Genomic DNA, 288,358 nt, shown 5'->3' with positions numbered 1-288,358 from the left:
CGGACCAAAACAAGATATAAATTGTCTTTTCGAGGCCATGTTTAAATGATTCCTATTTGTTTTGGTTAATTCTATCACCTCTGAAAATATGGAAAACCAAAAGCTTTCAGTAGGTTTGTTTCACAGCATCAAAGATAAATAATTGCTCTTGGTATTTTGTTTAGATATAGATTTTAGAGCCAACACATACTAGACATTTTGCTTCGAATGATCATTCGTGTCATATCTCTGAAAGTTGATCATTCGCCCTGAGACCCCCTTTATGTGAGTGTGCGCAATGTTTCCCTTACTATTGGCATTCCGCGAATCACGAACTTCTTCCCATACAGCTGCACCTTTGCTTCTTGACATGGGAAGAAAAAAAGCGTTCCCGTGAAAGATTTCTGCGCTGAATTACGCTTAACAAAAGGGACCCGTACGTCACTACCCGAATGATGTGACTACTGCAGGACGTTCCTTGAATGAAATCAAAGAATTGTCTCCATGAAATTAGTTCAGATATAATGATGAAATACGAGTTTCTTCGCTGTCTTGCAGATGCTTAGCTGTCATTCACAAGCACACTAGAGCCTCCAGGACACGCCACCACCTTTAGCATTGATAATAGACTCTGCTCGGTGGCGGCAAGAGCGCACACGTTCCATCAGATAAATTCCCTAACGAGTAATAGGAAGACGTTTTTGGTCTTACATTTCACTTGATACTTATAATGCAATGAAATGCTGTAGCACACTGTACCCCAAGAAATTACATTTGAATAGAGTTGCTAGCGAATAAAGCGAATAAAGGTTACAAACTGGACTTGCTCGAAGAATTAGAGATTTTCAAGCATCTGTCTCTACAAGATGGTTTTGTTCTTAATGAACAGGTGCAGCTTAGAAACAAAAATTTTTTAGACAGTTTCAAACTCCTCCTTGCCTTAATGTAATATAGTCTGGCTGACTAGAAGTTATTCTTGCTTGTTGATGCCAGTGAAATGCGCTTTTCCTATCTCGTTGGGATTTTACGTATTTTTGATGTTTGTTGTTCGTGATTTTCGATGTGTGTGTGTGTGGTTAATTGATTAGTATGTTTTTATTCACAACGACAGATGGTTTCGTTTTATTATAACATTTTAGTTGTTTTCGCTAGTATGTATTTAACCACCTACGTTACGCGAGATTCTCGCGCAATACACTAGTGCCCTCTCTCGTTAGATGTTCCATAGCGCAAGCTTTATCTGTTTGACACTAGGACACAGGCAAATTGGTTCTATATTTTCTATTTTACATAAATGTTTTAAATGGTGTGATATGTTTTATTTATTAAGACTGAATGTTTGAATTAACACAACTTTTAATTATTTTTATGCGCTTTTGTATGTATTCATGGATTTTAATTTGCTCGATTGTCTGGCACATACAAATGCCCTCTCTCGGCGAAACCATCTGCCCTAGTGCTTTCACACTCTTGTCTCGATAGTTCATAGGCAAAGTAATGGTGCTAAACTATTCGCTTTGACCCTGTGCCCGAAGTCATGATGTACAGATGGAGATGATGTCTCAATTATTGACGACGCCTTTGGCACAATTGTTTTATTAATCTCCATTGCATGATGTAATTTTAGTAAGTAACTAAAGATTTTATGCCTGTATTACTCTGGTAATTTCACTGTTACTTAAGATTTTGTGTTTCTCACTTCCGATGCAAACGCTTTTATAATGAAAGTGTCTTCCTGTTCAGGATTTTTTATTTCTGATAAGGTTTATTTATATGTACCGAAACCTTGGTCAAGAATTTTAATTTTTTTTTCCTGCTATGTTTCTGGTTGTCATCTTTTATCGTGAAGAATTTCAACAGTTGCTGTTGCAGCCATGTTTAAAATCTTGAAATTTGAATATTACAACAAAATTCTTGAGGATTAGTTCCGTAAAAGAAACGTATCAAAAAAACTGAAAATTGTTATCTTCTTGAAAATTAATTGATTGTAATACTACCAGATCACATCACAAGTTGTAATATTGTGTAAGTCAGTGTGGGAGAAGTATGTTATTCTAACTGAATTAAAAGTGTTGAACCTGTACTTTCCGTATATTGTAGGCTAATTTAATCTCTCTATGTTGGCAAGGAGCTAACCTCTTTTATGTGTATGACGGCAAGTATGACGTCGTAAGCGGTCACTGTGTTTCTTACCTTAAATTTTCTTATCATTTTGCGTTTCGCGTCGCTCTTGTGAACTTTTAAAATAGTTTGTAATATTTAAGTTAAATTATATTACTTCAGTTTTATTTCAACAGACTGAATATATAGTCGAATCACGTTTATGTGACCACCAGTCAAAACCCTGAACAACTAGTTTTCGCTGCTAGGACCGCTGCGAGACGAGCACGAAGAAAGTCATTGAGGTTCAAGAAGGTACTGGCAGTCATGTCGAGACAACACTAGTCCAGTGCCGTGGCCAGCTCACCTAGGGTTCTCGGTGGTTTCTTCACAGAGGATCAAAGGCGCAATGTTTGGTGGCCAAGGGAGTATGGTAAACTCATCGTGCCGCTCTTCGAATCACGTACGGACTCTGAATTGTCGTGCTGGTAGATGCAATGGTGTCGAAGAAATAAAAACTGCATATAGGGGTGGACATAGTCCCCAAGGAGAGACACATCTTATGTTGGTTTCCTGTGACTACCACAATGATGAGATCATCCAGAGAACACCAAGAAAACATTCCCCAGATCGTAACTGTTGCAGGGTGTTTTCTGTCAGACGTTTCACGCCGTACACGGCAACGGCCATCTGTCAGATTTAGCATAAAACGTGGTTCATCTGAAAGGGCCACCGTAGCCACTCAATGGACGTCCAGTTGCCGTACTGACGTGCAAACTCCATCCTTCGTCACCGATGAATAGCAGCCAGCATGAATGCATGAACCAGTCGTCCGCTGCGGAGGCCCATGCACAGCAACCTTCGTCGAACGATCATTGAAGAGACACTGCTGGTAGCCCTTCGGTTCGTCTGGGCTGTCAGTCGCCAGTCTGTTAGTCTGTACACATCTCCCCTGTCTTCTGCGTAACAGAGAAATTCGGCAAACAGCCGTGGAGATGGAGAAGTTATTTTATTTTATTTTCCCCACCAGTTTCGGCAATTCAATATGCCATCTTCATGCTTCAGATGCACCTCTTAAATGTCATCGTTACTGGCATACTGGATTCATTATCAGGATTGGCGTATTAGGGCCATTGTTTCTAGACGTCGTGGATCCATTATCAATATTGGGGTATTGGGGCCATCTGTTTCTGGATTCGTACTGATGCTTGACATCCAAAAACTGACGGCCCAAGATTGCCAATGTTCATAATTTTTGAGACGTGCATAAGGGTCCTGATGATAGCATATTGAATTGCCGAAACTGAAGGAGAAAGTAATATTAAATAACTTCTCAATTTGCATGGCTGTTTGGAAAAATTCTGTATTAAATATTTGATAAGCCACCGTCCCATGTCCATAGTGGATTAACAGAGACTAGTCATCTATGGCCCGTGGGACACCTGAGCAAAGGTTTTGCCACGCTAGTATACTTTAACCACAGCTGCAGGTATGTAATTTGCAAACTTACCTGTTTAGGTAATGTTTCCTCCCTTTGTCCGAAAGCCAATGATCATGCGCTTTTGGATATTAGACGAACCGCTCCATTTCCTCATTACAACGAGTGCAATGCTTTCCCACGTCCCCCCAAACAAGCGTTGTACAGCCTGCACTGCTAGTGCTGCCATCTGCCGTCTGTGAGTGGTTATTGCTTGTCGACGCCGGCCCGGCCGCGGTGGCCGAGCGGTTCTAGGCGCTACAGTCTGGAACCGTGTGACCGCTACGGTCGCAGGTTCGCAGCCTGCCTCGGGCATTGGATTTTTGTGATGCCTTAGGTTAGTTAGGTTTAAGTCGTTCTAAGTTCTAGGGGACTGATGACCTCAGAAGATAAGTCCCATAGTGCTCAGAGCCATTTGAACCATTTTTTATCCACGCCTGCATGGGAAATGGTCGCATTAATGTGACAGAAGCATATAGAGATCGTGCTATCTCATTAAAGACATGTGAAGACTCACAAGTAATGCGGAATTGACCACCAGATGTCACAGGAGGCGGACCCCCAGGTATAATAGTAGGGCGAAGTGCTGTGTTGTCAGTAGACAATCGGTAACCGTAGAATGAAAGTTTGAGTGACTTCAATGGGCTAATCAGTAGCGGTCACCTGTGTAATGAACACATCATGAATAGTTCAATCCTCCTTAAGCTGCCTTAAGTCCACTGTTGGTGCAGTGAAGGTGTAGTGGAAACGGAAAGGAACAGTCGCAGCTGAACCAAGATTCGGCACACGTATTGTACTAACGGAAAGGGACCGTCTAATATTCCGGTGGATGGCTGTACAAAATTTCATGAATTTAGCTGAAGGAGTCGCTCGTGAGATGCAAAGTGCTAACAGCAGTCGAACTGGCACAGTGACTGTCGGTAGGGAGTAACAAATAATGGGGAAACTATGTTGGAGCCGCTCATCAGTCACACATTTCTTTAGTCAACACCAAGCGACTATTTACATGATACAAAGATGGACGGCACTGGACTGAGGTTGACTGGAAAAAGTTATTTAGCGTGATGAATCACCTGCGGTAATGTCCGCAGGAAGAATTTGGATTTGGCGAATTCCTAGAGAACGTTACCTGGAATGTATTGAAACTCGGACGGGGTTGCGTTACGATACGAAGGTGTTTTTCTGGTTGCGGCATGACTCTTTATTGCATTTAAGTGAATGATAAATGCCACGTAGTATGATCATATTTTATAGTATGGTGCACTGCCTGGATAGAAGAAGTGTTCGGGGTCGGTAATTATAGCTTCATGACAATACACCCAGTTATTAAGCAGCGTCTGTCACGCAATGGTTTGGGGACGATAACATTCCTGCAATGGACAGGCCTACCCACAGACGCGACCGGAACCTTTGGAATGAGTTACTGGTTCCCAACTTTTCATAGACTATTACCCCTGAGTACAGTCACACATCAGCCCATCCCCCGCCTGTCGTCCCCCCCCCCCCTTCCCCCACATTATCGCCAACTTTAGCACCTAACTAAGATGTATAATGAATCATAATCGTCGATAAAAATGAGGCTTAAATGTCACGGACGAAAATTTAATTATAAGATCTATAAGATCACCTGAGGTACAGGACTTCCCCTTATGTCCAACGCTGGGGTGTAAGTCCAGTGCTGGAGAGCCCCGGCAGTAGTGACGATTTAGGGGGAAAATAACCTGAAGATATTTATTGAAGTTTGAGTTTGAGGGGGTGAGGGGTGGGGGGAGGCACTGAATTGGGTTGACCGTGCAGCAACGTTAACCGTTGTGCTGCGGTGGTGTAATGGTCAGTGTTCAGCATAGTAAGCAAGGGGAATATGGGCTCGAGTCCTGGCAGTGGCACAAGTTTTAATTCATTTCTTCAGCTTCCATCATTATTGTAGATAAAGGTGAGACTTACATGATTCGGGGTAAATTTAATTATAAGATTTAGAATGAAAGACGTTGCTAGGAACACTTTTAATTTTAAAATAATGGAAGATCAGTTGTGTGTGTGTGTGTGTGTGTGTGTGTGTGTGTGTGTGTGTGTGTGTGTGTGTGTTGTAAGTAGACTGTTTAGGTTTTCGTATTGGCAGCGCCCCATAGCGCTCTGTATGAAAATCACTGGTTGTGCTGTATGCAGTCTGTGGCTGGTTGGCATTGTTGCAATACTCGCCATTGTAGCGTTGGGCAGTTGGCTGTTAGCGGCGCGTAGCGTTGCGCAGTTGGAGGTGAGCCGCGAGCAGTGGTGGACGTGGATTGAGAGATGGTGGAGTTTTGAAATTTGTAAGAATGGATGTCATGAACTGATATATATATTATGACTATTAAGGTAAATACATTGTTTGTTCTCTATTAAAATCTTTCATTTGCTAACTGTGCCTGTCATTAGTTAGTGACTTCCGTAGTTTGAATCTTTTATTTAGCTGGCAGTAGTGGCGCTCGCTGTATTGCAGTAGTTCGAGTAACGAAGATTTTTGGTGAGGTAAGTGATTTTTCAAAGGTATAGGTTAATGTTAGTCAGGGCCATTCTTTTGTAGGGATTATTGAAAGTCAGATTGCGCTGCGCTAAAAATATTGTGTGTCAGTTTAAGCACAATCATGTACAATTTTTCTAAGGGGACGTTTCATAGTGTGTGAGTGAGTGAGTGTATGTCAGAATCAATGACGAAGGAATTCGTGGTGTATCACAAGTGCTATCCACAACCCCTTCGATTGTGCGGCTGCTCCCGTCGGAGGTTCGAGTCCTCCCTCGGGCATGGGTGTGTGTGTTTGTCCTTAGGATAATTTAGGTTAAGTAGTGTGTAAGCTTAGGGACTGAATACCTTAGCAGTTAAGTCCCATAATATTTCGCACACACACACACACACACACACACACACAAGCCCTTTTCCCTCCATTACTCCTCTCCATTGCGGCACTTGCTTGACCTGCATACTGCCACCCCATGTAAAATGTGTGCACCATGCTTACTGTTCATAAATCACGTGACTACTGCAATTCTTACTTCTGAAGTAGACTTCCAGCTGTTAATGCTTTGTATCTGACCACAGCCGCTAATAATAATAGTATCAGCAATAATAACAATTATAATACTCTGTACCGCACTATAGGAGCCTTTTTGTAGCTGTTGCTGAATCGCGCTGTTAATTAATTCGAATATCTGTTTCGGAGTGAGTAATGAAACAATTTCTGCGCTACTGCAGGTTCTATCTACGACTTGGAGAAGACATTTTCTTGAGATATTTAACATTTGTTACGTATATGTATGATTTTTATCATCAGCAATGCACGGGACGAAGCACAAGAATGAGTGTAGTGGATGGACTACATGAGGAATCTGTAACCTCTACTGCATCGTTCCTAAAAACCGATAAAAATTAATTATTGACAACCTATATAATGAACCGCCAAAGATACTGGTATACGCATGCGTATTCAAACACAGAGACATGTTCACAGGCAGAATACGGCGCTGCGGTCACAAACGCCTGTACAAGACAGCAAGTGCCTGGCGTAGTTGTTTGATCGGCTACTGATGCTAAAATGGCAGGTTATGAAGATTTAAGTGAGTTTGAACGTGGTCTTATAGTAGGCGTACGAGCGATGAGTGTACGTGAATATCAGGAATCCCGCAAAACATCAAATCTCTCACATCGCTGCTATAAGAACGGGACCAACGACGACTCAAAAGATCCGATCAATGTGAAGGAAGTGCAACCCTTCCGCAAATTTCTGCTGATTTCAATTCTGGGCCATCAACCAGTGTCAGCTTGCGAACCATTCAACGAAACATCATCGATAGGGGCATTAGGAGCCGAAGGATCACTCGTGTACCCTTGATGAATGCACGATATAGAGCTTTACAACTCGTCTGGGCCCGTAAACACCGACTTTGGACTGTTGGTGACTAGTAACATTGTTGTCTCGTTTCAAATTTCATAGAGCGGATGGAAGTGTACCGGTAATGAGACAGTCTCATGAATCCATGGAAACTGCATGTCATCAGGGGACTGTTCAAGCTGGTGGAGGCTCGGTAGTGGTGTGGGGCGTGTGCAGTTGGAGTGATGTGGGACCGCTGATACGTCTAGATACGACTCTGACAGGTGACACGTACGTAAGCGTCCTGCCGGATGAGCTGCTTTCATTCATATCCATTGTGCATTCTGACGGACTTGGGCAGTTCCAGCAGGACAATGCGACACCCCACACGTTCAGAATTGCCACAGAGTAGCTTCAGGAACACTCTTATGAGTTTATACACTTCCGCTGACCACCGAAAACCCCAAACATGAACGTTATAGAGCAACTTGTTCAAGAGAGATCTTCACCACCTCGTACTCTAACGGATTTACGGATAGCTCTGGAGGGTCATGGTATCATCTCCCTCCAGCACTACTTCAGACATTAGTGGAGCCGATGCCACGTCGTTTTGCGGCACTACATGATATTAGGTAGGTGAAACATTTAGTTTGGCTCTTCAGTGTATAATCAATATTGTGAAAGTAGTAATGATATTTTAGAAATAAGTTACTTTCGTGACTGAAACAGCGTTTATGAATGCTGTACAAATTGCTATAATAAATGTTGCGCAATGCGATTTTTACTGTATTAGATACACTACTGGCCATTAAAATTGCCACACCACGAAGATGACGCGAAATTTAACCGACAGGAAGAAGATACTGTGATATGCAAATGATTAGCTTTTCAAAGGAATCACACAAAGTTGGCGCCGGTGGCGACATCTACAATGTGCTGACATGAGGAAAGCTTACAAGCGATTTCTCATACACAAACAGCAGTTGACCGGCGCTGCCTGGTGAAACGTTGTTGTGACGTCTCGTGTAAGGAGGAGAAATGCGTACCATGACGTTTTCGACTTTGATAACCTTCGGATTGTAGCCTATCGCTATTGTGGTTTACTGTATCGCGATAGTGCTACTCGCATTGGTCATGATCCAATGACTTTTAGCATAATATGGAATCGGTGGGTTCAGGAGGGTAATACGGAACTCCGTGCTGGAACCCAACGGCATGGTATCACTAGCAGTCGAGATGACAGGCATCTCATCTTCATGTCTGTAAGGGATCGAGCAGCCACGTCTCGATCCCTGAGTCAACAGATGGGGACGTTTGCAAGACAACAACCGTCTGCAAGAATAGATCGACGACGTTTGCAGCAGCTTGGACTATCAGCTCGGAGCCCCTGGCTACGGTTGCCCTTGACGCTGCATCACAGACAGGACTGCCTGCGATGGTGTACTCAACGACGAACCTGGGTGCACTAATGGCAAAACGTCATTTATTTCGGATGAATCCATTTTCTGTTTACAGCACCATGAGGGTCGCATCCGTGTTTGGCGACATCGCGGTGAACGCACATTGGAAGCGTGTATTCGTCATCGCCATACTGGCTTATCACCCAGCGTAATGGGAGGGGGGGGGCATTGGTTACAAGTCTCGGTCACCTCTTGTTCGCACTGACGGCACTTTGAACAGTGGACGTTATGTTTCAGATGTGTTACGATCCGTGGTTCTAACCTTCATTCGAGCCCAGCGAAACCCTACTTTCCAGCAAGATAATGCACGACCGCATGGTGCAGGTGCTGTACGGGCCTCTCTGGACACAGAAAATGTTCGACTGTTGCCCTGGCCCTTGCCCTGGCAGGTCTCTCACCAATTGAAAACGTCTGGTCAACGGTGACCGAGCAACTGGCTCGTCACAATACGCCAGTCACTACTCTTGATGAACTGTGGTACCGTGTTGAAGCTGCATGGGCAGCTGTACCTATACACACCATCCAAGCTATGTTTGACTCAATGCCCAGGCGTATCAAGGCCGTTATTACGGTCAGAGGATGTTGTTCCGGGTACTGATTTCTCCGGATCTACGCACCCAAATTACGTGAAAATGTAATCCCGTGTCAATTATAGTATAATATATTTGTCCAATGAATACCAGTTTATCATCTGCATTTCTTCTTGGTGTCGCAATTTTAATGGGGCTTGCTGCCGGATGTAGGGCGGAAAGAGCGATTGGTGGTGTGCGTGCCAGCATCCAGAGCGCGACCTCACGACTTGCATCGCCGCCCATGACCCGCAGTCTTCAGCAGCGCTTCCTCAGGCAAGAGCGCGCCCCTGGCTGCCCGCCAGCCTCCCTGCCTGCCTCGTTTTGCTCGCTTCATCTCACTCTGCTGCACCTCGGCTCGCCTCGCCTCTCGGCCTTTGCGGTCGGCCCTTCACCGCGCGGCCGTCGCCACTGACAGCCGGAGATAAAGCGGTTAACCTGCTTACTGACACACCGTGGCGGACACTCTGCCCTGTTTGTTGGCAGCGGAGGCGACAACACGCGGCGGAACGCTGCGGCGTTTGTGCCTTTCGCGGAAGGGGCCTTGAGAACAGCGCATCAAATAGTCCTTTCTTTCTCAGATCGCTTTCTCTTTGCCCGCAGAACGGAACTCCTCGACAGCTGCTAACAACACTGTCGAGATGCATAAGGGTGTCCTCGTATGAAGCTTAGTTTGACCCTCTTCCTGCCGCGTATCCCGCACTAGCAGGGTCTGATTGTTGACATATGTCAAGGGCAGCTGTTGAGTGGTACTTAAGATAGGTAAATCAATGTGAAGTGAAGTAGAAATTAGATAATAAATGAAAAACTTATTTTAGTTTAGAAGTGTTACACACTGGCAAATAGTGGGCAGAGCAGCAGAGGCAATGACAGTGAAGTCAGCAGGTTCAGGAGACGCCATCGCCCTCCCCACATAAGCAGATGCTGTCGATTCAGCCGTCAGGTCATCGCCGTCACATGTGATCAAAGGCCCTCGCCTACATTCCAAGAGCCAATGATCGACATTAAGAAGATTCTTCGAGAAGCTTTTCAACATGACAGAAAAGGCAACGACCGTGAAGTTGTTCACCTCCAGTGAACTGAGGTAAATAAATACACGAGACGCAGTGGGCCCGACAGAGTAGTTTTCAGTTCAGATTTGGTGCTGAAGACCGTGATGCAAGAAGAGAGTACATCGTACACAGAAGCACCAAGTCCACCGCTGTAATGGAATAGAAAGCAGCAGCCTGGCCCCCAGAAGACAGAAGTTACAAGGTATTTGAAGACTGATTTTTACGTACCCAGGTGACCCGTGAGGACGGCTGGAGACGGCCTCACATCAGCAGTCACCTGTGAGCTGGTGATCAAGAACTGACAGCCGAAGACCGGCAAGCTGGAGTCCGTTGTTCGAGTCCGGGACACTGGCCTTCCCCCGCCTCACCGCTCCGCTGGCCGATGCACAAAACACACGGCCGCATAGAGAAGAGACGCCACATCCAAGGTATCACCATCCGATTCGCGACTTCGTTCTCAGTAATTAAACGGGCCACCTCACGATGCGCGTCTCCAGCCAATTGGGCGAATCAGCGACATGAGATACACACCGCCATGCATAATGAGACGCTGCCGCTCACGCAGCAAGGCTTTGCAAACGACACAGCTGCCGCCCTCCCAGCCAGAACAATCTAGTAAGGAAACCATTGTACAAATCATTCAATAAAAGTTATCTTATGTAAAAATGCTGTTTCATTCTACCTCATACCCGAGACAAGGAAGAACCCACCCTGCCCACATGTTGTTAAGGGACAAAAAGTAATTTATGTAGTATTTTTTACGCTGACATAATGCTTTAGAATCAAATGCTCTTTGCAGTAATGCTCAACCTGACAACTGACTATCATCAAAAGAGGTTAACCAGTTACACAGCATAGGTGGCACTGATGAACTCCTTACTCTTCTTGATACGGTCAATAAATCGTATCTTGGGTCTACCACGAGGTCATAGGCCATTTATGTCAAGCTGTGTAGCGGTCCTTGGCACTGAGTCTGCTTTACTGCCCATGACATGACCCTAACATCTTAACCTGCATTCCAGTAGTTTGTCTGAAACGTGTGCTAATCCAACATTTAACTACAGGATTTCGAATCTCCTCTCAGCTTCAGGAATATTGGTTAGGAGAGTGATGAAACAAACACACTTTCGCAACTTCGATAGTAACCTGAATACGAGAATTAAATTTATTTAGAAGGGAGAATCATAGTTATTTTATGAGTATGAATAGTACTCCAACATAAGAGAAACTCGGTGGTCCTGTTTGTAGCTCTGGCGACGAATTATTGTACAAATGATGTTGACGTTTCAATACCACCACCAGCTGGAAATTTATGCCACACACCACGTAACCCATCGATAGTTTTCAGTTTCGTGTAAGAAATAGTGTACCTCTCTCCTAATTCACGTGAACATTCTAAAACGAATGAATCGACCACTATGAGACTGTTATATTCTCTTGTTCCACATTTTCAATAACCTCCTGGGTATCATATGGAAACATGTTAGCAGTAAACTTTTAAAAAGTATTAACAATGTAAGCTACATTTTTCCGCAGATATAGCCGGAATTTCTTATTCAGGATCGATTGAAACGAGATGTAGATACTGAAAGACAAATAAGACTCAAAAATAGAGGGCGAGCCACCAGAAACGATATGTGAATAGAAACAGCAGAGAAATGACAGCTGGAAGAAACGGTAGTGGAGCGTGAGTAAGAGTCGGACGAATATGAGGTACTGTATAGTAAGAGACGAAATTTATAAACAGACGCTAAAATCTTACACTATTAGAGCAGCTGCAATAAATGTGACAAAACACTGACACCAGAGCGACCTTGCAAAACACACTTATACGGCAGAGAGAAAGATTCACAGTTAGATGGTTCAAATGGCTCTGAGCACTATGGGACTTAACTGCTGTGGTCATCAGTCCCCTAGAACTTAGAACTACTTAAACCTAACTAACCTAAGGACATCACACACATCCATGCCCGAGGCAGGATTCGAACCTGCGACCGTAGCAGTCGCGCGGTTCCGGACTGAGCGCCTTAACCGCTAGACCACCGCGGCCGGCCACAGTTAGATGCTGAAGCGAATGAGATAAAGGGGTGGAGTCAATGAATAAAGAGAAAACTGTACTGAAGCAGGAAGATTGTATCAGGAATAATTTTTTAGAAAAACCACGTATGTTTCATCATTTAATCCGAGCAAACATTGCCAGAAAGCGACTGTACAGGAAGTAACGTAACATAGCCCCATAGCACTTTACTGACGTGTGGATAGAAACAGAAAGGGACAAGAAATACGACCGCACCAACCACTACACCACATATCAGTGACAATGAGAAATTCAGCAACAAGGACGCTGTAGTCACCAGTACAAACGCATAAGAGGACTTTAGCGTTCCTTGTTACCTTTTGATACAGTCGGACACAGTTTTCATTGTTTCTGAAAAAATTAATAATTAAAAAATGGTGAAGTATTTTGTGAAATGATTTGTGTAAAAGCTACAAATAAAATACATTTGATGTGGCTCATTTTCTGTACGGAAGTTGGGTCATCTACAGGAGCGTCAAATGTTTGTACAATCCTCATTATTTCTTACTTTTAGACAACTTATGTTTGAAAGTAGTGAAAACGTGACTCCCAAAAAGTTAAACAAGTGATTCTTTTCAGAATTGTCATAGCCAAACAAAGAGTGAGAAATGAACAAATTGGGGGTATCAAATTGACGAGGGTGAGGTATTGTTGGAAAGAAAATGTTTAATTGCTAGAAAGTATTTAGGATAGTAAACAAATGTTAAACCAGTAATTCGAGGGAAAACTGAAATATATCATGAATAGCTGTTGCTATCTATGTAAATGAAGTGACAGAAAATTCACCTCTTCAAGGCTTAGCTATTCTGCCCATAAAAAGTTACATTGGTGGAGAAGTTGACGAATTATTTCTTTCATGTTTCAAAAAAAAAAAAAAATTCGAATTGCAGCATGAACTGAAACTTCTCTACTTTCACTTGATATACGTACCCTTAATAACAATAGAGTGGCAATCTACGTTTAAATAATTTATCTTTCATGGTTTCTGAAAAAATTAATAATTGAAAAAATTGTGAAGTATTTTGTGAAATGATTTGTGTAAAAGCTACAAATAAAATACATTTGATGTGGCTCATTTTCTGTACGGGTTTTCGGTCATCTACAGGAGCGTCAAATGTTTGTACAATCCTCTTTATTTCTTACTTTTAGACAACTCATTTTACAAAAAAGATGGACGATTATCTTCTCCCAGCAGAATGCTTTGGACACTCTGAGCAAAGGGTAAACGATTATTTGAGCAGAATATGGCGATCTTCTTCTGTCTCTTTTCTTATGGTCTTCCAGCCGTATTTTCAGGAGTCTTGTTTTGCTATCTGTCACAGGTGACATCTGAACAGATCTCCACGTGTACGACGCTTATATTTAAAGCCGGAGTGCGCCTGCACTGTATGCTTCACGCTATGCGCATTTACATCTGCTGTGATGGAATACGGGGGCAAGAAATGGCAAAATAGCCCGGGAACAGACTGTGCGGAAATCCAAGTGTATTGACGCTAGGTTGGTGGCTAATGCTAGGGAAGGCCAGTCCTAGTGTCAGCTACTTTTTGATTCCAAAATCACACGGAGGCACTAATGATGAACTTCACCGTTACAAACAGCATTATGAATATTTAATTTACGTAGCTATATTACTTTATTCTTAAATAATTCTTTTCTTTTCTGTATTTATTACCCTCGGAGTTAATTTGTATATGTCGACATCAGAGCGTACAGGGTTACCTTTCTTTATTCCTGGTGAGAGAGTGGAAGAATTAAACTCTGTTTTAAGATTCATGGCATATGATGACAAAAGATCACCCCAGCTGGAAACAATGAGTCAGTTACGCTGGTGATATGGTAAGAATTCCACCGAAACTAGACTTTTAATAGTGTCATATTGCAGGTACTTGATGGTCACGCAATCCTTTCTTAAATTCGCTACGTAGTTTCCTGCTTCTGTGACGACTATTGGTTGCATGATTGCTGAAGTAAACTGCTAAAGATTTTAATTATGTTGAATACTTATTCTCCAAAAAGGTTGCCACTCAGGTGTGAGATATTTTCATTGTAAAACGTGTAGCAAAATGTGCAAGTCTCCCCGATGTGCGTGTTGTTAGCAAAATTCCCCTCCCCCCTCCCTCTTCCGAAGTTGTATATTTTATCATGTTGGTGTGTTGTAGTTGTGGTCTCCAATCTGAGCAGTGATTTGGCACAGGCAACGATGCCAGTTTATTATTCTCTATAGGCTGGTTCACCTCAGAGTACCTATTGCATCCTACATTTACTTGAACCGACTTGACTCTCCTCACCCTTCGAGATCCGTCTACACTTCCGCACCCCCTCCTCCCCCACATACACTCCGGTCTCTCTATTCATAAAGTAATTAATCGTTGATGCCTAAGGATGTGTCCTGTCAAGTGAACCTTTCTTTCAGTGAAGCTGTGCGTTTAATTTTTTTCCCCTAACTGTGTTCAGTTCCTCATTACTTCCGCGATATATTCGTTTAATCTTCAGCATTATTTGATAACATGACTGTGGTGTGCGTACTGTAAAACCTTCGGTACACACACCATCAGACTATTTGATTTGTCACTCTAACGAATTAGTCGAGTGTCAGCAATACGTCTCGTGGTCTTATTGTGGCGTGTTTATCTTCTGCCCTTAGGTCAGAAGATAGAAATGCCATTGCACGCTTAGAGTAGCAGATTGACGGTGACCAACTTAAAACAGAACTTGATTAATTTTTACGCACATTTATTAAAATAATAAAAAGCGTAGACATTACGTACCTTGATTCTGGATGCTGTTTACAATTGACAATCTGAAGTTCCTTTGGTTTTGGTACGTCAATCTTATTCTTACATTTCTCTGATACTTGCCAAAGTGTCTATACATTTCTCTTCATGGCTATGTACAGGAATATGATAATCTTATTAGTCTGAATCTTGAGTATAGGCTGGTACAGACTAATGTAGACTGGTACAGACAGAAGCAGATAAATGCAGACTAATGCAGACAGACTAGATCTGTACACTCGTTATAGTACGTCGCACATTCAGGTATCTCTGCGCGAGTGTGATCTGCGAGGAGAAAAGGTTCTACATTAGCAGCAATCTAATTGGCTGCGTTACATATTAATATGAATATATTATATTAATATTAATATTAATACGAATTTGGTCCGTCACTAAAGCAGCGCCATCTCGTAGTGCGGAGATGGACGAGCGCTGTGCCTGTGCTGTTGTGCTTAGCGGGGCGCGCTCTAGTGGGAAACTTGTGTACGCGCTGACTATGCGGAACTATGTACACAACGATGACATTCCTATGGTTTCTATTCTTTTCTTGTCTGAAGTTTAATTACCGTACAGGAACACATTATAGAAAAATACTTTCATAAAGTAATTCAAGATGTTTTGAACTGGCAGATAAATCGAGAAGCTACTTCCCTTCTTTTACATCCGTAACTCTGCCCTTGATATTTGCGCCTTTTTATGCTACGGCAGAATCATTTTTTATCCTGGTAACTTTTCCTTTCTTCCAATTTGGCAAACTAAGGACCGCGTAGAGATTAAGGCTTCTTGGCCTTTCTTTCCCGCTTCTCCCAGAATCACTTCCTCCTATCCACGTCTTTTCTTTCTCTCTTACTCAGAAATGTATGGACCTTTTTTTAAATGTTTTCTCTTCAAATGATTTTACACTATTGGCTTTACTTCTGAATTCTTCTCTGTTTTGGACTGTCTATAGTGTAATACCCGTTTCTTATGCATCTCCTTTGAACTCTTCTGCCCCTTCGATTTAGACTGTGATGTAATTAAAATTGATTTTTCCTATTCCGTTTTCACCAGTCGCTGCAAGGTTGCCAGAAGGTTTCAGCCATCGTCTCTGCACTGTGTGCGAGGTCTTTTTGGTGTAGTTGTAGGGCTCCTCGTTCTTCTTATTCCTCCAGGTCCTCGAAATTGTCTTCCGCTGTCCTAGAGTTCTCTTGACAATCTTCCTGTACTGTGAAATAAAAAGGCTGACCAAAATAAAGGCTGTTCGTTCGAAAGGACAAATCTTTGAGTAGCTGTGATATCTGAAAACCACTTCTGCCTAACATCCAACGTCGTACTGCTTCTCCTCTTGTATTGTAATGTTCTTGGTTCCTCCTTAACATGCCCTCCACAGGTTGGAACAGTCTGTTCTACTCTACATCGGTGGCCCATCTGAGATCACCCATTGTGTGAGAAGATTTTCTTTCTCGATTAATTTCAAATTCAATGTTCCCATCGTGCGCAGTCAGTTAAAAGCCAACGTGTATAACAAGGCCCTCTATTGATTCCAGCCTCCTGGTAGAAGTTCTTCAGAAGGCGCAATGTCACCCTGAAAGACAAGCCTCTCTCTCGGAAGTCGACTGTAGTGTCAGACAAACAGTTGGAACATCTCTCCCCGATACGGCAAAGTCGTCAAATTCCCTCGACAGTGATGAGAGGCTTCCGACCACCGTACGTGGCACAGTGCAAGCCAACCACTCTTACTTATAGTGAGTATGTGCAGTCATAAAACATAGGCTACACACCGACCAGCAGAGCGGTGCAAAACGGCGTCAAGAAGGCAGTGATCCGCACACCAGTGGTAAGAGCGGGCAGCGCCACAGCTCCAGGAAGACAGAGTTATGCGCCCCTGTCAAAGCTATCCATCGCTCATCGGACCCATTTCGGTCGCAGACTTAGAAAGCATCAGTACTAATAGGAAGATGGTACTTACCCTGCGTTCTGCGTGTAGAAATAGAGTATAAATGTAATAATACGTAGGAGATACATAGACACAAGAACCAACTCAAGTCAACTCCTAACATTATTTATCTATTTATTTACTTTATTTATTAACATTACAGAGTGACCCACCACCTTGGTAACTATAGTGGGTCGTTTGCTACCGCAAACAAGACAATTTTCAGGATTTTAGACCTTTCTTGCTTTTTCTTCTTTTAAATAATAAAATTGTTAATTTAAGAAGGAAAAGAAACAAAAAAACACAAGATATATAAAGTGCAATTGGGAAAAAATAACTATTTTAACAAAAAATAAGCAAAGGGAAAGATTTAGATAGCAACAGAGGCCCCTCTATTTAGCTATTTGATGTGGGAGGACTTCGGTAATCACTTACAACCTATCCCACCTGAATTACCATATTTTGTTCTACAATACGTACTACTATATTTGTAACAAGAAGTTAAGTTGTGTTTATTTCCTTTTTAGAAATAAAGAGTCCCTTAATGTGAAAGTGTTTCAACAGACCATTTTGGATTCCTGCCTTTGGCCATCGAAACTTCTCTCCTTCCTTGTTTGTGTAGGTGCTGTCTCCCACAGTAGGTACCGAGCGACGTGGCGCTGTGGTTAGACACTGGACTCGCATTCGGGAGGACAACGGCTCACGCCTGCGCCTGGGCATCCTGATTTAGGTTTTCCGTGATTTCCTTCAATCGCTCCAGGCAAATGCCGGGATAGTTCCTTTGAAAGGGCACGGCCGACTTTCTTCCCTAATCCGATGAGACCGATGACCTCTCTGTCTCCCAACCCCACAGTAGGTGACACAAATAGAGAACTTCAAACAACGTCTTCAAAAGTATTACCTGATTATGTGCCACTTTCTGCATATATTTCTGATCCAAGAAATGATTTACAACGCAGTCTCACCATATTTCAAAAATATATTTGGAAGTATATAGTGTTCACTTTGACCAATGGAAAAATTTGGAACATAATGAATACTTCAATGAATTTCACGATCGTAGTTACTTCTGGAAGGTCGATGATCTGATTAAAGAAAACCTGATAATCCACAACATAGGTAAATCATGTGCAGAGAGCATGAGTGGCTGCATCTGCTTACCTAGTACCTTTTCACTCGAAACGTGAAACATAATATTGCATAGCTACCACGTCGAACACATTGTGATAAGTAGGAAGCAGTCTCCGAGTCACCACAAGCAGAGAACTGAAAAATGTTTCTGCTGGCTGCAGTTCTTATTGTATCGTTCAGAGACTACAAAGCTACAACAAAGTCAGCAACGCAGATTGATACCACAGACGTTAGCGAGTTATCGCTGCAATCTGTAATGACGAGTGGGAAAGACTGAAGAAGACACGCTCTCGCTCTCTCAATAAAACAGTGGCGTTGCACAGAGGTCAAAATAAGGCCTAGAATGTAAGCATTCTCTCCAGTTCGTGTCCTCAACTGAGGCAGTCAACATCATCCAGCAGGGCAAAGGTTATTGAATTCAGAGATGGAAATGTGCGTAACTCGTGGTCGTGCGGTAGCGTTCTCGCTTCCCACGCCCGGGTTCCCGGGTTCGATTCCCGGCGGCTCAGGGATTTTCTCTGCCTCGTGATGGCTGGGTGTTGTGTGATGTCCTTAGGTTAGTTAGGTTTAAGTACTTCTAAGTTCTAGGAGACTGCTGACCATAGATGTTAAGTGCCATAGTGCTCAGAGCCATGGAAATCTGCTTTTCTAAATTTTGAACGTTGTGCTTCGAGAGAACAGTTTGTTGATTACTAGATCAAGTGATGCTTTAATAGTCAGTGACAGTTTTTCAGATGGCTCAAAATGGCTCTAAGCACTATGGAACTAAACATCTGAGGTCATCAGTCCCCTAGACTTAGAACTACTTAAACCTAACTAACCTAAGGACATCACACACATCCATGCCCGAGGCAGGATTAGAACCTGCGACCTTAGTAGCAGCCGCGTGGTTTCGGACTGATGCGCCTAGAACCGCTCGGCCACAGAAGCCGGCAACTATTGTAAATTATCAAACATTCCTACGGCGAAGGATTGTATCTAGTTAAGTGTATTTTTTTATTCGTTCAGGTAATAAAATGAAGTAATACTTTATATGATGTAGTACCAATGAGCCATCCCAAAGAGCAGTCAAATAGCCCACAGTTATCGTCGGACAACTGTAGTTTCGTCCAATCATAACAAACGGCGCCGAGAATTGCGGATTCACCTCCTCGTCTGTAATACCAGCGGCACGCTCTGTGAGCAAGTTTTGCACGTTTTTCTGGTTGCTGTCCTGGTTTTGTTCTCTTGTGTTAGTGTGTGTTCTACAATAATTCACCACACATGAGATGTATTCGTAGTTGTGAAAATGTACAAAAATTAGATATACAATGGTATGATGACAGTGAAAGTTTTTGCTGGATCAACACTCAAATCGAAATTTCCTTGTTGTCGCGTGCGGTCGCCCCATCATTTTGCTGTCCGAATACGACTCGCAGCCAGTGTCGTCAAACATGTTTATTTATTTCATTAACATTACGGAGTAGCCCACCTCCTTGGAAAGTAAGGTGGGTCAGATGCTTCAATATCTAACAGCAAAGCCTTCTCATTATCAAAACTTTATTGGTATGAAGTTGTTAATACTTGTTTCAATAACATAAAGAAAATAATCGAAAGAAGTTCTCTAAGGTTACAGCGAATTGAATGCTGAACAATTGTTATATTAAACATGAAAAACAGTCTTTTTCACAGAATCGAGCACACCATACAAACGCTGCATATCTACATTTTCCACTGTACCATTACAATATCAGCCCAACAGAACTGATTTGAGGCCAAGTTAAGCGATTTGGTCTAAGAAGGAACAAGACTGTTAAGCTGCCAGATGTACTGTATCTAACGCACGCAGCTTTTTCATGTCACTGCCGAACGGTGGCGAGATATAGAATGACACGTCATAAAAGAAGAGTAGAAAATGCAGTGCCTGGGTGGCTTCGTGGATTCTGTTGTTGATCGCCTCGTTATCAACGTAGCAGATGACAGTTCCACAACTGAAATGTATTTCTCGTATTCGGATGAGGAAGGAGCTAATAGATTACTAGACGACTGACTGTAATTAATACCTTCAGTGGCTCCAGTATTGAAAGGTACCATGAAATTCCTACAGTGTACCTTTGCATCACACATGGCATGCTCAGAAAAATTACGCTATGTTTAAATTAGGAATTTTCATAGTACGTTTGTGATTATAATGCTGTGTCAAGTGAGAACGAGAGCATTTTATGCTTTCCGTCTGGCATCTTAAGAAGCGCGCGCTAGTGCTCGAGTTTTGCCGAATATTATTTCATCTTCTGTAAAAATCAAATGATATTCGAATCTACACTGTTTCTTTGCTCGTCTCTTTTTACGTCTGAACTGCAGCTGCACCTATCATTGCAGGCTAGTTCAGCCACTGGTTGGCGAGTGCTGTCCAAGTTTAATGCGCACGTAAAGCTGTTGTTCCGCACATTATCACACAATCCATGTGCGTGGAACACAACACAAAACATATCCTTATGATCGTACTTGACTGTACGGGTTACAACTTGGCTTCAGCTCCACGTGAAAAGAAATCCAATGAGATTCGAGCATTAGGTTTATTCTTACGATGAACAGAGTATAGGATATCAAGGGTATACAGTTTAAGCAGAATGGGGACCAGAACTGATCCCTGAGGTAGGTAATTATTTAGAGTCCTCCATCTGCTGGCTTTTCAGCTTGTCCTGTCACGGAGGATGTGGTACACTAGACACACCGGCTTTGGCGTGGGATGACGTCAGTAAACCTCGTTATCAGCCCCTCCCTCCACACAGTCTTATAAATGCGGTAAGATCCACAAAAGCTGTATCTGATCAGAGACCTTGTTGAATTCCAGTTTCTACGAGAAACGCCAAAGTTAAGACTTGATCGCAGGAGCTACTATATTTGGTAAAACCAGGCGTGAAAAGTGTCGGTAGGCATGTCGTATTGCTTTTCTTGGAGTGCCGTTATGTGACAATGCGTGCTTGGTCTAGGCATGAATTATGCTTTCAAGCAGGGGCTGCTTCTGCATAGGTTTGCACGTTTGCGCTACTCTGAGAAATAATTTGGTTGAACTGAATTTGGTCTTTTAGCTTTCTGTACAAGTGGAGAAGTAGCGCGCCACTTACCTCTCCCAAAATGCCCAGGCTGTAGTTCTGAGCGCCGAACGCAGCCGAGTGGGATGGAAATAAGCCGACGGCCATTTGGGGTTCCACTCCGCTTGCAAACGCGGTATAGGGTGTCGCAGGGGGGATGCGGGGTGTGGAGGCAGTGCTTGACAACATTGACTCGTTGACGTGCCTCCAGTGTATAAACATCTTACCCGAGCCGCCCTGTCTGCAGGAGAAATAAGGTACGAACGTTAACTTCAGCGACTTTGAAGATTCTTTCCAGCATCTCCACAACGAATGGCACTTCTCAACGAAATAGTATGGAATGTTTGCCACGTTCAGTGCCTACTCGCTGTAATTTTCAGTCGACGGGTGTCAATTATGTTTCCGAATACAGGGAAGATATTGTCAAGTACACTAATAATATGAGCAGTGGGACAATCCGTGTAATGAAAACTTCCTACCTGCCTGTGGCTTAGTCACGGTTTTAAACGATGATAGGTTCATTTCCTAGCTCTTATTGTTCGATAAAATTACGATATACGTGGGTATTTTGACTAACCAGCTACAGAAACAGATATCGACCTAACTTGTGCACAAAGTCAGTTGACAGCTCTTGACCGTGAAATGACAATAATTATGCGAGGAGTGAATGAAAACTCAACGAGTTTGCACGAGTATCACAAAAGAAGGAAAACGGAAGATGGAGGAGCGACGTGTTGGGTGGTGAAAGAAGTATGTGATGTTGTAATTTACGAGGCGAAGGAAAGGTTCAAGTTCACTGGACACCTGGTTGCACCTTCTATTTTCTACAAGAGATCTCTCTGTTATTTATGGAAGAGAGGAGTTCAAAAGTAGATGTGGAGCTTTGAGACTACTGGATTCCATTACAAATAATAAATGGTCTTCCTAATACATTGAGCAAATTCTTGAAAGCGATAATTAAAATTACAATGACCACATTAGAAGCAGGACGTAGCTTTTCATCACTGAAACGTAACATAAAGTTCTTTGAAATGCTGTGGACCAAGAAATGCTTTCAGAGCTCGCAATGCTGTCTACTGAAGGAGACTTCCTTTTAGGAATCCTGTACTTCATAGGGTGGCTGACTAAATTACTAATGAGAAGAAAAGAAGAATGGAGTTCCTGTACAAGGAAATAGGCCCTGCTAAATAAGGTTAGTAAGGCAGTCCTATTAATTTTTGTGTACTTGTGGTTCCAGTTCCCCTTAATTTCTATTATTCTGCAAAGTTATACTTTTCTCTGACTACTCATTTTGGTGTTATTACGGATAGATGCTTCAGTGACATGAGTGAGAGATCTGTTCCTATAATGCATTACAAAAACATGAGCAGTGCCCTGATTTTCTCTCCTTTGTTAATGTATTTCTTGATGAGCAGAGTACACTACCAACTTTTTTGACCACAAGCCGACACTGTTTTCAAGGTAATATTATCGAACTGAACAGCGTACACAAGCCGCAATGTGTCGTTCACGCTCTACTGAACTGCACTGAGAATGGAGGTTTAATTTTACCTCCAATTCACAAGTGACTGTAAGTTCCAGTGGGGAGAAAAATATCCGCACTCATTTACAAACCAGTCACTGGTACAAAACATTGTTTGTGTTGCGATATCAGAGGGAAATTAAAAAACTTTAGGTTTCTTACCCTTGAGCTCATCAATAAGTTCCTAGAAGGACATTGTTCGTACGGAGTCGTCAAAGGGAAACTGAAAAGCTGCAGGATTCTTGCTCCAACCTTTAAATTCACCAACGAGCTCGTAGAGTAGTTAGTGATGTCGTAGCGACGAATGTTGTTTCGAAAGTCAGGGAACTGTCATGGTACATTCAATAGCAAGGACCTCGAACCAATTGCAACATACCTTCTCAATAATTTGCTGCCGGTCTGTGTGGCCGAGCGGTTCTAGGCGCTACAGTCTGGAACTGCGCGGCTGCTACGCTAGCAGGTTCGCATCTTGCCTCGGGCATGGATGTGTGTGATGTCCTTAGGTTAGTTAGGTTTAAGTAGTTCTAAGTTCTAGGGGACTGATGACCTCAGATGTAAAGTCCCATACTGCTCAGAGCTATTTGAATTATTTGCTGGTTGTATTCCAATCTCTGTCTTCCTCTACAGTTTTTGTCCTCTACAGTTCCCTCTAGTACCATGGAAGTCATTCCCTCGTGTCTTAAGAGATATCCTGTCCCTTCTCCTTATCAGTGATTTCCACATATACGTTTCTTCTTCGATTCGGTGCAGAACCTCCTTATTCCTTGCCTTATCAGTCCAATTAATTTTCAACATGCGTCTGCAGCACCACATCACGAATGCTTCAATTCACTTCTGTTCTGGTTTTCCCAGAAGGAATGTTTCACTACCATACAATTCTGTACTCCAGACGTACATTCTGAGAAATTTCGTCGTCAAATTTAGGCCCGCGTTTGATACTAGTAGACTTCGGTTGGCCATTAATGTCATTTTTTGCCATTACTAGTCTGGTTTTGATGTCCTCCTTGCTGCGTCCGTCATTGGTTATTTTCCTGACTAGGCAGCAGAATTTATTTACTTCATCTACTTCGTGACTATCAATTCTGATGTTAAGTTTCTCGATGTCCCCATTTCTTCTACTTCATATTACTTTCATCTTCGTTGGACTTGCTCTCAATACATATTCTGTACTCATTGTTCATTCCATTCAACAGATCATAGAATTCCTCTCCACTTTCACTCAGGATAGAAATGTCATCAGCAAATCGTATCACTGATAACCGTTCTCCTTGAATTTTAATTCTACTCCTAAACCTTTCTTTTCTTCCCATCATTGCTTCTCCGATGTACAGATTGAACAGTAGGGGCGAAAGACTACATCCCTGTCCTACACCGTTTTTATTCCAAGCACTTCGTTCTTGGTCATCCACTCTTATTATTCCCTCTTGCTTCTTGCATATGTTGCATATTACCCTTTGCTCCCTGTAGCTTGTAAACAGCCTGTTTGCATGTTTGCAGCGCTGTAGACTGTTATATCGCTGACAGCGCTCTGCGATCTAGGCAAGAGATTCTGTGGTTGTACGGACCAGCAGTTAGCGAACGGAAAGGGAAGTGTATGGACACGTTTTCTTAGTGGAGACTCTGTGTTGGTAGGACACACAATGTAATGTGAGATGAAATTTCTTTTAAGAAAATGTGCAAGGAAAGGTATTATAATGGATGTATGGTTGTTAATGTTTGGATAGTGGAATTATTGACAACTATATAATTTTTGGAACTGGATGTCACATGAATAACGTAAAATTTTCTAAATGCATTGTTTGCTCTTCAACAAAGTCTTTCTTTTGCTAACCTTATGCCTCCTAGTAGTTAGAGTCCACAGTACTTAGAATCCTTTTATTTAGCTGGCTGTAGTTGCTACTTACTGTAATTGCTGTAGTTCGTTTTATGAAGATTTTCTGTGGTAAGTGACTTATGAAAATGAATGGGGTTTACACTATCGGGATTCGTGATTGAATTGACTTTAGGCAATTAATAGAGCTGGAGATATTTCTATAATTTCTTTCTTTTTTTTGGGTTTGTATTACTGTCAGGATTTCTTGGAATTCAGGGCTATTATTTTGCGTTAGTTATTTGAAGTCATGTTGTCAATGTATATCAGTCGGACTGCGTTGGGCTTGTATATTGTGGGTAATAAATGAATAGATTAAATTGTCTTTGTTAGGAATAATTCTGTTGGTCAGTGCTTAACAAAAAAATTATTAAAGAGTAAATTTGAAGCTTTCAGTTTCGAACATCTTGCACCATTTTACATTGTCGAACGCTTTTTCCAGGTACACAAATCCTATGATGGTGTGTTGATTTTTCTTTAGTCTCGCTTCCATTACCGCCGCGCGGGATTAGCCGAGCGGTCTAAAGCGCTGCAGTCATGGACTGTGCGGCTGGTCCCGGCGGAGGTTAGAGTCCCCCCTCGGGCATGGGTGTGTGTGTTTGTCCTTAGAATAATTTAGATGAAGTAGAGTGTAAGCTTAGGGATTGATTTCACACACATTTGAACACATTTTTCTTCCATTATCAATCACCACGTCACAATTGCCTCTCTGGTGCCTTTACCTTTCCTAAAGCCAAACCGACCGTTATGTAGCCAGTTGATATAACCGTGTTTTATGTAGCCTGGTGGAAAGTAACTACCGACAGGAACCTGTCGAGCCCAGGTACTGTTGCACTTTGTGCTCTTCTAGTCTTGTAATAACATAGCGTAGCTCGGTAGCGACTGCTTCGCCTTGGGCGTTTTCCTCGACGTACACTCCGGCAGCGGAGAGCGCTGGAATTCCAGGAGGCCCCCCGCTGCGCCCGGGGGCGGCGGCTGCCGGTGTGGGAACGTCGGGGGCGGCGGCCGGTCGCCCGGGGGCAGGCTCCAGCAGCAGTGCCGCCTTCACCGCCCCGCCTCGCCGCAGCCTTTATCCGCCGATCCACTTCGTGACCGGCGGCCGCGCTCAAATCAAATTAGCCGCCATTACCAGACGCCGAATTGCCTGGCCGCGCCGCCATCGCACGCAGCTCGATTGGATATTAAGCGGCTGCGGATCGGCGCTGCGGACATCGCCCGGCCCCGGCAAAATGTTACTGTGCAGAATTATCGACGCAGGTAAAAACTCGAACCGGCCGACACCTTGCAGAGATCACACACCGACGCATCCTCTGTAATAAGACATATATTTCCGGATTTTTTCCAAGTCCACCTTAAGATATTCTATGTCTTGTATTTCCACTCATCCTGTCTGACAAGTGGTCGTGTTGCCTAACGTATAGCCTCTAGCAATCACAGGAGCAAATCAAAAGATTCCGCACACTGGTGTCAATGAACCTAAAGTCCATGCTTTTGAGGTACATTGGGTAACTGGTTGACTTCATATTTAACTATTAGAAAGTAAAAGCTTATGTCGTATACCTGATACAAGTCTAATGCTGGATCTTCTTCTGAGTAGGGACAAATTAATGCTGACGTTCCATAGGGCTCAGTTCTTGGACCGGTGAGATGAAGATCAGGAATGATATCGAAGTGTGTCAGCACATTGAACCCATGAGTGACGCCATATGGAAGTTTTACGATCATATAAATTGCATACACTCAGGCCGATTGACGAAGAGTATACTGATGTACTTTGAGAAAATCCATCCTAACAATGCATATTCTAGATGAGTTGACAAAATTGGAGAAGACCTAACCCAACTTGGCAGACCGTAGGGCATTATACAGCACAGGACCACATACAGAAGTAATATTGGGAAATGAGTGATAGATAGACAGAGAACGCAGGTGACATAAAGACGGAGATGACATGTAAGAAGAAGAAATTATCCGAAGATCAGAAATAGCAGATAAAATAGACTAGCACACGAAAAAGTACTGGCAAAAGCGAATGGAAGGTAGTCTGTTCTTGGACCACTACTGCTATCCCCTTCTCTCTCTCTCTCTCTCTCTCTCTCTCTCTCTCTCTCTCTGTTATGTGTGTGTGTGTGTGTGTGTGAGTTTGAGCGAGAGAGAATGTATAGGGAACATGGGGTAGTACGGGGTACCGGGGCAGAATGAAGATGTATTTATTTTCGTATCAAGGAGGTGCTGCTAACGATCGGCAGTAAGTAGAAATGGTTGAGAATGTTACTGCTCAACCTTGGCAGCCATGTTTGTTTGGTTTTCGTAAACGTTGGATCTTGAAGTTAGCGTTGTGCTAATTTTTGCTCTTGTCTTGTAACTTCTGGCGAACTGGAAGTAAGAAAAGGTATGCCTACTGATTTACAATACGACTATTGTTAGTAGATGCCGAAAATATGTTTAATAATCTGTTTAATGTTTGTTTTCGTATCTATAGTTGATGGCCTTACCTCCATAATCTAATCCATGTACCTGTGGCGGAATGGGGTAATCCCCCATTCTGTCCCGCTACATTTTTAACAAAGAGATCGCTTTTATTGGGCTCCTAATCTATTTTGCTTTCGATGCCAGATGGTTTGAATACATAAGAGAAAAACAAATAGGGACCCATGGCCTACTGAGGCGTGAACAATGCAGTGGATGCAGTTAATTCTGCCCATTCTCGGTATGTGTAGGCTTCAAACCAATTTGACGTTTCCCATACTGCTCTGGAAAGATACGTTAAAAAAAGAAGGGAAAACACTGACTACAAAATTGATAAAATTGCTGTAAAGTTTAAAAACGTATTTCCTGAAGAACATGAATCTGAGCTCGTTAAGTACTTTAAAAGTATGGAGGCTAGGTTGCTCGGTTTAACAATCAAAGATTTGCGTAATCTAGTTTATCAGTTGGCTGTAAGAAATGGCATTGTTCATAGATTTAAAAATGAAATTGCAGGCGAAGATTGGGCCAACGGATTCCTTAAAAGATATACTACTTTATCTGTTCGCAAACACGAAGCAGCATCTGGTGCAAGAGCCATGGGTTTTAATAAAGTAGCTGTCGATAGGTTTTTTTCGTTACCAACAAATGTAATTGACAAACTCAATCTAATGGCTTCTCAGATATTTAATTGTGATGAAACAGGCGTTTCGGTTAGCCCTAAAGACCAATCAAAGATCATAGATTGCAAGGGGAAACGTCAAATAGGATCGTTAACATTTGCAGAAAGGGGTGAAACTGTAACCTGGCTCACTTTTATGTCAGCAAGTGCAGCTTACATGCCTCCAATGCTTATTTTTCAGCGGAAGAAGAAGCAGGAAGAGTTTTTAGTTAGGACTGCTACCAGGATGTTGGCCTGAGGTCCACAGCACCGGATGGAAGACCACAGAGTCATTCTTTGTATGGTTTCGAAAATTTGTGGCGTTCTCTAAGGCATCAAAAGTCTTCCCAGTTCTTCTTATATTAGATGGCCACTCAACATATACCAAGAACATTGACGTTATAGACTACGCGAGGGAGAGTGGCGTTTTGTTGCTATGTTTACCACCACATTGCTCTCACAGACTTTAGCCGCTTAATGTTTCTTTTATGAAGCCTTTAAGTCTTCATTATAGTAATGAGCTTCGAAAATGGCTACGAAGTAACCCAGGGAAATAAGTAACTCGCTTTCAAATTTCAACATTTTTTGGTTCAGCTTTCATCAAAAGTGCAACAATTAATACTGCTTTTTAAGGTTTCGAAGCTACTAGAATATGGCCCAAGGGCCCATCCATATCCACCTATGCAGATTTCCTCCCGGCAGACACAACTGACATCAGATCTGACAGGCCATCAGATAAAGAGGTTATTATATCTGGAGCTAAACAGTTGGAAATGCCTTCACCTAGCACAACAGCTAAAAAAGACAACGCCAACGGGTTGGATGATCAAGCTGGCGAGGTTTCAGCGAATTGTAACAATGAACTGCCACCTACGAATGACACAGTTATTGAGGCTGATTGTTCTAGTCCTGGGTGCTCTTGGATGACAACTGACAACACGACCTCCTCATTTCATATTTCACCTGAAATTCGGATTTCCTTGCCAGAAGTTAAGGAAAACACGAAAAGGGCGAAATGGAAGAGGGGAAGACTTTTGTTTCACCTGATTCGCCGCAAAACAAAAGAGTTAGAACCTATTGTTAAGGAAAAAGAGGAAAACAGCTTTACCAAAGAAGAAAGGGCAAAGAAAAAGCATTTGAGAAAGAGAATAAAACTAATAAATTAAAAAAGAAAGGAAAGGGCTAGAAGATAAATGGAAAAAAAAGAAGGAGAGAGCATCCAATACCAACAAGAGTGATTATGAGGAAAGTTCTGATTGTGAATGTTTATATTGTGGTGATTTTTAATCAAAAAACAGTTGAAGGTTTGGTCACTTGTTCCATGTGCAAAAAATTGGCCCTCGATTCTTGTACAGGAATAGATAGCGAAGATGATGAGTCTCTCCTCGTGTGCGAATTTTGTAAATAGCCTTAAGAAAAGAATACAATACGGGGCAGATTTGGGTGAATGACATACCTTTCTGTATTTTAGTGAAAAAATATTGTTCTTTTATTTTTTATACGTTTCTATGATCACTTGTACTTACATCCCCAAACTGCCCCGTGCACGGGGCAGATTTGGGTGAATGACATACCTTTCTGTATTTTAGTGAAAAAATATTGTTCTTTTATTTTATGGCAATATTCTTGTATTTTTGTGATTAATACATCATAACGTGTTCATATAAAAATTGTAACTCTCTTATTTAACACTTTTGCACTTTTAATCAATGTTTTCAGCTTTATATCCCGTTCTACCCCGGGTTAGGTTTAAGTAGTTCTAAGTTCTAGGGGACTGATGACCCCAGATGTTAAGTCCCATAGTGCTCAGAGCCATTTTGTTTCCTCTGTACACCAGGTCAGGACTTGAATTGTGGACACCTAGACACTGTACTGACAGGGGTAGGCCACTCAATGGCGCAGTTACGGCCGTGCAGAATGCGTCACGTATTAAATTATGTGACATGTTTGCGCGATAACTGTTTGCCGCGGAGGAAAAAAAAACCAACGCACTGATGTATGTACATATTAACGTATCACATATAAATATAACTGCATTTATACCCGCTACAGCTATAGCAACGTAAACAGTAATAAACGAAACATTGAAGAGTATTCCAGAATGAGATTTTCACTCTGCAGCGGAGTGTGCGCTGATATGAAACTTCCTGGCAAATTAAAACTGTGTGCCCGACCGAGACTCGAACTCGGGACCTTCGCCATGAAGTTTCATATCAGCGCACACTCAGCTGCAGAGTGAAAATCTCATTCTGGAAACATCCCCCAGGCTGTGGCTAAGCCATGTCTCCACAGTATCCTTTCTTTCAGGAGTGCTAGTTCTGCATGTTTCGCAGAAGAGCTTCTGTAAAGTTTGGAAGGTAGGAGACGGATACTGGCAGAAGTAGAGCTGTGAGTACCGGCCGTGAGTCGTGTTTCAGTAGCTCAGTTGGTAGAACACTTGCCCGCGAAAGGCAAAGGTCCCGAGTTGGAGTCTCGGTCGGGCACACAGTTTTAATCTGCCAGGAAGTTTCATTGAAGAGTATTGATTATTTATCGATTACGTAGAAGAAATGCAGTCCTTTCATTTCCGTACAAGGCAAGATGAGTTATCATCAATAACAACCCAGCATGGGAGGAAATTAAAAATGTATGAAACTGATTGTTCGAAACTCATGGGTGCGTATATTAATGGGGACCTGAAGTCGAATCACATTTTGCTGATATTATCCATTGCTTGAGTTCAGGCTCACTTGCTCTAACTGTAATTTCCGATACTGACGGTGAAATCGTCAGATATTTGGATACTTGCATCCACTGATATCATATGACACAATTTTCTGGAGCAGTTCCACCTACAGACAGAATCTGTTCATTATGCGTAAATATTCAGTACGGAGCATATCTGGTGTTCATTCTGGACCATAATGTAAGCGACTGCTTAAAAAAGTAACCATACTAACAAACCTGTCACAATACACGTGTTTCCTTATGATTTCTGCTCTGGTGAATCAAGTTTCATTTGAAAATAAAGCTAATATTCAAAAAAATAACGCTAATAATAAAACATTATCTCCACTACCTACGACTTAATCACACTCTTGCACAAACGGACCAAGGTACGTGGCCTTAAAAATATTTGACCATCTCCCTCGTGAAAGAAACATGTGTCAAATAGAGAATATTTTGAAAACAAACTGAAATTGTCTCTACTTGGCCATTCTTAATCCATTTGTAGTAGATAATATGCATGTTATTTGTAAGCCTAGTGGCGCGTTTCAGGTCATGTCTAGTTGTGAATATGATCCATGGAAAATGAAAAAAAAAGAAACTAATTTAAACTAAACTTCACATAGATACATGGATACGGTTTTCCTTTTATAAGCTGTCAGCCCTTCGAGTGATTTCATGCTGGTCACTTCTTATTTGTGTCACCTCATCCAACACCATCGGCTGTGTATGAAGCAAATTCTAATCGTTTTCTATCCCAACAATGCTATTTGTACTGTGCTTTCCATCGGAAGTTAACTGTTGCCGTACTCCGAAGCGTGCGTCCCATTAAAAGGTTCCTATTTCTGCCGAGGCAGGATGACAATGCATTTCTCTCCTTCTAGTATCTTTTAGTTTTTCCTACATTCTCTCTCGATTTAGTTTCTAGCATTCCTATACGTCAGATACCAAATGTCCTTACTATCTCTCCCATATGGATGTCCAATGGTTCATATACCACTTGCATATAATGTTGTACCATATACGGATACCGGCAGAAACTTCTTTTTTCAGTGCTATACGTATCTCGCACTATATTATGGAGAAGAAAGAGAATTCTCAAATGGGCTTTAAACACTATGGGACTTAACATCTGATGTCATCAGTCACCTAGACTAACAAGTAATTAAACTTACCTAAAGAAAGGACACCACACACGTCCATGCCCGAGTCCGGAATCGAACCTGCGACCGTAGCAACAGCGCGGTTCGGCACTGAAAGACCTAGAACCTCTCGGCTACATCGGTCCGCTGAAAGTTCTCACACTGTTCCGTCGCCATTCATCTATTTCATTTGGTACTAAATGTTTGCTTTCGGTGTCAAAAAAATGTTCAAATGCGTCTGAAATCTTATGGGACTTACCTGCTAAGGTCATCAGTCCCTAAGATTACACACTACTTAATCTGAATTATCCTAAGGACAAACACACACACCCATGCCCGAGGGTGGACTGGAAGCTCCGCCGGGACCAGCCGCACAGTCCATGACTGCAGCGCCTAAGACCGTTCAGCTAATCCCGCGCGGCTCTCGGTATCAACAGCTTTATCTTTCTGCAGCAGTTGGCCAGATGATACATCAAGTACATTTAGCGTCCTGTTTTACGATGCGCTGTCTAGTTCTCACACTTGCTGGTGGACGATTCTGCTCGTTACACTGTGCATAACACCATCTTAAGACAAAGAAACAACATGCAAGAGTGATTTCTGAAAGAGAAACCTGCTGTACAGTCCGTCCTTATACTTGGTGGAGAAAGAGAACTGAATTGGAAAAAAATTATGAGAGTGGCAGAGAACTGACCCACTTTTGGGAACCAGGTTTTCGATGCAGCAATCAGTTACTGTCTTATATCTGCGCATGCGCATCTGCCGCGTGTCCCGAGTACTCCACTGTGGTTCAAATGGCTCTGAGCACTATGGGACTTAACTTCTGAGATAATCAGTCCCCTGGAACGTAGAACTTCTTAAACCTAACTAACCTAAGGACATCACACACATCCATGCCCGAGACAGGATTCGAACCTGCGACCGTAGCAGTCGCACGGTTCCGGACTGAAGCGCATAGAACCGCTTGGCCACAACGGCCGGCTTGTCCACTATGTCATCACGTCTGAGTGACAGATAGGAGCAGACCTGTTCAGTGACCGCTTGAACGCAACACAAAAGCGTGCTCACGACAAACCAACGCGTGTTCATTGTCGAGTCTTATGCGAAGCACAATTTGTGGAAGACGTAAGCAAGAGTTTGAGACGGGAAGTGTTTCGGCACAAACTCCAGTAAATGCGAAACCTAATAGTATATTGGCACAAAAATGGCTCTTTAGCGAATAAGAAACCGTAACTATACGAAAAAGAGTTTGAACAGCAAAAAGCATCACTCCAGTGAAGGAAAACCTGGAACAAAGTCCGACGAAATGTCAAGGCCGTTTATATCTGCAAATGTGAGTTACGAGATCTTTGTCTCGAAATATTATCAAAAAGATCCTCCATCCGTATCCTTACAGTTTACCGTTCGTGTAAGTTCTATCGTGTAGACAAACTTTCGCGTGTTGAGATCTGCCGGTGGTTTCTAGTAAAGCTTCACGGCTCAGAGGCCCTTTCTTTAAATGGCGTCTGGTTGAGCCTGTCAGGGTATGTGAAAACATAGACGATGCGCCATTATGCCTCACAAAATCCCAGTCAATACTTTGAAGGGCCGTCGCATAATGTCTGAATTGGTGTTCGGTGCGCACTGTTTGGTGTCCGCATTGCAACAGGATTCTTTTGCGAAACTGTAAATGCTTACCGGTATGTCCAGAAACTGCTCCATCGCTGTGTGGATCAACTCATAAAAGATGAGCGACTGTATGTCTTTTTCAGCAGTACAGCAAAATAGTACAAACGAACCTGAATGTTTCGTCATGACTGCACAAGATGGTGAGGTGAGGTCAATCACACGCAGTGCAATCTTCTGATTACCTCTACTAAGTGATTTCTTTACGTGTAAATTTCACCTGGGGTAAAGCTGAAGCGTCAGATGTACTCATGTAATCCTCACACGCTGGACAATCTAGAGCAAAACGCCGAAAGCACTATTGCTGCAGTTCCTGACGCAGAGGTGTCGCAGTTTGGTAAGCTGCGCAGTTTGATCAGAGCGCTTCACCGACGTCAACGTTGACAATTTGCAGCATGTAACATTCACTGAAGTGCCAAAGAACCTGGTATTGGCATGCGCATTCAAATACAGAGGCATGTAAACAGGCAGAAGACGGTGCTGCGGTCGGCAACGCCTATGTAAGACGACAGGTATCTGATGTAGTTTCTCAAAATTTATGCTAACTTGACCGTTGGTGTTACACTTGGCGTGCGAGCGATGCGACACAGCATGCCGAGGTAGCGATGGAGTGAGGATTTTCCAGTACGACCATTCCATAAGTGTATTGTGATTATCAGGAATCCGGTAAAACATTAAATCTTCGAAATCGCTGTGGCAGGAAAAAGATCCTGCAAGTCCTGGACCACAACAACTGAAGAGAATCGTTCAACGTGACAGAAGTGTAACCCTTCCGGAAATTGCTGTAGATTTCGATGCTGGGTCATTAAGTAGTGTCAGCGTACGAACCATTCAACGATATGGGCTTTCGGGACCCGAAGGTCCACTCATATACTCAAAGCTTTACGCCTCGACTGAGCCTGCCAACACCGAAACTGGATTGTTGATGACTGGAAACATGTTGCCTGATCGGCCGAGTCTAGTTTCAAATTGTATCTAGTGGGTGGATGTGTACAGGTATGGATAAACCTTTTGAACCCATGGAGGCTGCATGCTAGCTGAGGACTGTTCAAGCTGGTGAAGGCTCTCTAATGGTATGGGCCTTGTGCAGCTGGAGTGAAATGGGACTCGTGATACGTCTAGATACGACTCCCAGCTGACACATATGTAAGCATCCTGGGTGATCACCTGCTTCCATTCATGTCCACTGTGCATTCCGACGCACGTGTGCAATTCCAGCAAGACAATGCGACACTCCACAAGTCTAGAACTGCTACAGAAAGGCTCCAGGAACACTTTTATGAGTTTAAACACTTCCGCTGGCCACCGAACTCCCCAGACATGAACATTATTGAGCATGTATGAATGCAGAGTCTCACTGTGATAACATTGAATAAAATGTTCTCGGGTTTCAAACTGCGTCAATTGCTTAAAACTACATGAGCTTTCAGCCAAGCAGTCCTTGGCCATTGTCAAGTGATATGACTGCTAGTGGGCTGTTGATGCGCCCTTATATACGCTAGCTGCCGGCTCTGACGTCACTGGTGCCAGTGACATTGACATATATGGGCTTGTTTTGAGTCGGCGTTCGATGTGCCCTCTAGAGTTTTTGGAACACCTCAATGGCGTCAACAGTAATATCCAGTTCACCATGAAGGCGGAGAAAGATAATGCATTGCACTTCCTCGACGTCCACGTACACCGTAAACGAAATGGGTGCCTCGGCCACAGCGTCTACAGAAAACCCACCTACACAGACATGTACCTACGCGTCACCAGCCATCATCATCCAGCACAGACTGGCACAGTATTAAAATCATTGGTACATCGTGCAAGAGTAACATCAGACGACGATAACCTGCTCATGAACTGAGCCACTTACGCGAGGTTTTCAGGAATAACGGCTACAGCGCCCATCAAGTGAAAGAAGTGATTTCTGGGAAGTATCAGAATAAGACCACCGACGAACAGCAGGAAAAGAAACTTGCTTTGATGCCATTCCGTGGCTCTGTGTCGGGCAAGATAAGCTGCCTGTTGAAAAGACACATATTCAAATCAATCTTCAGGCCTCCAACGAAAATCCATAAATTACTGAGACCAGTTAAAGACGCTGTAGGTCTCGAAATACCTGGTGTTTACGAAATACCTTGTGAGTGTGGCCAGAAGTACATCGGACAAACAGTGCGCACACTGGAACAACGCAGGAAAGAACATGAGAGGTATTATCGCCTACGCTATCCAGAGAAATCTGCGTTAGCTGAGCATGCTTTAGAAAACGGTCACCACATAAATTTTGACGATACCTCTGTCGTGGCTGGCACAAACGGCTTCTGGGACAGTTTAATAAAGGAAGCAATTGAAATAAAAATTACCGCAGACACCCTGAAAAGGGAGTGGCTTGCAGCTCAGCGCTGCGTAGGATCCAGCGATCGCGCGGCTGGAGAGGGCACATCGAACGTCTAATCAAAACGTGCCCATATATGGCAATGTCACGGGCACCAGTGACGTCACATCCGGCAGCTAGCGTATATAAGGGCGCACCAACAGCCCACTGGAAATCATAACACTTGACAATGGCCAAGGAGTGCTTGGCCGAAAGCTCGTGTAGTTTTAAGCAATTGACGCGGTTGAAAACCCGGGAACATTTTATTCATTATTGAGCATATTTGGGATGCCTTACAACGTATTGTTCGGAGGAGATCTGCACCCCGTCCTACTCTTACGGATTTATGGACAGCCCTGCAGGATTCAAAGTGCCAATTCCTTCCGGCACTAATTCAGACATTAGTCGAGTCCATGTCACGTCGTTCAAATGGCTCTGAGCACTATTGGACTTCTGAGGTCATCAGTACCCTAGAACTTAGAACTACTTAAACGTAAGGACATCACGCACATCCGTGCCCGAGGCAGGACTCGAACCTGTGACCATAGCGGCCGCTCGGTTCCAGGCTGTAGCGCCTAGAACCGCTCGGCCACCCCGGCCGGCTGTCACGTCGTGTTGCGGCTCTTCTGCGTGCTCGCGGGGTTCTAAACGATATTAGGCAGGTGTACCAGTTTCATTGGCTCTTCAGTGTATAAAGAATGCGGATAGCTTACTGCTACGAGCTTCTTGCAATTACGGTGAATTCCAATAATTTGCACATCCAAGCAGCTGTCATGTGACGTTCTGTTGCATTCCGCTTTCACGATGCTGAAGTTTTAGGGAGCAACAGTGCAGACAGTTCGGTTCGCTCACAGAGAGCAGCTAGCTAGACAGCACATTGCGCGCCGCCGCCCCTGCAGGTAGACCGGCTCGCAGGCTTCATTTGAGCGCTGCGCGAGGCGCGCTCACGCACTCAGTGTCCGCCCGCGCGATTACGCTGCGTCGGCCGCGTGCTCCGACTGAAGATGGGCCGCCAACTGCCGACCCGCCCCGGCTACCTGCTCGGGCATGCGGCCGGCGTCTCTCCAGCGAGATCACGCGCGCTGCGCAGTTCCCGCTATTCATCGCCGCCAAGTGCCTCGCGCTCGTCTGAGCTGTTGCGGACGGAGTCGTGCGCAGCTGATTGCCTACTTTGTGACACTGTGCGAGGCGCGGGGCGGCTGAAAGCGCTGCGCTGCGGTATCGTAAAGTTCGTGAGCGGCCCTGTAAATGACTGCCTGGCCCTAAGATTGCACCCCGGTGCAACGCACAGGCTTCATTCTCCTTCCACTGACACAGATTCACTTCGTCCACTTGTAATGTCCCCCTTCCTAATAGCCCTACTGGACTGCGATATAACTGAGCGTGATCGCCAGCGCCTAATGAAATTTTACATTGAGTAAGGCAATCGTAACCGAATGGTAACACCAATTAGATGGAAGAAAGTGTATGTACAGCAGTGAGCCGTGCCTGGCTCGGGTGCCCACCATCATGTGTTTTTAATGTACTTCCACCTCACTACTTTAATCTTAATTACTAATGTCACTGAGTTGCCGCTTTGCCGGACCGTGAGCGGCGTCAGCAGCGCGTATCGATATATCACCTTTCGTAGTATCTTTGCTCGATTCCTCTTACTTCCCGGTCGTTGTCTGTCGTTCGGGTCGCGAGTTCTGGCGGCCAGTCACTTGTCGCTGTCCAATATGGTGTGAAGTTTTGACAGCTTAATACATATCTCATTTCGGATAATCACGTACGTAAATTTTTGTGTTTGAGTTCTAATGTACGGATTGGTGGCAAGCAAGTCGTTTTGTCGATCGGTCCGTGGCTGTCCCCTGGTTGTGTTCCGACGGATCAAGTGTAGTTGGGCTCACCACGTGTCTCACCTACGTGAACGAGGGCAGACCGACCTCCCTGGAGGCTTCTGAGTGTGGTTTTCTTTATTGTGCTTCTCACATGTGTTCAATTGTCTGTTTATAATCTATCATATCCAATGTTTTAAAAAAGTCTTCCTTTTACTGGATTTTATGTATTTTTTTAATTTTGGAAAGTCAATTGAGGGCCTTCAGCCACTTACATCCTTATTCTAAAAAAAAGTAAAGAAAAAAGAATTATTGTCTTCTGCCTTTGAAAGGTTATGATAATTTTTTTTTAAATCTTGAACATTTTATTGCGGGGCATCAGCCGTTTGTATTGCATTTTGTTTATGTTTGTCTATTCACCCTTGCCTTGAGGCTCTCAGCCTAGCCTATATGTGTGTGTGTGTGTGTGTGTGTGTGTGTGTGTGTGTGTTAAATATTTTATTTGCAATTTTAACTGTATGTCTTTTCCACTTCAGATTTATCTTGTTGCTTTAAGATTTCTTGTTTGGAGGCCTTCAGCCGTGAAATTATTGCGTTTTTGAAACACGTAGTTCTAAAGTTTCGGCTATGTGCCGTTTTGGTTTAAAGGTGTTATTAAATTTCAGTAAATTACAATTTTGAGTGAACCTGTCCGACACATTTGGCCCTTTCCACAATCCTAATCGCCTGTTCCGCCCAGCGGGTTTAGCGAGCGTTTCAAACAGACCATCCTGAAGCAAGAATCTATTCTAAATTTAATCTAAATACTGAAGATAATTTTGAAACCTCAGGGGGAAAAGAGGTACCATGTAATATTTACTACAAAAATCACTGTTAATACAAAGAAAGCACTGATTAGCTACAAAGGGGATACTATAACGGTTGCCAGCCCACTAGGGCAATGAAGCTCCAGAATCTTGAGGATGGAAATGGCAAAGAAATTAAAGCAAATAATCATTGGTGTGGCAACAGAAGATTGTCAAGCTGTAAGGCAGCACAAAAGTTAACTGGAAAATAAATGATTCAGAAAGCACAGAGTTTGCAGTTACTTATTCTGAAGTACTAAATTTTGAAAGCACCATTGAATGAAATTACTGGTGCAATAAATGACTAGCTTAACTTAAACTCTGTTATGTAAAAAAATGACTTTCAGTGACCTCAGTACAACGTAATGCAAGATCTAGAAAAAGGCAAGCATTTTACTTTTGACCATTGAAAGATTGAATTTAATTAACTGTAAACAAATGAGCAACTGATTTTACTTTTAAAATTACAGCAATAAAATGCATACCAAGCCAGCAGAACTCACTCCCTAAGCTAAATACAGAATAAATGAAACTGTGCACTCTTAATTTGTGCTGTATCTTTAGTTACTAGTTTTGCAAGAGTAATTTTACTTTAAGTAGCCTCTGTCATGCAACACAAGAGGAAACAAGTTACTGAGGCAGAAAATTTGGACTGAAACTGGTCTTTAGCAATCATACAAAAGTGGCATATTCTTACGACACTGGGTGATTGCATGGAAAGGAAAGTACCCTGCTTGTTGCTAATAATGTCTGAAGACGATGGGAACACAGGTGCCAGTTTTAGTTATTGCAGTTTGTTATTCAAGTTAGCCATTCTTTGTGAAAGAAATGTTGCTGTATAATACGTAAGTTCATAATTTTTCACTTAATTGGCTTAGGACGACGTAGCTGTGTGGACGACGAAGAATGTAGCCGACGACAATGCTGAACTGCCGTTGCTGCTGCTGCTGTTGAGAACCCCGAGTCGTCTCCAGCGCCACGGATAATTAAGGGACAGGCAACACTTGGAATTTCAGCTTCCTCCGCCTGTCTACTCTACCGTGCTCTCAATACTCGCGGGTTAACGCATTAGGCTCGTCTACACTGACGCGATCACAGCTGCACCCCGCGTCTGCGGGAGAGCCCAGCAAACACTTCCGCACTCTTTCATCACTCAAGCTGCTCTGCCTCCACTCTGCTCGCAACGCGACATAGACTCCCCTCACCCAGAGATAAACAACACAGCCACTACCATTTCGTCGTTGCTATCGATACATTTCAATAAAGTTCCCTTGGCTATTATCCACTAATTTATGATATTTACACTATAATTACAATTAATTATATACAGTAAGAAATATATACACTATTACATTGACTAATTATTAAATACAGTTTTTGTAATAAAGCTTACAGCTTCAGAATCGTAAGTACAGTACAAGTTGCCAGCACATATTAAACGGCGAAACCCTTGAATTGTGTAGTAGGTACTTTACGTGCATTTTCGGCGTTACAACCCCTGTTCCACATTTACAGGAATGTATACTGAAACCTGCAGTTGCATCTGGCATTATCATACTATCGCGGCGGGGTGAGACCGGTCTATATGCAGAAGTCTCCAGCACGTTGAAACACAGATTCTGAAGTGTTTGAGTAGTGTGGGCGGCGATGTGTGAAAGCGTATTGTCATGCAAAAGAATAACGATCGAAATCTGCGTCTATTGTGAGTTGGAGACTTCAACTTGTTTGACAGCGTGCTACTGTAACGTTCACGGCTTACAGCCGACACTTGTTCCATTTTCCATGTAATATTCAACGGTTTGGCGCTTTTTAACTCCCCTCTCCTTAAAACAAATGAAATAAAATCAAATAAAATAATGACCAGGAACGTCACCTTTCCTACGAAAGATTCGCCCTTGAATTTCATATATATGAATGAGTGACTTCTTTTCTTACTGACATGTCCAAGAACACAGACGCCACGCAGTCATCTAGAACGCGTTTGCATCAATGGGCAATGAATCCACCACCGTTGTGCCGATGCACAATTACGTTCGAGCTCCTGCAGAAATCTGAAAGCTGCGTGTATGGAGGAAATCCACGGTGATTACGGATATGTGGTGCTATGTGGAAATGTCTGTCGGTCGAGAGGCGACAAATACTGTGGCCGGATAGTGCACTTGCTAACGCGATTGCCTAGTAAGCAGGGGATCCTGGGTTAGAGTCTCGGTCTGGCACACATTTTTCACTCGGCACCACACAGTGCAGCTTACGTCAGTAGTTCTTTTTCCTTCATTTCCTTTCTGCTCCCTTTCATTTAGATAACTTGAATTTCTTTTTAACTGTCGATGTGGGTTGCTTCCATTCCATGCTCTAGAGTTCGCTCACAAAGTGATGGTGTTTCGAAGTGATGAATCCAGTAATGATTCATTTCCACTTCGTTAGCATGACTGTCCAGTACGTGCTGTCAGATTTTCACACAGTTAAGCTTGTGCCTCGCATCGACTTGCTTTTGAACCCATTTCACACAGACTTCGTGAAAGTTCAGCGTGGTAGTCATGACTCCATTTGCAGGAACATGACTAATCTGCATGTTATTTACCACATCATCAAATGTCAGTTCTCTGTCATTCTGAATCAAGTCAGGACTTGTTCAATATTGGCATCAGTTGCGGCTGTAGCGGGACGCACCGCATTTTCTTCATCCCTTACTCTCGTTCGACCACTTCTTGATAACTCGTATACGCAGTGAATGAAACTCAATGCGGCGGAAGTTCTGACGTGTTGGTCATTTAAAATCTATTAAACGAACGGCTTCGGATGTCATGCATCTTAATTTTTCCTGCAACAAGGCAACAGATAAGTTTTATGACGTTAATGCGTAAAATCAACCAGAAGGCTGTTTATAGTAGTTGTTTAAAAATTGGCTCTGAGCACTATGGAACTTAACATCTGAGGTCATCAATCCCCTAGAACTTAGAACTACTTAAATTCTAACTAACCTCGGGACATCACACACATCCATGTCCGTGGCAGGATTCGAACCTGCGACCGTATCGGTGGCGTAGTTCGAGACTGAAGCGCCTAGAACCGCTCGGCCACAGCGGCTGGCTGCATCACAGTGTTAGGAGATATCCCATGATTTTTGTCACCTCAGTGCAGAGCTGCAGCAGCATGGAAAGAGACAACACGTTGAAGTGGACACAGTGCCCACCTGTGTAAGAACCTTTCTTAATCCCTGATATTGCAGCTATGTGTACTGTAATTCGCATCCTGTATCCTCGCAATTCATCTACAGTTGGTCGGACCTGATGGTCTAGCCACGCAGCGAGTGTCTGGAAACCGTGCCTTCGTGGGATCGAATCCCAGTCAGACTACGGAATTTTTCAGTCGGTATTCAATCTAGCTTTCTCCCCTGAACCATGTGGGGAGTCTCGAAGAACGATACGTGGTTCCAATTCCGCGTCGCAGTATAGGTTGGGTAGCTGGAATAGTTGAGGGACACGTGAATCGACAAAGTAGCGTCCTATACAAAGAGCTACACCTGTCCATTGAGCCACTCAAAGCTATTGTTACGTATAGTTTATTGTTCTCAAATATTCTTCTTTCTCTACTACGCACGGTAAATTCTTTTCGGTGTTGCAATTGTAATCGCTAATACCCTACACTACTACATATACGAAAACTTCATCGTGATATTATAGAACTAAAGTTTCGCCACCTGTTGCCAGTGCCCTAGAAAAGGGGTATTGTGTCGACATGAAGTAAATACATCACCTTGATTAAGGGTGCTTGCAGTAGAGACAGAAGCGTTGAGTTTATAGCCCGCCTGACGACACACACATTCACACACACACTCACACACACACAGACACACACACACGCACACACATAGCCAGAAACGTTATACTGAAGGAGAAAGCAGCGGCTGGAGCCTGCGCTCAGATTAATCCATCTGCTGCTGAAAGGGAGGCGATGCGAGCAAACGACATGCTTACACAGCATGCCGCGTTGCAAGCACATATTACCCGCCATGCTTCCGCCAGGCTGTCAGAAAAATAATTATATGATCATCATTTCCAGATTTCACCTCTAACGTTACGTAGGACAACTAGACCTCTTAAACAACGATAATGGCACAACTCGACACCTGATGTTCGTCTAACGAACCAGACCGGTCGCGACACAATGAATGTGTAACATTATATCTTTGGTGATTCTCGTCAGTCATTAATACAGGTATCAAGTACCCGTGGAGCTCAAAATAGTCAGAATTCATTCCTCAAGAGAGATTTATGTATGACAGTATCTACAGTTCCCGTTAATAGCATTACGTCACAGCTAAGGTACTCTGACCAGTGCTTCCTATTCATGGAACACTATTCTAATTTCATTTCTACCTCCAGCATTGCAGGTAACACAGGGTTGCTCCATCAACTGAGGTATGACATAGTAGAAACGGCTTTGTACACTGCTCTGTGAATCTTAAGATAGAGATAGACGAAGAACCATATGACCTATTCGGTGGAAGTGATTGAAAGTGCAGGAACATGTTGTCAGAGGTCATCAAGCCCAGCACAGAAAACTGGACGTCAAATATGAGCGTGGCTAAAACGACAAACAGACCTGTTTCTACAACTTGAGGCAGTTGTAGCAACTGGAAAAGACAGTGTGTGTCTATCAGGAAATAGTTACGGTGCGGTGTGGTTCTTTTCTTCATTACAATGTGGTGTGGAGACATCTGGATGACTTCACATGGGGAAGAATATTCGGGAATCTGGAAGAAGGACCAAATATGACAGCCCTCATCTGGTGGTCGTGCGGTAGCGTTCTCGCTTCCCACGTCCGGGTTCCCGGGTTCGATTCCCGGCGGGGTCAGGGATTTTCTGTGTCTCTTGATAGCTGGGTGTTGTGTGATGTCCCTAGGTTAGTTAGTTTTAAGTAGTTCTAAGTTCTAGGGGACTGATGACCATAGATGTTAAGTCCCATAGTGCTCAGAGCCGTTTTTGAACCAAATATGACAAATGTGAGCCTGGAGTTTAGTATTGCTCATAACATTATTTCACTTGTATGATATCGTTCGGAACCACAGGTACTGCGACCAGCCAGCCGCTGTGGCCGAGCGGTTCTAGGTGCTTCAGTCCGAACGGCGCTGTTGCTAAGGTCGCAGGTTCGAATCCTGCCTCGGGTATGGATGTGTGTGATGTCCTTAGGTTAGTTAGGTTTATGTAGTTATAAGTTCTAGAGGACTAATGACCTCAGATGTTAAGTCCCACTTGAGGAACGGAACGCCCTACCGCCAAGAACTCCGCACGAACCTTGTCCTCTTCGTAAGAGCACATTGCAGAGCATGCACGCCGTCCGTCATGATCAGACGCTCTACTAATAACAATGTCAAGCCTTTTGTAATATCCAGAGGTCCATCATAACGGAATGACGTCTGTGAATAAACGTGTCATTTCTGTTCTTCCCATTAAGTACTTGTTTCAGTTACTTTCTGTAATATGTTGAAGCAGTTGTGGCACATCATGCAAAAATTACGTATGTCCTTACGTTTTCCAGAGGTGCACCAATATTTTCGTCTCTCGATCTCTACTTTTAAATTGCCTGAATTGAGAATGAGGAGCAATTATTCAAAATGTTGTGCCATCGTAAAGGTTTCTAGGGCGCAACTTTCGACAAAGAGCTTGTTTCGCTGCCACACCGTGAGGTTTAAAGTCAAGCTGTCTCAGAGCACTAAAGATATTAATTTGTTTCCTACTGCACGTGACAGAAATCGTCTACTCCGGTTTATCGAAATTTTGCACAGCAGAGGCTGTTAACTGATTTGTTTGACTGATGGGGCTGGTAAGTGCTATATCACCTACTGCACTCCCCTGACTTAAGCCCTCGTAAGTTCAACTCGATTTCTAAACTGAAGGAAACACTCCACGGCAGTCGCTTCAGAACTGCTACAAATTCGTCGGGCAATAGACGGCACCGTTCGAACTGTCAACACAACTGGCGGAGCTGAGAGTAACCTACGACTTCCACATCGCTCGCAACTGGTTATACACACTGCTGGTGACTATTTTGAAGGTTAGTAAAACTTTGAAACACGTATCTATTTTGTACGATCTGTAAATAAATAGTTGCCACTATTAAAGTTCCAGCCCTCCTACTTACTCGCTACGGGAAGTAATGACTTTTATTTGCAAGATGCCATACAGAAAATAATTAAGGTAAACGAATGCGCGTAATTATAAGTATGATTGAGACAGTGGATAGCAGTCACATCCAATGATTTTGCAATGCCAACTGTTAATGTATAAGCCGGCCGCGGTGGTCTCGCGGTTCTAGGCGCGCAGTCCGGAACCGTGCGACTGCTACGGTCGCAGGTTCGAATCCTGCCTCGGGCATGGATGTGTGTGATGTCCTTAGGTTAGTTAGGTTTAAGTAGTTCTAAGTTCTAGGAGACTAATGACCACAGCAGTTGAGTCCCATAGTGCTCAGAGCAATTTGAACCATGTTTTGTTAATGTATAATCAGTTTTTTACATGTTAATTGTGAGCAATTTTAATTTTCAAAGAGTCAAAATATAATTTTTTAAGTTAGTGACATTTGTTACTTACCACAAGTCAATACCAGTTCCCAGATCCATGTCGTTTTTGATTAACTTTCTTTTCTCATCAAGTTATTGTCTCAGTCATACTCTATTTAATTAAAATGTATGCGAAGCAACAGCCTTGCACAATAACTGAATCCTAACTATACAATTTAAAGTGCTAACAGAAATCCGTGCGAAGAGCGTTACCATTGCGCAGATAAAGGTAAAAAACTTTATTATTTCAGCGATGGCATTCGTTAACCACAGGGACCATTATTTTCAAATTGATCAAGTTTTGTTTTATAACCAAGGCCAATTTCCAATCAATAGCGTTGCATCAGCGAAGAGATAAAATACATGTTCACTTGGCCGGCCGGAGTGGCCGAGCGGTTCTAGGCGCTACAGTCTGGAACCGCGCTACCGCTACGGTCGCAGGTTCGAATCCTGCTTCGGGCATGGATGTGTGTGATGTCCTTCGGTTAGTTCGGTTTAAGTAGTTCTAAGTTCTAGGGGACTGATGACCTCAGAGGATAAGTCCCGTGGTGCTCAGAGCCATTTGAACGTGTTCACTTGCCAATCCAATTCTAACAGACGTGTTGTGGTCTACTGTCAGTTACGTTATTAAAAACGTACATGTCTCAATGTGAATGCATTTAAGGGAGAATATACGCTTTCTCGGCCCCTGTCGCCATTCTCCCTGACTGCTCACTTCTGCGCTCTAGTGGCAGAATTCTGAAGCACGGCTGCAGCAATAGAAAACTTTATTGAGTTTTTCTATGAGTTTCGAGTTTTGTGACAAAGTCAAATAACGCAGCTATAGCGAATTTAAGAAATAGCTTCAATCGTTTATAATTATCTTGTATATGCTGTCGCTTCTCTGAAGATTTTTGCGAAAAATATTTGCCATTATTCGTTAATTTACTTGGAATTTCTTTGATTAATATATTTTCCACAGTAAAAACCATCTTTGCTAATACTGTATACCTCACTGAATCTATCTCGAGGATTACTTTCTATCCGCGAGGATTGGGTCACCATATCACGCATTGCGCGGACCCGCCCGCCGGAGGTTCGAGTCCCCCCTCAGGCATGGGTGTCTCAGGCATGGGCGTGTGTGTTGTTCTCAGCATAAGTTAGTTTAAGCAGTATGTAAATCTAGGGATCGATGACCTGAGCAGTAAAGTCCCTTAGGAATTCACACACGTTTGAACATTTGATCACTTTGTATCCAGCCATTGTTCCATTCCCAAATCGCTGAACGTTCCGCCATTCCGAACCAGACACACACTTCACTATCAAAAGCACGTTTATTCATAAAAACGGAAGAAAACTGACCTAAAAGCCACTTATTGGCTCTCAGTAAACAGGACATTTCGGAATGGCAATACCAGTGGCAGCAGGCGACCACAAAGCTACAGTCAACAATAACGATTTATCAATGACAAAACGATCAAATATTTCCGCTCACAACTGAATACGCCGGACTGCATCTATTGTTTTCATTCGGTTGCTCCCACTTACTTGTTTCACCCAACAGAATGAATAAATAGTCAACACCACACGTAATATTACAAGCGACTGAACCGATTGTTTTCACTGAGATGTTCCCGCCAGTACACAGGGCACTCTGCGGACGCATCACGTGTTCTCCCCATGGCAGCCACATGCATGAAAAAGAAACAGGACACAATGCTTTTCTTGCAGTCACAGAAAAAGCGTATTCCTACTTTAAAACCTAATAAATGCAGAAGGTCGGCTGTTACACAAACGATAGCACAAACGATTTTATTACACTACAGTAGAACACTACTTTCGCGGTGGACAGCAATGAGCATACAATTTCGCGAAAGCCCGCTACAAGGAAGAAAACGACACTGCCTCACTGAAGATTATACGCAATGAAGAATGGATAAATCATTCTACAGACTTGTGGTGCACACAGAAGGACGAAGGTGACAGTAGAGAAAGTATGTGGAATGAAACAGTAGGTCCGATTACTTTGGAGGAGTTGCAAGAGGCTTTGAAACGCACGAATAACAGTAAAGCTTCTGGAATAGATGGAATATATGCAGAGTTAATTAAATATGGATGGTTACCGCTAGATAAAGGCGTTTTACAACTAACAATTGAATGTTAGTCGAACTGCCAAATCCCAGACCTTCGTGTACAGTACAAAAAACATCAACTTTATGACGGTTAAAACTACCGTGGCGTTAGTCTTCTAAGCGTTGGCTATAAACTACATTCAAAGATAATAACCGCATGAAGGATATCAGAGAAGCTATAATTTCTCAATGTGTTTGTAATTAAAATTATTGTAGAAAAACACAGAGCATTTAATACAGAAACCCATATGGCCTTGAGAAGGCTATTGAATGTGTGAGCCTGTAAGCCATGATGACCTAACGGAGATTATGTATGGATGTGGATATCCTTATCACCTAATAAATTGAGATCGGACCAAACGGCTAGATCATCGGTCCCATCGCATTAGGGAAGGATGGGGAAGGAAGTCGGCCGTGCCCTTTCAAAGGAACCATCGTAGAATTTGCTTGAAGCGAGTTAGGTAAATCACGGAAAACCTAAAGCACTAAATCAGGATGGCCAGGAGTGGATGCGAACCGTCATCCTACTGAATGCGAGTCCAGTGTGTTAACCACTACGCCACCTCGCTCGGTCACCTAATAGAGGCAGTGAAAAGTCTTTGTAAAACTACGCGCTTTGTAATAAACAGTGGTAGTAATTGATTAGAAGAAGTAACTATTAACCAAGGTGTTAGAAAGGGGTGTGTTGTGTCACCAATCCTTTTAAAAATTTACAGTGAATTTATTTTTAGGAAATGGTTGCCTAAATTAAACCAAGGAATTAACATAACGAATCAGGAATACCTGCATGTACTTTTGTTCGCTGATGACATCGTTATCATTCAAAAGAGTGAAGCTTACCTCCAGAGATCAGTATACTAGCTGCAAGAAATACAGCTTGAAAATTCCTAGCAACGAAACAAAAATAATGGCCATTCCAGGAAAATATCCAACAGATCAGAAACCGTTTCGGATAATTCAATTTTAGAACAAGTGTCTCAAATCACTCATTAAGTCTGTCGTATAACTTTTAATTTTGACTCTCATATTGAAAATAAAATACTCAAATTCCTAGCTGTCTACGGTACCATTAGCAGAAAACTGGGCTATAAAGTACAAAAGCAGACCATCATAGAATTCTGTGAAGTAATTACGCTTTCTGTGTTATCTTATTGAAGCGAAAGCTAGGTTTCCAAAGGAAAATGGGCTGTACGGTAATAAATATGATTATAAATGAAGGGATTAGGCCAGAATTCAATATTTTCAGCATGAATGAAATAATTCAAAAATATTGTGAAGACTGGAGACAACATGTCATGCGAATGCCATGCCAGGTCACCGAATTCCTCAGAAGATCCTGAACAACAAGCTGAATGGGACAAGAGATATTTGAAGACCTCGTGAAAGAAGGGAATGATTTTGTTTTCTTGAAAGGAAGATGATTATGACCACAGTAGAAATAGTAATGCAGAAATTTTATAGAGATATCTTAGACGTGATGTAACTGTGTTTTAACGTCACGAACTTGTGCAGAACGTAGGTATACTGCAGTCAATAATGTGAGAATGTTAGAAGTTTTCTTGTGTTATATTCTGTGCATTTAGTATGGTGTTAATTTTGAACAAGGATGCAGACTTTCGGAATCAATGTCAGTGCATCGTTGAGCAAATTCAATATGTTAATTTAACAAATATTGTTCTACTCTGCTCTCCAACGGCATTGAGAGTGATTTGAAAAACAGACACGGCGCATAGGTGAACGCCCTAGAAAGAGGCTAACCGAAGTATTGCACCTAAAGTTAATTGTGCTCGGCTCTGCAGTAAAGAAATGAAATGGACGGAGCACAACGAGAAGAAAACTAGCGGCTCATGCAGTTTATCGTTGGTATTTCTTTCCGGTACTGCCAACGTTTACGCGTAAAGAAAAAAAGGCGAAAGTAAAGCGTCCGGTTGCAGTGTGGCTCGTCCGTCCATTGAGTGATGTCACGTCTCCTGGCAGCGGTACCGTTCACGTTCCGAGGCGTGACGAATGAACTGCAAGAAAGCAACTGTGGAATTCTCCACTTGCTGGAGAAAATCGCGGCAGCTTCTGGGAAGCACTCGCCTGGGAACCAGTCCCCACTGTGGACTGAAAACGCTTTTAACCAAACAATACCTCTGTCTGCTTTCTGCTGTTGTCTTTCCTGCTGTATTCAGCTGACAGCTCTACCTCATCTACATCTACATACACTCCTGGAAATGGAGAAAAGAACACATTGACACCGGTGTGTCAGACCCACCATACTTGCTCCGGACACTGCGAGAGGGCTGTACAAGCAATGATCACACGCACGGCACAGCGGACACACCACGAACCGCGGTGTTGGCCGTCGAATGGCGCTAGCTGCGCATCATTTGTGCACCGCCGCCGTCAGTGTCAGCCAGTTTGAAGTGGCATACGGAGCTCCATCGCAGTCTTTAACACTGGTAGCATGCCGCGACAGCGTGGACGTGAACCGTATGTGCAGTTGATGGACTTTGAGCGAGGGCGTATAGTGGGCATGCGGGAGGCCGGGTGGACGTACCGCCGAATTGCTCAACACGTGGGGCGTGAGGTCTCCACAGTACATCGATGTTGTCGCCAGTGGTCGGTTGAAGGTGCACGTGCCCGTCGACCTGGGACCGGACCGCAGCGACGCACGGATGCACGCCAAGACCGTAGGATCCTACGCAGTGCCGTAGGGGACCGCACCGCCACTTCCCAGCAAATTAGGGACACTGTTGCTCCTGGGGTATCGGCGAGGACCATTCGCAACCGTCTCCATGAAGCTGGGCTACGGTCCCGCACACCGTTAGGCCGTCTTCCGCTCACGCCCCAACATCGTGCAGCCCGCCTCCAGTGGTGTCGCGACAGGTGTGAATGGAGGGACGAATGGAGACGTGTCGTCTTCAGCGATGAGAGTCGCTTCTGCCTTGGTGCCAATGATGGTCGTATGCGTGTTTGGCGCCGTGCAGGTGAGCGCTACAATCAGGACTTCATACGACCGAGGCACACAGGGCCAACACCCGGCATCATGGTGTGGGGAGCGATCTCTTACACTGGCCGTACACCTCTGGTGATCGTCGAGGGGACACTGAATAGTGCACGGTACATCCAAACCGTCATCGAACCCATCGTTCTACCATTCCTAGACCGGCAAGGGAACTTGCTGTTCCAACAAGACAATGCACGTCCGCATGTATCCGTGCCACCCAACGTGCTCTAGAAGGTGTAAGTCAACTACCCTGGCCAGTAAGATCTCCGTATCTGTCCCCCATTGAGCATGTTTGGGACTGGATGAAGCGTCGTCTCATGCGGTTTGCACGTCCAGCACGAACGCTGGTCCAACAGAGCCACCAGGTGGAAATGGCATGGCAAGCCGTTCCACAGGACTACATCCAGCTTCTCTACGATCGTCTCCATGGGAGAATAGCAGCCTGCATTGCTGCAAAAGGTGAATATACACTGTACTAGTGCCGACATTGTGCATGCTCTGTTGCCTGTGTCTATGTGCCTGTGGTTCTGTCAGTGTGATCATGTGATGTATCTGACCCCAGAAATGTGTCAATAAAGTTTCCCCTTCCTTGGACAATGAATTCACGGTGTTCTTATTCTAATTTCCAGGAGTGTAGATACTCCGGAAGCCACCGTTGGGTGCATGGCGGTAGGTATCCTCTCCCCTGTTCCACTCGCAAATAGAAAAAAATGGTTCAAATGGCTCTGAGCACTATGGGATTTAACATCTATGGTCATCATTCGCCTAGAACTTGGAACTACTTAAACCTAACTAACCTAAGGACATCACACAACACCCAGTCATCACGAGGCAGAGAAAACCCCTGACCCCGCCGGAAATCGAACCCGGGAACCCGGGCGTGGGAAGCGAGAACGCTACCGCACGACCACGAGCTCGCAAATAGAGCGGAGGAAAAAAAGGGAACATATGTGCCTCAGTATGAACCCCAATTTCTCGTATCATACTTTTCGGTCAGTATATGTTGGCGGCAGTAGAATCTTCGGCTGGCAGCTTCAAATACCGGTTTTCTAAATTGTCTCGACAGTGTTCCTCGAAAAGCACGCCGCTTTCCCTCCTGGGATTCCCATTTTAGTTCCCGAAGCATCTCCGTATCGCTTACCTGTTGTTCGAACCTACCAGTAACAAATGTAGCACCTCACCTCTGAACTTCTTCGATGCCTTTCTTCAACCAGACCTGGTACTTGTTCCAAAACACTCGAGCAGTACTCAAGAATAGGTGGTACTAGTGTCCTATACGCGGTGTCCTTTACAAGTGGATGGCAATTTCTCAAAATTCTCCTATTAAACCGAAGTCATCCACTCTTCTTTCCTACCTCTGTTCCAACATGTTCGTTTCATTTCATATCGCTTTGCAAAGGTACGCCCACATACTTAAACGACTTCACTGCGTTCAATTGGTTCAATTGGCTCTGAGCACTCTGGGACTTACTGAGGTCATCAGTCCCCTAGAACTTAGAACTACTTAAACCTAACTAACCTAAGGACATCACACACATCCATGCCCGAGGCAAGATTCGAACCTGCGACCGTAATGGTCGCGCGGTTCCAGACTGTAGAGCCTAGAACCGCATGGGCACGCCGGCCGGCTCACTGTGTTAAGCAGGACTAGTACTGCATCCGAACATTACACGTTTGATCTTCGTCCCCATCTGCATTAACTAAATTTCTCCCACAATCAGAGCTAGCTGCCATTCATGTAACCAACTAGCAATTTTCTCTAATTCGTCTTGTATCTTCCTACAGTAACTCACCTTCGACACCCTGCTTTATATCAATCAGCAAAAAATCGCACATTGCTGCTCATCCTGTACGCCCACTCACTTATATATATAGAGAACAACAGCGGTCCCATCACAGTTTCCTGGCGCACTGCTGACGATACGCTTGTCTCAGATGAACACTCGCCATCGAGGACCACATACTGGATTCTCCCACTTAAGAAGTCTTCCAGTCAGTCACATGTCTGTGAACTTACTCCATTTGCTCGTATCTTCGACAACAGCCTGCAAAGGCTCATTTCATATCACTTTGCAAAGGTACGCCCAGATACTTAAACGACTTCACTGTGTTCAATTGGTTCAATTGGCTCTGAGCACAATGGGACTTAACTTCTGAGGTCATCAGTCCCCTAGAACTTAGAACTACTTAAACCTAACTAACCTAAGGACATCATACACATCCATGCCCGAGGCAGGATTCGAACCTTCGACTGTAGCGGTCTCGCGGTTCTAGACTGTAGTGCCTAGAACCGCTCGGCCACCTCGCACAGCTCCGCGGTAAATACTTTTCTCAAATCCAGAAATGTAGAAACTGCTCGTTTCTCATCATCCATAGTTCTCAGTACATCACGGGAGAAAGGCGCAAGCACGAGTAATGTTTTCTAAAACCATGTTAATTCGTGCACATAAGCTTCTCAGTCTCAAGAAAGTTTATTATAATCGAACTTAGAATAAGTTGAAGGATTCAGTAGGAAATAGAAGTTACAGGTATCGGTCTGTAATTTTGAGGGTCCGTTCTTTTACCTTTCTTATACACTGGATTCACCTGCACTTTTTCCAGGTAGCTTGAGACTTTGCGCTGTTCGAGGGGTTCATGATAAATGCAAGTTAGGTAAGGGGCCAATGCTGTAGAGTACTCTCCGTAAAATCGAACTGGGATTCCATCCGGACCTGGTGATTTATTTTCATTTAAATTCGTCAGTTGTTTCTCTGCACCAGGGATGCTTATTACTATGTCATCCATACGGGAGTCGGTCCGATGGTCAAATGACGGTATGTTTGTACGATTCTTCTCTGTGAACGATTTCTTGGACGTGAAATTTGAAACTTCGTTTTTGTTTTGTCATCTTCAACTGCCACACCAGACTGGTCAACAAGGGAGTGAATAGAAGCCATAGACCTGCTTAGCAATTTTACATATGATCAGAATTTTTTCGTGTTCTCTGCCAGATCTTATGATACGGTGTTGTATGCTTCGCTCGTAGATCTTTTGACAGACGCACCGTCTCTACTAATCTTCGCTTGTCGTCATTTATACCTTCCCTTTTGCATCGAGACTGCAAGAGCCCCTACTTCCCCAGCAGCCGCCGAATTTAGTTATTAAACCATGGTGGGTATTTTTCATAGTTTATCCACATACTAGGCACGTTACGCTCCAGCCCACAATTTTCAATCTGCTTTAACTGATCCCATCACTCCTCTGCATTCATCTTACTGGAACTAAGTGACGTCAATTCACTGCCTAAGTGAGATGTTAATAACTGCTTAACTGTTCTGTCTAGCAGCAACACTCTCCTAGCCTTCTTGACTGATTTATTAACGTTCGTAATCATAGTTTCTGCAATGACATCATGATCTCTAATTCCCGTTTTTATAGTCAGACTGTCGATAAGATCCTGCTTATTTTAGCTACAAGATTTATAACATTTCTATTGCGTGTGGGGCGCTGAGCTAGCTGCTCAAGACAATTTTCAGGAACAGTATTAAAATGTCTTATGACTGTCTGTCTGTACCTCTCGCAATGAATCCATATAGATCCGAGTCTGTACTTGGCAGGTTAAAGTCGCTTGCATGATCTGGGTGTTAAGGCGCTATTGACCGTAGACTTTCTTTGAATGACTCTAGAACTGTCACAGCAAAATCGGGTGGCCGGTGAAAGGATCCTACAATTAACTTAGTGTCACCTACACGTGTTGCACGCAACCACCTGACATCACTATAAGACTCAACTTCGACCACAATGGAGACAATATATTTACCAACTGCAGAGAACACTGCCGCTGCTATGGCTTCTAATCTACGTATCGGACATACGTTCCACGACTCGCTAAATATCTCACAGCTTTCTACTTCCTGTAGCAGCCAGCTCCCTGTTCCAAGAATAATTCGAGCGCAAGAACTTACCCGGAGTAAATACGGGAACTTCGGGAACTTTATTACGAATATTTCTAACAGTTTACTGATAAAATTCGTTAACAGACTGCATTGGGACGTGTGAAATGCTTTTCTGAAATCCAGAAATATGAAATCAGTCAGTTGCCCTTCATCCATAGTTCGGAAAATATCATGTGAGAAAAGGACAAGCTGAGTTTCGCATTAGCGATGATTTCTAAAACCATGCTGATTCGTCCACATAAGTTCCTCAGTCTCAAAAAAGTTTAATATAGACGAACCGAGAATACATTCAGGGATTAAGCAGCTAATCCAAGTCAGGGATATTGGTCTTTAATTTTGCGAGTCGGTTATTTTATAGTTCAAATGGCTCTGAACACTATGGGACTTAACTTCTGAAGTCATCAGTCCCCTAGAACTTAGAACTACTTAAACCTAACTAACCTAAGGACATAACACACATCCATGCCCGAGGCAGGATTCGAACCTGCAACCGTAGCGATCACACGGTTCCAGACTGTAGCGCCTAGAACCGCTCGGCCACCCCGGCTGGCCAGTTCTTCTATCTTTCTTATATACAGGAGTCACCTGCGCTTTTTTCCAGTCGCTTTAAACATGTGCTTGAGTAGAGAATGACGATAAACAGAAGATAGGTAAGGGGCCAATGCCGTGGCTTCAATTTTACGGACGACAGCCACCCTGGCTAGTGCACATTCTCGATTCATCACTGAACAGATAGCTTTCCGTTTACGGCGTCTCTTGAAATACAGCTGTTTTGGTTGTGGTTTTAACACCAGCTGAAGTATGGGACGGTAATTTGGTCTGCGACCAATAGTTCAGAATGCTGCAAACAGTCTATTAATTTACCTCGATAGCTGGCGCGGGTATGAAGGAGTTACGGCGATCGCCTCTTGTGGTGTTGAGACGTGGTCGACCAGGACCTTAACCACAAGTATAGAGAAGTGCCTACAACTAGACTGTGGTGTGCGTACTGTAAGACCTTCGGTACACACATACCATCAGATTATTTGACTTGTCACTCTATGCGAGTGTCAGCAATATGTCTCGTGGTCTTATCGTGGCGTTTTTATCTTCTGCTGTTAGGTCATGCGATAGAAATGCCGCTGACACGCTTAGAGTAGCAGATTGACGGTGACCACCTTAAACAGAACTTGATTAATTATCACACACATTTATTAAAATAATAACAATCATAGATATTACGTTACTTGATTCTGGATGCTGTTTACAATTGACAATCTGAAATTCCTTTGGTGTTGGTACGTTAATCTTATTCTCACATATCTCTGATACTTGACAAACTGTCTTTACATTTCTCTTCATGGCTATGCACAGGAATATGATAATCTTATTAGGCCCAGACTGAGACTTGACTATAGACTGGTACAGACAAATGCAGACTAATGCAGAGTAACTAATCGGAGGTCTGTACACTCGTTATAATACCTCACGCGTTCAGGTATCACTGCGCGAGTGTGATCTGCGAGGAGAAAAGCTTCTACGTTAGCAGCAATCTCATTGTCTGCGTTACATATTAATACGCAGATCGGCGGAAGCAGAATTTGGTCCGTCTCTACGGCAGTGCCATCTCGTAGTACGGAGACGGAGGAGCGCTGTGCTTAGCGGGGCGCCCTCTATTGGGAAAGTTGTGTACGCGCTGACTATGTGGAACTATGTACACAACACAGACCTCCACAAATTTTTTGATTTTTTAACAAGAAAATGGAAATGAAGTGCCATGCTTCTTGACAGAGCGTAGGGGAACTACGTGGAAGACCAGCACCGCCATACTAGGCAAGGTCCTAATGGAGGTGGTTGGCCGTTGCCTTCCTCCGACCGTAATGGGTGTGAATGATGATGATGAAGACGACACAACACCCAGTCATCTCGAGGCAGGTGAAAATCCTTGACCCCACCGGGAATCGAACCCAGGACCCTGTCCTTGGGAAGCGAGAACACTACCGCGTGACCACGAGCTGAGGAGAAAAAGAAAAAAGTAAAAAAATATGTTTGCTTTATAATGTCCTGCACCATTTACATCTTACGCTTAGAAAATACAACTGAAAATCAGTATGAAAAAACTTATTATCAAGAACCTTAGAAATAGCGAGTTTGAAAAATGTTTGCCCAAATGGGACCAATTCTAAAAATTAGCAAAATGACACTGAACTGTTTTAGACGAAGGTGTTTAATTAGAGGAAACATAATTTAGTTTCAAAGTAGGCATAATATAACATCTTTCTGAGAGCTACACAATTTCTCTGTGTACCTTTGCTGAACCCAAGATCCTACTATAGGGTGTTCCTGTAGGCTTTATTATAATTCGATTTTGTGATGTTTAAGGAAACGTCTAATTCCACCAGCAGTTTAGTCTTTGAAAGTATGTTCAGTGTTATTTCTCCCTGCCAATTGTATGGTCAATTTTCACAAATCATTACGAGTCATCCCAGAGAAATAAAGTTCCATAGCAAGACGACACTAAACAAGCACTTCTTCAAGAACTTTGCGCAAAATTGCAGGTCTGCGTGGTTTGTTTTTGCTAATTCCTCTTCTGTTTCTTACTTCATGTTTGACAGTCTTATAAGTCTTGTTTTTGTAACATTAAACTCTTTGTTGGTCCTCTCTCAAACCATCTCCTGTTTCTGAACAGCATCAACAGCTTCAGTCATTTTAGAAGGACTCCATTTTCCTTTATCAACCTTCCCCATTATCCTCTTCGAATCGACAACTGAATTTCAAGAAAGAAAATGTTTATTACATTACAGGCAGACTTCAACTATGAAAAAGTAAGGGATCCGGTTTTCTGAATAGAAGATGTTCCAGTTTACTCAAATAGCGCATACATTTTGTTAACCGAGTACATTTTTAACCAAACATCTAAATGAAGCCGTCGATAATAAACATTAATATTAAAACTCTCTATTCAAGAACATATATGTGTTGAAAGGATTACCTGGAGATATTTAGGAGAAACAACGATAAATGTAGCGCAATGTACAAACTATATTCTGTTGTCAAAACATGTAATGGTGAAATTACAAATAAAAAGTGAAGTGATAGTGATTACTAAACAACAGACTCTGTTCACGCCCCTTATATATCCTACCAGGCCTGGTAACGACACTAAACACGAAATAACTAATACAGTCCTGTGTCGGTCCTGTCTGCCACAGAAAATTGCAACTCCAATAATCTATTTACCCGACGATGGTGTGCACATCTATGAAGTTACAATGGCATCCATCCATGTCTTCTAGGTTCTTCACATTTTCGTAAGGAAATGTGTATTATTTTGTTGCTTTTGTACAATCCGTTTACGAGCTTCAGTCTCATACACTGCATTGGTTTTTTTGTGTGGTTACATCTACTTTAGTTATAACCTGCATTTGACCACCAACCCCTTATTTTAAGCATTGGTGAAAACTTACACATTTTTATTTACATTTCAAAATTTCAAATAAGATAAAACACTCATGGCTCACTGCATAATACAGTTTGTAGCACATGGGACACTTTGAGAATGGGATTATGGCTCCCAAAAATGCGTTGGACTCTACCGCTTATCTAAAATATCGATAATACATCTTTTTTCTTAATTTGATGTTTCCAACGAATACTATAATACCTATGTTATAATGTTCTTTGACTCAACACATAGAACAAACATTATTGTTCGTGAATGCGTATGATTATGTCAACGGAATTAATTTGTGAATGTGGTTTTGAAAGAACGGTGTTCTTTTCTAATAGAAATATATCGAAGCATTGTACGTAAAACTGATTCATGCGCATGGAATATGAACGTAAAAACTGGAAGGAAGTCCCTTCGCAACGAAAAGCTGTAAATGGAATACAAAAAGTTGTTGAGCGAAGAAGCAAAAAAAAAATGGTTCAAATGGCTCTGAACACTATGGGACTTAACTTCTGAGGTCATCACTCCCCTAGAACCTAGAGCTACTTAAAACTAACTAACCTAAGGACATCACACATATCCATGCCCGAGGCATGATTCGAACCTGCGACGGTAGCGGTCGCGCGGTTCCCGACTTAAGCGCCTATAACCGCTCGGTCACACCGGCCGGCTGCGAAGCAGAACAAGAGATCATTCTGTCAGGGATATACAAAAGCCATCATCCAGCCAGCTAACATCCTGAGTGCTTATGAAGGGAGAATTGTACCAAGATTGCATTGATTGTGGCTCGGGTGTGTATATTAGCTATTAAATCATTCCATTTATTGGTTCGCTCGGAATCCTTAAAGTCCGACGCCAAGAAGTTATTTTACAGACCATTTTACGCAAATAGCCGTTATGTCGACTAACGTCTTTCTGCTTTTGCACAGAAGATCACAGCGGCTGCCAACTTCTAAACAACTGAAGATTAGTGTATTTAATCGCATGGACCAGTATATTGCTATATATTTAAATAATAACTGCTCCATACTTTACTTCGTGTAGAGAACAATGATTTACCAGAAATCTTTTACCTTAATAGTGCTGAAATAGCGTGTGCAATCCAAATGATGATGATGATGTTTGGTTTGTGAGTCGCTCAACTGCACGGTCATCAGCGCCCGTACAAAGTCCCAATTTTTTTATACAATTAATTCTTTACACCGTCCAGTGGAGCTGGAGCCACTGTCACGAATGATGATGATGATCATGAAATGATGAGGACAATACAAACACTCAGTCTCGGGCTAGTAATCGAACACAGGTCCCCGTGACCCAGAGGCAGCAATGCTAGTCACTATACCACGACCTGCGGAAGTGCCATTATAATGAACTACAGGATCAATACTGTAGAAAATAATTATTAACTTTCGTGGAGTGATAATTTTCTTAAGTGTTTAGTTAGCCCTTTGTATGAAATACTCCTAATGGTCAGCAATGAGAATAGTTAAAGTTCCACAAAAGAATTAGTGTTTCAAGGAAGTCTAATTACAGTACCTGATTTCCATGCTTATTAAAAGTGGCATTACAGGTCAGTGACTGAAAAAAGCAATTACACGCCATAACAGTTCAAGGGTCTACATTTTTTTTACTAGTATTACACCTTTGTATTAGAGCTTATATATATATAAGAGAGAGAGAGAGAGAGAGAGAGAGAGAGAGAGAGAGAGAGAGGATGTTTCACTAAATGTGTTTTCCGCTGTAAGTTACGAAGTAATAGGCGACGGAAATATTTATTGCTGTAGGTCACCATTAGAAACGTTACACTGTCTGCGGAGCTATGAACATCGTTTATGGTGTTATTATCCAAAGAGTTAGAGCAAAAAGATACAATTTTGTAATGGGATAATAGTTGTTTCTATAATGCACTGGAACAGTAACTCCAACTGTGTATACATCAGTTTAAATTACATTATTATCACTTTTAGTTTGAGAGCTACAACCGTTCAAAGTTTCAAGGGCAGATACCACACGCTGTACTTAATACATGGCTGTGTGGAGGGTGACGGATGTTCTGGAGGTGGGAAGTTGATTTAAATGAGATGTTCAAATGTGTCCATGCTGAAAAATGCACAATGCAATGAGCCTTCTAATGCGAGATGTAACATCGCCGGTGTCACGGAGCAACATGCGTCATCGATACGCCGTCTTAGATCATGGGGGGATGTGGGCTGAGTGACATAAACACGATCCTTTAGCTATCCCCACAAAAAGAAAACTAATGGTGTTAAATCGGGCAACCTTGCCGGCCATGAATGAGGACCATGCCGCCCCAACTACCTTCCGGCAAACCTGTTGTTTATTTCTTCCACAACAGCACTCGCAGAATGGGCTGGGTGACCATCGTGCTGCATCCACATATGGCCGGCCGCGGTGGCCATGCGGTTCTAGGCGCTTTAGTCCGGAACCGCGCGACTGCTACGGTCGCAGGTTCGAATCCTGCCTCGGGCATGGATGTGTGTGATGTCCTTAGGTTAGTTAGGTTTAAGTAGTTCTAAGTTCTAGGGGACTGATGACCTCAGCAGTTAAGTCCCATAGTGCTCAGAGCCATTTTTTTTGCATCCACATATGGACTCTCGTGTGCAGACACAAACGTTTAAGGAAACCACTCGAGCTGTCGACTATGAACGCGGGATATAACTCACCTGTCAGTGTACCTGGGAAGTAGTGTGGACCGTTGATTTCATCCCCAAGCATTCCACACCATACATTAATGGACCACCTACGCTGGCGGTCGACAGGTCGTACACACCGAGGATTGTCTGTGGCCCAGTAGTGCACATTATGGAGATTCAATGCACCATAATTTGTGAACGTGGTCTCATCAGAGAACATTACACCTTGTAAAGACTCCAGTGTGAAATTACACATGGCCCATTCGCAGAATGTAGCTCTCGCACGGAAATCGTTTCTGCGCAGCTCCTGGGTCAGTGACAGGCCGTACGGGTGAAACCTGTGGCCGTGTACGTCAGACAGATATAAGACTGGCACCTGCGACTGCAGCAACGGCTCGTAAGCTGACATGAGGATCGTGGTGTGGTGCAGATAAAACAAACACCTCCGTCTCCTCGCTTCTTGCAGTTCGTCCTGTGTTCCTACAGGGCATTACCAAGCTGCCTGTTTCCCGAAGTCTTTGTTCGGCACCTGAGAACGTAACGGTTGCCGGAGCTCTTCGCCTAGGATACCTCACGGCGTACGCCATGGTTGCTTCAGCAACGTGTCAACGAACTCGTTGTTCGTGTATGCCATCTTCATCGGATGTCAGTAACTGTGGTATAATGAGACCGGTTTGTTTGTGTGGCTCGAACGGTCGGGTATACGGCCGTGTGCGGCGACGGTCGGCAGTCTAACAGCGCATCGAGGAAGCTTCTTGCACCGTCACACCGCAGACGTTACATCTCGGCCACACATTATTTAGAAGGCGAATTGCGTTATGGGCAGCGTGTGTGGTATCTACCCCTGAAAGTTTGAACGGTTGTAGCTCCCACACTAAAAGTGATATGAATGTAATTTACATTGATGTATACACAGCTGGTGTTACTGATTCCGGTGCATGATGTTGTTGTTGCGGTCTTCAGTCCAGTGACCGGTTTGATGCAGCTCTCCATGCTACTCTATCCTGTGCAAGCTTCTTCATCTCCCAGTACCTACTGCAGCCTACATCCTTTCGAATCTGTGTAGCGTATTCATCTCTTGGTCTCCCTCTACGATATTTTTACCCTCCACGCTGACCTCCAATACTAAATTGGTGATCCCTTTCTGCCTCACAATATGCCCTACCAACCGGACCCTTCTTCTAGTCATGATATGCCACAAATTTATCTTTTCTCCTATTCCATTCAATACCTCCTCATTAGTTATGTGATCTAGCCATCTGATCTTCAGCATTCAGCTCTAGCACCACATTTTGAAAGCTTATATTCTCTTCTTGTCTAAACTGTTTATCGTCCACGTTTCACTTCCATACATGGCTGCACTCCATACAAATACTTTCTGGAACGCCTTCCTGACACTTAAATCTATACTCGATGTTAACAAATTTCTCTTCTTCAGAAACGCTTTCCTTGCCATTGCCAGTCTACATTTTATATCCTCTCTAGTTCGACCATCATCAGTTATTTTGCTCCCCAAAAGCAAAAGTTCTTTACTACCTTAAGTGTCTCATTTCCTAATCTAATCCCCGCATCATCACCCGATTTAATTCGACTACAGTCCATTATCCTCGTTTTGCTTTTGTTGATGTTCATCATATATCCTCCTTTCAAGACACTGTCCATTCCGTTCAGCTGCTCTTCCAGGCCCTTTGCTGACAGAATTACAATGTCATCGGCAATCGTCAAAGCATTTATTTCTTCTCCATGGGTTTTCATACCTACTCAGAATTTTTCCTTTGTTTCCTTGACTGCTTGCTCAATATACAGATTGAATAACATTGGGAATAGGGTACAACCCTGTCTCACTCCCTTCCCAACCACTGCTTCCCTTTCATGCCCCTCGACTTATATAACTGCCCTCTGATTTCTGTACAAATTGTAAATGGCCTTTCGCCCCCTGTATTTTACCCCTGCCACCTTCAGAATTTGAAAGAGAGTATTCCAGTCAACATTGTCAAAAGCTTTCTCTAAGTCTACAAATGCCAGAAACGTAGGTTTCCCTTTCCTTAATCTATTTTCTAACGTAAGTCGTAGAGTCTGTATTGCCTCACGTGTTCCAATATTTCTACGGAATCCAAACTGATCTTCTCCGAGCTCAGCTTCTACCAGTTTTTCCATTCGTCTGTAAAAAATGCGTGTTAGTATTTTGCAGCTGTGACTTATTAAACTGATAGTTCGGTAATTTTCACATCTGTCAACACCTGCTCTCTTTGGGATTGGAATTATTATATTCTTCTTGAAATCTGAGGGTATTCCGCCTGTCTCATACATCTTGCTCAACAGATGGTAGAGTTTTGTTAGGCCTGGCTCTCCCAAAGCTGTAAGAAGTTCTACTGGAATGATGTCTACTCCCGGGGCCTTGTTTCGAATTAGGTCTTTCAGTGCTCTGTCAAACTCTTCACGCAGCATCATGACTCCTATTTCATCTTCATCTACATTATCTTCCATTTTTATAATATCGCCCTCAGGAACATCTCCCTTGTATAGACCCTCTATATACTCCTTCCACCTTTCTGCTTTCCCTTCTTTGCTTAGAACTGGGTTTCCATCTGAGCTCATGATATTCATGCAGTTGGTTCTCATTTCTCCAAAGGTCTCTTTAATTTTCTGTAGGCAGTATCTACCTTACCTCTAGTGATATGCGCCTCTACATCCTTACATTTTTCCTCTAGCTATCCCTGCTTAGCCATTTTGCACTTCCTGTCGCTCTCATTTTCGAGACATTTGTATTCCTTTTTGCCCGCTTCATTTACTGCATTTTGATATTTTCTCCTTTCATCAATTAAATTCAATATCTCTTCTTTTACCCAAGGATTTCAATTAGCCCTCATCGTTTTACCTACTTGATCCTCTGCTACCTTATTTCATCCCTCAAAGCTACCCATTCTTCTTCTACTGTATTTCTTTCCCACATTCTTGTCAATCGTTCCCTAGTGCTCTCCCTGAAGCTCCCATCAATCTCCGGTTCTTTCAGTTTATCCAGGTCCCATCTCCTCAAATTCCAACCTTTTTGTAGTTTCTTCAATTTTAATCTACAGTTCATAACCAATAGATTGTGGTCAGAGTCCACATCTGCCCCTGGAAATGTCTTACAATTCAAATCCTGGGTCCTGAATCTCTGTCTTAGCATGATATAATCTATCTGAGACCTTCCAGTATCTCCAGGCTTCTTCCATGTATACAACCTCCTTTTATGATTCTCGAATCAAGTGTTAACTATAATTAAGTTATGCTCTGTGCCAAATTTTACCAGGCGGCTTCCTACTTCATTCCTTCCTCCCATTCCATATTCACCTAATATCTTTCCTTCTCTTCCTTTTCCTACTATCGAGTTCCAGTCACCCATGACTATTAAATTTTCGTCTCCCTTCACTATCTGAATAATTTCTTTTATCTCATCATACATTTCATCAATCTCTTCGTCATCTGCGGAGCTAGTTGGCATATAAACTTGTACTACTTGGTAGGCGTGGGCTTCGTGTCTATCTTGGCCACAATTATGCGTTCACTATGCTATTTGTACTAACTTACCTGCATTACTATTTTCATATTCATTATTAAACCTACTTCTGCATTACCCCTATTTGATTTTGTATTTATAACCCTGTAATCACCTGACCAGGAGTCTTGTTCCTCCTGCCACCGAACTTCACTAATTCCCAGTATATCTAACTTTAACCTATCCGTTTCCCTTTTTAAATTTTCTAAACTATCTGCCCAATTAAGGGAACTGATATTTCACTCTCCGATCCGTAGAACGCTAATTTTCTTTCTCCTGATAACAAAGTGCATGATAGAAACAACTATTGTTCCACTTCAATAATTGTATCTTTTTGCTGTAACAATTGGATAATACAACAATAAACTATGTTCATATCTCCGCAGACTGTGTAACGTTTCTTATGGTGACCTACCGCAATAAATATTTCCGTTGCCTATTACTACGTAACTTACAGAGGCAAACACATTTAGTGAAACACCTCGACAGTGTACCAACTCTAGGGATTGATAGAAGATACTGCACAAAAAAGGTCTAATGAACTTATGTCCTGAAATGCACAGTTTCACTGCTAGAGACCAATTACTTAATCATACTTTGTTACAGAGGCTGTGGTCTAATACGCTCTATACCATACAGCCACAGTTACACTATGCACGGTTACTTCCTAGAGAGTGGTACGTGGTACTGTTCGTCATACGACATGCCCTAGCACCCTCTCCCTCCATAGAACTAGTAATGTAGTGTTTGGTTCACTTCTCTTACTGACTCAACTTGTAGGGGATGTGCTACAGCGTTGTGCGCAATGGTTCGAATCGAGAGCTTGCCGAAATGATGTTCACTTACAGAACGGCAAATGGTAACGGGCGGCGGGCATCAAGATTGTATCAGGAGACCTATCCCCGCCAACAATAACCACAGCATTCAATGTGTGCAACAGTGTTTCGCCATTTTTCTGAGACAGAATCGTTTCAGGAAGCAGGAAATCATAAAGGACTTACCCGAAATGTTCGGACACCAGACTTGGAGGAAAATGTGGTGAACACTGTAGTCCTAGTACAGGGCAAGCCAGACGACCGTGTGGACCATTCTGCATGACAATTGTTACTACCCATACCACGTACAGCTGGTGCAGAGTTTACCAGCGACAGACTTTCCACATCGGAATCAGTTTTGTCACTAGTTTCTTCACTAGGCAGTCACAATTTAGGGATTTGCTTGTCCTTTTAAATTAACCTTCGCTGTTTCACTGTGTGTCTTTTAAATTTTTTGTATAACTGCCATTCTTGGCGTTACAGCAGGTTGAAATGGTTGTGCTACCAAGTTTACCATCATTTTGTGTCACCTGTTTGGTGATCAGTTGCCTGTCTTTTTAAATTAGTGTAAAAATACGCCAAAGCTAGAACCGGCAGCCGGCCTAGGTGGCCGTGCGGTTCTAGGCGATTCAGTCATCTACGGTCGCAGGTGCGAATCCTGCCTCGGGCATGGATGTGTGTGATGTGCTTAGGTTAGTTAGGTTTAAGTAGTTCTAAGTTCTAGGGGACTGATGAACTCAGCTGTTAAGTCCCATGGTGCTCAGAACCATTTCTTACAAGGGAACCTCCCCATCGCACCCCCTTCAGATTTAGTTATAAGTTGGCACAATGGATAGGCCTTGAAAAACTGAACACAGATCAATCGAGAAAACAGGAAGAAGTTGTGTGGAAATATGAAAAAAATAAGGAAAATATACAAACTGAGTAGTCCATATGCAAGATAGGCAACATCAAGGACAGTCTGAGCCCAGGAGTGCCGTGGTCCCGTGGTTAGCGTGAGCAGCTGCGGAACGTGAGGTCCTTGGTTCAAGTCATCCCACGCGTGAGAAGTTTATTTTTTTTATTTTCACCAAGTAACGATCTGTCCGTTCATTCATTGACGTCTCTGTTCACTGTGATAAGTTAAGTGTCTGTATTTTGCGACAGCGCCGCAAAACCGTGCGATTATTAGACGAAAGGACGTGCCTCCCCAATGGGAAACGAAAACATTTGATCTCAAGGTTATAGGTCAACCAATTCCTTTAAAGGAAAACACGTCTGATATATTCTATACGACACTGGTGGCGGCATGTGCGTCACATGACAGGAATATGTTGTTAACCCACCCAATTTGTACACTTGTAGAGTAGGTAAAAAGATTCTTCTACCTTACCAGATTTAGGTTTTCTGGTGGATTTGATAATCGTAAATTAAATTAAACTTTTCGCTAGAGGGAAGACTTGAACAAAGGACCTCTCGTTCCGCAGCTGCTCACGAAAACCACGGGACCACTGCGCTCCGGAACTTACAGACTCCTTGATATTGCTTATCTTGCACATGGACTACTCAGTTTGTATATTTTGCTTATTTTTTTCATAGTTCCACACAACTTCTTCCTGTTTTCTCGATTGATCTGTGTTCAATATTTCAAGGCCTATCCACTGTGGCAACTTATAACTAAATCTGTAGGGGGAGCGATGGGGAGGTTCCCTTGTACTAACAAACTGAAGGCAATAAATAGTAATTAGAAGTCACGCGAAAGCTAATCAGATCCGCCTTCGCTAAGCACTCCACTCGCTGCTCTTCGCATCAGCTGCACTACTATCAGCAACACGAACCCAAGTCACTGGAGAATCGCAAAATCTTACAATGGTGGATATTGCTCTACTTGAATCCAAATGCACTCAACTTAAAACTTGGAGGATCCGGTTTACGACGAGGTCATGCACCCTCGTGACCACAGGCCTTCGATCCGGCAATCCATGCACGCCGCCAGTTGTCAAGGTGTATTCTAGCACTGCTAGGACCTGGCTTCTACTGAGTCCCCAACCGAACTGCACATTGACACGACCCGGGAGAAGCACGACGTGGCCCCAAAGATAGGGCCACAGTTACCACATATCGATTACCGCCGTTGCTGCCACTAGCAGACAGGCAACCCTTTCGAAACCCAAGAGGCACCAGTCAACGTGAGAAGAAGACAAGCAACCACAACCATGTCAACTAAATGACTTGCTCTGGACTCAGAGGACAGAAACCTGCAACCTGCAGACAGGATCTCCCCTCTCAAGGAGGAACCCGGGAGGGGGGCGGGGTTGTTAGGAGACCTAGTTAGCAGGCTAACCAAACTTAATTTGACTGAGGTGGCCCCGGTATTGCTTATCAGTATAGTTGTCCTTAAGCAGAAGATTAACTGGGCCTAAAATCCGCATAATCGTACACAGAACCAGAAAACGGGGAGTAAACGTATAAAGGTTGCCAACACGCACCTCCCTCCCGGAAAAATTACGTACATACACCTGATCTCCCTGTTACCCCTAAAGGCTCGTCAATTACGGTTATAACGACCAGCTTGTTTGTTGTGGGCGCTGAGAATATTGCGCCTTTCAGGATAAACGCCGCTGCTGCCACTAGCGAACAGGCAACTCTTGCGAAACTGAGTGGCGCCAGTCAACACGAGAAGAAGACGAACAACCATAACCATGTCAACTAAACGATACCGTCAGGCTTCCAACAGAGGACAGAAGCCTACAAACAGCACCAACGCAAGCCACAGCACGGCTCGTACTTGTCAGTAAATATTAGATATTTAATTACGTGAAATTGAAGTAACGCAAATTTAATTTACCCCTCAGACCGGATTTTACGTCCGATAAAATTTTCCATGTGCTTCACTACTACAACACGGGCTTCCCAGCCGATGAGGGTGAACTTTGAAGATATTGCTCCGTGCTACGTCACTATGTTTTCGTCTCACATCGTGTTTAGGTGTGTATTTTACGTGCACAAGTAGGGTAAGTTTGAACCACTGTAGCTAGGAAACAGAGTAAGATATCAAGAAAACTTTTCAAGTTTGTTCAAAATGTCAGCCATTTGCAGTGCATGGCCGTCTTGGAATCGTCGGCTAGATTTTGGTCAGCTGTTGACGGCGAAAATGCTTAAGACACCAGAAGTCCTTTAATGCACGGCGTTTTGGAACGTATTATGTACGCATGCTGCCGGATACATACTGGCTAGGGCCAGTACAGCCGCATATAGGGAGTGTTTTACGTCGCTTCATTTTCGAGTCCGCAGTTCGTAGTCTAGTGGCTTGCGTTGGATCTTGGGTTCGATTCCCTTGGTGGACGGGGATTATCTCCACCCGGGGACTGGGTGTTTTTGTTGCCCTCATAATTACATCATCATTCGGGAAAGTCGTGAGAGTGGACAATTATAAGGCTGGGAATTTGTACGGGCGCTTATAAACACGCAGATGAACGCCCCACAATCCAAATACCATCATCATTCATTTTCGAGTGGGACGGGAAAAGTATCCTCCGCCATGTTCTTTGCAGGCAATGGCTTACAGAGAATCACGTGTACAGGGGATAGGCAACATAATGTGAACACCTATGCTTACTTGGGAAAGGTTCATTAACAATCGGTTGGACTCCCTGTTTCCCGTAATACTGCTGCGATTCTTCTTGGAATACTGGAATATAATGATTGCATAGCCTCCAGTGGAATGTTAAGCCACTCTTGGATCAGAACGTCTTCTAACTCCTGTGCTGACAAGGGAGGCAGAAATCTGCTCCGGAGTCTGTGCTCCACTACCGCCCAAAGGGTTTTGACGATTTTCAAGTCTGGGGATTGTGCTGACCAGGGAAGATGCTGCAGTTCAGTTGCATGCTCCTCACACCACCATTTTACGGTCCTGACTGAGTGAATTAGCGTCCTAAAATATGGCATCATTGTTGGGGGAGAACATGAATCATGGGATGACTCTGATAGCTTAAAATGTTCACATAGTCTTTGGCTGTAACACGGCCTTTGAGAGTAATGATGGGACCAGGGTAATACCATGGTAGGGCTGCCTACACCATCACACTTCCACTTCCATGCTTACCCGTTGGTATCAAGCAGTCCTTTTGCGTTCTCCAGACTTAAACGGGGCCCGATGTTGGATGTAACGAAAACGTTGACTCGTCGGACCATATGACGTTCCACTGATCAGCCGCCCAGGACATGCTTCTGACACCATGTTTGACCCTTCTTCCCGTTGGTTGTTGTCACTAATGGTTTCGGTATAGCAGCTCCCCCACGACTATTCGCTTTATGGAGTTCTCGGCAGACAGTGTCGATTGATATGAGGGCTCTAAGAATACCTATTGATCTCTGCAGTCACTTTAGCAGCCGTAGCTTTATGTTGTTTTGACACAATTCTTGTTAACGTATAACGATCTCTGTCATATTTTGATTTGCACTCGCTGTTACATTTACATGATGATGTCTTTCTATGTTGTCTGTAGGCTGTCTTGACTGTCGAAACAGTTACTCTTGAAACATTCAGTAAGTTGGATGTCTTGGTTACCGATGCTCTAGCTAATCTGGCCACCATACTCTGCCCTCTTTCGAACTCCATTAGGTCTTTCATTGCAGGTCGAAGTCAGCGTCCGAATTCAAATACGAATTGTGCGCTACTCGTAAACAACGTGCACTGATGCCTAGTCCATACTGAACACGCGCTGTCTAGTGTGCCACGCTACTTTTTAGCATGTTTACCGTCAAACAGAACTATTCACATTACGAGACGTGTTTTATAAGTAAGTACCGTTTTGAAATTAAAAAAAGACGCGCTAATATATCTCAATAATTTTATTTTTAGATGAAAGCCTGTACCTTAATCTACTTTTCTACATAATTTCCATCAATATTGAGGCACTTGTCATAACGTTGTACCAGTTTTTGAATACCCTCCTCATAGAAGTCTCCCGTCTGGCTTGTTAACCACTTCATCACCACTGTTTTGACTTCGTCATCGTCTTGAAGACGCTGACCGCCCAGGTGTTTCTTCAAATGCAGGAAAAGACGGTAGTCACTGGGCGCAAGATCGGGGCTGTACGGAGGATGATCTAGAGTTTCGCATCGAAAAGATGGGATGACATCTTTGGTCTTATTCGCCATATGCGGACGGGCATTGTCTTGCAGTAAAACGATGCCCTTGTTCAACTTCCATGGACTGTTGCTTTGATTCTGGTGTGACGTAGGCCACCCATAATTCATCACCCGTAACAACTTGGCTTAAGAATTCATCACCGTCGTTGTGGTACCGCTCAAGGGAAGTCAATGCACTGTCTAAACGTTTGGTTTTGTGCACATCCGTCAACATTTTCGGTACCCAACATGCACACAATTTTCGGTAATTCAAGTGCTTGGTCACAATGTCATACAAAACTCTACGTGAAACATTAGGAAAGTCATCCCGCAAGGAGGAAATCGTAAAGCGTCTGTTTTCTCTCACCTTATTGTCCACTTCCTGCACCAAAGATTCATTAACGAACCCAGGACGCCCACTCCATTGTTCATAATGCACTTTTGTGTGGCCATTTTTAAATGCTCTCACCCACTTTCTTACCATTCCTTCACTTATAATGTTTTCCCCGCAAACTGCGCAGATCTCACGATGTATATCGATCGCTTTTAGGCCTTTAGCACTAAGAAATCTTATAACAGCCCGTGCTTCACAGTCAGCGGGACTCGCGATTATCGGAGGCATCTTATAACACTCAGTACACAACGCAAACAATGGCGTCAGTGCGTACATCTACATCTACATTTACATCTACGTGATTACTCTGCAATTCACATTTAAGTGCTTGGCAGAGGGTTCATCGAACCACAATCATACTATCTCTCTACCATTACACTCCCGAACAGCGCGAGGGAAAAACGAACACCTAAACATTTCTGTTCGAGCTCTGATTTCTCTTATTTTATTTTGATGATCATTCCTACCTATGAAGGTTGGGCTCAACAAAATATTTTCGCATTCGGAAGAGAGAGCTGGTGACTGAAATTTCGTAAATAGATCTCGCCGTGACGAAAAACGTCTCTGCTTTAATGACTCCCATCCCAACTCGTGTATCATATGTGCCACACTCTCTCCCCTATTACGTGATAATATAAAACGAGCTGCCCTTTTTTGTACCCTTTCGATGTCCTCCGTCAATCCCACCTGGTAAGGATCCCACACCGCGCAGCCATATTCTAACAGAGGACGAACGAGTGTAGTGTAAGCTGTCTCTTTAGTGGACTTGTTGCATCTTCTAAGTGTCCTGCCAATGAAACGCAACCTTTGGCTCGCCTTCCGCACAATATTATCTATGTGGTCTTTACAACTGAAGTTGTTCGTAATTTTAACACCCAGGTACTTAGTTGAATTGACAGCCTTGAGAATTCTACTATTTATCGAGTAATCGAATTCCAACGGATTTCTTTTGGAACTCATGTGGACCACCTCACACTTTTCGTTATTTAGCGTCAACTGCCGCCTGCCACACCATACAGCAATCTTTTCTAAATCGCTTTGCAACTGATACTGGTCTTCTGATGACCTTATTAGACGGTAAATTACAGCATCATCTGCGAACAACCTAAGAGAACTGCTCAGATTGTCACCCACGTCATTTATATAGATCAGGAACAGCAGGGGTCTCAGGACCTGATATCACTTTAGTTTTACTCGATGATTTGCCGTCTATTACTACGAACCGCGACCTTCGTGACAGGAAATCACGAATCCAGTCGCACAACTGAGACGATAGCCCATAGGCCCGCAGCTTGATTAGAAGTCGCCTGTGAGAAAGTGTGTCAAAAACTTTCCGGAAATCTAGAAATACGGAATCAACTTGACATCCCCTGTCGATAGCAGCCATTACTTTGTGCGAATAAAGCGCTAGCTGCGTTTCACAAGAACCATTTTTTCTGAAACCATGCTGATTACGTATCGATAATACGGCTTTCATGTAAAAATAAAATTATTCCGATATCTTAGCACGTCTTTTTTTAAATTCAAAACGGTACTTACTTAAAAAATACGCCTTGTACTTCGACTATTCCCATTAACTGTAGATGTAATGGACCCCGCCCCAAAGCAACTGTAAGTTGCTACACCGTGGGAGACGAGAGTGGGCACGTCGTGGATAGTGTCCCAGCAGATAAGGTCGTCGCCTCCTGGTGAGGACAGGAGGACTGCTTCTCAGCGGCCTATGGGGTATGGGGTATCGTCTCAGTTGTGCGACTAGATTCGTGATTTCCTGTCAGGAAGGTAGCAGTCCGTAGTAATAGACGGCAAATCATCAAGTAAAACTGAAGTGATTTCAGGTGTCTGCGACGTCTGCTGTTCCTGATCTATATAAATCACCTGGGTGACAATCTGAGCAGTTCTCTTAGGTTGTTCGCAGATGATGCTGTAATTTACCGTCTAATAAGGTCACCCGAAGACCAGTATCAGCTGCAAAGCGATTTAGAAAAGATTGCTGTATGGTGTGGCAGGTGGCAATTGACGCTAAACAGCGAAAAGTGTGAGGTGATCCACATAAGTTCCAAAAGAAATCCGTTGGAATTCGATTACTCGATAAATAGTAGAATTCTCAAGGCTGTCAATTCAACTAAGTTCCTGGGTGTAAGAATTACGAACAACTTCAGTTGGAAAGACCACATAGATAATATTGTGGGGAAGGCGAGCCAAAGGTTGCGTTTCATTGGCAGGACACTTGGAAGATGCAACAAGTCCACTAAAGAGACAGCTTACACTACACTCGTTCGTCCTCTGTTAGAATATTGCTGCGCGCTGTGGGATCCTTACCAGGTGGGATTGACGGCGGACATCGAAAGGGTGAGAAAAAGGGCAGCTCGTTTTGTATTATCACGTAATAGGGGAGAGGGTGTGGCAGATATGATACGCGAGTTGGGATGGAAGTCATTAAAGCAAAGAGGTTTCCGTCGCGGCGAGATCTATTTACGAAATTTGAGTCACCAACTTTCTCTTCCGAATGCGAAAATAGGTAGGAATGATCATCAAAATAAAATAAGAGAAATCAGAGCTCGAACAGAAAGGTTTAGGTGTTCGTTTTTACCGCGCGCTGTTCGGGAGTGTAATGGTAGAGGGATAGTTTGATTGTGGTTCGATGAACCCTTTGCCAAGCACTTCAATGCGAATTGCAGAGTAGTCATGTAGACGTAGAGGTAGATGTAGTTCGCAGTGGTTGGCAGACAAAAAACAGCGCAGCACGGGGACTGGAGGCGGCTCAGGGCTGTGGGAGGCGGCGACAGCGCGGGCACGGCAGCAGCGCTGACAGCGGCGACAGCGGGTGTCGAAACGCGCGCACGTGTCGCAGCGGAGCGCTCGCCGCGGCGCTTTACGACCGCGCCCGCCGGCCGCCTGCCTGTGCTGGAACAAGGCCAAGGCCGACCGGGCGGCGCGTCGCTGCACACCTCACAGTGGTGCACGGCGCTCCTCTGGAGGGCCTCGCGCGACCTCCGCAAGGCCGCTGCGGAAAGGCCCGGAAGTGGAGCTGTTCGAAACCGTCTGTCTGGTGGCACAGGTCAGGGTCCGAGGTGTCAGAACCTGCAGCTACAAAGTCCTTCTGGGCAGTCATTTGAGAATGTGACGTGATGCTCTAGGGCAGAGGTTCCTGTTGTACACAACGCTAAGCAGAGATGGGCTACAGAGTGGTGCAGCAACTACCGCCGTAGGAAAGCTGGAGAGAAGCAGAAATAAGCTTCCTTTAATTTAAGTCTATGGTCAAAAACTTCAGAGAAACAGACTTCAGAGGACAAAAGACTAGGGAAATGTTTCTAAGGGTGAAGTACCTCTGCAACGGTCACCAGGCCAAGCAGAAATTTGTCATACATTCCCTGACGAACGATAGGGACATAGCTGAGAGATGGAAAGAGTACTTTCGACAGCTGCTAAATTGTGATCAAGCCGAACTGCAGTTTGATTTCCAGTATCCAATTACAGCCGATGCAGACTACCCCCCACCTACCCTTGATGAGATAAAAACCAGAATCGGACACCTTAAACAGAATAAGAGTCCATATGCAGATGGAATACAGGCTGAAATGATCCTGGCAGGAGGAGAGAAACTTGCAGAAAAAGTACACCGACTGATAAAGGCAATATGGACCAAAGAAGAACTACCAGGAGAATAGAAAACAGCTCTGATTTATCCAATACATACGAAGGGCGACAAACTGAAATGTGACCACTATCGAGGAATTGCCTTGCTTAACGTCAGCTATAAGATCCTGTCCAATTGCCTCATACATAGAATTCAGCCAGTGGCAGAATCGGTGATTGGGGAGTACCAGGGAGATTTCTGGCCACCACGGTCAACAGTAGATCACATCTTTAGTCTCCGGCAGCTCGCTGAGAAACTGGGTGAATATGGTACAGATTTGCATACTTTATTCGTTGATTTTAAGAAGGCCTATGATTATTGCCTACATCGCAAGAGCGTGCTCGACTGTTTAAGGGAGTTTGGGATAGCAGAGAAACTCATCAGTCTGATAAAGATCTGTCTGAACGAAACACGTGCATAGATGCAGATGGGAAATTACGTAACTGAGGAGTTTGAAATTGTGACAGGACTCAGGCAAGGAGATGGGTTGTCCCCTATCCTGTTCAACTTTGTCCTCAAGAAGATCGTACGCGAGACCTTACAAGAGAACGAAAGGATTGAAATCGAAGGAAAGAGACTGGCATACTTAGCCTATGCAGACGACATCTGTTTACTCTCTAGGTCGGAAGAGGAGTTGGAACAAAGCACTAAAGGAGGCTGCCAGCAAACTTGGGCTAAACATAAACGAAGCCAAGACAGATTTGTCAGACTGCTGATCATCTACAATCACTGCAGGTTGGGGACCATTCCTACAAGAGACTGCTAGAATTCAAATACGTAGGGGCACTATTCACTGAGAACTCGTCATGTGAAGCAGAGATCAATACCAGAATACAAGCTGGAAACCGATCTTACCACAGCCTAGCACAACTGCTTTGGTCCAAATCTCTCTCCAGACAGTTCAAGATTCGACTGTACAAAACCCTGACCCACCCTGTTGTTCTATATGGCCGTGAGACATGGAGTATCCAGAAACAGGACTTCCATAATCTCCTTGTTTTTGATAGAAAAGTGCTTCGGAAGATCTTCGGTCCGGTTCTGGATGCAGATACAGGGGAATGGAGGATCAAATACAACCAAAAGCTTGACGAACTATACAAGCAGCCCAACATAGCGGGGACTGTCAACGCCAAACGAATGCATTGGGCCGGCCCTGTGCCCAGGATGGAGGATCACAGATGGCCTCAGAAGCTCCTGGATTTCACACCTACAGGAAAGAGACCGCCAGGAAGATCCAAGAAGCTTTGGAGGGATGGACACCATGAAGATTTAAACCAAGTGTCAATAGATGTGGACAAGTGGCGGATAGTAGCAATGGACAGAATACAGTGGAGGAGGAAGCTTGTAGATGCATGTGGTTTACTGGGCCTGATCACGTAGTAGTAGTAGCAGTAGTAGTAGGTCAAAAATTTTTGATAACAGATTACCGGTTTCGGTCTATAACGACCATCATCAAATCTGCAGCAAAAAATGGGAAAAATCATAAATACACTTGCAGATTATCTACAGCTTAAAAACAATAAATAGACCATGATGAAAAGTACTACTGACAAATATATGCATCTGTGTGCTTTAAGTATGAGGAAGCATACCTGTTTTTTTTAAAAAACAAAGCCGTAATGTACTGCAGCCACAGTGGCATCGTCAAATGTTAAATGCAAAATCAGCACCAGCATCGTCAAATATATATAAATAACATCATATGCACGAGCCATGTTGTCAGTAGCACTACTATTCAAAATAAGTTGCCGTACAGTAGCCACAAGATGTTTGTGTTGTAAGTTCACCAGATGTCGGTAATGTCGGCATAAACTAGTTTTCAATAATTATTTGAACAGCTTAAAATAAAGGGGGATACAATAATTGAAGTCTGTAATGAGCTTATAACGTATAAAAGGTATTACAGTTTTTTTCTTTATTGTTATTTTTAAACCTGTTTACAAGCACGCCAGCAGCAGCATAATACGCCGCTCTTTGGCCTCAGAGAAACACAAATGAAGACAATTAGAGAAAAAAATATGGTGGACATATAAACGGAGACAAACACTTCTTAAAATACACGGAGCCGTTCACGGGCGTACAGTCCAAGATAAAATTTGTTCAGACACTTGGACACATACATAGACAAACATTGTCACACGTGAACGTAGGTGCACAAAACGAATAACACTGAACCACTTAAGCACAAAACAATGGCACACACAGAAACAGGAAGCGTTGATCTCCGGCGCACGAATGTTCACTAACCATGTACGAGTCCGGGGACGTGCCAAGAGAGGAGGAGGGGGGAGTGGGAGAGCAGATGCCATGGGCAGGGGAGATAGGGGGAAGGGAGAAATGGAGAGGGGAAGCCCGGGGGAAGAGGGGTAGAGGAAGGGGACGGGGAAAAAGGAAAGAGAAGGGAGGAAGGGTGTCTAAAGGAAAGGATCAAAGTTGATGTAGATGGAGGGTCGGAGGACATCATCAGGGAGGGGGGGCTGGCGGAAGCCACTTTGGGAGAGGGTAAGGAGGGTGGAGAGATGGAGACTGGGTGGGACATGGGAATACAGGCGTGGCAGCGGGCGGGAGTGGGAGAGGATGGGCGAGACAAGCAGGTGAGGAGGATCGAGTTTACAGTAGAGGTAGAGGACCCGTATCCTTTCAAGGAAATGGAGGAGGTGGGGGAATGGAATGAGATCGTACAGGATCTGCTTGGAGGAGGGGAGACGGATGTGATAGGCGAGGCGAAGAGCATGGCGTGCAAGGATTTGAAGGGATTTATAAAAGGTAGGGGGCAGGGGGCGGAGATCCAGGATGGATGGGCGTAACAAAGGATAGGGCGGATGACGGATTTATAGGTGTGGAGGCTGGTGAAGGGGTCCAGACCCCACGAAGGGCCGGAAAGGAGCTTGAGGAGACGGAGTCGGGAGCGTGCCTTGGCTTGGATTGTCTGGAGATGGGGGGTCCAGGAGAGGCGACGGTCGAGGGTGACGCCAAGGTACTTAAGGGTGGGGGTGAGGGCGATAGGACGGCCATAGACGGTGAGATAGAAATCAAGGAGGCGGAAGGAAGTGGTGGGTTTGCCTGCAATGATCGCTGGGTTTTGGAGAGATTGACCTTGAGCAACCACTGGTTGCACCAAGTGGTGAACCGGTCAAGATAGGATTGGAGAAGGAGCTGGGAGAGCTGCAGGGTGGGGGCAAGGGCAAGGAAGGCGGTGTCATCAGGAAACTGGAGAAGGTGGATAGGGGGTACCGGCGGCGGCATGTCTGCCGTATACAGAAGGTACAGAAGGGGGGAGAGGACGGAACCTTGGGGCACACAAGCAGAGGGAAAAAAAGGTATAGGAATCCGTGTTATGGATGGTGACGTAGAAAGAACGGTGGGAGAGAAAGGAGCCGATCAGACGTAGTTAATGGAAACGGCGAAGGTTTGGAACTTGAAGAGAAGACGAGAATGCCATATGCGATCATAAGCACGTTCGAGGTCCAGGGAGAGGAAGACTGCGGAGTGACGGGAATTTAGCTGAGTATTACAGTAATAAAAAACGATGAAATACAACACGACAGAAGTGAGATTGTTAAAAGAGGAATAGCTAAGAGACAGTAGTTGACATATTCTCAAGTGCCAATATTCTAGATAATGACATAAGTAATAAACACCTTTGATAGTGCACAGGATAATTTTGAAAACCATAAAACAAATCGCTAAAGAAGCCACAATGAAAGAAAACACGTGTTGCACATAATCAGCTCCCTCTGTTGTCGCTAACGCCAGAATTATGCATAGGCGAGAAGTAGTTGCAGGAACATAACCGCCAGAGGGCCCTCGTACCCTGCGGCACTCCGTTGCAGAAAAAGAATGATAAAATTCCGTAACAGTGCATGACCTAGATTATCTAGTTAACGCAGTATATGAAATGAACAGAGAAGGAACAAGAAAATACTAGAGTCACTCGTAAAACGTACGAAAACGAAGTAAAGATATGAGGCACTCAATACTAGGTGAAACTATCAACAAACTATATATATATAGCAGAGACGTTAAGTGACTAAAGTAGAACAGTGTTAGACAAAGCAAATTAAGTATTAGGTACGAAGTAGCTTTGCCAGTTAAGCGGTTTTGTTGGTTCTTCCTTTTTTCATTTTGTAGTTTTCAAGATCCTGTAACAAATTAAGACCACGGCTTTTTTCTACTCTGTGAAGAATACGCATACCATTCTCAATGCTTTCCATGGAATTAACAGTTTCAGATAAAGGCTGTCCCTAAGCAGTTTTGATCCGTGCCTGTGATTGTACTTTAAACTTTAATTTAATTAGCGGCCTGTTTGACAGATATAATATTTGTTATAGTTACTGCAGTCATCCTGTATACTCCAAGGTCATCAAATATGTTATCATTTTACGCGATTTCTTTTCAGAAATTTCCTCTGCAGAAATGATTAGAGAACGAGTAACACAGCAAACAGAAAATTTACTTGATTTGTGTTACTAGTAAGAACACTCATTAGAAATGATATGACAAGAAATGGAGTCCAGCTATCGATGTCACAAAGGAGAAGCAGGGAAGAAATTGTCACAGCATAACAGTTCTTTGATCAGGTGGGCTGAGTGGTTACTGCTGGCCGTTTCATATTGCAGCAACAGAGGGCGCTCATAGTCCAGAGGTGTGGCTCAGCAGGTGCGCATCACTGATTTCATATCAACACACACTCCGCTGAAGATTGAAAATCTCATTCTCTTATAAAATAAATCTGTAATAATGTGGTTTCTGTCTATTTGAACACGCTTCTCCAAAATTACTAGACGAATTTTCATGCGGTTTACATATGTATCTTTAGCGTATCTTGCTGCGGGATATAGACTTTAGTTCCTCGAAATCGGATCACGGAAAAAAGTTGCACTAAAACAGCCCTGTGTGTTTGTTTGAACACGCTAAACGACAAACTGCTGGACGACTATTCAAGGGATTTCCGATGCGTAACTTGAGCTTATCTTTCGGCACCATATAGGCTTGATTTAATCAGAATCGGATCATGGGCAAAAGAGATGTTCTGATTCGATCTATCTCTCTGTTTCAACATGCTAATCCCCAAAACTGCAAGTCGAATTTTCAAGCGATTTTCGGAGGTAACTTTATGATTACTTGGAACAAGGTGTAGTCTTTATTTCATCAAAATCAGGCCACAGAAAAAAAAGGATATATAAACTGAAAGTTTTATTCACACTATTATTATAATCGCGAGAGTAAATCGTCTGTTGAGTTTTCATGACTGACTCACTGAAGCGATTTCGATGAAATTTGGTCTTGAGATAACTACTGATTTTAATCTGAAGAATAGCGTGCGAATTAGGGAAAAGTATTTACTCTTTCTGAAAAGCCACTTAGTCTTTGACTTTTGATCGTTATCATATTTCTGAAAATGCTTTCATTGATTTATACGTGCAACCCTGATACGATTCATGGTAATGAATACGACGCTTACACAGTCGTCAATGTGTTTACTCCATACACCTACATTATATGTTGCATGAGGTACACGTTACATTATATGCAGCTAGTTCAGTAGCATAATGCATAGATGCATGCTCCTGCCCGTACCTCTCTGGAATTTTGCTGTAAGATCTTATGGGACCAAACTGCAGAGGTCATCGGTCCCTAAGCTTACACACTAACTCAAACTAACTTACGCTAATGACAGCACAAACACACCCATGCTCGAGAGAGGACTCGAACCTCCAACGAGGGGAGCTGCGCGAACCGTGACAAGGCGCCTGAGACCGCCCGCCTACCTCTCTGTTCACATTGCTCGGCAGCCATGTTGCGTATATCGTTGCACCGTAGACTGGGACGGGGAGAGTGGCGCGTGCGTCACGAGCTATGTTTATCTGAACAGGATGACACGTGAGGGCAGCTGATATTATTGCACGTACATTCCAGATGCTTTGTTACAAGATGTTCAAAATTTGTCCTCAGTTTAGTTAGGTCTAACGTTAAATCTCCATGGTCAGAGAATTTTATCCATAATAGTCGTAACTGATCTCTGTAACCGTTCCATTATAGAAACTGAGTCAATAACCGCTACCAGTCACAACAGCAGGTAACTTTATTCAACACACGACCTGTTTCGGGCCTGTGCTCACCTTCAGGTAATTTACATTCATTCACTTCTTTTCTCAGTGAGTACTTTAGTTCACTATTTAAATAAAAAGGAAATGATGTATGGTGACTAAATATCACATTTTTTACAAACGTACTCCGATTGTTTACACTTAAACTGTATGTTAGTGCCTGTGGTAGTTACTGGAATGTCCATTTTATGCCTTTCACGCAGTATTGGCTGCCGATGGTTCTGGAGTTACTAACAGTTAAAGTGCCACGACTGTGTCGAAGCCATAGTATGGATATTCCAATAATTACAATGGTTGGCAATACACAGTTAAAGTGTACAAAATCTCGAGAAAAGCACCTTCGAAGATAAAATTCCGAATGTTGTTAAGTGCAAAGCATTTCTGACATCACAACATAAACTTTGGCAGCTTAATGCGTACCGTACAACACCATAACATTTTTCCTTTAACTAAAGGGTCTCCCTTTTGTCACGGTCAGTTTAAGTCCTAATTCATTACTGATTACGAAGTACTGTACAGCAAGGAGGCCGCTCAATAACTAATGGAACACATACGGTTTCTCGGTCAATTTCGGAAACCGCGGAATTTGTTATGGGACATCACGGAACATTCGCGCTTCAGGCGCTATAGTTTCATGAGCTTCCGAAAGGTGGCGGTGCTATACGTAACCTGCAAATGGCGCCTGTAACGAAGTGCGTTGGAAACAGAGAGCTGTCACTGACTTTCTTTTGGAGGAAAACCAGTGCATCGCAGATATTCGTAGAAGCTTTAAGAATTCCTATGAAGACCTGTCGCTGAACAAAGGCACGAAGTGTCGCTGGGAAAGGTGTGTGTCAAATATTTGTGCACGTTTCCGGACGGTAGGCTGCACACTCTCTCATTCTAGGTGATCGTCGGGTTAAAATCGAACACTTCGCTGCTCAACTGGACGTCTCTGTTCGTAGTGCACGCTCATCCACCAGCTGGGATGCTCAAAGGTGTGTGGCCTTTGGATTCCTCGCCTTCTAACAGAAGACGATAAAGAGCAATGACGGACCATCTTTGCAGAATTGCTTGCATGCTACGAACCAGATAGTGACAAAACCGTACCCTCAGCCGGTGAAGTAATGGCGACGGTCATCTGGTACTCGAAATGTGTCACTCTGTTTGATGTCCTCCCTCATGATGCAACGATCAACTCTGAAATGTAGTGTAGTGTGCTACCCTCAGCATACTGAAGAATGGCCATAAAATTGCAAGATTCTCTATGACAATACAAGGCCTCATGCAAGTCTGCCCAACCGATAGGAGCTCACTAAATTTAATCGGACTGTTCTCCCCCATCCACCCTACAACCCGGACCTCATAACCTTCGACATTCATATGTTTGACCCAATGAAGGATGCACTCCACTATGTACCGGGACATCCCCGTCTAACATTACTTTTTCTCAACAGTAGTTGTTGATACCAGTATTATTTTTCGAATGTTGGACAGTCAATATTGTCTCAGTAGCTTTTCTGAAAACATTCATATAATTTTATACATAGTTGTTGTACTCCAAGCTAAAATTTATCTTTCGATGTTATAATCGATAAGTACTATTTCTGCATGTATAGTTCAAATTATTTCTTTGGGAACATTTAAAATTACGAATTATTGTCACACTTAAAACTTCTGTTATTAATTACGCTCCAAGATTCTACTCCAGGCGGGTGTAAAATGAATGTGTGCAATGGAAAATAATAAATGCTAAAATGAAGATCTGGCTCTGTCTGAGTACCCCCTGAAACAGATCTTAGGACCTCTTAATTCTATAAATTACAGTCTAATCATGAATGAATGATGAAGGTAACTAATCCTACTAAACGATAAACGTTGTTCCTGCTTATATATTTATCGTAGATTAAAAAACCTTTGTATTACAAAGTTTACATTTCCGAAATAAAATTACTAATCAATTGTCCGACTCTGCTCCTTGTTATGACTGTGCGATCTAATTTCAATAACACGACATGACTGACATCATCTACGTACCAAACACTAGGAGACACTACTTTTAAAGATGATCTAGTGTAACCTCAGTGGAAATAAACCAACGTGATCACAGCTGTTTAGCTTTTATAGCCCTAATAAGCCGAAGCAATTTGTGATATCATGGTATGTATTGCGTGTGGTGCGTCGGCTTGCTGGTTCTCGTACACGTCTGCGTCGATGGAAGAACTCCAGCCAGAAAAATAAAAACTCTTTCAAACAAAGGGACGGCAGAAGGCGGTCCTCTGACTGATACACTTCAATACTTCCCAGCCAAAGTTCAGATAACGTCTCAACGTAAGTATAGGCAGATGAAGTGCTCTCGATTACTGAACGCGGCGTACTCCACGATGACTTCCAACCCCGAGGTGAAGTCCAGAACCGTACAGGTTCGCAACAGTACAGTGCCTAACTGTTCTAACTATAAACTCTCCTGAGAGGAAAGACACTAAGTCCGTCTGTACCAACAAAGTTGATACGCAGCGACCGTCACACTCGGGCGATCACGGACGTTCACAACGGAAGACCTCGTCTTTCGAGCGCTGGCTTCCCAGCAAGGCTTGGCTCCCTGTCATCGCAATTCCGAAAACGAATCATATTCCCGAAATCACGGAATAGTCTCCCTCTCTACAGATTCTTCCGAACGCCGACCAACCATATTTTAGTCTTTTGTCCGGCTGCTGGTAGCCGAGCGGTTCTAGGCGCTACAGTCTGGAACCGAGCGACCGCTACGGTCGCAGTTTCGAATCCTGCCTCGGGCATGGATGTGTGTGATATCCTTAGGTTAGTCAGATTTAAGTAGTTCTAAGTTCTAGGGGACTGATGACCTCAGATGTTAAGTCCCATAGTGCTCAGATCCATTTGGACCACTTGAACCAAAAACCTATGCCCGTACAATGGTACTCTTCTGTGTAAAAGTCCTTGGAAATAACCCAGTCTGCGTAGTTTCCGAGGTACCGCTTCTTCATTCCTCTCACCTGTGTCCAAGATTTTCAGCGTTCGGAAGTATTATCCGGTTATCCTTCCGGCCCCTACTACAATAGCGGCCGGCTGTCACCCAGTTGTGCTCCAGAGCTCAGGTGCCACGACGTCCGTCTAGCTACTTCCTGTGTTTAAGCAGGACCAACAACTGTGCGGGCCTTCCACCCAGAGCTTGAGTTCTGCCTGCCGTTTCATCTCCACTGGCGTTCCAACTTGTACTAGTATAGGCAATCATTCATTACGCCGTTTTTATAATAAAGACACTCCGTTACCTTGAAGGCAATAAGGGTTAACAATTATTTACAAGACGTACGTGACAATGTCAGTCTACTTTATATATTCATACATACGATGTACTATCTATCAAATAATACCTAATGTGGTTGCAGATCACAGCAAAGTATGTGGATGAGTGCTTGTAAGGTGCGAAATTATAGCCACCTTACAGCGCGATACTGTACTGTTTACTATGTTTATTTCTGGATTCATTTATGAAATAATAATCGAAATTAATAGTGTAACGAAAACTTTAGGATATCATTTGTTACGAAATATTGTAAACCTTTGGAATATTGTTATTCCCGCAGAATGTGAGAGTCGTAAGCATTCCTCTGATGTGAACGGAGGTATTTTTGTTCGAACAATGTAATTTCGACTTTGTTAATGTGAAAAATCTAAATACTGTGTGATACACTAAAATGTGAGAAAATATATTTACGTAAAAACAAAAACTCTGAAACGACAATTTGCAAATTTATTTAGTTCAACTCAACCGTGAGGACCTTAAACGTGACATTTTCAGCTTCAAAAATCAGACCCTTAGACAAGAAGAAGTGGAGCCATCTCAACACGACAAACTAAATAATCTTGAACGTTTATTGTAATCTTCGCTTCTCTCAAATCTTTATATAAGTCTTTAATGTGGACAATAGATGGAAGTAGGAAGGAGGGGGTAGATTAGAACGGGAAGCAGTATGTGAATGATGGTGAGGGCACTGATACGGCAAAACATTGGTTGCGGTAGAATTGTATCATGCGGGCATAGAGGCCCTACCAGTAAGGTAGCCTTGCGCCGACGCACTGCACGCAGGTTGTGTTGAAATACAGACTCTTATAGCCAGAATAGTTAGGGATAAAACGGTAAATTGGAATCCTGAGTAAAACCCACCTGATTTTAGAAAAAAAAGTGTTGCAATGCTTACTGAACGCCTCTCGTACAAGAGATAATCTGTCGGTGAGCGCAGATATTTACATAATCTCTCATTTTGTGCACTAGCAAAAAGCATCACTGTCTGTTATTGAATCCTTTCTGTTGCTTATGCAGTCGTGAACTATGCTTCAGCTTGAGGGAACGCCTGCGGACAGTCCGCTCGCTGTGGAGGCTTTCCGTTTCAGGCCGAACGGAGGGCATTCCGTTCCCATGGCGAGAGATGACATGGAAGCCTTTTTGCCGTTTCACGCTTACGGCTCTACTAGCCATGCGTGCTCAGCTAGATAGAATGTGAACGCACAGTCGCGCTGCCGAAGCGAGGAGGCCGTTGATAACTGGTACACGCGGTACATCTAACTCAGTGCGGAGAGAAGTTCTAACATGTTGATCATTTAAAATCTATTAAACGAACGGCTTCGCATGCCATGCATCTATTTTGACTTTTCCTAGAACAAGGCCATAAATAAGTTTCCCGACTTTAATGTGTAATATCAGCCAGAAGTCCATTTACTGAGGTTATTTAAAAATTCAGTGCCCAAACTGCAGATATGATGACCAATACAACAACAAAGTTATTTCGTTAAGCAAGTATTGTGTTGCGAATGGATATTGAGTGAGCATCAAACATGCATAAGCACGTCCGGAAGCAAACAATACCTCCTTCAAACACCGTTACGGCAAATTTAATTAGAGGACGTAGTGTGCGCTGTGCTGACAATCGGACGAAACCAGTAGGTACTATGTAGTGCTATAATGCTTATTTAATGGTCGCAGTATATAACGTGGCGCCGGCCGCGGTGGTCTAGCGGTTCTAGGCGCTCAGTCGGGAACCGCGGGACTGCTACGGTCGCAGGTTCGAATCCTACCTCGGGCATGGATGTGTGTGATGTCCTTAGGTTAGTTTGGTTTAAGTAGTTATAAGTTCTAGGGGACTGAAGACCACAGATGTTAAGCCCCATAGTGCTCAGAGCCACATAACGTGGCGCGCTACGCATGACCTGCAATATTCCCGGAGCTCCTCACTCTATTGGACTTCTTTCTCTACGATTTCATTAGAATCGAAGCGCACTCTATCGCCTGTGAACTGGGTTCTTGCAGCGGCCGCGCACGTACAGACAATGTCACACTTTTGTCATCGAACAAGGGACGCGCAACTACGTCAATAGCGACCGGCGCTCATTTCGAACAATTTTTGTACAACTGAGCAGCAGAATAAAGAACTGAGAGGCATTTAAAATTTATTCTTAGTTACATCCAGTGGTTCCATAGAAGCTCGGCACTCAGTATGCACTTAAGACACCTGTTTTTCTTATAGAAACCTATTCGTCCTTGTGTCCGAGAACACCCCTGTCCGTTTGAACACCGAATTTCTGAACGCCCTATTTAATAAAAGTGGCAGAAGGCCTGCAATTACATTTCAAAGTGCCACTTCACTAGTTGTAAGATTTCTGTTACGAAACTGTGGGTTCAACGCCATTTGTAAGGACTATACAACTACGACAACATAAGCAATTTTGTTGTGAAGTCTGCACATCATTGTCTGTAACCTGAGAGGGTTAAATTGTTGCAGGAAATTTGAAAATAGATACTTGACATTCGAAACAAGTAGTTTAAGAGATTTTACTGTGCAAGTGATGCTGTGTGTTATATTCTGACCACTTGGTGTTACTCGGTGTCAACATGTCAAATATTCTATGCACATTACTAAATTTAAGTCCCCCACTGTGTTTTTCATTCTGTGTGTGCAGTCTAATCTCAGGAAGTACTACAGAAACTATGGTACAGTTGTCACTAATAGGTAGAGTGATTCACGATGAGGGATCGTGTACATAATTTACACCTGGCAAAAGCCAGAAAAACCGGACCGCTGCAAGAAGTGCACCAAGAGAGTCAATAATTTTCTCAAAGATTTAGACAGAGATGCGGAGACATGGCAACTACAGTGCCGTGACTAACTATGCTAGGCTTCTTGGCTGAGGATCTATGGTGCGAACAACCCGATCGAGGTGGTGTCACTGATTCTTGATTGGGTGTAAATCCGGACAGATCGGTGTTGGCCAGGGAAGTACGGTAAACACATGCCGGTGGCCTTCGAACCACATACGTACACTGCGAACTGTGTGACACTTTGCACTGAGATGCTGATAGGTGCCATCGCGCCGCGGAAGAAACAAACTGCGTGTACGAGTGGAGATGCTTTCCATGGATAATTTTGCATACTTATGTTGATCCACTCTGCCTACCAGAGTGACGAGGTCATACAGGGAATGCCGCGAAAACATTACCCAGACGGTAACGCTCCATCGTGGTTGCAGGGTGTTTGCTTTCTGACGTTTCAACGCCACATACGCCCACTAAAATCTGTAAGTTGGAGCATAAAAAGTGATTCGTCTAAAAAGGCCACCTGTCGCCACTCAGTGAGCCAGTGAACAACCAGTTGCGGTACTGTCTTGCAAATTCCAGCCCCCATCGCCGACAAGCAGCAGTCAGCCTGGGTGCATGTAGCAGGCGCATAATGGTGAGGCCCAAAAGCAGCAACGTTAGCCGGACGATAGTTGAGGAGATGCTGTCAGTAGCCCCTGGGTTCCTTTGGGCGATCAGTTGCTGGACAGTTGCACGTCTGTTTGGCCTCCGCAGCCGCCATTCTCCCCAGTCAACTATTGCCCGTGATGCACCACGTTTGCCTCGGTGCCGGTTTTAGATAGCGCCATTCTGTCACGCTTAGTATACTGTAACTACTACGGTAAGCAAACAGCTTACAGACTTAACCGTTTTGGAAACACTTCCACCCATGGCCCGAAAGCCAATCATCATGCCCTTTTGGACGTCAGGTAAATCGCCGCATTGCCGCGTTGCCAAAACGACTGCACTGTAATCCAAGTCCCCCCGCCCCCTCTAGCGTCGTTTACATATCCTCCACTGCTACCGCTGCCACCTGCCGTCTATGAGTTGTTATTGCTCCCTGACGTTGAACATAGGCGGTGGTCACGTTAACGTGAGTGGTCCGTATATAAATATTTCGTGCAAAGTGACGGAATAAGGACGAACCCCAGTTCCACGCCGCGTATTTTTGTCTGCATAAGAAGGCTAATTTAAGGAAGTAATGTAGGAATTTTGGTACGCCTTTTACTAACTGATAGGCATATTCACGAAGTAAGTTTATGTATGCAGGTGTAATGTATTACCGCTAGCCAGATAGGTCGTCCGGGAGTAGCTCCTTGGACTTACCAGTGCAAATCTGGGGTGGATCTCTAGTATTACCTAATGGAGGAAACTCTTGATCACCATCTGGGAATTATGCAAACTTGGCTTACTATTTACATTCACATTTAAACTGTTGGTGTGCTACGTCACCTCCTTAGACAGATGTCGGAAATCACCTGAAGTAATAGTCATTGGCCGTCAAGCCGGCACATGGGTTTGATACAGAAAATGGGGGTGGAACATTCATATTTATCCTGCCGTGGATGGCGACGTAATTCGAGGGCACCACAGGCTCATAGAGGAGAAGCAATAGGGAAGGGACTTGCAGTATCCATTACAAAAGAAACGTTCTAGAATTTTGCGGGAAAATAATTGAGACTGTGAATCGAGATTGTCTGAGGGATATAGAATTTCAGTTTGTTTTAAATAGATGCATGACGTCACTGAGTCTTGAAACCCAGGCATGTCTATGTGGCAGGAGTGCTGGTAAGAATGCACAGGGCCTGCCCCTCACACTATACACAGTCCAGCTGTACGGCACATAACAGCTGAGGACGTGGCACTGGACTGCTGAATGCATTGTATCCTCGTCGATCGTTACGCAATGTGATATTTTTTTTAATAATTTCGTATTTATTACTGACACCACAGCAGGAGTGATACCCAATTTTTACTTTGCTTTATGACATTCAGTCCGACTGAGAGTGATGACTACTAGATGTGTGTATTATTATAAGCTCTTAAAGTTATATGAAAATGGATTTCCTTAAAAATAATTACTCCGTTGGAAGAATCTATTAAGAGTGTACTTTCATAAGACAGTTTTTGGATCATGCAACAAAATGCGCTTTCGTTTGCTAACTAAGAGTTGATGAAAACCCAGTTTCGAGGTCTCGCTCCCTAACGATACGTGAGGCGTACACTTGTTACACAGGGGAAGATGTAGATCCGTGTGGCACACCAGCAACGCCCTGAGTTCCTCAATTGAGAGAGTACGCAGCTCGTGGTCGTGCGGTAGCGTTCTCGCTTCCCGCGCCCGGGTTCCCGGCGAGGTAAGGGATTTTCTCTGCCTCGTGATGACTGGATGTTGTGTGATGTCCTTAGTTAGGTTTAAGTAGTTCTATGTTCTAGGGGACTGATGGCCATCGATGTTAAGTCTGTTAAGTCCCATAGTGCTCAGAGCCATTTGAACCCTAATTGAGACAAGATGAAAACGAAACACATGAGAGGGACCGCAGAGTGCGAATAACTATGGATCGAGCAAAGGGTACTGCGCGTGCCGCCAATATAAACTGGAATTGTGACCTCATCTCCGTATTCTGCTGTTTGTTTCCCGAAACTTCAATATTACAAGGTTCTTAGCACCTTCACACATTTGTCTACGAGTGACTGCAATGGTGAGTAATATTTTATGCTACACATACATATATAAATGCGTCAAAAGAGAAATGCAGTACTTTCAGTTCGCAAGTATCCCAAAGATCTGACTATCAAGACACTGTATAATAATAACCACCTCATTGGAGACCTTAGATTTTGTAAATGAAACGTTTCTACTGGAGATCAATGCAATGTTCTCGAAAAACATAAGATTAAAATACTAAAGTAGAAGAAAAGTTGTGTGATTCACCAGTATTTTAGAAAATGTTCAAAGTGGACACTGGTTATGTAAAAAAATAATTGACATTTGTACATCAATCTAAAAACGCAGCATTGAACACCTAAAAATTATGCTACTGCCGGTGGAACGTGCAAGTAGAGATGGTTGACGATTGTAATCACAGAGATACATCGTAAAAAATAGTTGTATTGTTATTACGATCCAAACAATCACTTATCTCTCAGTATACCGTACGTTAGCATGTTAACACCATGTTCGAAACATGTTCTGGTCCAAAAATCACTGTAAATTAACAGAAATTACCCTTACTTCTTCGAAGACTTTCTGCCACTGGGGCAATCAGCTTTCTTTAAGCAGATGCTACCACCTGCTGGAAATATACAGAAATGAATACAAGTCATGCACTAAAACCACATAATGTAATTTATTTGCTAGAGTCAGGCACAGTTCGTTCACTGAGCCAGAACAAAATTAAATTTGTGATGTGGCATATACTGTACTTAAAGACTGACTAGGACATAGGGGTAATTGGACGTAATATTCTAGGGATACTTTGTATGACTGCATGGCCATTACTTACGAGACAAATGTTATATAAATTCGGTACCGTATTATTATCTTGTTAAATACTGAGAGGCTGGACGGTCTGTTCTAGAACATGGTTATTTTCAGGAGGGTGGTTGGGGTGGAGCTAATCCCCAATTCGGAACGTTTGGGAGCAGATTTCGAGTTCCGGCTTTCGGCTGGTTCTAAACATTCATGGTGGTGTTTGTTTGTTCTATATCGTGTCTCCCTACCACTTTCGCGCAACTACTCTCTGAGCATGTTTGTTAGGGAATTAACTAGTTTGAACCTGGGACCTGTTGCTGGTAAGGAGACACCAGACCACACAGGACATGTAGAATTCAGAAGAGTTCAGTGAGACTAGCGATGATATAACCAAATACTTAATGATCTCAGCGTCAGCTCCACTGCACTCCCTGTAAAGGAATCTTAATACTAACTAAATTTAGTGGAAGGGGTTCAAGGCTTTCCTATTTTTAGTTAGCTGGTAAAATAATATCGAAAATGCAGTTACGTTTACCATTGGAAATTTTATTCTACTCACAAAACATTGATTATAAATTGCACTATTGATAAAATGAGATGTTTTAATACAGGATGGTAAAAACCAACTGCGTTCAACAAAAATGTGAACGAATATTCCCTGAATGGGTTTCCAAGTTCTACAATGGATCGAAGGATGACCTATGCCATATCACATCTATAATCTAGGTTTAAATTAAGTTTCACAAAAGAGAAAAACTATCAAAATAGTCTACAGTGACCCTCAATAACCTTTAATAACTTATCTAACTTGTCGTAAATTACAGTGGCTGATGTGGCTTCTCAATAACTATATAACAGAGAAATCATCGCGTTTCAGATTGTTACTTCAAGTGGCAAATGTGAACACCATGAGCTTTAATTTACGATCGACACTAGTATTACGCAAAAAGGGGATTTAACAGATGAGACTTCTGCAGTTCTGAGTGACGCCTTATGCGCTCAAAAATGCGGCATCGCGTGCGTTCATTACCTTGTCGGTGTTTAGGCAGCGTCAGGACAGCGGCGGGCAGCACATCTCCGCTCACCTCGCCATCTCGGATGCAACTCTTACTTCTCCTTACCACAATTTACCGAAGTTGGTTTAAAAAAAACTATCTGGCTGTGTTTTCGTCTGACCAGTCAGGGTCTCAATGTTAACCTTAAGCTCCGCCTACAAAAATTCTGTCTATCCAATGAGAAACGTAATACTTTTCGTGGTGGGGCAACGTTTTTAAAGTTTGCAACGTATCAGAGACCCGAAAAAGTCTCACGCTAAAACCTGCAGCTGGTGTGGTCCTTTAAGCGTTATCGTAAGATCTATACTATTCTTCTGAACGGCTCTATATTTTAACATAGGCTGGGGAGTGGTCCTAATGAAACCGACACGCGAAAAGGCTCACGCTGAAACTTGCGGGTTGTAGTGGCCCTTTTTTGTGTTATCGTAAGATCTATACTGTTTTTCTGGAGGGCTCTAGCTTTTAACATGGGTTGGGGGGTGGTCCTTGACGTAACAGAGACGGGAAAAAGTCTCACGCTAAAACGTGCGGGTGGTAGTCTTAGAGGTAGGCTGGCTACGTGGGTGTCCAGTATGTCCCTTATCGTAGGGCCTTCTAGCTTAACACGGTTCTGCTCTAGGCTTCTATTCTGGTTTCTCCCCTCGGAACTACGTCGGTCTCACGGTGGGAAGGTACGACATGCATTTAGGCATTCTTGTGTTACTCTGTGGTATTCCATTTGCTCACTCGTTACTCGTATTACTTTGGTTAACTTAATGTCACGATTTATTCGGAGCTACGTGACATACTACTAGATTTGCTTATTGTGTCACGGTTTTCATGGAAGGTGTTGGATTTGCCTGACACCTTACATATTAAATACTGAGAGGCTGGACGGTCTGTTGTAGAACATGGTTATTTTCAGGAGGGTGGTTGGGGTGGAGCTAATCCCCAATTCGGAACGTTTGGGAGGAGATTTCGAGTTCTGGCTTTCGGCTGGTGACCATAAGAAATCTCCTGGAACCATTGATCCGACCAGAGCATTGGGACTATTTTAATTCATTTCTGGAAAAATGCGAATGAATAAATATTTCGAGCAATATTCAAATGCAGAATTATTGCATGCCAGTCTGAGTTACTACTCACGCATTATACAGTTCTAGAAACCATTGTGCTTACTTCAGAGTAGCCAGAGCATAAAAGTGTGCTGCTGCTACTTATATTATGGAGAACGATTGTGTACAATTTATTCTATACTTTCCCAAAGAATGAACAGAGATAAAAATTATTATATCAGAGAAACGGGAGAAAATGGTTCCTAAGAATATGTCTAGGTGTCACAGATCATCAGCTTCATGTCACAGCTCTAAAATTGAAAGTGTTTTGAGACAGGTTCGCTGTGGTGAAAATTTCGCAACACCATAGCAGCATAACTGACTACAACACTTAGGAGCACGATAAAAAGGCGCAAGAAAACGCAAAAAAATCTGAGTCTAGACGTTCAAGAGCAAAAACAGCAAGACTTGTCGCAAACAGTCCAGATACCATTGCGGTTATCTCTTCAACTCTTTGAGCAAAGTTCATTCGAGATGTCCAATGTAGATTGCCAACATGCTTGTTAATAGCGAGTACAAGACCCATGATATTTCAGAACAAGCTGTCTGGAGTAGCTGTGCTATAACATTCAGAATCTGAAGGCTCTTACAGAAAAGTCTTACGCCATACCGTAGCCACGTTGCTTCGGAGTAAACGTATGCTCCGCCTACAGCTATCCTACGCAAACTATCTTTCGGCGCGCGGCGGTGGGTATTTTTCGCACTACCATCTTTTCGCTCCTTCCTGTTCCATTCGTGGATGGCGCGTGTGAAGACTGATGTCGGTAAACACCCACGTGAACTCTAGTCCTTCTAATTGTTCTGTGGCGGTCATTTTGCGAGAACGTATGTGGGTGGAAGTAATAAATTGTTCTAGTCTTCCCTCAAAGTATTCTCGCGGAAATTCAGTAGTAAATCTCTTCGTAATGCGCATTGTCTCTCTTGAAGCATCTGCCTATGAACTTTTGTTGAGCATATCCGTAGAACTCTCACTCAAACTAAACGGTCCAGGGATGAAACGTAAGATTTAGCATTGGATCTTCTCTGTCTCTTCTATTAATCCAACCTGGTAAGGGCCGCCGGCTGATGGGTAATACCCGAGAATCGTTGTTTTGTAAGCCACTTCTTTAGTGGATGAACTGCGTGTATTTAGAAGTCTTTTTGTTTTTAAATAAAATGTGTATTATGTAGTCAATCCACTTCAAGTCGCTCCGGATGATTAACCATACGCTATTCATGGGATGTTCAACAATTCTCCGTCTTTTCTGCAATTTTCGATGTCTCACTATTATAACTTCTTTAATTAGATCATTATTTCCTTGTGTCTTCGACCACGTGTTGCTAGATAGTCAGTCGAATGACTGATAGTCTTAGATAGGTTTCTGCCGAGCTTCTTCTAAGCCCGTATGCTTTTGTAGTGTTTCAGTATCCTTTCAGATAAAAATCTCTGAGTGGAGGTTTTACAGTTAAGTCGATGTTTTTCCGTGATCGTGGCCAAATGTTGCTACAAGCCTTATGTATTGCTCGTAATCTAAGATAGATTTCTACAGTGTTTTTTCGTACCGAAATTTGGTTTAACGGTATTTCACAAGAGTTTCCGATAATTCGTGGGTGCATTAAAGAAAAAAGAAACAGCCAATTTTTGCAAATGCGTTCACGAGCAACCATGAACTTTCCTGCACGTCTGGTGGCCTCTACTAATTTTCCCCGTCCCTTTTCCTTAGGGAACTTGTTTTACAAGAGTTCTGTGGACTCTTGGGAGTAATTTATCCAATTTAACGGGATTTCTGAGGGAATTCATATGCGCGGTAATTTGAAAGTAATTGCAAGCCATTTTTTACGTGTAAATTACCCTTCTTTCCTTGTAATGAAATCGCTATTCACACAGCATGAAAGCAGTCATATTTCCGATGAAACGATAGACGATTGGGTATGCTTTGGTCTTTCAATGCCCGATATATGAAAAATTTGCTTCAGTCGTTATAAGAATATTGCATTAGTTATCTGCACTGGATGATAAAATTACGGTTCTCGTTGTTGTTTGACTATATAAAGAAATATGCGATGGATGATTGAGCCGTGCGTGCGTTAACGTCTGTTCCTCCCATTCATTAAACTTATCTTCAATTAATGACATAGGGACGCGTTCGCTGCCGTCCTATCACACTGGGAATTACCGTATACAGTCCCTCTTTACAAGTCCCATTGTTTGCTTGCGGTTCCGCATGGTAACGAGGGTCGCTCACCAACGAATCGCGCTCGATCCGTCATGTTATGGATGGTGAGCCTAAACTATGGAAAATGTGCCAGCGACGTTTAAAGAATGAGTGCTTCCCTCTGTCTTTGTGATCGCAGGTCCGCATTTTCAGAGTCGGCCTTCCTTACAGAATATGAATTGTGTTGTGTAAGTAATAAAGATTAGTTGATCGCGTTACTTCTGCGCTTTTATGAAATCAAAGCAATTACTTTTCCATGCATGTACAGTTTACATACACTAACATAAAAACAATATATAAAATTATTGCTGTTATTGTGTAGTCAATAGAATGTTCTTCATCATGATCAAAGGCAAGAGCTTCCCATTACTACTGAAAAACGCGAATGTTGTTTATGGATAAGAGAAATATATTTTATGTAAGTTCGACGAAGTATTGAAGCGATGTTTCACATATTCTTGTTTTGCGGTATTTTAGGTTACCTTTTCGTTGATGAAATTTCTTATTATAGCAGTACATGATAAATCTGCGTTATTTTTTTTATTTTTACTACTACACCCCCTTGTTTCACATCAGAAATCAATAATTTTCGAATACCATCTGAATTACACAAGCCGGCAGTGGTGGTCTAGCGGTTCTAGGCGCTCAGTCCGGAATCGCGCGACTGTTACGATCGCAGGTTCGAACCCTGCCTCGGGCATGGATGTGTGTGATGTCCTTAGGTTAGTTAGGTTTAGGTAGTTCTAAGTTCTAGGGGACTGATGACCTCAGCAGTTAAGTCCCATAGTCCTCAGAGTCGTATGAACCATTTTCAATTACACAATGACAGTTTCAGTTTTGCCAAAAATAGTGTTTGATCTTAAGTAAAAGACAAGAGGATAATTATGCAGAACAAAAATGTTCTGTCGGTGACACAGCCCTTTATAAGCTGCAGCGACAAAAACGGTTGGTTACCTCCTAACACCGAGTCGGATCTCCTTTTGCCCGGACTAGACGTTGCAGGGACTCAACACGTCGTTGGAAGTGCCCTTCAGAAATAGTGATTCAGTTTGTGCATAACTGCGAAAGTGTTTCCGGTACAGGATGTGTACCAACTGACCTCTCTATTATGCCCCATGCATGTGCGGTGAGATTAATGCGGATCTGGGTAGCCAAATCACTCGCACAAATTGTCTAGAGTGTTCTTCAGACCAATCGTGAACAGCTGTGGATCGGTAATGTGACATCTCTGTTTGTGAACATGAAATGCATGACTGGCTGCGAACGGCCTCCAAGAAGCCAAACCAATACCAGTCTTTATTTGTTCAGGTGGATCAGAGGACCCAATCCATTCCGGGTAAACAAGCCCATACCTTTAAGGAGGCACAACCAGCTCACATAGTGCCTTGTTGACAACTTGAGTACTTGGTTTTGTTGGGTCTGCGCCACACTCGAACCCTACCGCCAGCTCTTACCGACTGAAATCGGTACTCACCTGACCAGTAGACCATTTTCCAGCCTATAGAGTCCCACCGATATAGTCACGAGACCATGTGAGGCGTTGCAAGCGATATAGTGCTATTAGCATAAACACTCGCATTGGTCGTCTGGTGCCACAGCCAATTAACGCCAAATATAGCGGCAAGGCCAAACCGCTGCTTTCTGCTTTTATTTCACTCAGTATTGCTTGTCTGTTAGCACTGACAACTCTATGCGAACGCCGCATCTCTCGGTCGTTAAGTGAAGGCGGTCAGCCACTGTGTTGTTCATGGTGAGAGGTAATGCCTGAATTGTGGTATTCTCAGCACACTCTTGACACTGTGAATATTGAATCCTCTAACGATTTTTGAAATGGAATGTCACATTCGTCTAGCTCAGCTATCAATTTGCTTTCAAAGTCTGCTAATTCTTCTATGGCCATAATCACGTCGGAAACCTGTTGACATGAATCACCTGAGTACTAATGACAGCTCCGCCAATGCTTCGCCCTTTTATACCTTGTGTATGGGATACTACCGAGACTTTTACATGTTCATATTGCTAGCCCACGACTTTTATCACCTCAGTGCATATCCTCTTTCAGGATGCAGACAGTTCACAGCTTCTGGTTTTTGGGAAAATCCGGTAAGGTACTGATTGCATGCATATAGTAACGCCCGATAGATATGCAACACACCCAACGCCTAGCTAACGCGGGTAGGATCTTAACTGACCACTGGTACTGGGAAAACTACAATCCACGCTTACTTGTGATGACTGAGCCGTTACAGAAGCCGGCTGCCGCTACGTTACGCCGTCGGGCAGGTATGTGGGGCAGCGACGTCTGGCGCGCGCACATCCTCTGCTCGCTGGCTGCCGGCTGCGTCGCGTTGCTTTGCACACAATCGCGTCGCCTGGCGGCGGGTGACGCAGTCTGGGGCGTGGGGCGGCAGCACACATGAGCGCCGGAACAGCCACTCGGCCCCAGGCGCCGCCCTCACACACACACACACACACACACACACACACACACACACACACACATCATCACAGCTCTGCTGCGTCTACTGTGACCGCACCACCACCTGAGGTTCATAAATGGAAACCTGCAACGTTCAGATGATCCGACCAGCAACAAAACGACGAGACACACGGCAGCTAGCACAGACTCCAAAAACAACGATCGTGATGCAGCTGATGTGAGGAAGAAAGTGTCTTTGTTCGCCTGCGGCAAGGGGTCTTCATTAAATAATGCAATACAGCTCTTTTCTTGTTTATTTGCAGATGAAAAAATGCGCAATTTGTAGTAGACATTGTGAGATGTTCCCGCTTCAGCGCCTATCGTCTCATGAACTTCCGTTATGTGGCAGTCCTAAAAGTGGCGTCTGTAACGAAAGTGCGTCTCAAGCAGAGAGCTGCCACTGATTATCTATGGCGCGAAAGCAGAGCGTCGCACATATTCATAGGCAGTTGCAGAACGTCTACGGACACATGGCAGTGAACAAGGGCACGGAGAGTCGTGGGACGAGGTGTCTGTCATCATCGCAAAAAGGTCGCACAAACCTATCCGATCTCCCGCGTGCTGGTTAGCCACACATAGCTGTGACTCCAGCATTCTTGAAAGGTGTGGATACTTTCATTCTAGGTGATCGACGGATCGTAATCAAACCCCAGCCAGCAGAACTTGACGTATCTGTTGATAGTGCAGCCACATACATCCACCAGTTGGAGTTCTCAACGGTGTGTGACTGGTGAGTTCCTCACTAACCATAGATGGACCGTCTGTACGGAGTTGCTTTGGCATTACAAGGCTCATTGCAACAACGTTTGGCGGCCATCGTCGCAGGTGACGAAACATTCTTTCATCACTTCGAATTGGGATCAAAACGGCAAACCATCGAGTGGCGCCACACCACTTCTCTTCCGAAGAAAAAGTTGAAAGCGGGACCCTCAGTCGGTAAAGTCATGGCAACTATCTTCTGGGACTGTGAAGGGGTTATTCTGCTTAATGTTGTCCCACGTGGTGCAACGATCAATCTTCCAGTGGATTGTCCTTTCCTTAGGAACTGGAAGCGACGATTTCAGCGTTTTCGTTGCCACAGAAATTCGAACTTCTCTATTGCAGTGCGAAGACTGTCACAAGTCTGCGCACCTGAGAGATGCTCAAAAACCTTCATTGGACTGTTCTTCCTCATCCACCGTTCAGTCTGGTCTCGCACGTTGCGACTTCCATCTGTTCGGCCCAATGCAGGATGCACTCCGCGGGAAGCAGTAAGTGGATGATGGGGAGGTTATTGATACAGCAAGACGTTGGCTCCGATGTCGAAAAAGTAGAGTGTTATCATGCAGACGGACAAGGCTTCTCTGTAATGCAGCGTAAGGCCTCGAACTGAACGGAAATTCTGTTGAAAAATAAGGTTTCTTATCCAAAAGACTGGGGAATACTATGGTGTATGGAAGTCCTGAATGAAACCAACCTGCTTCCAGAAAAAAATTTGTGGCATTACTTATTGAACACCACCGTGTGTATGCAAGGTCGTACGGAGTTTTGAGAGGGGGGGGGGGGGGGAGTGTGTAGTACTTCCTCCCCTCTTTTCGCCGGCCGCTGTGGAAGAGCGGTTCTAGGCGCTTCAGTTTGGAACCGCGCTACTGCTGCGGTCGCAGGTCGAATCCTGCCACGGGCATGAATGTGTGTGCTGTCCTTATGTTAGTTAGGTTTAAGTAGTCTAAGTTCTAGGTGACTGATGACCTCAGATGTTAAGTCCCATACTGCTTAGAGTCATTTGAACCTCCCCTCTTTTTGTCTGCTGAGCAAGGCTCACTACTGCCTCACCGGGAACGTAATTTAACAGCATTTTTTTGTCACACTACGATGAATTTTGTACTATCCAACCCATTAGTCATCTGTTATTAGATAGTGAAACTGAAGATTATGTATAAGCAAGGTCGAAAGTTTTAATACAAATAAACATAAAAGTGAAGTACACCATGTTTTTAATAATTGGTTGGATAGTGGCAACAGAATGCAAAATGTTTTACCGAATAACTCAGACAATATAGGAAAGGAAGAAAATTTTAATAACTGGAAAATAAATCACAAAAGGTTTGCCACAGGGTTGAATTTCGGGGGCATGCCTGTTCCTTATGTATGTCAATCGACTTTCACTTAATTTTCAACAAGCAAATTTGGCGCTTCTTCAGACGATACTAGTACTATTACGAACTCCTCAGAAAGAAAGCAACAGAAAACTTGCTAAATGATATTTCCCAAAGAGTTATTAAGTCGTTGTCTGAAAAAGGATTCTCCTTAAATTTTGGAACAAACACACTACATTCAGTTCTGCGCAACAAATAGAGTCATACCAGCAATTTCTGTAGTACATGCGCAGGCGTCAATAAATAGAGTAGACTGCTCCAAATTTTAGGGTGTACATATTGTTAAAAACTTGGACTGAAAGAAGCGTATTACTGAGATTCGCAATCAGTTATGTTCAGCTACTTTCACAGTTCATGTAGTTGATAATCGTGAAATCAAACGTATCAACCTCTTCAAATCTTTTGCATATTTCCACTCAGTAATATTGTACGGAATAACTTTGTGGGATAGCTCATCACTTTGAAAGAAAGCATTGATGCACAAAACTGATCAGTGAGAACAGTATTCACATCATGTCGGTACCTGTTCCAGGAGCTAGACGTTTTAACTGCGCCGTCAATATTCGCTAATGGAATTTATCATACGTAAATAATCCGTCACAATTTGAAAAGAGCTGTTACGTACTTACCGGAAACATTAGAGAGAAAAATTATCTTTACTACCCATTGTTAAAAGTGTCAGTGGCTCAGAAAAGAATTCAATATACAGCAATAAGTATATTTCATCAATTCGCGAATAACGCAAAATGCCTTACAGGTAGAGAAGTTTTAATTTTTATTTGAAATAATCTCTCTTGGACAACTTCTTCCATTCCACTGACGAATTTCTAATTACAAGTAACGAGCCAAAAAAATTAATAAAAGAAATGAAGTGTAGTTGCATACCCCTTTCTTCCCATGGGATACTGCGAACTATGGACGAAGGGCAACAGGCAGTGTAGTATCAACGTTCGATACCGCACTTGTTAGCGATTGCAGTTATCGACTCCAGTCCGTATTAGTATCGATGGACCCGCTAGTGGCGACCAGCGCCGCTAGCGCCGCTCCGCGGCTTGTATCCAAGTTTCTAGCGAGCTGTAGACCACTTTTGCTCGGCACGTCAAGTAGAAAAGTAGAATAGCTTTCCGCTGATATGTAGCAACCTCTAATAAGACGCTTAGTAACGTATGGTCTAAGTGAGGCCTCAATAGCTATCTGCTCATAATTACATGTATGCAGCCACGAAGAATCCTGTACAAACAATTAAGTACAATATATATTATTTTTTACCAACGACGTCTAATTATTTTAGTCGTTGCAGATCCAGACCATGCAGCCAGCACCTTATCGACGTTACTGACAAACCTGCTGTGATTTATATGTTTCTGTTTAGCACTGGCCATCAGTCAACACGGTCAACATTGGCGACGACTCGTTCGTCGTCATCATAACAGGCAGATTCCACATTTCTAGATTTCCGGAAAGCATTTGACACGGTGTCCAATTGCAGGCTGTTAACAAAGAAAGGAGCATGTGGATATACGAGTGGCTCGAAGATTTATTAAGTAGTAGAACCCAGTATGTTGTCCTCGATCGTCAGAAATGCTCTAGGGCAGTATTATAGGCCCGCAGTTGTTCTCTATATACGTAAATGATTTGACGAACAGGGTGGGCAGCAATCTGAGGTTGTTTGCTGATGATGAAGTGGTGTACGGTAAGGTGTTGAAGTTGAGTGACTGTAGGTAGATACAAGACGAAGACATAATTTCTAGTTGGTGTCTTAAATGGCAGCTAGGTATGACTGTGGAAAAATGTAAGTTAACGTGGATGAGTAGGAAGATCAAACATGTAATGTACGGGTACAGTATTACTGGTTTCCTTCTTGACACAGTCAACTCGTTTAAATACCGATATGAAATGGGACGAGCATGTGAGAAAAAAATGGGACTTAACTTCTGAGGTCATCAGTCCCCTAGAACTTAGAACTACTTAAACCTAACTAACCTAAGGACATCACAAACATCCATGCCCGAGGCAGGATTCAAACCTGCGACGGTAGCGGTAGCGCGATTCCAGACTGTAGCGCCTTGAACCGCTCGGCCACCCCGGCCGGCAGCAGGTGAGAACTGTGGTAGGGAAGGCGAATAGCCGACTTCGGTTTATTGGAAGAATTTTAGGAATGAGGTGGTTCACCTGTAAAGGAGACCACGTTTGGGACGTTTGTGTGACCTGTTCTGGAGTATTGCTCGCATGTGTGCTGTTCTTACCACGTCGGATTAAAGGCAGGCATCGAAACAATTGTGAGGCGGGCTGTTAGATTTATTATCGGTAGGTTGGAACAACAAGTAAGTCTTACGGAGATGCTTCGGGAACTCAAAAGGGAATCCGGGGAGGGAAGGCGACGTTCTTTTCGAAAACCACTAATGAGAAAATTTAGAGAACCGGGATTAGAAGCTGGAGGAATCCCCATGGTCTAGGTGTAACCTCTTTGATTCATAATCAAAACGTATTCGGTTCCGGGTTCGATCCCTGCCAATGCCTAAATTTTGATAAATAATCAGCATTGGCGGCAGAAGACTTCCGGCCTAGTCAAAGAGGGTGGAGGAGCGGATAGAGTTTCAGGGCACTCTCTTGTCCTAGGGGTGAGAAATTGCCCCTAAAGGCGGAAGAATCAGCAATGATCAACGACATGAGGATGCAGAAGGCAATGGAACCCACTGAATTGAAGACACGTAACATGTATCCACAGGATATGTGGCCTGTAGTTGAAGAAGTGTCATGATAATCTCTCCATTGGCAAAAGATTCCAGAATAGTCCCCCATTCGGATCTCCGAGAGGGGACTGCCAAGGGGGGGGGGGGGGTACCATGAGAAAAAGATTGAATAATCAACGAAAGGATAATGTTCTACGAGTCGGGGCGTGGAATGTCAGAAGCTTGAACGTGGTAGGGAAACTAGAAAATCTGAAGAGGGAAACGCAAAGGCTCAATCTAGATATAGTAGGTGTCAGTGAAGTGAAGTGGAAGGAAGACAAGGATTTCTGGTCAGATGAGTATCGGGTAGTATCAACTGCAGCAGAAAATGGTATAACAGGTGTAAGATTCGTTATGAATAGGAAGGTAGGGCAGAGAGTGTGTTACTGTGAATAGTTCAGTGACCGGGTTGTTCTACTCAGAATCGACAGTAGACCAACACTGACAACGATAGTTCAGCTATACATGCCGACGACGCAAGCTGAACATGAACAGATAGAGAAAGTGTATGATGATATTGAAAGGGTAATGCAGTATGTAAAGGGGGACGAAAATCTAATAGTCATGGGCGACTGGAATGTAATTGTAGGGGAAGGAGTAGAAGAAAACGTTACAGGAGAATATGGGCTTGGGACAAGGAATGAAAGAGGAGAAAGACTAATTGAGTTCTGTAACAAGTTTCAGCTAGTAATAGCGAATACCTTGTTCAAGAATCACAAGAGGAGGAGGTATACTTGGAAAAGACCGGGAGATACGGGAAGATTTCAATTAGATTCCATCACGGTCAGACAGAGATTCCGAAATCAGATACTGGATTGTAAGGCGTACCCAGAAGCAGATATAGACTCAGATCACAATATAGTAGTGATGAAGAGTAGGCTGAAGTTCAAGACATTAGTCAGCAAGAATCAATACGCAAAGAAGTGGGATACGGAAGTTCTAAGGAATGACGCGATACGTTTGAAGTTCTCTAACGCTATAGATACAGCAATGAGGAATAACGCAGTAGGCAACACAGTTGAACAGGAATGGACATCTCTAAAAAGGGCCATCAAAGAAGTTGGGAAGAAAAACATATGTACAAAGAAGGTAGCTGCGAAGAAACCATGGGTAACAGAAGAAATACTTCAGTTGATTGATGAAAGGGGGAAGTACAAACATGTTCCGGGAAAATCAGGAATACAGAAATACAAGTCGCTAGGGAATGAAATAAATAGGAAGTGCAGGGAAGCTAAGACGAAATGGCTGCAGGAAATATGTGAAGACATCGAAAAAGATATGATTGTCGGAAGGACAGACTCAGCATACAGGAAAGTCAAAACAACCTTTGATGACATTAAAAGCAATGGTGGTAACATTAAGAGTGCAACGGGAATTCCACTGTTAAATACAGAGGAGAGAGCAGATAGGTGGAAAGAATACATTGAATCCTCTATGAGGGTGGAGATTTGTCTGATGTGATACAAGAAGAAATAGGAGTCGATTTAGAAGAGATAGGGGATCCAGTATTAGAATCGGAATTTAAAAGAGCTTTGGAGGACTTACGGCCAAATAAGGCAGAAGGGATAGATAAAATTCCATCAGAATTTTTAAAATCATTAGGGGAAGTGGCAACAAAATGACTATTCACGTTGGTGTTGGAATATATGAGTCTGGCGACATACCATCTGACTTTCGGAAAAGCATCATCCACACAATTCCGAAGACGGCAAGAGCTGATAAGTGCGAGAATTATCGCACAATCAGCTTAATAGCTCATGCGTCGAAGCTGTTTACAAGAATAATATACAGAGTAATGGAAAAGAAAATTTAGAATGCGCTAGGTGACGATCAGCTTGGCTTTAGGAAAAGAAAAGGCACGAGAGAGGCAATTATGACGTTACGGCTAATAATGGAAGCAAGGCTAAAGAAAAATCAAGACACGTTCATAGGATTTGTCGACTTGGAAAAAGCGTTCGACAATATAAAATGGTGCAAGCTGTTCGAGATTCTGAAAAAGTAGGGGTAAGCTATAGGGAGAGACGGGTCATATACAATATGTACAACAACCAAGAGGGAATAATAAGAGTGGACGATCAAGAACGAAGTGCTCGTATTAAGGAGGCAGTAAGACAAGGCTGTAGCCTTTCGCCCCTACTCTTCAATCTGTACATCGAGGAAGCAATGATGGAAATAAAAGAAAGGTTCAGGAGTGGAATTAAAATACAAGGTGAAAGGATATCAATGACACGATTCGCTGATGACATTGCTATCCTGAGTGAAAGTGAAGACGAATGAAATGGTCTCCTGAACGGAATGGTCTAATGAGTACACAGTATGGTTTGAGAGTAAATCGGACAAAGACGAAGGTAATGAGAAGTAGTAGAAATGAGAACAGCGAGAAACTTAACATCAGGATTGATGGTCACGAAGTCAATGAAGTTAAGGAATTCTGGTACCTAGCCAGTAAAATAACCAATGACGGACGGAGCAAGGAGGACATCAAAAGCAGACTCGCTATGGCAAAAAAGGCATTTCTGGCCAAGAGAAGTCTACTAATATCAAATACCGGCCTTAATTTGAGGAAGAAATTTCTGAGGATGTACGTCTGGAGTACAGCATTGCATGGTAGTGAAACATGGACTGTGGGAATACCGGGACAGAAGAGGATCGAAGCATTTGAGATGTGTTGCTATAGACGAATGCTGAAAATTAGGTGGACTGATAATGTAAGGAATGTGGAGGTTCTACGCAGAATAGGAGACGGAAGGAATATGTGGTAAACACTGATAAGGAGAAGGGACAGGATGATAGGACATCTGCTAAGACATGAGGGAATGACTTCCATGGTACTAGAGGGAGCTGTAGAGGGCAAAAACTGTAGAGGAAGACAGAGATTGGAATACGTCAAGAAAATAATTGAGGACGTAGGTTGCAAGTGCTACTCTGAGATGAAGAGGTTAGCACAGGAAAGGAATTCGTGGCGGGCCGCATAAAACCAGTCAGTATACTCATGACCAAAAAAAAAGTTTGAAGCTGACTGCCAAACGATTCTGCTCCCGCCAACATACATTGCACGAAAGGACCACTAAGATAAGATTGTGGGAACTAGGGCTCATACAGAGGCATATATACAGTGGTTTTTCCTTCGTTCTGTTTGTGAGTGGAACAGGAGAGGAAATGCGTGTCCTACGCCACATGCCATACGTTGGCTTGCGGGGTATGTAGATGTACATATAGAGTGTGAGTAAAAATTTTATTTTAACACTAAACATGTATATATAGCTTGTAAATTGACTCTTTCCACATCATTTCGATACGAGAATGGTTCAAATTAACATGGAACATTTAACTAACTAATTATCACATCTCATTCTTCCGGTTGTAAAGCTAAGCTGTACCATTCGTATAGTTTGAGAGATACTAGGTTACCTCTTCAAGAAATTACGTGGTATTATACTGCAGTTGACCAAATGGAAAAAAGATGACACTTCACTTAATTTGGAAGGTTTGCTATAGGTCGACCAAACGGCGATATTTAATGCTCAAAAATTTACGTTTCCCGCCATTACTGTTGTCAGTTGTCGAGAGCACTCCGAAGAACAGGACAGAATTCAGACACATCCTTCCCAATTTAACCTCTTCAGACTCATGCTAAGTTTAACTAAAAATTTTGAAAATGCCAGTTATTTTTGGTTTATTTGGTTTCATAGGCACCAGATTGTTGTGTTTTGCAATCTAGAAAATTTTCATTTTTTGAAAGTTGATGGTACACATTTGTGTACCTCGGGTTTCAATCATACACATATTTATTAAATTTTCGTATGGGAACCTACTGTATTTCAAGGTAAAATTAATTACAGTATGTTGTATTTGTACAATCTGCATATTTTATTTACAATAAGAAATTTTACAATACATATTTTACAACTTTTTATTACTTCCAGGTAGTTTTGTATGGTATGTCACGTTGAACGATTCTCTCCAATCATCGTTGGTCCCTGTCTTGCAGGATCTTTTTCCAGCCACAGAAATTTCGGAGGTTTGATGTTTTACCTGATTCCTGACATTCACGGTACACTCGTAAAATTGTCTTACGATAAAATCTCCATTTCAACGCTACCTCGGTGAAGCTGTCTCCCATCGCTCTTGCGCCAACTGTAACACCACACTGAAACTCATTTAAGTCTTGATAACCAGCCATTACAGCAGCAGTAACCGATCTAACAACTTCGCCAGACACTTGTTGTCTTATATAGACGTTGCCGACCGCAGCGCCATATTCTGCCTGCTTTCAGATCTCTGTTTCTGAACAGACTTGCCTATACCAGTGTCTTTGGGGCTACAGTGTCATTCTCTCCATTCGGCTCTATGACTGCACTTAATCGCATCAACTATGTTGTTACAGGAAAGATATACTCTGCTTTATACAATAAAAACTTCCCTTCCGTGGCAATCATGTTTACTACAATGATTTTACTTAAGTAATTCATACTTACCCTGTCAACACACATTTCATTTTCACAAGTGATAATTACAGACAAAACGCATTAATACATACATTTCCAAATTTTATTGTGAACTCGAAAAATCGTGAGGCACTGGGTCTCCTCCTCTCGAATGGCACCAAGGATGCCGCTGGGCTCAATGTCCCCATCCGATGGACAGATCACCACCAACAATGTCACACGCCCTCACTTCACGAGACACTGCGGAGAGGTTTGGAGTTTAATCAAGGACATTGGCACGAAAAATGGTGATCAGGAAATATACGCCACCACCCCTTTTTCCCTTAACAGTGAAATGGTGGCAGTGAAGATTTCATCCACCACTAAAATTCATCCAACTTACTCCCGATCCAGCACCACGATACTAACGTTTGTTGGTGACCCTGGCTGCGCAATTGGGAATTCCAATAGTTGTCTTGTGGAATGCAGAAACTTCCGATCACTGGACTTTCAATGGTTCAAATTGCTCTGAGCACCATGGGACTTAATATTTATGGTCATCAGTCCCCTAGAACTTAGAACTACTTAAACCTAAGTAACCTAAGGACATCACACAACACCCAGCCATCATGAGGCAGAGAAAATACCTGACCCCGCCGGAAATCGAACCCGGGAATCCGGGCGTGGGAAGCGAGAACGCTACCGCACGACCACGAGATGCGGGCACTGGACTTTCCTTCGGAACGAACAAAGCACGCTCAGAAGTGTTGCAGCGAAATATAAAGTAGTACAAAGATTTTCTAAATGTCAAAGCTGGGCAAGAAATGGCAAAGTGAAAGAAAATATTCTCCTATTTAGAAACGAAGATTACGTAGGATGGTCCTAGTACGCGACACTGGGCCAAAATAATGAAGATTATTTCAACAAAAAACTCCATCTGATATTAAATTTATATTCGAAAGTAACAATGATTTTGAAAGTTTGCTTCTGTGATATACCTCTAATGGAAGTGAGATGTGTAGCTTGTGAATCGTTAGGTTATTAAACTGGAAGCGTATCAAATATAGATGTTCACAAGGACATCAAACATTTATTAATTGAAAGGTAAAATAAATAAGAACACGAGGAAAATAACATGTGCATAACTCTAGGATACGTCCTAATAATTAACATCGCACTGGAAACATTAGTTAATGGAGAATTATATAGTCAGAGAGACAGAAACTACAGAATTTACATCAGATTGCAGGAATGTTATCTATTACAGAAAAGTCAAGAAGAAAGCACAATGACTTGATAAGAATATACGGCCGACGGCGCAAAAACAGTCGAAAGAGTAATACCTGAAACTGAGTAAGAATTAAAGGAAATAACTCTTTTTGTCAAATTGCTCCACAACCTGCAATACTTTACCAAAGTACCTACCGCCATATTGGTTAGAGCACTGTTCAGTCACAAACTGATATTCTATAGTAAGCAATGAGCAATCATTAACAGCCTCGGGTGTGGATGTGTGTGATGTCCTTAGATTAGTTAGGTTTAAGTACTTCTAAGTTCTAGGGGCTGATGACCCCAGAAGTTAAGTCCCATAGTGCTCAGAGCCATTTGAGCCAATCATTAACAATGCTCCAGTATGCTGCAGCTGTCAAGGAGTTACTGTGTAGCAACAACATCCCAATATTAAAATAAGATTGATTATTAGTGAAGAAGCTACAAGAATGATTATTAGTGAAGAAGCTACAAGAAATATTAAAGTAATTTCAAGCAGATTACAACATTGCTAAAGAAATAGGAAGCTTTTGTACTGAAAGGATTACGTGGTATGTTTTTAGTTACGGTTGTTAGTTGTGCACATTGAGCCTACTGGGTATTACATATACTGTGATTGTGACAAAAACGTTCAGGAAATAAAGTGGCTGGAAGGTAATTATTTGTCAACAGTTTGGCGGTGGACGGAGACAGCCACCAACTTCCTTTTATAGCAGTTAAGTCACTCGACTCGTATTCTGCAGGTCAATGGTCTGAATACCCATCCTGTCATCCAGTTTCAGGTTTTCCATGGATTTATTAAGTCGGTTATCGTGAATACCAGCATAGATCCTTTATAGAGTAACGACCGATTCCTTTCCCCATCCTTGTCCAATCCAATCATGTATTTCATCTCGAGTGCTCTCATGCCCTTTACACCAAATTTGTCACAGCACCTCTTCATTCCAGTTTTCACCCACGGAAAATTTACTCAGAAATTTATACTGTCTGCCGGACTGGGGCTCGAAGCTGCGACCCGCATGGTATGCAGGAGACCCTCCTGTGAAGTTTCAAGGCACGAGAAGAGTTTCCGATGGAAGGAAAACTCTAGGAGTGGGTGGTGAATTGTGCTTCGATATTTTATAACCCAAGAAAATTAAGCTGGAATGCAGATCACTGAAATCAGTAACTTTGCGCTAGCGCTGTAACTATGTCGTCCTCCTGTACATTACCTTGTCGCCTGAAAACAAGTGTATTTATATCTATAAGAATATTGATTTTACTGACCCATTGTAGTATCTGAAACAGCATAGTAATGGTTACAAGAATATTATATTTTTATTTTGTTTCATTCTGCTTTTTTCTTTGCTTTGTTATAGGCCAATCGACTCCTAAAGAAACATTCTTACAAAGCAAAAATGTATATGTTTTTCCATTGGAAGCAATGTTACGGCACAATAAAGAGATCATTTTAATGTTACATGTGGAAGTACAAGCAGTAAGTGTGTGTAATCCCACAGAGTGTGGCTGCGTGCTCTTTTGGAGAGCAAGGTGCTAGAAAAAATGTTTTGTTGTTAAACTCTGTCTGAGTTCATTTGCTACGGAAAGTAGTCTGAGATACGTAAATCATGGTCCAGATATAAAAATTGTCCATTGTATTAATTAAATGTATGTTGAAAGCTGAATAACTATTCGGAGACAATAATACAAAAAAAAAAGATAGCACAGTCTGTGAAGCACTTGCCAATGAAAGGCAAAGGTCACATCTTCGAGTCTTCCTCCGTCACACAGTTTCACACTGCCATAAAGTTCCATATCAGCACACACTTCAGAGCTAAGTAGAAATTTAATCTATGAATATATCTAGGATCTCCACTGTCTTTTCTTTTTCCTGTTGGCTTTTATTGGACCAACGAGGCGAATTTTGTTTCTAGCAGTTGTTCTGTAGTAATGGTTGTCTTCAGTTCGTTAAACTGAGTGAAGTATTCTTGTCCCTTGTGGAAGTGTAAAAAAATAGTGGTGTTAAGGTCGTTTTCTTTTTCGTATTCATGGCTGATAAAGAGTAATCGATCCTTGTCTTACTGATGTACTAGGAAACATTTCTAGCCAAAATCCAGCCATTCTCCAGCAAGTGTTTTAAAAGATAGCCACGTCGGCGATGCCTAAAGCGTCGCTTCATCTTAAGCCTTATTGTTATTCCGGAGCTCAGCTGCACGTCCTCTGCGTCGTGGCCAGCTTCCAACAGCTGACACTGTCAATGCATCAGCCGACTGCTAAGAAAAAACCAGGCTAGAGATATAACTTACTGCCAGATATAAAGTCAGTTCGAGTGAGTTCGTATGAATTTAATGCTTGAATTATCTTGTGTTATACCTAGTAGCAAATAAATGGTGAATATCTACAGTTTAATATCTTCCCTGACGAGCCTTTTTGCTTTTGTGTCCCATTAATCATAGTATGGACGGAAGATCAGCTGCTTTTGTACGGATAATACGCTTCAAAAAGATATCTTGCTACTATATGGATCCAGCGTAGTTTCAGATGCTTACAACATGAGATGTATTCTTTGACAAATGTAATCATCTTGTTTTTAGTTACTTGGTTTCCACCAAAGATCATTTTCTGTCCCATTGATACTGGCAGAATTATGTTTCGTAAACAGTTTGGACAAGTTCATTGTGATTAAAAAATGATGTCACGATCGTGACCAAAAATTGCTGTACGACAACTTCATTGTGATTAAAAAATGATGTCACAATCGTGACCAAAAATTGCTGTAACATTTGTTCATGTATCGACAGTTACTTTCAGTCAAACGACGATCTTAAAGTCAGCTTCATATTAACACAATAAGAAATAGTACATGTCGGAATAATAACAATGAACTATTTTATATAGCAGATACGTATACAATTTCATCAGGTTGCAGGAAAGCTTCTAGGCGCCAGGCACATAATTATTACCAGTTGCAGAATGAAAATAGTTAAAAATTCAGTATACGTAAAAACGTTGAAAAACACATTATAGATACGTACGCACGTTAAAAAAATACACTAGCCTAACATGACTATCTATCTCTTCTGTTTGCGTCCATTTTCTTAATACATTTTTCTGTCGATCCCCAAATGCCCGAATTTATTGTCCACTGTACTAATGTACGCCCTGTCATAACCAAGTCGAATTATAAAGTGAAAACTGAATCAGCTGTTTATTTTCGTACGACAGGCACGATATTGCTTACTAGTTCTAATAATCGATTGCAGCTTCCTCACAGATACATATCCTGCAATATCTACACACACACACACACACACACATATATATATATATATATATATATATATATATATATATATATATATATATAGAAGTACTCAAGTGGAGAATAAAGCCTTAAAATGTACAAGTAAAAACGTAGAATAGTGTAGCCGTCTGGTGCCAAATAGTACAGTTATGTATACGTCATGAAAAAAATACCAAGATTATACTACTGTTGTACATCTTAAGTTCTATAAAAATGGACATTACAAACTTAGTTAGAATTTTTTAAAAGTGTACTGTTTTAGACAATTTTAGGAGAAATGCTCCTATCCAAACACCTAGAAACAAGACAGTTAATGTCATTAGCTGAGTTGTGTTATGTAAAGTGACTGTTTTACAAACTAATGTAATCTACAAGACTGTTGTTGTAACAAAAAATCCACTAAAATAGCTACGTTTTATGATGTGATGCCACTGAATGTTGATTGTTGAGACATTAAACCAATTTTTATGAAACAGGACAATATCGAGATGTTTTAATCTGGGTTGTCTAGTCTGCCATTTTAGAACGTTTTCTGTATGAACTAAAATATTCTTTATAATGAAATCCTGACCTAATATTTATCAACGCCTGTAAGCAGCGAAAGGTCAGGATTTCATTATAATTTCATTCTTCGAGAGCTGCAGGATCACCAATGGTATCTGCACAAATACCAGCTTCATAATGCATTCTTGGTCTTTTTTAACTACATAAACAAAATGGTAGAGACTTCAGTGTAGTGTTTAGCACCAGATGATTGCACTGGTCTGGTTGCATCCTCATTTTAAGGTTTTATGGTGCATGTGACTTCTTATGTTTTATTAGTTTCATTCATGGCACATAAGCAAAAACACAGATATTTTGAGTTATGACTTCGATGCAGCTACAGTTGATTACACTGTGCAACAACGAAAGTGTATATCGAATCAAAATAGCCATTTCCTATCAGTTCTAATGTACTGATGGCGAATATCACAAAGACTATTCAAAATTAGCTCTAGTTTTCATTTTACGTGGTTTTATTACGGTGTGATAATTATATATGGATATTTATGTCAAGTTTCAAATCAAATATTATAATGGTTTGTCAAAGTCATAATAAGTATGTTCCTGGTCTTACTTGTGTGCCATATTTTCGATATAAAAATTTTGATACGAATTTTTGTTCAAATGTGTGTGAAATCTTATGGGACTTAACTGCTAAGGTCATCAGTCCCTAAGCTTACACACCTACATTACCCTAAGGAGAAACACACACACCAATGCCTGAGGGAAGACTCGAACCTCCACTGGGACCAATTTCTGCGACCTTTTTCTCTACCTCCTCTTCAACTTTAGTGACTTTATTAATAAATGTAATAATTTTTTGCACATTTGTTTCCAGATTAACTACCAGTTGTTCAAGTTGACTGCTATTGCAGTGAGTTTGTGTTAACAGTGCTGACACATTTTGCTATGTGTGTGGAGAAGTGACATTTGCTTCACAAAAACCGCAAATAAATCCATTGATTAAAAAAGCTTACAGTTGTTATTTTGGGTGAAAAATAGGTGATCAGGATAAAGCCTGGGCTCCACATATGATCTGCAACACTTGTACCAGCAACGTCAGGAATTGCATGCATGGGAAAGGACGTTCAATCCCCTTTGCAGTGCAATCTAACCATGTCAGTGACTGTTACTTTTGTAAGATTCCTCTTATCAAGAAGCGAGTGTCTAAGACGAAAAAGCGGACTGTGATCTATCCTAACATTCCATCCGCCAAACGTCCAGTTCTGCATGGGCAAGGATTGCCAATACCTGAACCACCAACAGAGTACGAGATTACTTCTGATGGGGTTTCTGAATGTCTTGAACCATGTACATCAAAAGATCCCAACTTCTTCCAAATATATCATCAACTGATGATCCACAAAAATTGTCTTAACGTGAGTTAGTTGATCATATTAGAGATCTGAAGCTCTCTAAAGCTAAGACTGAGATTTCAGCTTCAAGTTTGCAGCAGCGCAATTTTCTGGTCTCATGAAAAACTTTGTTAACAAAGATGGTGACGCGTTTAAGTACTTAAGCCAAGACTGACTAATTATTGTGGCAGTTTGGCATTGAAGAATGGTTTGAGTGCGACGATGAGCACTCTGATTGGAGCCGGCTAAAACACATGAAGTGTCAACTATCAAGTAATTTTAATCAGACTAAAGTCATTGGCTCTCACCTGAGTAACATATCTTTCAGTAACATTTTAACCCTTCTAAAGCTGCCCAGTTTGACTTTTGGCAATGTGACTGTAAAGTGCAAACATGAATGAACAAACATAGCTAAACCAAGATCAGGCAGACTTCATGTACTGATGGACAGGGTGTACCATGTACTGTGGAGGGTTGTTGTAAAGTGATGCCAAAGTAAAGGAGGGCATCTTTGAAGACCCACAGATTCAAGAGCTTTTCGGAGACTATACTTTTGATTGAATCGTACAAGGTGATGAGAGGCAAGAATTTGAATGTTTTATGATAGTCTGTTTACAGTTCTTAGGGAACAAACGAGCAATAAATTACAAGGAGATTGTAGGTAACATGTTATAATCTTCTGAAAAACATGCTTGCAGCATGTCATTGAAAATGCATTTCTTACATAACCATCTTGACTTCTTTCCCAAAGATTGCAGTGTAGTAAGTGATGAACATGGGTGTGATTTCATCAGATATTGCCACATTTGAGAATAGGTATGTCAGAGAGTGCAGCCCTACTATTTTAGCAGATTACTACTGGACTGTCATAAGGGATGTTCCCGAGTATGGGTATAAACTTTAAGGCAAGCGAAATCGGTCATCTTCTGAATTCATCTCTGAACAAAATATGTAACTGTATATACTGTACATATGGACATTTAACATTTGTAATTCCTTGTTTACATTTGCGACCAGTTAATTTATATATTTTCTTTTGTGCTTTTATTGTTCTGGTACAAAGCAGACCCTTGAAGTATTTTCATTCATGTATTATTATCTTAATTTTTTCTTAATATTACACTTTTGTACTTCCAGAATGGCACTAGAATTTATCAGTGCGCAACACACAACATAATTCAAGTAATTATTCACTTAAAATTTTTTATGCTGAATCTTGGAATGTGAATGCATATTTAGTCAGTGATTTATTTATACAAAAATGTAGATTACTTTTCTAAAAACCGAGAGCCAAATTTTTATGAAGATGATCATTTTGTATCATTTTATACTGACATAAACATAAACATAACTAACTCAAAATCATGCAGTTTACACATTTTCACTTCAGATTTGTTGTTCAGTGTTAACTTAACTAGTAAGTAATACCATTGCTTTCATATGAAAAACATCATCTGATTGACCCATCAGTTTACGATACGATTTTGGTGTGACATTGTGCAGGTCAGTGCGATGGACTGTATATTTATGCCTTGTAATTAATAAAATAACACTGTTACAGTGGTTAATTGCTAGAACATCTGACACGTAAGCAAGAGAACCAGGTTCAAGTACCGACCATGCCACAAATTTTAATTCATTTCTTCAGCTTTTGTCATTATCGAAGATTAAGTTGAAACTAATATGTCTCAAGGAAAATCTAATTCTATCAGATAAAGGCCTTTGTTACATGCAGGCTTTCCCAATTAGGTATAAAGTTGAGGTGCTATTCCATTACTGGAAAGCCTTGGTATGAAGGGGAAAATGCACTGAATGTGTGAATTGAAGTATGTGTTAGGGAGGGAATTCGACTAGTGTAGTGTGTGCAGCAGCGTGAGCTATTGTCCTATGGTCCTGCAGATGACATATTGAAAGTTCCACACTAAAGACTCTTTCGTTGATTCTTGTTGGTAATTTGCATCAAAATCCATCTTTGTCAACCTTTAGTGTGGTTTTCTATCATTTATAAGTTTACCAAAGTCTTTGTGGTGTTATCATATAATGTCAATAAATTTCGAATACTTTAGTGCACAGAGTTGAATAATTACTGTAGAAATGTATTTTATTTATTATTTAATAAAGTCTCCCTGTTCTGCCTGAGAATTCTTAAATACCTGTAAAATTGTACTTAACGTCTTTGTTGACTATGAAGTCTAGACCTGAACGTCTTCGCTGGTTTCTTCTTCTGCAGTAAAATACACTTTCTGGCATTAATTCTAATTTATCTTTGACATTTTGGAGTACTTTTGACAACCATACTACTTACGATTGGATCTCATTTAATTTCTCTTCCAACCCCATTAAATTATTTTCAGGTTATAAAGGTTTGCAATTTGTGGTCCATTGATAAAACGAACTGCTCTTTGGTCCATGTTATAGTTAATGTTACTAGTTGCAGGCGTAAACGCAGATAGGTATGCGCCATTGTCTGAAGCCACTGCCTGCATGCAATCAGTTCACTGCCTGTGACCTTATTCCATGCTAGACAGAACACCAATGTTCCAAAAGATCATAAATGGTCGTAGGTGCTCCAAAAACCTTACTGATGCTGCAACTACTTCCTAGGACTCGAAGAGTTTGGAGACACATAAAAACTGTGCAAAATCCTTGCAGAGTAGTCTCTGCCCATGTCTGAGAGGTTCTAAACCTGTGATCATGATTATTTGAACAGGACCATTTCACATGCTAATCATGTCCCACATGAATTGTCAAGTGAATATTGTCATTTAGGTGTTCTAATATAACACAGTGAGAAGAACATATAGAATCGTTCGATATCTCATTTAATAAACCATACTGTCCATATTTTCTTTCCATAGTAAATATTCAAAATCATGATTTTATTTTTCTGTCGTAGCCAGTTAATGATCAACATACCATTCTAAAGCACAATTTCTTTTTCAAGTATGTAAAAGTCATATCAGTTTTCCATGTAAACACTGTTATATTTTCTATTTAGACGTAATTTATGACTAAAAGAAGCGCATCACATAAATATATCCAATATTGTATTACACTTCAGTAGATTTAAAAGGAAAAAAATATTAATTACATATTATCGTTAAAAAGGTTTTATTATAAATTTGAGGCTAAACTGTAAAGTATTTTGTCCTTGTATGTAATCAATCTCTTTTTATGTTTCATGTGAGACATTGTCCTTTATTCCTAAATTGTCGTTGTTTTTCGTAACTATAAGTGCTACTAAACTGTAATATTAACAACAGTGACAACAGCTTTAACTCTTAAAAAGATACAGATAATTCAGTGTCTGCGAATGTCAACTCAGTGCTAGTCAGACGTCATTTGTGCTCTTAAAGCGTACTGTAGAAATTTCTCCGGAGAACAGTTTCATGTTCATCAAGCACAAATTAAATTTAAAATTTATATGTACATCTTTTCATAGGACGGCCCTCTGTATTTTTAACCCAAAAGGAAACAGACTTCTCCAAAGCAAAATCAACCTCGTTGTTGACATAGAAAAGAAAATGCTTGGTGACTATTTTTTAAAACATTTTTGCAACTCACATCTACCATCAGCATTCTCATTTGTGATATGCTTCGTTTTAAATATTCTAAAGGAGCAACGCACAGAAATAGAAACTTTGATTTAACCTATTAAACTAGAAGCACGTGAAGAGTCACAGTGTCAGCTTTTCTACGACTGGTGAGCGTTTAAAATCCAGTGATATGCAGCTAATAGCACGTTGCGTACCGGAAAAAATCGTAACACCAAACAATAGTTAATGTGGAGTCATAAAATTCGTGAACTACTTTTGTCTAGGTAACATGTTTAATTGATTAACACTGAAAAAGCAGAGGTTGAGGTGAGCATCAGATAAGCCATTGCAAATGTAAAAATCTGGTACATTCAACCAGAATATTAAATGATTGCATCAGTTGTGTTAGACGGGTGCCAGATGTCAGTTTGTGGGATAGGGTTCCATGCCTGTTGCAGTTGGTCGGTCAATACAGGGACTGTTAAAGCTGTTTTTGTGTGAAGCTGGAGTTGCCGTCCGATGATGCCCTATATATGCTCTATTGGAGACACATCTGGAGATCGAACAGACCAAGACAACATGTCTACATTCTGTAGAGCATGTTCTGTTAAAAACAACTGAATGTGGGCGAGCGTTATCCTGTAATGGTGCTCATGAATGGCAGAAAAACATGTCGAATCACGAGGCTGACGTACTAATTTGAACTCAGACTACGCTGGTTAACAATTAGAATGCCCTCGCTGTCACACAAAATCGCCCCCATACCATACTCCATGTGTAGATCTAGTGTTTCTAGTATGCAGACATATTTGGTGCTGGCTCTCAAGTTCTAACCAACCCACAGCCATGTTTGGCACCGGAACAGGACCATCTTCATGCAAAAAACAGAACAGTATGCTCTGGTTTGACATCACGGAAGTCGGAAATGGCGGTGATTTGGGGTCAGTGGAATGCACTCTGCACGAAGTCTCGGAGCTGTCCTTAAATTAATCGACGTGTAGCTGTGTCACTGTGGTGCTAAGTACTGATCAAGTTGCTGATGATGACGATGACTGTTGTGGTTGGCAGGAGAACCAACACTGTGTTTCTAAAGGAGGCCGAAAAGCACGCGTTTTAGCTCACGCAGGCTGGCGTGAGGTCTGGAACATGACAAGGGAATTAGAATTGAGAAAAACGGACATAGCTGGTGGAATATGTAACTTTAATCCATTAATGATGGACGTCGCTCTTGACGTTACATATTTCACAATATCAATAGTACTGATAATGGCGCCTTGCTAGGTAGTAGCAGATAACGTAGCTGAAGGCTATGCTAACTATCGTCTCGGCAAATGAGAGCGTAGAAGTCAGTGAACCATCGCTAGTAAAGTCGGCTGTACAACTGGGCGAGTGCTAGGGAGTCTCTCCAGACTAAACCTGCCGTGTGGCGGCCCTCGGTGTGCAATCACTGATAGTGGCGACACGCGGGTCCGACGCATACTACCGGACCGCGGCCGATTTAAAGGCTACCACCTAGCAAGTACGGTGTCTGGCGGTGACACCACATTCCTCCCCCGCAAATCGACGTACGGTTGTGGTATAAGGCTTCCGCCTGCAGTGGGGAGGACCCCATGTTGACGTATGCGACGAGGTGGGGAGCCTAACAACAGGCGAGGCTGTGCCACCCTCACCCTGCCATTCGGACAGCGGGGAGCTAGGAAACGCCTGAAAACCTGCTCCAGGATGAACGCCAGCATGCAATGTATGCGCCCGTAAAGAGACAGGAAGGGACGAAGGGTTGACCTCCATCGGGCCGGGGCACCCGACGGGCGAAGACGACATACGGTCCGGAGCGGGCAAGAGTTCCATGGCATAGGTCACGGGAAGCGATCGGCGGCGTGTGTCCTAGGGAGGCGCCCGGCGGTTGCAACGACGCGTCCACTGCGGGCGTCGCCGGCGGGAGAACAGGCGGCGGCGGCGGTGGCGGCGGCGCGTCGCCATGGGGCAAAATGGAAGGCAGCGTCGGTAACACCTGGGCTTAGGCGAGCCAGTAGATGGGTCCCCGGGGCGCTGACGATACGGCACCGTCGCTGAAAGCAGACGGCGAGCGGCAGAGCCCGTGCGACTACAGAGGCGCAGCTGATTGAGATGCCAACGCACCCTACCAGAGGCCCCCAAAACCAGATACATAGCGCGTCCGAGGCAGCGAAGAATGCGCCCTTCGAGCCAACTCCATGAACCTCGGTAATGGCGATAGTAGACAACGTCGCCTGGAGCAAAAGCAGGTGTCTGCCGCTGCACAGGAACCTGATGTGGCGGATGTAGCAATGACATCAAGGTTCGATGATGACGACCGTGGAGCAACTCAGCCGGCGAGCGACCATCTCGGGGCTGAGAGCGACACGAGGACAAAAAGAGCAATAACGCGTCCTCCCGAGAATGCGACTCTTTCAACTTCAACATCTGTGACTTGAAAGTCCTGACCAATCGTTCAGCGGTACCGTTTGACTGTGGCGAAAACGGCGCGGACTTCAGATGTTGAATACCATTGGCCTTGCAGAATGACTGAAATTCTGCGGACATGAATTGTGGGCCATTGTCGCTAACAAAAGTCTGTGGGAGACCTTCAATGCAAAAGATAGAGGACAACGCTTGGATGGTGGCAGTTTATAGTTCTTAGCACAACCGAGGCCCGGTGCAAAAATGTCTGCAAATTTTTCACATAGACGGGAAACACTGTCTGAAGGCACCGTCTGGTTCACTGATAGAACCTGGTTTACTATAGACAAGTTAAACAACTGAAATAATTCTAAACCAAACAAGTTCACTGCAGAAGAAGAATGAAGGACGTAAAATGACACAAGTTTTGTTTGTCCTTTATATGTTGCAAGAAGGCTGCACTGTCCTAACACAGGGATCTTTTGTCGTGAATAGGTGGTTAACCGAACATTTGCGGCACGCAACGGAGGTGTGCCCAGCAGTTTGTAAGTGTCTTGATTGATCAGGGAAACTGCAGCTCTTGTATCGAGATGGAATGGTATCACTTTGCCGTTAATGTCCAAGTCTACAAAATGTTTATTGTCCTGCTGACGACAAGAGCGACTGTCTCGCGCAACGTGAACTGACACTGGTACATAATCACTTCCAACTTGACGGGAGTTCCGGCGATGTCGACGCACACTATTTTTCGGACGAACACAGTCACTGTTAGAGAGAGTGGCACTGCGCGGAGTGGAATGAACTACATGAATTTCCACGGGCGAAGTTTCGCGAGCCTGAGTATCCTTGGTTCGATTCCGATTCCGGTGCGAAGCAAAGGGCCTGGAACAGTTTTGAGCTTCCGATCTGAGCTTTTTCTAGCAAACACTCTTAACATGTCCTTTTTTTATTACAATAAAAGTAAATAGCTTGGCGTGACGGGCAGTTCTCACGCGAATGTTTAGTAGCACACCGCGGGCATGATTTGATCACTGCATTTGCATGCCGCGGCGGCACACGTGGCTGAGAGCCTGGCGACAGCGGCACGGCCGGGCGCGAGGGCTGTTTACTGCTCCGTGCAGCTCGCCCGGCGGGCCGGTTAACCTGACACACTGCTGGCGAAGTTTCAAATGATTCCTGAGCAAAGTCAAGTGTGTCCTGCCGATCCAATATGTCCCCCACTTGTTGAAGGGAGGGACTGACTAGTTTCAAAATCTGTTCCCTTATACGAACATCAGAAAAGTTCTGTGCAATTGCATCACGTACCATAGTATCTGAATAAGGGAGTCCACATTGACACTCAAAAGCACAATCCCTCGTAAGGCCTTGCAAGGTTGCAACCCACTCCCGTTTAGTCTGACCTGCCGTACGTTTTGTAGGAAAGAAGGTATACCGTTTGGCAACTACATTGACTGATTCTTTGAAATATGCATCTAAGGCAGACAAAATTTCTTCGTAGGACAGAGTTGCTACGTCGCGTCGGGGAAATAATTTCACTATCACACGGTACGTTTGTACCCCTACTGAGGACAACAAAAAGGGCTGCCGCTCGTTACCTTGAATTCTGTAGGCGGCGAGATGGAATCCAAATTGGCGTGACCACTCTCTCCAGCTTTCCAGTGCACCATCAAAAGGTCGAAAAGTGGGTACAACAGCGTGTTGTGGCTGCGTTAGCGGTGAAACGGCTGCTGCCGCATCGTTTTGCATCGCACGTTGACCCTGCACGAGCTGTCCAAGGGCATCCAGTAAGGCCTGCGTCTGCTGAATCTGTAAGCAATAAAATTCGGACAGTACATCTGGAGGTTGTGGCGAAGCCATTACACAAGTAAATCAAGACAATATCGATAAGAACACTTTTACTCTCGTCGCCAATGTTGTGGTAGGCAGGAGAACCAACACTGTGTTTCTAAAGGAGGCCGAAATGCACGCGTTTTAGCTCACGCAGGCGGGCGTGCGGTCTGGAACATGACAAGGGAATTAGAATTGAGAAAAACGGACATAGCTGGTGGAATACGTAACTTTAATCCATTAATGATGGACGTCGCTCTTGACGTTACATATTTCACAATATCAATAGTACTGATAATGGCGCCTTGCTAGGTCGTAGCAAATATCTTAGCTGAAGGCTATGCTGACTATCGTCTCGGCAAATGAGAGCGTAGAAGTCAGTGAACCATCGCTAGCAAAGTCGGCTGTATAACTGGGCGATTGCTACGCAGTCTCTCTAGACTAGACCTGCCGTGTTTTGGCGCTCGGTCTGCAATCACTGATAGTCGCGACACGCGGGTCCGACGCATACTACCGGACCGCGGCCGATTTAAAGGCTACCACCTAGCAAGTGTGGTGTCTGGCGGTGACACCACAATGATGATGTTTGGTTTATGGAGCGCGCAAATGCGTGGTAATCAGCGCCCGTACAAAGTCTCAAATTTTACACTGTCCAATTTTTTATACGGTCCAATCTAGCCACTGTCACGAATGATGATGATGAGGATGAAATGATGAGGACAACACAAACACCCAGTCCCCGGGCAGAGAAAATCCCCAACCCGGACGGGAATCGAACCCAAGACCCCGTGACAGAGAGGCAACAACGCTAGCGACTAGACCACGAGCTGCGGGCCTGAAATTGTTGATGCATATGCAGTATGGTGCGTCAGAGTAATCCACCGAACACAATGGCCTTCTCTCTTAGCAGTCCAATTCGGCCGTCCGGTGACTGGTCTTCTTGCGAACGTACATTCCTGTGACCACCGCTGACAGCAACCAAGTAGAGTGGCTAAATTCCTGGCCAGTCTTCCTGCAGTGTTGCACAAATAACATCCAGCTCCCTGTATCCCTGTTACATGAGCTTCTCCAGACTCAGTAACCTACTGACACTGTATTTTTATCGCCTTTAAAGGCAATTTGGTTAACACCAACTCACCACCTCAAATCTAGAAAGTAACAAATGCTCACGAGCGTTAGAGCGTCTTTGTTTGGAAAATAAAACCACCTTTCCTTGCTGCTCTGTAATTTATTTTCCCACACCCGTTTCGCCTTTTTTTACTCTATGGCATCTTCAGTGTTATAGCTTGTTGGTATCCTCAATCTGGTATGGAGGTCGAATTACCACGAAACATAAGCCCAGTTTTACATTCAGAACTTTTTGTTCATGCTGTTCACCGCGTATACTGTGCCTCTCAAGAAACAAATATTGTGACTTTGTTATGCGTTTCCTCCGCTGCATCTGGGAGAAATAAATTACAGTGCAGCAAGATTTTATTTACAAAACAAATATTTCTGTGCTTGCTGAGGAGGACAGCCACACAAACAAACTTGTTACAGACTCTATTTGAAGTAAACCTGATGTGCATCCTCGTAGTGGCGTTACTTGCGCCACTCTTATGGGTCTACAGCGAAATCTAATTGGACATCGTCTTTCAGGTGTAGAGAAGCGAGAACCAGCTTTCATTTATGTCGGACAGCTCCTTCTTCGTGTTGCTATTTTTTCTTCTAGTTAGTGTATAAACCAATAAATACCAGGTATATAAGTATGAAACCGGAATTTCCCTATATATGGTGCTAGCCGTCAGTGTAGGGACCGTGAAACCGAGTCTGCAGCGCCATCTGCTTCCTGTTACCGCTGTCGACGAATGTCAACTCACAGTAAGCCAAGATCCGCACATCCGTCAACATGTTGAGTTTTGCGCCTAAGAACTACGATTTGAGGACGGCACTGATTTGATATCATTTGAAGAAAACGGCCGCAGAATCGCATCGAATGCTTTCCAAGCTTTCAGAAAATATGCTCTTGGAGAAAAAACAGTGTTTCAAGTGCTTCAAAAAGTTCAAGGTGCTGATTTTGAAGTGAGAAACGACGAGCGCTGGAAACTACCGAAAGAATTCGAAGGTAACTTATTGCAGGGCCTTATTGAATGAAGATGATACTCAAATTCAACAGGAACCCGTGGAACAACTAAATGTGTCGCAGGAAGCCTTCTCTCTTCGGTTCAAAGCTATGGGGTAGGTGCAGAAGTTGTAAAATGTGTCCCAATTGAACTGCATGAAAGACAGCAAACAACTCGAAAGACCACTTGTGAAATGCTGCTAGCCAGATACAAAACACAGTCTTTTATCCATCGAATGGTGACAAGTGATGAAAAATGTATCCTAATCGTCATAAATCATGGTTAAATCCAGCCAACCATCGACATCCACTGCAAGACCAAATCGCTTTGGAAAGAAGACAATGCCCTATGTTTGGTGGGATCAGAAGGGTATCATCTATTATGAGGTGCTAATGCGAGGTGAAACAGTTAACAGTGATCGCTACTAACAACAAATGATTGATTTAAATCTATCATTACGTGAAAAAACACCGGAATATGGAAACAGGCAACATAAACTCCTATTGCTCCCTGTTAATGCCCCACCACACACAGCATAAAGGGCTATGGAGGCGGTCAGCTGGAAAACACTAGGGCAGACTTGGCTTCGTCTGAGTATCATCTAATTGCATCACTGAGACACGCTGTCGCTGAACAACGCTTCAATTCGTATGAAAAAATAGCTCACTGACTGGATCGCATCAAATGAATAACTTTTTTTTTTTTTTTTGCATGGCATTCATAGCCTGTCGGAGAGGCAGGAGAAATATACAAATAGCAATGGAGATTTTTCTGAATAAAGTATTGTTTATCATTTTCAAGCAACAGAGGTGTAATTATTGCAGCAAAATTCCGGTTTCATACTTCTACACCCGGCAATGCCGTGTGGGCTTGTTGGTGTATTTGTTATTGCGTCAAGACATATCTATTTGCTTGTGGACGTGGAGTGGAAGGGGAAAGAGTACGACAACGAAAGGTTGGCGTGCGTTAGTGCAACATCTAGAACGTTGTATGTATTAAGTTACTACTGAACCGGAGAACTGTGGTAGGGAACACAAATGGTCGACTTCGGTTTAATGGGAGAATTTTAGGTTGGGTAGGGTTGTTTTGGGGGAGGAGACCAGACAGCGATGTCACCAGTCTCATCGGATTAGGAAAGGAAGTCGGCTGTGCACTTTCGAAGGAACCATCCCGGCATCGGCCTGGAGCCATTTAGGGAAATCACGGAAAACCTAAATCAGGACGGCCGGACACTGGATTGAACCGTCGTCCTCCCAAATGCGAGTCCAGTGTGCTAGTCACTACGCCACCTCACTCGCTGAATTTTAGGAAAGAGTGGCTCACCTGTAAAGGAGGCCGCATATAAGATGCAGATGCGACCTATTCTCGAGTGTTTTGGATCCGTACCAGGTCAGATTGAAGGAAGACAGAGAAGCAGTTAGGAGACGGGCTGCTAGATATGTTACCGGCAGGCTCGAACAACACTTAAGTGTTACTGAAGGGCTTCAGGAACTCAGTTGGGAATCCATGGAGGGAAGGAGACGTTGTTTTTGAGAAACATTACTGAGAAAATTTAGAGAATAGGCATCTGAAGCTAACTGCCGAACGATTCTACTGCCGCCAACATCCGTTGTGCATCGGGACAATGAAGGTAAGATACGAGAAATTAGGGCTCATTCGGGACATACAGACCCGTTTTTCCCTCGCTCTATTTGCGAGTGGAACAGGAGGGTAAATGGCAAGTAGTGGTACAAGGTACCTTCCACCACGCACCGTACAGTGGCTTGCAGAGCATTTTTGTAGGTGTTGTAGACGTAGACGTAAGTGTAGATGTAGGTGTAGACTGGCACAGGAGGGAAATTACTGGTGGGAGTCATCGAACTACACAATCGACTGCTAGAGAACACCACTAACTGAACTGAATGTTAGGCAACCGGGAGTTTTGCAACGCTGCCGGCAGTTGTGCCACAGCAGAACGACCGCGAGCGATTTGCGTCGGTTGCGTCGCCTGCTGCCGAGTGTGTGTGACACAGAGACGCGCGACTGGGTTGGCAGATGGATGGCCCTTTGTGTGGCGGGCCGCCGATCCGGGTCACCACGCAGAGCTGACGCGTGGGTGGGGCCGGCTGGTGAGGCCCGCAGCTCATCTCAGAGGTTGACATCTGCAGTGTGTAGGCGGCCGTAAATGACGGAACGGTACAACGTGCGTACCAGTGCAGTGTGAGAACCTCACGGCACTATGTCGTTCGACATTGTCTGATGATGGGTAGGCACGGATCGCTCTCGGAACCAGCTGCCTAGAATTTGGAAAGAAAATGAAAAAAGTGCACCCAAAGGTATCGTGAGATGATGTGTGTAAAAGTAACAAATAATACAGATTAGAGGAACATTTCACTCGCCTTTGGATGGTGCAGCTGTGAAGTAAGGAGGCTACTGAGTAATATTCCATCCCGAATATAGTTCTCTTCAAAATTCTAAGTGAAACACTGGACTTTAAACTCTCGATCTACCCTTCAGTTGCTTTGTTCGATTTCGAGCGACGTTGAAAGGCGGATCAAATGTTTCTCTTCTGGGGTATTAACAAATCGCTTCAGTTGTATTTAATTCTATATTACTGGATTACTGCCGGTTTCTTGGCACTAAATGCCAGGGGAACATCTGTGTAACAATAAATCCAGAAGGAATAACATCGCCGAGATGTACACTAGTATGGTAAATTATTTTATGATTTAAGAAATGTTTTAAAATATATCAAAACTTTCACATCAGAATATCAGAATGTTAGTACTCACATAACTGAAACATTAGAGCTGAAAAGCTCGGAACTTTGTGCCCAACATTCGTTGTCCATCAGAACACAACACCACTAAGAGGTGGTAAGTCATAGAATAAAACAACCGGATTCCAGTATAGCGGATGGGTTCAAATGGGTCAAACGGCTCTAAGCACTATGGGACTTACATCTGAGGTAATCCATCCCCTAGACTTAGAACTACTTAAACCTAACTGACCTAAGGACATCACACACATCCCTGCCCGAGGCAGGATTGGAACCTGCGAGCGTAGCAGCAGCTCGGTTCCGGACTGCAGCGCCTAGAACCGCTCGGTCACAGCTGCCTGCTAGAAGATGGGTCCTAGACAAATTAATTGGTAAGGTGATAATAAATTAAAAGCTATTGAGGTCTAATTTGGATCAGAACGAAACAATAACTCCTTCCAAAACTTTTTAAAACCTTAAAATAATGTATCATACAAATGTAAGTCTCAGGGTTAATATTCCTTCTGGATACATTGTAATACAGATGTTCACCTGAAGATGTGGCTTTTAGTGATCCAATAATAAATAACTGAGGAAATCTGAAGCTGTTTATTAATATCCAAATGACTGCTCACAGCTGTGGTTGCCCTACCTATAAGGTTGTCTGTAAATATCTCTCTGTTTTATTTCTTACAAATCACTTCAAAAAACCTTCGACCGTTTTCTTTCTAAAATTTGTTTTACTTACTAATTTTGTACTAAATGAGTGAACTGATATAAATTCAAGTATCACTTGTTCTTCTATAATTACTAAGAGGATATAGATCAACAGAATGCAGAGAAATTTCAATTTACGCTGTGATCTGGCTTTGTTTGAGTACACATTTGATTTCCTATGTTCTCCAAACGTGGTTCGAAAGGACCCATTTTCAGAGTTAAATAGCAGAAAAATGGAATATATTATGGGGGAATCTGCTATACCTGAAGAGATGAGCATGTTGACACACCTCACAAAGTTTAATGAATCAACTCGAACTGAGTAATCTATGAATATATTACAATCCTCTATGTATCGGTCCCATAGGGATCTTGGACAAAGGATTGGACTAATTACAGCGTGCACAGAGGCATTTAGGCACTCATTCTTGCTGCGCTCCATATGCACTTAGAACGGGAAGAAATACTAGTAAATCGTACCATGGGACGTACCCTCCACTTTTTTCTTTTTTTTTAGTTGAGCCATCAGTCTTCTGACTGGTTTTTTGAGGGCCGCCACGAATTCCGCTCCTGTGGTGGCAACCTCATCTCAGAGTAATTCATGCAACCTACGCCTTCAGTTATTTTCTGGATGTATTGCAATCCCTGTCTCCCTCTACAGTTTTTGCTCTCTGCAGCTCCTCCTAGTACCATGGAAATCATTCCCAGATGTCCTACCATCCTGCCCCCTCCTTGTCAGCGTCATCCACATATTCCTTTTCTCTCCGAAACTGCGCAGAACTTCCTCAGTCCATCTCTTATCAGTCCACCTAGTTATAAACATTCATCTGTAGCACCTCATTTCAAATCCTTGTTTCCTCTTTGTTCTAGTTTTCCCAAAGTACATGTTTCGTTACCAGACAATGCTGTGCTCCAAACGTACTTTCGCAGAAATTTCTATTTTTGATACTAGTAGACTTCTCTTGGCCAGGAACGCCCTTTATCTAGTGCTAGTCTGCTTTTGGGAGACAATCTAAGCAGCCGTCTTCGGTTGTTTGCAGATGACGCTGTCGTTTATCGACTAATAAAGTCATCAGAGGATCAAAACAAATTGCAAAACGATTTAGGAATGATATCTGGATGGTGCGAAAAGTAGCAGTTGACCGTAAATAACGAAAATTGTGAGATCCTCCACAAGAGTGCTAAAAGGAACTCGTTAAACTTCGATTACACGATAAATCAGTCTAATCTAAAAGCTGTAAATTCAACTAAATTCGTAGGTATTACAATTACGAACGACTTAAATTCAAAGGAACACACAGAAAATGTTGTGGGAAATGCTATCCAAATACTGCGTTTTATTGGCACGGCACTTAGAAAATGTAACAGACCTACTAAGGAGACTGCTACACTACGCTTGTCCGTCCTCCTTTAGACTACTGCTGCGCGGTGTGGGATCCTTGCCAGATAGGACTGACGGAGTACATCGAAAAAGTTCAAAGAAAGGCACCACGTTTTGTATTATCGCGAAATATGGGAGAGGGTGTCACAGAAATGATACAGGATTTAGGCGGCACATTATTAAAAGAAAGGCGTTTTTCGTTGGGACGAAATATTCTCACGAAATTCTAATCACCAATTTTCTCCTGCTACTGGGAATATATTTATTTGACACCGACCTAAATAGAGAGGAACGATCACCACGATAAAATCGAGATCAGGGAGATCAGAGCTCGTACGGAAAGATATAGGTGTTCATTCTTTCCGCGCGCTATGCTAGATTGGAATAATAGACATTTGTGAAGGTGGTTCGATGAACCCTCTCCCAGGCACTTAAATGTGATTTGCAGAGGATCCATGTAGGTGTAGATGTAGATGTAGACGTTGCTGCGTCCGTCATTGGTTATTTTGCTGTCTAGGCAATAGTATGCATTAACTTCATCTACTTTGTGACCATCAGTCCTGATGTTATGTTCCTCGGTTTTCTCATTTCAGCTACTTCCCATTACTTTCGTCTCTCTTCGATTTACTCTAAATTCATATTCTGTACTCTAAACTGTTCATTCCATTCATCAGGCCATGTCATTCTTCTTCACTTTCACTCAGGATAGCAATGCCATTGGTCAATCGTGTAATTGATTTCCTTTGAGCTTGAATTTTAAGTCCACTCCTGAACCTTTCTTGCACCATGCACTCCAAAGTGGTTTGCAGAGGATGGGCATAGATATGGCTCCAGTTTCTTTGAAGCAGGCCGTCGTCGAATACATTATTTGCGCGACAACAGTCCACTAAAAGCACAAGTTAGTTCGCAACAAGTGAGGACATGGGCGCTCAGGGAAGCGAATGAAATCTAGGCGAATGTTTACAAATGGCTATCGTCCGAATTATTTCAGCAGGCATGAAGGAGTGGTTCATCCAGTAGAAGCCGTAGCGATACTCCTGTTAATGTTCATGAAATTACTTCGCACTACTCACGCACTGCTGGAACTCACAAAACCATATAACCGAGCGAGGTGGCGCAGTGGTTAGCACACTGGACTCGCATTCGGGAGGACGACGGTTCAATCCCGTCTCCGGCCATCCTAATTTAGGTTTTCCGTGATTTCCCTAAATCGTTTCAGGCAAATGCCGGGATGGTTCCTTTGAAAAGGGCACGGCCGATTTCCTTCCCAATCCTTCCCTAACCCGAGCTTGCGCTCCGTCTCTAATGACCTCGTTGTCGACGGGACGTTAAACACTAACAACCACCACCACAAAACCATATACACTCAAAATTATGAAGAATACTTTGCAATTCTACAGAGGGTAGTGTTCACAAACAGGAAGAACTGAACCACCACACGCTTTATTGGTTTAAATTGCAAACTCGCAAGAGGAAAACACACATATATGATTTTATAGGAAATTATACATCACAGCGTTAAATACAAAAAAAAGAAAAAGATGGGTGATGCTTTGGATATGAGTGTTGGAGACAAATACACATTTCACTATGACGTCGTGGTATCCGTCCAAAAGAGGTATAAACCTAGAGTAATACAGCGTGGGCACTCCCTTCTACACAAATCATAGACGCAGCTGCCTCGACGTGACACTTCCTCATGTTATCGTTCCAAGCGGCTTTAACCATTTTCAGCAAGTAAGACTATTACTCCAGTAAGTTTCTTTGAGGATACAAAGAGTCACGTCACAGAAACACCGATTACGAACATTTGAGTCACGCTTATACAGATATCTATTAATCACAAAATTGTTTAGGAAATTAACGTCGTAATGCCACTGGTCGTTTTCATGGAGTTAAATTTAGTTGTCAACAACAACTTTTCAAATTATAAAAAAGGTGTACATTGATTAAGAACTCTAAACTATTAAACCTAATTGAGTCTGGAAATTGTCAAAACCCTACGAAATGGAGCTGTTGTAAGTAGGCTGTTTACATTTTCTTATTGGTAACGCCACGTAGCGCTCTGTATGAAAAATCACTGGCTGTGCTGTGCGCAGTCTGTGGCTGGTTTGCATTGTTGTCTGCCATTGTAGTGTTGGGCAGCGGCAGCTGGATGCTAACAGCACGTAGCGTTGCGCAGTTGGAGGTGAGCCGCCAGCAGTGGTGGACGTGGGGAGAGAGATGGCGGAGTTTTGAAATTTGTAAGAATTGGTGTCATGAACTGCTATATATATTATGACTAATGAGTTAAATACACTGTTTGTTCTCTACTAAAATCTTTCATTTGCTAACTATGCCTATCAGTAGTTAGTGCCTTCAGTAGTTTGAATCTTTTAGTTAGCTAGCAGTAGTGGCGCTTGCTGTATTGCAGTATTTCGAGTAACGAAGATTTTTGTGAGGTAAGTGATTTGTGAAACATATAGGTTAATGTTAGTCAGGGCCATTCTCTTGTAGGGATTATTGAAAGTCAGATTGCGTTGCGCTAAAAGTATTGTGTGTCAGTTTAAGCAGAGTCTTGTATAAATTTTTCAAAGGGGACGTTTCACTGTCTTTCGCCATCTGCGCGGTAGATTCTGATATAGATTCTGTTGAGTTCACGTTCCTATCGTGTTGTGTGTAGGATGCGAGGAATGCCAATCTGAAGACTAAGTTATGAACGTGAAATATTGTAGCTTCCCAAATGTAGTCAATATTTTACGGAAGTTCTCCTTTGGTCTCATTCTCTAAAGGATACAAGAAACGAAAAGGTAATGGTATAGATGCCTGGACTGTAACTTTTATTAAAAATAAAATCAATACATGATATCACACCGGACGCTGAAATTTCAACGTGTAAGTTCAATAATGATCACTTAAGTGCAATACTTGTAACAGATCATCGCTTCCGTATTGTTCATTCATGATATTTACGTAGGGGAAGGCAGGGCTAGATGGGGAAGCTAACTTTAAACCCTTACAAAAGGGACAAAAACTAACATATTCAAGTAGGTTTGATTGTTGTTGTTGTTGTGGTCTTCAGTCCCGAGACTGGTTTGATGCAGCTCTCCATGCTACTCTATCCTGTGAAAGCTTCTTCATCTCCCAGTACCTACTGCAACCTACATCCTTCTGAATCTGCTTAGTGTATTCATCTCTTGGTCTCCCTCTACGATTTTAACCCTCCACGCTGCCCTCCAACGCTAAATTTGTGATCCCTCGATGCCTCGGAACATGTCCTACCAACCGATTCCTTCTTCTGGTCAAGTTGTGCCACAAACTTCTCTTCTCCCCAATCCTATTCAATACTTCCTCATTAGTTATGTGATTTACCCACCTTATCTTCAGCATTCTTCTGTAGCACCATATTTCGAAAGCTTCTATTCTCTTCTTGTCTAAACTACTGTATTTATCGTCCACGTTTCACTTCCATACATGGCTACACTCCATACAAATACTTTCAGAAAATACTTCCTGACACTTAAATCTATACTCGATGTTAACAAATTTCTCTTCTTCAGAAACGCTTTCCTTGCCATTGCCAGTCTACATTTCATATCCTGTCTACTTCGACCATCATCAGTTATTTTGCTCCCCAAATAGCAAAACTCCTTTACTACTTTAAGTATCTCATTTCCTAATCTAATTCCCTCAGCATCACCCGACTTAATTCGACTACATTCCATTATCCTCGTTTTGCTTTTGTTGATCTTCATCTTATATACTCCTCTCAAGACACTGTCCATTCCATTCAACTGCTCTTCGAAGTCCCTTGCTGTCTGTGACAGGTTTGATTATCATTTGTTTATTTAACCACTGAATTACAATAGCACGCAAAGAAACCTGAAAACTTGTTACATTTAGTTAGAAATATTTCGATTTGAAACATAAGCTACCAATTCCCCATCTTGCCCTATACGCGGGGTAAGATGGGGAACTAGCATGAATTCATCTCTAAAGCTTAAATAGGGACTGGAATAACGAAATCATGTAACGATATGGTTTCGAAAACATGGTTCTGCCAATTTTAGAATCAGGTATTAGGTTTTATTTAGGACTCTTACTTTCACATAGTACACAAGCGTGGACAGCCTCGTCATCATCACTTTCTGTCCCTACACAAGTGTCGTGGGAACCCCGACGCTGAAACACATATTTCTGTGGCACTTTGAACTGTCGAGCACCCATGAAAGAACCCATATGACCTTCCATAACAGCATTTACAGCGCCTTCCATTGACTCCAATGACCAATCTTGCCTAGACGTTTGTCGCCGATACTTGCGAACCATGTGAAATAAAACACGTGGAAGGTACTATTGAGTCAGTTCATTCCTGGTATTCTATATTATACAGTAAATACCATATTTCCAATAGTCAGTCGTTAAAGCATGGCAAGAATACTGACTTTGTACGTTTTGTGTATTTTTATTCACAATATAGCCTAAGGCATACTTTGTAATTAATTAGGAAAGTGTTGGAATAACGAATAACAGTCTATTTACAATTGTATTCAACGTATAATGTACGTGTTCAAAACCCGCAGCGAGGTAAACACATGAGACAATAAGGACGTAATGGTTGGACAAATAGTATTGGCAAGACTTGGAAGCTCGCCATCTTGCCCTACCCCGCCTTCCCCCTACCAGTCTGTCAGGTTACATTACGCCTACATGAACACTATGTAGTGAACATTGACTACTGACACAGCAGTTTACTGTTAATAAGGAGTACTATTCAGTGCTATATATACAGTCAGGACAAATGTTCGCGAATCACATGTTTTAGGACCTCGAAAGGTGTAAAACAATGCAAATCAGTATAACAATTGTACGTACCTTGAAAAGCTCACAGAAACTGCCGCGAAACTAAGGTTTAGCAATGTCAACATACTGGGACCTGTGTATTGATGATGTTGACGTAGCTATCCACAGATGGCAATACTCTGACTGTAGCCCGCATCTCGTGGTCGTGCGGTAGCGTTCTCGCTTCCCACGCCCGGGTTCCCGGCTTCGATTCCCGGCGGGGTCAGGGATTTTCTCTGCCTCGTGATGGCTGGGTGTTGTGTGCTGTCCTTAGATTAGTTAGGTTTAAGTAGTTCTAAGTTCTAGGGTACTGATGGCCATAGATGTTAAGTCCCATAGTGCTAAGAGCCATTTGAAACATTTGAACTCTGACTGCAGCTTATAGCCCTTCCCCGCCTTACCCCACCTCCCCGTCTTGCCCCGCCTTCCCCTATGTACTGAGTGTAGTATTTTTCGTTCACCTACACTCAAGTTTTTCTATCAAACCTTCAATAACTGCCTGCTATATTTCCTTCCCTGTACCTTTTTACATGACCCTAACACATGTTTTGTTTGTCATTTTTTTCATTTATAGTAATATTTAGATTTCGTGTCTACAAATAAGAATTACTGCAACTGAGCAACTGTTTAACATAATTAGTATTCAGGTTCGAATTTTCGATATGGTATAAGCTTACAAATGGCTGGGCTAAGCCACGTCTTCGCAATATCCTTTCTTTCAGGAGTGATAGGTCTGCAGGGTTCGCAGGAGAGCTTCTGTAAAGTTTGGAAAGTAGGAGACGGGGTACTGGCAGAAGTAAAGCTGTGAGGAGGGGGGCGTGAGTCGTGCTTGGGTAGCTCAGTTGGTAGAGCACTTGCCCGCGAAAGGCAAAGGTCCCGAGTTCGAGTCTCGGTCTGGCACACAGTTCCAATCTGCCAGGAATTTTCATATCAGGGCACACTCCGCTGCAGAGTGAAAATCTAATTCAAGTCTTACGTTGTCTGAAGATAAAGTTTGGGCCTCCTGCCTGCTGAAAATTTATTGTATTACCTATAAAAGCATAGACGTTCAGCCGTTTTAAGTTTTAATGGTCTTACTTATCAAGTATTACCTTTTGGAAGATAAAGCTGTGAGCCTTCTGCCTACTGAAAATTTATTCTAGTGTATTGTTTTTAAGAGCATCGGTCTTCAGCTGCTATAAGTCTTAAGGTTCTTATTTATCAAGTATTACCAGGGTCACTCCAAAATAAATGCACACTATTTTTTTTAAATCCATTTTTTATTCTACCTGTTTGAAAGTTTTACAGTGTGTAGATACATCCTTTAGGAACAATAGTTTCATTTCTCCACATAATTTCCATCCCTCTCAACTGCCTTATACCATCTTGGAACCAGCGCCTATATACCCACACGGTAAAATTCTGGACCAACCTGTTGGAGCCACTGTTTGGCAGCGTGCACAAGGGAGTCATCATCTTCAAACCCTGTTGCATGAAGAGAGTCTTTCAGTTTCCCAAAAAGATGATAGTCACATGAAGTCAGGTCAGGGCTGTAAGGCTGGTGTTTCAGTGTTGTCCATCCGAGTTCTGTGGTCGCTTCCATGGTTTTTTGACTGACATGTGGCTGTGCACTGTCGTGCAACAGCAAAACATCCTGCTTTTGCCGATGTGGTCGACCACGACTCAGTCGAGCTTGAAGTTTCTTCGGAGTCATCACATATGCATCAGAATATATGGTGGTTCCACTTGGCATGATGTCCACAATCAAGAGTCCTTCAGAATCGAAAAACACTGTAGCCATAAGTTCTCCAACAGAAGGTGAGGTTTTGAATTTTTTTTCTTGGGTGAATTTGCGTGATGACACTCCATTGATTGCCTCTTCGTCTCTGGTGAAAAATAATGGAGCCATATTCCATCACCTGTCACAATTCTTCCAAGAAATGCATCTCCACCATTCTTGTACTGCATACCGTTTATCTTGTTTCTTTGTGAGCCACTGTCAACATCCTGGGGACCCACCTGGCACAAACCTTTTTTAACGCCAACACTTTCAGTATTGTGCAAACACTTCCTTCCCCTATACCAACGTAGCGTGACAATTCGTTCACTGTGATGCGTCTGTCAGCAGTCACAGTTCGTTAACTCTCTGCACATTGTCTAGAGTGTGTGCAGTACGAGGCCTGCCGCTGCGAGGACAGTCCTCAATATTTCCGTGCCCGCTTTCATCACATAACCTGCTTGCCCACCGACTAACTGTACTGCGATCGACAGCAGCATCTCCATACACCTTTTTCAACCTCTTGTGGATGTTTCCCACTTTCTCGTTTTCACAGCACAGGAATTCCATGACAGCACGTTGCTTCTGACGAACGTTAAGTGCAGCAGCCATCTTGAAGTCATGGTGTGACGGCGCCACTCACGGGAACAGGTTGAACTAAGTTTCAAAACAAGCGGGAAGGATGTATTCCATAAACTGTAAAACTTTCACATACTGTATTTCTTTTGAATTGACCGTCGTACATTCTTTCAAGATAAAGCTGTGAGCCTGCTGAAAATTCGTTGAAGTTGTATTGTTCTTAAAATGCTGGGCCTTCAGCCACTTTAAAATGTTGAACTCTTATTTATCAGATCTTACATCACTTGGGCTTAAATACTATTTAAGGTTAAGAGCTTTGGGCCTTCTGCCTTGGAAAATTAGTTGCAGATTATTTTTTTTTTTAACAAAGCCGTTCAGCCGTTTAAAGTAAGGTTTGTTATTGGTCGTAAAGCTTGGGCCTTCTGCCTATTGAAAGGTTGTTGTAGTTATGTTGTTTTAAATTTATGGGCCTTCAGCCGCTTTTAAAAACGTAGTCTATCTGACTAGTCAAGTCTTACATCGCTTGACCTTAAATACTATTTAAGGTTAAAGCCTAGAGCCTACTGCCTTAAAATTTTTTTTAAAAAAAGTCTTGTATTTAATTCATGGGCCTTAAGCCGTTTTAGAATTAAAGACGTTTTCTGTCGATAGTCAAGCTTAGAAATTGAGCTGTAATGTTTGGTCAACTAGATAAAGAATTATGTTTGGAGTGTAACTGACAGCCGCTCCTTCTGGCCCTCTTACACAATTACTACTACTTGTCCTGTCCTGCGGGTTTAGCAGGGCGTGTCGCACATCTATGTGCTATTGTGCATTATTCTTACATTGCTTCAGAAATATTGCTATTTTCCTTTTTCTTTTTCCCAATATTCTATGAAAAATTACTTTTAATGAAGATGCCCCTGCAGCGATTTCGATGGGAAGTGTCTGATCACCCACAATACAGACCCTAATTGGCTTCCTCCATTTTTCATCTCTGCTCACATGAACCGCCGTTTGCAAAGCCACCATTTTGGCACAAACAACGAGAGGCAGACCAGCGTAGAGTATTGGTGGAAAGTACAGCCGGCTGCGTTCTGTAACGAGGGTACTGGAAAGTTCGTACAACGCCACAACATAGTCAGAGCGGCGACAATGTAGAGAGATACGCCGGAAGGTGTGGCTACTGGCTGCGAATAAAATTTTTTTTTGGTTTTCACTGTGGTTTTCATTTCGTTACCTTTCGTACCTTACTTTCCGAACATCTCTCATAATAACTCTGAACACTGAGTACATGAAGAAGTATTACTTACCACATCTTTGTTTTGGTTTATTCATAATGTCAAACCACTTCAGGTCTACAATTCTTGGCATATGTACAGTTAACAGATCAGTTGGAACCTTGAGTTCTAATAGGACAGACCACTCCTTAAGCAAAGAAACCAGTTGGGGTTTGTATATGTTTAGTAATTTAGATGGGACAGGAATTAGATGGATTGCCATACTGATATACGCTATGACCAGTGATTAATAACTGACCTTTCGTAGGTATTAATTAGTACCACCTGTGGATAAGTGATTAATGTTTTTGCATTTATTTCCTTGCTTTGTTTGGTTGGATACAGATACAGTCATGAGAATGTATACCAAAACCAATGGTTGCAATAAAGGCCAATTAAACAGCTCCATGTACGCGATACAGCTGTTGTAAATCGCTTTCAAAAAATTTTCACTTTAAAACTGCATTGAGAAGATGATATGACTGCATTACATGTTTCCCAATCCATTGTTCGGATCTGGGCGTCTTTTGAAAGTAGTGGGGTTGCTACAACGGCAATGGTTAGTTGTACATTAGCAATCTCGTGGGTCGAAACGAGTCTGGGGACCCCTGTTTTGGCCCATAGTACACTGAAGAGCCAAAGAAATTTGTGCACCTTGAAACGTCCCCTTAGAACAATTATACAAGACTGTGCTTAAACTGAAACACAATATTTTTGGCGCAACGCAATCTGACTTCCAAAAATCCCTACGAAAGAATGGCCCTGACTAACATTAACCCATACGTTTCACAAATCACTTACCTCACAAAAATCTTCGTTACTCAAGCTACTGCAATACAGCGAGCGCCACTACTGCCAGCTAAATAAAAGATTCAAACTACTGAAGGCACTAACTACTGATAAGCATAGTTAGCAAATGAAAGATTTTAATAGAGAACAAACAATGTATTTACCTCACTAGTCATAATATATATAACAGTTCATGACACCAATTCTCACAAATTTCAAAACTCCGCCATCTCTCTCCCCACGTCCACCACTGCTGGCGGCTCACCTCCAACTGCGCAACGCTACGCGCTGTTAGCATCCAGCTGCCGCTGCTCAACACTACAATGGCAGACAACAATGCAAACTAAACACAGACTGAGCACAGCACAGCCAGTGATTTTTCATACAGAGCGCTATGTGGTGTTACCAATAAGAAAACCTAAACAACCTACTTACATAGCCCTCATGCTCCCCACAAAAAAATTTACAAATTGTTTTGGGCAGTGGCCAATACAGATTTGAAAAATTTTTTCCTAATTACAATGACAAAGAAACGAAATGCACACACATACCGATACAATGTTGGTCAAAAGCTAAAATTTTCTCACAGTCCAAAAAGACAGTCCTGATCGTTCATCATAGTAAAATTGCAGTGTTTTTCTCAAAGTCTGAGTAGTAAAAGAAAATGCACACGGAAGTAGTGGATTTCCATGCAGTCTTGAAGAAGTAGTGTTGTCCTTCCAACGGAAAGACAGTGCTGACTCTTGACATGCAGACAGGTAATGGGCCACAACAGAGCAAACCCACAGCAGAGTCAGTCGAAGTTTTCAAGAATATTGGTAGGTAGGTCGTCACAGAGTAGACCCATTGTAGTCCTGGTAGAGATTACGGTATTGGTGAGCCATCAGAGGTGCAGAGCCACTGCAGTCCTTGTAGAAATAATGGTATCGGTGGGTCGTCAAAGGTGTAGACCCACTGTAGTCCTTGTAGAGATGGTAAGCAGCCAGCTGTTTTACTGTGCAGGTGCACAATCACCATTGAAGAGTCTTGCGGATAATATAGCAAGTCCATAACCACCACTTGTGCACTCACAAAAATTGTTTTTGAAATGTCCTTACAACCAGCAATGCTGTTATCCAGTCCCTTACTGAATTATTAACACACGTGCAAACACTATCAGTCCCTACTCCTCACATATTGTCCATATACTATGACCAACAGAAACGTGTGCAGTGAAATGTAATTTACAAGTTACTTAATTTGATGAACTGGTGTCAATTACAATTTTATAACATAGGAATACAATAACAAAGGTACAAAATACATCATTGAAGGACATAACAATACAGATAACATTACCAGTAGTACAGGCTTTACAAAAGAATCGAAATAGCAAATACATCAGTGTTACAAAATTACGACATAAGTACATACATAAAAGATCAGAATAACTTTTGAAACATCAACTTCACACAAGAGCATTAGAACAAAACAGAATAAATAATGTGTAAACATCTTTACAAAGTAAATAACATGTTATTAATGCAAATTATATTTGAGGATAACAGTATTACTCATCATAGTGAATGTAGCTTAGTATTAGAAGAAAAAAAATTCTATGAAACAGTACATAGAGACAGGAAGAAAACAAATACACAAGGGTACACAAACACATAGTGGGATAACACAAGGAAAGGACAGGGTTTGTTTTACTGCAGTATTTTGCATAGAGATCTCCCTTAGTTCATCATTATTCCCAAAAAGTCCTATCTAAACTTGCTTTCTGTATTCTGTTCACATCCCCTTTCAAAAATAGTTTTCTCCACTGTACACTGCTTTTTTGGCCAAACCATTTTCTTATAGCTTCTCAATGCTTTTCTTCTAATTCATCATAGTTAGTTTCTTATATAGTCTACCCCCTCTTAAGCTAACTTAAAGCTACTGAGCTCAGATGCTAAACTAAGGGACGACGCAATGCAGCAGCACAAAACAATTTATACAAACAACAATGAAATAAAATGGAAGTTGTCAAAGAAGCAGCAATATTAAAACTAATATAAGGCAATGCACAGCAAACAAGAAAAATAAATCCGTATTAAAACTGGCTTAACAGAGTAATACAAAGTGAAATTCAGTAGCACTATGCCTGGCACACAGTAGAAGCAAATGCAACAGCTTATAACTAAACATGACAAAGCTCAAGCAGAAAAAAATATTACAGCAAAGACAACAATGCAGAAAAGGAAGATGTCGATTCACATCTTAATGTCTATATAATTAAAGTGGTGCACCACAACTTATTCTACCATAAAAATTACCAAGTACTTGAAAAGAAAATTATATATATACAGTTACTCTTATTTTGTAGCTTCTAATTGCTCTTTCCATTCCAAAAGCTCCTTTTTCGAAGATTGTGGATCATAAAATAACTATTGAATAGATCTGTCGACAGAAAGTGTTCACATTAGCAAATGCATTTAATTTTATAAAACCAATGGTGCAACACAGTTGGAAAACAGATATCAAATGAAATAAGCAACTATGGACAAAGCATAAAAATATCATTCAATAGTCATGTGACATTTCATAAGTTAGTAGAATTCTCTCAACTCTCATAGAAAGACGTTTGTTATAATCAGGTGTCAGATGTAAGTATCTTTCTCAGTAATGAGCGTGTCGTATTTGCGGTGCTTTCTACAAAGGAATGTCAATAGCGAGGATAATGGCCTCCTTTTTTTCACCTGTGCCTCTGACAGGCACACACTGGCTTTCTTTTGTCAGGTGGTTGTCGCACAGCTGGGTGCCCACGACGCATTACGTGCAGGTGGTCACTTAACTGTCTTATCGAAATATTTACGACACCAGTTTCCGCTACGTTGGCAGTCTCATATAAAAAAAATTCACAGGTCAAGAATTTTCGTTACAAATCTGTAGAAATAAAATCATTTAAATATAATAGTGTCCAAAAAATTTTCACCAGCATTGTAATACATTACGCATTTACACACATTTCATAACTCTTAAAGTACGATTCTTGGTTTCCAACATCCTTTTTCACAAACCAGAGTCCCTAACCACTACCCATTATTCCTTACCTTATAGCACATATACATATTCGTCGACACTTTTTCAATATTTCATCGTAACAGATATGTAGCATAACCAAATAACTCACATAGCATCAGCTTAAACATACCTCAGCAGCATAATTCACATCGTCGTCGTAATAATATCATAACACCTCAGTCAAATTCTCAAAATCTCCGTAGCTTCCTCCAATAATTTCAAAACCTAAAATAAAATTCTCTGCTCATGTGAAAAGTGTCATCTGCCTCAAACGTACTTTAAAAATCTTGATCCCATACCAAATACATCATTCAAAGCTCTCATAGTATCACAATGGTTCTGAAAAAAAATATGAACAATTCACAAAGTACAGATAAAACACAATTTCGTAAGTGTGAAGTTATCCAACTGTGTAATTACATAAGCATCTGTCACTGATGTAGCAAAATAAATGTTTGTCTATCCCAGTTAAATGATGAGATAGCTGTGTAATTCTGTGTTAGAAATATATGGTACCGATGTGTAAAGTTGTATAAGCAAATACCATATTAGCTAGGGCTCCTTGTGCTTGCCATACACATGGTACACAAAGTAGGCGTGTACCCCCCTGAGGATTAATGTAATTATACCCTCAGGTGTTACAGATTACAGCAATGGAATGAAATGTATCACAAAAAACTTTCTTTTTAATTCAACAATATTAATAAATAAATGGTTTAAGTCCCAAATTAATCACTCAAATGCGTGCCCTGTAATGCTAAATGTGCGTTTTGCTGTAAGATAATTCTGTGGAACTGTCGTAGTTATCGTCCTCTGTATTCAAAGTTCTGCTGAAGTCAATGTACTTACCTTATCATAAACGAAGGTGAAATGCTTTCCGTATAGATATCGTAGTTATTACGTACCTTACCGTGATCAAGAAAGTACTATAATGTAACGTATTGTTGTGCTACGATAAAGGCTGTCTCATTGTAGCTATACAACAAAAGTTACTAGTAAAACATGTTTTACTTTCCAGAATAATACAGAAAAACTGTGCAGGTATAAAACAGATACACCGCAAAAGCAACACTGTAAATCGTGTCACATATTAGTAGCGTCGTGATATAATCATGTAGCTATTAGAGAAACCAAATGCTAAGTCATCTTTAATCTCACCGAATGAACTTCAAATAAAGAATGTGTTTTCAAGTAAACCAAAATGTTGCATTAAAATCTCATTAGCAGTACTGGTAAATGTTCTAAGCATGTAAGCCTTATAGTCATTACGTAATCGTGCAACTAACAAGCAAGAATGTACACACACAAAAACACTGTGACGTCTGTTCACTATAACAATGCATTCCTAATTTCTGTTTAAAAATGTTCCCTAGGTTCTAGACTGGATAGTAAACTTCCAACATTGTTGCATGTTAACAGTTTCTCAGTGTGACAAAGCATACTAGAAATGTGAAGTGAAATGTTTTATGGCAAAGACAAAGTTAAAAAGCAGATTATCTTTCAATAAACGGTTTTACATGTGAAATGTGGTGTAAACCTTTAATCTTCCTGAGTATGCAGCAAATCAACTTGAAGTCAATCATCATGTGGTACACGGCAGTAAAGAACACTGGAATTTCGCTCAAGGTTAGCTTATGTTATTTTTCTCTGAGCCAGCCGGCGCACGTGGCTGCCTGCGGTGCGAGTCATTGTCTGTTACCTCTTTGTTGGCGCGCGTCGTTACTGGGATTAGGAGACCTAACTTCTAAAAATTCACCTTCCCGAGAGGGCCCTACCCTGTTTGAATTCCGCCAGTTCTGCTGGATTTCCGGTCTGTCATTATGATTATATCGTCTGTTATGTCGGTAGTTCCTGTAATTTCTTGTTTGTCGGTCATGTGGCGGAGAATTTCTCCCTGAATTATCACTGCGCGGTGGACCCTTGCGTCTGAAGTTATTCTGTCTCCCGTGATAATAATAGTTCTGGTTGCCATATTGTCTGTTTCTATGATTGTCTCTGTCATGTTCATTACTACGGAAATACGATCTTTCTCTGTAACTATTACTCTGCCAGTGGTTGTCATACGGTTGGTGTCTGTTTTGGTCACGATTTGTGTTGTGAGAATAGCCTTGTCGTGTCCAGTTGTTATTTCTTTCATCGAGGAATTGCTACGGATATGACCTGTAATTGTTGTGCTTCTGTTTTTGCGTTCCGCGATTGTCAGTGTCAATTTCCAGTTCTTGTAAGAGTCGCTGAAAAGCTTCAGTGTCGTCTTTGCAACGTCCTACCAAAATAATGTGTCGTAAATGTTCAGGCAATTTGATTAAGCACATGCGGATGAGTTCTGAGGGGCTGTATGGTTTAGAAAGATACTGATTCTTATGCAACATGTCTTCAAAATATTTCATAGGACTGGAAAATTCAGATTGTTCGAAATGTTTCATCGTTATGATGCCACGTTTTACTCGGTCTTGTGTGGCTTGAGACCAATATGCTGAGAGGAAGGCATGGTAAAATTCTCCTTCACTGTGTAAATCGTGAATGACCGATCGCATTCTTACAGCTGGTTCATTCTCTAAATAGCGACACATAAATTCTAATCTGTGCTCTAATGACCAGTTGGGGGGGAAACAATGGGAGAATTGATGAAGCCACGCTTGTGGATGAATGTCGTTGCCAGAATTCTTAAATGTTTTGAATTTACGTGTAGTAATGAACAGCTTATAGTCAAAATCATCGTGTCGGCGGGTCGCATATCGGTCATTGTTACGTCGTTTCGGCGGTTCCATCTCAAAATTCGGTGTACTTTGCCAATTTGCTTTCATAATCTCCAAAGTGCCCTGTGTTATTATTTTGTGGCAGTTTCGTATTTTTATGTCCCTCTTCCCGTATTGGAGTGCGAGTGTCCTCTGAAATACGTAATTCTTGTATTACCTGTGTCAGCTGATCTTGCACTTCCCAGATTTCTCTTTGGTGTTGTGTATTAATTTGATTCTGATTTTGTTTGAATTTCCTAATTTGTTCGCACTCTTCTGTACCATTCAGATCATAATCTACCTTTGTAGATAAGTTAGTGAACTGATCTGAAAGTTCGGCTACTTTCTCCGATAGTGAACACATTTCCTCAGTGTGTTTTTCTGAACCAAGTTTCAGAGTGTCCATTTGTGTTGAAATCGAATCTACTGTGACCTTTAAGTTTTCCTGAGTTCTTGCAAGTTGCGAACCGAATCGGTGAATGCAACTGAGTCCATTTTAGCTTGCAAGGTGTCGTAATTTTCACGAAGAATAGTTTGCAGTTCTTTTATGGCTGCTTCATGATTCTGTAATGCATTTTCATGCCGCGAAAAAATAGGTTGAAAATGCTCACAAATCTGTGTTTTTACGTCATTACAGATTTTTTGACATTTCGATTCAATGTTATGTAACTCAGTAGTTAAATCTTCACGTGTTTGTTCAATTGTGGTGTCTAACTTCCGAAGATTTTGTTCCATTGTGTCTAACTTTTGAAGCTTTTGCTGTGTTTGTCTCTGATTTTGTTCCATTGTGTCTAACTTTTGAAGATTATGTTCCATTGTGTCTAACTTTTGAAGATTTTGTCCCATTTGTTTCTGATTTTGTTCAAGCGTTGTGTCTAACTTTTGTAGCCTTTGTCCCATTTGTTGCATTAACTGTAATAACAGTACACTGGTGTCTGAAACATGTTCCTCAGTGCTATTCAGCAGTGCATTTGAATCGGCAATATTCGCATTTTGAAAAGCAAAAAATGTGTCTTGATTTATTTGAGAAAACGGTGAGGACGCAAAATCTTAATCTACAGTATTTTCAGGATTGTGTCCTGTCATTTCGGAATCCTGAGGCGAGCTGTTGCCGACCGATCGATCGATAATTCTCCCCTGTTCACTAATTGTTTCACTGCCTACACCATTATTTGCAGCCCGCTCCATTTCCCTATGCGCTATTACCAAATTACTACTTTGAACGAGAGTGAATTCATTACATGGTGACGCTAACACACTGCTTTCGTCTTCACTGTCATTTCTCAGTTTACTTTGGAGTCTAGTGTTACGTTTTTCACACGCCATTATTGTCACAATTTTTCACACGACAACACAGAAAAACACAATTTGAAGAACAAAAATAAGAGAACACATTAACATAGCACTGAAAATAATATCTAGTTAATTGCAAGCGCAGCTGCGAAATACTTGGTGCAAATCTACATGCATGCCACAACTGTTTTACTGTACAACAATGAAAGACTGCAACTACAAAGGAAATTCTCACTATGATTATGCGCTAGCAATAAATAAAGGCTACACTAACTACACAAACTACAAGAAAAAATCAGAAGATTCCAGTGAGGTCGACATATGAAACGTCCCCTTAGAACAATTATACAAGACTGTGCTTAAACTGAAACACAATATTTTTGGCGTAACGCAATCTGACTTCCAAAAATCCCTACGAAAGAATGGCCCTGACTAACATTAACCTATACGTTTCACAAATCACTTACCTCACAAAAATCTTCGTTACTCAAGCTACTGCAATACAGCGAGCGCCACTACTGCCAGCTAAATAAAAGATTCAAACTACTGAAGGCACTAACTACTGATAGGCATAGTTAGCAAATGAAAGATTTCAATAGAGAACAAACAATGTATTTACCTCACTAGTCATAATATATATAGCAGTTCATGACACCAATTCTTGCAAATTTCAGAACTCCGCCATCTCTCTCCCCACGTCCACCACTGCTGGCGGCTCACCTCCAACTGCGCAACGCTACGCGCTGTTAGCATCCAGCTGCCGCTGCTCAACACTACAATGGCAGACAACAATGCAAACTAAACACAGACTGCGCACAGCACAGCCAGTGATTTTTCATACAGAGCGCTATGTGGCGTTACCTATAAGAAAACCTAAACAGCCTACTTACACGGATTATCAGACCAGCTGTGTGGCTGAATTGAGTTTTTAAGCAAATAATACTCACCAGTGGCACGCCAGTTCTCCATTGAGAACAACATGCTGTGTTCTATGAGACCATTGCTTTTCACAATATATATATATAAATGACTTAGTAGATAGTGTTGGGAGTTCCATGCGACTTTTCGCGGATTATGCTTTCGTATACAGAGAAGTTGCAGTCGCATTGTCGTGCTGGAATTGCCCAAGTCCGTTGGAATTCACAGTGGAGACGAAAGTATGCAGGTGATCTGACAGGATTCTCATGTTAGAGTCGTACCTAGACGTATCAGGGGTCCTATATCACTCCAACCTGTCACGACTTACACCATTACAGAGCCTCCACCAGCTTGAACAGTCCCCTCCTGACATACCGAGTCCACGGATTCATGAGGTTGTCTCCATACCCGTACACGTCCATCCGCTCGATATAATTTGAAACGAGACTCGCCCGACCAGGCAACATGTTTCCAGTCATCAACTGTCCAGTGTTGACGGGACCAGGCGAGGAGTGAAGCTTATTGTATTGCACTCATAAAGGATACAGGAGTGGAACTTCGGCACCGAAAGTCCATACCGATTATCTTTCTTTGAATGTTTTGCACGCTGACTCTTGTTGATGGCCCAGCATTGAAATTTGCAGAAATTTGCGGAAGGTGTGCACTTCTGTCAGCTTGAACGATTCTCTTCAGTTGTCTTCGGTCCATTTCCTGCAGGATCTTTTTCCGGCCGCAGCGACGTCAGAGATCTGATGTTTTACCGGATACTTCATATGCACGGTGCACTCATGAAATGGGCGTACAGGAAAATCCCCACTCCACTGCTATCTCGTTGATGCTGTGTCCCCTCGCTCGTGCGCCGACTATAAAACCACGTTCAAACTCACTTAAATCTTGATAACGTGCCATAATAGTACTAGTAACCGTCCCTGGGCCAGACACGTGTCTTATAAAGGCTTTGCCGACTGCTCTGCCGGTTTACGTATCTCTGTATTTGAATACGCATGAATTTGTCTCGCGCGAAGCTCATGGCCATGAGAACGTGGATTGTGGTCGCAGCAGCCAGGGTGACTACGCGTGACGCCACGGATGCTCAGAGTGAATGGCGAGAAGAAATTTTTCAAACGTACCCAGGATTCAAAGAGGATCTGTAGTGTGATGAAAGTGTTTCGAGTCTCTGGTTCCCAAAAAAAATAGGTGCCGTTTTATATTGTAGCTTTGTCTACGTAGATCTCGAAATCGGGGAACGCTCAGCTTATCATGTAGCGGACAGCATGAAGCAGTGCGGCGAGAAAAAAAGTGCCGTTTTATAGTGTAGCTTTGTCTACGTAGATCTCGACATCGGGGAACGCTCAGCACATCATGTGGCGGACAGCACGAGCGAATAGGCTTTCGCAGCAGTGCGGCGATCTTGCATCGAGAAGTCGGTTACCGATTGAGCAGGGCCCGCATCTCGTGGCCGTGCGGTAGCGTTCTCGCTTCCCGCGCCCGGGTCCCGGGTTCGATTCCCGGCGGGGTCAGGGATTTTCTCTGCCTCGTGATGGTTGGGTGTTGTGTGATGTCATTAGGATAGTTAGGTTTAAGTAGTTCTAAGTTCTAGGGGACTGATGACCTAATATATTAAGTCCCATAGTGCTCAGAGCCATTTTTGATTGAGGAGGACGCGTAGGGCCGTCGCAGTGAAACTTAATTACGCGGAGTGTTCGCTGCGTTAACGTAAACAGGCAGTGAGGGTATGGGCGAGTGGACGTACCGCGGAGTGAACGCGAAGCCGCGTCGTAAAACGGCTTGCGACTGCGGTGCGTGCGTGAGACCGCAGGGCTGAGTCGAAGTTTACGTAGCGCACCACGCCGCTTCGCGGTCGTAAATGAAGCTGAGCTGTGGCAAACTCTGCGAACTGGACCAATAAAAACATTAGCCTGTCTGCTGAACTGGCAGTTCATCTCAGCGCGGATGTTGCAGGTCCGAAGCGGTGTGGACGCCAGTGCGACAATCAGAAACTTGTAAACTGCCGCTCCTTTCAGAACAATGCCCAAGTGTCGCACAAAGCATCAATTTGCAGTATGCCCTGAAATATACTTCCCAACACTGAAATGACCTATTAATAGCGCTATAGACTTGGGATATCATTTCGAAAATGACGAAGCTTCCAAACCAAATTCGAAATGGTGGGGCGCAGGGGGTGCTGAGATGTTACATAATTATTGAGTCCAAATATTAATTGCAAGCCTCATACTATGCAGACCCAAAATGCCACACAGGCCTTGTTTCCGGAGGAAGAAATGTTTTGGCCGTTTGTTAGCCACACTACCTAATAAACTGAAAATACACTATGTGATCAAAAGTATGCGAACACCTGGCTGAAAATAACTTACAAGTTCGTGGCGCCCTTCATCGGTAATACTGAAATTCAATACGCTGTTGGCCTACCTTTGGCTTTGATGACAGCTTCGGCTCTAGCAGGCGTGCTTTCAATCAGGTGTGGGATGGTTTCTAGCACTCAAAACAGGGTCAAGGCTTCTTCATATGTTCAAATACTCGTCCTGTATGGTTTTCAAGCGTACTTACACGATTGTTACTGCAAAATATTGACAAGTTCAGGTACGTATAATGGGCGACGACAGCAATCATGCACCCTTCTCTCCAAAGCAACCACAAATATTCAATAATATTGAGGTCTGGTGAGTCTGCTGGCCAGAGCAGATGCTACAATTCATCCTCGCGCTCACAAAACGAGTCGTGGACGATGCTAGCTGTGTTTAGGGCTGTTGTACCGTTAGGGAGTAAACATTGTGCCGTGAGGTAGACCTGATCACCCAAAATGGTCATACAGTCCTTGGCAGTTCTGTGACCATGCAGAGTAATCAAGCGACCATGGAATACCACCGCACGGCCGTCCAAGTCATCACAGAACCCTCATCATGCTTCACTCTTTGCGTCAATCAGTTTGCAGCGTAGACTTGGGACGCCATATGCCAGGCGTAGCCACTTCGGCTGCCTCTGTCACTGAAGCAATCACCATACAAACACCAACAATTTAGTCACATTCGAGTTCCCTTTGCTCCAACGTAATGGACTCACAACTGAACAGTGCACTGTCATGACCACAGTCGACATTTGCAATGTTTTGACGCCATTGCACAGATGCCGTGTGTGGTCAAATACAACAGCGCCACCTGCACGCTTCACCAACATCTGCACATGTTTTAAAGAATGTACATCTCGCGGTGTTTCCATAATTTTGTCAATCTAATTTCTGTCTAGTTAAATAAATTACTGAGTATGGAACGCCAAGGCACCCTTCCAAAGCTGAGTAACAGCACAGGACACAGCCAAAGGCAGGTATTGTATATGACATTAACAGCTGTCGCCGTCAGCCGAAGACAATGACCTTCCACAGTGCGACCCAGAAGGAGTGGTTCCATCCACTAGCACCAGCCGAGCCTACGTCACTGTCACCTGTACCAGACTTCAATCTGCAGAAACGTGATGTCTTCTACATAGCCAGCCGTGACAGCTATATTTAAACGCCCTGTTGCAAGCCTTGGATGGAGAAATGTAGGGTCCCCCTGAATAGGTCAGGAGTGCACTACACGCAGGAAGCAGCTACAAGGGTAGTGGAGTACGTGTGGAGTGCACATTTGGGTTTTTTAGGTTAGTGGAATATTGGATATGGGTATACATAGAAATGCACACAAGTGATACAGGTTCTTAGTCCCCACAAAAGTGTGTTTACAGAGCATGCATTAACGGCAACAAAATTTTCGAAGTGGAATATCATCCAGTCAATTTCCCACCATCAATCTACTGAGAGATGAAGATATCATATCGCTGATTCCTACCCATCTGGTAAGGTCCTCGTTTTCTCCGCTAGACGATGTTAATGTTTTTATACTTCAAGATTCCTAAATTCAACAGAAAACCTGGTTTAAAGTAAGAACATTAGTTCAACATTATTAAGGATTTTGAGGGCAGTGTATTTAACCTACTAAAACTCATACGAGAGTAATTGCTTTGGGGGCAATCTACAGCTCTCTCAAACAGATAATGTCTAAATCAGACAGGTTTTCTTGCCAATACCTGTTTAAACTTATTAGTGTTGTAAGCTGGCGCGTATCATGTCGACAGAAACTTGTTCTATCAGATGGTGCTTGAAATATTACATTTCCGCGCTGGCAAAACCTGATCGCCTTGCGAGCAAAAACGCCATTTAACACATTTCATTAGACATTATCTTGATAAAATTCAGCGTTATTTGTATTGCTGCGCTCCTGTAGATATAGAACCTAGCAACATTGAATCAAGTTTCTGTCCGCGGTTGCTAAGGTTCTTTGGATAACTTTGATAAACTCACGCAGTTACATAGTCGGGTAAACATGTTTTTCCTCACGTCTCTATTCACTAGCCGGTAGAGCTATTCTTAGCATGTTGTGTTAAGATTACTCTCTACTTTGCTTCAGACGAAACACATTTCCGACCTTTTCATTATTTACATTACCGAGCACATGTACGTCTAAAAACGTGGCATTAGGAATTAAGTAGTTACATTTCTGCAGTGGTTTTATGTAAGAAACATTAGTTGGTACTAAGTTCATAAAAGTGACTGAGAAATATGTGGCATTTTGGATACGATGGCGATTCTATTGCATCTAAAATACGACTGCGCTTCTACACTGGTTTTGCAATAGATATGAGGTGCACTACAGGATAATCTACCTTACTTTATTGCGAAGTGTTTTTCAGATGTCTTCTTGTAATTTTAAAAAAATACTTCCCTTTCGCAGGGTCGCTATACTATAGTACTAGGATATGGCAATTTAGGGTTCCTTAACGCAGACGTTTTGGGGTTTTGAGTGAAGTAACCGCATCTGATTTGGAACCATTGTTTTGTAGTTTTACTGGAATTAGCTGCGGAATCCAAAGACGATACTCACCTGCATGACTCTTTGAAGCCAATTAAGACTGACGGCCTACATTGTAGCACTATGCGAGGATGATTATTTGAAAGAATACCTACTTTTGATTTGAACAACATAGCGAAGTCGAAAGCGTCCTCACGTCGTGTGGTTCATTAGTTTCTAATTGATAACGAAGGGTTTCTACTTTTTATTTTACCGAATATCGATTGTGAAAGATGATAGTCCATACTTCCAGTTCAACTGACCTATTGTATTTAACATACCCAGTCTTCTACCGCCTTGCAGAACTGTTTTCACTGAGCTACACTGACTATCGATAGAAGCGCAAGTTTTATTCCGCCTTCCATTTTTTGTGGGTCATTCGTCATCTGTCTGGTTTGTAATGTTTCAAATGGCTCTAAGCACTATGGGACGTAACATCTGAGGTCATCAAACCCCTAGACAGAACTAGTTAAACCTAACTAACCTAAGGATATCACATACATCCATGTCCGATGCAGGAGTCGAACCAGCGACCGTAGCAGCAGCGCGGATCCTGACTGAAGCGCCCAGAACCGCTCAGCCACAACGGACGGCCCTCTGTCTTCCTCTACAGGTTTTACCCTCTACAGCTCCCTCTACTATTGTGGAAGTCTCATCATACGTTCCTTTCTTCTTATCAGTGATTTCCATATATTCCTCTCCTCTCCGACTTTGTGCAAAACTTCCTCATTCCCTACCTTACCAGTCCACCTACTTTTCAACATGGTTCTGTAGCACCACAGCGCAAATACTTCGGTTCTCTTCTGTTCCGGTTTTCCCTTAGTCCATGTTTCGTTGCCATACAATACTCTGCACCAAATGTACATTAGCAGAAATTTCTTCTTCAAATTGAGGCCTATTTTTTGATGCTAGTAGACTTGTTTTGGTCAGGATTGCCCTTTTTGCCAGTGATAGTCTGCTTTTGATGTTCTACTTGCTCCGTCCGCCACTCGTTATTTTGCTGCTTACGTAGCAGTATTCGTGAACTTCATCTGCTTGTTGACCATCAATCATGATGTTACGTTCCTCGCTGTTCTCATTTCAGCTACTGCCCCCTACTTTCGTCTTTCTACGATTTACACTCAATCCATGTTCTGTACTCCATAAACTCTTCATTCCGTTCAGCAGATTATGTAATTCTTCTTCACTTTCACTCAGGACGGAAATGCCATCAGCGAATCTTATCATTCATATCCTTTCGCCTTGAATTTGAAACCCACTGTTAAACCTTTCTTTTATTTCCGTCATTGTTTTTCCGATGCCTAGATTGAACAATAGGGGCGAGAGACTACATCCCTGTGTTACACCCTTTTCAATCCGTTCACTTCCTTCTTGGTCTTCCAGTCTTATTCTTCCCTCTTCATTCTTGTACGCATTATATATCACCCTTCTTTCCTTACAGCTTACGCTAGCTTCTCTCAGTATTTCAAACATCTTGTATCATTTGACACTGTCGAACGCTTTTTCCAGGTCTCCGAGCTGATAGTCCATGCTGCTGCAAACGTCGTCGAACTGTTGGTACAGATGGTTGTTGTCTTGCAAACGTCCGCATTTGTTGACTCTGGGATCGAGACGTGCGTGCAAGTTACAGCCATGCGGATAAGATGCCTGTCATTTCGACTGCTAGTGATACGAGGCCCTTGGGATCTAGCACGGCGGTCCGTATTTCCCTCCTGAACCCACCGATTCCGTATTCTGCTAAGAGTCATTGGATCTCGACCAACACGAGCAGCAATGTCGCGATACGATAAACCGCAATTGCTATACGCTACAATCAGACCTTTATCAAAGTCGGAAACGTGATGGTATGCATTTCTGCTCCTTACACGAGGTATCACAACATCGTTTCACCAGGCAACGCCGATCAACTGCTGTTTGCGTATGAGAAATCGGATGGAAACTTTCCTCGTGTCAGCACGTAGTAGGTGTCGTCACCGGCGCCAACCTTGTGTGAATGCTCTGAAAAGCTAATCATTTGCATATCACAGCATCTTCTTCCCGTCGGTTAAATTTCGCGTCTGTAGCACGTCGTCTTCGTGGTGTAGCAATTTTAATGGCCAGTACTGTATGTGTGCATCCGCAGTGAAGAAGGTGGATCCATTGCCCAGCTACGCACATCAATTATATGAATTCATGGTGTCTGTTCTTTCGGAGATGTCCAAAAGAACAGACAACCCGCACCCTATAACATCTACTAGTGGAGATGTGGACATTAACTTAGGCCATGTGTACCCTTCGCCTTTATGATGGCTTGAACTCTTCTTGGGCACTTCCTAATAACTGTCGAGGAATGGCAGTCTATTCTTCTTCGAGAGCCAAAACCAGAGAATATAATGAAGTTGGGCTTGTAGCGAAGTCTACATCGAAACTCATCCCTCAGGCGATCTATTAGGTTTAGGTCAGGACATTGGGCAATCCAGTCCTTTTCAGGAATGTTATTGTAGACAAATTATCGACTCAAAGTTGAGTCGTGGCTAGCTCGCGTCATTTCTCTGTTTTTTATTATCATTGGTTGCAGTTGTGTCGTATCTTAATTCTTCTTCGGTTGCCGCCATAACCTTGCTGTTTTCTTTCCGTGAGTAACAGCAACGGCGTGTATCGATGCTACTACTGCTGTAATATCTTTGGGGTGGATATATTTTCCAGGTGTGCGGTCTGTGGCAGTCTGTCAGATGACGCAGAGCAGCCAGGAGGTCTCCCGGGTCGGAGCCGCTGGCGGCGTGCACGCGCGGTTGGAGTTGTGAGGCGCTTCTTGCTAGGGCTACGAAGTTCGTCGCCCACCAATCTTGGACTCTAAAGTTGAATGCTCACTTAACCTACTATCAAGCCTCAACTGCTATCACTTCTCTTCGTTTGCTCCTGGTTGTTACTTTCTGCGAGATTCTCGTGAGCACCAACGTGTGTGCATTGAACTCGGCTAGAATTCCAGCCGATTTATTGGATGGGGTTTAACTCTATTTAATTCACTCCTTCATTAATGAAGTGCACCAGCGGTATCTACTGCCTTGTGGCCGTTAACGCTCCGCGTACCTTCCCAGGGCATTGACGTAATTTTTGGCAGTGTATTTTCCTCGTCGTGTTGTTTCTATCCAGCACGGCGTGTATTTCGACAGCTGAGGTGCGTTGGTAGTTTTGGGCGTTTATTCTGACTTGGCTGGATTGAACACCAGTATCCAGAACGTTGAGCTATTGACGTCTTGTCGTTTTGGTCGTCGGGTGGAGCTGAACTGATCTTGTTGGTTGGTTCGTCGACTGGCCTTCGATTGGGCTGCCTTCTGATTAAGAGGTTGTCGGTCTGGCTGCCTGTCTCACCTAAAAGTGAGCTGGTGTTTCTTCGAAGGCCGACCCTTGGAACCTTCTGAGCGCCGATCCTTGTGTTTTACATTGTGATTTCCCTTTAGTCGTAATTACTCTGTGTGGCTTTCAGCCGAGATTTACCTTATTAAAATTGTAAACTTTATTTCTCTTCAGGACTTAAGCCGTGAAATTGTTTTTTCCATGGTGTGTGGCTACCAGCCGAGTTTTAAACTCTCTTAAACAGAAAATTCAAAATCTTACTCTTGCCGTTAAGTCATAAAGTGTTATTCTTTAGTACGTGGCATTCAGCTGAGTTTAATCTCTCTTAAATTAAATTTTCCAAATTTTTGTCTTGCCTTTAGGTCATAAGATTGGTATTCTTTAGTATGTGGCCTTCAGCCCAGTTTAATCTCTCTTAAATTAAAAATTAAAAATTTTATCTTGCCCTTAAGTCATAACGTGCTATTCTTTAGCATGTGGCCTCCCACCGAGTTTTTATCTCTCCTGAACTAAAAATTTAAAAACTTGGTCTTGCCTTAAGTCATAACATCGTTATATTTTAGTATGAGGCCTTCAGCCGAGTTTGCATGAAATGTTTTAAACTAAGGCCCTGAGCCTGTTAAATTGAAGGCCCATCTTCCTAGGATTTAAGTCGTAAAATTGTTTGGTTGATATGCTGGCTTCAAACCGGTTTCAGCCTATTTAGAATTAACATTGAAAATCTTTGTATTGTTCTTAAGCCGTAACAGTGTTCTTGCTTAATGTGTGGCCTTCAGACTATTTTTACTGAAGTAAAAAACTTTTTTGGAAGAAGTGAAACTTCCTGAAGAACTGCTGTACTCAATTCCTTGCTTAGGCCTTGGGTCCTGGATTTTCGTATGTGGCATTCAGCCGATTTAAATCAAATCAGAGGAGCTCTTTCATTAAAATCATGAGAGTTTTTAGTTCTTGCTTATGTTATTGTGTGTTTTAACTAATAAAATTTATATGTTGAGTGTAAGTGACAGCAACTTATTTTGGCCCCTTTCCACAAATATAACCTCGCCAGCACTGTCCTGCTATTCCAGGGATTTCAAAAGCTGCTTCTCCATGACCGGCAGTATTGACACAGATTCGATCATCATGTCAGAGGTGTTCCTCTACGGTACGCAGTAGACGGTTCTGTAAAACTTTTTCTGATCCTCCTGCACTCAACGCTTTCTTAAGCGCAATAAGGCAGCCACACCCCGACTACGAAAAGCATCCCCATACTGCAACACCACCTCCTACGTGTTTCACTGTTGGCAATATATTTGATGGAAGGTAACGGTTTCCAGGCTTCACCATACCAAAATCCCTGCCATCAGATTGCCACAAGGTATAGCGCGACTTGTCATCACATCTTCAGAGTGGACTTGGGCAATCTTAGAATGGTTGAAGTATTTGTTACTCAGTTGACATCCAGAAACTAGTCCATGTTTGAAGTCACCCATCTCTCCTGACCTAGCCAATCTGATGTTACCACTTCTCTACTGACAACACAATAACCCTCGCCTCTTTTATATTGCCAGGTTCACCTCTAGTGGCATATAGCGACCAATTCTGCATCACATAGGTGAAAAGCCTGGGATAGCAGGCCAGAGCGGGTTTGGTTGTGGAAACGGGCCAAATTAAGGTTGCTGTTAGTTGCACTCAACATACAAACGTTATTTGTCCACACACAATATTACACAAGGATGCAAAACACTCAAAGTTGTAATGGATCTCCTTTGATTAACTGTAGATCGGCTGAAGGCCACCATCAAAATCCAAGACGCAAGGCCTAAGTAAGAAATTGACATATAAGGTTTTTCTGGAGGTGTCACCCAAAAATATTTTCGGAATCTTCAATCTAAACAGGCTGAAGGCATTAGAACTTTAATTTTAATGGAACTCGGCTGCAGGCCGCATATTAAGCAATAATAAGTATTTCAATCCAACGGCAGAAAACCTAATCTTAAAACAACTGAAGCAAATTCGGCTGAAGGCTCCATACAAAAAGATCACAACCGTATGCCTTAAGGGCAAGAAAAGAACATCAATTTAAGAGATATTAAAACTCGGCTGAAGGCCACACATCAACACAATAATTTAACGGCTTAAAGCTTTAAAATATTTGATGTAAAATTCAGCTGAAGGCCCCTATAAGAACAACAATCTCATGCCTTAAGGGCAAGACAAGAACATTAATTCAGGATACATAAAATTCGGCTGAAGGCCACAGATCAACCAAATAACTAAAACTCAAACAGTGAATTTACTTTGTAACAGACACGTAACGGCACTCAGAAGTTCCAAGTGTCGGCGTGGAATTGTAACAATCACACCCGCTTAGGAGAGGCAGGCAGCCGGACCGACAGTCTCTTAATCAGAAGGCAACCCAACGTACAGACAGCCGACCAATCAACCAAATCAGTTCCGCACCACGCAACCAGCAAAACGACCACAAGATTCCAACACACGACACACACGATACTGGTGCCCACAACGACCGAGACACCTCCAGTCCGACTCCCCGCGAGCGGGGCTTGCTCGCTGCTCCCCTCCAACCGTCCGGCTAGACTGCTGGGCCGTCCGCGACTGCGGCTCCGTCGCGACTGAACTGCTGGTCCGTTTCGAACTCACTGCCAGACACAAGGCGACCCGTAAAATCTATCGGTCGCTCCGAAGATGGTAGGACAGTGCACTCATCGATACGCGCTGCAGCTGTCGCTCACGGGCAAGTAAGGCAGGAACATAGTGACGCCAGTAAATGGAATAAGAATACGAGGCGGCAGTACCGTAATAGAAGATAACAAACAATAAATGGCTTGAACACGAGCCGTGCAAGGTTCAATAGGAATGTACAGATACTTCTAATATCATAGTGTATGTCTGACCGCTAGAATCTATACCTAATATGCTTTTTCGTATCAGACAAGGGTATCGTCAGTGGTGCCTCAGGGAAGTGTGATTGGACTGTTCTTATTCTCAGTACACATACGGGTAAATGGTCTGACGGACTGGGTGAGCAGCATTTTGCCGTGGTTTGCTGACGGTACTGTGATGTACGGGAAGTTCAGTCACTGTAGGAGGATGCAAGATGACTGGCACAAAATTTCTGGTTGATGTGATAAATTTGAAATATTAATAAGATGTAAAAATATTGTATTCTTTTGAATGGCAGCCAACACCAAGAGATTCACGTTAAACGACATGGTTTATTCAGTCAGTGAGAACCCATACATAAATTCAAGTGCTTAAGCTCTGAGTAGTCTCGCCGAATTAGAATTTATACTCTCCATTCGGATCTCCGGGCCGGGACTACTCAGGAGGACGTCTTTATCAGGAGAAAGAAAACTGGCGTACTACGGTTCGGAACGTGGAATGTCAGATCCCTTAATCGGGCAGGTAGGTTAGAAAATTTAAAAAGGGAAATGGATAGGTTAAAGTTAGATATAGTGGGATTTAGTGAAGTTCGGTGGCAGGAGGAACAAGACTTCTGGTCAGGTGAATACAGGGTTATAAATACAAAATCAAATAGGGGTAATGCAGGAGTAGGCTTAATAATGAATTTAAAAAATAGGAGTGCGGGGAAGCTACTACAAACAGCACAGTGAACGCATTATTGTGACCAAGATAGACACAAAGACCATGCCTACTACAGTAGTACAAGTTTATATGCCAACTAACTCTGCAGATGATGAAGAAATTGATGAAATGTATGATGAGATATAAGAAATTATCCAGGTAGTGAAGGGAGACGAAAATTTAATAGTCATTGGTGACTGGAATTCGTCTGTAGCAAATAGGAGAAAGGAAACATGGTGGGTGAATATGGATTGGGGCTAAGAAATGAAAGAGAAAGCCGTCTGGTAGAATTTTGCACAGAGCATAACTTAATCATAGCTAACACTTGGTTCAAGAATCATAAAAGAAGGTAGTATACATGGAAAAATCCTGGAGATACTAAAAGGTATCAGATAAATTATATAATGGTAAGACAGAGATTTAGGAATCAGGTTTTAAATTGCAGGACACTTCCAGGGGCAGATGTGGACTCTGACCACAATCTATTGGTTATGAACTATAGATTAAAACTGAAGAAACTGCAAAAAGGTGGGAATTTAAGGAGATGGGTTCTGGATAAACTGAAAGAACCAGAGGTTGTACAGAGTTTCAGAGAGAGCATAAGGGAACAATTGACAGCAGTGGGGAAAAGAAATACAGTAGAAGAAGAATGGGTAGCTCTGAGGTATGAAGTAATGAAGGCAGCAGAGGATAAAGTAGGTAAAAAGACGAGGGCTGCTAGAAATCCTTGGGCAACAAAAGAAATAATGAATTTAATTAATGAAAGGAGAATATATAAAAATGCAGTAAATGAAGCAGGCAAAAAGGAATACAAACGTCTCAAAAATGAGATCGACAGGAAGTGCAAAATGGCTAAGCAGGGATCGCTAGAGGACAAATGTAAGGATGTAGAAGCTTATCTCACTAGGGGTAAGATAGATACTGCCTACAGGAAAATTAAAGAGACCTTTGGAGAGAAGAGAACCACGTGTATGAATATCAAGAGCTCAGATGGCAACCCAGTTCCACGCAAAAAAAGGAAAGGCAGAAAGGTGGAAGGAGTATATAGAGGGTTTGTACAAGGGCGATGTACTTGAGGACAATATTATGGAAATGTAAGAGGATGTAGATGAAGACGAAATGGGAGATACGATAGTGCGTGAAGAGTTTGACAGAGCACTGAAAGACCTGTGTCGAAACAAGGCCCCGGGAGTAGACAACATTCAATTAGAACTACTGACGGCCTTGGGAGAGCCAGTCATGACAAAACTCTACCAGCTAGTGAGCAAGATGTATGAGAGAGGCGAAACACCCTCAGACTTCAAGAAGAATATAATAATCCCAATCCCAAAGAAAGCAGGTGGTGACAGATGTGAAAATTTCCGAACTATCAGTTTAATAAGTCACAGCTGCAAAATACTAACGCAAAAACTAGTAGATGCGAACCTCGGGGAGGATCAGTTTGGATTCCGTAGAAATGTTGGAACCCGTGAGGCAATACTGACCTTACGACTTATCTTAGAAGAAAGATTAAGGAAAGGCAAACCTTCGTTTCTAGCATTTGTAGACTTAGAGTAAGCTTTTCACAATGTTGACTGGAATACTTTCTTTCAAATTCTAAAAGTGGCAGGGGTAAAATACAGGGAGCGAAAGGCTATTTACAATTTGTACAGAAACCAGATGGCAGTCGTAAGAGTCGAGAGGCATGAAAGGGAAGCAGTGGTTGGGAAAGGGGTGAGACAGGGTTGTAGCCTCTCCTCGATGTTATTCAATCTCTATATTGAGCAAGCAGTAAATGAAACAAAAGAAAAATTCGAAGTAGGTATTAAAATTCATGGAGAAGACCTAAAAACTTTGAGGTTCGCCGATGATATCGTAATTCTGTCAGAGACAGCAAAGGACCTGGAAGAGCAGTTGAACGGAATGGAGGATATAAGATGAACATCAACAAAAGAAAAACGAGGATTATGGAATGTAGTCAAATGAAATCGGGTGATGCTGAGGGAATTAGATTAGGAAATGAGACACTTGAAGTAGTAAAGGAGTTTTGCTATTTAGGAAGTAAAATAACTGATGATAGTCGAAGTAGAGAGGATATAAAATGTAGACTGGCAATGGCAAGGAAAGCGTTCCTGAAGAAGAGAAATTTGTTAACATCGAATATAGATTTATGTATCAGGAAGTCGTTTCTGAAAGTATTTGTATGGAGTGTAGCCATGTATGGATGCGAAACATGGACGATAAATAGTTTGGACAAGAAGAGAATAGAAGCTTTCGAAATGTGGTGCTACAGAAGAATGCTGAAGATAAGGTGGATAGATCACGTAACTCATGAGGAGGTATTGAATAGGTTTGGGGAGAAGAGGAGTTTGTGGCACAACTTGACGAGGAGAAGGGATCGGTTGGTAGGACATGTCCTGAGGCTTCAAGGGATCACAAATTTAGCATTGGAGGGCCGCGTGGAGGGTAAAAATCGTAGAGGGAGACCAAGAGATGAATACACTAAGCAGATTCAGAAGGATGTAGGTTGCAGTAGGTACTGGGAGATGAAGAAGCCTGCACAGGACAGAGTAGCATGGAGAGCTGCATCAAACCAGTCTCAGGACTGAAGTCAACAACAACAACAACTCTCCACATTGGATTTATCCCAACTGATCTCTGTGAGATGTGTTCAGCAAGTAAATGCGCCACCGCCAGCATCCGCCTTTTTCTTCTAGAATTCCGTTATTCATGTAACATTCGAAGTTCTTAACGGTTCAGTCACGTTTATGTGACCACCGCCTACGTTCGACGTCAGCGTGCAATAATCACTCACCGACGGCAGGTTGCCGCAATAGCAGTGGAGATGTTTAACGATTCTTGGGGGAGGGGCAAGGGAGGAATGCAGAAAACAGCGCAGTCGTTCTCTTAATGCGGTAATGCGAAAATGGAATGAGCTAACTGACTTCCAAGAGGGCTTGATAATTTGCTTTCGGGCCAAGGGTAGAAGTATTTCTAAAACGGCTGAGTTTGGAGACCGCGAATGACCAAAATCTGCTCGGAGACAGGTGTGGTGAATCACAGGCCTTAGATAATAGTGGTGAACCACGCATGCCGATATGTCCATGGGAGAATATACGTGCAACTGTTGAGGAACTGACCGCCAAGATGAAACGGGGACTGTCGACAGTATCTCCTCAACGGCAACTCAGAGAACGTTGCTGAGTATGCGCTTCAGGCGCCTGTATCACGCTCCCACGCTGATTGCTCTTCATCAACGACGAAGTCTGGAATACACATGTCTGTAGTGCAACTGGACACAGCAGAAGAATTCCACGTCGCTGCCCTGGGAGGACTACTTGTAGTCCTGCTGATTCTGCTACTACCCAGCCATTACAAGAAAGAACAAAATGCATGACGACTCTCATAATCGGTCCTTCTTAAGACCTCGTTTGACTATCATCTCCATAAATGTGGAGGGATTATCACCTGCTAAACAGGATATACTGGCTGATCTGTGCAGATCGAAAGAATGTCACTTCCTATGCCTACAGGAAACGCACCGAGGCCCAAATAGCAATAGACCTAAAATTGCGGGCATGAAACTGGCAATCGAACGGCCTGACGATCAAAACGGAAGTGCAATTTTCATACGAGAGGGAGAAGCGTACGACGCGTTTCAACTTTCAGACAAAAACAACACTGAACTTCTCAGAGTTGAGACCAATCATATGATAATAACATCAATATATAAGCCTCCAAATACACCATTCGAATATGACCCGCCGCGCAATAATCCCCTTCCCACGGACAGAATTGTAATGGGTTACTTCAATAGTCGCCATTCACGCTGGGAATACAATGAATCTAAAGAAGACAATTTGTCTCCAAGGGCAGATGCTGAATCACTCTGTCTCATACACGATGCCAAACTCCCCCATCTTTTAACAGCGGCAGTTGGCAAAGGGGATAGAACCCTGACCTCGTCTTCGTCAGCCAGAACTTGGTAACTGAGTGCGTGAAAGATGTCCTGGATCCTATTCCACACTCCCTACATAGACCCATCAAACTCATAGTTACTTCAGCAGTGCTGCAAGTGCGGATTCCATTTCGACGAAGATTTAATTTCAAGAGGGCAAACTGGGAAGGTTTCGAAATTGGAATCGACGAAAAGCTGCAAACTCTAGAACCAACACCCAGCAACTACGATAAGTTCATAGAAATCGTCCAGAATGTATCAAGAAAGTATATCCCTAGGAGTTGCAGAACGGAGTTTGTACCGGGCCTATCGAAAACAGCCGGCAACTATAGGATGCATATAAGGAAAAGTATGAGGAGAACCCATTCTCTCAAGAAACTCTTGTACTTGCAAATGCACTTACCGACCAGCTAATCTAGAAGCGTCGAGAAGAATGGCAACATCTATTTGAAAGTGTAGACATGAAACATTCTAGCCGGATTGCGTGGAAGACAATTAAGATGCTAAATAATGACCCTAAGCAGCAAACGGAAGCACCAAGAGTTACAGCCAACCAAACAGCGCACCAACTCGTTCTTAATGGGAAAACGAAGACTCCAGCAAAAACCATCCCCATAAGAAGTGGCGAAAGTGACACGAACTACTACAGCCGTCCATTTACCATCGAAGAGCTAGAGTCAGCATTTAAATCTCTGAAACCTGGCAAAAGCAGGAGGGTTAGACACCTTAGGAATGAACAGATCCTTAAATTTGGCGAGTACACGAAAAACTGGCTGCTCCTACTTTTCAATACCTGTATCCGGTTAAACAACCTCCCGAACATCTGGAGAAGGAGCAAGGTCATAGCCATTCCAAAACCCGGTAAATCATTGGACGTGCCAAAAAATTTTAGACCGGTAACATTACTTTGCTGCTTCTACGAGGTGTTGGAGCGCATGCTGCTGAATCGACTTGTGCCTAATACTGATCATCAGATGATTCCGGAGCAGGCGGGGTTCCGCCCTGGGAAAACTTGCTCTGGACAGGTCTGGAATCTTAACCAGTTCATAGAGCATGGGTACGAGAACCGACTAATTACTGGAGCCGTACTTGTCGACCTCTCATCCGCATTCGACACTGTAAATCACAAACTGCTGATCACTAAAATATACGCTATGACTAATGATTTCGGACTGATACAAATTATATCAACTCTTGTCAGCAACATACGGTTCATTGTAAAACCTAAGACGGAAGCGAAGCTGATGGCTTTTCCAGAAAAATGGATTACCCCAAGGCAGTGTCCTTGCATCCACTCTTTTCAACATACATGTGAATGATCAACCAGTTGCACCAGGGACTAGGAGCTTTGCATACGCGGACGATCTTGCAATAGCCGTGCAGGGTCGGAACTTTAACGACATAGAAATTAGCCTTACGAATGCCCTTAACGGTCTACTGCGAAACCAACTGCCTATGCTCGAACGCAGCAAAAACATTATCCTGCCTATTCCATCTTCGAAGCCGAGACGCCAAACATACCCTAAACATCACGTGGAACAACCAACGGATCGCGTTCAGGAGCACTCCTTGTTATTTAGGTGTCGCCCTTGATCGCACGCTTACTTACAGACATCATGTACACAAGGTCAGGTGCTAACTATCAACAAGAAACAACCTCCTGAGTAAGCTCACCTCCACAAAATGGGGTGCCGAGCCACATACTTTACGTACGTCGGCACTTGGACTCTGCTACTCAGTTGCTGAATACGCTGCCCCAGTTTGGAAAAGATCAGCGCATGCGAAACGAGTGGATCCTCTGCTGAACGATGCCTGTCACGTAATCACGGGATGCCTAAGACCCACCCCGGTTAGCCAACTTTATTTGCTTAGTGGCATAGCTCCACCCAACATCAGACGAGCTACAGCAAGCGAAGCAGAGCGCCTCAAGCAGCTGCGCTACCAGCGCCATCCTCTCTTCGGACAAAACCCTCCACACACACGTCTAAAATAAAGACGGAGTTTCCTCACCTCAGTTCCGCTGGAAACTTCAAAACAGAAGGTCGGATTGTGAAAATGGCAAGCAACACTGCCTACGGGAGACCAGGCACCTCTAATCTCACCCAACGAACAATTGTCATCTGGAAATGAACTAAAATGACCATTATGGTTCCCCTCAACCGCCTACGAACTGGGGTGGGCAGATGCAACGTAAACATGTGTGAATGGGGCGGACACGTGCCAGTGCGGGCAGACCCAAACAATGGACCACCTCCTGGAGTGCAGCAACATGGGGGAAGTGTGCAGGAAATAAGATATGGCAAACACTACGGCAATGGCAGTTAAATGCGCTGAATTTGGCGGGACATGATATGATATATATACTAAGTTTGTCTTTATATTTTAATGTGACTCCCCATTTTCGGTTTGTTTTATTTATACATATGTGTATTGAATTTATATTTGTGTGTATATGTAATATGTGGGTTGTCTATGGCTTGGACACGATTAAATAAATAACTGGACATCCACTGAGTAACATCAAGAGGACTTTTCAGAGGGCAGATGGCCATTGGTACGCACAGCCTGAAAGCTTTGAAATCAAACACCTTGCAACAATCGTCGGAAGGGTCCACACCATAAATTGGAAATTTGTAGGAAGATCCTACGACGAAACTGCTGAGATCGTCAGTCCCTAAGCTTAAACACTACATAATCCAACTTACGTCAAGGACAACACATACACCTGTGCCCAAGGTAGGACGGAGGGAGCCGCATAAACCGCGACAAGCTACCTGAGACCTGCCGACTACCACGTGCGGCTCCATGCCAGAGAAGGGACCATTAAGATCTGGGGAACGTTTTCGAGGCATTCCCTTGCCACGTCAATGTGGAAGGCAAGATGGATCAACACAAGTACGCATCTGTCATTGTAAACCATGTCCACTGCTACACGCATATTATGTTTCCTCGGCATGATGGCATCTACCAATAGGACTGTGTTACGCGTCACACAGCTCACAGTGTACGTTAATGGTTCGAAAAGCACCAGCAAGAGGTAACTGTACTCCCCAGCGTACTCAACTGAAAGTGTGTGGGGCCATCTCAATCGCGATGTTCTCTCCAAGGACCCTCAACAGAGAATCCATGCGCAGTCAACGACGGCATTGGAGTTGTCATGGCTCCATATCTCTGTCGGCATGTTGTAGAACCTCAGTCACTCTCTTCCCGCTCGTCTCGCAGCAGGCTACGCTGCGTAAGGTGGTGTTTCAGGCTTAAGTAGGTGGTCACATTAATGTGACCGGACAGTGTATCTTCTGCAACTATGTTCGTATGCATCCAACTGCTCCTAGATCTATAGATTGGAGCCCTCACGCAAAACTGCCCATTACGCCTTTCATCCAGGACATAAATCACAGGATATTACCAATGGTAACTGTGAGTTCCCGGATGAATAATCGACTCAGTTCCACGCTAAAACTCCAGTAGTGATTGTAATAAAAATAATAATGATTAAAAAAAATAATAGTTCGTATTCCAGAAGAGAAAGGCCCTTTTCTGACGTTTGCGCTGTTACTTTGCATTGCCAAATAACTATCAGGATAAGACGAAAAACTGCAACTGAGCTTTCTACACCTGATTAGCCTAAACCAATACGTGACGAACCGTTTCCAACACTGAAGTGTGAACGATATACTTTACATACCCTAAGATGGGCAAATATGCGCCTCTATTAGAAATACGTGCTCGATATTGTCTTAGGATAGAGCCATGCGGGATCTGCTTTCATGCCGAAGAGCTAAACGGTCTTCAAAATTATTTATAACTTGTGGATAAGCTGTCTAAATTAGGTAATTTTTGACAAGTTACGCGAAATAAGTAAAGTATAAGTTGAAATATCAAGAAAATGGTAAAAGGATTGTATGCTCACGAATAACTGATTGAATACAGCAACAGAGGATTTTGACTGAACCAACTAAAGATTTATTCAATGACTAAAAACACATAAATAATCAAAATCACGTCCTACAAATATGCTTATAAGCGTGAGATAAACAGTTATAATCAGTTGCAGTAAAGATTGTGTACATGTTTATTTAAGTGGTGACAGATTCTCCAAATACTGAAGAAACGTCTGGTAATTTGTACGCAAATTAATCACCTTGTCACAAATAAATAAAACTCAATACAGCAATTAACATATCCGAAGTAGCAAAATACTAATTTGATTCCGATACTCTAACTGGTAACGATTCCAAAATTGAGCCGAAATGATACAGATTTCTATGCTGCCCGTTGCAAAATGTTAAGAATCCCAACCGGCTCGTGAATTCTACGTTGTATTAGTACAAAAGAAAGTTGATTCCTATGCTGCCCGTTGCAAAATGTTAAGAATCCCAACCGGCTCGTGAATTCTACGTTGTATTAGTAAAAAAGAAAGTTGATTTATTCATACGGCCACCTGCCACTGAGAATCTATAAATCTGTGAGTTCTAAACCACTCTAACGTCTCACCAACATACACGTTGCCTGTACGGCCAAACACCACAGAATGATGGCCAGCTCGACCCGGAGCAGTCGTTCTGACCCCCATATAACCCTTTGGCAAGCCAGACAAATTTTAGAATGAACGCAAAAATACATAAAACGGGCCACCATTTAGAATATAAACAAATTCAGAAATTAAGCATATATGTTAAAGAAGTTTCTTTCTGTGCTGATACCCCTTATGTTGTGCACAGAATCCTATTCTAATAGTTTACCTGCAGTTAATTAAAACACGAAATTCTGCACACAAGCTCAGTATTGATGACAAGGAAATTGTTGTTAATACATGATAAATAGTAAATATGGAGCCTGAGCAGCATCTGTCTGTACCCTATTTAAAGGTGGTTTTAGATTTTCTGTACATATTACAAATTTTTAAGCGAAGAGTGCCTTTAGTGTAGACCAAGTCAACATTTAATTAATTTATGAAAGGAATCATAAACTATACATATATATATATATATATATATATATATATATATATATATATATATATATATATATATATATGCGTGTGGTTAAAAAGGAATAGGTACAAGTTATGTCATACTATACTCACGTTTTGTGCAAGTATCGAGAATATGGTGCTCTGACACATTTTTGTAATTAAAGAGATTTGAAATCTGCAACTGTCACTTGCAACTGTAAAGAAAAACAGACACTGTAGAAACGTAATACAGCAAGAAAGCCACACCATGTGGTAATAAGGTATGAATACACAATTTTATGTACTCTTCAAAAATCTGTAATTACGATTTAGAACAAATATTTAAATATATTTAAACAGTAAAGAATATTACTTACGTTTAATAGCCATAATAATAAAAAGACCTACTGATGATGATGCAACTGCAGTGAAACATGTCTGGGAGAAAAAACAAAATCCTGTTTCGCTAAAGGTGGGCCCCACCCAAAAACATTTGTTACTGCTGAAGCAAACACAGACGGCCTGTGTCTTGTGGCTGTATACTATTAGGAAATAAAGGGAATGTTTACCTACTGAAAATATTTTAGGAAATAGAATGCAAAAATTCAGCCACCATTTTTAATTTTGAAAAAGGGGCAAAGTAATCGCTCGCAACAATAACTTAGGTAATTATCTATAAATGTTCAAAGAGCTGTTAATTATAGATGCTGTACTCTACTGCATATTTCAAATTATTGTCTGCATTTTAAAAATATAATTAATTATTATTCGTGCTGGTATTTGTTCCTCTGATCGCCGAAAGTATCTACTGTAACTGTAAAAAGATATCAGTGACTATAAATGACAAAACACACAGTAACTTTTATTCTCAGAGAAGAAAGTTATATGCGAAGATTTTCTGATTTTTGCAGGTTTATTTGTTTGTATAGAAAGCTACTGAAGTGGAGATCGGTAACCAGTCTGACATATACATAGATATGTTTTGAGAACCGCCTAAAAACCACGCTATACCAGATTAAATGGACTAGGCCAATTTTGGAATCAGGAAATGAACAACTACGTAGAAAACATTCTACCAACACATATAGCCTAAAATAGTGCTAATGACATTGTATGCTATAGAGAAGTTACTTATAAAAAAAGAGAGAGAGAGAGAGAAAAGGTTAGAGACAGACGAAAGAGAGATACACGAATTCCTTATACTAGAACTCAGTTACTTTTTTTTAGTGAATTAACAGAGTAAAGCTGCGATTTTTAGTACATATAAGTGAAAGACACATCAGCTTAGAATACTCAAGTGTAATGCAATTTCGTTACGAATAGCTCGCTTTCTGTTTTTAGGTACATTGTTCTTTCCTAAATAGACGCCATCCTGAGTAGAGCGGTTTGGCATGGATATCACTGACAGTACTCTTTAGACAGAGGGATGTCAACATTCCACCAATTTAGATTTGTGAGAGATGCGGTTGGCTCGCTTGATACAACAAGGAGCTAATTAACGCTTCTTAACTAACCCACGTTCCTTGTTAAGCAAGCGGGCTCCGTCATCCGATGAATGTGGCGCTATTTGTCAAGAGCCATGTTACCGAACGAACCCGTGGGGCAATTAATGAGGACCGTACCTTAATATGACAAGATTAATAAGGTACGGTGGCACGCTATTACATCAGCCTTATGTTAATGAACAGAATGTCGGTGAGATGAAAGTTAACACACATACTGCCGCCCAGTTTGTACATCAGGAAGATAGAAAGACAGCAGCATTGTCAGTGACTGGCACTTGCTATGAGTCCCATTATAAACATTTCCAAGTGTGTGGTCCGACTAACTTCACTGCGCAATAGTGGTTAGAAATCTTGCATCCTGGAAGAAATAGTTATAATTGTGAATTTCTCGTATGTCTCATGATCTATAATGATACGCAGTAACATTTTTTCGAAGGGAATAGCAATGTACAGATCACGATTTTCAAGACCTTCAATTGTAAAATAGTGTAAACTAGCTTCTCCCATCATTTCATTAAGATTAAAAGAGTTGGTACAGTACTAGCGAATCGCAAATATTTACGCAAGGGTCACGTAATGTTTCCTTTCTTTGGTGGAATATCATACACACGGTGCATTATTCTGTACATTTGACATTAGAATGACCTCGAGAGTAAATGAGAATATAAAAAAAAGTTGTTAATTCATAGTAGGAAATCTCAGTAAGACATTCTGAAGCAGAAGATATTTATTAAATAAATTTCACTGAGTGTATCGCGTACTACATTTAGCCAACAGGCAGTTAACGTGGCACCTGTTAAGGGCAAATACGGTTTTCATTTTGATTAGAACATTGAAGATTTGCGTGCGTTATTACAGGATTACCTCTGAACATTCATGGAGAATTGAAAATGTTTAGCTATAGGTTACTTCACGGGTGTTGTTGTTAAGCATTTACTCTTCCTCATTTTGTTACAGTCCTTCGAATAGTCTACTAGCACGATAAGGCTCATCGTTGACAATAGCTTAGATTTTGTGGACGTATATCCAGCAATTCTCCAGCTTTTACACCAACACGCCGTTGTTGCAAATTTTACTATCCATCAGTTATTTTATTGACAGACCTTTATAAGTTTAACATTTATTTTATTACCGTAAGCTTTCACTGTCTTCATAGTAGCTTCAAATCGTAATGTTTCAAAATAGACTGTGACACTTACTCTGTAAAGTATACTAGCGTCTCTTGTTCAACTTATATGACTTTTTTGTTTTGTTTTCATCTATCATTTCTTGACAATGGCTGTAAAAAGAACTTTAAAACGGCGAAGTAGGAATGGATGGAGGAGAAATGGAAAACTGTAGTAGCTCGTATGATGCAGCCTAAAGAAAAGGTAAAAAAAGTTTTGGAGGAAAGGAAAACAGTTGTATGAAATAGCTGAAGCTAAGATAGCAAGCCGGTACTACGTAAACCAGGGAATGCTGAAAAGTGAAGTGTTGTATAAAGGATACGAACGTGAAAAAAAAGTCATATATACGGCAGAGGAAGTCAATGAAGATGTGATAATGTGGAAACAATTTAACAGAGCGCTGATAGACCCAACGTGAGACCAAGCACCTTGTGGAGACGACATTCCTTCATATATACGAGATGCATTCGGAAAAAAAGATTCGATATCTCATAAAACATAAACCAACACAGACTTTTCAAAAACCGGTTACTGTTTAATTACTTACATATTTCCCTATTTTTCTACGTAGTTTTCATATATTTTTATACATTTGTCATAACGTTCTACAAGCTTTTGTTTCCGTAAGCCATAAACTTCTGCCGCCTGTGAGGATAACCAGTCTTTAACTGCTTCTTTCACCTCATCATCTTTTGGTAGGCGCTTGTCACCAAGAAACTCCTTTAGGCAGCGGACCAAGTGATAATCTCTTGACGCCAAGTCTGGACTGCGCGTTCCGTGGACTATCTGTCCCCATCCAAAAGATCTGATCAAATTTTGGGAGTGAATGCCGGAATGGAATGTGGTGTTGTCATGCAGCAACGAAATTCCGGACATCAGAAAGCTACGTGGCTTATTCTGTATTGCAATAGAAGTTTAGTCAGAGAAGTGTAGTAAGCGGCCGCGTTTATTGTTGCACCTGCATCAGCTCAACAAACAGGATTCGGTGTCAATCCCAAAACACAGGCTGGCCGGAGCGGCCGAGCGGTTCTAGGCGCTACAGTCTGGAGCCGCGCGACCGCTACGGTTGCAGGTTCGAATTCTGCCAAGGGCATGGATGTGTGTGCTGTCCTTAGGTCAGTTAGTTTTCAGTAGTTCTAAGTTCTAGGGGACTGATGACCTCAGAAGTTAAGTCCCATAGTGCTCAGAGCCATTTTTTTGAGCCAAAACACAGTTCCCATTACCTTGCGTTTGGAGAGTGTCGACCTGGCGTTGAGGTTGGCTGGTGAAGTCGTGGGACGCAATTCCATTGATTGTCTTCAGCCTCTGGAGTCGTGTGAAAAATCCATGTGTTACCGCCTGAGAAAGTTTTCTCTGCTCATTGATCACCTTTCTTATGGAATCGGTGCAAAATACCAAAGCACAAGACATTGCTTCCATTTTGAGATTCTCAGTAAGCAGCCTAGTAACCCAACGTGTACACAGTTTACGAAACTGCAGCTCTTCAGAGAAAATTTTGTGCGAAGTTGTACGAAACACATTCGGAAATTCCAATGCTGAATTTGAAACTGTGAATCGTCAGTCTTCGCGAATATTTTGGTTCACGGATTTGACCGAAGCATAGTGGCTCATCACGGACAGTTTCCTGTCCGTCCTTGAAAGCTCTCATCCACAAAGACACTTTGCTGTCACTCAACGCATTGAGAGCGTTCACCTCATTTGTATCTCCATGAATTTCCGCTGCTGCAATGTTTCTTGCTGTCAATAACCGAATCACTGACAATATTTCTAAATCAGAGGCTCGTCAGTTGATTTAAACACTTTGAACTGGCGCCGTTAACAGCACACCGCGACAGTACCAATGAAACCGGCGTCATTTCACGAGCAAGGCATGCCGGGAGTCGGTGCGCATACGAATTTCAATATTCACGGGATGTTCCATTATCTACGGTGAGTCGCACCTTAATTTAGGAATAACACTCGTATTATGATTCTTGGAAGAACCTTTCACGATAATGCTGTTTCTGCTGATTAGTTAATGGAAATGCCCTCAGACATGAAACAGAGCTTAATGACCCCTATACTTGATATGAGAAGTGCTTTCAGGTGTGACTATCACCAAACCATCAGTTTAATAATTCGTAGTAGCCCAAACCGGCACGAATTATCTGCTTGGTGGAAGACAGGTTTGCGTTCTAGTGCAGGAAAAACAAAATAACCCACAGAATAGGAAATATTATGAAAAAAGATTCAGAGAGCACATATGGAATACAAAATAAACGATACGTTACTGTAGAAAAGGTTAAAAACACCCAACATCACCATAGATAAGCTCAGCAAAGCAGGTATATATCCAAAATGATAGTTTCATTCTGCAGCGTTATATGCGCTGATTTGAAACTTCCTGGCAGGTTTAATCTGTGGACTGGAACGAGACTCCCATTCGGGACTTCTGACTTCCGGGTGCAAGTGCTCTACCGACTGAGCTACCCAAGCACGACCAACGCTGCGGCCTCAAAGCTGGTGGAATAAAGCGACTGTATTTAAGAAAAAAATAATCTCATACTGTTCAGAGAAAGGCCGCAAGAAACGAAGCCATTCGGGATTCACGTGCGGTAGAACTTGCAAGGGAACATTAGCAGGTGTAGATAAATGACCCTGGTGAAACTAGCCGAGTATGTAGACTGGTCAAAATAATGCAACACGTTTGTTATCGTTTTTGCACAATTTCGCACTTAAGAGGTAAATTACATCCCGAAAGGTCACTTGCCATATCAAGCTTAGACGAAATATCTTCAAAGCGATCAAATATAAAACGTGTTTTGTATCAAAGTTGAAAAGTAATTAACGTTCTTGAAAACTCTTAGGTCTACAGCTTTGCTTCCGCCGTTTTGCAATAGACGGCAGCAGCGGCAAGTGGAGTTCAGCTGGTTGGTCATAGGTGTAATACAATAAACTTAGGCATCTGTAAACATAATGTCATAAAAATATTAGTCGATTTGTGATTACATCTCGATTAAGTACGTCAACTTACGTACCCATTTCTCGCCTTTGCGGGAAGTTTTAATTTTCTGCTTTAACATGAAGAAATCTGCTGCTCTGCTCGTAAAATGCTCGGTAATACCAGTGGTGAGGGAACTGTTAGTGGAAGAACGTGCAGAGAATGTTTCAACGCCTTAAGAACGGTGATTTTGATGTCGAAGACCGGCGTGGTGAGGGAAAGACAATGTTTTCGTAGCTACTGAAACAGATGAAGACAGTCACAGGACATTATTATCGAAAGCAACTGATGCTTTCGGGCCCAGCACTGAAACACAAACGGCCACAGTACAGTGCTAGGCACGTAAAGGTAATTTTGCGGCAGGTCAGTGCTCGACCCCACGTCGCAAAACCCGTCAAAATATACATGGAAACTTTGAAACGAGAAGTCCTATCCCTCCCACCGTATTCTCCATACGTTGCTCTCTCTGACTACCACCTTTTTCGATCAGTGGCACACAGTCTGGCTGACCAACACTTCCGATCAATTTAACAAGTGCAAAATTGAATCGATTCATGGATCCCAACAAAAGATGCCCAGTTCTTCCGCCACGGGATTCGTATGCTATCCGAAAGATGGGAGAATGTAGTGGCCATCGATGGGCAATACTATGAATCACATTTTTTTTGTACGTTTTTCGAATAAAGCCCCAAACTTCGAGGAAAAACGGCGGGATAAAAGTTGTAGACCTAGAATAATCAACGTCTGTAGTAACTTGAAATTTTACAAAGTACTCCATCACCATTAATCAATTTCGTAAAATGAAAGCTTTTGTTACAATATAAATTAAAGAAGATTTCACGTCAAATGCATCCATGAGTAATAAAGCTGGCTTCTGAAGTGTTGTTTTTAGGAAATTGCCTGTACGTAATGTGTTGTCAGAGCGTTGTAAACATGCCTAAGTAAAATAGCTAAATATTCTAATTATTTGTTTGAGTTATTTCTGTTTTAGGTTGAAAATAGTCATTTTACGTTTTAAATTCATTTTTCTTAGTTTTCTAGTTTGTCGTTTCACTTATGTGTATTTTATTAATTGGAGATACTAAGTAACTCATTAACATGATACAAAACCGTTACAGTAAAGATAATGTGTAAAGAAATGCTTAAAACATAATCTTTCTTGCATTATTTATTTTAAAAAAATGATATTTCTTCACGTAAGACACGCGACTGACAATACCATTTAAAACAATATTCCGATTTTCCTAATTTTTGCCAGGCATATTTCAGTATTTCAGCACATTGGGGAACCTCGTCGAAGAGAACTGTTTATGTCTAGTGACTGCAGCTAGATTGTATTGTTCATTAAGAGGAGGTTGGCTTCATAATCACTCAGCAGAACCAGATCTGAAAATCGTCTCAGTAACTTCTACCAACATCAAAATTCGTACACGTCCAACAACTGTACCTGTCCCGTAGACTTTTTTGGGATCACCACATGAACAAGTTTCTTAACCTCAAGTGCGGCGCTTAAAATGGTTCTTTCAGACCGATCATCTCAAGAATCTAAAACCATACAGATTTTTCTTCTGCAGTGGGAAAGAAGACGTGTGTCAAATATCTTTTTCCTTTGTGAATCGGTAGTTTTCCAGATTTCGAAGCCGTCACAAGGACATTTGGGACTTCGAAAAGAGATCCCCGGATTCCTGTCCTAATCATCCATTAGTGTCATTCAAAAGAATTTTATATTTTGTTATTCATTGTATGTATTATGTTTTGTGTGCATGGGCAAAAAATGTTATATTTGAAGCATCTCTTTACAGTTATTGTAATGATTTTTTATCATAATATTTACTTGTTTTCTTATAAGTGAATACACCCACCCAAAAAAGGTAATGAACTTAAAACGTGAAATAAAAATCCACAGCGTAAAACGAAAATAAGTAAAACAAATAATTAGGATAATAGTGAACCTCTAGATACTTTATATTAGGTATGTTTACAAGAGTTTTACAGCACATTGTATAGAACTGGCTTCCCTCAAATGGGATTTTAGAAATCTGCTTTGTTAAACCTAGATGGATGTGACATGACAGTTTCTTCAATGTATTTTGTATGAAGACCTTTCATTTTGAAGAACTAGTTAATGGTGGTGGGATATTTTGAAGAATTTCGAACTATTACAAAGACTGATAATGCCGTTTCCAAGAACGTTAGTTACATTACAGCTTTCTTATCCCCTCTAAACGTAGTATGCCACATCGCATCGCATTAAAATTAAAATTGGGCAAAAGCGAAAAAATACGTTCTGCATTATTTTAACCCCTCTACACACTCGTCAGGTTCCATCAAAATAGTTTACTTTCACCTGGTAATGTTTCCTAGTAAGTCCCCCTCAGAGGGCGAGCAACGATGTGGAATGCCGAGCGTCGTGAGAGGAATAGTAGGCCCCTTCATGACGCAACATGAGGATCTGCGGCTAGACTTGTCCTATAGGCTCCTGTTACTAAACGAACAGCGTCGATGATTTTAAGAATAGATGGCCTAGATGAGCTGTAAGCTGTACAACCGTATTCAATGTGGGGTTAACTAAACGCCTTGTAAAATTGGAGCATACATGTTCAGTCTGCTCCCAATGACTTGCTGCCGAGGCATTTCAAAATATTCAGTGCCTCTTAATGTTCTACATACGTGGTAACAATGTCACCCGCTCTTCGAATATGAGATCCACGAAACTGGTCGACACATGAAGGGGTTACTACAGGCGTGACCCAGACAGCGATGTTGAGACCAATATTTTTCAAGTTTGTACGTTACTGACCTTGTAGACAATATTAATTGCTACCAAACACTTTTTGCCGGTGATGCAGTTATCTTAAATGAAGCACTACCCACAGCGAGCAACACAAATATTCAGGCAAATCCTGATACGATTTAAAACTGGTGCTACTGGTGGTAAACTGCTTTAAGCTTACTCAAGTATAAAAATCTGCACTTTAGAAAAAGCAGAAACGTAGATCTCTTTTTTGTGTCATCGTTCTTCCTATAAGTACAATATCAATGAGACGCAAATGAAATCAGTCAACTCATACATATACCTTAGCGTAACAGTCTGTGGGAATGATACATGAAATGATCGTATTGACTCAATTACAGATAACTCAGCTACATTGTTACATATTCCACCACCTATTTGCAACAACACGTCATATCATGAACCAAACGAAATGTGTGAGTGTAAACTGTGTCACCAAATTTGCAAACGTTACCGTATATAGCTCTGTCCTAAAAGGACACGAACAATAAGTGACTATGCAAATTACAATATGTGAAGTTTCTAATTTATCTGATTATTATCACTGTACATCGAATTTGTATGGCAATTTGGCTGCAATAAACTTATTGTTATATTCCACAGTTCATCTTAATGCTTTTATGGAAACTAGTTTTCTGGATATGTGTATGCGATTAGCGTAACCATTAATATATAATATTTTAGTCTTAATAATGTAACGACATATAGAAACAAGGTTTTTCTTGCTTTGTTGCAGGCTCAGCTACTAATAAAAATTCGCCCACTGAACGGAAGAAGCTGCCCAGGAGAAATGACTTTAAGTTAAACTAAAAACTAGCTTTCTTACATGTCAGTCATTTTGTGGTATTGGGCAAGAGACCAAATATTTTTGCTGCTGTACATAGAACTCCATTCTGCGCCACTGACAGCTTTAGTAATGGGTAACAAAGGTCATTTTTCCCCTTATTATTGTAGGTATGGACATCACTATTCCTTTTGAAATACGATGGATTATCTATGACAAATTTCACTTGCATATTAAGAGGGGCGTAAGTGATGACCACAGATGAACATTAGACGTTTAGGGTAATGCTCGCTAAATGTTGAGTAACCCTGGAAAATTATTCCATAATGCATTAATGAGTGGAATACATGAAGAGCGAACGTAGCTAACTAACTTGCTTGAGCAGCTCAGACATACGCTTCTTTGAGTTCAAGTTTTAATCAATATGTACACCCAAAAATTTAGATCTTTGACTCATGTGCCTTATGAATTGTTGGAATGTCTCCATTCGTTGTACTGAACTGAATATATTGCGTTTTTCCAGAATTAAGAAAGAGTCCATTTTCAGGAAAACTCTTAATAATTCTTTGGAAAACCTCATTAAAAATCTCCTCTGTTCTTTTTTCTTTCATAGATTTAGTATAACATAGGTATGTCTGCAGAAAGGTACCAATTCTGCTTGATAAATATTAACTGAAAGGTGATTCAAATACACAGGGAATAGAAGTGCACCCAAAATTGCGCCTTGTGGACCTAGTTAGCAGACTTCGAGTCAAAGAAGAGGAGGAGTAGGAGATTAGTATTAAAGACACAAAAGAATTACAGGCATTGACTGTGAGTGAGCAATGATTTAAATCAATGAGGAACTTGAAAATTTGCCCCGGACTCGGATTCGAAACCTAATTAAGGCGAGAGGCAAACGGGCATTTGCCTTAAACCATTAGGGAAATCACGGAAAATAAGAATGGCCACACACAGGTTTGAAACATCGTCCTACTGGATGTGAGTTCAGTGTACTAACAACAGCACTACATCTACATCTATATCTACATCTACATTTATACTCCGCAAGTCACCCAACGGTGTGTGGCGCAGGGCACTTAACGTGCCACTGTCATTACCTCCCTTTCCTGTTCCAGTCGCGTATGGTTCGCGGGAAGAACGACTATCTGAAAGCCTCCGTGCGCGCTCTAATCTCTCTAATTTTACATTCGTGATCTCCTAGGGAGGTAGAAGTAGGGGGAAGGAATATATTCGATACCTCATCCAGAAACTCACCCTCTTGAAACCTGGCGAGCAAGCTACACCGCGATGCAGAGCGCCTCTCTTGTAGAGTCTGCCACTTGAGTATGTTAAACATCTCCGTAACGCTATCACGGTTACAGAAATAACCCTGTGACGAAACGCCCTGCTCTTCTTTGGATCTTCTCTATCTCGTCCGTCAACGCGATCTGGTACGGATCCCACACTGATGAGCAATACTCAAGTATAGTCGAACGAGTGTTTTGTAACCTACCTCCTTTGTTGATGGACTACATTTTCTAATGACTCTCCCAATGAATCTCAACCTGGTACCCGCCTTACCTACAATTCCACCTCAAATCGTTCCGCGCGCATACTCCCAGATATTTTACAGAAGTAACTGCTACCAGTGTTCATTCCGCTATCATATAATCATACAATAAAGGATCCTTCTTTCTATGTATTCGCAATACATTATATTTGTGTATGTTAAGGGCCAGTTGCTACTCCCTGCACCCAGTTGCTATCCGCTGCAGATCTTTCTGCCTTTCGCTGCAATTTTCGAATGCTGTAACATCTCTGTATACTACAGCATTATCCGCGAAAAGCCGCATGGATTTTCCGACACTATCCACTAGGTCATTTATATATATTGTGAAAAGCAATAGTCCCATGACACTCCCCTGTGGCACGCCAGAGGTTACCTTTGTTGTGGTTGCCAGGAGAGCCAACCATATTGCTAAAGGAGGCCGAAATGCACGCGTTTTAGCTCACGCAGGCTGGCGTGAGGTCTGGAACGTGACAAGGGTATTAGAATTGAGAAAAACGTACGTAGCTGGTGGAATACTTAACTTTAATCCATTAACGGAGAACGTCGCTCTTTATGGTACATGATTCACAATATCAATAGTACGGATACTGGCGCCTTGCTAGGTCGTAGCAAATAACGTAGCTGAAGGCTATGCTAACTATCGTCTCGGCAAATGAGAGCGTAGAAGTCAGTGAACCATCGCTACCAAAGTCGGCTGTACAAGTGCTAGGAAGTCTCTCTAGAACTGCCGTGTGGTGGCGCTCGGTCTGCAATCACTGATGGTGGCGACACGCGGGTCCGACATATACTACCGGACCGCGGCCGATTTAAAGGCTACCACCTAGCAAGTGTGATGTCTGGCGGTGACACCACAACCTTAACGTCTGTAGACGTCTCTCCATTGATAACAACATGCTGTGTTCTGTTTGCTAAAAGCTCTTCAAGCCAGCCACGCAGCTGGTCTGATATTCCGTAGGCTCTTACTTTGTTTATCAGGCGACAGTGCGGAAGTGTATCGAACGCCTTCCGGAAGTCAAGAAAAATAGCATCTACCTTGGAGCATTTATCTAATATTTTATAGGTCTCATGAACAAATAAAGCGAGTTGGGTCTCACACGATCGCTGTTTCCGGAATCCATGTTGATTCCTACAGAGTAGATTCTGGGTTTCCAAAAACGACATGATACGTGAGCAAAAAATTTGTTCTAAAATTCTACAACAGATCGACGTCAGAGATATAGGTCTACAGTTTTGCGCATCTACTCGACGACCCTTCTTGAAGACTGGGGCTACCTGTGCTTCCTATCATTTGGAACCTTTCGTTCCTGTAGAGACTTGTGGTACACGGCTGTTAGAAGGGGGGCAAGTTCTTTCGCGTACTCTGTGAAGAATCGAATTGGTATCGCGTCAGGTCCAGTGGACTTTCCTCTGTTGAGTGATTCCAGTTGCTTTTCTATTCCTTGGACACTTATTTCGATGTCAGCCATTTTTTCGTTTGTGCGAGGATTTAGAGAAGGAACTGTACTGCGGTCTTCCTCTGTGAAACAGCTCTGGAAAAAGGTATTTAGTATTTCACCCGTACGAGTGTCATCCTCTGTTTCAATGCCATCATCATCCCGGAGTGTCTGAATATGCTGTTTCGAGCCACTTACTGATTTAACGTAAGACCAGAACTTCCTAGGATTTTCTGTCAAGTCGGTACGTAGAATTTTACCCTGCCTATTGACTTCATTGTCACTGATAGGTTACTGGGAAAATGCAGTGAGGTATGAGGCTACAAAAGGGACTGCTTAAAAACATTTAGCCACCAGCCTTGCCAGATTGGTAATACTAGTTCCCATCAGATAACCGAATTTAAGCGCTGTCAGGCTAGGCTAGCATGTGCATGGATGACCTACGACTGTCAGCGGCTCCTGAATACTGTCGGTGAGTGGGGTGCACTCAGCCCTTGTGAGGCCGATCGGGGAGCTACTTGACAGAAAAGTAGGGGCTCTGTTCACGTAAACTCACAATGACCTGGAGAGCTGACCATGTGCCCGTCAGTAGCCTCATCTGGTGATGTGTATTTACTGAGAGTGATTAGTTAGAACCGTCGGGAGGTCAGAGCCTTTCAGACGGAGTTTGTTTTACAACCACCTTCATGACACAACCTGCGTTGTGGTTTTGGTAGGAAGCTGACCACAGAAGGCGCTCAGGAAATACGTTGACCAACGGTATTCGTAATTGTACGCTTGGCCACTGCATTACTACTGGAGTAACGTTCTAGAACGCTGTGGCGTACCATAGTGATGGTTGCTACGTAGTGTCACATAAAATAATGTTTTACAGGTAGCTACAAGACAGGAAATGTGTTCCTGCCCCAACATCTGGCCAGTGTATATGCCGCCAGGTGAGCCAGTGGTCTCATTCCACTGGCGTCGAGCGTTCACCTGGGGCAGCCTCCGCGGCAGTCGTCGGTTGAACGTCCATCCATGATTGTGCTGCCTCATTGAACAGTAACATCGTCTAGGCGAAGAACTACTGTAAGAGTCGTCACCTAACACGATAGTTTCAGGCTCGCATTGGGTGCCATTGCCTGACACTCCAGCCAACCTTCAAGAGTTGCAGATACGACTTGGGGCGTCTGGACGCCTCTACCAGGCGAACGTGTCCAGTCGTAAGCACGCTGTGCTGTGGAGCGAACACCCATGTTGAGTTAGCAACGCTGCCGCCGCCATCAGCCGCAGTTACTCTGTCTGAGCACTCTACTACCTCGCGCTACAGTCTGGAACCGCGCGACCGCTACGGTCGCAGGTTCGAATCCTGCCTCGGGCATGGATCTGGGTGATGTCCTTAGGTTAGTTAGGTTTAAGTAGTTCTAAGGTCTAGGGGACTGATGACCTTAGAACTTAAGTCCCATAGTGCTCAGAGCCATTTGCACCATTTGAAACACTTCCTCAGCGGACTCACCCGTTGCCGGTCATCACCTGTGCCGCAGCCTTCAACCTACCGTCTGAGAGCCATCGTGTAATAAAGAGCGAGTTACTGGACCAGCATTCTTGGCGCGGTGCTTGCTGTGGTACTGGAGGAACCCACTCCCACAGTGTGCCTGTGTAGTGGCCAATAATTGCATTACGTCACTGAACTAAGATACTTCTCAAGTTTTTTTGGAAATATACCCGACTCCATTAACGGTGACTATTGAACGCATAGAAAGATGAGCAAATGGTGACATGTCTCTTCAGGAGAATACAATGAAATTGCTGAAAGAGCTGAACTGGCAGATACTTGAAGTTAGAAGCCAAATAACATTGATGTGTCTGAAGGAACAAACACCACACATACACACGTATATAGTAAGGTAAGTCCGACCTCTTGTGAGAATCATGCTAAACTCTGTGAGCAATTAGAACGGTCAACAGAGCCTATTTAAGTCGAGAAATCTAGTTTCCAGTCCCGGTCTGGCAAAATTGCTCATTTGTCACCAGTGGATTATTTCCAGCGCGTCATGTGGCTGGCGGTGTTTCTCTTTCATCGCCTACTTACAGCGTTTAAAAAATCTATATTAAATGAAGAATGCAGTAATATACAACGGTGTCCTGCACGTCACTCTCTTAGTGGAATATAAGACAAGCTTAGACAGTTACTGCATATACAGTGTCATTTAAGCAGTCATTCTTCCCTTGCAACACATGCAAATGGAACGGAAAGAGGCTCTAATACGTAGTACAGTGGAAAGTACCCTTTTCCGTACACGCCACAGTGATGTGCTGAATATGAATGTAGATTTAGATGTAGACATCGTAGACATCTTTACTTTATTTCGAATCAATATTAAAAAGCGATAGAATATGAAACGAAAACGTAAAATGTATAATAAGTTAGGCGAAAGGAAAGCTTAGACTAGTATGAAGGGCTCTGGGTTATGCACTGCATTTCTGTTTTGGATTATTGCTGCAGTGCTTACTGTCGTCGTCAAGCAGACTTCACGGTGGGCGTTGAAGAATTCAGAGACGCGTTGTAGGATCGTAACAGCTTCGAATATTTCAATCAAAAGATTAGCAGCGGTGTTCAGCGAGTTTTAAAGGAAACACACTGGTATGTTGTGCTTAAGGACGAAAGTAACTTTCGCGTGAGCTGTCACAGCCAAGTAACATCGCTCGATGTAACTTTGACAAAACATGGAAAGAGCTGTTACAGTAAACTGCAGCAGGTAAGTGAAAGAAATGCCAAAAGAGGAGAACAGAGACGACAGTTTTATACTAAGACAGTGATTACAATGATGTCGCTGCGATTTGTCACGCTCTCCCAAACATTACAAAATGCGGGACATTGTTCATAAAAGGGTGTATGATCACCACAGACTGAAATTCATACTCACCAACGTGCCCCACGGTGGTCACATGGTTGGTAAAGAGCTCTCTGCCAAGTTGACAAGTGCTGGATGAATGTTGGTGCATGTGGATGGCATGCAGTTCGTCTTTCCAATGGATCCCATGCGATGTCGATGGGATTTAAACATGGGGAAAGGCCAGGCCAGGTCAGTCCATTCGCCGAATATCCTCTCTTTGAAAGAGATCTTGCACCTGCACTGTTCTCACCCCTCTGTGTTGGAGGTCAGAACCACGATGCCCAGCACTGATGGGTTAACGAGGGAAACATTCCAGACTCAGCGCTGCTCAGAATCAGCACGAAAGGGCCTCAGCAGGTGGCATCAATAGCGTCAATGAAACCATCCCATTCCCTAGGATGTTGATTCCCGCACATTTTGCAGTCGAAAACTTCAGTTCACAGTGCGATGACCAGCAAGAAGGGGTTCCTGGTAGCTCCTGACACTGCTGACAAAATGGTTCAAATGGCTCTGAGCACTATGGGACTTAACATCTGGGGTTATAAGTCCCTACTTAAACACTTAAACCTAACTAACCTAAGGACACCACACACAGCCCGAGGCAGGATTCGAACCTGCGACTGTAGCGGTCTCGTGGTTCCAGACTGAAGCGCCTAGGAACGCTCGGCCACACCGGCCGGAGACTGCTGACACCCTCAGACGTTTCAGCTATTCTCTAAGGACATTGTGCGACAGTACCCCATTAAATGTGATCGCACCAGTTTGGGGTACAGCGCGACCGCCACTTTCGCTCTCGTGTACAGATTGCAACAACTAAGGACCGTTCAAAGGGATTTCACAAAATCTGAATGTGATATGAAGGAGCAAACTGTGTTTATTCTTTCCTAGCCCTAATGTTTTGCGTCCTCCTGCGGCGTGATCACTAAGGAGTACAGCATTGGCTATGCATGAACAAAACAGTTAAGGGTCCTTCTGAGTCTTCCATTTCTGCAAAAACCTCTGTGACACCCACCCTCCTATATGAGAATTTTAAAAATTAATGTGTTCAGAAACAAAATTAACGTAGTCCCAACGACCTGCACGTAGGCAAATCCTTGACACCCATGCCATTCCAGTAGGCTGCTTCCAAGTTCCTCAAACTACTGTATAGGCTATCTCAGTACTCTTTCAGTTTGAAAAGTGGTGCTACCAAGTGGTTTGCCAAACTGGAGGATCGTAACAGGTTCCTTTGCTATTTTTTCATTAATCTCTCAATGCTGTACTCCTCTGTGATCACCCCACAGTTGGATGCAAACAAGAGGACTCGAAAAGCATGAGCATGCTCTGCCACTTTGGATCACGTTCGAACTCTTTAAACAGGTACCAACAAGATGTAGCTGGTGAACAGCATATTCTACTTTTACTGCTAGCTCTTGTCCAATCAGTAGGTTCTTTCTAAGTGATATATTCCCCTAGAAAACTTTTTCGTAAGCCATTTTTGAGTATTATGAAAGCAACAGTACCATATGAAAAAGCACCAAGTTTGCTTGATGGATGTTAAGAGGAAGGTAATTCACGGATATGAGAAATAAGAGTGGACCGAAAATTGAAGCCTGTGGGACTCCCTTCCTGAGTGCTGCCCAGTTACTACTATTTTTACTGCGCAGAAATTCTGTCAGTGCATTTCAGCTCTACTGTGCGTTGTTGTATGCCAAAAGCCCCCAATGATGACCTCGGACTCCACGTACAGTCCATCCTACATCCAACATCATGTGTATTTCAAGAAGCCTAACCTTGGGCGGCCTGTTTAGGACGGTAGCCCGCCCGGCTGAGGCGTTACGCGAGCGCCGCCGTCGCCGTCGCCGGCGCTGCCGCCGATGCGTGCCTTGTCAGGTTTCGCAGCGGGCCGGTCCGGGCTTCACGCGATACACCGGGCGACCTTGCCTAGGACGGACGCCTTGCGTCGCCACGTGCCTGCGGCAGCGCCGCGACGTATTGCGACAGCCGGCGGACAGGGCGTCGCTCTCGCGTAACTCGTCCACGAGCGCCGCGCTCGCCAGTTTCGCATTTCCGCCCGGAGCGAGTGTCAGAGGCACGGGCACGTCACCAGCGAAACGTGTAGCGGCGCATACGTCGAGAGCAGCTCAAGTTGCATTATTTGGAAACAGTGTTGACGTTTACCGTCTTATAAAGCTATCAGAGGATCGACACAAACTGAAAGAAATTCCCAGATGTAAAAATAAATGAAATTTCATCCATTCTTAGGGTAATCACAGAACATAACTACTTCACTTTGAACAACAACTTCTACTTGCAACAACATGGACTTCCCTTGGGGTCCCCCATCTGTGGAACATTAGCCGACATTTTCTTAGACCATATAAAATCACTCTGTCTTCAGGCCACAAGTGGCCCTTCGGTACCATCCGACCGTCGTGTAATCCTCAGCTAAGGTTGCGGATATGAGGGATGTGTGGTCAGCACACCACTCTCCCGGTCGTTATGATGGTTTTGTGTGACAGGAGCCGCTACTATTCGGTCGAGTAGCCCCTCAATTGGCATCACGAGGCTGAGTGCACCCCGTAAAATGGCAACAGCGCATGGCAGCCCGGATGGTCACCTATCCTAGTGCCGGCCACACCCGACAGCACTTAACTTCGGTGATCTGACGGGAACTCGTGTACCTACTGCGGCAAGGCAGTTATCCTTGGACCATATAGAGAACAACACAATACTCAATAACACTGTAAACAAGGAGGGTACATAATAATCTACTGGTACCGATATGTGGATGACATAATGTGTCTTGTAGATGAAACACGTAACAGGATAGAAGAGCTACACAGTAACAGCAACACGGTACACCCATAAATCCACTTCACTATGGTAATATAAAACAACAAGAAACTAAATATCTTCGATCTATTAATCACGAGAAACAACCACCAACATGAATTCTCCATCTACAGAAAGCCCACATCCACAGTCAGTGTTATCCACAGCTCATCCAACCAGCTGACAGTGCATAAATATGCCAGTTTCATACAGATGCTCCGCAGGGTAAACATAACACTTCTTAAACGAGAAAACTACACACAGGAACTAAATATAATCAAACAAATTGCTGTTGAAAACGACTACAAAACAGACATCATAAACAAACTCAACAACAAGGTAAAACAGAAACATGCAGTACACACAGACAACACAGCAGACCACAGCACTTCAGAAAAAAGAGAGAGAGATGGTACAGACTAACATATAATAACAAAATGTCACATAGAATAGCAAACACCTTGAGTAAGTAAGGGATCCTAATAACATTCAGAAGATTAGATTAGATTAGATTAATACTAGTTCCATGGATCATGAATACATTTCGTAATGATGTGGAACGAGTAAAATTTTCCAATACATGACATAATTAAGTTAATTTAACAACATAATTAAGTTAATATAACAACTTTTTTATTTTTTATTTGTTTTTTTAATGTTTTAATTATTTTTTGTTTGGTATTTTTTCTTAATTTATATCTAAAAATTCCTCTATGGAGTAGAAGGAGTTGTCATTCAGAAATTATTTTAATTTCTTCTTGAATACTCGTTGGTTATCTGTCAGACTTTTGATACTATTTGGTAAGTGACCAAAAACTTATGTGGCAGTATACTTCACACCTTTCTGTGCCAAAGTTAGATTTAATCTTGAATAGTGAAGATCATCCTTTCTCCTGGTATTGTAGTTATGCACACTGCTATTACTTTTGAATTGGTTTGAATTGTTAATAACAAATTTCATAAGAGAGTATATAGTCTTAGAAGCTACTGTGAATATCCCTAGATCCTTAAATAAAAGTCTGCAGGATTATCTTGGGTGGACTTCAGTTATTATTCTGATTACACGCTTTTGTGCAATAAATTCTTTATTCCTCAGTGATGAATTACCCCAAAATATGATATACACAAGCAATAAGTTAAAATAGGCGTAGTAAACTAATTTACTAAGATGTTTATCACCAAAATTTGCAATGACACTTATTGCATAGGTAGCTGAACTCAAATGTTTCAGCAGATCATCAATGTGTTTCTTTCAATTTAATTTCTCATCAATGGACATACCTAAAAATTTTGAATATTCTACCTTAGCTATATGCTTCTGATTAAGGTCTATATTTATTAATGGCGTCATACCATTTACTGTACGGAACTGTATGTACTGTGTCTAATCAAAATTCAGTGAGAGTCCATTTACAAGGAACCACTTAGTAATTTTCTGAAAGACGTTATTGACTATTTCATCAGTTAATTCTTGTTTTTCAGGTGTGATTACTATACTTATATCATCAGCAAAGAGAATTAACTTTGCCTCTTCATGAATATAGAATGGCAAGTCATTAATACATATTAAGAACAACAAAGGACCCAAGACCGACCCTTGTGGAACCCCATTCTTGATACTTCCCCAGTTTCAGGAATGTGCTGATCTTTGTATATTATGACAACTGCTTATTTCAACTTTCTGCACTCTTCCAGTTAGTTAAGAATTAAACTATTTGTGCAATGTCCCACTCATGCCACAATACTTGAGCTTGTCTAGCAGAATTTAATGATTTACAAAATACAGTTCAGAAAAGACTAACACCAGTCAGAAAAACCTCAGACAAATTCAGAAATGCTGGAATATATCAACTCACTTGCAATTCCTGTCAGGCCCAATACATTGGACAAACAAGCAGAAATTTCCGAACGAGGTACACAGAGCACATGAGAGCTCTAAAGAGTGACAGTACACATTCAACTTTTGCAGATCATGTAATGAACAAAAACCATAACTCCACTAATATCGAAAACGATCTACACATTCTGAGATACAGCAACAGTCTATACCGACAACTAACAATACAAGAAAATTGGTACGTACAAAAGGCTATAGTCGAAGGGAAAAATGTAATAAACGAAAACACAACACTTTGTAACAACACATTCTATACCTCTCTGAGAGAACGGACCACCAACACAGAACAGAAAGCACACACACACGAAAGAACCACTTCCCCATCACACACAGAGACATAAATAATGAACAGAAGTCGTAGTAATTCGCGCTATAGTTTTTAATAGCCTTTCTTGCCAAATGTGATACACCTCTCGCGATTCACGCGAACAGCAAGATGGCGTAATGTTCTGGATCAGAAACTGAGTGTGAAAGCTTTGTGTTTCAGTGTATAAAAGCTGCCACATACCATCCAACGAACTTGAGTACAAGAACAGCTACAGTACACACCAAACAACGGGTTTTCCACAAGACTACCACAACCCCAAGTACATATTGCTGACATACTAAGTTCACCTTTTAGTATTTTGTTTGCTAACAGCCGCTCACATGGTTGGAGATGACACGATGTTCGCTAAGTAAAAAACAGCAACAGAAACAAAAAGCGCACAGAAAACATATCGCAGACAGCTACAATAATTGCTTAAAACATGCTGTAACATACAATAAATAAGGTAGTAAAATAGTGTCCATAGAAAACTATATTTAAAAAACGAGTAGTAAGAATGTAATAACGTGCTATTGTTTTTGTATAACCATGCTATTTTCTGCATTTTTAGATTAAAAAAAAAAACACTGATAATGGTGATATTTGTCGCCGAAACTTGTTTGGGAGAATAAAGAAATAAACGAATAGCAAGGTGTTTTGCATCAAGGCGGATTCAATTTTCTGATATTACTGCAAAATTATGTAGAACAAGTACGAATACTTTAGGTTAGGCTTTATCGTGACTGCTATTGATATCGAATGAAACAACTTTACACTTACCAGTCACTGTTTATTCATATCAACCGTGCGTTTCAAATACTTAAATCTCCATCATCAGGTCGATTTATATGTGTTAATACGGCATGTGTGTGTTGTTTAACGGCTTTGGAGTAACATGCGGTCCTATCTAATGGAGAAACAGAATAGTATGTCACAACATGGTTTTCGGAACGTTATTGACTAAACACTAAACCTAATGTTAATTTGAAAATGAAGAAACTAAAACAGAATACACAGGCTCTTTTTTCTGTCGTAATACAACTCGTGGAAACTGTTACATTTTGTAAATATTATTATAGCTGGAAACTACTAGGCCAAGGAACATACACTGAAGTGACGAAAGTCATGGAGTACCTCCTATGTTGAGTCGGACCTCCTCAGTCCCGGCGTGGTGCAGTAACTAGAGATGGCAAAGACTCAAAAGGTCTTTAGAAGTCCCCTGCAGAAATACTGAGCCATTCTACCTGTCTAGTCGTTGAAAATTGCGAAAGTATTGCCGTGCTAGATATTGTGCACGAACTGACCTCTCGATTATGTCCCATAAATGTTCGATGGGATTCCTGTGGGTATTTCGAATTGTCCAGAACGTTCTTCAAACCAATCACGAACAATTTTGCCCCTGTGACATGGCGAATTGTCATTCATAAAAAATCTGCCCTTTGTCTGGGAACATCCAGTCCATGAATGTTCGCCAACAAGCGCAACATAACCATTTCCAGTAAGTGATCGGTTCACTTGGACCAGTAGACCCAATCCATTCCATGTAAACACAGCCCCCACCGTTATGGAGCCACCATCACCTTGCACAGCACCTTCTTGACGACATGGATCCACATCTTCGGAGGGTCTGCGCCGCAATCGAACCCTACCATCCGGTCTTAACTGAAACTGGGACGCATTAAGCCACAGTTTTCGTCTACGGTTCAACCAATATGGTCACGGCCTTGAAGGCACTCATGCCCGTCGTCTGCTGCCATAGTCTATTAACGTCACTTTGCACCTTACTGTCGTAATCGACACATTTGTCGTACGTCCCACATTGATTTCTACGGTTATTTCACGCGGTGTTTCTTGTGTGTTAGGACCGAAAACTAAATCTTTAAGTGAAGGCATTGTCAGTGGTGTGGGATAATGACTGAAATTTGGTATTCTCGGCACACTCTTGACACTGTGCATCTCGGATGACTTAATTCCCGAAATACAATGTCCATGTTTCTAGCTCTAAGTACCATTCCGCACTGAATATCTTTTAATTCTCGTCGTATGGTCGTAATCACGTCGGAAACCTTTTCACGTGAGTCACTAGAGTAAAATTGAAATCTCCGCCACTACACTACGTTTTTATACTTTGTGTACGGGATACCACCGCCGTCTGTGTACGTGCATTCGCTATCCCATGAATTTTTTTCACCTGGGTGTGTATCAAAAGCAGAAACGCTATTTCGAAGTACAAAGAACACACAGCAAAATAACATACTTATTTCTGTGTAAGATATGAACCGTTGCGGAGACCTCTGTTTGAACTGAAGAGTCCATGTGTTAGAGTAAATATTTGAAGTGTATACCAGTCCTTTTCTGTCAAGTTTATACGGCTTACTTTTTGCACTCGTGTATGTAAGCAGTTCACACATTACAAATCTTAAGCGGAATAATTATCTTACCAATAGTTGTAGCAGTACAAATAAATAACAGTTAAAATATTGCAAGAAAGAGAGCTAAGTTTTAAATACGCTGAAGCTGTGTGTTTGTTAAACTTACATCTGTTACTTGCTATAACTAAGTAAATGCTGAAGTAACACATCGATACCGCTTTAAAGGAATGATGTACTCCTAACAGTACAAACACATATACTTAATAAGAGGCTGACATGGGGTGGGAACAGTTGGACCTATTTTGTATAGTAAAACTCAATAGATTCACCAAATAAAACCAGAAATTTGTATTGGTAAGGGACAAGCTGTTGTTTGATACGACAAAAAAGTGTCTGAATCGTGCGAAAACTGGAAACTGACTGTGAACAAAAATCACACAATGTTAAACAATGTCAGACCAACAAAGTACCTAAATATCAAGCAATTTAAATTGGAAATGCTAGATAGAAAACATTGTGGGTAAGGCGAATCGAAGACAGCTCTTCATTCGCAGAAAACTTTGTACAGGCAATTAATCCACCAAAGAGACTGCCTACGCCACGCTTGTCCATCGTCTGCTGTGGTATTGTTGCATCGTATGGCATCATTTCCAAATAGGATTGACGGAGGATCTCGAAAAACCTCAAAGGAGAGCTGTCCGTTTCCAGTTACTGCAAACAGAGAATCTGGTGTATGATTTGCGAGTTGAGATGGCAGTTATTAAAACAAAGACGTTTTTCTTTCCGGTGACGTCTTTTCGCAAAGTTTCAGCAGCCAACTTTCTCCTTCGGATGTGCAGATATTTTATTGGTGCCCACCTATAAAGGGAGAAACGTTTCCCATAATGAAAAAAGATAAATCAGAACTCCCACAGAAATTTTAGGTGTTCTTTTTCGCCACCTCTTATTCGGGAGTGGCCCAGTCGGTAAATAATCTCATACTGGTTCTGTGACCCTATTCCAAGCACTTAGGTGTCAATTGCAGGATTCGAAGGTACATGTAGATAACGAGTATGCCAGACTTAAAATACCAACACGTTGTTTTCAATTTTTTCGTGCGTTTTTGAGGAACATTACTTTTAGTGAAACCTTGGAGGAAGAATTCAATAACAGACATTCCATTGCCCAAAAAAACTGTTGCATTGTGAAGGGGACGAACTAATCATCGACAGTAGCATGGCAAACAGTTAAAATTACTCGACAAAGTTCTTAAATTTGTGGGTTTTGGTGTGGACACATATTACCCCAGAATCTGCCTGCTTACCTGGGTGGTAACGTGCTAACCACCTATGCAGCATTCCGGGTTTATTCCAGTCCGGGTTGGAGGTTTTCTGCGCTCGTTGACTGGGTGTTGTATTCTCCTCATCATCACTTCATCCTCATCACTGGCACGAAAGTCACCCAATGTGGCCACGGCTGCAGTAAGACTTGCACTTGACGACCGAACTTCCCCGGGTGCGGCCTCCCGGCCGATAATGCCATACGCTCATTTCCATTTTTACCCCAGAGCTCGCACGTACTGTATACATGCATAATGTATACATGCAGGACCTGCACCAACTGCTGATCAAATACTTCTTTATGATGCAAATACAGTACCTACAGAAAAAAGCAAATAAACCCAGATGACATAATCTGATGTCAATGTAACTTCGTACATGTTCACACCAGAGACGGGTGTGCAAATTATTAGAATTGCAGTTCACTATGACCGGTATGACGGCCACCAGAGCGTACTATTGTGCTTAGCGGTTAGTGTGGCTATCAGGCTGGTTGTTGTTGTTGTGGCCTTCAGTACAGAGATTGGTCTGACGCAGCTATCCGTGCTACTCTATACTGTGCAAGCTTCTTCACCTCGCAGTACCTACTGCAACGTACATCCTTCTGAATCTGCTTATTGTATTCATCTCTTGGTCTCCCTCTGCGATTCTTACCCTCCAAGCTGCCCTCCAGAACTACATTGGTGATCTCTTGATGCATCAGAACATGTCGTTCCAACCGATCCCTTCTTCTAGTCAAGTTGTGTCACAAATTTCTCTTCTCCCCGGTTCTGTTCAATACCTCCTCATTAGTTGTGTGATCTTCCCATCTAGTCTTCAGCATTCTTCTGTAGCACCACATTTCAAAAGCTTCTATTCTCTTCTTGTCCAAATTATTTATCGCCCATGTTTCACTCCTATACATGGCTACACTCCATACAAATACTTTCAGAAACGACATTCTGACACTTAAATCTATACTAAATGCTAACTAATTTCTTTTCTTGAGAAACGATTTCCTTGCCATTGACAGTCTACATATTATAGCATCTCTACTTCGATCGTCATCAGTTATTTTGCTCCCAAATATCAAAACTCATCTACTACTTTAACTGTGTCGTTTCCTAATCTAATTCCCTCAGCATCACCCGACTTAATTCGACTACATTCCATTATCCTCGTTTTGCTTTTGTTCATGTTCATCTTATATCCTCCTTTCAACACACTGTCCATTCCGTTCAACTCCTCTTCCAGGTCCTTTGCTGTCTCTGACAGAATTACAATGTCATCGGCGAACCTCAAAATTTCTATTTCTTCTCCATGGATTTTAGTTCCTACTCCGAATTTTTCTTTTGTTTCCTTTACTGCTTGCTCAAAATGCAGTTTGAATAACATCGGGGTTAGGCTACAACACTGTCTCACTCCCTTCCCAACAACTGCTTCCCTTTCACGCCCCTCGGCTCTTATAACCGCCATCTGGTTGCTGTACACATTGTAAATAGCCTTTTGCTCCCTGTATTTTACCCCTGCCGCCTTCAGAATTTGAAAGAGAATATTCCAGTCAACATTGTCAAAAGCTTTCTCTAAGTCTACAAATGCTAGAAACGTAGGTTTGCCTTTCCTTAATCTATCATCGGAGGGAAGTCGTAGGATCAGTATTGCCTCACGTGTTCCAACATTTCTACCGAATCCAAACTGATCTTCTCCGATGTCGGCTTCTAGCAGGTTTTCCATTCGTCTGTAAAGAATTTGCGTCGGTTTTTTGCAGCTGTGACTTATTAAACTGTTAGTTCAGGCCTGGTACGATGTATAATTTGCGTGGACACAGTCAGCTGTTGAGTGATCACTGTGAAGAACCTGGAGATGCCACTTAGCCGTGTGAGGCGTTATCAGCACCTGTCACAGTTTGAGGACCTCGATTTCGTCAGCAGACTGAATCGCTCAACGTCCAGATTTGTGGGGCGTTCAGATGTGGTAGTGGACCGATGTTGAACTCTTGGAATCGGGTGATCAGCCTTCGACCACACCTGACCACGTAAACACAGGACCGCCGTACTGTCCACTAACCACATTGTAACCCCTTCTCATCTTTATCTGGCATCCGAAATTAAGTAGTGGACCGCCTACAACATTCTGTGTTATCCCGCACTATCGGTCGGAGATAGTCACTACCTGGACTAGGGAACTACCGTCCTATGAGCAGGCTGTCGTTAAACCACAACACAATAGGTGACTTTGGAGTGATGCCGTGACAGTAAAGCGTGGACTTCTGACGTACAGCTTCGCACTGTGCTCAGCGATGAATCCTGGCTATACAGTAATCCGGATGACTATCATCGTCGAGTAGGGTGATGACCTGGGCAGAGGTTCCACTTATTCATGGTTTTGGAGAGGCAGGTGTGGCTACTGCTGGCGTCATGGCGTGAAGACCCATCGGTATGACTTCAGATTAGAGCTCAAACTCTTATGGCACAACAACACGTCAGAGACATTTTGCGTCTCATGCGGTCCATCTGCAATAACCTCGAAGTCGTTAAAATCTAATCAACAAATTTTTTCAATATCTTGCTGCCATTTTTGAACAAGACAATGCTCATTAAGGGGACATGTTCGTGAAAATGACAAAAAAAATGCTTTTTCTATAGGAAAGAGCATTTCATGCTGTTTTCAAAAATGTATAGTTTATTCCATTATCATTTTCCGATCTTTCTAAAATTGAGGTTGAACTTAATGTTGCACAGGGGCCACGCCCATCTGTCTGAAGTGCTTCAGAATACGTGATACATTATTTTGTTCCTCCGTTTTTCCCGTCGTTCATTACGGATTGCTAACACTGGTGTGTTGTATAACGCACTGACTCCCGGAACCAATGTACAGGCGTGCCCATTTGATGAATCTTAGCAGAAAAGAGGTCGTACTTCTCTGAATGGGGCTATAACTACCACATTTATTGCAACTCGTAAGATACTAGACTATGAATGTCTAAAGAAGCACTTCCAGGGTTGTTCAAGTAAATTTATAGTCACCCAAATTTTGTGTAAAGAACTTTGATGGCCCAAGTGGAAACATGGAAACGAAAGGAGTTCTAAACGTTTTTGGAAGATGAGAGGTCAGTCGTGGTGTGAGGTATGTAGGCTGCCTTGAAGATGGAGATTGTAAAGGACACACTACTGTCGTTAATGACCGACCATATGGGGACACTCTGATAGAAAAGCTTGAATGTGTTTGGCATGTACCACAAAAAATGGGATCTCGGCTGAGAAATGTATGTAAAGACCAGTGGGAAAAAAACTGTGAGACGGAAAACACATAGGTGGTCCCGGTCATCTTACAAAAAGTGAAATTGATTCTTTGACTCAACATTACGGACTAGCAGTAAGCAGAACTGTAGGAGATTTGGAGAACATGAGACGAGCTCTTTGGGCAACATTGTTTCACAGAGTGTCAACATATGAAACCCCACTGCATCGTTTGTGTCCCAAAGGGGAAGATTCGTGGTGCGAGTACTGGCTGACCAATGCTACATGCATACAATATACCCACAAGCATTCCCTACCACTTGCTGTAATGGAGAAAATTAGGCCTATATATAAGCATCTGGCAAATAAAAATCTACTTAGGAAATGTATGCATGGTCTCTCTCACAATGCGAATCAAATCTTCAACAGCTGTATATGGGAGAGAATTTCGGAAACTGTAATTGTTGGGCTAACAGTGCTGAAGATTGGTGTAATGGATTCAGTAATTACGTTCAATGATGGTACAATTTCTAGGATCAATGTTATTAAGAAATTGAACATCAACTCGGGAAGGAATATGGCTTCGGCTCTACCTGCTATTGATAAGCGGCGGGTAACCGAAGTATAGACAGCTTCAGAAGCTGCTACAAAGGAATCAACGATATAGAAAAGAATGAAGAGAAAGAGTATGGAGGATAAGGAAACAGGAGGACAACTGGAGTATGCAGCGGGAATGTTTTAAACAAGCACAGTGTTAAGTTAATAAATCTGCAAATCTTCTATTGCGATTTACCGAAAACTTGAATTTTCATCATTCAGGCGCACTTTTCTCCTAAATGACTGAAGTTAAACTCACAAAAATTGGTACAGATATTTAGGATGACCTCCTCTACCTCCCTTACCTACTATTTCCTGAAAAAGTTATAACATTATGATGATGTCTGTGATATTTGAGCTACATATTAAAATATTTTTGTTGTAGTAAAATAAATTACTTCTCTTGTTCACGGATCAGCATCAGGGAAGGTAAGTGGAGCATAAAACACGTATGTGAATGTTGTCTATATTCTGACTTTTTTTCCAAGCTGTGCAGTCAGTGGTTCCAAAGAAAATGGTACCACAGTGAAATAGTGTTCCGTTTTTTCTACTATTGTAAATATTGTTGTGAGTCCCAAAGTATAATAAATATGTCAATGATTTTTCGGGAAAGGCTTTGACTATTGACCCTAATTGTGTATAAGAATTTTGAGCTATCTCTCATTTATAGATCAGTTGCAAAATACGGGTGAAGATAATGCTAAAAATGCAGCCTGTTCAGGGGCGTTTCCCCTTAACACATGGCACGTTTCTTTATGCACTGTCTGCTAGATTCTGCGGGATTTTGAGCTACTCTCATAGCCATCATGTAAGAAATTTTAAAAAAAAATCTATTTTTAAATATATGCCTATTTTGTAGAGCACATCTGCCTGAATAGTTTGATGTATAAAACACATATATTTTTCAGAGACTGTAAGGCACGTTATTTGGTGTTAAGTGCACCAAGATGCAGCGCCACAGCCATTTGCACAAAATTCTTCTGCCGTACGTTTGTGAAGAATATCATCACAGAAATTCTGTGCCAACTGCTGTAATGGAAGCTATCACACCTATATTCAGGGACCTTGCAAATGAAAACTTATTGAAGGAATGTCTTCATGGTCGTATCCAATACCCAAATGAAAGTTTTAACCAGTGTGTATGTGGAATATTGTCAAAAACCATTTTCGTGCGTAGAAATGCACTTGCTACTGGTGTTTATGACGCAGTTTTATGTTTTAACGATGTTGTGTAAAGCAGCAAATGTATTTTCGAGAAAATGGGAATTAAGCATAGAGTGAACTGCATCAAAGCCTTGTATGCGATGGGCATAGAACGTGTAGTGAAAGTAGATAAATAATTTTTTGGAGGTGATAAAATCAAGAATATTGCATCATAGGAATGTGTAAATGAGGAAAACTGATTTAGAAAATGAAAAAGAACTTACTTATGGTGCTGGACGGTTCTAAAAGAATGCCAAGTACACGCAGAAATTACGACGGGCATTTTTCGGAAAACAGAATTTTTTGTGCTTACCTTGATTCAACATACGTTATAAATAACCTGTTATTTGGTATGCTTATTAAACACAAACTCCTAAATAACCTGTTATTTGGTATGCTTATTAAACACAAACTCCTCAATGTAAAACTCTTGAAGTTTCCAAATATCTTGAAAACTGTGGTAGAAATTGAGATAATGAACTATAAAGTTTGTGTTTTTTTCTAAACATGAACTTTGAAATGTAACAGCTCATTCATGTTTCCGTAAACTAAATAAATTCTAGAGTTTCACACACCTATAAGTATAATTTGTATTCTGTGAAAAATACATCGAAGAATCTCTGTTAATTATGAAGAAAAGTGTATCTATAGCAACAAATATAGCCAGTAGGAAGTGAAAAAACGATGATATTTCAAATGTAAAAAAGTTATTTTGTTATGTTTTTGAACTTCCACTGCCATGAGTGTGAATTCTGAATCCTTCCTGGTGTGCTGACAAATTTGTATGAATTTATTTGTAAAAGTATAGGCAGTGGAAATTAAAATGTCCTGTGCTGCCTCTCCTGCTCCAAGTCGGCCCGTTTGATGTCCTACCCCCCTTAGGATCTCCAGATCTGCACGTGACAAAACATGCAAGGCTGCTGCACAGTATGGTATTTTTTCCAAACACGACAGACGGAGGACATCACCTCATTGTGTATTTCTTTCCGTTGCCTTTTCTGCTACACTGTAATAGTTCTTTCTAAGAGTGGTCCAAGTTCCATCGAGGTCCGACGTCAACTCCGTCGTAGCGACAGTAGCCAGGTTGCCAAGAACGAGTCTCAACGGTAGTGGTACACCTTGCCTCAAGAGAAGATTCAACGGCTCTTTGACATTCTTTCCAACCGAATGAATGCCAGAGGAGCCAGGGAGCGCAGCGACCAACTGATAAGTGGGCTCGTATTGTCAAGTTCTTTGTAAGCGTCGCCCAATTTTGTAATGATCGCATTGTTCGACCAGGTGTTACGCTGTGGAGTAGCATACTGTGGTACGGGAGTACCCACCTCCAGATCTCTGAACTCGGTGCGCTTGTCGTTCAACGTTGTTGCCACACTGTATTCCATAACCGTGTGCTTCTTTCCAGCTGTGTATTCGGCCTTGACAAAACAGAGCAGCCTAAGTGAAGCAGCTGTTGGAACGAGAGGATATTCTGCGAACGTACTGGCCTGCACGTTCCTTCGAGGTAAATGCCACTGAGCGTCTGTGGGATGTGTTGGGGAGACGTACAGGGTGTCTGCAATTAATCTTCTGCTACTTGAAATGCTTCCCATGACAAAGGAGTGACCGCAAGGCAATGAAACTTTGTGGAAACGTTTGTAACGACACTCTGAAGAAGAAGATGATGTTTGGTTTGTGGGGTGCTAAACTGCGCGGTTATCAGCACCCATACAAATTCCCATCCTTTGCTCAGCCCAATCTCGCCACTTTCATGAAGGATGATGAAATGATGAGGACATCACAAACACCCAGTCATCTTGAGCAGGTGAAAATCCTTGACGCAGCTGGAGATCGAACCCGGGACCCCGTGCCCGGGAAGCGAGAAGGCGACTGCGAGAGCACGACCTGCGGACACACGCGGAAGAGAATTAACGAATAAACCATTGGAACAAACACATTTTAATTTCATTTGTAGACCCTCGTTGCGAGTTTTGTTAAGGCCTCGTCGCTACTGTTGTGGAGGCCGAGTTGCCACCGCTACGGTAGGCCGAGTCTGTGAGTTCGTGAAAGGCTTCTAATGTAGCACGCCGCTAAGAGAATTTCTTCCTGTCCCTGTTACACAGCTATGCCCAAGGGTCAGGAAACAGGATAGGAGAACGAAGGTTCTACAAACCTCCAACAGATAAAAAACGAAGTCACAAAATAAGTTAAAAGGTCTACTTATCTTTGTTAGTAGTTGAATATTAAAGACTGCAACGCTCCTTGTAATATAGCGCAAAATGGTCCTCAATGGCTAAATGCAAATTATCTGTAAGTAGACTTCACAGTGCACAGGAAACGCAATTTACAACAACTGCCTGTTCACTTCTAAGAGTTCACTAAGAGACGTCTCCTGCCTGAGTCAGTCCTGGAAGATGGTCTATAACCAAGCGGGTGGTAGCTGCTCTTGTGTCTTCGGAGTAGCGTCCTGCCGTTATCGTCCGGTCATTGGGGGATTGTACTCGGCCGGCAACTGGCCGAGGCGGAGTCGATATCTTCATCCTCAGCGCCGCCCATGGCCGTGGTGGAACACGCGCAAGTGGCGAATGGCCGCCCGAAGTGGCCGTGCGGCTCTAGGCGCTGCAGTATGGAACCGCGAAACCGCTACGGTCGCAGGTTCGAATCCTGTCTCGGGCATGGATGTGTGTGATGTCCTTAGGTTAGTTAGGTTTAACTAGTTCTAAGTTCTAGGGGACTAACGTCCTCTGAAGTTGAGTCCCATAGTGCTCAGAGCCATTTGAACCATTTTGAACCAAGTGGCTAGTTTTTATGGCACTGGCATCAGCTTGCATCTTTGCTCTTGTGGTGCTTTTTCCCTGGCTGTGTGTTGCTCGGACGACACAGCAATTTCCACATGAGAGAGTAACGTCTGTTAATTGCGTACTACGTTTACGTTCCCGGTGATAAACGTTGCTCTGTGTGACGACCAACTGGATCCATCACAGGCTTCAAACGCACTAGACTGCTCTACTGCTGCCACATACGGTGCACCATGAAACGTTGAGCTGCTCGAAGGTAGCACATTGCGTCCAGCACTCTGAGCTCCGGCAACAGTAATTTCTTCAACAATTTGTGTCGCATATGGATGCAGGCCTCTCTGAGAAATTCGTACTTCCGTTCATGCTGTTCAACACCGGGAAGAGGACCTTTCCGTATTCGTTTAGTGCGTCAGTATTCGCAAAGGGTGATGAAGCAGATTTACTAGTAAAGCCCTATTCACTTTGTCCAGAACCGTGTTGACTGCCTGCACACTGATATATCTGTTTCAACTCTACGTTGCTGTGCCAGCACTGATGCCTGACAGTCACACTACTAAAAATTCAAATACTGCAGAGCCCACTCTGAACATCAATCCTACAAAGTTGGGTATGCGGTGAATAATTTTCCACCTGCACTGGCCAGGCAGCATATTAGCAAGTGCAAATACACCAAAGACAGTCCGGTTGTTGTCAACGGCGCTTGTGGAGCAATGGAAGGCCAAACCACAAGAACTCTTTATCAGCCTTGAGACCACAATGGCAGCATGCTACGCCGTCTATGGTGAACACACACCCTATTAAGAAGCAAGCCCCGCCTTTCGTGATATTCACTGGACCAGCATGAATCACGGTGACTGCATTAAACTAATTTTCTTTGAATGAATATATTACATCTCTTCGTCTCATTGCGTATTTCTTTCAATAACGAGGGTGAGTCAAATGAAAACCTTAAATTTTTAATAACAAATCGAAATTTCGTGCCGTTATCCTGTAAGTTGGTAACTGTGCTACAAACAGCATGCAGAATGGCTTGTAGGTGGCAGCATAGTGCAGATGCACTCATACCGTCGCAGTATCTGTTTAAATATGGCCGCCCCACTTGCGACTTGCACCAGGGAAGAACAGCGTTCTGTTATTAAGTTATTGCGCAGTGGAGGGGTGAAACCCATTGTAATTCATCGACGAATGAAGGTTCAGTACGGTGATGCATGTTTGTCACAGCAGCAAGTCTACGAATGGAGTAGGAAGTTCGTAAATGGTGTGACCTCAGTGGAAGATGCTCCTCGCCCAGGTCTGGCACAACATATTGTGACTTCACAGAACATTGCAGCAGTTGAAGCCAAAGAGAAGGAAAACCGCCAAGTGACACTGAATGACATTGCAGCATGTTTACTGATTAGGTATGGGTCATCACACCACATTGCGCATGATGTGCTCCAGTTTCACAAAGTGTCTGAAAGATCAGTACCGCAGGAGCTGACTCCTGAAATGAGAGAACGACGTGTTGATGCTTGTGAAGAACTTCTTCGTCGCTTTCAACGAGAAGATGATGACTTCCTTGCAAGAATCGCTACTGGGGACGAAACCTGTGCTCACTTCCACCAACCGGAAGCTAAGAGAGCGAGCAAGGAATGACGCCATACCTCATCACCAAAATCAAAGGACCACTCAAAGACGCAATGGGAGCAAAGAAGTTCCGTTCTGATGAAGAGGTACGCCACGTGGTGCATGAGTGGTTGCGCTGACTGCCAAAAGAATTTTGTTCTAAAGGAATTTATGCACTTTGTAAGCGCAGGAGGACTTGCATTGAGCTCGGGAGAGATTATACTGAAACGTGATACAGCTTTGTACCACTTATGCACAATAAATAATATTTTTAAAAAAATTCAAGATTTTCATTTGACTCACACTCGTACATTCTGTGCTATACTGTAGCAGTTCTTTGCAAAGCTTTTGTGTTCAGGTGCTATACTGTAGCAGTTCTTTGCAAAGCTTTTGTGTTGAGAATGTGCAGTGAAGAGGATAAAGGTCTGGAGCAAATCATTTACAAAGTTTTTCACGAGTCTTCAGATGATGGGAATCATCAATCAGGAAATCGATCCCAGCGGCTGGCCGGTGTGACCGGGCAGTTTTAGGCACTTCAGTCAGGAACCGTGCGACCGCTACGGTCGTAGGTTCGAATCCTGCCTCGGGCATAGATGTTAGGTTAGTTAGGTTTAAGTAGTTCTAAATTCTAGTGGACTGATGACCTCAGATATTAAGTCCCATAGTGCTCAGAGCCACTTGAACCATTTTTAGTTCCCACAATATGAACCAAGTGAGTGTAATGTTGTAGTATGTATCTCTCCACGTTTTAATTTGCATCACACTGTACTCCTATGAGCGTCAAATTTGGCTTTGTTATTGTGTTTTGTGTGTTTCTTTAGATTTAAAAGAATTGCAAAGGAAATGTAAATAGACACATCACTTGTTTACTTACCGGGGTACGTATTTAAATGCCAGAACTCGTTTTCCGTTTTTCTTCTATAATTACCATTAAATCGGAGATTCACCTGTGGATTCAGCTTCAATGATAGTAATGCCATAATACGTATTTTTAAAGTAAAAAGTCCAATCAACATACGTATGTTGTGATATTCCAGCTTTATATTTGTACACACGAGTTACAACTTAAAAAAAAAAAAACAAAAAAAACCGCATACTTTTGCCAGTCCACAGGAGATGGGAGATTCGTAGATGACCAGTACCGTAAGTGTTTAAATACTGTCCAGATCGCAGTTCTTTCAAGTAAAAACTGCGGGTTTATGATTAGTTATCGGATTCTTTCTGAGCCTTTATTCCCAATTATTGATGTCATCCAATGTACAGTGCTTCCACCATACATGTGGCTTTCACTAAACGAGTTATCGTCAGTGGTCTAGAACGACTCAGCACGTAGTGTTAGCGTGGTTCGGAAAATCCTACTATTAACTTTGAACTATATACGAAAATTGTGCATCTCTGTGCGTCCATCTTTTCAGAGATGGTTTGCTTAACCTCGACTGTTCAGTACACAACGGCAAACCAAACAGCTTTCAGCCGTCTAAATTTCCAAGCTGCTATTCTATTGTGCTACCAGTTTCGGCGATATATTAGGCCATCTTCAGGACCTCTGCTCGACGAGTGGCAATATTCCACTCTCGGTTTCGCTCAGAAAATGGGCCAGGATTCAAAGACTGGTATCTGTAAAATTTTGCTACAGTGCTATATGAAAAATCTACAGATACCAGTCTTTGAATTCCTGCCCATATTTTGACCGAAACCGTGGTTGGACTCTTCCTACGTGTTGGTCAGGGGTCTGAAGACGGCGGAATGTATCGCCGAAACTGGTAGCACAATAGAATGACAGCTTGCAAATTTAGACGGTTGAAAGCTGTTTGATTTAACATTAAAAATTGTGAATGTCTCTGTATTTGTTACTAACACAAACAAAGTGCATGCGTAACTTGTGAGTACCGTATTGAGAATGACGGCTAGGCATCGTAAACATGAAAAGATACGACACCGCCGCAATAAATTCGCAGAACGAGCGAAGAATTGCTAGGGCCGCACTGCCAACCGACACGCCTATAATTAAAACTGACTGCCCCAGCTAGACCGGTTTCGGACGCTAACATTCACCATTAGACTTCGGTGCCTGCCTTGCAGAGGTTTGTAAATTTCATCCGTTCGTGTTAAATTACGACTCATATTCTTAATTGCACTCGTAACTTTGAGATGTGTATGGGGGTCGGTCTGTGGGCAGGCCAGTTTAAGGGACGTCAACTTTGTTCTCTTAATGAGCCATAAAACCGCAACCATGAACTTCTCACAAGTTAGTGGCAGAACACGGACTAGTGTGGGCTCTCTCACGAATAAAGCTCCAACATATCGCGTACGTTAGTGGGGATTATTTACCGAAATGTAAGACCCGTAGTCAGCGAAAACAGCTCATAAAAGACAAACCGCTAATTAAATTTACGGCAGCTGGCGAAACGGACACCTGCGGTTTCAAGCAACAGTACAGTTATGAAGAGCAATTTACTGGAAGATGTAAATTGTTCCATTTAGCTAAGGAATACGTTAATAATGAATAACAAGGCTAAAGAAACAGGGCAAGAATTACGTTCCTCCGAAGATGGAAAGAGGCGCTCCTTTAAATGAAGGGAGTTCATTATATGGCACTTATTGGCTCGAGGCACCGTCCTGCAGAGTAATGCAGGTAGTCTGTATAATTAATTACAACTTAAAAAAAAAAACAAGAAACATAGTGAAACGGGCTTTCCGTTCGTAAGCATCGTGGTGTCGAATAAATTTTCGACTGCAGAGGACAGTGCCTGACATTGAGCGACGCTATTTGTGCGAAAACAACCTCTAGACAGGACGTTGTTTCTTCCCTTAACACGAAATAGGGTAATCTGGTACAGTGGTTTTGTTTGACAGTGTTTCGACTACATTAACGATAGTATTTCTCTTACGACGAACAATTGTTAATAGTCGTTTACTTTTTAACCTTTGTAAAATTTTATTTCAATTTCTTTAGAACAATTTCTGAATGTTTCTAACATTTATTCTCTTCCCGTCGTTGTAACATATGGAATAAGACTGTAACAGAAAGTTAAGTACGCAACCGATGGCTGGCAATAGTAATTTACCTGTTTATCTTTGCATTCCGTAATTCGTTAGTCTCAACTATAAATCGTCTTGAGTTCCTGTATAGTGTAATAGCGGCAATACACTGCCCACTGTCAGGGAAACTTCCAGTGGCAGGCATTAAATTATGATTTGCACTCTTAGCGTTGATCTGGCTGTGTGCTTAAAACTGGACTCATTCTTTTAAAAAAAATTCATTAGTCGTTACATTTATTTCATTGTCATTATAGGCCCACGTTTTTGAGTTCATGCCAGCCGTGGTGGCCTTGCGGTTCTGGGCGCTTCAGTCCGGAACCGCGGGACCGCTACGGTCGCAGGTTCGAATCCTGCCTCGGGCATGGATGTGTGTGATGTCCTCAGGTTAGTTAGGTTTAAGTAGTTCTAAGTTCTAGGGGACTGATGACCTGAGATGTTAAGTCCCATAGTGCTCAGAGCCATTTAAACTTTTTTTTTTTGATTTCATGAAGTGAAGCAGTTGCAAAACACACTTTCATTTCCTGATGCTTCCATCTGCAGTAAGATGTTTTTATCGTTATGGCTGATGACGTTATCAGCATATCCGAATTATACTTACAGTACTCACTAAGAATGAAGGACGACAAATAAAAGATAGGTTAATGTATAGCAAAGACTCTAGGTTGTCTTAGGTTTGGAAACGAACTATATTTTGTCTGTAACAACCAACCCTCCAGTTTAGAAGACATCGGTTAAGGAGACAGTTTCCTTAACTTTCCATTTATTCTGAACTATTGATCGTGGTCTTGTGAACTGAACTGGACTGAACTCAACTTCGCCATCAGTGCCTGAAGAAATTCGCGGTTCCGATCGGCCGCCGTCTCGTCATAGGACCTTATGGCGTCACTGGGATGCACTACTGTTGTTTACATAGTCCCGCGTAGTCAGCGCGTACACAACTTTCCCACTAGAGCGCGCCCCGCCAAGCACAACAGCGCAGGCGCAGTGCTCGTCCGTCTCCGCACTACGAGATGGCGCTGTCTTAGAGACGGACCAAATTCTGCTTCCGCCGATCCGTGTATTAATATGTAACGCAGCCAATGAGATTGCTGCTGACGTAGAACCTTTTCTCCTCGCGGGTCACACTCGCGCAGTGATACCTGAACGCTCGAGGTATTATAACGAGTGTACAGACTTCGGATTAGTGAGTCTGCATTAGTCTGTACCAGTCCACATTTGTCTGTTCCAGTCTAGAGTCAAGTTCCAGTCTGCGCCTAATAAGATTATCAAATCCCTGTACATAGCCATGAAGATAAATTAATAGACACTTTGTCAAGTATCAGAGATATGTGAGAATAAGATTAACGTACCAAGATCAAAGGAACTTCGGATTGTCAATTGTAAATAGCACCCAGAATCAAGTAAAGTAATGTTTATGCTTGTTATTATTTTAATAAATGTCTGTGAAAAATAATCAAGTTCCGTTTAAAGTTGGTTACCATCAATCTGCTACTCTAAGCGTGCAAGTGACATTCCTATCGTCTGACCTAACGGCAGAAGATAAACACGCCACGATATGACCACGAGACATATTGCTGACACTCGCCTACTTCGTTAGAGCGACAAGTCAAGTAATCTAATGGTGTGTGTACCGAAGGTCTTACAGTACGCACACCACAACTACGAAGAGTTATGTGGTCGACACACCGCTTTCCCGACCGTTGTCGGCTTCCCAAGCCTGGGAGCCTCTTTTTATTACTCAATAAACTTCTCAGTTGGCACGACGAGGCTGAGTGCACACTGTCCAAATACTCCCACAAAGGAAAAATCACTGGCCACACCGGGAATTAAAACCGGGTCGTCCGCATGAGAGTCACTCAAGCTGATTATACATATTACGACCTACACTCCTTTCATTTTATGCAACAACGTGTCATCAGTTTTCTTGTACTGCAAATGCCCCAATCAAGCTGGATGACTTCCAGCTGTGTCTACGAAGGAAAACTCCCCATCGCAGGGCCCCATCCCGTTTGATTTAGTGGTAAGATGACCCAGTGGATAGCCCATCAAAACCTGAACACAGGCCAAGCGTAAATACAGGAAGAAAGTGTACTGAACTGTGAAAAAAGAAGCAAAATCGAGACAGTGAATGATCCAGTCTCAAGATGTGTACCATCGAGAAAAACTGAATAGTCAGGGCGTCTTGGATGTGTGGTCACGGTGATGGACTGCGAAAGGAGAGATCCTTGTTTAAATCTCCTTCGTGCCTATTTTTTTTCTTCACAAAATTATGAAATATCAGTCTGGTTTGCTCTATTCAAATTTCGGTTTATGTCGTAGTGTCACCAGCAAGCAGATACGCCGCAACACGACCTGGCGTGGACGAGACTAATATGTGAGATAGTGCTGGAGAGACACCAAGAATCCTTCAGGGCTGTCCATAAATCCGTAAGATTACGAGGGGGTGGAGGTCTCTTCTGAACAGCACGTTGCAAGGCATCCCAGGTATGCTTAATAATGTTCAAGTCTGGGGAGTTTGGAGGCCAGCGGAACTGTTTAAACTCAGAAGAGTGTTTCTGGAGCCACTCTGGTGCAATTCGGAACGTGTGGGGAATCGCATTGTCTTCCTGGAAATACCGAAGTCCGTCGGAATGCACAATAGACATGAATGGATGCTGTTGATCAGACAGGATGCTTACGTACGTGTCACCTGTCAGAGTCGCATCTAAACATATCAGGGGTTCCATATCACTCAAACTGCACACGCTCGGAACCATTACAGAGCCTCCACCAGCTAGAAAGGTCGCCTGCCGACATGCAGGCTCCATGAATTCATGGGGTTGTCTCCATAACCGTACACGTCCATCCGCTCGATACAATCTGAAACGAGACTCGTCCGACCACGCAACATGTTACCAGTCATCACAGCCCAATGTCGGTGTTGACGAGCCCGGCGAGGCGTAAAGCTCTGTGTCATGCAGTCATCAAGGAAACACGAGTGGGCCTTCGGCTCCGAAAGCCCATATCGATAATGTTTCGTTGAATGGTTCGCACGCTGACACTTGTTGATCGCCCAGCATTGGAATCTACTGCAATTTGAGGAAAAGTTTGCACTACTGTCATGTTGAACGATTTTCTTCATTCGTCATTGGTTCTGTTCCAGCAGGAAGTTTTCCCAATCTCAGCGATGTCGGAGAAGTGATGTTTCATCCGATTCCTGATAATCACGGTAACCTCGTGAAATGGTCGTGCAGGAAAATCCCCACTTCATCGTAACCTCGGAGATGGCGTGTCCCATCGCTTGTGCGCCGACTATAAGACCACGTTCAAATTCACTTAAATCTTGATAACCTGCTATTGTAGCAGCAGCAACCGGTCTAACAACTACTCCAGAAACTTGTTGGCACTGCCAACCACAGCGTCATATTCTGCCTGTTTACATATCTCTGTATTTGAATACGCATGCCTATTCCTGTTTCTTTGGCGCTTCGTGTATAACGTCTGTTTGCAACAGTGTGGTGTAAGGAAGGAAGGGACCTTAGACGTACATACCTACTATTTGTTATATGCAAGTACTACATATTCTGATTTTCGTGTTCCGGTTTGGAAGTTTTGACTCTTGAATTCCTCTGTTGTAACATAGCTCATATTCGTTTGCACGTTGTTTTCATTTCTTTGAGAGGTCTATGCGGCATCTCAGCTGCTCTCACTATTCATTATTCTACTTACAACAGTAATATATTCTTACCACATGTCTCATATTCAATAACCAATATATACACATAAAAAAAGTTTTGCTTCACAACAGTTCCGAGAACTCCTGAAGACAGACGTTGACTGTGGGTATTGTATCACAGACACAGTCCCTTTGACTGTTCAGAGATATCACTAAACCCGCATAAAGGCGAAAACAACCATGCATGAGCAGCGCCTATCAGTTTGATGGGCTCCGACCGCCAATCACTTCCAGTCATTCCACCAGGAAGGAGATACGCGGCTCATGTTGTCTGTAGTTCAACCATGCCTAGACGGTGAATACCGCGGTTCTATCGCCTCCGCATTGTTAGTTTGTACCAGGAAGGGCTCTCTACAAGGGAAGTGTCCAGGCGTCTCGGAGTGAACCAAAGCGATGTTGTTCGGACATGGAGGAGATACAGAGAGGCAGAAACTGTCAATGACATGCCTCGCTCAGACCGTCCAAGGTATACTGCTGTAGTGGGTGAACGCTACCTATGGATTATGGCTCGGAGGAATCCTGACAGCAACTCCACCACGTTGAATAATCCTTTTCGTGCAGCCACAGAACGTCTTGCAGCCACTCAAACTGTGCGCAATAGGCTGCATTATGCGCAACTTCTCTCCCAACGTCCATGGCCAAGTCCATATTTGCAACCACGACACCATGCAGCGCGGTACAGATGGGCGCAACAACATGCCGAATGGACCACTCAGGATTGGCATCACGTTCTATTCTCCGATGAGGGTCGCGTATGCCTTCAACCGGACAATCGTCGGAGATGTGTTTGGAGGCAACCGGGTCAGGCTGAACGCCTTAGACACACTGTCCAGCCAGTGCAGCAAGCTGAAGGTCCCCTGCTGACTTAGGGTGGCATTATGTACGGCCGACGTATGCCGCTAGTGGTCATGGAAGGCGCCGTAACGGCTGTACAATATGTGAATGCCTTCCTCCGACCGATAGTGCGATCATATCGGCAGCATTTTGGCGAGGCGTTCGTCTCGATGGACAACAATCCGCGCCCCCATCCTGCACACCTTGTGAATGACTTCCTTCAGGATAACATCGCTCTACTAGAGTGGCCAGCATGTTCTCCAGACATTACCCCTATCTAACATGCCTGGGATAGATTGAAAAGGGCTGTGTATGGCCGTCGTGACCCACCAACCACTGTGAGAGATCTGCGCCTAATCGCCGTTGAGGAGTGGGACAATCTGGACCAACAGTGCATTGATGAAGCTGTTGATAGCACGCCACGACGAATACAGGCATGCATCAATGCAAGAGGAGGTGCTACTGGGTATTAGAGGTACCGGTGTGTACAGTAATCTGGACCACCACCTCTGAAGGTCTCGTTGTATGGTGGTACAACATGCAATGTGTGGCTTTCATGAGCAATAAAAAGGGCGGAAATGATGTTCATGTTGGTCTCTACTACAATTATCTGTACACGTTCCGGAACTCTCGGAACCGGCGTGATACAAAACATTTTTTGATGTGTGTGTAATATCAGAGCTGCCATGATTACGGAAAAAGAACAGACTTGTCAATGGCCAGATGAAAAGTCCATAATTATGCGATAAAAAATCTCCTGCTTTTAACTCCAACACCGGGACCACACAACAACGACGCCGCTGTTCTTGCAACACGCTCGATGTTGCAAATATTGAGCAACAGTTCACTGTTTCTATTTTGCTCCTTCTTTCACAGTTCAGTAGACTTTCTTCCTGTTTTCGTGCTTCATCTGTGTTCAGTTTCTGCCAGGCTATCCACTGGGCCACTTTACGACTAAATCTGAAGTGCGTGCGTTGTGGAGTTTCCCATGTAAGTGTAAAGACCAGTAAGTATGAAGACAACTATCGAAAATCTCAATACCGACCGGTGAGCACTATCAAAATGCGCGCAGGATATAGGGCTGACGCACAGCCCATCCAAAACCCAAGCTGTACTGATTGGTCATTGTAGGCTCTTTCGCCGGAAATGTCAGGAATCTCAACCATCCTTAAATCGCAATGGCACTAATACAAATTTATCTCCTCCATCACAGAATCTAGGAGCAATAATGGACGAAAATCTAAATTGGACTGAACACGTAACTACAATGCGCTAGAAGGCATCTTTCCATGCCATAAAAATATGTATAAAGCAATTCCCTCTTGAGCTGAAAAAGAAACTTACACAAATAGATGTACTTCAAGTTATTGATTACAGCGATGTTATCATGCAAAACCTCCCTCAAGAAAGCTCACGGCGCTTGGATCTGTTATGTGTGTTCTTTATATTTGTGATGCTCAACTGTTTGATAACATTTCGCCATCAAATGCACATCTATCCTGCCTGCGTGTAGACAAGCTCAGAGATTTCCATATCCTCTCTCTTCCCTACTATCTTATCAACGTAAGCTGTCCGTTATAGCTCTCCTCCAACTTATCGCTCTTGTTTGAACTTACCGCTCTTCTCTGAACAACATAGGATAGATACCCGTCCCCCAAAAAAACAAAATCGCTTCTGCCCCATTCCATCGACCAGTCACCTTCGCCAAGTCCTTCTCACTAGTAGGAAACCGACTCTGGTACAAACTCCTACATTATAAGAGACAAATGAACAACAAATCGAGCTTCAGAAGACAGTTAATGACATGTCAACCAAAGCGACAATAATAACATCTTTGTGTCTGTACGCACTCAGTACCTTCGTACGAGGGTTGCCCAGAAAGTAACGCACCGCATTTTTCTTCTTCAACAATCCATTATTGAAAATAATGAGACACACACGATATAATGGTGTTTTATCTACTTACCCTATTTTTCCACATAATCTACATCCCATTCTGTGGCCTTCCTCCAGTGCGAAACAAGGGCGCGTATCTCCTGTCACTAACAGTCCATGCCCTGATGGCGCAACCAATTCTTAACTGTGTGGATCACCTCCTCATCGTCCTCAAAATGTCTTCAAAGCATGGCATCCTTTAAAGGTCCAAACAGGTGTAAGCCTGAGGGGGCTAGGTAAAGGCTGTAGGGTGGACTGCGTAACACTGTCCGACCCTGTTTAGGGGTGTGTTCAGCAGTCCTCAAACTTGTTTGGGACCGAGCGTTATCGTGTTGCAGCAAAACGTCTGTTGGGTTGCTGTGGCGCCGAAGTCACCGGAAGCGCGTCTTGAGTTTTTCTCATGTGTTGACATGCTTCTGAATTAACGGTACCGCCCCTTGGCATCACATCAATGAGAATCACACCTTCACAGTCCCGGAACACGGCGGAAGCAGTTGCTTCGAATTTTTCTTGTGTGGGGAGTGGGAATGGGGCCATTCCATCGACTGTCGTTCTGTTTCGGACTCAAAATGATGGACCCAGGTTTCATCACACGTCACAATCCGGAACGAAAACGCCTCCCCCCCCCCCCCTCAGCTTCAAAACGTTGCAACAAATCAAGACTTTTTTTTTTTTTTTTGGCTATTTGCGATCCACCGATAGACACCGCGAGACCCATCTTGCAAACACTTTTGAATATCCAAGGGTGCGGACAATAGCATCCACAGTTCCTTTGTTGACTGCTAGATGCTGCGCCAACTGCTGAATAGTAATCCGTCTGTCCTCGCGAATGACATCGGCTCGCTGCAACATGGGAGGTGTGGCAGCCGTGGGTGGTCTCCCCGACCGCTGCAAATCGTGGAGCTCCGTCGAACCGCCTCCTGATGGCCCCACCCTCCGTGCCCGGTGACTAACTGTACTTCTGCAGATGTTCCATAGCCTTTGCACAAGCGTTTCTGAATATTCTCTCCAGTGAGAAATTCAATGGTGGCACGTTGCTTGTAAGGTACATCACCAACATACGCCATTTTGAAACTTTCCTCCAGCTACGCAATCTGTCGGAAATGACGGAAACTTGGCGCACTCACTCAGGAGACTTCAAGTAATACATACGTAACGCTTCGCATTTGTAGCATTGTTAACTGCTGAGAAAAAAAATGCAGTGCATTGCTTCCTAGGCAACCCTCGTCCATACCTCCTTCCTACTTAATCTACCTCTTTCCCTAGTATTCTTAGGTGTTGCGGTTTTTTCTCACAAATCGCTAAATCAGAGAGCATCTATTTTGGTACACCTGTTGTGATAAGTCAGAAGACTGGTTTTATGTATCTCTCCATGCTACTCTATCCTGTGCAAGCCCTTTCATCTCAAAAGAACTCCTGCAAGCTACATCCTTCTGCACTTGCTTACTCTATTCATCTCTTTGTCTCCTTCTAGGAATGTTACCCCCCCCCCCCCCCCCCCCACAATTCCCTCCAGTATTAGATTGCCGTTCCCTTGATGACCCTGAATGAGTCCTACCAACCGATCCCTTCTTTTAATTTTAATCAAGTTCTGTCACTAATTTTGATCTCTATTATATTCAGTACGTCATCATTAGTAACGTGGTGTAACCATATAATTTTTATCATTCTTCTGTACCACCACATTCCAAAAGCTCTATTCTTTTCTCGTCTGAACTGATTGTCGTCCATGTTTAATTTCCATACAGGGCTACACTCCACACAAATACCTTCAGAAAGAGCTTCCTGACACTTAAATGTATGTTAGAGGTCAACACATTTATCTTCTTCACAAACGCTTTTCTTGTCATACCCATTCCCCATTTTATATTGTTTCTACTTCGGTCATCGTCAGTTACTTTGACGTCCAAATAGCAGAATTTATCTACTGTTTCAAGTGTCTAGTTTCCTAATCCTTCATCGTTACCTGATTTAAATCTATTTTCCTTGTTTTGCTTTCGTTGATGTTCATCCTATATCCTACTTCTAAAACACTTTCCATTCCATTCCACTGCTCTTCCAACTCCTTTGCTATCTCTGATGGCATTACAGTGCTATCCGCAAGTCTCAAAATTTTTATTTCTTGTCCCTCAACTTCAATTCCTGCTCCAAATTTTCCTTTCTCAATTTAGAGACTGAATACGTAAACAGACTTTCGCTCCCTCTATTTTACTCCTGGTACCTTCGGAATTTCAAAGAGAATTCTCCAGTCAACATTGTCAAGAGCTTTCTCTAAGTCTATAAATGCTGTAAACGTAGATTTGCCTTTCCTTAATCTGTCTTCTTAGATAAGTCGTAGAGTCAGCAATGCCTCATGTGTTCCTGCATTTCTCCAGAATCGAAACTGATCTTCCCCAAGATTAGATTCTACCTGTTCGTCCAAGTGCCATTATCATTATTCTTAGACAGTCATAGCTATTGACATTATTATTATTGTTACTATTATTATTATTATTATTATTATTATCACAATTAGTGACATCACCAGTAGTACAAGTACTGCTAATATTAACTTTTCAAAATCATAGTGAGTATTATTTATTCACGTTACCACTATAGACACTCAAATCATTTTAATACTATTTGTAATGTTACAACCGTCATTTGTTAGGTAACTATGATGTAAGAGAGGTATTGTATTCCTGAAACCCTGACCAAAATTGTGTTAGAGTTGATGTAGATGAGGAAAGTAGCAGGGAAATAGTTAAATGCCAACAAAATATTAGGAAAACCAAAACAGAGCCCTGTGCATGACCCGGAGGAATGGGAAGCCAGTAAACCGTTGGTCCATTGCCCTGGGTGAGAATCAGCAATACAAGCCTTGTGCGCCTAAAAAGTACCGGAGTCGAACGAATCACAGCTATGCCTTTCAATTGTGTATTTCCTATTTATTATAAAGCTGCTTCCTAAACTCAAGACACCAAGATGAAGAATTTTAAATTTGTGGTAAGGCTCTATGAGACAAAACTGCTGAGGACATCGGTCTAACACACTACTTAACCTAACTTAAACTAACTTACGCTATCGACAACACACACACCCAAACCCGAGGGAGGACTCGAACCTCCGACGGAGGGAGCGGCTTGAACCATGAAAGACGCCTCAGACCACGCGGATACCCTGCGCGGCTAAGTGAATAGAATCAGCCTCCCACCAAGTTATCTGGACAGACTAATGTGTTCTTCAGAATCGAAATTAACATGAAATAGCACTGAAAGTCACATACTCTTTAACTCGACCACAGCATTTAATTGACTTTATTACACCTCTTTAAGTCAACAGAATACTATGGTGGAGAGCAACAGATCCATCCCGGTAATTACTCATTCTGGGATCGGTAGCAGGCCGACCTCGAATCAAATCAGTTCGGCGCAGGGGCTGAATAGAAGAATGATGACATTTGCTGTTTGCTCTAGGTGAACAGTTACTCAGCAGCAGCGGCAAGACAAATAGTGTTATTAGGTCTACAACTTTGTTTCTACCGTTTTGCAATTGATGGCAGCAGCTGCAAGTAATAGTGCAGGTGGTAGATCGTGTCATAGAATAAGCTTAGACATCTTTAAACATAACGTCATCAATGAGCTTCTGATATTCATACAAAGCTCATATGGAAACCCAGTTCTAAGCAAAGAAGGGAAAAGAGAAAGGTGGAAGGAGTATATAGAGGGTCTATACGAGGGCGAAGTACTTGAGGACAATATTATGGAAATGGAAGAGGATGTAGATGAAGATGAAATGGGAGATACGATATTGCGTGAAGAGTTTGACAGAGCACTGAAAGACCTAAGTCGAAACAAGGCCCTGGGAGTAGACAACATTCCATTAGAACTACTGACAACCTTGGGAGAGCCAGTCCTGACAAAACTCTACCATCTGGTAAGCAAGATGTATGAAACAGGAGAAATACCCTCAGATTTCAAGAAGAATACAATAATTCCAATCCCAAAGAAAGCAGGTGTTGACAGATGTGAAAATTACCGAACCATCAGTTTAATAAGTCACAGTTGCAAAATACTATCGCGAATTCTTTATAGACGAATGGAAAAACTAGTAGAAGCCGACCTCGGGGAAGATCAGTTTGGATTTCGTAGAAAGGTTGGAACACGTCAGGCAATGCTGACCCTACGACTTATCATAGAAGCTAGATTAAGAAAGGGCAAACCTACGTTTCTATCATTTGTAGACTTACAGAAAACTTTTGACAATTTTGACTGGAATACTCTCTTTCAAATTCTGAAGGTGGCAAAGGTAAAATGCAAAGGTAAAATACAGGGAGCGAAAGGCTATTTACAATTTGTACAGAAACTAGATGGCAGTCATAAGAGTCGAGGAACATGAAAGGGAATCAGTGGTTGGGAAGGGAGTGAGACAGGGTTGTAGTATCTCCTCTATGTTAATCAATCTGTATATTGTACAGGGGTAGCGTCTTTGACTCATAATCAAGACGTGTTCGATCCCCGCCACTGCCTAAATTTTGATAAATAATCAGCATTAGCGGCCGAAGACTTCCGGCATAAGAAGTCAGCCGCATTCGGCCAACGGCCTTGTCAAAGAGGGCGGAGGAGCGGATAGAGGTAACGGGTACTCTCTTGTCCTAGGGGTGGGAAATTGCCCCTAAAGGCGGAAGAATCAGCAATGATCAACGACATGAGGATGCAGAAGGCAATGGAAAGCACTGCATTAAAGACACGTTACGTGTATTCCCAGGACATGTGGTCTGTAGTTGAAGAAGTGTCATGATGATCTCTCCATTGGCAAAAGATTCCGGAATAGTCCCCCATTCGGATCTCCGGGAGGGGACTGCCAAGGGGAAGGTTACCATGAGAAAAAGATTGAATAATCCACGAAAGGATATTTTTCTACGAGTCGGGGCGTGGAATGTCAGAAGATTGAACGTGGTAGGGAAACTAGAAAATCTGAAAAGGAAAATGCAAAGTCTCAATCTAGATATAGTAGGGGTCAGTGAAGTGAAGTGGAAGGAAGACTAGGATTTCTGGTCATATGATATGAGTATCGGGTAATATCAACAGCAGCAGAAAATGGTATAACAGGTGTAGGATTCGTTATGAATAGGAAGGTAGGGCAGAGGGTGTGTTACTGTGAACAGTTCAGTGACCGGGTTGTTCTAATCAGTATCGACAGCAGACCAACACCGACAACGATAGTTCAGGTATACATGTCGACGTCGCAAGCTGAAGATGAACAGATAGAGAAAGAGTATGAGGATATTGAAAGGGTAATGCAGTATGTAAACGGGGACGAAAATCTAATAGTCAAGGGCGACTGGAATGCAGTTGTAGGGGAAGGAGTAGAAGAAAAGGTTACAGGAGAGTATGGGTTTGGGACAAGGAATGAAAGAGGAGAAAGAGTAATTGAGTTCTGTAACAAGTTTCAGCTAGTAATAGCGAGTACCCTGTTCAAGAATCACAAAAGGAGGAGGTATACTTGGAAAAGGCCGGGAGATACGGGAAGGTTTCAATTAGATTACATCATGGTCAGACGGAGATTCCGAAATCAGATACTGGATTGTAAGGCGTACCCAGGAGCAGATATAGACTCAGATCACAATATAGTAGTGATGAAGAGTAGGCTGAAGTTCAAGACATTAGTCAGGAAGAATCAATACGCAAAGAAGTGGGATATGGAAGTTCTAAGGAATGACGAGATACGTTTGAAGTTCTCTAACGCTATAGATACAGCAATAAGGAATAGCGCAGTAGGCAGCACAGTTGAAGAGAAATGGACATCTCTAAAAAGGGCCATCACAGAAGTTGGGAAGGAAAACATACGTACAAAGAAGGTAGCTGGGAAGAAACCATGGGTAACTCAAGAAATACTTCAGTTGATTGATGAAAGGAGGAAGTACAAACATATTCCGGGAAAATCAGGAATACAAGTCGCTGAGGAATGAAATAAATAGGAAGTGCAGGGAAGCTAAGACGAAATGGCTGCAGGGAAAATGTGAAGACATCGAAAAAGATATGATTGTCGGAAGGACAGACTCAGCATGCAGGAAAGTCAAAACAACCTTTGGTGACATTAAAAGCAACGGTGGTAACATTAAGAGTGCAACGGGAATTCCACTGTTAAATGCAGAGGAGAGAGCAGATAGATGGAAAGAATATATTGAAAGCCTCTATGAGGGTGAAGATTTGTCTGATGTGATAGAATAACAAACAGGAGTCGATTTAGAAGAGATAGGGGATCCAGTATTAGAATCGGAATTTGAAAGAGCTTTGGAGGACTTACGGTCAATCAAGGCAGAAGGGATAGATAACATTCCATCAGAATTTCTAAAATCATTAGTGGAAGTGGCAACAAAACGACTATTCACGTTGGTGTGTAGAATATATGAGTCTGGCGACATACCATCTGACTTTCGGAAAAGCATCATCCACACAATTCCGAAGACGGCAAGAGCTGAGAAGTGCGAGAATTATCGCACAATCAGCTTAACAGCTCATGCATCGGAGCTGCTTACAAGAATAATATACAGAAGAATGGAAAAGAAAATTGAGAATGCGCTAGGTGACGAACAGTTTGGCTTTAGGAAAAGTACAGGCACGAGAGAGGCAATTCTGACGTTACGGCTAATAATGGAAGCAAGGGTGAAGAAAAATCCGGAGACGTTCATACGATTTGTCGATCTGTAAAAAGCGTTCGACAATATAAAATGGTGCAAGCTGTTCGAGATTCTGAAAAAAGTTGGGGTAAGCTATAGGGAGAGACGGGTCATATACAATATATACAACAACCAAGAGGGAATAATAAGAGTGGATGATCAACAACGAAGTGCTCGTATTAAGAAGGGAGTAAGACAAGGCTGTAGCCTTTCGCCCCTACTCTTCAATCTGTACATCGAGGAAGCAATGATGGAAATAAAAGAAAGGTTCAGGAGTGGAATTAAAATACAAGGTGAAAGGATATCAATGATACGATTCGCTGATGACAATGCTATCCTGAGTGAAAGTCAAGAAGAATTAAATGACCTGCTGACGGAATGAACAATCTAATGAGTACACAGTATGGTTTGAGAGTAAATCGGAGAAAGACGAAGGTAATGAGAAGTAGTAGAAATGAGAACAGCGAAAAACTTAACATTAGGATTCATGGTCACGAAGTCAATGTAGTTAAGGAATTCTGCTACCTAGGCAGTAAAATAACCAATGACGGACGGAGCAAGGAGGACATCAAAAGCAGACTCGCTATGGCAAAAAAGGCATTTCTGGCCAACAGAAGTCTACTAATGTCAAATACTGGTCTTAAATTGAGGAAGAAATTTCTGAGGATGTACGTCTGGAGTACAGCATGGACTGTGGGAAAACCGGAACAGAAGAGAATCGAAGCATTTGAGATGTGATGCTATAGACGAATGTTGAAAATTAGGTGGACTGATAAGGTAAGGAATGAGGAGGTTCTACGCAGAATCGGAGGGAAAAGGAATATGTTGAAAACACTGGTGAGGAGAAGGGACAGGATGATAGGACATCTGCTAAGACATGAGGGAATGACTTCCATGGTACTACAGGGAGCTGTGGAGGGCAAAAACTGTAGAGGAAGACAGAGATTGGAATACGTCAAGCAAATAATTGAGGACGTAGGTTGCAAGTGCTACTCTGAGATGAAGAGGTTAGCACAGGGAGGAATTCGTGGCTGGCCGCATCAAACCAGTCAGTAGACTGATGACCCAAAAAAAAAAAATATTGAGCTAGCAGTGAAGGAAACAAAATAAAAATTCGGAGTAGGTGTTAAAACTATGGAGAAGAAATGAAAAGTATGAGGTTCGCCGATGACATTGTAATTCTGTCAGAGACAGCAAAGGATTTGGAAGGGCAGTTGAACGGAATGGATAGTGTCTTGTAAGGAGGATATAAAATGAACAGGAACAAAAGCAAAACGAGGATAACGGAATGTAGTCGAATTAAGTCAGGTGATGCTGAGGGAATTAGATTAGGAAATGAGACACTTAAAGTAGTAAAGGAGTTTTGCTATTTGGGGAGCAAAATAAATGATGATGGTCGAAGTAGAGAAGATACAAAATGTAGACTGGCAATGGCAAGGAAAGCGTTTCTGAAGAAGAGAAATTTGTTAACATCGAGTTTAGTTTTAAGTGTCAGAAAGTCATTTCTGAAAGTATTTGTGTGGAGTGTAGCCATGTATGGAAGTGAAACATGGATGATAAATAGTTTGGACAAGAAGAGAATGGAAGCTTTTGAAATGTGGTGCTACAGAAGAATGCTGAAGATTAGATGTGTAGATCATATAACTAATGAGGAAGTATTGAATAGGATTGGGGAGAAGAGAAGTTTGTAGCACAACTTGACTAGAAGAAGGGATCGGTTGGTAGGGCATGTTCTGAGGCATCAAGGAATCACCAATTTTGTATTGGAGGGCAGCGTGGAGGGTAAAAATCGTAGAGGGAGACCAAGAGATGAATACACTAAGCAGATTCTGAAGGATGTAGTTTGTGGTAGGGGATGATGATGATCATGATGATGCTGTTGTGAAGCGCTCAATTGCGTGGTTATCAGTGCCCTTACAAATTCCCAACCTACGTTCAGTCCTGTCTCGCCACTTTCATGAATTATGAGGGAATCATGAGGACAACACAAACACCCAGTCATCTCGAGGCAGGTGAAAATCCCTGACCGGAAAAATCTCCGACTTAGGATAGCAAAATGATGGGTAAGACCTATGGTGAGGCACGTATTAGTGAAAGAACGTGAAAAAAATTGTTTCAACCTATCAACAAGGGTGAATATGACGTCAGTCATCAGCATGGCAGTAGAAGGAAGGTTCTTGAAGCTACTGAAACCGACAGTCACAGGAAACCGTTATCTAAAGCAGCTGAGCACTGAAAGACAATCTGGCTCAGTGCAGCGACAGACGAGAAAACGTGATTCTTCAGCATGACAGTGCTCGACCCCATGTCACAAAAAAATCCGTCAAACATACTTGGAAACTTTGAAATGCTGCCCCACCAGCCGTATTCTCCAGACATTGCTCCCTCTGACTTCCACCTTCTTCGATCAATAGCACACCGCCTAGCTGATCAGCACATCTGCTCATTTCCAGAACTGAAGACATTCACAGAGCTCCCCAAAAGACACAATTCTTACGCAGCGGGATTCGTATGCGTCCCGAAAGATGAGAGAAAGTAGCGGCTACCGATGGCCAATACTTTGAAAAATACAGTTTTGTATAAGTTTTTCACAATACAGCCTAGAATCTCGAGAAAAAAAACACTGGTAGCAAAATTGTAGATCTAATATTATATTGGAACTAAGTGACTGTGACATCTCAAAAGCATTTATACAACGTATATCAGAAGCGAAACTAGTGTATAAGGCATGCCCCTGTTTGGCTGGTACAACCATTTGTTGTGCGGTCAAGTCCTGAGACGGTGATAATCTGGAAAGTATTTTCTCCTGGGCACTCGAGAGTGGCGGACATTAAAGATTTCTTCCTCGTAATTTGCGAAGCAGCCGGATACGTCTGGCAGAATTACGTCACAACACTGATGAGGAGTTGTGTAACGATGACGTAGTTCCATTGCTGTTAATTTTCCCTCCCCGAAAATAATTCATGGTCTAGCCGTTTTAGTGAAAATAACGGTAGCGTAAGATGCAAATGCTGCTCCTTCAAAGTTAATCAGAATGCAAGTGGTGAGTGACAGTTTTAACAAATACGATTTCATCCTGACCTAACGGTGTTTATTCCTGGTTGGTAACAAGATGGCGACCTGTCATTGTTATATTGCTCCTTCTGATGTTGGCACATATGATATATACTGACTGCTGGGGCCATTCGTTGTACGATAGGACACAGAGATGGAGACATGCGTGGAGCGAATAGTTTTTCAGCACTATAAAACAGATTTCATTCCGCCGGTTTACGTATGCACACACAAGATTAAAATAACAAGAATATTGTAATTCTTTAGTGCATGCACCTTATACCATCGCAATATCTAATCTAGTTAAAAAAGAAGCAATTAAAATTTTTCAGCGTAAGTAGTGTGGGAAATTTACAGCAATGTAATACTAGTAAATAACCAAATTTTCGCTTAGCCTAGGACACAAAATACGTTTTCGAATTTCATTCGAATTAAAATAATACGGTTATCCACGAATTGCAGTAAAATTAACATATAAAATCCACAATTCGGAGATGACGCAGTTGGCATAGAAATTGACAATGTTTAATTAACATCGTGCCGAAAAGGATCAATTTGTAAATTAGTTTCCCTGCAGTAGGCTTTACTCATGTGTAAACAGCAGGAATCCCCATGTTTGAAGACGGCGGTTAGTGTCGTGAAGAGGACAGCTGGCTGGTACAGCCTTTAGGTCGACTGGCTTCAGTGCTGAATTTACCGGACGAGCTAGAATGGAGGTCAATCGGCACACTGGAAGGAGGTCACATTCAGGCAGATATAGTTAGAAGCTTCATTGTTCCTTCTTCTGTTATTCATAAGCTGTATCAGCAAATTTCTGTGCACAGATTTCCAGCCTGCAAGGTTCAGCATAGTAACAGCAACGGCGACAGAGTAACAACTGCTGAAATTTGATGCTATGCACTCGGAAGGAACAGCACATCAAAGCCATTATAACAATCCTCCCACTACGTCGCAGCCAGCAGGAAGATGATGCCATCGAGTTCTCCCTGTGAGAATTTCATCCAGGTGATACCCACCATGTGCATATCAATCGCCAGTCGTCACTGGATGGAACACATTTCACTGTATATATGTGACTGCCTGATCAGTGGAACACATCTTCAAAGATGAGTCACTGTTTAGTTTCCAAACTGAAACAAAACATTAAGTTTATATTTATTATATTATAAATCCAATCAAGGACGATAAAAGTTTAGTGATCACGCAATTAATGACCACTTTCAGACCTAAGTAAATCCAATATACTCAGGTCTAAAGATGGTCATTGTTCACCGAAAGTAATTATCGGGTTAATAAACTTTTGTAGTCTGTGACTGGATTTATAATAAAATAAATATTTCCTGGATCGCTGTGTAACCTTACTGCGAATGCGTTGCACCTGAAACGTATATGGCACATTAAAGCTGTGTTCCAGATGAGGGTTCAAATCTGGATCTCTAACATTAGCAGGCTATGGACCAGCAATTGTGTAAGGTGGCAGATTCAATAAATGTCAATTTCGCACCTTACATGAGAGATTTTATATGTTATAACAAGTAATATGTTACCTGAAATACTTCGGTGATAATGAGCATATTTGCCTATCAAAATGCACCGTATGTAATGCAAAGCGATGGAACTCAATTCGACAGTATTAGCACACCAAACCCAAATCCTGCATGTCAATGAGCAAAAGGTGAAAAAAGCTGCTGTATGATACATTTTAGTTTGGGGGCGGGCGTGAGTGGTGCCGCCACAGCCCAAGTACAACAGAACACTTCTAAAATGGGGTTGGTGACCCGTGGCGAGAGGGACAACAAACAAACCAGGCGGTACATTGAGGGGAGCAGGTGGTTGCGCAGCGCTGCTTGCTGTGGAGTAATTCTTTAGAAAACTGCATTGAGGAATTTTCAGATGGATACAAACAGACCAGCAACACAGTTGATCACGTGAAATGCTTGTGGTATTCTCATGATGTGCGCGTGTAACTTTACGGGGTCAGGACCAGGCACAAAATGTCCTCTTGGCTGAAATAATCTTGGAAGGAGTAGAAAGGGGTGATATTTCGATTCAGTTTACAGGTAGGCCCTTTGCGATTGGCAGAGGTAGTTTCCACAAGATGAAAGGAAAGCTCCCATTGCTTTGAAAAAGCCTTGACATGAAGCACAAAAGGTTATAGGTGGGGGACAGTTTGCTACGAAAGATACAAGACTGAAAATTTCGGGGACTCTCCTCTGAACCAGCGCAAGTGTAGAACAGGGCGCATCTCACGCTCTGTACGACGCAAAAAAAAAAAAAAAAAAAAAAAAGTGCAAACACTGCGTTCACTTTGGCTGACATTAAGCTAGGAATTAGCTGAAGAGTCGTTGAGCTCCGATGGGGGAGAAACGAAACAGCAACTTAGTTAATTGCTCTTGCAATAAATGAGAGGACAATGAAGTACACACTGCATCATCTATGCACGTGTATATCACCATATCTTCCTGACTAGGGATAAGTGCAAGTTTTCTTTCCTAACGGAAAACACAGGACAGTTTCAGGTGATAAAATCAGTAAAGATTTTGATTAGCTTTGTATACGACTTTCAGAGGGCAGGAGCAGCCATGCAGCTGACAGCACAGTGCGGCTGAAAAGTAATTGCCACTGGCAGACGTGTAAACTTGTTGGTTCACCAGCTTACGTCCACTATGAACTCTAGCAACCTTCAGTAATCTTTTGCTCATCGTGTCACGAAAATTAGCCACCATCTGTAGACTTGATTGTCATCCTAAATAGAACCGAACTTAGACCCGGAATCGGATGATTTGCCTTTATATTGGCCAACTTTGTGATGTAGTAGTAAAAATAAATTTGTAGAGAAGCTTCTATTTAAATTTGAAATTGTTATGTTCAGGGTTATTTCTACTAAACAGGTCGTAATGTGTTATACTGACAACTGTCCTGTAAGTGTCATGTCACAATCTATGTAAATTTCTGTACTTCTTTGACAATAATTCTGAAATTAAACCAATTTAGTACAGCTAAACACCGATGTGATCTGTCATAGAATAAGGGTCCACTCCTAACCCCAGTCATTTATTCTATAGACGCTAACGCACTCACAGGGTGTTTTTGCTGATGTCGGAATGTCGAATGTCGAATGTAGAATGTCGAATGTGAAAAGGAGTGGAGTGTCAGATAATGGCGACCCTGCCAGGACGGCAATTGATCTGCCAGTATGGCAATTAGTCAAATTTGAAAGAGTAATTAAAATTTGGTATTAAAATTTTTTTTAAACAAAAAGTGACAAAGTTACTCAATGAACGTGTCTGCGTAGTCGTCAGATTACTGTAAATGTATGCTCCACAGAGCAAAAAAAGTTGTATTAACGAGTAAATAAAAATGGTTGTGTTTTCTGCAAAAGTAACTTGTGCATGACCTTCCTGGCGTAACGTGAAATTATTCACCGCGTTGTTGAGTTGATTTGAATATCCACAAACTGTGACCGGCGTTGCAATTGATGTGTTAATGGCATAAGAGACTTTATGTGACATTTTGGAGATGTGTTAGGTCATACAGCTTCATGTTTACTAGAGCTCAGGCTCGCGCAAATCGTGAAAGACAGAGGTTAGTTAAAGGGTCTAAGATGGCGGGTGGACGTAGATCATCGCATATAAAGCAAACTGAAGACCTTGACAGGACAGAAACTGACGTACAACAAAATGTATCGACTGGAGGTCACGAAACTAAACGAAGTGACAATGCAGAGGGAATGGTGGAAGCTTCACAATCGGTATCACAGGCTGGGACTGCACAAAACCCAACATCTGTGAGATCTAGTGGTTCAGAAACAGAATCAGATTGCGTGCAGCTTAGGTACTTCGAAAAATATGTTGTAATTCTGAATCAACGGTACAGTTTCCTACGGAAAGACAGTGTGTAACTGCGTCAGCACTATGCACAGAAGTCGGTGAGACGTCAAATGAATGACACGAACGGCGAAATTTACACCAAATGGTGACCGATGACCATGGCGTCGAGTCTGGTAGTATATTCGCAATGTTGAAGCAACTCACTATTGTTATGAAGCAAACTAATGCAGGCATATCAGAGTTATCGGCCACAAATGCTGCTTTAAATGGTCTCAAAACTGAAACCAATGCTGGGTTCGGAAAAGTTCGCAAAGATCAGCAAAAGTTGCAAACGGAAGTTAATGAACAGTTTATTGAAATTCGGAAAGAGGCAAGAGACTCGCGCGAACTAATTCAATCGCTTATAGCTGATCAGAAAAAGATGCGTACTGACAGTGACCAGGTGCAGGATGCAGTGTCTAATATCAACCAAAGAGTTGATAATTTAGCAGCGTTAGGCGTCTGGTAAGGCGCAGCAAATCGTGGAAAATCTCAATGTCAGAAAAGGTGTCACGAGAGCCGCGTTAAAAAGATTCGATGCACGCATTGTAAACATCGTCTCGAAAAATAAGCAGCAGTATGGACAGCTTCGTACAGATCTGAAGCAGTGTAGTGAGAGCCGTACAGAAAGCAGTAGTGAGGCAAAGGAATCGGTAGTATCATCTCACACAGCGGTGGAAAAAATCCAGAGATAACCAAGTCCGTTATTCAATCTTCCGAGTCAGTTGCGGAAACACAAAAAAAGTCATGAGATTCCATTTGTACGTCCCCAAGATGTTGTGTCTGTGTTTTCCTATCCTAAACAGAAGCAAATGGTAGGAGTAGAGTTGAGACAGGTGAGCAAAGCAGGTAATGTGCGTTCACAGCAGACAATGGTACTGGATGCCGTAATTGTGCGCATACAGACAGAGCGGAAGCAGACCCTCCGAACGTACTCGAATTCAGAGCATGCTGGCAGACAATTGACTGGTAATCGTCCGATGGTGAGGAAGAAGAGTTGTCAACAGTTAATGTATCCAGCTGTAAAAAAACTGAAGAAGACGAAATTGTGGAGGATGTAGTCCATTTATACAAAACCGAGAGAGAAATGGTATGCCAGGAGGATAATGCACCATAGACCACACCAGTGTTGATACCCAAGCCAGATGATATATATATGACAGGAACATATCAAGACATCACAGAGGCATTTGATAAAGAGTATAAGCAAATAACTCCATCCCAAAAGGACCGAGTGGACAAAACGGTATCCTCACGAGTATTTTCACTAGGACAAACAGTACTTGTAAAAACCCACCATCTCTCTAGCAAGAAAAGACGTCAAAGTCAAAAAATCCTTTTCAATATATAAAGGCCCTACAGAAGAAAGTAGAGTGGTTCATGATAATACAGTCGAATTAGTTAACCCAAAAGCAGGAAAATCATTGCGCTTGCACCATGTGAGTCACTTGAAAGTGTATAAAGGGTAAAACAGCAAATATTAACTCTTTTAGAAAAATTAGTTGTGTCAAATATCCAGATTACAATGAGAGCAAATTGTAGAACTCAAATACACTCCTGGAAATTGAAATGAGAACACCGTGAATTCATTGTCCCAGGAAGGGGAAACTTTATTGACACATTCCTGGGGTCAGATACATCACATGATCACACTGACAGAACCACAGGCACATAGACACAGGCAACAGAGCATGCACAATGTCGGCACTAGTACCGTGTATATCCACCTTTCGCAGCAATGCAGGGTGCTATTCTCCCATGGAGATGATCGTAGAGATGCTGGATGTAGTCCTGTGGAACGGCTTGCCATGCCATTTCCACCTGGCGCCTCAGTTGTACCAGCGTTCGTGCTGGACGTGCAGACCGCGTGAGACGACGTTTCATCCAGTACCAAACATGCTCAATGGGGGACAGATCCGGAGATCTTGCTGGCCAGGGTAGATGACTTACACCTTCTAGAGCACGTTGTGAGGCACGGGATACATGCGGACGTGCATTGTCCTGTTGGAACAGCAAGTTCCCTTGCCGGTCTAGGAATGGTAGAACGATGGGTTCGATGACGGTTTGGATGTACCATGCACTATTCAGTGTCCCCTCGACGATCACCAGAGGTGTACGGCCAGTGTAGGAGATCGCTCCCCACACCATGATGCCGGGTGTTGGCCTTGTGTGCCTCGGTCGTATGCAGTCCTGATTGTGGCGCTCACCTGCACGGCGCCAAACACGCATACGACCATCATTGGCACCAAGGCAGAAGCGACTCTCATCGCTGAAGACGACACATCTCCATTCGTCCCTCCCTTCACGCCTGTCGCGACACCACTGGAGGCGGGCTGCACGATGTTGGGGCGTGAGCGGAAGACGGCCTAACGGTGTGCGGGACCGTAGCCCAGCTTCATGGAGACGGTTGCGAATGGTCATCGCCGATACCCCAGGAGCAACAGTGTCCCTAATTTGCTGGGAAGTGGCGGTGCGGTCCCCTACGGCACTGCGTAGGATCCTACGGTCTTGGCGTGCATCCGTGCGTCGCTGCGGTCCGGTCCCAGATCGACGGGCACGTGCAACTTCCGCCGACCACTGGCGACAACATCGATGCACTGTGGAGACCTCACGCCCCACGTGTTGAGCAATTCGGCGGTACTTCCACCCGGCCTCCCGCGTGCCCACTATATGCCCTCGCTCAAAGTCCGTCAACTGCACATACGGTTCACGTCTACGCTGTCGCGGCATGCTACCAGTGTTAAAGACTGCGATGGAGCTCCCTATTCCACGGCAAACTGGCTGACACGGACGGCGGCGGTGCACAAATGCTGCGCAGCTAGCGCCATTCGACGGCCAACACCGCGGTTCCTGGTGTGTCCGCTGTGCCGTGCGTGTGATCATTGCTTGTACAGCCCTCTCGCAGTGTCCGGAGCAAGTATGGTGGGTCTGACACACCGGTGTCAATGTGTTCTTTTTTCCATTTCCAGGAGTGTACTAGGAAAGCTAAGAAAACGCACACAAATGAAAATTTTTAATCCGTACTTATCTCATTAGATAAATAGGATAACTTTCTCAGTAGATCAAAAGGATAGTTGTGAAGAAAGAACAATGAAGTAAGAACTAAAGTAACTCTTCTGCAGACGAAATGTGTTACGGGGAATGAGTAAAAAGAAAGGAGACAGATAGAGATCAGCATGTGGATAGTTTGACGAAATACAGGTAGATTCTCTCTTAAAATGTAGTGTAAATTAGAGATAAGTTGATTTTTGTGGACGAAACGAACCCAAGAATTAGGAAAAAAGTTAAGATTTAGCTAAGAATGAGATATTCATTTGAGGTTTGTTCTGTCACGGACGGTGAACATTTAGTTGAGGAGATATTTTGGTGGAAAATGAGAAGCATTTATGATTTGTGGAAGTTGCCAAAAGTTGATATTAAAAGGAGATGTGAGGGAAAAAGATATAAAAAATTGTTAGGAGATAAGAACTAAGAGAGAGAACTGAATTATTAAGGAATACGAGAAACATGTTATTCCGGCGAAGGATGTAGACAAAGGGACGTGAGTTCAATACAGGAATGATTCCAATAAGGAACAGTATGATGGGGGAGGGGGGGGGGGGAGAGGGGAAGGTAATATAAAAGTTTACTGTTTAGAACTAAGAAAAGTACTATCTCTAAAATCATGGAATTGGACAGTGCAGAAAGTTTTAAAAGGATACGAGAAATAGAGAGATATTTTATTTTGAAGTTTTGTTACGGCTTATGCCAAAAAGAAGAGATTGCAGAGAAAAAGACACTGGATTCGGGGTCGAGGCGCAGAAGTTTTCATGAGAATATGTAGTATGTGTAGTTAGAACAAAAGAAAAAGTACCTACTAACACACTTACCTTCATCACCATCAATTTCCCTCTTACTCTCCATCGTGATGAAGATGAGGAAGCCATTACCTATATACTAATAGAATTAAAAAGCAGAAAGTAAAATGTACGTATAGAATGGGGATAAAAGATATAAAGTTATGAAGAATATAATAAGGAGAATCTTATGTATAGTTTAAATACGGAATTTCCGTAATGTCTCTTAGTAGTTCAGTTTTTGTAAAGCTTGTAATGTGTCTTATGTGGGAAATGTTTGTGGTAAGATAGGTAGTAATACCATGTAAATTAGACAAATTACGGCGATGTAAGATGGACAAAAGTGTGCACAATGTTGTATTATACATGACGTCATAAAGCACGATGCATTATCATTGCGGTCACATCGAGCGCAGAGCTGAGTAGAGCGATGAGGCATGAGAGGGAGGAACACTGAGTGTGGGTGCTTGGTACGTCAGATTTCTAAATGCCGAAAGGAAACCCCTTGTTAGAAGCAATAGTTCAAGAGGATAACACCTCTGGGCAAACATATGGGGGTCTACGATGAATCCTGGAAACAGATGAGGATGACGACTTCAATGAACCACGCTGAAAATGTATGAGAAAAGACCGTCTGTGACAGACTAATGTCAGATGAAACTGAAAAAAATTACGAACACACAGAGTTCGTTATTTTTTAAAAATATTTAATTTTGAAGAGTTTTGTGCCAGAAACAGAGTTTTGTTAACAATACTTTTCACTTTTAATCTTGACACATCAATAATATTTTCTTGTATTTTATATTTTTTACAACACATCTAAGTTGAGAAAACCAAATGTTGATATTTTCCTTGGAGGCTAAGATTCTAGTATGTAATTTATTTGTTAAAATACAGGAACATCAGAAATCCCCTTTGTACCATTTACTTTACTCCTTATCTCTTTCTCAACTTCCATTTCTTTCATTAAGCACTGTGCTAGATGAAAACTAGCCAACAATTCTTTACCATAGAGTGCATTTTTGGATTTAACCCTTTTCCTTCCCTCAACAGTGTTCAGTTCCAACATCTGGTCCTCATATTTACTCAGGAAATCAATCCCCATCACCAGATTCATACTTAAAAAAGTGATTCAAATGGCTCTGAGCCCTATGAGACTTAACATCTGAGGTCATCAGTCCCCTAGAACGTAGAACTACTTAAACCTAACTAACCAGAGGACATCACACACATCCATGTCGGAGACAGGATTAGAACCTGCGACTGTAGCGGTCGCGCGGTTCCTGACTGAATCAAGTTTAAATTTGGAACCACAGAAATGAGTGACAAAATACTTCACCTCCAATGTTTACATCTAGAGCTACCTCCTTTCTCACTGGTTTACCGAATGTTGCTGTAGCATTTTTAATTTTCACCCCTCTGACTAGAAATTCCACTGTTTCCCTGTTCGTAACATGATCATAAATGCTCTCTGAAACCGCAAACACACAACTTACAGTATCCACCAAAACAGTTTTACAGACCCTTGCCACACCAACAGTTATTATCGGTTGCATCTTTTCAATAAAATCATGCTTCAGTTCTGTTTCAGCCTACAAGTTCTCCTCTATCGCATGTATGCAATTTTTAGTCATGGTGCACACCAGCGCTTCACTGAAAGATTCAATATCCTTATCCCCTGAAAATATTAAATCAAATGCCTCTTTAATTCCAGAGTTTCTCCACACTCTACTCCCTAGCTTTCTAGCAATTCTATGTTTTTCTTCCTCCCTGGTATCAACTGCGGGTGCAAATTTGGAAAATTAATCCAGTCATTATCATCATAATCACACTCATCTTTCCCCATCGAATCAGTATTTTGCTCCTCATGCAATGCTATCTGTTGTTCATCATTATACACTATGAAATTTTGGATTTCATCAACATCCTCACTCTCCTCACTAGTTGTGTCATTATTCGCAGTATTGTTATCACCTATACCATCTTTTCCCATATTAAATACACATCCTTCATCCAATAATTTAACATCTTTATCCCCATTAACAATTTCCTTGTAAGTATGTTTGAACACTTCACTTTCCCTACATAAATCCCCGATTTGCCTGGCATAATCACGCTTGCTAATCTCCAAATCGTAAGATGACCACTTCTGAAACCATTTTGCCCTGGCTACCCAATCATCAGAATCAGAACCACTCTCTGCCTTATTCTCTCGTGCTTTCATAAAAAATATGTCTTCCCAGCTTCTTCACTCACACCATTAGCAACATACATAAACTCACTTGAATCAAGAGATTCCCTCACAGTTTCAGCCAAAATATCAACACCTGCAGCTCCATTCTGCACATTAAAAACTTCACCCACAACTACTGCTTATTCATCAGTTACAGGAACTGTAGCCTACGCTCTGGTACATTCCCTAACATTACCAGAGTGCCTCCACATATATTAACAACACATTCTGCAGCCTTGTGCTGCATATAAACCCATCATTTCCATGATAATATCAAATACAGGATCTACTGCCTGCTCACTATGTAATACATTCACACTGCTGGAGCACATACCTTCCTGTATATCTCCATCTACAACAGCACTTGAATTAGGCACTGTGGCCTCCACATGATTTATACCTCTTACCACCGGTGAAAGTTCCATTGCATTCAACACATTGCTATTTCTGCTGTCATTCACATACACACTCTCAACTTCAGAGCACACATTTTCTTCCACAGGTTGCACAGCTGATACATGGTCATTACTTAGCATAAATGCCAAGCCAATACCATTTGCATCATTAGACCCCACATTTTGATCCCTTTTATTTAACAAGTCCCCAACATTTATTTCTCCTTCCTGTTTCCTACATTTCCTGTCATTTTTACTTCTCCTCTTACCATGCTGATTAAACCAGCCTCCAAACATCTCATCATTACCCATAAGTGCCTCCATTCAACAAATCCTTCCTTCCCTCACTTGTTCATTTTATCATGATCTATAAACCATTGTTAGTTTCCAGAATGAGATTTTCACTCTGCAGCGGAGTGTGCGCTGATATGTAACTTGCTGGCAGGTTAAAACTGTGTGCCGGACCGAGACTCGAAGTCGGGAACATTGCCTTTCATGTCCAAGTGCTCTACCAATTGAGCTACCCAAGCACGACTCAGGCCCCGTCCTCACAGCTTTACTTCTGCCAGTACCTCGTCTCCTACCTTCCAAACTTTACAGAAGGTCTCCTGCGATACTTGCAGATCTAGCACCCCTGAAAGTCCCGAGTTCGAGTCTCGCTCCGACACACAGTTTTAATCTGCAAGCAAGTTTCATATCATCGCACACTCCGCTGCAGAGTGAAAATCTCATTCTAGAAACATCCCTCAGGCTGTGGCTAAGCCATGTCTCCGCAATATCGTTTCTTTCAGGAGTGCTAGTTCTGCAAGGTTCGCAGAAATGCCTCTGTAAAGTTTGGAAGGCAGGAGACGAGGTACTGGCAGAAGTAAAGCTGTGAGGATGGGACGTGAGTCGTGCTTGGGCAGCTCAGTTCGTAGAGCACTTGCCCGCGAAAGACCAAGGTCCCGAATTCGATCTCGGTCCGGCACACAGTTTTAATCTGCCAGAAAGTTTCATTGTTAGTCTGCCTATAATTCTTATTCCATACTTTCTCTCCCCTTGTTCCACTGCTTTTACTTTAATTAAAATACCTCCCTAATGCTATTAAAATATCCACCATTATTTCTCCCAGAATTATTTTGCCATCCCATGGTCCTATTTCCTGCGTGGTTTATTGTCCCAAATTGGAACCTGTTTGGAACAAATCTCAGTTCAAAGAATTTTGTGCCTGTGGTCTCCTTGCATTAATTTCTCCTCTCTTTTCCCTCTGTTCTTGTTTTGGCCTCTGATTACTCCTATTTCCCCATGCACCTCTCTGGTACCTGACATCATCATTAAATCTTTCCGTGCTTTCTATCTCTGTTTTCTCTCCAATTACCATTCTGATTTTCTTCCCTGCTTGAATTATGGTGGTTATTACCCCAACTCACATTATTTCTTCTCTTTCCATTATTTCCCTGATTATTCCCTGAATTATTACCCCCTGAGTTTGGCTTATTGCACAATGCCTGGTCCATCCTCTTAAAAAAATCCAAGAAATTATCTGCAGAATCTGTTGGACGATGTATCAGTTCCCACTGTGTATTTTCGGATAACCTTCTCCATATAGGAGAAATCTCACTCAGAATTCCCAATGGCTTATCCAAATGTACCAACTTTCTTAATTCCTCCTGACCAATTTCCCTCATAGTTTGCCTGCCACCTCTGTAAACTGTTCCATTCAAAAAATCATCAAGCTGTCTTTCTAACGTTCCACTGTCGAACAGTACGTTTACCGAGCGATACATTTCTTTCACATGAGTTATGTGCCTTGCACCAGCAAGGAAAAGAAGGAAATCAGCAGATAAATGCTTTTATAGGAGCACAAAAAATGCAGATATCCCCCGGTCTATTTGAAACGCTTTGACTGGAAAGTGAGGTACCAGCTGCCTTATTCTGGCTTTCTCAGTATCTTTCAAAATTTTTCCCAAAATTTTGGTACACGTACATACTCGTAGTTTTTTGTGCTGAAGGGGAAGAAGAATTGGAAGTGGCAAAGAGACGGAAAAGTAATAAACACTGTCAGATAGTAGACACTGCCTGTGTTACAGAAAGAGCGATGGAGACAGTTGCAGTGTGAGAGAAAGAGAGGCGGACAGTGGTAGTGGGGCGTATTTGACATTGGATGGAAAGTGGAATTAAAAGAGTGAAGGAGATAGTGCGAGAGAGGGGGGAGGAATAAAGAAAAATAGAAAGCGGAGGCTGGTGAGAGCCAGTGGTAATAAGAGACGGAGTATATGATAACGACAACAACTAAGAGAGACAACGTGACAGCGGAAAAGAGAACAACAACAAGAAACAAGGAATCAGATACTAGCAGTAAGAGACAGCAAGATGGAGACAGTGTCAGAGAAACACAAAGGATAATCACAGTTGGGCTGAATGAGTGAGTGAAAAAGGGTCACAGGGACTGGAACGGAATGAGCGACTTACATAAACGGGCTAGCGCGTGTGAGTGAGATGCAGCTAGGGAAGGTTGTTGGAGTTTGAGGTGAGTTGCATACTAAACGTAGAGCGAATATCTTCGCTTGCCGAAATTTGTATGAAAATTCTTACACGTACTGAGGAAGTTAGGATGAGGCAGCAGGGTACCCCAATTTTTAGTGAGATTTTTTAAATAAACAGGAACAAATTCGCATTTCTTATTCTCCGATAGGAGCATTTTACCAAAGGCTATAACTAGACGAACATGAAATAATTAACTTTGTAACAATCCATGACCACACTAATGTCGTGAGCATTTATTACTGCCACTACACGCTTACATATAACTTGATACAGTACAGAATAATATCTCTTCTCTCAAAGTGCAACTGACCATTTACTTGCTGCATGGTTCTATCTAGTACAACTTTCGCGCTGCTGGCTCCGTAGTGAGGCGACGATCGCAGTCTGACGTAAGTAAGCGTTCTCCAGCGGTGGCGACGGAAACTCCTGAAGGCTTGCCCATGCCGACTTCGCTCATTCGTCGTTACGCTTGGCAGCGACTGTGCTTACTTGTCGTCCCGTCACGAGGTACCAACCTTTGCTTCGGAAATCGTACTTTGTAGGACACCGCAAGGTGACCACCAACAAATCAGCTGTCACCATTACCTACCGTTTTCGTCAGTCTCTGCTCAGTAATGTCTGTTAATCTTTATCGCTAAAGTTATAAAGGGCAACAAATAAAATGTGTACACATTGTAAGCCAAGTGCAGCGTTAAAGCAATTCTTTTACCGAAATAAATTTTGTGACGTGTGTTCGATTTGTCAAAACACCGTACTGTCGTCCCCCAAACAAACGCAGAATTGCAAGATGTAGATAGGTTCTTCCTGATAATGATGACTATGAAACAGTTAACTTCCAATGTGAAATATTAGGCTGGTGCATAAATTCTAGAGTTTTTGGTTTGGATGCTGGTATTCCGGCTGAGAAGGGTTTATTCCTCGATTGTCATTCTTTATTTGTACTTCTGTGTTGCTTTTTGAATTAACATATTGTCATTTAGTCATTTGGAGATGATGAGTGGAGCTGTTTAAATTCATTATTCGGGTAACTGCAGGAGAGGCAGCCAGAGACATTTGCGCCGTGTATGGGGAAACCCCGCTGGATAGAGCACAGCAAGGAAAAGGTTTATTCCTTAAAGGAGGGCTGTTTGGTTGGTTCATTTGAAGGAGGGACGAAATAGCGAGGCCTTCGCTCCCACCGGGTTAAGGAAAGATGGGAAAAGATGTCGATCGTGTTCTTTCTAAGGAACCATTCCGGCATTTGGCCAAAGCAATTTAGGGAAATCACTCAAGGAGGTTCGTTTTGACGATAGTAACTTTCCATGTTCAGGAAGACGTTAGGGGTTTGATGAAGATCGTTTGAACACACTTGTCCACAATGATTCACGTCAATGTATTTCAGAACTGTCAAATGTGATTAACTGTGATCATTTCCCGTTAACTCTATGATGGCTTGTCTCCCGCCGGGCATCTCCGGCTCCCTTTTTGTTAACGATTTTGTCATCAATTACATTTCTCCACGGACCTGTGTCACTGAGCGGCGTCTTTACTCCTGGAGGATCGACAATAGATTTGGCTTTTCTGCTGACAAAACCGTCTTTATGAATTTCTGGCGACACAACTGGTTTCTCCCATCATCTTTACATCTTAGGCCTGTTGCTCTTCAGTTCGTTGAAACTACGGAATTCCTGGGGCCCATACTCGATAGGAACTCTCTCGGTCCTCCCATGTATCTTACCTGGCAACCCACTGTACGCGGTTCCTCAGTTATCTATATGTTCTCAATGGTACTTCCTGGGGTGCGATCGAACCACCCTCCTCCGTTTGTACCAGCTCCTTGTCCGTTCGAAACTCTATTATGAGTGCTTTGTTTATGTGTCTGCTCGTTGATCCACCTTCCGCAGTCTGAACACTATCCACCATCGTGGCATCCGTTTGGCCACGGGCGGCTTTTACACTAGCCCAGATGAGAGTCTGTACGCTGAAGCTGAACTGCACCGTGCTACCACCGTGACTCTCTTGTCAGCCGGTTAACATACCCTTTGGCTGCCATGCGTGGCCACCAATCCTATGGCTCTTTCTTTGATCATTCCTTTGATCGCCAGTATGGGGCGCGTCCCACTTTTCTGTTACCTCCTGGAGTCCACTTTCGGCTCTTGCTACGGCGGCGTAACTTCACACTACCTGTCCTTTTCCTGGTGGGTGTGAACTCTGCACCACCTTGGGCTCGTGGAGTGGCCCATGTTAACTTTAGCCATCATTTGCTTCCTAAGGACTCTACTCCAGCCTCAGTCTACCGCCTTCAGTTTCACGACCTTCGCATGGAACTTTGCGATAGTACCTTTGTATACACTGATGGCGCTCGGACTGACCGTGTGGTCGGTCGTGCCTTCGTCATTGGCACCCGTGTCTTTTGATATCCGCTTCCGGCACACTCCTCAGTATTTACATCCGAGCTCTTCGCCCTGTATCAGGCCACGGAGTACATCCGGCATCACAGCCTTTTCGATTCTGTCCTTTATTCAGAGTCACTCAGCGCCCTTCAAAATCCATGTGTGCTACACACCACCCATCCCTTAGTCCAGGAAAACTGTCACTTGCTCCCTCTTGGTGGAGCCAATGTTAAGTTTGTGTGCGTTCCTGGTCATGTCGATCTGCCAGGAAAGAAGGCTGCTGACGCTGCTGCCAAGGCTGCAGTCCTCGTATCTCAGCCCGCCAGTACATATATTCCCTCCGATGATCTCTGTGTTGCCGTCTATCAGGTGACGTCCCTTTGGCATCGCCAATAGTCCTCGCTTCAAGGGAATAAGCTCAGGCTTATTAAGCCTCTCCCAGTGGCTTCGGCGATCTCCTCTCGGCTCTCCCTCCGGGAAGACATCCTTTTAAGTAGGCTGCGTATTGGGCACTGCCTTTTTAGCCATCGTCATTTGATAAGTGGCGCTACCCCACCACTTCGTACAAATTGCGCCCAAGCTTTAACTGTCCGCCACTTCCTGACGGAATTCCTTTTTTTTAACCGTTTACGCTCCTGCTTGGGTTTGCCGACTGAGTTATTGGCCGTTTTAAGAAACGGCGCGCGGGCTGTCGACGGCGTTTTACTTTTTGTCAGCCACAGCAATATGGCGAAGGCCATTTAATTTTTGCTTTTGGACCTTGTTTCTGTATGGGGTCTTCTTTAGCCCTTTTTCCATGTGCCTGTTTTCAGCTGTCTTCTGTTATGTCCACTGGGACATAACTCCTCTCTGTCTTCGTGTTATATAGTTTTGGCTTTGGTGCGTATGACGCCAGTTTTTTTTTTTTTTGCACCCTAAAGCAAAACAAAACAAAACAAAACCATCGTCCGACATTTGCATGCAATGTGAGAACTTCAAAAATCATAATCACAAAAGACTGGCAAGAAGCACTATATAGGAGTTGGATTGAGAAGTCATTCCTCAACCACTTTATTCACCTAATTTCCTCTCTCTGTCTGACGACCTTCAAGCAACTTCCTTCCTGGACGAAAATGCGCTTCGAACATGATTCAATGAGTTATTCGTCGTAAATCCACGTGATATCTACAGCCGCGGAAGCGAAATGGAGACTATATTATTGATGATTAAACTCTCTGTTATGTGCATTTGTCGCGTTTACTAAACTTACTGGAAAACGCTACGAACGTATGCACCAATGCCAATATAAAAATATTAGGCCAATGTGTGACTGATCTGAATGTGAATGTGAAACTTTTTGAAGTATTGAAAAATTCTTCTGTACAGAAAAAAATAATTACGTTCTGTCCAAATGCTGGAGAAATTACTTCTTATATGAGGGATAGTATTTTAGAAAATAAACCAGCTATGCACTATTTTTGCACAGTGGGAATTATTTAAAGCGTTTGAAAGAGTCTGTCACTGATTCCCGAAAAATGACGTAACATATGCGTGCCCACTCGTTTGTTACTGCGAGAATCATTAACGCAAAAATATTTTTCCTATTATGTTGTCATTTTCAGTATTAGGGCGTACAAATGAACGATTTATCCATTCAAAAGGACGTCATTTGGTAAAAAAAAGCAGTGGCCCGATTTACTTGAAGTGATAAGTTAAATTAACTTCTGCTTTGGACTACTTACTTTTGATGAACACGACTGTAATTCTTGGCCTGACTGATCACACAAGATGGACAAAAAAACAAACACTGGCCTGCCGTAAGTTGAGGCCTGGTGGTTACTCACCTCCGCAGTTGGCTGCCTGCCACCAAGGACATTTGCATCCATTTCGCAGGAGTTACAACATGCCTCATGTCTTAGCAAACGCCAGACTTCTGATATATGCTGTATATAGGAATACCAATACTGACCTTACGACTTATTTTAGAAGAAAGATTAAGAAAAGGCAAACCTACGTTTCTAGCATTTGTAGACTTAGAGAAAGCCTTTGACAATGTTGACTGGAATACTCTCTTTCAAATTCTGAAGGTGGCAGGGGTAAGATACAGGGAGCGAAAGGCTATTTACAATTTGTACAGAAACCAGATGGCAGTCATAAGAGTCGAGGGGCATGAAAGGGAAGCAGTGGTTGTGAAAGGAGTGAGACAGGGTTGTAGCCTCTCCCCGATGTTATTCAATCTGTGTATTGAGCAAGCAGTAAAGGAAACAAAAGAAAAATTCGGCGTAGGTATTAAAATTCATGGAGAAGAAGTAAAAACTTTGAGGTTCGCCGATGACATTGCAGTTCTTTCAGAGACGGCAAAGGACTTGGAAGAGCAGTTGAACGGAATGGGCAGTGTCTTGAAAGGAGGATATAAGATGAACATCAACAAAAGCAAAACTAGGATAATGGAATGTAGTCAAATTAAATCAGGTGATGCTGAGGGAATTAGATTAGGAAAGGAGACACTTCAAGTAGTAAAGGAGTTTTGCTATTTAGGAAGTAAAATAACTGATGATGGTCGAAGTAGAGAGGATATAAAATGTAGACTGGCAATGGCAAGGAAAGCGTTTCTGAAAAAGAGAAATTTGTTAACATCGAATGTAGATTTATGTATCAGGAAGTCGTTTCTGAAAGTATTTGTTTGGACTGTAGCCATGTATGGAAGTGAATCATGGACGATAACTAGTTCGGACAAGAAGAGAATAGAAACTTTCGAAATGTGGTGCTACAGAAGAATGCTGAAGATAAGGTGGATAGATCACGTAACTCATGAGGAGGTATTGAATAGGATTGGGGAGAAGAGAAGTTTGTGGCACAACTTGACTAGAAGAAGGGATCGGTTGGTAGGACATGTTCTGAGCATCAAGGGATCACAAATTTAGCATTGGAGGGCACCGTGGAGGGTAAAAATCGTAGAGGGAGACGAAGAGATGAATACACTGAACAGGTTCGGAAGGATGGAGGTTGCAGTAGGTACTGGAAGATGAAGAAGCTTCCAAAGGATAGAGTAGCATTGAGAGCTGCATCAAACCAGTCTCAGGACTCTAGATCACAACAACAACAATGTATCCATGTGGTCTTCTAGTACTCAGCCACACAAAATTGATTTCGTCAAAGTGTACGGGCCTGAAGATGGCGTTGACTCAACGTCGAAACTAGTAGCCACATAAATATAAAATCTTAAGTACAGCTTGAGTAGTTTCATTTTTAATAAAAATTATACCAGATGGTCCCATCATCACCCACCTTAAACATGGATGTACGAAAACTCACGTTAGAAGTAAGACTAAAGAAAGACCAACCTACATTTATAGCGATTCTGGATTTGGACAAAGCTTTTGACAGTGTTGAGTGAAATATACTCCTTTGAATTCTAAAGGTAGCAGAGATAGAATACTTGGACCGAAAGGCTATCTACAACTTGTACAGACAACTAACTGCAGTTATGAAATCCGCTGGACATGAAATAGTGGCAGTAGTTTCGAAGGAAGTGAAACATTCCATCATTATACTGAACAAACAGTGAAAGACGTGTGGAGAATAATTAGTAAATAATTTATCAAAATTTGTGCATGTTTGTCTCTGCGCGGTTAGTGGGACGGATTACTAACCGAAAGGGCCCCGGTTCGTTTCCGGGCTGTATAGGAGATTTTTCTCCGTTAGCAGAGTGGGTTTTATGTTGCACTCACGTTCGTATCGTCATAACTAACATTTCGCTATTCAAATGTCTGTGTGGGCACGTCGCGAACGCCAGCCCATTTGGAAAGAAAAGATGTAGATTTGTCTTGTTATTTGAGCAGCAACATAACTAGAGCCGAAGCAGGGAGAATATAAAATGCAAACTAGCAATGCCACGGTAAATTTGTTAATACTGGATACATAGATTTAAGAATTATGATCTCGTTTCTGGAACTGTGTGCTTGCACGGAAGTGTGAACTGGATGACACACAGTTCGGAGAACAATAAAACAGCTATCGAAACGTGTAGTTGCAGAGTTAGTTAGATAGGTAGTTAGGAGGACTGGATAACTAATGAAGAGGTACTGAATATAAGTGTGGAGAAAGAAATTTATGTCAAAATGTGGCATTTACTGAGACATGTATAAACAGTTAATTTGGTGATGAAGGGAACTGTGTGTGTGTGTGTGTGTGTGTGTGTGTGTGTGTGTGTGGAGGGGGTGGGGAGGCGGCGTAAAAAGTGTTGAGGAAGATCTAGGCTTCACTACAGTGGACCTGCATCTACATGTATACTCCACATGTCACCATACGGTGCGTGACGGAGGGTACCTTGTACTACTACCAGTTATTCGCTTTCCTGTTCCACTCGCAAAATGGAGCGAGGAAAAAATGACTGTCTACATACCAATCCATAATTTCTCTTATCTTGGTTGCACTTCTATATTCAGTCGTCGTTGGTCCCGTCCTTGCAGGATCGTTTCCCGGCCGCAGCGATGTCGGAGATTTGATGTTTTAACGGATTTATGATATGCACGATACGCTGGTGAAATGGTCGTACGGAAAAATTCTGAGGTAAGGCGCCTTGGTCCGTATAGGAGTGAGTCTGAAGTTATCACCGTAAATCGTTCTGATACCTGTGACAGTGGGCGTCTTCCACTGCAGGCTCTTTGTTTTCCATATTTTGGAAGGAGGTAGAATGGGCCAAAACAAGGGAGAATTGTCTAGTAAATAAGGGCTCTGAAATGCATACCTCAAGAGCTATGAGCAATCTGCTCAGTGGAGAAGACGTGTTACACAGTAGCCTAGATGAACAAGTGCTCACAGATCTTAAAGTATGCACTTTAGGGCTCACGTATGCAAGAAATTTTGTTCTAGTTTAAGCCCATATTAGAACCTCTCAAGATCCCTAGCATGCAAAGAGCTTCCAGTAGATGAGGTCCACTGTTAGAGATATTAGAACGATTTTCGCGTGTAACTCTAGACACACGGGAATCGAACTAACAAACCTTTTCTTAGTGCTAACCAAGCCAAGAGTAAAAGTTTCACACGTCTTAGTAAGATAAATTACTCTTGTGCGACTTTCTAAGCGGCTCGGTACTGTGTAGCTATTTGAGTAGGACCATTCGGATCAATGACCTGAATACCGTTTGGCCGTCAGAGCTATAGCCGAGTATTGCGTGAGCCTCGGGCCGCACGGAGTTATTTCGAGGCGAGCGTCATCCGTCGCTTAGGAGACAACCTTAAGAGACAGAAACGCGTCACAGCGGTATTCACACGACGCGTGCTCCGCCCCGAGCTGTCCACTCACAGTAAATAAGTGAGCGGCGACGGATGGCGCGAGGTAAACCGAACTATTGACCGCCGCCCATGAACACGCAATGCTGCGGGCCCGCTACCCAGGGCAGCCAACCTGGGACAGCTAGGCGACCGGTACAGGTAGGTGGGCATGCTCTGGGTACCTACATCCACACCTAAATACATACTCCACAAGCCGTCATCCGGTGCGAGGCGGAGGGTACCTTGCACAACTACTAGTAATTTACTTTCCTTTATGAGTCTCAGAGAGAGCAAGAGAAAAGCGTCTGTCTATATGCCTCCGTTTGAGCCCTAGTTTCTCGTATCTTATCTTCGTGGTCCTCACGCCCAATGTATGTTGGTGGCAGTAGGATCGTTGTGCAACCAACTTCAAATGCTGGTTCTCGAAAATTTTCCCAATAATTATCCTAAAAAAAAATCCCTCCAGTGATTCCCATTTCAGTTCCGGAACCATGTACATAATACCTCCTCTGAATTACTTCGATGTGTTCTTTTAACCCGACACGATACGATTCCCCAACACTCCAACACTGCCCAAGAATAGGTCGCTCACTTAAGCATTCCATATGCTATGTCCTTTACAGATGAACCACACTTTCATAACAGTCCTCAACTCAACCGGAGTACACTACTGGCCTTCACTACCACAATCCTGGCATGCTCGTTCCATTTCATTTCTCTTTGAAACTGTACGCCCAGATATTTAAACGACGTGACTGTGCCAAGCAGGACATTACTAATGCAGTGTCAGAACATCGATTTACATCGGAGCCCTCTCGCAGCCAATATCTGTAATGTTTTGTTTTAATTCATAGTGGCTGCTGGATCAAAGAGTCTGTCCTTTCAAAACAGACACCACAAGGCGAAGACGGTCGTACACGAGGCTCGAACTCGCACGGGAATCGGCGGAATGCCGCGAGTATTGAGCCTAATGGACATGGGTCACTACATTTGTAGTATTTGGATAAGTTGAGAATTTTTGCATGACGGGAGGTGTGTTAGCGTATTCCGCACAGCTGCAATGACCACTGTGTCCGGACGGCTTAGTGATCAGAGACTCTGCCTAGTAGGCGTGAGACCGGATTCGAATCTCACTCCGGCACAAATTTTCATCTTCCCGCATTGATTTATATCAATCCTCACTTTCAGCGAATGTCTGTAGTTCATTTGTGTCTTCATCTTGTATCATCCTACACTCACTAATCTTCGACACCTCACCGCACACCACAGCGTCATCAGCAAACAAACAGAGAATGCTCCCCACCCTGTCAGCCAGATCATTTACGTCTATGCAAAAACTAGCGGTCCTATCACACTTCCCTGGAGCAGTCCTGACGATACTATTGTATCCGACGAACACTCGACGTCGAGAGCAGCGTACTGCATTTTGTTACTTGGGATCACTCCTGTTCCTTATTTATATAAACGACATGCCTTCTAGTATTACACGTAGCTCTAAAATATTTCTGTTTGCTGATGACATTATCTCGGTGGTAAACAATGCTGTGTGCAACATTGGTTCGGTTTCAAACAGTGCAGTTCCTGACATAAGTTCATGGCTTGCAGAAAATAAACTAACGCTAAATCACAGTAAGACAAAGTTTTTACAGTTTCTAACACACAATTCAACAAAACCTGACGTTTTAATTTCATAGAACGGTCATATGAATAGTGAAACTGAACAGCTCAAATTTCTAGGTGTACAGACAGATAGTAAACTATCGTGGAAAGCCCACATTCAGGATCTGGTTCAAAGACTTAATGCTGCCATTTTTACTGTTCGAACGGTATCTGAAGTGAGTCATTGTTCAACACGAAAATTAGTCTACTTTACTTATTTTCATTCGCTTATGTCGTATGGTATTAAATTCTGGGGTAACTCTTCCCATTCAGAAAGGATATTTTTGCTTAGAAACTGGTTGTTCAGACAATAAGTTGTGTAAGTTCGAGAACCTCTTGTCGACCCCCGTTTACTAGTCTGGGTATTTTGACACTGGACTCTCAATATATATTCTTTACTGTCATTTCTGGTTAACAATATCAGCTTATTCCCAAGGATAAGCAGCTTTCACTCAGTTGCATCCATACTGCTGCATGCATTTTCAATAAGCCACCACAATAATTCAAAAATCTTGGCAATAATCCACGGGCTTTCAAATCGAAACTGAAGAGTTTCCTCGTGGGTCACTCCTCCTATTCTGTCGAGGAGTTCCTTGAAAAGTTAAGCTAATTCTTGTTGGATTGACTTTTTTCGGTTTCATAAACATTTCATTTTTTATCTTTTATTACTTTTATGTTGTAATTTCATGTACTGACACGTTCCATGACATTGGAGATTTGCTCCTCAGTTTGGTCCTACGGAGCTTTACGAGTAAATAAACAAATAAAGCCTGTAAGAGGCCCATGACTAAGGAATTTATTGCTAGTGCACTCGAGTAGATGTAATTTCGATGGACTGCTCACGTGCTGCCTGCGACATGTATGCTACAATAGAATCTCAGACCAGAGAGCAGTGTAAGCAGCAGTAGTAGTAGCAGCTCGTAGTCGGGATGTTGGGTCTGGACGCCCTTACAGAGCAGTTGTCTAGCTGTACAGCTCACAGAGAGCACTTGTCTCCTGTATGGAATAACCAAGGCCGGTCGTGAAGAACGATGGCGGTGCCTGAGCGATGTAGTATAAGGTAAAAGCAAAAATTATTATTATTAATACCCGCGCGCGTATGTAATTTGCAACAACTCACTTTGTACTATTGTTATATCAAAGTCACATGTAAATAATTTTCAATAATTTTTCAATAATAATCTTTCTTATAAGTATAACTTTTGACAACCATTCATCTGAATTTAAAGTTTTTACTAATTTCTCCTACCCACAGTCATGCCAATTATCGTAAATAAATGAGTTGTTTTTCATACATAACAAAATCTAGTGGCCAGCATTGCACTGGGATGTGCAACAAAAATTTCTTATAGGAACAGATATATACGCGTTATCCGGCTACATAACTCAGGTAAGAATTTTCAATTTATTCAGAATGGTTTTCAGGGCCACGACGCAGCACTGCTGACGTCCAAAATTTACCAGTTTGGATTCACAGTCAGTTAATTATTGAAAAGGTATATGAGTCACAATTTTATTGAGAGGTTAGTCACCATTTTTATTCTGAGGTTACGTAAGTAATCTGTTGGGAGGTTACAAGCCTTTGAGCCACTCTTATATCTAGGAACCTATTCCGTAGGCTTGTGCCTTCGTTAACATTCTGGAATGGGGTACAGTGTCAAAATATTTTCGGAAATCTAGAAATATTTAACCTGCCTGTTGCCTTTCATCCTTAGTTCACAGTATATCATGTGAGAAAAGGGCAAGCAGACTTTCACACGAACGATGCTTTCTAAAACCGTGCTGATTCGTGGACATAAGCTCTATGATATCTGGAAATTTATTATATTCCAACTCAGAATATGTTCTAGAATTCTGTAGCAAACTGCTGTGAATGATAACGGTCTTTAGTCCTTCGTGCTCGTTCTTTTACCCTTCTTATATTCGAGAGCTATAAAGTCCATCTCAGATATGAGAAAATTTACAAAATGTCTAATGAAAAAGTTACGTTGGAATATATCTGTACAGATACTAGAAAGGTTTTTTGGTGATAACATGTATAAACACGATATTCTATAAATGGGATTTACAACAACATTAAACTGAATGAGCTGTGCGTTTCTGTGAAAAAGTACGTCAGTGTAAAGTCTCAGGCTTACCATAGGTTGCACGATCACTAAAGTCGGTGGCTCGGAATGGAAATGAATGGCGGATCAGAAGCTATGTTATTGTTTAAAAATATATTGTTTGAAATATATTGTTTAAAATATACATATGAAACCCTTAATCTATATCTTTTGTAATGGCGCCAAAGCTTCTTTAAAACAGAGTTACAGTGTTTTTCCAGTTGGAACTAGTCAAAATGTGATGGCCGAGTGAACCAGCCTCGTTCAAGAAGCAAGATAACCAAGGTTTCGTTATTGATCACGGTTCAGACGCGTTCTCTTAAGCACCCTACACTGACGTCTAGCACCATCTGTAGGGAAATTCCGGTAAGCTAGGAACACAATCTCAACTTACGTATTTATTCGTTCAGAAGATTTCAGTATGACTCAGACTCCCCAAAGAAGAAAAGAGTGCTCCTAGTGGAAAACTGACACTTAGCAAATTCCATCAGTGAGACTCTTCACTGACGCTCTACAAGCCGCATGACGGCTCCCAGCAAAGCTAGCTAGCATGAGCGTGTGCTCACCCTGCAACGCACCGCCCTCTACCCAGCCCCCCCCCCCCCCCCCCAATCCACGGTAACCTTAACAAATGCAGTGCCTCCCACTATACAGGTGTAATGAAGCTGCCAACCAAACGCCTGCAGTTCGTACTCCATATAGAAAACTCTTCTAAAGTTCCATCTACGACTAAGGACACCCTCCAATCAAATTCACTTCTCTGTTTTTTGGCGGGAAATGTCGCTCGCCGTTTCTCATGTGAATATCAGCGAAATAACAACTCCCGCCTGCCGTCCGTGACCCCTGCGAACTCCTCCATATTAAAAGGATGCCTTCTTCTCTTGTAAGGTGTTATTTCCCTGCACTCCCGGGCGCCAGCCTCTGGCTGTTTCTTTAGCGGCATAGTGCGTCCCTCCTCAATTCACCAGCCGCATTACAGAGAGACGGGCCAGAAGGGCTATAAAACCATTACTTCCGCACTGTTTTCCATAGAGCACTAAAACATTCCTCCAAGTAGAAGATCACTCGCGCAGTCTTGCAAAACGCCTTTGTGCCGATGGCTGCCATCTCAAGAACGCGTAACCACCACCACCCCTTACTGTCAGGGTGTCAATTCCCACGCATACAACGCCACAGAAGAAAGATAGTGTGTTGTTCTACCCAGAATCAACAAAAGAAATGACCAGTTATCCGATCACCCATCATCAATCACGATCTCATATCGAGTAAAATAAGCAAAACCAACTGGCACAATTTTAAAAGCGTCGAGCCAAATTATTGCAGCCTTAAAAGTCAGGAATAATACCTTTGTTTGCATGGCTATCTTACGCAGCATCAGTTATTATTCGTTTTCCGTCTTGAACTTACTGTTCTTTAATTAAAGAGAATTACACGATACTCGTTTCGCTTTTATACCGGAAAGCCAAAGAAATTGGTAAACCTGCCGAATACCGTGTAGGTTCCCCGAGATCTTTCAGAGGTGCCGCAACACCACCTGGCGAGAACTCGACTGATGTCTGAAGTAGTGCTGGAGGTAATTGACACCATAAATCCTGCTGGGCTGTCCATAGATTCATACGAGGACGGGGGGGGGGGGGGGGTGGAGATCTCTTCTGAACAGCATGTTGCAAGGCATTCCAAATATGCTCAATAATAATCATGTCTGGCGAGTTTGGTGGCCCGTGGAAATGTTTAAACTTGAAGAGCTCTCCTGAGCCTCTCTGTAGAAGTTCTGGAAGTGTGGGGTGTCGCATTGTCCTGCTGGAATTGCCCATGTCCGTTGGAATTAGCAGTGGACATGAATGGATGCAGCTGATCAGATAGGACACTTAAATACGTGTCACCTCTCAGAGTCGTATCTAGACGTATCAGGAGGGACATATCACTCCAACTGCACACGCCCCACACCATGACAGAGCCTCCACCAGCTTGTATAGTCCCCTGCTGGCATGCACAATCCGTGGATTCATGAGGCTGTCTCCATATCCGCTCGATACAATTTGAAACGAGACTCGTCCGATCAGGCAACATCTTTCCAGACATCAATAGTCCAAAGTCGGTGTTGACGGGCCCATTCGAGGTGAAAAGCTTTGTGTTGTGCAGTCATAAAGCCTACATAAGTGGGCTTTCGACTCCGAAAGCTCACATCGATAATGTTTCGTTAAATGATTCTCACACTTGTTGATGGCCCAGCGCTGAAATCTACAGCAATTTCGCGGAATAGTCGTAGTTATGTCACGTAGAACGATTCTCTTCAGTTGGTCCCGTTTTTGCAGGATCTTTTTCCGACCGCAGCGATGTTGGAGATTCGATGTTTTACAGTATTCCTGATGTTCACGGTACACTCGTGAAGTGGTCGTACGGAAAATCCCCACTTCATCACTACCTTGGAGATGCTGTATCCCATCGCTCTCGCGCAACTACAACACAAAGGTTTAAACAGACTTAAATCTTGATAACCTGCCACTGTAGCAGCAGTATTCTGCCTGTTTACAAATCTGTGTATTTGAATATGCAATCTTATAATAGTTTCTTTGGCGATTCAGTGTATTTATAAAGCATCTTCCGTGATTAAAATGAAATTTGCTTAGATATGTTAGTACATTTCTCGACGTCTTAGGTTAACAGTGTTTTGATTGTGTAACTGAAGTGCAGGTTGATGTGTGATCGGAGGCTTTCCCGGCGTATATGTTGTTTCCGGGGCTCTCGGGTGTCCAGCCGGATGCGATCGTTGAAGTCCCTCGATACTTTGGAGAATAACCTTTCCGACATCATCAGGTGGTCCTGATGGAATGGACTGTCTGCTCCCTCCTTGCTCTCTATGAGTGACAGTCTCCCAGAGGTTGCCTAAAATGTGGAGTCTTTCTCATTTGACATTAACTCCAAAAATAATGGGTTGAGGATGATTACTGGAACAATGAAAAAGACTGAACTTGCCTGTGTAAGGCAGGATTGAATAACTGGTATGTGCCAGTGGGAATAGCGGTATATCTTCTTAGTGCACGCTCTTGGCACCACATCTATGATGCGTTTCCAATCCCAGGGCGTGAATATGGGATGAGAATTGATCAGGACTAGGTCTTTCCTGGAAACGATGTGCAAGTTTGCGGCTGCCCAACCGAAGTCGTATGATTGGTAGGGAAGAAAGGGTTTGGCAGCATCGGAAGGGGTAAAGGGGTATGGAAGGTTGAGGAACCATCTAGCAGTGAATCCTCTAACATGTCCAGCACCATCTTGGTGGCTTGCGGGTTATCCGGCAGCGACAGGTGGTCGCGTTTGGCAGCCTTTTCTCCAACCATAGCAACGATAGCAGCGACTTGTGCTGCTTCTTCGTCCTCTTCTTCCAGCTGCTGTGCCGCCTCCTCCGTCTCCTCAACCACCTGTCCACAACCTGCGTTTCCACATCGGCCAGGGAGGCATCGTCTGGGTTTCTGCATCCACCCCTTCCTGGTGGCGCTCGGTGCCTCTTCTTTGCGAATCGCAAGGGTCAAGGCTTCCGATAGTTACCACACCAGACGGCGCGCCTCTTCCACTTCCGTTCTCAGGGCCGTCCTCTCCTCAGCCATGACGGATTGGAGCGCGGCGATGGCATCGTCGGTGGCTTTCAGTAACGACTCACGGAAACTGTCGTAGTAGTCTTCTTCACAGTGGCGCGGCCTGCTACCCCTTCTTGGACAAAGGGCTGGGGCAGCGTTTGTGCCTGACAAGGGACGTGTCATACCACCCTGGGGAGTGTATGAGGACATTTCCTGATCTGGAAGAGCTTTCATAGAAGGAGGCCTTTGCCAGATCTTGCAAACGCTCTTTCAGCAGTGGGATCTTAACTATGGCGCGCAGATCGTCGGTGGGGAATCCCAGGGGTAGATGCAATGCTCTCTTGAGGGCGCGGTTCTGCAGCCTCTGGAGCATGTCCAGGTGCTGCTTCACCACTTATCCCCAGACAGGGCATGCATACTTCATTACTGGCGGTATAAGGGCCTGATAAATATTCACTCCTACAGAGCAGGGAAGAGAGCTGGTAGTGTTAAGGACTGGGTACAGGATGGGCGTTTTGGCACAGAACTTCCTGTGGACGTTGTCTGTGTGAGGTTTCCGCATAAGACGAAAGTCCAAAGTTACGCCAAGATACTTGGCGGTCCTGCACCAGGGGAGTTGTGTTCCGTTTAGTTGACGGTGGAAGGGGAGAGGGGCTTAAGGAGGTCGGTGCCTTCCGAGCCTCTGGGTGATCAACATAGCCTGCGTCTTTGCAGAGTTGATGGTCTTGCGCATACGACAGGCCCAAGTTTCTGTGTCATCTAAACCCCTTTGAAGTCTTCGTATGACCAGGTTCTTGTTTGCATTATGTGTGTAGAGGGCTGTGTCATCTGCATATTGTGAAAACGGGCCCCAGTACCGATCCCTGTGGCACCCTGGCACGAATATCCCTTTTGGTGGGGGTGGCGATTTCTACTCTAACAGAGAAAGTTCTATCCGTGAGTCAGCTTTTAATCTGTTTAACTGTACTTCTGGGGAACCCTTGTGTGTACAACTTGTAGAGTAGCCCTTATGCTATACTCAGTCGAAGGCTTTGGCTACGTCTAATAGCACCATCCAGCAGTAGCTTGTGTGGCTGAAGCCCCCTGTGGCTGCTTCAACCACACACGTGATCTGTTGTGGGGCAGAGTGGTTCTGCCGGAATCCGAATTGGAAATCCGGTAGAAGTTGCTCTCTGGTAATATGTTCCTATATGGGTATTAGTAGAAGGCGCTCATAAATCTTGCTGAGTAATGGCAAGAATATAATCGGCCTGTAGTGCTGCAGGAATAGAGGGTATTTCCCTGGTTTGTGTATCGCGACCACTTCCGTGTGTTTCCAGCAAACTGGGAAATCGCAGGAGCGAGTAGTCTCCTTGAAGACGCCCGCCAGCTGTGTGACCGCCTGGTGTGCGACATTTTTAACTAACTGACTTGTGACACTGTAGTGTCCTGGCGCCTTTTTTGCTGGGACGCACCTAATTGCTTTTGCCACGTCTTCGGGTGTATAAATGACCTAGTAGATAGTGTCGGAAGTTCCATGCGGCTTTTCGCGGATGATGCTGTAGTATACAGAGAAGTTGCTGCATTAGAAAATTGTAGCGAAATGCAGGAAGACCTGCAGCGGATAGGCACTTGGTGCAGGGAGTGGCAGCTGACCCATAACATAGACAAATGTAATGTATTGCGAATACATAGAAAGAAGGATCCTTTATTGTATTATATAGGATAGCGGAACAAACACTGGTAGCAGTTACTTCTGTAAAATATCTGGGACTATGCGTGCGGAACGATTTGAAGTGGAATGATAATATAAAATTGAATGTTGGTAAGGTTGGTACCAGGTTGAGATTCATTGGGTGAGTCCTTGGAAAATGTAGTCCATCAACAAAGGAGGTGGCTTACAAAACGGTCGTTCGACGTATAGTTGAGTATTGCTCATCAGTGTGGGATCCGTACCAGATCGGGTTGACGGAGGGGAGAGAGAAGATCCAAAGAAGAGCGGCGCGTTTAGTCACAGGGTTATTTGGTAACCGAGATAGCGTTACGGAGATGTTTAGCAAACTCAAGTGGCGGACTCTGCAAGAGAGGCGCTCTGCATCGCCGTGTAGCTTGCTCGCCAGGTTTCGAGAGGGTGCGTTTCTGGATGAGGTATCAAATATATTGATTCCCCCTGATTATACCTCCCGAGGAGATCACTAATGTAAAATTAGAGAGATTAGAGCGCGCATGGAGGCTTTCAGACAGTCGTTCTTCCCGCGAACCATACGCGACTGGAACAGAAAAGGGAGGTAATGACAGTGGCACGTAAAGTGCCCTCCGCCACACACCATTGGCTGGCTCGAGGAGTATAAATGTAGATGTAGATGTAGAAAAGTGGGTGTTCGTCCTCTGGGCCCTCCTCAGCATTGAGGAAGACAGCTAGTTGACGATGGACTACCTCTTCATGTTCTTTATCTTTGGGTTCTGCCGCTTGAAAATGCCTCTCGGCGAGGGCGTTGGCCTAATCAGCATGGCTATAGTCCAGATCCCGCTCGCAGTGCAGTGGCGGCATCCTAGCGCGTCTTTTTGTGAATTGCTTGGTTGCTTACCATTGTGTGTGACCTCTACTTTGAGAGCTGTGAGGCGGTTTTGCCATTACTCGTTTCTGTACTCATTGAGCTCGACCTTCGGCTGTCTCTGTAAACGATTGAGCAGCCTCCTGGTGGCCTCATTTCTGGTGATCTTCCAATCTTTGGCACTCTGCTCTTGTGTGGACTGTCCTCGCAGCCACAAGCCCTGTGATGCTCTTAGTGAGGGCTACGTCCAATATGTGAGGCCTGTCTCCATTTTAAGGAAACTGAGTTGGCTCGACTAGACCCTATATTTCAAAGTGGTGGTTGTGCGCTAGCTGTGGCAGCTTGGCGCCTGCTCTGGATGTTACTCTACAGTTCCAGTCTGGGTGCTCTGCATTGAAGTCACCTCTGATTAAGAGTTTATCCTCAATTTGGCCTAAAGCTGCTATACCTCCCTCATCAATTCCGTCATTTGGGGGTCGGTAGATTGCAACTACTGTCATGGGCCCAGTGGCAGTGCTTCCTTCTATTGCCACTGCTTCGATTTCATTGGTAGCTAGTATGTATACCTGGTGGTGGGGGATGCCTCTTTTTATGTATATGACTACTCCTCCACCTTGGGTTGGCCTGTGTACATGGTAACTATTGTAATTGGGAACTGTCGCTTTGATGCCCAGCTTGAGGTAGGTTTCCGTCATCATGCATATATCGATTGAGAAATCCTTCATGAATTCTCTGAATTCGGCCACTTGATTAACAATGACGTCTGTGTTAAAGACGCACATTGTCAGGCATTGGATATTTGGTCATCTATCCATGATGGGCTTTTGCTGCTACTGGAGAAGTCGCAGAGGGAAGTGACTGCTGGACTGCTGCCTGGAGGGCAATAAAGATCTGTGTGTTTTACCTGTGGGCCTCCCTGAACTCCTTCATCATCTCCTGACAGCTGATCCGAGGGGCGGTGCTGGGGAACTGCTGGGGGGGAGGTTTGCACTCTCTGTTGCACGTTGTGTTCCAGGTTCCCTATAGCTTTCTCTGTTGGAGGAGGAGGAGTAGATTACTGTTTAACGTCCCGTCGACAACGAGGTCATTAGAGACGGAGTTTTTATTTTCTCTTATTCCGTGTTGTTTTTGTGTTTGTGGTTGATGCTGTGGCTACGCTTTTGTGGCTTCATTGTGGAGAAACCACTTCGGCGTACCTTGCCCTCGGTGTGTTGGGTCTTGGTTTAACCCAAGTCTTGTCTGCGTGTGTTGATGTGTCTCATTTCTTTGTGTGTCTGGAGGTGGTGGTGTTGTTTTGCTTTTGTGTATGGGGAGGCGGCCTTTGCGCCTTTTGCCAGCTGTGTGTGTCTTTTATGGACCTCACATCCTTGGAAACACTCAATGTGGGTTTTGCTGTACGGCGCACACCTTTTTTGTGAGTCCGTGGGTTTCAGTGTACAGGACCTTGTGTCGTCAGGCTCAGTGGACTTCCTGCATCTTACCGCCATGGTGCAGTGTGTGGCGATATGGTTCAGTGCCTGACATCTGAAGCACTTCACTGTCTTGTTTTTGTGGCTCAGTGGTGGCAGGCACAACCAAGACCATAATTATCTATCTCCCTTTTGTTCTGTGGGATATTCGGGAGTGTGTCGTCGAATAAATGCCATTTCCTTTCAACTTTTCCCGTCTGCTGAACACCCTTGACGACGAATCCCTGGGCAGTCAGGTCTGTTTTAATAGCCTGAGGGGAGAGCAGTTTTGGGATGTCCCTGATAACAATACTTTTGTTGTGTGTTTTTGTTGTAGGGAATGTGTATTGGGGTATGTTTTTGTTGATGAAAAGCGTTTTGACTATGTTGTAGTCTTCCAGTGGGTGTATGGTTATTTTTATTTTGTCACCCAGCAGGTTTTGCGCAAAAACTGTCTCCCCCGATTCCCGTTTTTAATAGCTCGAGAGTTCCTCGTAATTTCGAGGAAACCCATGAGATGATGGGTGACGTGTTTCGGTCTTTGTGTTTCTGTTCTGTTGTTTTGTATTGCCTCTGGCTCAGCAGCCACCGCCCGAAACCGGTTCAGGGTGCGGTCTACTCCCCGGCCTGCTGGAAGCTTCAGCTGGCGAAAGATTTTACTCGCCAAAAACGAAAACATCCGAATCCTGCCCGTTACGCAGTTCCCTTCCATGGCGATGGTTTCCTGGTTTCCTCGCAAGGCGACAACAGGTGCTGTTGGGGGGCGCAGGCCCCTCAAAGGGTGAGAGAGTGGCTGGGGTAGGTGTGGTGGACATTTTATTGCTCTCGGGGTGCTTCTCATTGCGCTCCTTTGCATGGCACTGTTTTAATAAAGTGATGTGGGGGTACTTGGAGGGTTGGGTGGAGGCGGTGAGTTTGGGGAGGATTTCGATCGGCTGACCGGTCGTCTGCTTGCCTTTACTCAGAGATGTTATTTAACCTGCGATGTTATCTGTGGCGCTGGCAAGCAGGAGTGGACTTAGGACAAGGGGGTGAGCGGTGGGGTCGCAAGTACTGATGTTCGAATTCTGTGGACTACAGCATTAGGTGTGTTAGTAGCCATGTCCGGAGCAGAAAAGGGGGCTGCTGCCAAGGAGGTGCCAGTTACGACCATCGTTGGCACCGTCAGGTTACCCGGTTGCATTGCTGGCCCTACTGCGCTGGTGGACGCGGAGGTCTGGACGGTGGCGACGGAAACCTTCTCGTTGGTTCCGCGGCCGGCTTCCAGGTCCTGGTCCACAATTTCCCTGAACTTGGGGGGAGCAGAGCCTGGCTCTGCGGCAGTTGAGACGACGCCATGGCATCACTCGAGCTCGACACCCCGACAAAACGACAGGAAACACGACAATTTTGCTATCGGGCTGTGCCGAGCAGAGTATCCAGCCCGCCGTCATTGCTCTACTGCAGACCTCGATGTGAGCACCCGCCGATGCTTTAATAAAGGCAAAGCGCGAAGAGACGCCGGTTTTGACGCCCGTAAAAGCGGGGGTCTATCGCTGAAGGTGTGCGAGTGAGCGGAACAGATGCTCCACCCTTGACTGCCACTCAGAGCGAGCCTTGTCTGCTCACTGTCGGTGTTATTTATGTCAGTCAGCTGGGATTCCATTCCCTGCGCCTACGGTCCGATTGCGGCCGCCGACAATCCATTTGCGGGCGCCGACAAGGGACCGCGCCGTCCCCGGAGTCGCGCCGGGTGGTGGAAGATGCAAAATCCCGTGGAGTGTCCCCGGCGGCCGTCGTGGAAGGATCTTCCTTGACGGAGCTATTAATGGTTTCCATGCCTTGCTGAGTTGAAAACCTGTGTCTTGCTATTATGAGATGGTCCGTTAAGCGAATTTCCGTGGTCTCCTTGAAGATGCTGTCCCAGTAGAAGTTGGTAAGGGCCAGAGTGTAGTTTGTCAACTGTATATTTCGTTGTGCGAAGGACATCTTCTATTCTGTAGCTGATTCGGAAAATCGGCTCGGTATCTGATTGGTAGAGAATTTTGCCCACCCGTTCAGTGACATCTTGAACATATGGCAATAGAGCGATATTTTGTGATTCCTTTTGATCCTCTACTTCCTTCATTCTTTGTCGCCATGGTTTTTATTACTTTCATTCCATAACCATTGGCACAAAAAATTGACTTGAGGTTTTGTACTTCACCCTTTATATGTTCTTTATCGCTGATACAGTGAACCCTCCAGGTTAAAGTGTGCAGGGCGGATTTCGTCTGCGTAGGGTGATGATGGGAGGAGGCATGCTGGTACGTGTCAGTACTGGTTGGTTTCCTATATACTCTATGGCCCAGTTTACCATCAGATTTTCTGTAAACTTCCACGACGAGAAAAGTCAACACCCCACCCTTTCCTATCTCATGCTGCTGGAGTCTACGAAATCAGGTCCGAATGTGGATTAGTGTATGTAGGCGAGACGGGGCGACCCATCAGCACACGAATGTCTGAACACGAAAGATATATCCGACTAAGACAGCACACCACGACAGCGGTGGAAGAACACCAGGATGAGTGCGGAAAACAAATTGATTTTGGTGAAGCTCGCGTACTGGCGAAACAGCAATAGAAATAGCCAAGCGATCGGCTGACATGGACAGAGAAGACGGGTACCGACTTCCGACGTCTTGGCTGCCAGCAATAACAGAACTACTGGACGATATAGCTCACGGAAACAACACATACAGGCGTGCGGGAGACCGCAGCGGCTACAGGTACATAAGAGTACTGGCTCGTCTCGGCCGGCTCTAGAAAGCAGGAAAACAACGCCACGTCACAGCTGCCGTCCAGTTTTCCATTCGCCAATTTCCACCAATCACAAGCAGTAATACAAACACCAATCAAAACTTCGGGTTTCCGTCAATGAAAGGAAATGATAAAAACACCAGTAAAGACTTCTAACATCCCTCCCCTTCATCCATACATGTCTGCAGGTACATAAGAAACAAAGTTTTCTCATTCACCAGTAAACAAAAACATCCTGAAGAAGGTCGCTTGCAACGGAGACCGAAACGTCGGTAGTTTTATATATATTGACAACGTTGTCACAAGAAAATTTTATCGAAGTGAAGAAAAATAATTACATTTACAAAAATGTTTATGTAGTAGAAAGTCGAGTAAGTGTAAGAAAGGGCGAATCGATAGCCTTCATGAAAATTTTTAAGAGTCAAGGAAAGCGCCTATGTTAATATCAGAGAACAACAAAAATATATGCTCCTCATGCATGAAATAAGACTTTATATTCTCTTGCTTTCAGGGAATAAGCTAAGATATAGACACATTCGAAAGTATTTCTTCATGAATCAGTGTGATTCGGCTGTTTTTACATGTATTTCACGATAGTTCACATCTCTTGGTAACTTACTAACACGCGAAAAGCAAAAACATAAGCACTCCCGGTTCTAGGCGCTCAGTCCGGAACCGCGAGACTGCAACGGTCCAGGTTCGAGTCCTGCCACGGGCATGGATGTGTGTGATGTCCTTAGGTTAGTTAGGTTTAAGTAGTTCTAAGTTCTAGGGGACTGATGACCACAGATGTTAAGTCCCATAGTGCTCAGAGCCATTTGAACCATTTCTGAACAATAAGCGCTCCAAAATTAAAGCAACAAACTGTTATTTCCCCGTCCTGTGTCTAATTCACGATATAATCTTACACACTGTCAACAGATGTTACATCGTGTTCTGCACGGAAAATAGGATCCGGTCAAGTAGTGACGTCAGGGCACCTACCAAGCGGGGTAGTGTCTTAAGGGTAGGCCTACAGCCACAATCGCTGTGTGTACAGTCGCAGACGGTGCAGTATGACACAGAAAAGACTCTCTGCTGTGGTTCAAAAGGTTTAAATGGCTCTGAGAACTATGGGACTTAACTTCTGAGGTCATCAGTCCCCTAGAACGTAGAACTACTTAAATCTAGCTAACCTAAGGACATCACACACATCCATGCCAGAGGCAGGATTCGAACCTGCGACTGTAGCAGTCACGCGGTTCTCGACTGTAGTGCCTAGAACCGCTCGGCCACTTCGGCCGGCTCTCTGCTGTGGAGGGCCATAGAAAGAATGGAAGCAGGAGAGTTTCAAATTGGTGTGGCCTGATGGCTTAATGTGAATCGTTCTGATGTTTCTCGTGTGAGGCGACAGTTTATAGAGACAGAAACTGTATTTAGGAGACGACGACAGGGCTGAGAACGTGTGACATCAGAAAGAGTCGAACGTTATTTGGCTGCAAGGGAACGACGGAACCACCTTAGTACTGCATTGCAACTTGCATCTAACCTCGCAGAATGCCCTGGACGAGTAGTATCGAGGCAGACGGTGTAGATAAGGCTTCAGCAGAGTGGCCTTTATTGTATGAGACTTGCTGTCTGTTTACCTCGGGCATGTCGCCACAGAAGGGAACGTCTAGAGTGGATACTCAACATCCAACATGGACGGCAGAAGAGTGGCCCAAAGTTCTTTTCACAGGTGTGTCCCGATTTGGTCTGGAGAGTGATTCTCAACGGATTCGCATCTGGAGTTCACGTGGAACAAAATTACAGTATCCTTAATAATGTGGACAAGGATTATGATGACCACTCGAACACGTCTTCATGAAACTGTGCTGGTGAACCCGCATGGTGTGGCCTCCTCTACCTCCCGATCTGAATCCCATAGAGCATATCTGGAATGCACTAGGGAGACGGGCTGCACCACGTCAGCATCCACCAACCACTCTTCAAGACTTGGGCAGTTCTGCAGGATGAACGTGCGTTCGTTGCCTCAACATGAGACTGATGACATCATTCACAGCAAGTCCCGTCGTTGTCAGTTCTGTATTGGTGCCAAAGGTAGTGACATCCCGTACTGAATACATTAATCAGTTGTCAGAATGTATGTGCAAATCCGTTAAGTTGGAAAAAAATTGAAGAACATTTTTGTCTAGCATTATACATGTTTCAGTTGATTACGTTCTGTATTTTTTACTATGTTCCTACTTTACTATCACCTATTAATACTGTTTTGTGGCAAAATAAATGCAACCTTGCAAAACTTTCCGCTTCTTACTTTAATTTTGGACACCATTATATAAATAAATTAAAAACAAACATTATCCTTAAGACGCGTGTAACTGTCTGCTTTTTCACCACTTGGAGCGCTAGTGTCACTCCAGCCGTCAAACGGTAGCAGTGAGGCGTGGCGCCGTATACCGATCTTGCCTTGGAGGCGGTTAAGTGGAAGATGTGTCTCAGAGCTGGAGAGTGACAGATGGTGACACGAGACTGGACGCACACGTAGTTTATGTATCAGCCGATAGAGGACAGTATTGGATAGGGGACTGTGATTTAGTTTCGATTGTGCCCACTACAGTGCACTAAAGTAATAGAATGTTTTGCATGAACTGTTCTAGTATTTTCATAAAGTGTTTTTATGTCTTTTTGTGAGTGTAAAATCTTATAATGTGTTTTGGCAGTATGAATGATGCGTGAGTGTGGCTTAAGGTTAATATGAAGATAATTGTTCAACGAGTTATGTAGTGGGATTTAGTATGAGAACATTTCGAAGAAGTATGCATGTGGACAAAGGGGATTTTTGTAGAATAGATTTGTAACGTAAGTTTATGGTAAAGTGAAAGTTAAGGTATACATAACAATGCTAAATAACTTTATGCATAAACAAAACTTCAGCATATTAGATAATTACGTCGGTAAAAGTGCAGTCGTTAGTTTTACTATTTTACGATTGGTTATTGATGAAGAGCGCGGACTGACGCGGGGGAATGTTGTTTTTCGATTGGCTGTTGAGTAAACTGACCAATGGTAAAGCAATATTCTTCGCACGCCTTTCTCTGCTGGTAGAGAAGACTTAGAGTATTATAGAGCAGAGTCTGACCCTGGCCATGAAACAGTTCGGACGTGTGTAGTAGTAGTTCCGATGGAAATGATAAGCTGCCGGATCTAGCAGTGTTTCATACATCAAAAGTGTTGTAAAGTGACGGCATAATAATTCCGATGGGTGCGTAGAAATGTTGGCATTTTTAAGTGAATTTTGTGACGCGAAATGACATAAATTCCGCGTGGCGTATTGAGCAGATCGGTGGCTAAGAACTGTGACTGCATTAATTTCCGACAGACGTAATATTTGTCGAGCATTCTCAATCAAAAACAATCCGTATATTTGTAGCTATTACGTTTTCGGGAAATGCAACACCATAAACTTGCTAAAGTGAGTGAAAGGGATAGTGAGTGACTGTGTTAAGACTAGCACGGGCTTGGCAGTCATACTTGTTCACCTAAGTTTCAGAATATATTAATTAAGGACAAAATTTCCAACCTTTCATTTCGTGTGAAAACTTTCCCCCGAAACTTGGATTTAGTGACTTTAATTGCAGCCTGGTTCACGTCGAAGTACAGTGGGTTTCGCGTGGCTTCCCTACTGATGATCTGCTGACAAGGGGAAGGCTTCAGACACGGCCAACCGATTCGGCTCAAACTTGGCAGGTCGCTTGTGTACAGCCTAAAACGAAGGAATCTAAGATATTTTGGGTCAACACCACCGAAATTTTGAGAAAATCACCCCTAAAGGTTATGACGAGCAATCGACTCAAAATTGGAGGGATGGATAGATAATTGTAAATAGAGCATTTTCATCATCAGGTATTGGGACCGCAAACGCAAACTTTCCCAGAAATTGAGGAAAGAAACTTTTACAACTGCCTCTTGTGTACCCACATGGTAAACGCTTTTCGTCGACAGCACCGATACCGCAAAGGACGAGGTAAGTGGCTGACAATCGGAAAACCCGGGTTCGAATCTCGAAGAAACCTAGCAGATGTCATTCCTTTCGTTTGTATTTTTCCATATCTTAACTGATAGGGATTGGAGGGTTAATAAGTAAATCAATAAGGAATGATAATAATAAGGTAGGCAAACTAATTTCTCAAACGCCGTGAGTTAGTAAAGTATGAAACTTTCAAGCACTTGTCACATGAAAACAATTCCTCTCTACATCTACATTCATACTCCGCAAGCCACCTGACGGTGTGTGGCGGAGGGTACCCTGAGTACCTCTATCGATTCTCCCTTCTATTCCAGTCTCGTATTGTTCGTGGAAAAAGGGATTGTCGGTATGCTTCTGTGTGGGCTCTAATCTCTCTGATTTTATCCTCATGATCTTTTCGCGAGATATACGTAGGAAATAGCAATATACTGCTTGACTCTTCGGTGAAGGTATGTTCTCGAAACATTAACAAAAGCCCGTACCGAGCTACTGAGCGTCTCTCCTGCAGAGTCTTCCACTGGAATAATGCTTTCGCGATTACTAAATGATCCTGTAACGAAGCACGCTACTCTCCGTTGGATCTTTTCTATCTCTTCTATCAACCCTTTCTGGTACGGATCCCACACTGTTGAGCAGTATTCAAGCACTGCGCGAACAAACGTACTGTAACCTACCGCCTTTGTTTTCGGATTCCATTTCCTTAGGATTCTTCCAATGAATCTCAGTCTGGCATCTGTCAACTTTATATGATCATTCCATTTTAAATCACTCCTACTGCGTACTCCCAGATAATTTATGGAAGTAACTGCTTCCAATTGCTGACCTGCTATTTTGTAGCTAAATGATAAGCGATCTATCTTTCTATGTATTCGCAGCATATTACACTTGTCTACATTGAGATTCAATTGCCATTCCCTGCACCATGCGTCAATTCGCTGCAGACCCTCCTGCATTTCAGTACAATTTTTCATTGTTGCAACCTCTCGATACACCACAGCATCATCTGCAAAAAGCCTCAGTGAACTTCCGATGTCATCCACCAGGTCATTTATGTATATTGTGAATAGCAACGGTCCTATGACACTCCCCTGCGGCACACCTGAAATCACTCTTACTTCGGAAGACTTCTCTCCATTGAGAATGACATGCTGCGTTCTGTTATCTAGGAAATCCTCAATCCAATCACACAATTGGTCTGATAGTCCGTATGCTCTTACTTTGTTCATTAAACGACTGTGGGGAACTGTGTCAAACGCCTTGCGGAAGTCAAGAAACATGGCATCTACCTGGGAACCCGTGTCTATGGCCCTCTGAGTCTCGTGGACGAATAGCGCGAGCTGGGTTTCACACGACCGTCTTATTCGAAACCCATGCTGATTCATACAGAGTAGATTTCTAGTCTCCAGAAAAGTCATTATACTCGAACATAATACGTGTTCCAAAATTCTACAACTGATCGACGTTACAGATATAGGTCTACAGTTCTGCACATCTGTTCGACGTCCCTTCTTGAAAACGGGGATGACCTTTGCGCTTTTCCAATCCTCTGGAACGCTTCGCTCTTCTAGAGACCTACGGTACACCGCTGCGAGAAGGGGGGCAAGTTCCTTCTCGCACTCAGTGTAAAATCGAACTGGTATCCCATCAGGTCCAGTGGCCTTTCCTCTTTTGAGAGATTTTAATTGTTTCTCTATCCCTTTGTCGTCTATTTCGATATCTACCATTTTGTCATCTGTGCGACAATGTAGAGAAGGAACTACAGTGCAGTCTTCCTCTGTGAAACAGCTTTGGAATAAGACATTTAGTATTTCGGCCTTTAGTCTATCATCCTCTGTTTCAGTACCATATTGGTCACAGAGTGTCTGGACATTTTGTTTTGATCCACCTACCGCTATGACATAGGACCAAAATTTCTTAGGATTTTCTGCCAAGTCAGTACATAGAACTTTACTTTCGAATTCATTGAACGCCTCTCGCATAGCCCTCCTCACACTACATTTCGCTTCGCGTAATTTTTGTTTGTCTGGAAAGCTTTGGCTATGTTTATGTTTTCTGTGAAGTTCCCTTTGCTTCCGCAGAAGTTTTCTAACTCGGTTGTTGTACCACGGTGGTTCTTTTCCATCTCTTACGATCTTGCTTGACACATACTCATCTAACGCATATTGTACTATGGTTTTGAACTTTTTCCACTGATCCTCAACGCTATCTGTACTTGAGACAAAACTTTTGTGTTGTGTCATCAAGTACTCTGAAATCTGCTTTTTGTCACTTTTGCTAAACAGAAAAATCTTCCTACCTTTTTTAATATTTCTATTTACGGCTGAAATCATCGATGCAGTAACAGCTTTATGATCGCTGATTTCCTGTTCTGCATTAACTGATTCAAATAGTTCGGGTCTGTTTGTCACCAGAAGGTGTAACATGTTATCGCCACGAGTCGGTTCTCTGTTGAACTGCTCAAGGTAGTTTTCAGATAAAGCACTTAAAAATATTCCACTGGATTCTTTTTCCCTGTCGCCCGTTATGAACGTTTGAGTCTCCCAGTCTATATTAGGCAAATTAAAATCTCCACCCAGAACTATAACTTGGTGGGGAAATCTACTCGAAATATTTTCCAAATTATTCTTCAGGTGCTCAGCCACAACAGCTGCTGAGCCTGGGGGACGATAGAGACATCCAACTACCATGTCTGATCCTGCTTTAACCGTGACCTTCACCCAAATCATTTCACAATTCGGATCTCCGTCCATTTTCTTCCATACTAATGCACTTCTCGTCGCTATAAACACGCCTCCCCCTTCACTGTCTAGCCTGTCTCTGCGGTATACGTTCCAATCCGAGTAAGAGTGCTGCGAATTCCTTACGAGGAACCACAGATAGCCAACCGCGAGGAACGGGATAGAATGCACGGGGGGAGAGTTATGTTGTCCCGGTTGCCTTTTCGTCATATTGTAGTTGTGGACCTGGATGAGTGAAGGTGTCCACCATGATCCTTATAAACGTCAATCGGAAAAAAAGTTGTTTTCCGTCATCAGGCTGCCGCGAACCTCGCGGATACATGATGTGATTTTTCCGTCGTTAAAGCGCCGAATGAAATACGTTTTGTGAATGAATACAGTTTCTTCGAGATTCGAACCCGGTTTCTCCGATTCTCAGGCAGGTACCTTGGCCGTTGGGCTATCGGTGCTTGCGGCGAAAATCGTTTACCATGTGGGTACAGAAGGGACAGTTCTAAAAGTTTCTTACCTCGATTTCTGGAAAAGTATACGTTTTCGGGTCCCACACCTGTTGGTGAAAATGCTCTATTTGCAATTATCTATCGATCCCGCTAATTTTCAGTCGATTCCTCGTCATTACCTTTACGGGGTATTTTCTCAAAAACGCAGGGTTGTTGACCCAAAATATCTTAGATTACTTCGTTTTAGGGTGTACACAAGCGACCTGCAAAATTTGAGCCGAATCGGTTGGCCATGTCTGAGGCCTTCCCCTTGTGAGACAATGTTCACAGGTGGTTGCAGGTTCGTCGTAAAGGGACGGAAGGAACCGCGGCGCCGCAACAGCTTTCGCAACAGAGTGTTTGGTGACTGTATTTATTAGAATATAATTACATGAAGGCTACTGATTGTCTCTGCGACCGGCATTCGTGAGGGGAGGACGACGCAGAGATGTTATTGCAGACGCGCTGTGTCGCAGATGACATTGCGCGCGGTCTGAGAAACAAAATAAGCGCGATTTCCGTCTGTATTGTAACACCTCACCCGTCACTTATCTGGTTATGGTGTGTGTTCAACCCAGGTAATTGACTAACAGATCAACAGAGAGTGCAAAACTGCCGCAATGTCTGATAACGCAAGGAAAGTAATAAGGCCCTGTGACTCCTGATTGAACTGTGGTGGCAGTGTTGACATTAACTGATTCAGAATTGGAGCCCTTTTAATTAAAAAGGGGTGCACATTGATGTTATATTCAGCTATTGACCACCAGATGAAAATGTTGAACATAAAATTAAGTAAGAGAGTGACTTGGGATTTCAACTACTTAATTGAAAACAGATGCCGTCCATAAGCACAGATTTATTTTAAATCACGACCTTCAATCATCACATTACATGACTCTCCTAATAGACAGTGGTAATAAATTGCGTTTGCGTTGAGTAAAGCGCGATAAATCAAAAGTAATTCCTATCGACTGACCCAGGCGCAATGCGAAGTGCAAGAAGAATTCTACAATAGACGGCCCATGAAACCCTCGTGGAAACTTTGCCGACGTGATCCAACAAATAAATCAGTGGCCGGGGCGGGAGCAATATCACCGAATTCAGCGTGGCGGCGCGGCGTCGTTATGCGGTCGTCGGCCGAACTCGTGGTGCTGCAAGGCTGCTCTCGTCTGTTCACTTCTAGGTATCTTGCTCAGTACATAGCTGAACGAAAACCTTCTATATCCAAGCTCAATCGATCCGTTTGCTAAGTCGTAAACTGCAGAGATGCTCACTCTCTCTCAGGCAAGCTGAGAAAAGAACGCCACGTCAGCACTCTAGGCAAGCTGGGAACGGAAGACCCCCACGGAGACGTCTCCCAGTCCGCTCTTCGCCTGGGTTTCCCCTCCAGCAAAATCACTTATGCCAATTGCAGCGCAAATCCCGTTAATTATGCATCGCTTCCCAGCGCTGGCCAATACCTGCTCTGGGAAGTGAACAAATTCCCACAAAATTTCCCTTCCTCTCAACTTCTGCTATTTAGCTCCTCACAGGCCACCCATCAAGGTTAGCGTCTGCAGAAACCACCAATTTGTCCGAAATTCTGACTCCCAGGAGAGTACTTCAGATTCCTCGGTGCTACGTTCCCATCAGAGGCCGTCGTATTTCATTCTGTCGCTCTTCACCTTATTTACTTCAGACTCTGCGGACCGTGAATTCAGCGTGGAGTTGGTATAGTCAGGAACAGGCATATTTGGGCCTCTGTTGACCGCTTCACCGTAGCTTTGCGCAGCTTTCTCGCATATTTCACTGAAAACAGGACGACGGACATTTATCAACAGGTGTACAAGTTCTCCGCCTGTTTCCCGGTACACCAGCATGGAGTCAACCACCCACGCACTGTCACTCATCTTAAGGAAGCTGGAGGACGCTCCCCGTTACCGCTTTCTCAGAGCCTGAGCAGCCCTAAGTTGCCTATTGTCTCTTCCCTTCGCCGCTCCCAAGCCGCGCTCCTCTATCCGGCCACGCTCAACTCGAATACTTCCCTGGGATAAACTAGCCTCCAGTAAATCGACGCGTTTCCACAAAGTTTTCATGTCTTGTGAATTACTTTAAAACCATCACCCGACATTCATTATTCCAATATGTCCATACTATACCCTCTACAAAATGCATTGTGCCTTGTCAGTGATTTTTGTTCAGCTCTACTGTACGCTCAACGTGAGTTAGGTGATCTTTAATGACTTCATGTAAGGGACACAGTTCTTGCCATCTTACAGTATAACCAAGCAACACCCCTTTCACAGCTTGTGAGTGATTCGCGAGCAGTGCCTGGGTATTGACAGGCCATTGTCCTCTGTGTGACCTCGTGAACTTATCCTGTGTACCATATCGATAGTTACACGATTCGAGTCTAGTCACTCTCCGAATGCCCTCTCCAGTGCCATTAGCGCGTGGACGGACGCTGTTAGGTTATAGAGGCTGGTCTTGGCCCGCGGGCCCTGTGGGGGCCGGTGTAGCGTGAGGAGCAGGCAGGGCGCCTGTGATTGGACTCGCTCACCGCGACAAATGAGCATCGGCCGGCCGTGTCGGAGAGCGCGGTGACCGGTCCCAGCGATGCATATGCAAATGCGGCCTTCTTGTCGCACGCCGCCGCGGCTGTTATGGTAATGGCTAGCAGCGGTAATTGGCCGTTCCGCGGTAATACACGCCGCTAAACAAATACTCGCCGCTGGCGCGACTCGCAACTGCCGGCGGAGAACACCGGCGCGGCCGTGGACGCCGTCTCTGTAGGCACCGCTGGTCCTCAGCAGTACCCCGTGTGTCGGACGGTACCGCGCTAATGAGGCAATCGTCGTATTCAACCACTAGCTGCCGAGCGTCGTCGGTTCACATCGGGGCATTGCGAGAATGAGAGAGGAACATATACAGGGTGAAAAGTATTTAAACCGACAAATTCTGGGAGGTTGTAGGGGATATAAAAACAAATATATTTCCCTAATGTCATTTTTTCCTATGAGGATTGCTTAACCCGGTGGAGGCCGTATTACGCTCTTCAGTCCTTAGAGGCCTTATTACGATATTCAGTTGTTAGAGGGCGTATTACGCTCTTCAATTGCTGGCAACTGCTGTCCACCAGAGTAGTGCTGCTTTGTCTCTGTTTACCAATGGAGTGATACACATGGAGTGAGTACACTGACATGGTTGGTGCGTACTACGTAGCGCACTACAACGGTCGAGCTGCACAGCCGGTTTATCAACAACAATATCCTAATCGTCGTATCCCGCATCATACGACCTTTGCTGCAGTGTATCAACGTCTGCTTGAGACCGGGTCATTTATCAGATTACCTGGACAGGAACGCCGTCGCAAGGTCAGAACGCTGCGATTTGAGGAAGCTGTCTTGCAGCATGTGGAGCGGGATCCTTCAGTCAGCACTCGTGCAACTGCACGTAACAGGGGGACGAATCAGACTAATGTAAGAATAGTCCTTCGAGAGCAATTGTTACGTCCATTTCAACAAATGGTTCAAATGGCTCTGAGTACTATGGGACTTAACATCTGAGGTCATCAGTGCCCTAGAACTTACAACTACTTAAACCTAACTAACCTAAGGACATCACACACATCCATGTCCGAGGCAGGATTCGAACCTGCGACCGTAGCCGTCGTGTGGTTCCAGACTGTAGCGCCTAGAACCGCTTGGCCACTACGGCCGGCGTCTATTTCACTTACAGTCTGTCCACAACCTGGAACCAGTTGATTATCCACCCAGAGCACTGTTTTCCCAGTGGTACCTGGAACAGTGTGAAATGCATCCCACATTTCCATTCTCTGTGTTGTTTACCGATGAAGCAAAGTTTGGGCGTGATGGCGTCTTCAACATGCACAATTCGCATGTTTGGAGTGAGGATAACCCACATGCCACAGTTACTAGCGCTCATGAAGTACGGTTCTTCGTTAATATGTGGATCGTTGTTCAAAATGGTTCAAATGGCTCTGAGCACTATGGGACTCAACTGCTGTGGTCATTAGTCCCCTAGAACTTAGAACTACTTAAACATAACTAACCTAAGGACATCACACACATCCATGCCCGAGGCAGGATTCGAACCTGCGATCGTAGCAGCCGCACTGCGCGCCTAGAACCGCGAACCACCGCGGCCGGCCTTGGATCGGTGTTGTTGGGGACTGTTTAATTGGGCCATATCTGCTACCTAGGCCATTAAATGGTAGGCGCTATTACAATTTTCTCGCCAGAGCATTGCCAGAATTGCTGGAAGATGTCCCGCTCCCTACAAGGCACTGCATGTGCTTCCAACATGACCCGGCGCCAGCACATTTCAGTCGTCGTGTGTGTCGATTCCTGGAGCGACAGTGCCCAGAAACGTGGACTGGCCTGCTTTATCCCAAGATATGACCCCTCTAGACGTTTTCTTCTGGGGAGAGATGCGCAACCGCGTTTACGGTACTCCTGTTGCATCAGGAGAGGATCTGTCTGACTGGATAGCAGCAGCAGCAGGAACAATTCAGGATACTCTTGAAGTTTTTACCCGTGACAGACAGAACATGATCCGACGGTGTAACCTTTGTTTACGTGTCAATGGAGGCATTTTTGAAAATATACTGTAACTGAAATTTGGTTGTGTTAATGTGTTGTCTCTTGGTCATAAAAAATGGAAAATGTTTGTTGCTTTAATTAATTTGCCGCCAGACAAAACTCCCTCCACCGGTTTAAATAATCGTCATAGGAAAAAATGACATTAGGTAAAAAAAATTCTTTTGATGTCCCCTACAACCTCCCAGAGTTTGTCGGTTTAAATACTTTTCACCCTGTAGATCCCAGCGGCGTCACGGTACATTTCTTATCCCACGCACTTTAACCGCGTGAGTCTGGGACATACACTTCCATGCTCATGAGGGGAGAGAGGTTCCCCAGAACACACTGTCTTCTTCTGTGGACAATACGTGAACAACTGGTATCTACTACACTTCGACTACGCAGAAACATACATATGTAAGTCTGCAGGCTTTCGTGGACATTGTCACTTTCTAAAGAGGACATTAAAGGCAAATAGGTATGATAGTTATTCAATCGACAGGGTTTTAGGCGGAATATTTACACCGCTAATAAGAATGACGAGATATGTTTGAAGCAATAGATACAGCAATAAGGAATAGCACAGTAGGCATTATAGTTGAAGAGGAATGGAATCTCTAAAAAGGGTCATCACAGAAGTTGGGAAGGAAAACATAGGTACAAAGAAGGTAGCTGCGAAGAAACCATAGGTAACAGAAGAAATACTTCAGTTGATTGATGAAAGGAGGAAGTACAAACACGTTCCGGGAAAATCAGGAATACAGAAATACAAGTCGCTGAGGAATGAAATAAATAGGAAGTGCAGGGAAGCTAAGACGAAATAGCTGCAGGAAAAAAGTGAAGACATCGAAAAAGATATGATTGTCAGAAGGACAGACTCAACATTCAAGAATGTCAAGACAGCCTTTGGTGACATTAAAAGCAAGGGTGGTAACATTAAGAGTGCAACGGGGATTCCACTGTTAAATGCAGAGGAGAGAGCAGATAGGTGGAAAAAATACAGTGAAAACCTCTATGAGGGTGAAGATTTGTCTGATGTGATAGAAGAAGAAACAGGAGTCGATTTAGAAAAGATAGGGGATCCAGTATTAGAATCGGAATTTAAAAGAGCTTTGGAGGACTTATGCTCAAATAAGGCAGAAGGGATATATAACATTCCATCAGAATTTCTAAAATCATTAGGGAAAGTGGCAACAAAACGACTATTCACGTTGGTGTGTAGAATATATGAGTCTGGCGACATACCATCTGACTTTCGGAAAAGCATCATCCACAGAATTACGAAGACGGCAAGAGCTGACAAGTGCGAGAATTATCGCACAATCAGCTTAACAGCTCATGCATCGAAGCTGCTTCCAAGAATAATATACAGAAGAATGGAAAAGAATATTGAGAATGCGCTAGGTGACGATCAGTTTAGCTTTAGAAAAAGTAAAGGGACGAGAGAGGCAATTCTGACGTTACGGCTAATAATGGAAACAAGGCTCAAGAAAAATCAAGACACTTTCATAGGGTTTGTCGACCTGGAAAAAGCGTTCGACAATACAAATTGGTGCAAGCTGTTCGAGATTCTGAAAAAAGTAGGGGTAAGCTATAGGGAGAGACGGGTCATATACAATATGTACAACAACCAAGAGGGAATAATAAGAGTGGATGATCAACAACGAAGTGCTCGTATTAAGAAGGGAGTAAGACAAGGCTGTAGCCTTTCGCCCCTACTCTTCAATCTGTTCATCCAGGAAGCAATGATGGAAATAAAAGAAAGGAGTGGAATTAAAATACAAGGTGAAATGATATCAATGATACGATTCGCTGATGACATTGCTATCCTGAGTGAAAGTCAAGAAGAATTAAATGACCTGCTGAACGGAATGAACAATCTAATGAGTACACAGTATGGTTTGAGAGTAAATCGGAGAAAGACGAAGGTAATGAGAAGTAGTAGAAATGAGAACAGCGGTAACTTGACATCAGGATTGATGGTCACGAAGTCAATGAAGTTAAGGAATTCTAGTACCTAGCCAGTAAAATAACCAATGACGGACGGAGCAAGGAGGACATCAAAAGCAGTCTCTCTATGGCAAAAAAGGCATTCTGGCCAAGAGAAGTCTACTAATATCAAATACCGGCCTTAATTTGAGGAAGAAATTTCTGAGGATGTACGTCTGGAGTACATCATTGTATGGTAGTGAAACGTGGACTGTGGGAAAACCGGAACAGAAGAGAATAGAAGCATTTGAGATGTGATGCTATAGACGAATGTTGAAAATTAGGTGGACTGATAAGATAAGGAATGAGGAGGTTCTACGCAGAATCGGAGAGGAAAGGAATATGTGGAAAACACTGATAAGGAGAAAGGACAGGATGATAGGACATCTGCTAAGACATGAGGGAATGACTTCCATGGTACTAGAGGGAGCTGTAGAGGGCAAAAACTGTAGAGGAAGAAAGAGATTGGAATACGTCAAGCAAAGAATTGAGGAAGTAGGTTGCAAGTGTTACTCTGAGATGGAGAGGTTAGCATAGGAAAGGAATTCGTGGCGGCCCGCATCAAACCAGTCAATAGACTGATGACCATAAAAAAAAAGAATGGCGAGGAAGCGTCTTCTCACGACGTCAGGTTACCGTTCATTTCTGGGGCCACTGACCAGATAAGCAGAATTTTAAAGAAAAATAGTATCAGACATCATTCTTTAGTCAAAACAGAAAATATCCTTTTTCAGACTGAAAACGGATGCACCTGATTACCTCCACAATGCAAGCGTCTATCAAGTATCATGTGGCTGCGGCAAAGTGTATATAGGCGAAACGGGAAGAACTGTTAAAGAACGTATTAAGGAACGCGAACGGCACATACGGCTAAAACAAAGTGGAAAATCGGCAGTAGCGGAACCTCACGAGATCTGTGGCTCTGATATCGATTTTAATAACGCACGTGTACTGGCTAAGGGAACAAAGATTTATAGAAGAAAGGTCCGAGAAGCGGTTTACATTTCTAAGAATGGATCTAATGTCAGTAGAGAGGGCGGTTATAGGCTTCCGGCATCGTGGCACCCCACCATCAAGGAAGTAAATACGCGGCCTCGGTGAGTGAGAGGCATAAACAACGCGCTGCAAATCACCTCGGCGGACAATAATATTTTGGGTAAACATTCCCCCTCTCTTGCTCTGTCCGTTTCGAATGTAGCCACTGATGACGACCAACTAATAGTGGTAGCAGACACTTCAACCAATAACCAACCCTTCTCCAGCATAAGTGTGGAATAGTATCTTCCTATCCAATGACGATGACCGCCAATGGTATCCACAGGAGATGAGCTACCAACGCCCCTTCTTCTGTATTAGCCTATGAATATTGCCCACCAATGGTACTCATATGAATTTAAACCAATACTCTCACTTCTCGCCGGAGTGGCAGAGCGGTTCTAGGCGCTAGTGTCTGGAACCACGCGACGGCTACGGTCGCAGGTTCGAATCCTGCCTCGGGCATAGATGTGTGTGATGTCCTTAGGTTAGTTAGGTTTAAGTAGTTCTAAGTTCTAGGGGACTGATGACCACAGCAGTTACGTCCCATAGTGCTGAGAGCCATTTGAGCCATTTTTATCACTTCTCCAGCACGAACGCCAGTAAACTCCCCCTTTATAATTGGACGCGACACTCGTCTCTGACAGTGTTCTAGAAGTAGTGGACACCAAAAGATCCTGAGGAAGATCCCAGCAGAGGGGTCGAAACGTCGAACATTTTAGAAGAAACATGACAGGGCCTAATAACCCAGAAGATTTTAACTTCAGACATACATATATCCCCAGCAATAATTGAAAACTTGTACAGAAACGAGACGGCAGTTACAAGAGTTGCAGGGGCATGAAAGGGAAGCAGTGCCTGAGAAGGGCATGACACTAGATTGTAGCCTGTCCCCAATGTTATCCAATCCGTGCATTAAGCAGGCAATAAAGGAAAAATAAAATAAAAGTTCAGGGAGAATAAATACAACCTTTGAGATTTGCCGATGACGCTGTAATTCTGTCAGAGATAGCAAAGTATCTGGAAGAGTAGTTAAGCGGAATGGACAGTGTCTTGGAAGGAGGATATAAAATCAACATCAAAAAAATCGAAACGATGGTAATGGAATGTAGTCGAATTCAGTAACGTAATGCTGAGAAAATTAGATTAGAAAACAAGACACTTAAAGTTGTATATAGGTTTTGCTATTTGGGCAGCAAAATAACTGATGATGGCTGAAGTAGAGGATATAAAATGTGGGCGGGCAATGGCCAGAATAGTGTTTCTGGAAAACACAAATTTGTTAACATTGAGTGCAGATCTACGTGTCGGAAAGTCCTTTCTGGAAGTATGTGTATTGAGTATAGCCACGTATGGAAGTGAAACATTGACGGTAAACAATTGAGACAAGAACAGAATAAAAGGTTTTGAAATGTGGTGCTACAGAAAAATGCAGAAAATTAGAAAAGTAGGACACATAATTGACGAGGAGGTACTGAACAGCACTGGTGAAAAAAGAAATTTGTGGCACAAACTGACTAAAGAAGGGATCGGTTGATAGGATACATCCTGAGACTCACCAGTCTAGTTCTACAGTTAAGTGTGGGGGCAAAAATCGTAGAGAGAGACAAAGAGATCTGAGCTCCCCGTTACATTTTGTTTCTGTATGAAAGTTAGCCCAACGTCACCTCCCACCCTACAAAATCTATGCGTTTCCAAAAACTGTGTCTCCACAAAGTGTTATCCAACTTAAACTTTTATGCTAAAATTTGACTAAACAGAGTATAATATTAACTGAACTGTAATTGATCAGTATGCAACTTATCCTTATGTTAAATGCATAAGTGAAGTAAAACGATTATCTGGCTCTAATCAAAAATTTCAGCTTACCTGGCATGTTGACAACGTTGCTGCGCCGGCCGGAGTGGCCGAACGGTTCTAGGCGCTATAGTCTGGAACCGCGTGACCGCTCCGGTCGCAGGTTCGAATCCTGCCTCGTGCATGGATGTGTGTGATGTATTTAGGTTAGTTAGGTTTAAGTAGTTCTAAGTTCTAGGGGACTGATGACTACAGCAGTTAAGCCCCATAGCGCTCAGAGCCAACGTTGCTGCAGGTTTCTCGAAAGCACAGCGGCAAACAGCAAGTAGGCAGCGACTAAGCTGGATTCTTATTTCTACATACATATTCGAGCTGTACCACGTGGTAATGAGTAATGACAAACAGTGAGATGGGCAGAGTAACTATCCCCGTGAAATACTATGCCAAGATAACAGCTTTAGAATGAAGTATATACTCAAAAAGACAGAGTAATACTTCGCGCGATGCGTTTAGTTTTTTCTTCTTTCTTGTACTCAAAACAAATGGCATGCTTGGAACTAGTGTATCGTAAGGCTGTTTGGCCAATAGTCCTGTAGTCTCTGAAATACCCCAAGTCTTCCATGTGAGAATATTAGCATCTGGAAAAGCTTCAAGGCCACCATAATCTGCTTGATTGCCCCACACTACAGCAAGTGTGAGCCAAGTACTATCTCCAAACACTGCCTGTACATCACAGGTAAAGTTCAGATGCAGTCCACGAAAAACATTGGGGCCTCCAATTAACTGCTGCTTATTAAATTGACCAGCAAGGTCAATATCAATAGCCTTCAAGCTGCGATACACAGGTACACTGCGCCGCCAGCGACGACGCCATGCACGTCGCAGAGGCATTGCTGTGGCACGTTAACACAATAACATACGTCTGAAAAATACTATGCTTAACAAAGTGAACAATGATTTGGAAAGGGTACCGTGTTAACAGAGGTTTCCTATAAAAATCAAACAGCTTAATCATTTAACATGTTAATGCATGACTTAGAGAAGTGGGGTGGTCTTCCTCTCAGCTGTGAGCAAGTTAACTAGCTGACAATAATTAGTCCTAGCTGCGCAATGCTGCACTGTTACCTCAAACTTCTTCTCTTCAAAAATAATAATGTTACTCAATATTTATATTCGCTTCACTCTCTAGTATATCCATCATATTTATTCTTGCTGTCCTTTACAATATTCTCCATCTAACAGATACAACCACAAGTCCACACAGCACTACTGAATACGTCCATGAAAGTACCACACTTCAACTAACAATACAACAGAATGTGCAGAGACAAAGACTGTGTCACGACAAGACCAAAGAATGTTTAACAGTAACGTCACTTGCTCTCTCTCTCTCTGATGTGAATATCGACGACATACAAAAGCCAAATGACATGACCCCTACAAGATAAATACGCACAAGAATGTAAGTTACAGTGGCTACTCGGAGATGGAGAAGCTTGTAAAAGATAGAGTAGCAAGGAGAGCTGCATCGAAACAGTCTTTGGGCAGAAGACCACAACAACTACAAGAGACCAAAAACAATGGGCACTATTAATGCATTAACGGACAGTATTTCAAAAATGGTTCAAATAGCTCTGAGCACTACGCGACTTAACTTCTCAGGTCATCAGTCGCCTAGAACTTAGAACTACTTAAACCAAACTAACCTAAGGACATCACACACATCCATGCCCGAGGCAGGATTCGAACCTGCGACCGTGGTTCCAGACTGTAGCGCCTAGAACCACTCGGCCACTCCGGCCGGCTGACATTATTTCAAAAATCTACACATGAACAATACCTGCGGACAAGACATAAGAGAAAAGGCAATATATAACGTAACAACTACACTATGTGATCAAAAGTATCCAAGCAACTGACTGAAAATGACTTACAAGTTAGTAGCAACCTCCATTGGTAATGCTGTCTTGATGACAGCTTCCACTCCCGCTGGCTTACGTCCAATCAGGTGCTGGAAGGTTTCTTGGGGAATTGCAGCTCATTCTTCGCGGAGTGCTGCACTGAGCAGGGGTATCGATGTCAGTCGGTGAAGCCTGGCACGAAGTCGGCGCTCCAAAACATCCCAAAGGTGTTCTGTAGGATTCAGGTCAGGACTCTGTGCAGGGCAGTCCATTACATGGATGTTATTATTGTGTAACCACTCCGCCACAGGCCGGGCATTATGAACAAGTGCTCGATCGTGTTGAAAGATGCAATCGCCATCTCCGGATTGCTCTTCAACAGTGGGCAGCAAGAACGTGCTTAAAAAATCATTGTAGGCCTGTGCTGTGATAGTGCCACGCAAAACAACAACGGGTGCAAGCCCCTCCATGAAAAACACGACCACAACATAACACCATCACTTCCGAATATTACTGTTGGCACTAAACACGCTGGAAGATGACGTTCACCGGGCATTTGGCATACCCATACCCTGCCATCGTATCGCCACATTGTGTACCGTGATTCGTAACTCCACACAACGTTTTTTAACTGTTCAATCGTCCAGTGTTTTAGCTCCTTACACCAAGCGAGGCGTCGCTTCGCTACGGTCGCAGTTTCGAATCCTGCCTCGGGCATGGATGTTTGTGATGTCCTTAGGTTAGTTAGGTTTAATTAGTTCTAAGTTCTAGGCGACTGATGACCTGAGAAGTTAAGTCGCGTAGTGCTCAGAGCCATTTGAGGCGTCGTTTAGCGTGATGTGTGGCTTATGAGTAGCCCCTCGACCATGAAATCCAAGTTTTATCACCTCCCGCATAACTGTCACAGTATTTGCAGTTTAGCATTCCTGTGTGATGGTCTGGATAGATGTCTGCCTACTACACATTATGACCATCTTCAACTGTCGGTGGTCTCTGTCAGTTAACAGACGAGGTCGGCCTGTACGCTTCTGTACGTGTCCCTTCACGTTTCCACTTCACTATCACATCGGAAACAGTGGACCTAGTTATGTTTAGGAGTGTGGAAATATCGCGTACAGACGTATGACACAAGCGACATCCAATCATCTAACCACGTTCAAAGTCTGTGAGATCCGCGGAGCGCACCATTCTGCTCTCTCGCGATGTCTAATGACTACTGAGGTCGCTGATGTGGAGTACCTGGCAGCACAATGCACCTAATTTGAAAAACGTATGGTTTTGGAGGTGTCCGGATACTTTTGATAATATAGTGTATCTCCAGAGTGTGGACAGTAAGACCCACAGTGACAGCGCTAATAGAGACGCTGAAGAGGAACAGGAGGAAGAGGAAGACAATGTTTAAGAGTAAATAAGACACCTACAATTATGAATAAGATAAAACAAGCCAAAATACACTCACAAATTCTATACATCAGTCAAATAATACACTACTGGCCATTAATATTGCTACACCAAGAAGACATGCAGATGATAAACGAGTATTCATTGCACAAATATATTATACTAGAACTGACATGTGATTATATTTTCACGCAATTTGGGTGAATATATCCTGAGAAATCAGTACCCAGAACAACGACCTCTGACAGTAAGTACGGCCTTGATACGCCTGGGCATGGATAGCATAGATGGCGCGTACAGGTACAGCTGCCCATGCAGCTTCAGGACGATACCAGAGTTCATCAAGAGTAGTGACTGGCGTATTGTGACGAGCCAGTTGTTCGGCCACCATTGATCAGACGTTTTCAATTGGTGAGAGATCTGGAGTATGTGCTGGCCAGGGCAGCAGTCAAACATTTTCTGTATTCAGAAAAGCCCGTACAGGACATGCAATATGCGGTCGTGCATTATCCTGCTGAAATCTAGGGTTTCACAGTGATCGAAAGAAGGGTAAAGCCACGGGTCATAACACATCTGAAAGTAACGTCCACTGTTCAAAGTGCCGTCAATGCGAACAACAGGTGACCAAGACGTGTAAACAATGGCTGCCCATACCATCACGCCCGGTGATTCGCCAGTATGGCGATGACGAATACACGCTTCCAATGTGCGTTCCCCACGATGTTGCCAAACACGGATGCGACCATCATGATGCTGTAAACAGAACCTGGATTCATCCGAAAAAATGACGTTTTGTCATTCGTGCACCCAGGTTCGTCGTTGGGTACATCATCGCAGGCGCTCCTGTGTTGCTTCGGCAAACGTCGTCGAACTGTTCGTGCAGATGGTTGTACTCTTGCAAACGTTCCCATATGTTGACTCAGGGATCGAGACGTAGCTGCACGATCCTTTACAGTCATGCGGATAAGATGCCTGTCATCTCGACTGCTAGTGATACGAGGCCGTTGGTATCTAGCACGGCGTTCCGTATTACCCTCCTGAACCCACCGATTCCATATTCTGCTAACAGTAATTGGATCTCGACCAACGCGAGCAGCAATGTCGCGATACGATAAACTGCAATCGCGATGGTCTACAATCCAACTTTTATCGAAGTCGGAAACGTGAGGGTACGCATTTCTCCTCCTTACACGAGGCATCACAAGAACGTTTCACCAGGCAACGCCGGTCAGCTGCTGTTTGTGTATGAGAAACCGGTTGGAAACTTTCCTCATGTCAGCACGTTGTAGGTGTCGCCACCGGCGCCAACTTTGTGTGAATGCTCTGAAAAGCTTATCATTTGCATATCACAGCATCTTCTTCCTGTCGGCTAAATTTCGCGTCTGTAGCACTTAATCTTCGTGGTGTATCAATTTTAATGTTCAGTAATGTCGTTAAAGAAAGGCACACTAGAGCCAATGTAATATAAGGTGCTGGCAGTCCAGTCAAGGAAGCACACAATGTTTTACATGGACGAATAACTAATGTTAATACATAGTGTTCTGGTATATTCACAAGCGCCGGAACGAAGATAAAGAATCCAGTAGAAGAGAAGGCGGTGAAACGACGTCGGCCAATGGTGCGCTCATTAGGAGCGCAGCATGACAGAAGCGGCCTCTACAAAATGAGAATATAAGCGCCGCTCCAGCCAACCTCTGCCGCCACAGGTGGAAGCATCATTGGCCAAACACACACTAGCTAAGGCATAACCACCTGTGGCAAGCTAACATACACCAATAAGCGACAAACCTCGGCAGACATCTGCATATCAACCACGTTGACTGGATATACCAGCCGCTATTAAAGTCGACCAATAGGCTATGGCAGGGAAACCGACGAGCTCGCCCACTGATGCACAAACAGATCGCCAAACAAATCTGATGTACGACCTATCGAAAACAAAACAATGGTTGAGATGGTTGAAATGACTCTGAGCAAATGGGACTTAACTTCTGAGGTCATCAGTCCCCTAGAACGTAAAACTACTTAAGCCTAACTAACCTAAGGACGACACACATATCCATGCCCGAGGCAGGATCCGAACCTGCGACCGTAGCGGTCGCGCGGTTCCAGACTGAAGCGCCTAGAACCGCTCGGTCACAACGGTCGGCTAACTGTTACAGGTTTGCAGACGCTGACCGAGAGTTCTACACCGGCACCCAGCGGCAGCCGCCGAGTAACAGCACCGCACAACGTCAAAGGTGTCGACATGCATGGTACCCACTACTAACAAAGCCTACCCTTGGGTGACCTATCGCAGGCAGCAAGACATCCGCTACTGGTCTTACTACCTGACTATCGGTGAGGTTTCTTTCCCCTTGGCTCTTGCCTTGGCACTTTTTTCCCTCTTCCCTTCAAACCACTATCCTTCGGTCGACACTCAACCCAGTCTGTCTCCACATGAACGCGTATTAATGGTTAACCTTAACCAGACGTATGCAAACATCGCAGTACCGACATCCTGCGACACCTCACTTTAGTGAAAACTAACCTTTGTGCAGAGATGGCAGTAGACCTTTTGAGTTAGCCATCATGCCGGTGTGGGCGTGGAGGAGCTCCACCTGAAAAAAAAAAGCCTCGGCCGCTAAGTATCGGGAGTATACGGACAGGCCCAGAAGAGAGTGCTACGATAGCAATTATTACTGATCCAGAAACTGTGTGACAAACTTGTATGAACTTTGTCTATAGCAAAGGACTCTAATTTATGCAGGATGTCGCCCATCGCCTGCCACGCAGTTGTAAATTGAAATTTAAGTATTGTCAGTCTTCTTATTTGTAATAAAAACTACTAATCCTATGTGCTTGAATTGTTGTATAGCATTCCGAGAACGCAGCATCCACACATTGTATTTTCAATGTCGTTTCCCTCTACTAACTGAAACTATTTGCGATTGGAGGTCAACAGCTGGAAGAAACCATGCAGAGGTATTCACCGCCAGTCATAATTGGTGATGTCACCAACAAATCTCTCCTCTGTCCTCTCATCTATTTACGTTGTTCTTAATTAAAAAAATTATTTCTATTTCAACCTCCAATTACTGTTATTTAAAAAAAGTATTTATCTATGCTATGCGTTGCCGATAAAAACAAAACGAAAACCTACAAAAAAGGTGACAAAAGAAAATTGTAATATGCACAACCTGCTTTAAAATACCGGGTAACTGGTGTTTAAATTTGCAATACCAAAATGATAAATAGCACTGCGACGCTAATAAATGGGAGGTTAATTGTTTTGTTTCCCAGTGAAGATACGTGCAAACCTTCACGAAGCTAACAACGCCCCTGACATGCGCTTCCGCCTCCTGAATATTCTGGGTACTTCCAGAGTGACTTGCTTCCCGCGCCTTTGTTCACGACAGACACACACGATAAGTTATCATGGACGGTTACAGCTAGATAGAGAGGTAAGCTAAGTTGTGAAAATTACTAGGGCGTCCGATAAGTAATGCAACATTTTTTTTTTCCTCGACCTGTTTCTGCTGCAAAAATGTAGAATTTTGTTGTGGGACATCATAAAATATTCCCGCTTCAGCCCCGATAGTTTTATGTAGTTTTGATAGGTGGCGGCGCTGCACATAGCCTTGAAAATGGAGTCCGTAATGGAGGTCCATTCCAAGAAGGGATCACTGTCATTTAGTTTATTTTCGAGGAAAACTGGGGCGTGACAGATATTGGCAGGTGCTTGCAGAATGTCTATGGATACAAGGCACTAAACGAAAGCACTGTGAGTCGTTGGCCCAGCCGTCCGTCATCACTGCAACACGATCACAGAAACGTGTATGATCTCCCCCTTTCCAGCCTGCCGCACACAGCTGCCAGTCCTGCAACGTTGGAACGTGCGGACCCCCTCATTAGAGGTGATTGACGAATCACAAGCAGTGAACTCCCCCTTTGTCTATGACAACGCAAGGCCTCACACATGTGGGGCACCCCAGAGAAACTCACAAAACTTCATTGGACTGCTCTTCTTCATCCACCCCACATCCCGAATGTTACACCTACGGACTTCCATGTTTCTCTCAGCGAAGGGTGCAACACGCGCGAAGCAATACGTGGATGATGGGAAGTTTATTGATGCAGCAAGACGTTGGATCTGACGTCAACCAGTAAAGTGGTACCATGTGTTTATACAGGCCCTCTCAGTAAGGTGGAGTAAGTCCGTCGCATTGAACGAAGATTATGTCGAAGAACAGTATTTTGTAGCCAGAGGAGTGGCGACTTAATATGATGCATTTCAATCCTCAATAAAATCAACCTGCTTTCTGGGGGGAAAAAAGTTGCAATATTTATTGGACGCCCCACGTATTTGTTCGTTGTACAGTATCTGTGAGGTGCTGTAAATCACATTCTGACGTAATAAACTAGTTGTATGTGACTGTGTATGTAAACCACACACATAGGCATTTGTGTATTTTCGTGGGCGCGTGCCAAGTGAATTGAAAGAAAATATTTCAGTTGATTTGTAGCACTAGAGTACTTCATTGACCAGTTGCTTCCTAATTTACGTGTACATCTTGTGCTTTAATGTGTTACCGGTTCCCAATACTTAGTATGGTCATCCAGACTCAACACCGTTGCGACTGATTAAATGTCTCTTTTACTATGTTGTTGTTGTTGTTGTGGTCTTCAATCCTGAGACTGGTTTGATGCAGCTCTCCATGCTACTCTAACCTGTGCAAGCTTCTTCATCTCCCAGTACCCACTGCAACCCACATCCTTCTGAATCTGCTTAGTGTAGTCATCTCTTGGTCTCCCTCTACAATTTTTCCCCTTCACACTGCCCTCCAATGCTAAATTGGTGATCCCTTGAGGCCTCAGAACATGTCCTACCAACCAGTCCCTTCTTCTTGTCAAGTTGTGCCACAAACTCCTCTTTTCCCCAATCCTATTCTATACTTCCTCATTAGTTATGTGATCTACCCATCTAATCTTCTTCTGTAGCACCACATTTCGAAAGCTTCTATTCTCTTCTTGTCCAAACTATTTATCGTCCATGTTTCACTTCCATACATGGCTACACTCCATACAACTACTTTCAGAAACGACTTCCTCACACTTAAATCTATACTCTACGTTAACAAATTTCTCTTCTTCCGAAACGCTTTCCTTTCCGTTGCCAGTCTACATTTTATATCCTCCCTACTTCGATCATCATCAGTTATTTTGCTCCTTTACTACTTTAAGTGTCTCATTTCCTAATCTAATTCCCTCAGCATCACCCTACTTAATTCGACTACATTCCATTATCCTCGTTTTGCTTTTGTTGATGTTAATCTTATATCCTCCTTTCAAGACACTATCCATTCCGTTCAACTGCTCTTCCAAGTCCTTTGCTGTCTCTGGCAGAATTACGATGTCATCGGCGAACCTCAAAGTTTTTATTTCTTCTCCATGGATTTAAATACCTACTCCTAATTTTTCTTTTGTTTCCTTTACTGCTTGCTCAATATACGGATTGAATAACATCGGGGAGAGACTTCAACCCTGTCTCACTCCCTTCCCAACCTCTGCTTCCCTTTCATGTCCCTCGACTCTTATAACTGCCATCTGGTTTCTGTACAAATTGTAAATAGCCTTTCGCTGCCTGTATTTTACCACTGCCACCTTCAGAATTTGGAAGAGAGTATTCCAGTCAACATTGTCAAAAGGTTTCTCTAAGTCTACAAATGCTAGAAACGTAGGTTTGCCCTTCCTTAATCTAGCTTCTAAGGTAGGTCATAGGGTCAGTATTGCCTCACGTGTTCCAACATTTCTACGGTATCCACAATCAGGAAATTATAATGATATGCTAATACGCTGGAGCTTTTATTTTATTAGCAGTGGATCGCAGAGGTATTACGCACCACTAAATGCAAACTGACATTTCAAAGCTCGTGTACCACTTGCGGAGAAGGGCCGTTTCACTTTCAAAATTCCCTGTCGTAAACAAAATGATCAACTACAATGCAAAACCAGAGTATGAAAGCCTCTCTGCAAGCAGGAAAAAGACACGACAAATAAAGGAGAGATAGGGTTACAGCCAGAACTACTACGCATGATCCTTCGGAGCACAACAAAACAGATTTCACATAAGTCTACCAGAATTGGTGGAATATGTCATTGGCTTCAGATTACAGACACACGGAAATTATGTAAAAGACCAAACAGTGAAGACTGACAGTATTGCCGGCCGTGGTGACCGAGCGGTTCTAGGCGATTCAGTCCGGAACCGCGCGACTGCTGCTGTCGCAGGTACGAATCCTGCCTCGGCATGGATGTGTGTGATGTCCTTAGGTTAGTTAGGTTTAAGTAGTTCTAGGGGACTGATGACTTCAGAAGTTAAGTCACATAGTCCTCAGAGCCATTTGAACCATTTGAATAGACAGTATTAATATGTAGTAAGTGTAACGTTCAACCCTGTCTAAACAAGAGAATAAACTTTTTCCGAGAATTTCAGGCATTAGGCAATAATGTATTACATATAATTGTTTAAAATGTATGCCAGGCTATAATTTTCATATTTAATTGCGTAAATCCCATCAATGTGTCACCAAAATGTTAAATAGAAATTTTTTGTCAAATGCTGTAGCAAATATGCAACACACCAAATTATACCTGACTGGCAAAACATATTATACATTTTACCTTGTGCACTGCATAGGACTTCATTACTGGCTACAATAGGATTTTTAATCTTTCCGCCGAAGTAGTAATTTATTCAGGTACTAAGAGGTTGTCCGCAGCTCGTGGTCTCGCGGTAGCGTTCTCGCTTCCCGAGCACGGGGTCCCGGGTTCGATTCCCGGCGGGGTCAGGGATTTTTCACCTGCCTCGTGATGACTGGGTGTTTGTGTCGTCTTCATCATCATCATCAATCATCCCCATTACGGTCGGAGGAAGGCAATGGCAAACCACCTCCACTAGGACCTTGCCTAGTATGGCGGCGCGGGTCTCCCGCGTCGCTCCCCTACGCTCGGTAAACGGAGTATGGGACTCATCATCATCACTAAGAGGTTAATGTGTAACGTGTTTGATTATTCAGTTATTAACTTTTACTGACGGTTGCTTGTTCCAGTTTTGATTGATCTGATCGGCTATTAACTGCTAATAAAAGTGGAGGCTGAAGAGAGGCAAACAATAAAGTTTATTTTAATGAAACATTCACGTAACTTATTATCTGCTACGACGCTTCCAACGACTAGTCGCTGGCAAAAGACCATAAACAGTTCATTGCCGACTGCTAAGTCAGTACCTCTAGGAGTCAACATTTCTACGTGACACTTACAAGAAGCAGAATGATCGTACGGCATTATTCGCCAGGAGATGTCATCTGTGGTTGTTCGGCCGCCTCGTGCTGTTCTTTATATATCACGTCACTTCAGCGACTTCCGAGCGTTCGTGATCAAGGTGAGACGAAACCATTAGAGCTACACAAACACGCAGTATCCGAGTGAAGAAAACTTCCGACTCAGGTTGGAACTGTTTAGTCCATGCGATATGAAGGCAACGACATGAGCCACTAATCCACAAGCCGAAGCCCAAGAGAAGTATTAACGACCAATTGATAACAACTAGTATAACGTTATCATCGGTAACGACGGTCTGTTCACTATAGGATTTAGAGATGTGGGCAGCAGTCTGTTAAATTACTATTATCGTTTCGTGATTTTTGAGACGTGGCAGATGGCTCACCTTACTTATAATTCAGTGAGTAGAAAGAGTTCAATGTGTAACGTTCCCTGGCAGCACACACACTATTAATAAAATGAAACGACATTTAATTCTACTATGTACGCCGCTTTGAAGCTATTCGTATGTACTGTAATTGTTTAACAAAAAAATGTTATTTAATTTTGTGTAAAGGACGTTGATTATTATTGTAATATTCTCTGTAATAATATTCTCGATGTGTTTATGATTGTAATATTTCTATACTCATAATGTAATTACGAAATATGTTAATATCTGCGATGAAAAAATTTAAAATATAGCCGTAGAGGAAAATAATGTTGTAAGATTACAAAGAGACATTCACAATCAGCAATAATATAAATAGCGCTACATAATTTGTATTCTTTGTCGTCTTCCTCGAGAGCTGAGAGAGAGAGGAACCTGTGACGTAGTATTATATGAATGATTAGACTTCGTTTGTCTGTATCTATCTTTAGCCGCCATTAGAGGAGAAATTATCAAGGTGTGTAATTTTGTTTATTGTTATGGTCTAAATAAATTATAATTTATCAAAACTAATGTAAATTAGCTTGCCCATGTCATCTATAATATTTCTTTAAAGAATTTTCAGCACTTTTAGCGATTATCGTCGGTGTTGCTGGGCTGTGCCGCGACCGAACGATTTGCAGCGGCGGCACACTTAAAAAGTTGTTCTGCTATAAAATTAACCAAACCCGTAAATCGGGAGCAGGTAAAATTAGCAGTGAATTGCGAAATATTTTTCTTTTACAGCGATCCTGAGGCTGACTGAATTTATTACTGGTTTTACATTTGTGCATTCATAGGCGGATAATTAACGTTGAAGTTGTTAATCTGTTGGTTCTTTCCATTTCTAAAGCAAATAACGTAAACCTATAGTGAAGTGTGTTTTGTCAATGATAATTAAACGTTCAGGCCGGCTTGGCAATATTTAACCATTTTATGCTAACAGAGACAGTCTTGTGTTCCATAGCTAACGCCGGGAAAGAATTCAGTAAATATTTAAAAACCCACTGCATCTAGAAAATGGGTGCCAAGGCCGAAATACGTAAAAGAAATTAATTTAAATAAGTTTCAAATAAATGTTATTAATCAGAATTTATCAGCATGAGAGGGTTGCTAAGATTCACGTAATTTTAAATGTGCTTAATTCTGTCTAAATGAATTTCCATTACCACACGTAAATAAGGGGTTCTACAACAAAGTTCGTACTGAAAGAGTAAATAACATAAATATTTAAAGCCATTTCTTCCCCATTTTTTCATCCATTCTCATTTTTACATAATAAATATTTCTTCTATCTTTTTTTTTTCATCAAAAATGGCAACGTCCACTGATCCGTCTTTAACTCTGGTTTAGTCCTGAATCCAGTGTACTATAACTACATTCACTTGCTGAACGTCAATTTCAGCTCTGTTTGGCGGAGGATCGAGTCCTCGCTCCGGCATGGGCGTGTGTGTTTGTCCTTAGGATAATTTAGGTTAAGTAGTGTGTAAGCTTAGGGTCTGATGACCTTAGCAGTTAAGCCCCATAAGATTTCACACTCATTTGAACATTTTTTTTTTTCTGTTTGGCGGCGATTGCAGTTGAGTCTTGACACTCGCGGAGGCACGATCCTGATGTTGTGTTGATGTACTGTTGTGTTGATGCAATTTGATACTGTCCTCATACTGACACAGTGGAAACGTGAGACTGCATGTGCTTGTCCGATGTATGTCCACTAGTGAACTATTTGAGTGAAGCAAGGCGGAAGCATAAATAGACTCTGCCTTCTTGCCGAATGTATTGGAAGGTAGTCTCAGCTCACTAGGCAACTTGCCGTTCGCCGATGTACAGCAGTGTTCTGTATCTTCCGTATCTGTATCTTGTGTACTTGTAACACAACAAGTACCACTGCTTTATTTCAGGGTACTACAATGAAATTTGCGATTTCTCTTCCTTCTCATACACTTACGTCTCTACAAAAAGGGTTACAGGTAACAAAAGTGTTCGATGAAGAACATAAGCATTTTCACGTACATCACTGGTGCACACTGAAGTCAAGAAAACAAAGACGGTTACGCAGAATGTCTACAGGCGTTAGTAAAACATTGTAACATCTCAGTCCAAAAAGTTTCGAAAGCGGTTTACTAAACAGTGGAAAAACATTAAAATTGTGTTTTAATGCTTCAGGTGTTGTACATAGTCTTCCCCCACGTGAGTCCAAAGCTGAGCACGTTCATGCATCCCTGTGAAACTTTCAGACAAGTCCTTTTGGGATGTTAGTCAACTCACGCATCATACTGGTGGAACGTCAGTTATGTCGTCAAAGTGTTGATGCTTCAAGCGAATTTCAGAACTTGGACAAGTTGCTCGCGTGTTCAGATCCTGAGAATATGGCGGCCAATCGAAGCTGGTGGCAGTGCGGCCTCTGGCCACCCCAGAGCCAGAATGCGTTCCCCAAAGTGCTTCTCCAGGACAACACACTCCTGCTGCGATGTGGTCGAGCCCCTTCTTGCATGAACCATATCTTGTCGAAATCAGAGTCACTCTAGGTAATGGGGATAAAATCATCTCAAATACCTTCACGTACCATTAGGAAGTCACCGTGCCATCAAGGAATATCGCACCGATTATTCTGTGACTGGACACTGCACGCCACACAGTCACCTGTTGACGGTGAAGAACTTCTCGATCGGGAAATTAGGATTCTAAGTCCCCCAAATGCGCCAGTTTTGTATAATGACTAACCCATCCAAATGAAAGCGGGCTCGTCGTTATACCAACATACTAATTCCAATCGTGCTCCGCGGCCTACCGTGCAGTTTGAACGTTCTAACACAAACCTCTCAGAAATTATTACAATTTTATTCCATATACACTACTGGAAATGGAAAAAGAACCCATTGACACCGGTGTGTCAGACCCACCATACTTGCTCCGGACACTGCGAGAGGGCTGTACAAGCAATGATCACACGCACGGCACAGCGGACACACCAGGAACCGCGGTGTTGGCCGTCGAATGGCGCTAGCAGCCCAGCATTTGTGCACCGCCGCCGTCAGTGTCAGCCAGTTTGCCGTGGCATACGGAGCACCATCGCAGTCTTTAACACTGGTAGCATGCCGCGACAGCGTGAACGTGGGCATGCGGGAGGCCGGGTGGACGTACCGCCGAATTGCTCAACACGTGGGGCGTGAGGTCTCCACAGTACATCGATGTTGTCGCCAGTGGTCGGCAGAAGGTGCACGTGCCCGTCGACCTGGGACCGGACCGCAGCGACGTACGGATACACGCCAAGACCATAGGATCCTACGCAGTACCGTAGGGGACCGCACCGCCACTTCCCAGCAAATTAGGGACACTGTTGCTCCTGGGGTATCGGCGAGGACCATTCGCAACCGTCTCCATGAAGCTGGGCTACGGTCCCGCACACCGTTAGGCCGTCTCCCGCTCACGCCCCAACATCGTGCAGCCCGCCTCCAGTGGTGTCGCGACAGGCGTGAATGGAGGGACGAATGGAGACGTGTCGTCTTCAGCGATGAGAGTAGCTTCTGCCTTGGTGCCAATGATGATCGTATGCGTGTTTGGCGCCGTGCAGGTTAGCGCCACAATCAGGACTGCATACGGCCGAGGCACACAGCGCCAACACCCGGCATCATGGTGTGGGGAGCGATCTCCTACACTGGCCGTACACCTCTGGTGATCGTCGAGGGGACACTGAATAGTGCACGGTACATCCAAACCGTCATCGAACCCATCGTTCTACCATTCTAGACCGGCAAGGGAACTTACTGTTCCAACAGGACAATGCACGTCCGCATGTGTCCCGTGCCACCCAACGTGCTCTAGAAGGTGTAAGTCAACTACCCTGGCCAGCAAGATCTCCGGATCTGTCCCCCATTGAGCATGTTTGGGACTGGATGAAGCGTCGTCTCACGCGGTCTGCACGTCCAGCACGAACGCTGGTCCAACTGAGGCGTCAGGTGGAAATGGCATGGCAAGCCGTTCCACAGGACTACATCCAGCATCTCTACGATCGTCTCCATGGGAGAATAGCAGCCTGCATTGCAGCGAAAGGTGGATATACACTGTACTAGTGCCGACATTGTGCATGCTCTGTTGCCTGTGTCTATGTGCCTGTGGTTCTGTCAGTGTGATCATGTGATGTATCTGACCCCAGGAATGTGTCCCCTTCCTGGGACACTGAATTCACGGTGTTCTTATTTCAATTTCCAGGAGTGTAGTTCAATAATTGTCACAGTGTAACACTGGCTGTTTACAACTGGCTTATCGAATGCACATCCGCTGTTTACAGTTGTTAGCTCAAGCTGTCACCTCAGTTTATGCTCTGACGTCGCTTATTTGCCAGGATTAAAAACAGTTTCGAGCTTTTTGGGTGGGCAGTGTACGCTGCTCGATAAAGGAAATCAGTATCGAGCGGCTTCGCTTACCAGCCGAAGTCTCACAAACTGGAGCTCTACAGGGGCACCAGAGAGGCTGCAATTTCCACCTACGGTGCAGCAGGGACAGCGGGCAGTTCTTTGCGGTACGCGGCAGCCACCAGGAAGGACAGAGCTACCTGTACGACGCGACGCAGTGTCCGCAGCCCTAGAGCTCTGCAGCGGCCGGCTGACATTTGCCTGCACGCATTAGCAGGCCTTCGCATTTAACGAGCGCCCGCAACACGTGCGCTTACGTGTGCGCCCGCCGCTGACATTTCAGGGAAATTTATCTCCCGTATCGGGAAATGCAATGTTACGCTCCACGTGCGTTTGTCATTGACGGATCACACAGGCGTCTGACGAAACTCGCAACGCAATTGGTGCATCACGTCAGTCTCGTGCACGCATTTGGTGGAGTGTGTGAGGATGACTGCCACGTTGTAAGCTTACAGCAGCACATCTCTTCCCAGGTGGACAATATAGTCCTGGGCGTCAAATTTGCAACACCTGGAATGCTAGATAGTAAAAGTTTATTATTGTGTGTAGACAATATAGAAGCAGTATACAGATTAATAGGATATTTGGGATGTACGAGGTATGTGAGGAAGGTAAAGAGGCTGACAACACTAGCGATCTGGCAGCGCTGTGTTCTTCTAGTTGTATAGGTCGGTGAGTTCATACCTTCCAGACGCTCAGTCCGAGTTTCAGCTCCGTAAACCTAGCTTTCAGAAACTTGTTTACGATAGAGCACTGCAGCACTATTCCCTCTTTCAATTATCGAACAAGCGAAAGGATGGTTGACATAGTGTTTAGTGTATCTGGGATTGTAAAACAATTAAGATCCTTAGACACCAGGAAGGCATCTGGCGCAGACTGTATCCCTGTAAGATTTTATGTTGTCTTTGCTACAAATATAGCACCATTGTTATCCGTCATCTATCAGAGATCATTAGAACGGTGGAAAGTTCCACGCGACTGGAAGAAGGCCCAGGTCACAGCAATCTATAAAAATGATAGAAAATTTGATGCACATAATTACCGGTCAATTTCACTGACATCGATTTGTTGTAGAATTATGGAACATATTTCGTGTTCAGACATAATGACCTTTCTAGACTCTGAGAAGCTCATCTGCAGAAACCAGCACGGTTTTAGGAAACAGCGGTCATGCGAGACACAGCTGGCCCTCTATGTGCATGATATACAGCAGGCTCTAGATACTGGCTCCCAGGTTGATGCCCTATTTCTCGAATTTCGAAAGGCGTTCGACTCATTTCCGCACTGTCGCTTGCTACAAAACGTGTACGCTTTCGGTTTATCCGATGGCATATGCGGTTGGACAGAAAGTTTTCTAACAGACAGGGAGCAGTATGTCGTCCTGAACGGGGTGACTTTAACAGAAACAAGCGTAACTTCAGGTGTGCCCCAGGGCAGCGTAATAGGCCCTCTGCTTTTTACGATTTACATAAACGATTTGGTTGATTGTATTGACAGCGGCCTTAGACTGTTTGCCTATGATGCTGTAGTCTACAGGAAGGTAGTATCATACGAAAGTTGTGAACAAATCAGTGGAGATTTGCAGAAAATAAATGCGTGGTGTAATGACTGGCAGTTGCCTCTCAACATTACCAAGTGTAACTTACTGCGTATAACAAAGCGAAAATCCACATTAATGTACGAGTACAAAATAAATGCCCAGTCTTTGGAAGCGGTAACGTCCGTCAAGTATCTGGGTGTGAGTATTCGAAATGATCTCAAATGGAATGATCAGATTACACAAGTAACGGGTAAGGCGAACTTTAGATTGCAGTTTATTGGTAGAATCCTGAAGCCTTGCAGTCCTTCAACAAAGGAAATTGCTTACGTTAGTTCGTCTAGTCTTAGAGTATTGTTCGTCTGTATGCGACCCGTACCAGTTGGGTCTGATTCAATAGATAGAGAAGGTCCCAAAAAAGGCCTGAAATATTTGTGACTGGTACATGTAGCCATCGCGAGAGCGTTATAAATCTCATACAATGTTTGAAGCGGGACACACCTGCAGATAGACGGCGCGCTAAACTGTTCACTAAATCCCGAAATCCGATCTTCACCGAGGATGTAGAGCATATATTATTACCTCATATTTTCAAGTCGCGCAATGATCACCTTTCTAAGATAAGGGAAATTACAGCTCGTACTGAGGCGTTCAAACAGTCGTTTTTCCCTCGTGCGGGAAATATTACTTTGGCGCGAATTGTGCTCTCCGCCACACACCGCCTGGTGGTTAGCGGAGTATATATGTAGATGTAGAGCAATCAAGCGATATTTGAGAGCGTCCTCAATGAAGTTGTGTTTTTGACGTGCGTAACGAGAATGGAACAGCAGAATTTAGAATAACGTTTTGTGTTAACCTTGCGAAATCTACGTGTGTGACCTCGGAAATGTTCGAAACAGGCCTATAGGAAACTTTCCTTATAAAGAGCAGAAGTGTTTCGCTGGCAGAAATAATTTGTATAAGGTCAATAACAGGTTGAAGATGACCGTCGATCACGAAGACTAACTTCAGAGACCGACGAAAACGTCGAACGTATGCTGTGCTTTTGTGAGGTCAGACCGACGTTTAACAATAAGGTTGAGGGATGGCCTGTGAAACGTAGAACACTTTCACCGTACGTCAAATTTTGACTCAAGATTTGCATATGCCAAAGTTTTGTGCCAAAATGGCGCCGGAAAACCTCACAACTGAACAGAAGCTCAATCGAAGAAACGTGTGCGTTCATCTTCTTGAGAGAACTGCCAATGACCACGAAAGGTTCGGTCGTGTCATCACATGTGGTGAACCCTGGATTCTTGAGGACGATCCTGAGACAAAGCGGTAAATTAAGGTGAGGCTCACTAAAACACCTCCACAACCGATAAAAGCTCGAATGAGCGATTCATAGAGCAAAACAATGGTGATTTGCTTTTTTGACAGTAGGAGTATCGTGAAAACAGATTTCGTTTCCCCCAGGACGCACTGTCAACCAAGTCTTTTACAAATTGTGCTTGAAATGATCAGGAAAAGGGTGAACGGAATGAGACCAGACATTGCGCACAAATCGATACTGCGGTACGGCAACGCCCATGTCACACGGCCACTTCCGTCACGGAATTTTTGACCTCAGAAGGCTACCCTGATGTTCCGTAGCCCCACTACTAAAGTGATCTGAGTCCTTGTAACATTTTTCTTTTCCCGAAAATGGAAAATGTCTTAAAACGACGCAGTTTTGGGACTCTGGAGGTCATTCAGAAGAAAGTGAGCGAATGTTAAAGGCCCTACGAACTGAAGCCTTTCATCGCAGCTACCAAGACTGGGAACACCGACTCCGCTGGTGTACAACTGCCGAAAGGAACCACATTGAAGATGACAGTATTGTTGTTTGAAAAAAAATAAAATCTTTGGTCGATAGAAAAATCAATCTCATCACTTTCCACGCATTTCAGCAGAAGGAAACAAATTTGGGGGGACAGTATTGTTATTTGGAAAAATAAAAACTCTTGTAGATAAAAAATGAATCATTACTTTTCCCACACACCTCGTACAGGATATCAAACATCTACATCTACATTTGTACTCCGCAAGCCACCCAATGGTGTGTGGCGGAGGGCACTTTACGTGCCACTGTCATTACCTCTCTTTCCTGTTCCAGTCTCGGAAGGTTCGCGGGAAGAACGACTGTCTGAAAGCCTCCGTGCGTGCTCTAATCTCTCTAATTTTACATTCGTGATCTCCTCCGGAGGTGTAAGTAGGGGGAAGCAATATATTCGATACCTCATCCAGAAACGCACCCTCTCGAAACCTGGCGAGCAAGCTACACCGCGATGCAGAGCGCCTCCCTTGCAGAGTTTGCCACTTGAGTTTGTTAAACATCTCCGTAACGCTATAACGGTTACCAAATAACGCTGTGACGAAACACTCCGCTCTTCTTTGCATCTTCTCTATCTCTTCCGTCAACCCGATCTGGTACGGATCCCACACTGATGAGCAATACTCAAGTATAGGTCGAACGAGTGCTTTGTAAGCTACCTCCTTTCTTGATGGACTACATTTTCTAAGGACTCTCCCAATGAATATCAGCCTGGTACCCGCCTTACCAACAATTAATTTTATATGATCATTCCATTTCAAATCGATCCGCACGCATACTCCCACATATTTTACAGAAGTAACTGCTACCAGTGTTTGTTCCGCTATCATATAATCATACAATAAAGGATCCTTCTTTATATGTAATCGCAATAAATTTCATTTCTCTATGTTAAGGGTCAGTTGCCACTCCCTGCACCAAGTGCCTATCCGCTGCAGATCTTCCTACATCTTGCTACAATTTTGTAATGCTGCAACTTCTCTGTATAGTACAGCATCATCCGCGAAAAGCCGCATGGAACTTTTTACACTATCTACTGGGTCATTTATATATATTGTGAAAAGCAATGGTCCCATAACACTCCCCTGTGGCACGCCAGAGGTTACTTCAATGTCTGTAGACGTCTCTCCATTGATAACAACATGCTGTGTTCTGTTTGCTAAAAACTCTTCAATCCAGCCACACAGCTGGTCTGATATTCCGTAGGCTCTTACTTTGTTTATCAGGCGACAGTGCGGAAGTGTATCGAACGCCTTCCGGAAGTCAAGAAAAGTAGAATCTACCTGGGAGCCAGCATCTA

General features: G+C 43.0%; 1 protein-coding gene across 1 annotated transcript; it reads right to left on the bottom strand.

Annotated features, from left to right (window-relative positions):
• Positions 1-114,744: 114,744 nt before the first annotated feature.
• LOC126278236 (uncharacterized) lies at positions 114,745-130,967 on the bottom strand. Its single transcript, XM_049978217.1, has 2 exons — positions 130,742-130,967; positions 114,745-119,701 (listed from the first exon to the last, which is right to left on the bottom strand). Exons 1-2 carry the CDS (start codon positions 130,778-130,780, stop codon positions 118,826-118,828), a joined length of 915 nt encoding a protein of 304 aa, XP_049834174.1. The 5' UTR covers positions 130,781-130,967; the 3' UTR covers positions 114,745-118,825.
• Positions 130,968-288,358: the final 157,391 nt, after the last annotated feature.

Source organism: Schistocerca gregaria, chromosome 6, assembly GCF_023897955.1.
Source record: "Schistocerca gregaria isolate iqSchGreg1 chromosome 6, iqSchGreg1.2, whole genome shotgun sequence".
In the NCBI taxonomy this organism is placed as follows: domain Eukaryota; kingdom Metazoa; phylum Arthropoda; class Insecta; order Orthoptera; family Acrididae; genus Schistocerca; species Schistocerca gregaria.
Note: the sequence above shows the minus strand (reverse complement) of the source record. Positions and strands in the feature narration are given on the sequence as shown.

What these genes read in the sequence shown, in the direction of transcription:
- LOC126278236 (XM_049978217.1), bottom strand. Translation starts at nt 130,780, where the DNA reads ATGATGACGAGGCTGTCCACGCTTGTGTACTATGTGAAA. An exon ending in CGCTTGTGTACTATGTGAAA is followed by an intron (nt 119,702 to 130,741) that starts GTAAGAGTCCTA and finishes TATTGCTTACAG; the next exon opens with ATTCAGCAGACGCAGGCCTT.